The sequence below is a fragment of the Rattus norvegicus genome, chromosome 7 (assembly GCF_021556685.1).
Source record: "Rattus norvegicus strain SHRSP/BbbUtx chromosome 7, alternate assembly SHRSP_T2T, whole genome shotgun sequence".
Classification (NCBI taxonomy): Eukaryota; Metazoa; Chordata; class Mammalia; order Rodentia; family Muridae; genus Rattus; species Rattus norvegicus.
This window is the reverse complement of record NC_141540.1, coordinates 12359557-12647914: the sequence shown is the minus strand read 5'-3', so window position 1 is coordinate 12647914 and position 288358 is coordinate 12359557. Positions and strand designations below refer to the sequence as shown.

Here is a 288358-nt window from a genome sequence, read left to right as displayed (position 1 = left end):
ATGAGGTCAGAGAGGAAAAGGAGACCACTGCAGGGTTTCTGCTACAAAGTTGCAGATGAGTCTCTGGAGACTGGATCTGGAGAACTGGATAAATGTGGATCACTATCAACATACTTTTGGGAAGAAGACATAGTCACAGTCTGAACATAGTAGAACAAACCGTCAACCGTATAAATATCTCAGTGTCCAGTTATCTTGGACTCATGATCTTCTCCACCTCTGCTGTCTGCAGTCCATACAACTTGTCTTCTACACTCCAATTGCCTCCACTCTACTGTAGCTGTTCTTGGTGGTCATTTCATTTTAGTGCCATCTCCAATATGTTCAGACCTCTTGCTGCAATTGGGCTTCTTGTTTACCAGTAACCTCTATGATGGTCTGTATGTGATTGGCCCAGGGAGTAGCACTATAGAAGGTGTGGCCCTGTTGGAGTAGGTGTGGCCTTGTTGGAGTAGGTATGTCACTGTGTATGTGGGGCTTTAAGACCCTCATCCTAGCTGCCTCAGAGTGAGTATTTGTATGAAGATGTACACCTCTCAGCTACTCCTGCACCATGCCTGCCTGGATGCCATGTTTCCACCCTGATGATAATGGATTGAACCTCTGAACCTGTAAGCCAGCTTCAATTAGGTGTTATTCTTTGTAAGACTTGCCTTGGTCATGGTGTCTGTTCACAGCAGTAAAAGCCAATAAGACAGAAGTTGGTACCAGGGATTGGGGTATTGCCGTGATAGACCTGACCATGCTTTTATTTGGAAGAATGTGGATTTTGGGACTTTGGATTTGGAAAGCTGTGGAATGCTTTAAATGGGGCTTAATGGGCTATCCTAGTAGGAATATGGAGGAATTTGTTACTTAGAATGATTTGAAATGTGTGGACCTGGCCCAAGAGGTTTCAGATGAGGATTTCAATATGTGGCCTAGAAGCTGGTTTTGTGATATTTTTGGTGAAGAACATGACTGCCCTTGTCTGAAGAGTCTGTCTGAGGCTAAGGTAAAGAGACTCAGATTATTTGTATTGACAAAGGAAGTCTCAGAAACACCCATCATAGGCTTTGTTCTCTGGTTAAGTCTCATGAAGAGTGTTTTGAACAAGCATAGCAAGCTGAGGAAGGAAAAATACAAAATAAAGGTTTAAGAATTAAAGCATACCAGGAAGGGAAATGGAACTGAATACTGTGTTCACAGATATTAAATTGAATTAAGGGAGTGAGGCTTGGGGGCAAGATCCTACCCAACTAAATTCAGATCCAGGCATGATGATACACAGCTCTAATCCCAGGAGATAAAGTCAAGCAGATCTCTGAGTTCCAGGCCCGCATGGCACTGACCAAGTTCTAGGTAAAGAAAATTTAAGTCCAGGCATGGTGGTATACACTTTTAATCCCAGGAGACAGGCATGCAGATCTCTGAGTTCAAGGTCAATCTACAGAACAAGATCCAGGACAGCCAAGCTTAAGCAGTGAAGGAGTTGGAAAATAGAAAGCTGCTGATAATGTAAAAGAACAAGGGGGTCATGTTCCAGCTCCTGCAAGAAGCAGAATTCTGTAGCTTTGGCCATGTGGCTCTGGTTTTAGAGTCAAGAATAGATGGGACTATAAAGGCAATTGATGCGGGTTAGCTGGAGCTAAGAAATTAGTGGTGAGTAAGAAGAGACCAGCATCACTGAGGTGAAATCTAGGAAGTGTTTTTTGAGAGCGAAGAAGCTATGATCCAGAGATAGCCAAGGTTGTAACTTGTGCTGCAGCTGGACTTGGTAATGTGTAAGAGTTACCAGGGTGGTACTGGTTTTGAAGGCATGAAGGGGTCGTGAAGCTGAGACTTGACACTGAGAGAGGCCATGGATGTCCCTTGGCAAAGGTGCAGCCTCGGCTGCAGTTGATGGCCCAAGACTGAAGGGGTCATGCAAAGAGTTTGAGGCTTGGCACCAAAAAGAGAGCCTGTGAGAGGGTATTGGTGAAACCTAGTTGCAGTGGAAGATCCCAGTATATTGTAGATGCCAGTACCATGAAATTATATCCAAGAAGAGCAGTGGAGTGGATCAACCTGAGCTTAGAGTGCTACCGAGGGCAGAGCTGGAGGAGCCCAGAAGATCATTTGTGGATCCCAAACATTGAAGATGCCTGAGGTGTGGGCTATCTACTGAGGAAAGTGGCTAACAGGGAGTGGAAGCAGCCCAGGAGAAAGAAGTTTGTTGCACTGAACAAAGATGAAAAAGGAGATGGAGATCTGAAGACCACTTTGACATCAGAATTGGAGATGGAGAGTTTGGAGTCTGTCCAGCTGGTTTCCTGTCTTGCTTAGGGTATTACAGTTAAGTGATTGAATGAATCTCAGAAAATACTTTGAACTTTGGACTTTTAACACTATTGAGATTGCCAAACATTATGAGGACTTTTGAAGTTGGACTAATGGTATTTTGTATTATGCTATGTTTAGGTATGGCCCCCATAAACTCATATGTTTGAACAAGCCCATGGGGGCCAGGAAATAGCACTATTAAAAGGTATGGCCCTGTTAGAGTAGGTGTGTCAAAGTGGGTGTGGGCTTTAAGACCTTCATCTTAGCTGCCTGGAAGCCAGTGTTCTGCTAGCACCCTTCAGATGAAGATGTAGACCTCTCAGCTCCCCCTGCACCATGTCTGGCTGGATGCTGCTATGCTCCTGGCTTGACGATAGTGGACTGAACCTCTGATCCTGTAAGCCAGCTCTGATTAAATGTTGTTCTTATAAGAGTTGCCTTGGCTATAGTTCACAGCAGTACAACCCTAACGAAGATAGCCTCTCCTAGGCTTTCTTCATGGTGCTGAGCTATAAATCTGTCCATGATCCTGGCCTGCAGCTGCTACTAAAGCTGTTCCTTCACCAATGGCCTCTCACAGTGCCAAGCTTCAATTGCTCTATATGACCCTTTTACATCTTCAAAACCAGTATGGGTGAGTCTTATACTACCAAGCTTGACTGCTAATAAAAGATATAATCTTGGCCACCTCTGGAATGCAGCTTCTGTATATTGACTCTGAGAAAACCCTGACCAGAAGATTTCACTTCAGGGATGCTGATCTGTTCTTAAACCATTACAAATTTTTAACTGCAGCTAACCATTGTCAATTGTCCTAGTAAGACAAAGGTTATACTTTAGTGGTTCTGGTCTCTTGTTAATCAGAGTTGATTCTTTGGTTCTATGTGACCAGATATCATAGATTCAGCACACAGAAAGGCCTGGTAGAGTCTTTACTGTCCTCTGAAACTTCACAAGCCAGGTTTCCATCCTCTGTAATGTTCTCAATAGTCTTTATCTTCTAAGATTCTACACAACAGCTCCCTGAACTTTCAACACTCAGTGGCCCAAAGTTCCAAAGTCCTTCCACGGTCTTCCCACAAACAACGTGATTATATCTGTAAAAGTATCTCCCCACTATCCTGGTACCAACCTGTCTGGTTAGGATTTCTACTGCTGGGACGAAGCACAATAACTAAGAAGGAAGTTGAGGTGGAAAGGATTTTATACTGGCTTATACTTCATATCACTGTGCATCAAAGGAAGTCAGGATAGGAAGTAAAATGGCTAGAAGCTGGAGGTATGAGATGAGGAAGAGGCCATGGAAGAGATAACTTACCTGTTGGCTTGCTCAGTCTGCTTTCTTATAGAATCTAGGACAACCAGCCCAAGGATGGCATCACCTGCACTGGGCTGGACACTTCATCATCAATCACTAATTAAGAAAATACTGTACAGTTTTGTCCACAGCCTCATCTCCTGTAGGTGTATTCTTAGTTGTGCTTCTTTCTTCTCCAATTACTGTATCTTGTGTCAAGTTGACGTACAACTATCCAGCACACATGGGTTACAGATGCATAACATTCTCCTTACCTTTGTTTATGTTTAAAGTTTTTTTTTTATTTTAAACATATGTGCACGAATCTTTTGAACACACACACACACACACACATACACACACACACACACACACACACACACACACACACACACAAGAACATTGTATTTGTTTGTGTGTTGGGACTTGATCCACATTCTCTGCCAAAACAACACATAATCTTAACTGTTGCTTTCTTCCTGTATCTAGTTTTTTGATCAGCATTTTCTTTGTTAATGTTTTTGAGAACTTTCTCAACCAGTAATTTATTGAAAATACATTCTTTTGTTGTAGGAATATCATAGTAGCCTTACAGTGTAAACTGGGGCATTCCAGTTTTCTGGAACTAGAGTCATTATAGGGTCTTCTTAGATCTAACACAACTCAAACACCGAGTTGATACAGAAAAGAAAAATGTAATCTAACTGCTTTTGATCAGGGACACAAAACAGACTCGGGAGCTAACCTGTGACCTCAAGCCAAAATGTTACAGAGCCTTTAAGCCTAAAAATTACAAACATCTGCATCAAGTTACAGTTACATTTTTCACCCATCAGAATTTAGGGCTAGTGGACTTCCTTAGGAAAATGTATTTGTGGTAAATTTATCGTGTTCTTATTGGTTGTGCAACTTGTCTACTACTCACATTTCAACTTGACAACAAGGATGTCAGTTACCCAGGTACATGTCTCTGCCAAGCAGGATGTCAGTTACCCAGGGAGGTCTTGGGAACTTTATTTGACCCCTATTTAAAATGAAGTTTGCCCAAAATGTCTTCAGTTCCATTCCTTCTTACAGGATGAATATTTAACTCTTTGGAGAAATTTTGAGTGAGCCCTTGAGTGCTTTCTATCCTTTTTCATTTGTTTGTTTGAAACAGGGTTTCATTTTGTACAGGTTTTCTGTCCTGGAAATATCTACATAGACAAGGCTGGCCTTGAAATCACAGATATTTACCTGTCTCTGCCTCTTAAAGTACGGGATTAAAGGTGTGAGCCAACATGCCCTGCTTGTCCAATCTTACTTGAAGTTAGTAATTTTGATACAGTTTTGTTGATGTATAAGCAAAAGTGTTGGCTCTGTTTGCATGTCTTTCTGTATATTGGTTAATAGTCATTTGTATTGCAATGCCACATGCTTTTTCTAGGTTCAGAAAAGAGAGACAGGAATTTTTTTTTTGGTTCCTTTTAAAATGACTTGGTGATTGCATTTGAAATTCTGTGACATGAAATAAATGTGTGGAGCACACCGAATTATGTAAATATAATCAAAATAAAGTGTACGCTACAATGCAGTAAGTCTCACCATTTTTATTATGTACATATATGGGAAATTTTAGGATGCAGTCACCTATGAGGATGTGTATGTGAGTTTTACTCAGGAAGAGTGGGCTTTGCTGAATCCTTCCCAGAAGAATCTCTACAAAGATGTGATGATGCAAACCTGCAGGAACCTCATTGCTATAGGTAAGAATGTTAATTTTTTTCCTTCACCTGTTAGACAAGGGGACAAGTGTTTATTGGTTATTGGTACACTACTTTGATCTCAATTATGAAAGTGGAAGAATGTGGTGAATAAATCAGGTATGATTCTCAGGTTCGACAAAGATAGTAACTTAAATTTTGCATAATTTTTAATAATATAGCAGACATTTTCTGGTACTATATATTAGGCTACAAATGGAACAATCAGAATATTGAAGAACATTGTCAAAGTTTTGGCAATGTTCTCCCCTTCCTCCATTCCTCCTCTTTTTCTTTTCAGAAAAGGGGAGCCCTTCCATGATATTATTGAGTCTTGGCATATCAAGTTGCAGTAAGACTAGGTCCATCTTCTTTTATCGAGTCTAGATGAAATAGCCCTGTGGGGGAAAAGATTCCCAAGGGCAGGCAACAGCGTCAGAGACAGCCCTGTTCCAGCTGTTAGATGTCCCACATAAAGACTAAGCTACACAACTATTACAATATGTCCACCAATCATGTGATTGCTCTGATTGGTGGTTCAGTCTCTGTGAGCTTGTTGGCCCAAGTTAGGTGATTCTACAGGTATTCTTGTCATGTCCTTTACCCCTCTGGCTCCTACAGTCCTTCCTGCCCCTAGTCACAGACCCAAAGGTTGGTGGGGTGTCCTTTATGTATATGTTCAGGAATGATATAGTCCGGTCTTGAAGTAGATCTACTTCAAATTTTCTGAAAAACCACCAAATTGATTTCCAAGGTGGTTTTTATCCTCATCAGCAAAGTGTGTTCCCCTTACTCCACATCCTAACCACCATGAGCTGCTGCTTAAATTTTTGATCTTAGCCATTCTGGTAGTTGTAAGATAGAATCTCAGAGTCATTTTGATTTGCATTTCCCTGGTGACTAATGATGTCGAACATTTCTTTAAGCCACTTCTCTGCCATTAGAGATTCTTCTGTTTAGCATTCTGTGTTTAGATCTATACCTCATTTTTTAATAGGGTTATTTGATGTTTAATTTCTTGAGTATTTATTTTTAATATCAGCCCTCTGCCAAATGTGGGGTTGGTGAAGATATTTTCCATTCTGTAGGATTCTGTTTTGTCCTTGTGATGGTGTCCCTTGCCTTACTGAAGCTTTTCAGTTTTATGAGGTCTCCGTTATTAATTGTTGATCTTAGCGTCTGAGTTATTGGAGCTCTGTTAAGGATGTTTTCTCCTTTGCCAATAAGTTCAGTGCTATCCCCTACTTTCTTTTCTATCAAGTTTAGTGTGTCTGGATTCATATTGAGGTCTTTGATCTACTTTGACTTGAATTTTGTGCAGGGTAATAGCTGTGGATCTATTCACCTTCTTCTATATTCAGATATCCAATTAGACCAGCACCATTTGTTGAAAATGCTTTATTTTTCCCCTTGTATAATTTTAGTTTCTTTGTCAAAAATCAAGTGTCCATAGGTGTGTAGATTTATGTTTGAGACTTTGATTCAATTCAATTTATCAAGTTGTTTGTTTTTATGCTAATATCATAAGGTTTTTATTGCTATTACTCTGTAAAACAGCTCGAAATCAGGGATGGTGATACTTCTAAAAGTTCTTTTATTGTATAGGATCATTTTAAATATCCTGGGTTTTCTGCTTTTTCATATGAGGTTTAGCATTTTTTTTTCAAGATCTGTAAAGAATTATGTTGGACTTTGCTGGGAGTTGCATCAAATCTTCAAATTGTCCTTGTTAAGATGACCATTTTTACATGTTAATCTTATTAATCCATGAGCATGGGGGATTTTCTTCTGATGCATTTTATGTGCATGTTGATACATACATATTTCTGAAGAAATTTTAGTGTGCCCTGAAGCTTTAAGGAAATGAAAGACTGTAAATAAGCACACTTTTTTATTAAATTTTCACAGTACTATATACCTCAGTGTCAGGTAGCTGATCAGTTTTTGCAAGGCATTCCTCTAACAAAGAAGACAATAGAACAAAGCCTTACCAGACGTTAGCATTTTAATCTGAGCCCTGTGAGAGCCATGTTGTAGAACTGTCCATCCATTTAGTTTTATACCATTCAAGTATAAAAGGTATACACATTGATTAGGGGAATCAGCATCTATCGAAGGCCTTTTATAAGCAAATAGTCTATATTAATTCTAGTGTTCCTATGTATTTGTAGTGACTTATGCTAGTGTAGTGAGAGGAGCAGTTTATGAGACACAAGAGGGTTGCTGTGGTGGAAGAACCTGAATCCTTATACCACATCTCTGAGATATAAAAGGTTAGATTATGTGAATTCAGTGTGAAAACCTTTTATTTGTTATTCTTATTTAATAGGGATATCATCTGCCACTCAGGAAACAAGCCATTTGTGCACAAGGACTATGGAAAGATGCAGTTTACCTCTCTTTCGCCAACAACAGTTAGAGGATATATGAATAGACTTCATGAATATGACATGAATTTACAAGCACTTGGTGTTCCAACTACAGTGGGAATGAATCAACAGACTTACAATGGAGAAAAGTCTTATGAGTACCAGGAATATGGGAATTCTTTTGTTTATCCGGGTTCACTTTGCATATGTAGTGTGAATCACACTGTAAGAAAATGTTATGAATGCACTCAGTGTGGTAAAGCGCTGACTTCTCTTCAAAGACATGAAAAAACTCATCTTGGAAGAGAAATTGATAAATGTGAGCCATGTACTAAAGGCTTTAACCATCACACATATTTTCAAGCACACAAAAGAACCAGTAATGAAGAGGATACCTATGAATATAATCTATGTGATAAAGCCTTTAGATCTGATTCTTCCTTACACCAAAGACCTCATTTGGAAGTAGCACCCTATAAATATTATCAGTATGAAAAAGACTTTGCACATCACAGTTGTCTTCAAGAACATAGAACTCATACTGGAGAGAAACCCTATGAATGTAGACAGTGTGGTAAAGCCTTTGCATGGCGAAATGAACTTCAAGTACATGAAAGAATTCATACTGGAGAGAAACCCTATGCATGTAATCAATGTGGTAAAGCCTTTACACATTACACAAGTCTTCGCAAACATGAAAAAATTCATACTGGAGAGAAACCCTATGAATGTAGTCAGTGTGGTAAAGCCTTTACACGTCGGAGTAATCTTCAAACACATGAAAGAACTCACACTGGAGAGAAACCTTTTTTATGCAATCAGTGTGGTATAGCCTTTGAAAGGCGCCGTCATCTTCAAATTCATGAAATAATTCATACTGGAGAGAAACCCTATACGTGTAATCAATGTGGTAAAGCCTTTACACATTACAAAAGTCTTCGCATGCATGAAAAAATTCATACTGGAGAGAAACCTATGAATGTAGTCAGTGTGGTAAAGCCTTTGCATGTCAAAATGAACTTCAAGTACATGAAAGAATTCATACTGGAGAGAAACCCTATGAATGTAATGAATGTGGTAAAACCTTTACACGTTTCACAAGTTTTCACAATCATAAAAAAATTCATACTGGAGAGAAACCCTATGCATGTAAGCAATGTGGTAAAGCCTTTTCATTTCGCTGTAATCTTAAAATACATGAAGCCTCTCATAAAGGAGAGAAGCCCCATGAATGTAATCAATGCGGTAAAGTCTTTGCACATATTGTTTATCTTCAAAGGCATGAAAGAAGTCATGGAGACAAACCATATGAATGTAATCAATGTGGTAAAGGCTTTACACATTTTGGACATCTTAAAAATCATCTGAAAAATCATACTGGAGAGAAACCATATGAATGTAATCAATGTGGTAAGGCCTTTACATATCGAAATAATCTTCAAAAACATGAAAGAACTCACACTGGAGAGAAACACTATGTATGTAATCAGTGTGGTAAAGACTTTGTAAGTCAAAGTAATTCAGAAACATGAAAGAAGGCATACTGGAGAAGTAACCAATGGATGTAATTGATGCAGTAAAACTTTGTTACATCAGTGTAAACCCTACTAATATAATCAATGTGATCGATTATATAAGCCTTTGCATGTTACACTCTTCTTCAAAGGAATGAATCCCTACTGAAGAGAAACACCACAGGTCTAGTAAATGCAGTAAAGCCGTGCATACCAAGCACATTTTCCCCCCACTGAGTCATCTTCCTGGTACTCATGTTAGTATAATCATTTTATCATTAAGGTATTGTTTTGTTTTCAAATTGTATATACATTTTCATCTAAGAATAGAGGTATACCAAACAATTTGACTAATAAAACCTATTTGAAAATGAAAATATTTATACTGCCATCCTTTTGTGTGGGTTATGATAGTTTATTGATGAATAAGTGCATAAGTACCTTTTCTTTTTAATTTAGCTGTAAGCATCAGATTTTTTAAAGATTTATTTATTTAATGTATGTGAATACACTGTTGATCCCTTCAGACACACCTGAAGAGGGTACTGTATCCCTTACAGATGGTTTTGAGCCACCATGTGGTTGCTGGGAATAGAACTCAGGACCTCTGGAAGAGCAGTCAGTTCTCTTAGCCATCTCTCCAGCCCCATAAGTACTTCTTAACACTTTGTCAAAATTGCAAATAAATCTCATAGAATTGTTGCAGTGGTTAAAAGTGACTGCTTCTAAGAAGTGCAGGCCAACAGGAACCGGACGTAGATCTCTCCTGAGAGACACAGCCAGAATACAGCAAATACATAGGTGAATACCATCATTAAACCACTGAACTGAGATGGGACCCCCATTGAAGGAATCTTAGAAAGGACTGAAAGAGCTTGAAGGGGCTTAAGACCCCCTAAGAACAACAATGCCAACCAACCAGAGCTTCCAGGACTAAGCCACTACCCAAAGAGTATACATGGACTGACCCTGGGCTCCAACCTCATAGGTAGCAATGAACAGCCTAGTAAGAGCACCAGTGGAAGGGGAAGCCCTTGGTCCTGCTAAGACTGAACCCCCAGTGAATGTGATTGTTGGGGGGAGGGCGGTAATGGGGGAAGGATGGGAGGATCACACCCATAGAGAAGGGGAGGGGGAGGAGTTAGGGGGATGTTGGCCCAGAAACCGGGAAAGGGAATAACAATTGAAATGTAAATAAGAAATACCCAAGTTAATAAAGATGAAAAAAATCAAAAAAACAAAAAAAAATGGCACCAACAGAGTATATGTGCTTACTAACAAGGAGTATGAGTGACCAGGCAGGAGTTCTTTCCCTCAGATCACTTTTTTTTTTCTTTTTTCTTTTTTTCGGAGCTGGGGACCGAACCCAGGGCTTTGTGCTTGCTAGGCAAGCGCTCTACCACTGAAATAAATCCCCAACCCCCCTCAGATCACTTTTTATCTTTTGCCACCAAAGTTAGGTACAGAGGTACAGTCCTTTCTGCAGGTGCTTTCTCTGCCTCTGTTAGTCCTTCCAAGGAAATACTCCATAGACCAATCAGAGGAAAGTCCATTAGCTGACTTAAGATCTAGCAGGCTAATAACCATGATTTACCATTGTTTCTCTAAACTTTTACAACCTTAAAATTTAGGTAATTAAATAGCTTCTTGGTCACCCTAAAAAAATTTCAGTGTATTGATTTAAACAATGGCTATTAATATTAATCTTTTTTTAAACATTAAAATATTTTAGGAAAGATATTGTTTATGTATGACTATTGTGTAATAGACTCACCTCTTTTTGGAGTAAGGTATAATAAAATAAATTAACAGATTAAAAAAAATGGCTGCTTCTAAGCCTAATGACCTGAGTTTATTCTCTGGGAGATCCACAGTACTGATACCAGTTTTTCTCTGATTACTATATTTGGGCTGTGACATATGAAACACACACAATCCACGACTTAGATAAATTTTCTTTAAAGTGAAATAAGGGCCACTCAACTGTTTAAGGCACTTGCTCCCAAATATGACTACCTCGGTTTGATTTCTAGTATTGACATAGAGGAAACAGATAATAGACACCTGTAAATTGTCCTTTGCTTTGCATGTGCATTTTATGGTACAGGTGCTTAAAAAATGATAACAGTTTTTAAAGAAATAAACAAAGCAAAGCAAATAACCTAAATATTGAGAACATAGGGAACTATTTACCAATTGAAATTAATACATTGAAGCATTCTGTGGAGTGTCAATACTCAACAAAATAATGATAGTTTCTGTTTAAATCTTATGTTATTTGTCTCTGATTTAATTCAAAGATAGGTCATTTTATGAATATCTCACCTGGACCTAGTGGTGTGTTTTGGAGACATACAAATGCATCTCTGAGTTTGAGGCCATCTTGATTCACATGGTAAGTTCCAGGACACCAGTAGCCATGTAGAGCAATACTTCCTAAAAAGAACCAAAAAGAATAAGTAAATGTAGCACATATCACATTATAGGACCTTTCCTAATAATACACTGTACTTTATTCAATTAAACCTTTCTAAGTCCTCACTCACATAAAGAGAATGGAGTTAATAATGAAAATAAGCAATATGCTAAGTTCATTCACAGGAATAGAAATCCATTCAATACTTTCATGACAGTGTAGCAGGAACTTTTCTTCATGTACAAGGTAGAGAGGGTAATAGGACATCTTCATCTTTTACATTATAATGACATATTTGGGTTCTGGAAAGTTGACTCAATAGTACTGCTACTGTTGGGTGTCCAACTTGTGCTTCCTAGCACCCACATCAAATGCCTCAGAACTACCTGTAAAGGTCCAAATGTACTCTTCTGGCTTGTTTGGTCACCAGGTATGTAAGTGGTGTAATGGCATATATACATTTTATATATTTATATATATGCATATATATATTTCTCAATTATAAAAATAGCAAACTTGGTAATACTTTTAAAATTATGAACTCATTACACACACATGATTACATGTAAATTGTGTAGATATGTGACTACCTATTGTAAAAGGGGCTTTATTTCTTTAAACAAATTTGAATAAAAATTTTAACTGTACTCTTGGAACATGGTTGTGCTTGTATGGACACTTCAAGAATACAAGAAAAGGGCTGGAGCGATGGCTCAGTGGCTAAGAGCACTGATTGCTCTTCCAGAGGTCCTGAGTTCAAATCCCAGCAACCACATGGTGGCTCACAACCATCTGTAATGGGATCCGATGCCCTTTTCTGGTGCGTCTGGAGATAGCTACAGTGTACCAATATATAATCAATCAATCAATCTTTAAAAAAATACAAGAAAAGTCTTGTGTCCTTAGTTTCTTTGACCTTAAACAGAAACTTTTTAAACAGAATTGTTTTTGGAATGTGGTTTCTTTTTTCTAGTGTAGTGAATAAGAGTGAGTTCTCTCCAGATTAATCATTATTGCCCTTGTTATTCAATTAAATGTTTAAACTATCCTTTATATGCCTATATGATAAAACTTGTTAGTTGTTCTTAAAACAAAAATCCCAGCTGTATAGTTTCACCATATGAAGACTCAGGAGCCAGACCCTGGTGAAAACCTGCCAGTTCAGAGAGGTAGAGAAAGCACTCAGCTTACCTTCCTACTCCACCAACATCCCAGAAGAAAAAGGCTCTTTCTCCTTTTCCATGATGTCTTAAAGGCCCTTCTTTCTATTTACTTTTATGTCCACTCCCTGTCAGCTGGTTAGTTGCATTACCTCTTGGATTAAGGATGTATGCTTGGGCTAGGCTATACCACAAGTACTTGTTTACAGTAGACAGAAAGCTCTAGGACCAAAGGCTAAGCCATACCTCAATATGATACTGTTCATACTACTGGGGTTCACAATGTGGTCAAATACCCTGCAATGCTAGTTTTCCATGTCTGGGTTCTTGTGATTGCATACAGCTCAAAGTCCTGAAAACTTTACTCATATGACCTTTTTTTAAACCCTGAGAATATAGAGTGTTGGGCCCTGAATAAAGCTGACTATTGCATGGGACTTTAGTCTGTCTCATTTGTTGGCTCCATTCTTCCAGATCTCCTCTAGAGTGGTGACAAGTGTGTCTGAACTTAGATCAGAAGTTGGCTACAAAAGAAGAAAATGGGGACTCTCACAGAAAGAGGTGAGTGAAACTAATGGGGCAGAAACTAGGGAAACCTTTGACTTTGTTGAGCTTGTGCATCATTTTTATTAAACGAACATTCAAATCACCTTAAATATTAAAACCACAATCATTCAATTGCCCATAAGTTGTTTATGATTATAAACTCTGGTTTCCAGATGATGGAACTTTAGATGAAGAAGTATGGAACAGAATCTGAAGTAATATTGGACAGGAACATGAACTAGATGAAAAGCCTTCATCAGGCTTATATGGATGATATACTGTTGGCCCCCTTCAAAGAGGAAGAGCTACCTTCCATATGTAACATGAATCATGATATGCTATCTAAAAATGGGCTTATTGCATCTGAAAAGGTACAATGATTAGACACTAATGATTTGAGGCTACTGATTACTAGAACAACTGTTAAACTACAAAAAATGTCCATTAGGTAAGAAGACAACTTAAAAATACTTAACTTTCAGAAAATTTTAGGGGATATTAATTGGATACGTCAGATGGCGCCCATGCCACCACAGTACCGAGATCTGGGCATAGGCCTGGGGGATTTAAAAGAAGACAGAGACTCGGGTCATTCATGCTATGAAAATGCCAAAGCTTTACTGAGGTTCACAGTATATATACACCAAGTCCATTGGGTAGAAAAACCCCTGGAAGCACAATGGAAAAACAATTTTACGTTCTCAGGATAAAAACAGGAAATGGAAAGGACAAAAACAAGTTTACATTCTCAGGATAAAAACAGGAACTGACTCAATGGTGTTTTCTTAAAAACAAAAGTTTCCACATTTGTCTGGAAGGTTCAGCAGGGGGCAAACACTGAGGGATCCCAGGAGGGTCCAACATACCTTCTGCTTTAGGAATGCCCAATTATGCAGTAATCATACTATTTAAAACTCTAGAAGGTCAGATGTCATTGCAAAGTCCTCAGTTATTATCTTATTGGGCAAGAAAAAATGATAGCTATTTGAATCCAGACTAAAAGAGTCATTGTTGTAGCATTTGGATTCTTTGCTGCTGCTAAACTTACTCTTTTTCCCCCCACTAAATTGTCTCCTACAAGTATTATAGCACAAGAGAATAAATCTTTGGAATGGGTTTATTTACACCATAAGGTCTATGAAATGTTTACTGCCTTCCTTATTTTTCTTTATTTTTTATATTGTCCCTAACAAAAACTGTTTAAGAGTGTTATACAACTCTATGGATTCATCTGTAGATAACCTTAGAAGGATAGGAAACCATTATCCACCTGTCCAGCAATGTGATTTTCTCATTGAAACTGAATTTATGATTTCAAACCTTTCCACTTTTCCCATTCCACAGGCAGATAACTTATTTTATTGATGACTCATCTAATGGTTTAGGAGAGATTCGGGATCCAGATAGTCAAAAATCAATTAATACTTCTTCCTCAGTCAAACAGGTGGAACTTTTGATCTATCTATTATGATTAATTCATGAATTTTAAATAACATTTTAGATTTTGTTTATGTAGTGGGATTGTTTCCAGAAATAAAAATTGCTTTAGTTTCATCTTCACATCCTGTTATGCTCTCATTCTACAGGAACTGCACCATCTCCTTGAAACCCTCACATGTCCTTTGTTTATTCCTCTTACTCATGCATACTCTGTTTTTAGTGCAGAATATGCAAGATGATACGTTAACCTGCCCTCCTTTTACTCCTCCAGAATAGGAACATCAATACACTAATGCTAACAGATTTCATCTAGCACATCATGCTTAGATGAACATGAAAATTGTGCAGGAGTGTCCTACTTATGCTCTCTTTCACTGTCGTGATTGTATAGTTTAGGTTATTCCCAAAGTTAAAAATACTAATTATGGTAAGTGAATGTCAGTCACTTTGTCCTTGTACCTTTGATGCCATACCTGCATATCTGCATTGATACATATGCCGATATTTCTTTGGACTGTACCTCAATCCTGAGAGAATCCTTCTATGGTATGCTCTTCCCTTATACAAACTTTTGCTGCTATGGGCATGCCTTTGTATATAAATAGATGATGAACAGCCCGTAGTTTGTAAAAAGTTTAAGAAGTTCTTTAGAGAATGGAATACTAATCATATTGTAGTCATTCCTTATAATTCTCAAGGCCAGGATATAATTGAAAGAGCACAGAGAACATTAAAACAATTATTAAAACATAAAAAGTGGGAATACCAGGGGCATTCTTTCACTTATTTACTCTCCATTTTTAAAATTTACCACCAGGTGATTAGTGTTTAAGAGTAAAAAAACTCCATTTGTCTACATATCTTTCTGAACTGTCTTTTAATAGGCCTATGTGGTTTGAAGAATTTGAGACTTTGACTTCCAGTTGGCTGAAAAAAATTAGGAAGGGTATGTGTCTATCCTTGCTGATTGATCCAGTGAGTCATTATGGATTCCTCTTCAGTTACTCTGGCTCCCAGCCATCAAGGAAAATGGTAGAGGGTGAGGAGACAGTGTAGGTTGCTTCTCTGGAGCAGTCCTGGATGTAGTAAATGCCAAGTAAATGCTTGACAAGATGATGAAACACACACACACACACACACACACACACACACACACACACACACACACACACACACACAAACTCACACACGGAAATTGAGTTTACATAAGGAAGTAGAAGGTTACATCTGTGAAGGCTTATATATGAACTTGTGTGCTTTATCATGAAGTCTCTTTTATAAGAGATCTGGTAGTCTTAAGTAATTAACAAATTGACTAATGAAGTAATATCGTGGTAGATTACCTTGGGGTAAGGAGCTAGGTCTGTTTTCTAGCTCTCAAGCTTAGCTTCAATGTAGTCAGAAATCTGGGAAGAATCAATTATAATCTAGGAGTCAGGTATTAATTAAAATAACAGAAGTTGGTCTGTAGTCCACGAAGTAAACAGTTCCCTGTGGTCTCCACAGCAGTTCTCAGGTTCCTGTGGTTTCCATGGCAACTTGGGTGGAGACTGGCTGTCAGGCCCAGAAGATGAAAAGTTTTTTCCTGTGGAGTAAATATGTGCGAAATGAGAAATGACCCACCTTGACTTAGGCAGTATGAGACATTTAACTCTCTGGGTATCCTGTTTGGCCACAGTGTATGTAGGTCAAGAGCAGGCAAGGCAATAAAGCAGTGTTTCTCAGTGGTTAGAATACCATAGTCCAGGCAGAATCTTGTCTTTGTGCCCATAGAGAAATGGTTCTTTGAGTAAACAATGGTTTTATTGGGTAGAGAGATTAAACAGATTTGGATTCCTTGATCAAGAAACAAGTTAAAATACTATTTGATGGAAAAGACTCATATTTGATTTAAAAAAACAAATTCCTTTGTCTTTTTGTAAAGTGTTTTCTTCACACTCATTAAGATGTTGTCACTATGTCCTCTGGTGGAGTGAGAAGCTGTCCAGTGCAGAGGGAGTACTTGTTTAGTATTAGTTGATGCAGTGATACTGAGTCAAGCTGTGAGGACAAAGGCAATAATTATTGCATCTATTTCATTAGCATGTTTTAGGCCAAGTCTTCTGCTTCATAGGGATTGTTCCTTGGCCAAAACACTGACCTGTCTTCATTGGAAGGTTAGATCTGCACCCACGCCAGAGATTCTGTTCTCTGGTTCATGGGGTTTTGTCTCTTCACAAGATTTCATTACTTCAACTTTCCTCCTTCCTAAAACCCCCAGAGTAACTTAACTCAGAGATCCGAGCTTTGTAAATACTTTGAGCATCACTGACATCAGTGAGGATGAAACTGCTAATAGTTCCAGTGACAGTTCTGACTTTTAGTCAAGCAAGCATCAGGTTGCTTTTCTTTGACTTTTTCTTCTTACCCTAAAGGTCTAGTTCCTGTTCTTATCTGACCCCCTCTAAAGAGGTAACACTACTGGGATTGGGGCAACAACTGATCTAGCTTCTACCAGCTGTATTTGGGGTGTCAGGTGTCAGTACAGGGGCACCCCACCAAAGGTCCTTTGTCAAAAATCTCTATTGTCAAAGGTAGACCGTAAAGAAAGTCCTTGACTGGTATCTTGAAAGGATTAAAATGTCCAAAGTCCATTAGCCTCTCTTCATATACTCACTAGAACGCCTTCTATTGGACTCTTGGTTTTCCTTTGGCCTCTTAAGTTGTTCTTGAGAACATAATCATAATGAACCTATAATCAGCTTTCCTGTTATTTGAAAGCTCTTGCATGAACTAAAAGCCAGCATGATACCCCTCCCATGTGGCTTCTAAATTGTGAGAAAAGATTTATTTACCATCATTTCATGTTTATGTTTAAAACAAAACTGGCTAGTCTCCCTTGGTTGTAAGCAAGCACTTCAGTGAGCCAAATTTTGATGTCTTACGTCTTGGCAACATATTTTTAAAAAGAGAAAACAGTTGTGGTGATCTATTTGTGTCCTGTAGACTTACACTTATTGTTTGTGGAGTGGGATCCCTTGGGTTATTCCAAATTCTTTGAGTCTTTGGCTAAACTTTCCTACTGAGTGCGAAGACAAGACACCTCAAAGTAATTTTTTTCCCTGTATAGTCATGGGCAGTTTGGCAACTGATCCTGAGGTGTCACAAAGACCCTCAAGCTCCTCTAGACTACTCTTACCACTCGTCCATCAATGGGAGGATGAATCAAAGGCCGTGCTTGGCCAATTGTGGCCCAGAGCCTCCATTGAGTCTATTCTTTGTAGATTGGACAATGTTTTGAATTAATTGAGAGGGGTCTCTATGGCTGCATGATCAGGAGAACAAGTGACTTTCCACAGTTACAAATTATTGATCAATGTCCCACAGACTGATGGGACGTTATAGACCTGAGAGGCAAAGGAAAAAATATTGTCTATTAATCTTTCTGACCACTTTAGAATGTCCTCCAAATGTGGTTACTGAACATCTAGATCACCCTCCCACCAGTCTAGCACATCAACTACTTTAAATATTTCAATAGCCTGATATTTCTAAATAAACTTGTATTTGTCATACATCTTTATTATTCCTTGAAATTGTTGATTTCTGCTCTTGATAAATGTAGTACAGGATACATCTCTAAATGTCATTCTTTTTTTTCTTTATTAAATTGAGTATTTCTTATTTACATTTCGATTGTTATTCCCTTTCCGGGGTTCCGGGCCAGCATCACCCTATCCCCTCCCCCTCCCCTTCTATATGAGTGTTCCCCTCCCCATCCTCCCCCCATTACCGCCCTTTCCCCAACAATTACGTTCACTGGGCGTTCAGTCTTAGCAGGACCAAGGGCTTCCCCTTCCACTGGTGCTCTTACTAGGATATTCATTGCTACCTATGAGGATGGAGCCCAGGGTCAGTCCATGGATAGTCTTTGGGTAGTGGCTTGGTCCCTGGAAGCTCTGGTTGGTGTGCATTGTTGTTCATATGGGGTCTCAAGCCCCTTCAAGCTCTTCCAGTCCTTTCTCTGATTCCTTCAACGGGGGTCCCATTCTTAGTTCAGTGGTTTGCTGCTGGCATTCGCCTATGTTCTAAATGTTATTCTTTTTAAAATTTTTAATTAATTAATTCGTTAAATTTAATTCACATTACATCCTGCTCATAGCCCTCCTCCTGGTCACTTCCTCCCACAATCCTTCTCCTCTGAGTGGGTAGGAGTCCCCTGGGTATATTTCCCTCTCCAGACCTTTAAGTCTCTGCAAGGCTAGGTGCTTCCTCTTCTACTGAGGCCAGACAAGGCAGCCCAGCTAGAATTGCATATCCCACATGCAGGCAACAGCTTTTGGGATAGCCCACACTTTAGTTGTTCAGACCCACATGAAGGACAAACTGTACATGGGCTACATCTGAGCAGGTAGACCTAGGTACACCCATGTATGTTCTTTAGTTAGTGGTTCAGTTCCTGAGAGCCCCAAGGGTCCAGGCTAGTTGACTCTGTTGGTCTTCCTGTGGAGTTCCTATCCCCTTAGTGGGGCTGCAATTCTTCCTCCCATTCTTCCATTAAGAGTCCCAAAGCTCCATCTACTGTTTGGCTATGTGTCTGTCTGAGTGGGGTGCCTCTCAAAGGACAACATGCTCCTGTCTTTAAGCATAACCATATCATTAGTATTGTTAGGAACTGGTGTTTGCCATGGGATAGGTCTCAAGTTGGGCCAGTTATTGGTAGGCCATTCCCTCAGTCTCTGCTCCCTCCTGCATTCCTGTACTAGTTGTAGACAGGACACATTTGGGTTGAAATTTTTATGGGTGTGTTGGTGACTCTATCATTCCACTGGGATTCCTTTCTGGCTACAGGAGGTGGCCTCTTCAGGTTCCATATCCCTAATGTAGTGACAGCTAAGGTGACCTCCATTGATTCTTGGACACCTCCCTTATCCCAGGTCTCAGTGTTGTTCAGGAGATGTCCCCACCTCCTAAACTCCCCCCCCCCATCAGTTGCAGATTTCCATTCATTTTTTATGGCCATCTCTCCTGTTCTTCCTCACACCTGATCCTGAATCTTTCCATTCACTTCCCCTTCCCCTTCCCTCCCAGTTCCCTCCTACTGTCTGCCTCTTATAACAATTTTATTTCCCCTTTTAAGTGAGATTCAAGCTTCCTTGGACCTTCCTTCTCATTTAATTTCTTTAGGTCTGGAGTATAACGTAGTACCTGTATTTTATGGCTAATATCCATTATAAGTCAGTACATACAATGCATGTCCTTTTGGGACTTTGTTGCCCCACTCAGAATGATGTTCTCTACTTCCATCCATTTGCCTGCAAAGTTCATGATGTCTTGTTTTTTAATAGCTGAGTGATATTCCATGGTGTAGATGTACCACATTTTCTTCATCCATTCTTCAGTTGAGGGGCATCTGGGTTGTTTCCAGTTTCTGGCTTTTATGAATAAAGTTGCTGTGAACACAATTGAGCAAGTGTCTTTGTGAGACAGTGGAGCATATTTGGATATATGCCCATGAGTGGTATCGATGGGTCTTGAGGTATAACTAGTGCCAGGTTTTCTGAGAAAATGCAATATTGATTTCCAAATGGTTGTACAAGTCTGCACTCCCACCAGCAATGGAGAAGTGTTTCCCCTTGCTCCACATCTTTGCCAGTATGTGCTATCGCTTGAGTTTTTGATCTTATCCATTCTGATAGGTGTAACATAAAATCTCAGAGTGTTTTTTAAATTTCATTGACCTGATGACTAAGGATATTGAAAATTTCTTTAAATGTTTCTTGGCCATTTGACATTCCTCTGTTGAGAATTCTCTCTTTAGTTCTGTACCCCATTTTTAAAATTGGGTTATTTGGGTTGTTGGTGTCTAACCTCTCGAGTTCTTTGTACACTTTGGATATTAGCCCTTTCCTGGATGTAGGGTTGATGAAGAACCTTTGTCAATCTGTGGGCTGCTGACTTGTCCTATCGACAGTGCCCTTTGATTACAGAAGCTTTGCAGTTTCCTGAGGTCCCTTTTATCAGTTGTTGATCTTGGAGCCTCAGCCCTTAGTGTTCTGTTCAGGAAATTTTCTCCTGTACTAATGTGTTCAAGGGTATTTTCCACATTTTCTTCTATGTGGTTTAGTATATCAGGTTTTATGTTGAGGTCCTTGATCCACTTAGACTAGTTTTCTGCAGGGTGGTATGTATGGATCTATTTTCTATCTTCTACATGGAGACATCCAGCTAGTCCATCACCTTTTGGTGAAGATGTTTTCATTTTTGCATTGTATGGTTTTGGCTTCTTTATCAAATCAAGTGTAAATAGCTATGTGGATTTATTTCTGGGTCTTTGAGTTGATTCCAGGGATCAACCTGTCTTTTTCTGTACCAATGCGATGCAGTTTTTATAACTAGTGGTCTGTAGTATAGCTTGAGGTCATGGATGGTGATTCCTACAGAAATCCTTTTATTGTTCAGGATTGTTTTAGCTATACTGGGTGTTTTGTTTTTTCATATGAAATTGAGACTTACTCTTTCAAGATTTAAAAAGATTTTTGTTGGGATTTTGATGGGGATTGCATTGAATCTGTAGATTGCTTTTGGTAAGATGGCCATTTTTATTATGTTAATCCTACCTATCCATGAGCATGGAAGATGTTTTCATTTTCTGATTTTTTTTTCAACTTCTTTCTTCAGGGACTTGAAGTTCTTGTCATACAGATCTGTCACTTGCTTGGTTAGAGTTACCCCACGTTATTTTATGATGTTCATGGCTATTGTAAAGGCTTAGTTCCCCTAATTTCTTTCTTAGCCAGTTTTTCATTTGTATAAAGGAGGTCTACTGATTTTTTGACATAAGTTTGTATTCAGCCACCTATTGAAGCTGTTTATCAGCTGTAGGAGTTCTCTGGCAGAAATTTTGGGATTTCTTATGTATTCTATCATATCAACTGCAAATAGTGATACTTTGACTTCTTTTCCAATTTATATGCCCTCCATCTCCTTTAGTTGTCTTATTGCTCAGCTAGAACTTCATGTAATATATTGAATAATTAGGGAGAGAGTAGACAGACTTATCTTGTCCCTAATTTTAGTGGAATTGTTTTAAGTTTCTCTGCATTTAGTTTAATGTTGATTATTGGCTTGCTTTATATTGTTTTGATAATGTTTAGTTATATGCCCTGTACCACTGATTATTCTAGTACCTTTAACATGAAGGTGTGTTGGATTTTCTCAACAGCTTTTCGGTGTCTAATGAGTTAATCATGTGATTTCTATTCTTTCAATTTCTTTATGTGGAGGATTATGCTGATGTATTTTTATATATTGAATATATATAAATTCATTCCTAGAATGAAGCCTACTTGATCTTGATGGGTGGTATCATTGATGTGTTTCTGGATTCAGTTTGCAAGTATTTTATTGAGTATTTCTGCATCTATGTTCATAAGAGAAATTGGTCTGAAGTTCTTTTCTTTTGTCTTTGTGGGGTTTAGGTATCAGGGTGACTGTGGCCTCATGGGATGAGTTTGGTAGTGTTCCTTCCATTTCTATTTTGTAGAATAGTTTGAGAAGTATTGGGGGGGGGGAGTAACTTTTCCTTGAAAGTCTGGTAGAAGTCGCATCTGTTCCTAGGCTTTTTTGGTTGGGAGACTTTTAATGACTACTTCTATTTTTTTCAGGGTTATGGGACTGTTTAAATAGTTTACCTGATCTTGATTTAACTTTGATAAGCTATTCGTCTAGAAAATTATCTATTTCATTAAAATTTTCTAGTTCTGTGGAGTACAGGTTTTTGAAGTAAGGCTTCTTCCCCTCAGTGTCAGTTATATCTCCCTTTTCATTTCTGAATTTGTTTATTTCAACACTGCCTCTCTGTCTTTTGGTTAGTTTGGATAAGCATTTGTCTGTCTTGTTCATTTTGTCAAGAATTAGCTCTTGGTCTCCTTGATTCTTCTCATTGTTTTCTTTGTTTCTAACTGATTGATTTCAGCCCCAATTTTGATTATTTTCTGCTGCTGTTTGGTATGCTTCTTCTTTTTTTCTAGATGTTCCAGTGTACTTTAAAATTACTATTATGAAAACCTTCTAATTTCTTTATAGAGGCACTTAGTGCTATGAACTTTCCCCATAGCACTGCTTTCATTGTGTCCCATAAATTTGTGCCTTCATTTTCATTAAATTCTAGGAAGTCTTTTGTTTCTTTATTTTTAACCTGACCCAGAGATCATTGTGTAGAGAGTTGTTCAGTTTCCATGAATGTGTAGGCTTTCCAGTGTTTCTATTGTTGGTGAAGTCTAGCTTTAATCCATGGTGGTCTGATAAGATATTGTTAGGGTTTGAAAATCACTGAAGGAAGACCCCAGACTCAAATAGTATGACATAACAAAGAATGTTTATTCTTAAGAAACAACCAGCATGCTAGGGTCACCATAGGACAGTCTGTGAGTTGGGGTGCACCTCTGTGTGTTATATATCCTTGTCTTCTTATTGCTCTGAGTCATCTTTGTTTGGTGAAGAGTGGATTTCCTTTCTTTTGTCCAGACATCCTGGAGGCCAAGGGAGGTAGGGTGGATGGGCCAATAACTCTCTTCTGTTCAGGGGATTCCATGGGTGTTCTGGATCCCCTTCAGTTGGAGATAGAGAGCTCCACTCTAACCTAGATCTTAGTTGAAGCTGATAGATTGCTCCCAGCCAGTGGAATCCACTTCATGGATAGGCCACCACCTCTGGCCTTCCTCCAGCAGGAGTTAGAGAGCTCCAGTCTGGCACAGGTTTTGGAAGAGACTTGAGGGACATTCCTAACTGTTGGAACCTGTTCTCAGGATAAGCCACCATCACCTTCATTTCAATTTCTTTTCTGGAACCCTGTGGGTTTGTTTTGGTGTTTTGGGGCTTGTGTTTTATTTGTTCATTTTAGTTCTCTTGAGAAAAACCATGGGGCAGACAACCAGTTCCATCCCACCAGACCTAGTCCAGTCTCACTTCAAGAACTTCAAACACCTAGCGTAGAGTTTGGGAATACCTATACAATCAGGGAAACCAACTGTCTTTTGAAGGAATGAATGGCCAGCTTTTAGTGTGGGAGGGCTGAAAGGAAGCACTTTACACCTCCCTACTATCTATTTGGTTAAAAGTATTGTGTGAAGAAACTCTGGATACCCTAGCCAGGTCTCTACCCCATTGTCTGGCAGAATCTGGTGAACAGCCCTCCCCCTTTGCTGAAAACTTTCCTTCCTCCCACCATGGTGGTTTTGCAGGTTAAGGAAACAGTCACAGAAGGATCCTAAACCAGCAGTCCTGTCTCCACGAGAAAGGCTTCTTCCCACTCTCTTACTACCATGTCCCAGCACATGCCCCTTCTCTACACATAGCAGAGGAAGCTCCCCGCCCAGGAGAGGCAGAAGGGCACATAGCTATGCCATCCCCCCTGTAAAGACTTTACTAACCCTGTGAGCAACTGGCTCAATATAGGACCCATATTCCCTTTTCCACTACTGATCTATACAACTAGAAGATGCAGAACCCTAAGTTCTCAGAGAAACCCCCTGCCCTCATAGATATACTAAACTTTAATGGTTACTCATGATAACTGGGACAACTGTCAGCTGCTTTTGTGGGTACTCTTCACGACTGAGGAATGAGAACAAGTGAAATTGCTCTGGGTACCAATGGCCATTTACAACTGTACAAGCTGATATTGATGTGGTTTTTCTCTTGGTCCAGCCTAATTGGGATTCAGACAGCCATATGGTTAGGGAAAAGCTGAAGATCTAGTGCTAGATTCTGATGAGGGGTCTCCAAAAGGCTGCTAGAAGGCCTACAAATTTGTCTAAGGTAGGACAGGTCATACAAAGTTAAGGAAAAAAACTCCAGGGTCATTTCTCATTTCTTAAGAGATGGTTGGATATCTATCATACCTATATACCTCTGGATCCAGAGGCAAGATCCGGTCTGCTATGATTCATCAATCAAGTGGCACCAGACATCTGCTGAAAACTCCAGTTGCTGGAAGGATTTGAAGTTAAGCACATGACTAGGCTCCCGGCAATAGCTGAAAAAGTTTTTAACAATGGGGGTGGCCAGCCTGCCTATGCATTATGGCAGCCACTGCTTTGTTGGTCAAGGATGCTGATAAGGTCATCATGGGACCAGAACTGATTATAAGCACCCTTCATGCCATTGAGGTAGTTCTAAAAACCCTTTAGACCACTGGATACCTAATACCCACTTGCTCCTCAACCCACCCTGCGTTAGATACCACCCTGCCTCTGCACTGAACTGGCTACTCTGCTTCCATACCCAGACCTGGATGTCATGCATTAGAACTCAATAGTGCTGAACACATGTCCAGAATCTGAGACCAGACTTAGTGGACATCCTCAGATCAAATATAGACGTGACTCATCCTATGGATAGGAATGGCTTCATGAGAGGTGGGACCAGGAATGCAGGTGTAGTGGTGGTGGTGGTTCTTGATTCCAAAATATGGGTCTTGACCTTATTACCTGGGACTTCTGTTCAGAAAGCTGAATTAATCACCTTGAAAAAGGTCCTAGAAAAGGCAAGAGGTAAAATGTTAATATCTACATGGACAGCCTATGTGCTTTTGCTACAGCTCATGAACATGAACTCACATATAAAGAAAGAGATTACTCAGAGTAGAGGGAAAGGCTATAAAAAATAGACTTGAGATCCTGGCCCAGTTAGAAGCATTATGGCTTCCTCTCAAGGTAGCCATTATTCACTGCACAGGACATCAATAGGGCATGGATGAGAAGGTAAGAGGAAACAGACCAGCCAATATGGCTGCAAAAGAGGCTTCATTAGATTCCACAACCAGAGCCATGGTACCCTCCAGAGCTTCCCCAGACTCCACATTACAGCCCAGAATACAAACAGGATCAAACAAAATGTCAAGGACTTTATCAGCAAGAAGGATGGTTCCATGTAGTAGATGGGCTGTGATCCTTCCTTCAGAATTTGATAGACAGCTTATACATAGATTCATCAGAATACCCACCTGGTTCACACAAAACTTAAAGAACTGCTGAGGAATGCCACATAAAAAAATATTTCACCTAGGATCTTTAATAAATGAGGTCATTTCCTACTTTCCCCTGAAAGATAGTAAAGCCCCTAACCATGGGTCAAGGAAACCCAGGAACTAGGCTACAAGGACAAAGGCCAAGTGTAAACTGAGAAATAGATTACACTGAGAACAAGCCAGGTCTGCGTGGGTATAGGTACCTTCTAGTCCTTGTAGATACCTGTTCAGACTGAGTAGAGGCATTCCCTACCAAGAGAGGCATAGCCACTGTGGTGGCCAAGAATTTCCTGGAGAATATATATCATCCCCAGGTATGGACTTCCCTCTTTGCTGGGCTCTGACAATGTACCAGCTTTTGTCTCTCAGTAAGATAGTCACTTGTTAAGACGGATTGGAAACTACATAGAGCTTATCATTCCCAGAGTTCATGGCAGGTAGAAAGGATGAACCAGGCCATAAAAGAGACCTTAACTAAATTAACTCTAAAAATTGGTGGAGACTGGGTGCCTCTTCTACCCTATGCCTTATATAAAGCTAGAAATACCCCCTATATTTTGGATATATTAAGATATTATGTGGGAGAACTCCTCCACTCCTACTTAATCTTCAATCTGAAATTCTTACAGAACATGACCGTCAGAGATTTCTGGAGGTGATGCAGGCCCTTCACAGGATGCAAAGTAAATATGGCCAAACATTTGCCAAATCTATGAGCCTGTACTCCCTCCTAATTCTCATTGCTTTGAACCAGGTGATGAAGTCTGGATTAAGAGACATAATTACAGAACTCTAGAACCATGCTGGAAAGGACAGCACACTGTGATCCTGATCATACTGATGGCTGTTAAGGTGGACAGGATCTGGATGTGTATACACCACTCCCATGTTAAGCTTTCCAGGAAAGAGATGATATACCAGTTGGGGTCCCAGCAGAAGAGGCTTCCAGACAGACTACCACAATGGAAGGTCACCCCACACCCTGTCAATCCACTGAAACTGACTCCAACACTCCTGATCCTGCCTGCTTGCTACTCATGCTTTGCTGTAGCAGCCACTAGCCCTTCTATCTCCTGGTTCTAACCTGGCAGGTTGTTAATGCTTCAACAGGGAAGATTGCCAACTCTACCTTCAACTTAGCTCTCCCAGGCCCCTGGTTTCCTGATCTTCATGTAGACCTCTGTGACTTAGTGGATGAGGGATGGGATCCCTCAGATCAACATCCCTTTCCTGGTTACAGTTGCAACTCACCTGGAGCCTAAGGAACACAGTGTCAGGCCTTTTATGTTTGCCTGGGGCACTCTTGGGCCCAGAGCCAGTGAACCAATGTGGAGGTCCAGAGTCCTTTTTCTGTGTTATGGTAGATGGGGGTGTGAATCTGCTGGATGCATAAGCTGTAAGCCCCCGTTCAAAGATGACCTCATCACTGTGACCCAGTTTGGAGATACAGACATCTAGAGCCAGGTCCTGCATAAGAAAGGACACCCAGCCTCCTAGGAGAGAGACTTGCAGATCTTGTTTTGAGCCCCCTTACTATCCGTGTATCTATGGGGTGAGATGCAAGTCTTGTCATCAGGTTCATAGCAGCTGGCAAGAAGGCTGATTGGACTGCTGGTAAGCCAGGGGCACTAAGAAGACTTCACATCTCTGTTTATGGTCCGGGATTCCTATTTACTGTCTAATGGTTCCAATGTAGCCTTGTGAGACCCATGGTTCCCTTAGATCCCAACATGGTATTAGCAAAGTCGAAACAACACCCCCAACCCCAACCTCTGCCTCTGACTACCATTACTTCCTCATCAGAACCCACCACCCTTTCACTTCAGTGAGGTCTCACTTCATCCAACGAACTTCTTCCTAAAAGGATTCTACCTCCTGCATTACCCACTCCATCACCTGAGTCAGGGCCCCTGCAATTATTGAAAGCCACATTCCAGGCCATTTGCTCCTCCTGTTCAGACTTAACACAGGACTATTGGTTATGCTTAAATGCTACTGTGAAGGAATAGTTATCCTTGGGAACTATTCACAGATAGTACTCAGTGTAGATGGCAGCAACCAGATAGAGGTAATCTGATCCTACAGTCAATAACAGGACAGGGATAAAGAAATAAGGTAGCCTCTTCCCACCTCTGCAACCCCACCTACCATTGCAGGGTACATACAGCCCCCCAGAGAATGCTTGGTGGGCTTGTACCTTGGGGTTTACCCCATGCATTCATGGCCTGGTTGTAAATACAACTGAAAATTTTTGTGTTCTAATACAGTATGTACCTAGAATGGCTTATTACTCTGGGGAGGATGTTATCAACCAGCTAGCACCTCCAAACAGTTGAGTAAAAGTTAGCTATTTCCACTGTAGTACTAGGTTTTCTCCTTGGCATAGTGCTGGCTGGAGCTGGGACCTCAACCTTAATACTTCAAGATAAAAATCACAAGGCCCTACAGATAGTGATAGATGCAGATATACAGGATATAGAAAAAGTCCATCATAGTCTTGTAGGACACCCTATCCTCCCTGTCAGAAGTAGTCTTACAGAACAGACTGTAAGAAAAGAACAGAAGAGGCCTAGACTTGCTGTTCCTCCAGCAGGGAGGCCTCTATGCAGTCTTAGGTGAGGAATGTTGTTTCTATGTTGATCTCTCAGGGGTGGTCAAAGCATCCATGCCCTTAGAAAGAGACTCCAGGAGAGACAAATAGAAAAAGAACAGTTTCAGTGTTGGTATGAGTCCCTTTTCAATTGGTCCCCTTGGCTAATACTCTTGTCTTCACCATAGATGGGCCCCTGATCCTGCTGATGCTTGCTTTAACATACGGTTTTTGCATCATCAATGTTCTTATTAAGTTCATTAAGGATCAAATCTCCATTGATTAATTCATGGTCTTGAGACAACAATAACAGCCAATAGATGTATTTCCAAGATTTGGGATGGTGTGCTACTTTGGGAGGGAGTGAAGGGTCCCTTTTTTTTCATCCCATTTTGTCTCCACTCAGAAATTAGACCATAAAACATCTGCTACCCATCCTAAATGTAAGGTCTACAGCTTATCTTCCTGTCTGGGTTGCTGTGAGAACCCAGAAGCTGAAGTCTCTGTTTAGAACCTCAGTGAAACAGCAGGAGGCTAGGTAAATTAGCCTTTGTTCTATCTTGGCAGGAATTGAGAGGCTCTGAGTTGAAGTTTCAGGAAGAAAAGGGGAGGGAGACCTGTCTGTGCTCTTCACTTTCAATACTTGTATACCTTTCAGCAGAGTGCATGATCACATAGTAAAAAGTTCACTACAAATTTTCAAATAAATGAATGTCATAAATCAAATAAGAGCTTTATAACAGAGAATGTCTACATACATATCCACTAGGAGTAATTATCTGGCTAAACATTCATCATTTGTTACTAGCTTACAAATTCATAGAGTTAAAAACTATAACCAAGTTGTCCTTGGTTTTGTATAGATAAACCAAGTCAATATTTTATCTCTCTCTTGTATCTTGCTTTTTCTTTGTGAGCTTCAGTTAATGTTTTTTATAACTCCTTGGTTATACATTTTTATAACATTTATAACTCCTTGGCTCTACATTTTAGAAGTCTGTTATTTCAGAAGCAAAAGTAGTTCTTTATTAAAGGGGCTTAAACGTCTTTGGGTTACTATTCTAAAGTGGTGGTTATCTTAGCATGCTGGTTGTTTCTGCAGAATAAACACTCTTTGCTTTATTTGCATGCTTGCATACTATTTGAGTCTGAGGTTTTCCTTAAGCAATTTTTGAACCCTAACAGTACAAGACTTTATTTCATTTTTTTGTACTTGTAGAGGTCTGCTTTATGAACAAATATATGGTCAGTTTTGGAGAAGGATCCATGAGGTGCTGAGAAGAAAGTATATGTTTGAATGACATCTTCTATAGATGTCTGTTAGATCCATTTGATTCATACTGTCTATTAATTTCATTGTTCCTCTGTTTAGTTTTTGTCTGGTTGTCCTGTCAACTGGTGAAAGTGGGGTGTTGAAATCTCCCACTATAAATGTGTGGGGTTCAATGTGTAATTTAAGCTTTAGCAATGTTTATTTTACAAATGTGAGTGCCCTTGTGTTTAGGCCATAGATGTTTGAAATTGAGATATCATGTTGGTATATTTTTCCTTTGTTGAGGAAGAAGTGTCATTCCCTGTCTTTTTTTGATTAATTTTGGTTGAAATTCTATTTTATTACACATTAAGACCCAGCTTGCTTTTTGGGTTCATTGCTTAGAAAACTCTTTTCCAGCCCTTTAACCTGAGTTCATGTCCAGAGGAGTCCTGCTGGCATCAGAATCATCCAGTCAACACCAGGGAAAACCAGATACCTAAAGGACAATGCAAAAAACACAAATCAACAAAAGCCATGATCCAAAAGCTCAAATTACTCAAGATTCCCACAGACTTTGAAGCTCAAAAAGAAGGGCAGCCAAAGTGGGGATGCTTCAGTTCTTCTTAAAAGGGGGAATAAAAATATTCATAGGTGGAGATATGGAGACAAAGTTTGGAGCAGAGACTGAAGAGAGCCTGTCCTACCTTAGGATCCAGCCCATATACATACAGACACCAAACCCAGACAATGTTGCTGATGCCAAGAAGTACATGCTGATAAGAGCCTGATATAGCTGTGTCCTAAGAGGCTCTGCCAGAGCATGACAAATACAGAGGTGCATGCTGGCAGCCAACCATTGATATAAGAACAGGGTCCCTATTGGAGAAGTTAGAGAAAGGATTGAAGGAGCTGAACGGATTTTGTAACCACATAAGAACAGTAATATCAACCAACCAGAGCTCCCAGGGACTAAATCACCATCCAAAGAGTACACATGGACAGACCCATGGCTCTGGCTGCAAAGGTAGCAGAGGATGGCCTTGTTGGGACAATAGGAGGAGAAGGCCTTGGTCTGGCCAAGGCTTGATGCCCCAGTGTAGGGGAATGTCAGGGTGGGGAGTCAGGAAGGGGTGGGTGGGAGGGTAGGGGAACACGCTCTTAGAAGAAGGGGGACAGGGAATAGGATAGGGGGTTTATGGACAGGAAAGTGGAAAAAGTGATAACATTTGAAATGTAAATTAAAAAACACCACCACCAACAGCAACAACAAAATAAAACAAAACAAAAAATCAAGTGTCTATAGATGTGTGGATTTATTTCTGGGTCTTTGAGTTGATTCCAGGGATCAACCTGTCTTTTTCTGTACCAATGCCATGCAGTTTTTATCACTATTGGTCTGTAGTACAGCTTGAGGTCATGGATGGTGATCCCTCTAGAAATTCTTTCAGGGTTGTTTTGACTGTCTTGGGTTTTTTGTCATTCCATATGAAGTTGAGACTTACTCTTTCAAGATCTATAAAGAATTGTGTTGGGATTTTGATGGGGATTGCATTGAATCTGCAAGATGGCCACTTTTATTATGTTAATCCTACCTATGCATGTGCATGGGAGATGTATTTTGTGATATTTTCTTTAACTCCTTTCTTCAGGGACTTAAAGTTCTTGTCATACAGATCTGTCACTTGCTTGGTTAGTTACAGCAAGTAAAAGTTTAGTTTCTCTAATTTCTTTCTTAGCCTGTTTTTTTCACTTGTATAAAGAAGGGCTACTGATTTCTTTGAGGTAATTTTGTATGCAGCCACTTTTCTGAAGCTGTTTATCAGATATAGGAGTTCTCTGGAAGAATTTTTGGGGTTGCTAATGTATTCTAGCATATCATCCATAGATAGTGATACTTTGACTTCTTTTACAATTTGTATGCCCTTCATCTCCTTTAGTTGTCTTATTGCTCTGGCTAGAACTTCAAATACTATTTTGAATAGATAAGGAGAGAGTGGGATTTAAGTTTCTCTGCATTAAGTTTGATGTTGGCTATTGGCTTGCTGTTTATTGCTTTGATTATGATTAGGTATGCCTCTTCTATCCCTAATTTCTGTAAATCATTTAATATGAGGAGCGTTGGATTTTATAAATATGATTGTATTACATTGATGAAGTTCCATAGATTGAACCATTCCTGCATCATTGTGATGAAGCCTACTTGATCTTGATGGATGATATGTTTAATTTTTTCCTGGATTCTGTTTGTATTTTATTGAGTATTTTTGCATCAATGTTCATAAGAGAAATTGGTCTGAAATTCTCTTTCCTTTTTTGAGTGTTTGTGTGGTTTAGGTATCAGGATGATTGTGGCCTCATAGAATGAGTTTGGCAGTGTTCCTTCTGTTTCTATTTTGTAGAACAGTTTGAGGAGTATTGGAACTAGCTTTTCTTTGAAAGTCTGGTGGAATTCTGCACTAAACCTATCTGTCTCTGGGCTTTTTTTGGTTGGGAGACTTTTAATGACTGCTTCTATTTTTCTGAGTTATGAGGCTGTTTAAATAGTATACCCGATATTGATTTAAATTTTATAAGTGGTAGCTGTGTAGAAAATTGTCCATTTCAATAAGAATTTCCAATTTTGTGAAGCATAGGTTTTTGAAGTATGACCTAATGATTTTTGGAATTTTCCCTGGTTCAGTTGTTATGTTTCTCTTTTCATTTACTGATTTTATTTAAATATCGTCTCTGTTTCTTGGTTAGTTTGCCTAAAAGTTCATCTATTTTGTTGATATTCTCTAAGAACCAGCTCCTGGTTTCTTTGATTCTTTGTGTTGTTTTGTTTGTTTCTAGATGATTCATTTCAGCCCTAATTTTGATTACTTCCTGCCTTCTACTCTCTGGTGTGCTTTTCTCTTTGCTTGTTTTTTTTTTTTTTTTTTAAGAGCTTTCAGGTATACTTTTAAATTGTTAATATGAGAACTTTCTAACTTTCATCTTCACTCAGGATGATATTTTGTAGTTCCATCCATTTGCCTAAGGGTATGGGAGAAGGAAAAAAGGCGATAACATTTGAAATGCAAACACATTTTAAATGGATATTTTTTATTTACATTTCAAATGCTATCCCATTTCTGGGTTTCTGATCCATAAACTCCCTATCCCATCCCCCCAATATTCTATGAGAGTGTTATCCCTCCCCAACCACCCACCCCTTCCCACCTCCCCACCCTGACAATCCCCTACACTAGGGCATCAAGCCTTGGCAGGACCAAGGCCTTCTCCTCCTATTGTCCCAACAAGGCCATCCTCTGCTTCCTATGCAGCCAGAGCCATGGGTCTGTCCATGTGTACTCTTTGGATGGTGATTTAGTCCCTGGGAGCTCTGGTTGGTTGATATTACTGTTCTTATGTGGTTACAAAATCCGTTCAGCTCCTTCAATCCTTTCTCTAACTTCTCCAATAGGGACCCTGTTCTTATATCAATGGTTGGCTGCCAGCATGCACCTCTGTATTTGTCATGCTCTGGCAGAGCCTCTCAGGAGACAGCTATATCAGGCTCTTGTCAACATGTACTTCTTGGCATCAGCAACATTGTCTGGGTTTGGTGTCTGTATGTATATGGGCTGGATCCCAAGGAAGGGCAGGCTCTCGATGGCCATTCCTTCAGTCTCTGCTCTAAACTTTGTCTCCATATCTCCTCCTATGGACATTTTTGTTCCTCCTTTTAAGAAGAACTGAAGCATCCACACTTTGGCTGCCCTTCTTTTTGAGCTTCAAAGTCTGTGGGTATCTTGAGTAATTTGAGCTTTGGAGCCCTGACTCTTGTTGATTGTACTTTTGCACTGTCCTTTAAGAATCTGGTTTTCCCTGGTGTTGACTGGATGATTCTGATGCCAGCAGGACTCCCCTAGAAGGCAGGAAGAGCTGTGGGCCAGACATAGAGGACAGGAGACCCAACTTGGCTGGCTGTGTCATTTGTTATTCTTGGACCTCCCCTGCAGGCCTCTCTATGGAAGCAGGACACTCTTGGTATTCCCTAAGGTTCTTCAGGAAGGCAGGACAAGCTCAGAATTGGAAAATGGAGGTCAGGGGAGAACATGCAACTCACCTCTGCCAGGTGTGCCTCGGTTGGACTCAACAGGCAAGGAATTGTTGGGTAGTGTTCCCAGAGATATGTGTGTGTGTGTGTGTGTGTGTGTGTGTGTGTGTGTGTATAATTAATTCCATAAGACAAAATATAAACATAAAAATATCATGTTATAAAAATGGTTTTACAAGTAAAAGTAAAATTTTACCATATTTTATTTAGGGATAGAGCCTGTAATGTTGGTGATGGTGGAAAGAATATTAGCTGTTGAGTTGCAAACACACAACACAGATAAGTGTGATGAAGGAATAACGACTCAAATCCCATCCAGAGTGACTAAGTTACTTCAGAAAGGATCCACCTCCTAAAGGTACAAACACACCATTGAAGACCACAAACCAGAGACCAAGGCTAAAATACATCATTATATATTGGAGATTTTTCATTCAACCCACCACATTTTCATACAGGTCAATGGAGAATACATTTATCCTAGGCTCAAAGACAGGAACCACATTATTCCTCAGTCCTGATACTGTTCAAATATTCAAAATTTCTTATAACACTAAAGGTAATCTCTTAACTTTGACATTTTGTAAAATCAAAATACAAATTACATCTTTCTAATATACAATAGCACAGAATACATATATCCTTTACTAAGAAGAAAATACTGAACCAAGGCAACCCTGAAGACCTGCTGGGCAAATACCAAATCCTCCAACTCTTGGTCAGATACCTGGGAATTTAATTTCACATAGCTCAGATGGCCATTTGTCACTGCAACTTCCCATATACCTCATTCTTTGCCTCTTTCCACTCCCTATATGCAGATATTCATGGCAGATGTCTAAAATCTTGGATATCTCAACATCTTGTGGTTTCAAAATGCAGTCCAGGTTTCATCATCATGGATTCACACAATGAACTCTCTTAGACGTTTCACTGGAGATCAGACTCAGCCAAAAATATGACTGAAAAGACACTGATCAAAGAAGAAGAATCTATAACCCTTACAATCTGTGTCTTTCTCATTTCATGGAAAAGTAGCATATAGACAATAATGCCGTAAGAAATTCTAGGATTGGATGCACACTGCCTCATTGGAACAAAGTATCTGCAGGATCTGTATAGAGTTGCTTTCTGGGACAAGGAATCACCTTGTTTTTTCCTGCCATAGTTAACGCTTTGCTGGGTGAAACTTATTTTGTATATGTCCAAAGAAGAGTAGGTACATTCTCTTTGATGACAATGATCACCCTGATAATTGATGGCTCTGTTTCAGCACATGACTGTGATCTGAATTTACGTACAGCTCTTTTTCTTTCAAAACCACACAAGTGTCATTAATTTCTGTCCATGTTATCCACCTCCCATAGACCTGCATGAGTCATGAGTAATTTTGGTGCCAAAAATTGTATCAGTCCATTACTCTTTCATTTAGTCTCACCTGATTTCACAGAACATGCACAGAATTATAGTGACAAAGGGTAACTTGATTATCATCTTGGGCAGGGCTGTGGCTGAGTGTTACATCCTGATATGCAGGCAGGCAAGCTGAAATAGTGATCTCTTGAAATCTCAAAGCCCACTTAGAGTAATACATTTAAACAAATGAGACAAGCATACTATTACATGGCATGCCACTTAATTTTACACAGTTCTACTAATTGAAGATCAAGCATTTAAACGGAGGAGCATGAGGCTGTTGAGCTAACATAAACTATGAAAAGAATGCAACCCAAGTAGAAAAGAGCTCCAAAGAAAACAGTGAAAGATTCCAATGGAAACAAAGAAAGAGAAAGAGGGAAAGAGAGAATCACTGAGAGTCAGAAAGACAGACAGAAAGAAAAAAATTTCTTCCAAATAAGAGGAAGCCAGATCCTCCAGCTAGGTTACAAGCTTCCTTAATATAATCTTTTTATCCTGTCTTTAAGAAGAGATTTAAAAATTGGTGACCTTCAAGCTCAGGTTTTAATATTTATCCATTCTCTGAGTACATGGGATTGTCCCTTGTTTCCCTGGCTACCCAGTTCCATCAGAGAACTTGGGAAAGGTTCTGGTAGAAGCAATGAAAGCAGTCTGTTGGTGTGCTTAAGTGTAACTATTGTAGATGATGCCATTCAAAAGCTAAATTTCTAACTGTGTAGGAGTGCCACAAAAGGCTCCTAAAGTTTTAAATTCATTTAAATATTCAAACACGTTAAAATCTGAAAGTTTTCAACTCCACTCAATAGGAAGTATCAGAAATCTGTGTGATCTCAGTCCAGCCCACTCTCAACTGGGAGAAAATGAGGCCAAACAACCTCTTGGGTCTGGAGACTCAGGAGAAGGTGAAACAAGTTGATGACAACTTGGCTTCCACAATAACTAGGTAGTAAGACATATGGATAGGGGCTGGAGAGATGGCTCAGTGGTTAAGAGCACTGACTGCTCTTCCAGAGGTCCTGAGTTCAATTCCCAGCAACCACATGGTGGCTCACAACCATCTGTAATGGGATCTGGTGTGTCTGAAGACAGAGTATACTTGTATACATAAAATAAATAAATCTTTTTTTAAAAAAGACATATGGATAGACTTAACTGTCTCTATTTGAGGCCATGGAAATCTTTTTTCTGTCCTTAGCAATGTGGGGGGGGGTCTACCTGCCTTGGTCATGCCAGAATACTATCGGCTCCTATATTTATGCTAACCTCACAAAAGTTTGTAGGGTTTCCTGGTTTTTGTTTTGTTTTCTAAAGAGAAGGTTAAGGGCTGGAGAGATGGCTCAGGGGTTAAGAGCACTGACTGTTCTTCCAGAGGTCCTGAGCTCAAGTCCCAGCAACCACATGGTTGTAACACCCTTTCTGGTGTGTCCGAAGACAGCAACAAGTGTACTCACTTACATAAAAATAAAATAAAGACTTTGAGAGAGAGAGAGAGAGAGAGAGAGAGAGAGAGAGAGGTTAACATTGTACGTTTAACCATTGAGAAGTGTGAATCCCACTGGGACTTGTGTCTGATGGAGGATGGTCTCCTTTGTAGAGAGCTGAGCTAACCTTGAATAGAAAGCAACCAGGTGGTTTACTGCCATCTTGGCTATTATTTCAATATTGTAACAATATACAATTTGAGCTACAGATCCAACAATTGTCCAATAAAAAGTGTAATAGGTTATGTTAGCAATAAAGGAATACTAATGAGAAAAGGTAATCATAAATAAAAACAAGATCAACACACAAGATTTGATGAATACTAAACATAGTGACATCCTCTAAGTTTAAATGTATGAATATAACTGCAATAAAGACTGTACTATCTAGGAAAGAATAAAGAGATCAAGAAAACTTAAGCACAAACATAGAAACAAATAAACAAACAAATTTTAAAAATGCATTTAAAATAGAGTAAATGTGGAAAATGAGGCCAGGAAACCCAGTGAGTTTGTGTTACTAACACATGTGACTGAACCACTGTGGCATCTACATATAAATGTGTTAATAACACAGACTTTATACCTGTGGAGAATTAACTGCAGACGGATCCTACACCTGAATGTCAAGTGCCAAGCGCAGAACTTCCAGAAGACAGTAGAGAAACTAGGACATTGTGACTCATTAAATCTGCTGTCCTGTACTGTAAATCCAGCTGAGGCCAGCTCATTGTATGATGTATTCATACAAGTGCTCTGTTCCCCATGCTATGCACAAGTGCAGCCAGGGGAACTAACTCATGAAGAGATCCTGCTTCCATGTAGGATATGCAGCAACATCAGGTAAACATATTGAACCACAGTGGACATCTCATCTCTTCACTTATTCTCACTACTACCCCCTTACCATGGTGCAAAGTCTGAGTCTGCCCAGATCTTATCACAGCTACCAACAACAAGCCATAGAACACTACCAGCAGGTCACAGAGCACCAACAGCAATGATAGAGCATCAACAACAGGCCATAGAGCCTGCACTGTAACTTCACCAGAGACCTAGAGAACTACAAAAGGTTTTGGGTAGCTTTATACTTCTCATCCTAGCCTGTGTCATAAGTTAGGAGTCATATTTGGGTTGGCCTGTGTTGATTGTACATGCACATGGCCTTAGAATTGGCCAAGTGCACATGTGGGCAAACAGTATGTGGCCTTAGATGTGCTAAGTATTTAGGAGAGGGAAACTGGCTGTAGATGATATAAAACAAAATTTTTTAAGTCAAAGAAAAAAAAAACCAATGCTGAATTGTAAAGAAAGGGCTCCATGCAACGAATCCCACACACTGGTGTTTTTAACCAAAAGTAACCATAAGTAAAACTTAAACTGTGAGGGTAGTGTCAAGGCACTGCCCAGTGTCTTGTTATCTCGGAGTCATGAGAAGCTTATTTCAAGGTTGAAATCTGGAAGATATAAAGATTAGATTTGTGTTTGGAAAACTATAACCATAGAAAATGGATTGGGATTTGGACAGCATCAAAAGTAAAGCCAGACTCCAGATAAAATGATTAAACAGATTCTATTGACATGGGGAAAATAATCCAATAGAACTGAACTTAGTCTGAATATGTAAAGGTGACTGAATTGGAGAATTAAGATCAAGGAGTTGAGCACTCAAGCAGGAGGTCCCCTGTGGTCCAGACACCGTCCAGATCTGAAGGGACCCAGTCAACAGCTCCCTGCACCCAAATCCCTTGGGAGGGAGAGCTAAACCTTCAAGGGGCAGACACGCCTGGGAAGCCAGAAGAGACTACACTCTGCCCACATTTCTGACTCCAGAGGAAAACACCTAACGCCATCTTGGACCCCAGTAGGACTCAGGACAAACACTCATAGGAACAGCTGAAGACCAGTAGACGGGAAAGACTACACGCCTGAAAGCAGAACACTCTGTTCCCATAACTGGCTGAAAGAAAACAGGAAAACAGGTCTAGAGCACTCCTGACACACAGGCCTATAGGACGGTCTAACCACTGTGAGAAATAGCAGAACAAGGTAACACCAGAGACAAAGTGATGGCAAGAGGCAAGCACAGGCACCCAAGCAACAGAAACCAAGACTACATGGCATCATCAGAGACCAAGTCTCCCACCAAAGCAAACTTTGAATATCCAAACACACCATAAAAGCAAAATCTAGATTTGAAATCATATTTGATCATGATGATGGAGGACTTCAAGAAAGACATGAAGAACTCCCTTAGAGAAACGCAGGAAAACATAAATAAATAAGTAGAAGCCTATAGAGAGGAATCACAAAAATCCCTAAAAGAATTCCAGGAAAACACAATCAAACAGGTAAAGGAATTAAGAATGGAAATAGAAGCAATAAAGAAAGCCCAAAGAGAGACAACCCTGGATATAGAAAACCAAAGGAAGAGAAAAGGAGCCGTACATATGAGCATCACCATCAGAATACAAGAGATAGAAGAGAGAATCTCAGGAGCAGAAGATTCCATAGAAATCATCGGCACAACTGTCAAAGATAATGGAAAACGGAAAAAGTTACTGGTCCAAAACATACAGGAAATCCAGGACTCAATGAGATCAAACCTAGGGATAATATGTATAAAAGAGAGTGAAGACTCCCAGCTCAAAGGACCACTAAATATCTTCAAGGAAATCATAGAAGAAAACTTCCCTAACCTAAAGAAAGAGATGCCCATAAACATACAAGAAGCCAACAGAACTCCAAGTAGGTTGGACCGGAAAAGAAACTCCTCCTGTCACATAATAGTCAAAACACCAAATGCACAAAGCAAAGAAAGAATATTAAAAGGAGTAAGGGGAAAAGGTCAAGTAACATAAAAAGGCAGACCTTTCAGAATTACACCAGACTTCTCACCAGAGACTGTGAAAGCCAGAAGATCCTGGACAGATGTCATACAGACCCTAAGAGAACACAAATGCCAGCCCAGATTACTGTATCCAGCAAAACTCTGAATAAACATAGAGAAACCAAGATATTCCATGACAAAACCAAATTTACACAGTATCTTTCTACAAATCCAGCCCTCCAAAGGATAATAAATGGTAAAGCCCAACATAAGGAGGCAAGTTACACCCTAGAAAAAGCAAGAAACTAACTGTCTTGGCAACAAAACAAAGAGAAGACAAGCATAATGTCACATCCAAATACGAATATAACAGGAAGCAAAACATCACTCTTCCTTAATATCTCTCAACATCAATGGACTCAATTCCCCAATAAAAAGACATAGATTAAGAAACTGGATATGCAATGAAGACCCTGCATTCTGCTGCCTACAGGAAACACACCTCAGAGACAAAGACAGACACTATCTCAGAGTAAAAGGCTGGAAAACAACTTTCCAAGCAAATGGTCTGAAGAAGCAAGCTGGAGTAGCCATTCTAATATCAAATAAAATCGATTTCCAAACAAAAGTAATCCAAAAAGATAAGGAAGGACACTTCATATTCATCGAATGAAAAATCCACCAAGATGAACTCTCAATCCTAAATGTCTATGCTCCAAATACAAGGGCACCTACATACATTAAAAAAAACCTTACTAAAGCTCAAAGCACATATTGCACCTCACACAATAATAGTAGGAGATTTCAACACCCCACTCTCGTCAATGGACAGATCATGGAAACAGAAATTAAACAGACACATAGACAGACTAAGAGAAGTCATGAACCAAATGGACTTAACAGATATTTATAGAACATTCTATCCTAAAAAAAAAAAAAAAAAGGATAGACTGTTTTCTCACCACCTTATGGAACTTTATCCAAAATTGACCATATAATTGGTCATAAAACAGGCCTCAACAGATACAGAAAGATAGAAATAATTCCAGGTGTCCTATCAGAGCACCACATGCTAAAGCTGGTCTTCAATAACAATAAGGGAAGAATGCCCACATATACATGGAAGTTGAACATTGCTCTACTTAATGATAACCTGGTCAAGGAAAAAATAAAGGAAGAAATGACAATGAAGGTACAACATACTCAACCTTATAGGAAACAATGAAAGCTGTGCTAAGAGGAAAACTCATAGCTCTGAGTGCCTGCAGAAAGAAACAGGAGAGAGCATATGTCAGCAGCTTGACATCACACCTAAAAGCTCTAGAAGAAAAAGAAGGAAATACACCCAGGAGGAGTAGAAGGCAGGAAATAATCAAACTCAGAGCTGAAATCAACCAAGGAGAAACCAAAAGGACTATACAAAGAATCAACAAAACCAAAAGTTGGTTCTTTGAGAAAGTCAACAAGATAGATAAACCCTTAGTCAGACTAACCAGAGGACACAGAGTGTGTGGCCAAATTAACAAAATCAGGAATGAAAAGGGAGACATAAATACAGAATCAGAGGAAAATAAAAAAAATCCTCAGATCCTACTGCAAAAGCCTATATTCAACAAAACTTGAATATCTGCAGGAAATGGATAATTTTCTAGACAGATATCAGGTATCAAAGTTAAATCAGGAACAAATAAACCATTTAGACAACCCCATAATTCCTAATGAAATTGAAGCAGTCATTAAAGGTCTCCCAACCAAAAAGAACCAAGGTCCAGATGGGTTCATTGCAGAATTCTATCAGACATTCATAGAAGACCTCATACCAATACTATCCAAACTATTCCACAAAATTAAAACACATGGAGGGCTACTGAATTCCTTCTATGAAGCCACAATTACTCTTATACCTAAACCACAAAAAGACCCAACAAAGAAAGAGAACTTCAGATCAATTTCCCTTATGAATATCGATGCAAAAAATTCTGGCAAACCGAATCCAAGAGCACATCAAAAAAATCATCCATCATGGTCAAGTAGGCTTCATCCCAGGCATGAAGGGATGGTTTAATATACGGAAAACCATCAATATAATCCACTATATAAACAAACTGAATGATAAAAACTACATCATCATTTCATTAGATGTTAAGAAAGCATTTGACAAAATTCAACACCCCTTCATGATAAAAGTCCTGGAAAGAATAGGAATTCAAGGCCCATACCTAAACATACTAAAAGCCATATAAAGCAAATCAGTGGCTAATATTGAACTAAGTGGAGAGAAACTTGAAGCAATCCCACTAAAATCAGGGACTAGACAAGGCTGCCCACTCTCTCCCTACTTATTCAATATAGTTCTTGAAGTTCTAACCAGAGCAATCAGACAACAAAAGTAGATCAATGGGATACAGATTGGAAAAGAAGAAGTCAAAATATCACTATTTGCAGATGATATGATAGTATATTTAAGTGATCCCAAAAGATCCACCAGAGAACTACTAAACCTGATTAACACCCTCAGCAAAATGGCTAGGTATAAAATGAACTCAAATAAATCAGTAGCCTTCCTCTACACAAAAGAGAAACAAGCCGAGAAAGAAATTAGGGAAATGACACCCTTCTTAATAGTCCTTAATAATATAAAATACCTTGGTGTGACTTTAACCAAGCAAGTGAAAGGTCTGTATGATAAGAAAGTCAAGCCTCTGAAGAAAGAAATTGAAGATCTCAAAAGATGGAAAGGTCTCCCGGCTCATGGATTGGCAGGATTAATGTAGTGAAAATGGCCATTTTAGCAAAAGCGATCTACAGATTCAATGCAATCCGCATTAAAATACCAATCCAATTCTTCAAAGAGTTAGACAGAACAATTTGTAAATTCATCTGGAATAACAAAAAACCCAGGATAGCTAAAACTATCCTGAACAGTAAAAGGATTTCTGGGGGAATCACTATCCCTGAACTCAAGCAGTATTACAGAATAATAGTGATAAAAACTGCATGGTATTGGTTCAGAGACAGACAGATAGACCAGTGGAAGAGAATTGAAGACCCAGAAATGAGCCCACACACCTATGGTCACTTGATTTTTGACAAGGGAGCCAAAACCATCCAATGGAAAAAAGATAGCATTTTCAGCAAATGGTGCTGGTTCAACTGGAGGTCAACATATAGAAGAATGCAGATCACCCTGTACAAAGCTTAAGTCCAAGTGGATCAAGGACCTCCACATCAAACCAGATACACTCAAACTAATAGAAGAAAAAGTGGGGAAGCATCTGGAACACATGGGCACTGTATAAAATTTCCTGAACAAAAACCAGTGGTGGCTTATGCTCTAAGATCAAGAATCGACAAACGGGATCTCATAAAACTACAAAGTTTCTGTAAGGCAAAGGACACTGCTTTTAGGACAAAATGGCAACCAACAGATTCGAAAAAGATCTTTACCAATCCTACAACAGATAGAGGGCTTATATCCAAAATATACAAAGAACTCAAGAAGTTAGACCACAGGGAGACAAATAACCCTATTAAAAAATGGGGTTCAGGGGGCTGGGGATTTAGCTCAGTGGTAGAGCGCTTACCTAGGAAGCGCAAGGCCCTGGGTTCGGACCCCAGCTCCGAAAAAAAAGAACCAAAAAAAAATGGGGTTCAGAGCTAAACAAAGAATTCACAGCTGTGGAATGCCGAATGGCTGAGAAACACCTAAAGAAATGTTTAACATCTTTAGTCATAAGGGAAATGCAAATCAAAACAACACTGAGATTTCACCTCACACCAGTGAGAATGGCTAAGATCACAAACTCAGGTGACAGCAGATGCTGGCGAGGATGTGGAGAAAGAGGAACACTCCTCCATTGTTGGTGGGATTGCAGACTGGTACAACCATTCTGGAAATCACTCTGGAGGTTCCTCAGAACATTGGACATTGAACTACCTGAGGACCCAGCTATACTTCTCTTGGGCATATACCCAAAAGATGCCCCAACATATAACAAAGACACATGCTCCACTATTTTCATAGCAGCCTTATTTACAATAGCCAGAAGCTGGAAAGAACCCAGATGCCCTTCAACAGAGGAATGGATACAGAAAATGTGGTACATCTACACAATGGAATATTACTCAGCTATCAAAAACAATGACTTTATGAAATTCGTAGGCAAATGGATGGAACTGGAAAATATCATCCTGTGTGAGGTAACCCAATCACAGAAAAACACACATGGTGTGCACTCATTGATAAGTGGGTATTAGCCCAAATGCTTGAATTACCCTAGATGCATAGAACACTTGAAACTCAAGATGGATGATCAAAATGTGAATGCTTCACTCCTTCTTTAAAAGGGGAACAAGAATACCCTTGGCAGGGAATAGGGAGGCAAAGTTTAGAACAAAGGCGAAAGGAACACCCATTCAGACCCTGCCCCACATGTGGCCCATACTTATACAGCCACCCAATTAGATAAGATGGATGAAGCAAAGAAGTGCAGGCTGACAGGAACTGGATGTAGATCTCTCCTGAGAGACACAGCCAGAATACAGCAAATACATAGGCGAATACCAGCACCAAACCACTGAACTGAGAACGGGACCTCCGTTGAAGGAACATTAGATAGGACTGAAAGAGTTTGAAGGGGCTTGAGACCCTGTGTGAACAATAATGCCAGCCAAGCAAAGCTTCCAGGGACTAAGCCACTACCCAAAGACTATACATAGACTGACCCTGGGCTCCAATGTATAGGTAGCAATGAATAGTCGAGTAAGAGCACTAGTGGAAGGGGAAGCCCTTGGTCCTGCCAAGACTGAACCCCCAATGTTGGGGGGAGGGCAGTAATGGGGGGAGGATGGGGAGGGGAACACACATAGAGAACGGGAGGGACAGGGGTTAGGGGGATGTTTGCTCGGAAACCGGGAAAGGGCATAACAATCGAAATGTAAACAAGAAATCCCCACGTTAATAAAGATGACTGAAAAAACAAAAAATAAAAAAATAAAAAAATTAAAAAAAATCAAGGAATTGAAGTCAGAGATCTACTTGTCTACTCTTGAAGGCTGGGATTAAAAGGGTGGGTGTCCATGCCTGAATTATACACTTACTAAAGAAATTTTTGTCTGTCTGTCTATTATTTTTTGAGACAGAGATTCTCTGTGTAGCCCTGTCTGTCCTGAAATTCTGCAGACAAAGCTGGCCTCAGACTCACCGATAACACCTGTGGGCCTTCAACTGCCACTGAGGCTGCACCTTCAACAGTAGCCTTTCCTTTGCTTCTCAAAAAGCCAAGCTTTTCCTGCTTTTCATGACCTCTCAATGCTTTCAAAACCAGTGCCCCTCAGGGTGACCCTTACACATTACCAAGTCCAGATGTCGGCATGAGGCCTGTCTCTGGAATAGCATCTTTGTGCTGTGGGTTGCTGTCTGTTTTTTCTACCCCTGCAAAAGGGCTGCCTGTATTTAGGTGAGGTCAGGTAAAATGTTAGTCAGATAAGCCAAGAGCCTGTGATTGGGCAGTGGAAGCAGGGGGCAGAACTGAAAGTTTTAGAGAAGGAGGGAGGGAGGAAAGGAGAGAAAGGGGTGGGGGAGCTGGGAGTTTCATAGATAGATGACTGAGTAATGTAGGGCACATTTGTCCAATCTAGGTGTGCAGCTTGTATCTTTTGAGTTTTGAGTTCTTTGTGTAGGCATTTGTGGGGTGAAGGATTTACTGTTATAAATTTGGCTGGTAAATTACAAGCCTTTGGGGTTTTCATTTTATGGAGCTAGGGCATTAGAGCCAGCAATAGCCAGTTTTGGCAGGCTAGCAGCAGAGGGCAGATGGCTTGGGAAGTACAAGCAGTTCAGCAGTACTGCGGGAACCTAGGCAGACCACTGCTTGGGGTTCCCAATGGGGGTGGGGAGACCACCGTTGCCCATGCCTAGGCAGCCATAGTGTGGGTTGTTTTTATAATTGCACGTTACATCTTTGTCCTCTCAGAAGAGGCTTCCAGGAAGATTTCGCTTCAGTGATTCTGGTTTAGACTTAATCACTGTTAAATGATTCTTAGCTCCAGCTAACCAGCATCAATTGTCACAGTAACTCCTATTCTCCACTATAAAACCAGAGCCATGTGGCCAATGCTGCCACATTCTTTTGCTTGCTGGGGCTGTTCTATTACATCTTCACCAGTTTTGGATTTTTGATGATTCCCTTTATGGTCTATGCTTGGTTGTCCTGATACTTGCTCTGTAGACTAGCTTTGAATTCAGATTTGCATGCCTATGTCTCCTGTTGTTGGGTTAAAGGCAGATGCCACTAAACCTGGGATTTAGCTCATCTTTAATTACTTTTCACAAGGTCTTTATTAGCACAAACACTATGCCTCAGAATCCAGATCAAAAGTATGTGGTACAACCCTGAAGATCACTGGAACACAGTTTCTTTGTGCTCTCAGTAAACTTCCCAGGAGATTTCACTCCGTGATGCTGGTATCTTTTTAATCACCACTAATTTCTTAGCTCCAGCTAACCAGTATCACTTGTCCCAGCACCCCCTTCTATTCTTAAGTCTAAAGTCAGAGCCACATGGCCTAAGCTGTCAAATTCTATTGCTTCTTGGAGCTGGAGCATGCCCTTCCTCGTTCTATTACATTATTGCCTAATTTTCTGTTTTCAATGAATTAATTCTCTGCCTAATCTTGACTCTCCTGGAACTTGCTCTGTAAACTGACTTTTAATTCAAAGATTTGCACGCCTGTCTCCTGAGTGCTGGGATTAAAGAAGTAGTCAAGCATGCCTGGAATTATGCTTTTATCTACTTGGAACTTGCTCTGGTCATGATGGCCTTGAACTCAGAGATCTGCTTGTCTACTAGGATTAAAGGTATATAACACCATACTGGATTGTAAATTCATTCCAGAGTAAAAGCCCAAATGAAAATACAACTCCTTTAATCTGTTTATCTTCTTGAATGTAAGATTCAACTCAATTCTACTTCCTGGTGCCCCTTTAACACTTGAATAATACTTTTTTTTAAAAAAGCTCTTCCTCTCTAAGCTTGCTACATTTTATCAAAATGCTCAAGAGTAAACCAGAGGCCAAAGTCTATGCTGGGTGTTTCCGAGACTTCCTTTGTCAATGCAATTAATCTGAGTCTCACTTTAGTCTCAGGTAGACTTTCCAGACAAGGGCAAAAAGCAGCAACTTTCTTCAACAAAACTTCGTAAGAACAATCTCCAAAATTCAAATCACCCTCAGTACCAATGCCATTCACATTCCATGACTTCTAAATCCAAAGTCCCCAAATCCACATCCCTACAAACAAAAACATGGTCAGACCTATCTCAGCGATACCACAGTGCTGGTGCCAAATCCTGTCTTAGTTATGGTTTCCATTGTCGTGAAGGGACACTATGACCAAAACAACCTTTACAAAGGACATTTAATTAGGACTAGCTTACACTTTCCAAGGCTCAGACCATTATCATCATGATGAGAAACATGGCAGTGTGCAGGGAGGGAGGAGAGTGGGAGAGGGAGAGGGAGAGGGAGAGAGAGAGTCAGAGAGTCAGAATAGACACATGCATACTGGGTGAACCTGAAAAAGGCTGTACCCAACCTTTTTATTGCTTTCAGCTTTTAATAGTGTTTTAAACAAAAAGTTTTCTATGTAAGAAAAGTTACCTCATGGATAAAACGTTGCATAAAAGGGGACATAAATAGAAGGATGTTGATAGTAAGTTCAAAGTAGTGTTTCATTTTATAAGTCCATTGTACGTTCAAAGCGAGTTTTACATGGCCTTGCTTTATCATAGTACACACCTGTAGCTTCATCCTTAGACCTGACCTACAATGAATGTTTTATCTTGATTACAACTCTGTCTTAAGCCTATTTCTCTTCTCAGTGAAATTTATGAAATCCCATTGTATTCCTTAGTATGTAGCCTTTACTTGTTCTATGAAGAGGAGTCACAACAAAAACCATCTCCTTAAACTTTCTTCCTAGATTTATCTCAAACAAATCAGGGATTTTTATAAAATTAATTCATCTAAACAACATTAATTCATAAAAGTTCATCTTCATATTGATCTATAGGAAATTTACACACTAGGATGGGCTATCACTCAGGAGATAATAACAGCAGACTACAGGCAGTGAGGACCTCCCAGGGTCAACTCACACCAAGACAAATGAATGAGGAGTATGACAATGACAAACGAGAGAAAGCAGCACGGTTAGCAAGAAACAATCCTGGGATGAAAGCCCTGAGGTTGTGTCTTAACAGAGTGCACTGGCTACAGTGAAGCAACACAATGGGCCATCTATAGGTATCTCACTTGCCCATGGCAGCTCTTCCTGCATGGTCTCATCCAGAATCTTCACGTTTTTTAGTAGACCATCCTCTGACAAACTCACCAGCCAATCATTCAGTCTTTTGCTACCTTTTTGAAAAAAAAAAGAAAAAACAAACAAACAAAACCCCTTTCATAATAAACCTCTCTATTCAGAGGGCCTATATCAATACATCTCACCTGAACCAGATTTATGTTTCTCCCACTATTATCCAACACCCTTAAAATACATTCTCACACACATTGCCCCTGGCTACTTCCTCACCAAATTAGAAAACTAAGTTCTCTAGTGGTATAGATCAGATCCTCAGAACCTTTCTACTTCCCATCCACAACTCTGCTTCACCTTAATTGGTTATAGGTGAGAGGCAAATATTAGTCCGCCCTTAGGAACTTCAATATTCCTTGGCCTGACAGTTTTTCCATAGAAAGTCAATGATGTTTAGTAGCCAAAAAAAAAAAAAGGATTAATCTCCTTAGTCAAATGTGAAAAGGGCAACATATCAAGGTGAGAGCATGAGGGTATTATTTCATGTTTTTCAGGTAAAAAAAAACAAAAAACAAAAACATGAGATTCTGAGGGCTCAAAGTTCTAGCTTCAATTGTCCTTCCCATCTTCATTCTAAATAACAGGACTCCATTCTTTTCCAGTTAAATCCCTGACTTTATCTGCTGACACTCTCAAGGCTAGGACTTGGATTTTCAACATAATTCAGCCAACCTTATTGAGGTATAATTTACATAACTGAAACTCACCATATTAAATGATTTGACTCATCATCGACACTACCTTCTGTGTCTATCACAGCTAAAAACCATGGAAGCACCTTATCTTTAAAAACAAACATTTTTTGAATAGCAATGACACACTTTTATCACTGCACTAGATGCAGTAGGGCCTGGGACAACTAAACTGGTCAGTGAGGTGAACAAAGACTCATGCAATAGACAACCTTATGCAGGCCTCCAGACAATTTATGCTCTACAGGTTAAGAAAGCTCGTGAGTAAAGTTCTCATGAGTTCAAGCTCTATGCCATCACAGGACACACCAGACTAGGAAAGCATGTTTTGTCCATGGAACAGATAAAGGATTCTTCAAACATTTAATTGAATAATATCGGCAGGCAATAACGAATAAGTTTATGTAACCAGACTTCTATTAGCCATACCAGAGAGAAGCACAAAAATACATTACAAGAACAATTCCGTTTTGAAGAAACTGAGATCAAAGAAACTTGACATCTTTTCTTGTGGTGCTCTTAAAAGCACTAAGAAATCTCTGGTTCTGCATTTCTGCCTCTCAGCTGGGGTGTCAAGCTCATGGGATGCCAACATGCTGCTCAGGGGAGGCAAAAAATGCAGTTTAAGACAGGGGTCCAAGCCCATGTGTCTCTGGGTGAGAAATGGCAGAGGCTGAGATGGAGTCTGTGGTTCTCAAACTCCTGGACACCTAGATGCTGTGAGGTGGTGAGAATTCGAGCCATGGCCTTCAATGAGCCTGGAGTGGGGGGAATCTGTTTTACCTCTGAGTGAGTTCCAGGAGGGTTGATGGGCCTTCTCTGGGAGACTTACTAAGTATGACGAAGGCCTCCCCTCACAGAGGTCCTTTATGGCGACAGTCCTTTCTTGTCCAAACTCCTTTTTTCATGACCAATAAGGATGCAGATGACTTTCTCAGGGTGAACCAGAGATTAAATACCATTTGCAGGAAGGGATGCCTAGGAAGGGATGCTCATCGGCTAAACAGTCAGGTCTCTAGATACCTTATTAACATGGGCTCTAAGCTCTATGCTACATGACCAGTTGTCATGGCCCTCTTAGTGGAGTGTTATGGTCTCATGCTCAAGGACAGCACTCTAGTCAGGAGCTAGTCTGAACTCCTGCCATTCTCAACTATGAGCTTTATCAGGATTCTGAACTTTGCTACCATCTTACCAGTTCTGATGGCTTGGTCCACTACCCCACAGACTTCTCACATGACTCAATTCCTGAACTGTGTTCACTCCATTTTTTTGCAGGTAGTCAACAGCCTGGTGGTTGATGGGGAATTGTTAAACAACTGGTATATGAGAATGCTAATACAGCATGCCAGACTGCCATCATCCTTTAAGAAAAAAATAGAGATATCAATTACCTCTGCTTCTTTGCTGATATTGGTCTCCATATTCACAAGTGTTCTCTCTGGCCACTGCCCTCCAATGCCAAAAGGTGCCTCAACTATTGGCAGCCAATGAGAGGAAAAATGAATAAAGATAATGGTAACAAATCTTTAAATATGATCGTTTTGGGCATTTTAACTGACAATGTCTACAAAGCTCAAGTCCTGATGGCTAAATTTCCAGGTTTATACTCTCATTGTAAACAAGGAAATTATTGGGGAAATGAGTATAGATACCTGAGTTGTGGTGAAGAATGGCCACTTATTTATTGATTTATTTGGATTTTTTTCATGGAAACTTCATGAAGGCCTCAGACTTATTTTCAGGGGAGAATGTCAACCCAACAGCCATTTTTAGTGCCCACCATTCCTATGCACCAAAACTTTTCAGGAAAAATCTTATACAGCTTGAGACATGACCTCAGTCTCAACTCCACATACATATTAACACAAGAAATGGAGGTCCAGATCACACCTACTGGAATATTTGGGCCTTTTGCCATAAGGAGTGTCACCATAAAGGACTTGCAGATTTTTCCAGGAACTATAGAATGGGATTATATTTGGTGAGAATAAAGCTATGGCTTCTGTTCCTCTTGGCATCCAAACTTTAGGAAAAGGACAATGTATTGTTAACGGTTATTGGACAAAGTTTAACTGGATAAAGTCTGTTCAGGAATGTGGCAGAGAATGTCTTCGGGTCCTCAGATGTGTACTAGATGGAACTGCTAAAGAGGAACACCAGGTCTCTATGGATAGTAGGTAAGAAATTTGAGGGATTGCTAGACACTGGTGTCAATATCTCACTTCTTTCTCATCAATCTTGGCCTTCCCACTGGCCTATTTATGGCACCCAAGCAGAGCTCAGAGGAGTAGGAGTTTCCCATGGGCCTCAAAAAGTTCCAAAATTCTTAACTGGAAAACTCATGAGAGTAAATCAGGTTCCTTCCAGGCATACGTGCTGTGAGTGCTGGCGGTTCATTTTTGAGATGTTGTTTAAAGCCTAGGCATGCCCAATACCCCTGCTGAACAGATGATGTTCTCACAAGGATCAACTGCTGGAAACAGTCTGGGAAAGGAGTTTCAAGAAATAACAATTTTGAAATCCTATTCTAAAATGTAACAGACAAGACTTGGTGTATTTTTGCTAGGAGCTCCTGAATAGTATCGTGATGATCCTGTAACCTGGCTTTCTGAAGATCCCCATAAAAAAATGAAAGACACCAGTCTCCCAGCCATTACCCTTGGAACATCTGGAAAAAGAGCAGATAAAAGAATCTGACCATGGACACGATTCTCCTGTTTTGGTGATGAAGGAGGGAAATGGTGTTTGCTATAGGATCTGTATCAAGTGAATGTTACCACAGGATTAACTGGACCTTTACAACCAGGCTTTCCACAGCTGTTACTATTCCTATGGAATGACTTATTACACTGTTAGATTTAATGGACTGTTTCTATACTATACTTTTGTATCCTAAAGATTGTAAAAGATTTGCTTTAAGTGTACTTTCTTTTTTAAACTTATCTGAACCAATGGAAAGTTTTACAATAGGAATGACAAATAACCCAACTTGGTGTCAAAAATTTGTTGCTACTGCTTGGAAGTTACACTCATATGGATGACATTCTGTTTTGGCTAAAAATAATAAAATCCTAGAAGTTATTTGTTGAGGTAAAAATTGGATTAATCAACTATAAATTCATTATAGCCCCCCATAGAAATCAATGTATTATTCCAATCTTCTATCGAGAAAAACTGATAATGCCTTCAACAGTCATTCTTATAGAGTTTAGAAAAGACATTGGAAAATCTCAAATGATTTCCAGAAACAGGTAGGGGACTTGAATTGGATTAAACCTATGTTAAAAATTCCCACAGCACAACTGCAACTTTTATTTGATGTTCTTAAGGGGAATCTTGATCCTCATCTCCCCAAAACTGCAGTGAACTTGCATGTACAGTATTAAAGCAGGACAAAAATGCATTTAGGAATACTCAGGTTCAGCATATCTCCTAAGTTCAGCATATCTCCTATTCCTATACTGTTCCTGCATTATTAGCTATCCTTTCTCACAGCATCGCTATGGAACTGTTCTGGGATAACAGGCCAATAGAATGATACATTTCTTTATTAATCCAAAAAAGGTTTTCATTCTATTATTAGCCTGTGGTTCCAGGATTGATAATTCTGGGCAGGTCTCACAATTATTTGGTCAAGAACCAATAGAACATTTTTTTTTATGATAAGAACAGTGGAAATTTTAATATCTGAATTCTTCAGATAATGTAGCACTGGCTTTTTCCACAGATCCCTTTCAAGTTGATAACCATTTTCCTTTTAGTGAACCTATGATTTGTATAAAAACAAGCTAGTCTATTTCCTAAATGTGCTTCAGCAGATACTCTCTGCACAAGGAGAATTTATAGATGCCACAAAGGCAGGTAAGGGTGCCCTGATTTCTAGAAAAGCTTCACTGATTTTTACCTGCTCGGGTTCTTCAATGCAACAGACAGAATTACACATGATTTACACTGGTTTACAGTGTGATGCTCAATCTCTGAACATACACTCTGCTTCAAAATATACAGTCCTAGGGTGCAATGCCTAGAAACAACACGGTCATTCATCAGACTCCTCTATTCATGAGTCACTACATGTGTGCACCACTATACCTACCTCACATATGTTTTTAAAATGACCCATCACTGAAGCAGAGAATGAAAGGCTAATGTAAGATGTAAACAGGACCCTCTGTTTTGAATAGTAATACTTAGAATTTTACAATCTATTAATTACATCTATTATTAATTAAATCTATTTAATTAATATTAAATAATATCCTGTGTTCTGAATATTTTGCTTAATTTCTTTGCTTTGTAAATTTCATCTTTTTAAAATTTCTAAATTGTGTGTATACACCCATGGTGTGCATATGCTAGTTAGTGAACAACTTACACGTCTCTAGTTTCTCTATGTGCAAAACACCAATCTTATCAAATTTGGTGCAAGTGCCCTAAATTTGTGGGACAATGCATTTGTTTTATTTCAGTTTCAACAATATTTATGTTACAATCCGGTGTGTTGTATGCATAAAACACAAGTATATTATTCAGAGAAAAACTTGCATGAGTAATGTGGCTATCCAAGAGAATGAAGTCAGGTCAACAAGGTTAGCAGCAACCACCTTCAATCCCTGAGCTAACTCTCTGGTATTCATTGTCATTCTGAGAAGATGTTAAGAAAAAGTATATTTTCCTTAGCATAAACTTACGTTATATTAAAAAATAATGACAACATAAATAACATTTTCATTTACACCAAGATTTTACTATTTAAATTGTCATGAGACAGTGGGTTCTTTTATTCTTAGATGACAATATGTTGGCAATTTGAAAAGGAGACAACATTTTAATGATATAATATCTGTACTGTTACTCAAGCACCAGAGAGAGAGCTCAGTGCAGACAATGACTGTGGTTTGAAATAGTATACTTCATTTATTAGCCTTCTGGGAAATTTTCTTTTTTGTCAGTATGTATTCTTTCATGCTTTTGAAGAGTACCAAGATATGCAAAAGATATACCACATTCCTTACATTCAAAGGGTTTCTCTCCAGTATGATTTTTTTCATGCATGTGAAGACTACTGCGATATGAAAAGGTTTTACAACAATGCTTACATTGAAAGGGTTTCTCTCCACTATGAATTCTTAAATGTATTTGAAGATAGCTGGAACAGGCAAAGGTTTTACCACATTGCTTACATTCATATGGTTTCTCTCCAGTATGACTTGTTTCATGTAGTCTAAGACTACTGCGATATGCAAAGGCTTTACCACATTGATTACATTCATAAGGTTTTTCTCCAGTGTGAGTTCTTTCATGCCTTTGAAGATGACTATGATATGCAAAGGCTTTACCACATTGATTACATTTATAGGGCTTCTCTCCAGTATGAATTCTTTCATGCATTTTAACATGGCTGTTACGTGCAAAAGTTTTACCACATTGACTGCATTTATATGGTTTCTCTCCAGTATGAATTCTCTCATGTATTTGCAGGGTACTGTGACATGTAAAGGCTTTACCACAATGATTACATTCATACGGTTTCTCTCCAGTGTGAGTTCTTTCATGCTTGTGAAGACTATTGCTATATGCAAAGGCTTTACCACATTGATTACATTTATAGGGTTGCTCGCCAGTATGAATTCTTTCATGTATTTGAAGATTACCATTACATGAAAAGGCTTTACCACATTGACCACATTCATAGGGTTTCTCTCCAGTATGAGTTCTTTGATGCTTGTGAAAATGACTTTTATATGCAAAAAATTTACCACACTGATCACATTCATAGGGTTTCTTTCTAGTATGAATTCTTTCATGTATTTGAAGGTAACTAGGACATGCAAAGGATTTACCACATTGGTGATATTCATACTTTGTGTCTCTAGTGTTCATTCTACATATGTGATGATGACGGTGAAATGTGATGACTTTATCTCCTTCATTATATTCATAGGGTGTTATTTTGGAATTAGTTTTTTGGTGTAATTGTAAAGAGGCTTTATCACATTGAATACCATCATAGAGATCCTTTTCATTGTAGGTTGTGCTCTGTATTTTAAGATACCTATGATGGTTAAAGCTTTTACTACTTGGCTCACATCCATTACTTCCTTTTGCCAGGTGAGCTGTTTTACATCTCTGAAGAGAAAAAGAAGAACTGAGTGCTTTCCCACACTGATTGTATTCATAACATTTTCCTACAGTCTGAGTTATACTACATATGCAAAGTAAACCAGGACAGAGAGAAGATTTTCCACATTCCTTGTACGCATAAGGCTTTTCTCCAACGTCAGTATTTTGATGTATTCCCACTGAAGCTGGAAAACCAATTACTTGTAAACTTGTGTCCCATTCACCTTGTCTTCTCACAGTGGGGATGATATCACATCTTCTAATTGTTCTGGGAAAGAGAGAAGTATACTGCTTCTTCCCATAGCCCTTTGCTTTACATGTGCTATATTGAGGACAGTTGAAATACCTATTAAAAGAAGAACAACAAATAAAAAATGCTTATGTTGCATTCACACAGTTTAATGCTCTGTTCCTCATAGACATATGCTATAGGGATTCAAGTTTCTCCACAATTATCCTCTTAACTCTTATAAACTGCTGATCTAACTAAACTACAGTAAGTTACTACAAGTGTATGAGCAACACTAGCTTTATTATGAATGATTCATTTGTAAAAGGTCTTGGATATACACTAATCAATGTGTATGTCCTTTATGATATTTCAGTGGAATAAAATTAAAGGGTTCTTATGAGGCTCTGATTGAAATTGTGTCATCTTCTAAGGCTTTGGGTCCTTCTTGTGTTTCTTACATGGCTACTGATTAGCTTCCTGTGATTGAACTGTATGGCATATGAGATTTTAAAAATCCCACAAAGCTATGCTTAGTTACATTACTTTTTCTTCATTAAAACTTCAGGGTACATTATAAATTTCTTCAGAGGTACATTATGTATCAGTTTCCACATCAAAATTACCTTCCATGACTTCTAGAACCTTGACAACATTCTTCACTATTGTGGTCTTCCCATTCATAGCCTAAAACACAGTACCAGAAAATGTATGAGATATTGTTGGAAATTATGCAAAATTTAATTCATTGTCTTCATTGAACCTTGGAACAATGTCTAATTTATTCACCACATTCTTCATTTTTCACAAACAAAATTACAGAAGAGCACTCATCTATAAGAAAGGCTTGTTTCCCTAAGTTATGAAGTGAAGGAAATTTCATGTTATTACCTATAAAAGTAAGGTTCCAGTAGGTTTCCAGCATGACATCTTTGTAGAGACTCTTTTGAGAAGGATCCAGCAAAGCCCACTCTTCCTGAGAGAAGTTCACATGCACATCCATAAAAGTCACTGCATCCTAAAGCATACCACATATATGTAGGTATGTATATATATAGAGAGAGTATAAGAGTATAAATGTATATATATATGAAATAAATTTTATATACACATAACACAAACATAACAGAAATGGTGATTCTGGAGAAAGATATGCCTGCCCCAGGAACCCCACATCCTGCCTGTCTTCCAGGAGGTCTGCCCTAACCAGGGACACAGGTAAATCCCACAGAGCCCAGCATGCATGGGATCTATCCTGCTCTGCCTGAGTCCCATTGCCCTACTGGTCTGCACCTTCACCTGTACCCATGGCAGACTGGCATGCCTGGCCCACCCCCTACCCAACAGCCTTTCTGCGTTTTAGGAAGGAAGTGTGCCCTAAAAAGGGACACAGGAGGACTGCTCTAACTAGGGATACAGGAGGCCTACCCTAACCAAGGTCACATAGCTCTACCTGCCTCCAAGGCCTGCTCCAATCCGAGACACCGGAGAGTTAACACCAGAGATAACCAGATGGTGAAAGGCAAGCAGAACAAAAGCAACAAAACACAATGTAATGTGGCACCATCAGAACCCAGTTCTCCTACCACAGCAAGCCCTGGACACCCTAACACACCTGAAGAACAAGATCCTGACCTAAAATCCCATCTCGTGAAGATGATAGAGGCCTTTAAGGAAGATATAACTAACTACGTTAAGGAAATACAGGAAAACACAGGCAAACAGGTACAAGCCCTTAAAGAGGAAATGAATTCCTTAAAGAAATACAGGAAAATACAATCAAATTGGTGAAGGAATTGAACAACATGGTCTGAGAACTAAAAATGGAAATAGAAAAAAAATAAAGAAAACACAAATGAAAGCAAACCTGGAAATGGAAAATGTAGGAAAGAAAACTGAAACTACAGATGAAAGCATCACCAACAGAATATGAGAGATTAAAGAGAGAATCTCCAGCATAGAAGATACCATAGAAGATATTGATACATTGAATAATATGAAGAGAAATGAGTGAAGACTTCAGTTTGAAGACCAGAAAACATCTTGAGCAAAATCATAGAAGAAAACTTCCCTAACCTAAATAAAGAGATGGCCATAAACATGTAAGAAGCCAACAGAACACCAAATAGATTGGACCAGAAAAGAAAATCCTCAAGTCACATAATAACCAAAACACTAAATATATAGAACAAAGAAGGAGTATCAAATGCTATAAGGGGAAAAGGCCAAGTAACATATAAAGGTGGACCTATCAAAGATTCGCCAGACTTCTCAACAGAGCCTCTAAAAGCCAAAATATCCTGGACAGATGCCATACAGACTCTATGAGAGCACAGATGGAAGCTCAGGTTACTATATGAAGAAAAGCTCTCAATCCCCATAGAAAAACCAAGATATTCCACAACAAAATCAAATTTAAACAATATCTGCCTACTAATTCAGTCCTATGGAGGATACTAGAAGGAAAACTCTATCACAAGAGTAACTACACCAAAGGAAGCAAAAGAAATTAATCTTATCTTATGACAAATCCAAAAGAAGATACTCACACACACACAAAATACCACCTCCAAAAAGAAAAAACAGAAACTAAGTATCATTGGTCTTTAAAATCTCTCAACATCAATGGACTTAAATCTCCAATAAAGAGACACAGGCTAACAGGCTGGATACATAAACAGGATCCAACATTTTGCTGCATAAAAGAAACACAATTTAGCACCAAAGATAGATAGTACCTTAGAGTAAAGGGCTGGAAAAAAAGTTTTCCAAGCAAACACTCCCAAGAAACAAACTAGAGTAGCCATTCTACTATCTACAAAAATAGACTTTCAATCTAGAGTAATCAAGAGAGAGAGAGAGAGAGAGACAGAGAGAGAGAGAGAGAGAGACAGAGAGACAGAGAGAGAGAGAGAGAGAGAGAGAGAGAGAGACAGTGACAGAGAGAGAGATTGATTATATTCTCACCAAAGAAAAATCTACAAAATGAAGCCTCAGTTCTGAACATCTGTGCCCTAAATACAAGAACACCCATTTCATAAGAGAAGTTTTACTAAAGCTCAAAGCACACATTGAACCTCACAAAATAATAGTGAGAGACTTCAACATGCTACTCTCACCAATAGACAGACAGGTCAATAAAACAGAAACTAAATAGATGAACAGTAAAATAGATGAACAGTAAAATAGATGAACAGTAAAAGTAAAGTTAGGAACCAAATGGATTTAACAGATATCTACAGAACATTTCACCCCTAAAGAATATACCTCATTTTTAGCACCTCATGGAATGGAACCTTCTCCAAAACTAACCATATGATCTGACACAAAAGAAGCCTCAACAGATACAAGAAGTTTGAAATAATCCCATACATACTATCAGATTACCACAGACTAAGGGCAGATTTCAATAACAACAAAAACAAAAAAAAAAAAAAAGCCCACATACTCATGGAAACTGAACACCTCCCTAGTCAATGATAACTTGGTTAGAGAAAAAAATAAAGAAATTAAAGACAATAGGATTCAATGAAAATGAAGGCACAGCATACCGAAACTGAGGGAATACAATAAAGGCAGTGTTAAGAGGAAAACTCATAGCAGTAGGTGCCTTCATAAAGAAATTGGAGAGATCCTATACTAACAATTAAACAATTTAACAGCACACCTGAAAGCTCTAGAACAAAAGGAAGTAAGAAGATGGCAGGAAACAGTCAAACTCAAGGTGGAAATCAACCAATTAGAAATAAAGTGAACACTAAACCAACAAATCCTTAACCAAACTAATGAAAAGCCACAGAGACAGTATCCTATAGAGGGAGGAGCTGATACTAAAGTCTGGTTCCCTAATTGATTCTTAATTTGGACAATAAAGGCCAGGAGCCAATTGCTTGGCGGAAGGGACGGGTGAGACTTTTGGGTCCCAGGAGGAAAAGGAGATGCTGGGAAAGGGAGAGGGCTTTTTGGCCAGGCTATGGAATGAGCAGCACACACTGATTGTGTAAGATCTAGGGGAAGCTAGAACCAGCGGCCTGAGTTTGACTGCCTTTATTGTATTCCCTCAGTTTCGGTATGCTGTGCCTTCATTTTCATCGAATCCTATTGTCTTTAATTTCTTTATTTTTTTCTCTAACCAAGTTATCATTGACTAGGGAGGTGTTCAGTTTCCATGGATGGCTAAGGAAGTCGGAAGGGGCTGGCTGATACGAGCCATTAAACCTAGGGCAGAAGGACAGACAGAGATAATAAATTATTAAGGGCACATATTCCAGTAATTGTAGTAGCAGGCAAATTCTAAAGTAATAAAATAATAAAACTATCTGAGTATTTTTCATCCATGGAGTGAAGGTGGGTAGAGAGAGGCCCGGGTTGGTGCTGGTGGCTTGGTGAAGGTAAGCCGGGAGGAACAAAAGGAATCAAGAGGGACCCACCAGGAGGGCCCATAGCTCTGGCAGCAGTTCCCCCATCACAGCTCTCTGGCAAAGGCGGTAGTGTGGTTTATTAAAATTATAGTCAATAGTATCCAAATTAGAAATGAAAAGAGAGATATAACAACAGAAACTGAGGAAATTCAATAAAGTAATTAACAGGACTTACTATAAAAACCTATTCTTGACAAAACTGGAAAATCTAGACAAAAGTGGAAGATTTTCAAACTAAACCAAAGTTAAATCAAGATCAGGTAAGTTATAAAGACTCCCGTAACACCTAAGAAATAGAAGCAGTCATTAAAAACCTCCCAACCAACCAACCAACCAACCAACCAACTTCAAAAAAACCAGGGCCTGATGGTTTTAGTGCAGAATTCTACCAGACCTTCGAAGAAGAGCTAATACCAATACTCAAACTCTTCCACAGGAATAGAAACAGGAGGAACGCCACCTAATGCATTCTATGAAGCAACAGTTACTCTGATACCTAAACCACACACAGACCCAACAAAGAAAAAGATCTTCAGACCAATTTCACTTATGAACATCCATGCAAAAATACTCAATAAAATTCTTGCAAACTGAATCCAAGAACCCATCAAAAACATCATTCAGCAGGATCAAGTAAGCTTCATTGACAGATGCAGAGATGGTTCAATATATGAAAATCCATGTAATCCACTATATAAACAAACTCACAGGGAAAAAAGTCACAAGATCATTTCATTAGATGTTGTCATGCTTTGTACATGCTTGGCTCAGGGAATAGCACTAGTAGAAGTTCTGGCCCTCTGGAGTAGGTGAGTCACTGTAGGTCATGAACAATTCTCAAGTTCATCAGGGGGAAAAAAACAGGATCACAGAAAGAAAATTCTCAACAACAGAAGAACTTCTGGGGGAAATCACCAACCCTGGGTTCAAGCTGTACTATAGAACAATAGTGATTAAAAAAGAAACGAAAAGCCAGAACCCCCCCAACCCCCCCCCAAAAAAACTGTATTCATACAGAGACACACAGGTCAATCCACGGAATAGAACTGAAGACCCACAAATACACCCACACACCCATGGACATTTGATCTTTGACAAAGAAGCCAAAACTGTACAGTGGAAAATAGAAAGCATCTTCAACAAATGGTTTTATCAGGTCTACCTGGCATTCTGCATGTAGAATGATCCATATTTATTGCCTTGCACAAAGCTTAAATCCAAGTGGACCACGAACCCCAACATAAAACCAGATATGCTGACTCTAACAGAGAGGAAGCTGGAAAGAGCCTCGAACACAATGGCAGAAGGGACAATTCCTGAACAAAGCACCAAGAGCTCAGGCTCTAAGACAAACAACTGACGAATGCAACCTCACTGAAAAGATTCTGTAAGGTGAAGGACACTGAACAGGACAAAGCCGCAACCTAAACCATACGCCATGTAAGAGGAAGCGATTCCCATTAGTGCCTAAAGCTGTCTGTAAGCTCAGCAGTGCAGAGAAGGAGAAAACAAAATCTAAGTTACACTGAGCTATTAAGAACTCACAGAAAAAGAAGATCCACCTTTTTAAATCTTATGCCATCTGCTGTGGCTTTTGGCACCTCAAGGCTTACTTAAGACATATTTAGAAGTAAGATAAGACTAATGGCTATGTCACTTGGAGGTGCTGTGAAGTAAACCTGTGGTGGGGGATCTTGTGCACTGTGTCTGGCTGCACCATGTCTTAAGACGCTCTGCACTTCCTGGTTGGTTCAATAAATGGCTGAATGGCTGAGGAGGAGAGGGTATGCAGGTTCCCGCAGAGAGAGGAACTTCCAGGAAAAGTAAGGAAGGGAAGATATGCCACTGAGACATGGGGGACATCAGACCCGTGATGCTGACAGAACACAGATTAGTATAAAGGGGTTATAAGTTACAGGAGCCAGCTGGGAACATGAGTGAGTTAAGGCCTAATGTTTTCATACATAATAAAATGTCTCCATGTCATTACTTGAGAGCTGGGGGTTCCAAAGAAAATCTATATGGCTATAATTGGCCAGCAGTGCGGGTACATATAATCCAAACTTAGGTAGAGTCAGACATTATGCCAAGTCAGGCAAGGAAGATGGGGTAGGGGTGGGGTGAGTTGAGGGGATGGTTACCTAGCAACCAAGCACACAGCTCTATGGCAGGAGGCACGCTGCTTTGAGTTGAGATAAGCGGGCCCTTATACCCTGTGGTATAGCATGGTCAGTCACTGGGCACCTAAGCAGTGGCTTGGGAGATGGGAAACCAGAACCTCAGGGCACAGCCCCACAGCCCAGACTTCCAAGAGCTCACACTGCTTGTCAGAGGAGACTCAAGCTGCGCCCCTGGGAAACACTTCCTGGAAGACAAGAGTTCCTTGAACCAGCAGCTCCTTCCTCTGGAATGGTGTGCCAGTGCATGGTGCAGCCACTGTCACCACTTTTCCAGAGCTAGGGTGGGTTGGTGCAGCTGCCAGCCGGCATGAAGCTCAGCTATTATGGAGGGCTGGAGGAACCCGAGGAGAGGCAGAGTCACTAGCCTGCACCTCATGCTATCTGAAAGGCAGAAGGAGCCTGCATTCACAGGACCTCAAAGAGCAGGATGACAGCTGCAGAAACATGGAGACAGCAACAAAAGTAGAAAAGTCACGGGACTTTGTAAGACACCTGGAAGCCCTTAAAGAGTGAGTTAAGTAAAATTAAAAAGGGGAAGACATGTAACAATGAAAAACACAAAAACACATGATCAGTTGAGGCCTATGTAATGCTATCTTAGATGGTTTAGAAACAGAGAATGGAAAGAGGAACGACTCCCCTGGGGCTGGCTCCATACCAGTTACAATTATTATCATGCTAGTATTCTTAATAGCCATGGTGGACTTCTATGCCTTCTCAAAACAAACAAACAAACAAACAAACAAACAAACAAACACCTCAACTTTAGAGATAGAAGAAAAACATGAAAACTGGATTGATGAAATAGACCTTAGAGGAAAAATTAGAAAAACTTATAAGTAAAAATGAAAAAGATACTAAGATAGATACAGAGGAATTAAACATGGGCCTACTGGGCCACTGTGTACAATGACATTTAAGAAGGTCAGTTAAAAGTTGTTAGAAAACCAAGTTTAGTTTTTCCAGTTGCTATGAGACAAATACCAGCAGATAATGGCCACCCCAAAAGTTATGTAGCAATAGGATGGCATCCTGGAGAAATGCTATGTTTAAAAACATTTAAGTCGGTGTAATTTTATATGATTTGTGGTCCTGATATGTGAAGCAGATAAATTCTTGGGCAATTCAAAATAAAGTAATCCCCAAGGCTGGAAACATAGGAAAAAAATCATTATGAGAAGCTTTTGCTCAGATATAATGATGGTCACGGTAGAAGAAAGAAGGTAAGGAGACAGAGAAATAGGACAAGAGGTATCAATATCGGTGGATCTCTGTGAATTCAAGGCTAACCTGGTCTACATAGTGAGTTTCAAGACAATAAGAGTTACATAATGAAACCTTGTCTTAAAAGGCAAAGCAAAACAAAACAAAATAAAATGCAACCCAAACAAGGGATAGGGACATAGAAGTACTGGCTTTGCACGCTTGAGGCCCTGAGATCAATCCTACTAGGGCTCCCAAGGAACAGCCTGATATGAGTAAGTGGTGTTGCTACCAGGGGCCATGGTGATGTCCTGGCCTGTGTTGCCACTGAGGACCATGTCTAAGTGTGTGACCCAGTGGCAGCTGCGGTATGTTACCACCAAAGGCCATGCAGAATTATCTGGTCTGCACTGCCAACAGGGGCCATATTCACACCTGAGGGTGGGATGGAGCTGGTCCTGCCCCTCAGGTGCTGCAGTGCTTGGTAGAGCAGGTAGTACTTCCCAGGATGTACAATACAGCTGGCTCTGGTTGTGAGTAAGCCAGCCCTGATGGCATGATTGTGGAGGAGCTTGCAGCTGACCAAATTTGGTCAGCCATGCGGTAGTGTGGAGTTGCAGAAGAGATGGCGTCCTCCTGTTGGACCCCTACTGCAACGAGGAAAGCTAACCCCACACCTTGTTGTCCACGGCAGTCAGATGGGCTAAACCCACCTTAATCTGTGTAGTGCTGGAGAGTTGGCCCGATGGCAAGAGAATGGGAGAACCTTCAGGCCGGGAACTCAGTTACCACCCGGTCCAGGGCTTTAAGTTAGCCCATCCCAACATCTACGTCACATATGAACTGCTGGAGTGAGTGAAGGGGTTCCCTCAAAGCTGCAAGAGCTCCATGACACACAGCAATGAAGGGCTATACTAGAGGAGTCCCAGTGAGGACCCAGTACTGACATTGTAGCAAAAAGTTTAAGTTATGAGGACCTAAGAAAAGAGTTTATGGTCTACGAAGGTGTTCTAAGGTTGTTAAATGTAAAGTGAAAGCCTAAATGATGATAAGAAAGTGATTAAAGGTATAAAAAATGGATGGGAAATGCATCACGTTTCTTCCCCTCAATAAGCTACTGTTGTATCAGGACTTCTAACACTGATTAATGGAGTTCTGATAAATTATTAGTCTAACTCTGGTAAAACATTCCATTATATGATCCACTATCATAATTCTAAGCTCAAGATTTTAAGTTTCCTTTGGTTGTTAAGTATAGACTTAAAAGTGTTTCTCACTGTGCTAAATCTATATATACCCAGTCTTCTGGAGAGAGGGAAGCCCCCTTTCCATGGTCTGTAGTCATACTGAAAATCAGTATGACTGATTCTTATAAGTTTCAGTAAATTGACTTAGATCCACCTCTCATGAGTCAAATGGACTCCAGATAAGAACTCCTGTTACTCAACAGCCTAAGTTTCTCACCTATTCCTGAGGGTGGGTTTCCACCCCCATTCCCTGAATTTGGAATTCCCCACCCTAACTACCAAGACCATGGGCCTAAAACTTTCAAATATATGCCTCCATAACCTACTTAATTTTATCTTCTGCCACAAATATGTGTGTGTGTGTGTGTGTGTGTGTGTGTGTGTGTGTGTGTGTGTGTATTTTTTCCAGCATCCTGGCAACTCCAGGTGTTTACCCAAAATCTGCATCCAGGACAGCCCTGGAGCAGCAACCCACAGGTGTTCCACTATCCTCAGACTACTTCAACTGGGCTTGCACTTTCCTAGCCACAGATATTTTCATAGACCATGAATGGCAATGAAACAGAGAGCTCTCTCAGGACTTGTCCAGTGCTAGAGTTAGGGTTTTCCATTGCTGTGAAGAGACACTATGACCAAGGCAAGTCTTATAAAAAGACAACATTTAATTGAGGCTGGCTTACAGGTTCAGAGGTTCAGTCCACTTTCATCAAGGTTGGAGATCATGGCAGCATCGAGGCAGGCATGGTGTAGGAGTGGATGAGATTTCTACATCTTGATCTAAAGGCCACTAGGAGAAGGCTGTCTGTCTTCCAGGAAGCTGGTCTCAAAGCCCATTCCCACAGTGACACACTTCCTCCAACAAGGCCATCCCTCCTATTAGTGCCACTCCCTGGGCTAAGCATATTTGAACTAAAGATGCTCACCCTCTATGAGCAGGAAGAAGTCTAAAGAACATAATACCCTCACTCTTGCTCCACCACCACCCCTTCCTAAATCATCATTTTTAATTAACAAAAAGGGAGAAATGTTAGCTTATAGGAGATTATACTAGGCTCCTCCCAGGGACCTACCAATGGCTTATGTCATCTGTCACCATCTCCTGTGGCTATCTCCAGATGTTTCAGATGTGGGCTACATATATAAGGATGTCCACCACTCCAGCTCTCTCAGCTTCCATGTGTTCATGGCCAATATCTCCCTTTTTTTGTCCTTCTTGATCCCACCCCCATTCTCTGCCCTCATGGTTCTGTTCTCACCTGTCTGCCTGTCTCCATCTGCTTCCACCCCTTCTCCAGGCCCTCACCATCCTTTCCTCCAAATTAACTTCCACTATGCCAGATTTGAGGCACGCCATAATTACTCAGGGGCATATCTTGGCATAGACCTGCCAGGTATCCCCTTTTTGCATTATGTTTCATAATAGCTACTGCAAGTTTAATGAAACATAAGAAACAAGGTAACTCTGGGTCAAGATCTTATACTCACAGCACCACATGAAATGGTTGAAACCATCCTGCGAGAAGCACCAAATACTGGCTGTCTAATGCCTGTGTGACCCAGTACCAGGCCATACTTCTGGCTCACCCTCCAGCTGGGTTTGAGAAACTCATGGCCAACAATTCAGCTACTCTGTTATCTTCTGACATAGATGCTAGTCCATGACTGTCAGGAAATAAAAGATGAAACCAGGTAAGTGGGAGCTGCAGCAGTTACATTAGCTGAAACAACAGAAATCAGGACTAATCAATCCGACCCAGGCTCTCACATGGAAAAAGGAAAGTCTACCATCAAATACACAGACAGTCACTATGCTTTTAACTAGCAGGCATGTCCACAGTATGATCTACAGAGAAAGGGCTTCTCACCACTGGAAAAAAGGACATTAAAATATTCTGGCTCTCTTAGAGGCTATTTGGCTTCCCCTACAAATTGCTGTCCTCCATTACTAGACTTCTGACCTCGCTGCCAGACAAAGAGGCCTAAAAACAATGGTGTCTACTGACATTCTGATGACGTTCGAGACTGAGACTCGGTGGTGAAGAAGAAACGTACAGCTCAAACACCCAAGTTGATGGAGGATACCAATGGAAAATATCATTTTCCCCCAAGCAACTGGCAGGACTGTTGGTAATTATCTCCACCAAGCTACCCATCTAGGGTTCACAAAACGTTCTGAGTTGCTCAGACCAAGGTATGCTATACCCAGACTGGACGGTCTAGCATGAAATTTCCCAGGCAGATGCCAGGTTTGTGTAAAAAAAAAAAAAAAGTGAATCATTTCCCTTAGCTAGGAAAGGATCCAAATGAGAAACCAAGATTCTCAGGAACTCTGAGAGCACTGACTTCATCAAGATCTGCCTTGATAAGGAAGGATAAAAGTACTTGCTAGATTATAAATGTACCTTTTCAGGTGGTTAAAAGTGTTTCCTACCTGGACTAAAACTATCAAATAATATCTTAAAAAGCTCATTCAGGAACTGGACCCCTGATTTGCCCTTGACCTAGTAATGGGGTTCAACAATGACCTAGCCAAAACATCCCAATTAATAGCTAAACCTTTAGACATACAGAGGGAACTTCAGTGTGCATACAGTCCTCAGAGTTTCTGGCCAAGTAGAAAGAATAAATAGGACGTCTAAAAAAAATAAGACAAACAACAGACAAAAGTCTCATTAGAATCAACAGAAGAATGTATATGCCTTCCTCCTTTGTCTGTCTTTGGCCAGCTTCACCTCACATGGGGGAAGGTATACTGCACCATGCCCTTTCACAGGCTCAGAGACGACATTTGACAGAATTCTCCAACCATTCTTTTTTCAAGGCGTACAGTCCACTTCTCCATAAAGACTATTCATTGGGCTGAGAGAACCAGCCAGCCTCTAAGCCCACCACCAGTATGCCCTTCTTCCAGGCTAGCGATACTATCTGGGTCAAGTGAGTAGCCAAAGGTCACGTAACCTGGGAGAACCCTAAGAGGTGTTCTCCACTTATTACACCGTGGATTCACTACAGCCAGACCAAAAAGTAGAAGCCATAGACACTGCTAAATGTCTGTATCTGGACTATGGACCAATTCAAATTAAGGTTTCATTGGTTCTCCAGGCCCTTCCACTCCTTTCCTCTCCACCTCCACCTGAGTCTTATGTGGTCATGGTACAACCCCCACTGCCCTCATGCCTGGATCTGGAAAGTAAAAAAGACACACACAGGGAAGACAGCAGCTAATGTAACTATAAACCAGGAGCTTATACTCATTTTTGACCTTTGCTCACTGATGCACACTTTAAATGTCAGGTTATAGTACAGAGAGGAAAGGTATAGCGGTTTACCTATTCGGATAGAAATACAGACTTTACAGTCTACATGTGCCCCACAGCTGAGCCCCCTGGTTGCCAGAAACAAGAAAGTTTCTATTACAAAAATAGGGTTTCTAAAACCAGGGATTCCAGAAAAATTCCCTTAAAAGGATTCTGGTCTTGGGCGAACCGGAAAAAACCCAGAGAATCAACCTCTATTCCACAGGAAGGGACTCTGGGAATGGAGTTAAACATTCCCGGGCAGAATTCAGCCAAGATTGCTGCTTTTGCTTAGGCACAGGGCCTCTTTGTACGATCACACTAGACTTTCAGACCACTGACTGATAAGATTCGCGGTAACAACCCATACTTATGTTCTGCCTTATGAGTGAATTCGTCTGGATACCCAACAGTACTGCCGAGCCCTTAGACTACCTGGTGGGTGTATACTAACAGCTTAACCAAATGTGTCTCTTTTGATGCTTTACAAACTAAGTACACAGGTTGATCGGGATCTAATGCTATTAAAAGTTTTGTATTAAAACAACAGCTAAGAGTTCATTTCAGAAATGATCCTACGAAATCAAAGAGGCTTCGACTTACTTCTTCTGATAGAGAAGAAATTATGTCTGGCTTTGGGAAAAAACAAACAAACTGTTGTTTCCATGCTAATTAACCAGAACTAATTTAAAAATTCTTGCCATAGTTAGGGATAAAATTGATACTAATCTCTGTTCTCTTGGCCCCCTAGCTAACTACTCTGCTTTGGGCACTGACTGGACCTTCAATTTTCATTCTGATTGGATTAACAGAGGGGCCCTGCATCTTAAACTAAAATAGGACAAAGTCATGATTTGACACATTCACTAAGACCAGTGGGGAATGGAGCATGGGCCTTGACTCTATGATGGCAGTATCATTCAAGCTGTAACTTCAGCACGTAGACATCACCACCTGCCAACAATAAAAACAAAGGCCTAATCCGTCAAAGTCCATAGTTATGGGATAGTCTCTACATGGTCTACCTTACTCAGGTTGTCAACATGGTGTTTGTGTGTAAAAGCTCATGAAAAGGGCTCAGAGGTACACGGGGATGGGCTTGCCTTAGCAGGTAGCTGAGCCAACCTTGAGTGGAAAGCAACTATGTGGTTTGCTGTCATCTTGGCAATTATGTCACGATCGCATTAAAATAATAGATTCTGAGTTATAAATTCAGCACAGGTCCAATGAAAAGTCTAACAATTTATGCTACCAACAACAGAAAGCTGATGAGAAACAGTATTTGTGAATGAAAATCGATCAATAAAAGATTGGATAAATATAGTACACATAGTGACATCCTCTGACTTCAATTGTCAAATACAACTGCAATAAGAACTGCGCTGTAGCTAACCAGTGGTGGGCCACGCCTTTAATCCCGGACCTAGGGAAGGAGAGGCAATTGGATTTCCTGTGAGTTCTAGGCCAGCTTAGTCTATAAAGAGAAACCATGGTTCAAAACAAAACCCCTATACACAACAACCAAAAGTTAACAATTAAAGAAAAAAACAAACTCTCTGGGTAAGAATAAAGAGATCGACAAAATATGAGAAGGAAAAACAAAACCACACGGTTAAAATTTTATCAATTTTGACAACTGAGACAGGGAAACACAGTGAGTCTGGCCTTCCTGACACACGTGACTGCCCCCCCCCCCCGCGGCATCTACATGCGACTGTGTTAATAACGCAGACTTTACACCTGCGCCCTGCGCAGAGTTAACTGCAGACGGATCCTACACCTCAATGTCAAGGGCCAGGGGAAGAACTTCTAGAAGACACCAGAGAAACTAGAGCTCTGCCAGTCAGAAAATCTGCCTTCTCTGGAGACGGTTACGCAACTGAGGCACTCGCAGCAACGGTGACGTCAGCAACAAGGATGTTTTTACACAAGGGTTCCTGGTCCCCATACTCTGAGTAGGAGCAGCGGGTAACTCAGGGAGATCATTCGGGGAAGTGCAGGGAACTCAAGTGAACAAACGGAATAACACCTGACGCTGATTCCTGCAGCCCCTGGAGGAACCGCGGACGAAGCCATGGGCTCCCGCGTATCCGCCCAGTATTTGGACAGCGGTCCAGCTCACCATGGTGCCGGTCGCGAGCTCGCACAGCTCTCCTCACAGCTCCCGGCAACAGGTCACAGCAAAGCACACGGAACCACAACAGATTTCCACAGTCTCAGCTAGAACTGCAGTATGGCGGACCGGAAGTACCCTCCCCATTCTAGCTGCCCGGTCCATCTGGAGTCTCTGATTGGCTAATGAGGCTTGAGTGACAGAAACAGCTCCCATAGGGACAGATTACACTGCTGTTTGCAGCCCAGGCTTCCACCTTAGGCATAGAGCTGCCCTAAACCTGAGAAGTTTGGCATCGCAGTAGAACTTGGGCCTGAACTGCAAAGTTGTCCCTGCACTTTTCTTGCACTCAGTAGACGCTCCTCCTTCCAGTAGGCATAGGGTCTCCTGCTTGCAATGATCATTAAGCAATGCACAAGGGGAGTGAACCCACTGCCTCAATAGCTGAGTGGGCACCCAGCCCATCCAAGTCAAACTTAAACTAACTAATTGATAATTCACCAGGCATTAGCAGTTTTAGTAAGGTTGTTCACATCTCTCTCCACTGCACATTAGTAACCAAAAGATTAACACTTTCCCAGCCTTCTATGGTGACACTGGCCTATCATGCCAGCGTTTGGGAAGTGAAAGGATATAAAATTTTAGGTCTGGTCTACAGAGTGAGTTTCAGGACAGTCAGGAAAAAGCAAAACAAGCAAACAAAATGTAAGAAACTTGTTCTATGACACTAAACACAAACAATTAGGCTTCTCAAACAGGAGGTGACCAAGGTCAGGACCTGGAATGATAGACAGATATAGACAGTTTGGGATCACTATATCTTGTGTAACCCGATGGATGGTTCATGTTAACCAAGTTTATTAAGATATACAGCTCTGATATATTATTTGTACATTATCTCCAAGTCATTTCTTTTGCATTAAACAACTAACTCTACTCTGAGTTGGCAAAGAAAAGAAAATCAAAGAAGAAAGACAGGAAGCAAGGAAATTTCTGATAAAGGGGGTAAAAATCATGAATACAGGGTCTGTCCAATAACACCCTTCTCAGGATGCATCAAGGTCTGTCTTTCTGTGTGGATTTTGCCTCATGCCTGCTCATGCCTTACACGCAATCCAGACTAAAGACTGGAATTATTTATTGTGTGTCCTTCTCACCTATAAGGATCTGGGACCTCAAGAGAAGGCTGTTCACCACATGTCTGGCAGTGACTCCGCTGGGGACTAACATGCTAGATGTCATGTATGTGTCCGCAACACTGCTGTTCTGTACCTATGACACTTGCTTATGCTATTAGGATGACCACACAGGGGCTGGGTAGATGACAACCATGCGTGAACTCTGGTGGTGGTGGTGTATGTATGTGTGTATGTGGCACACACCCCAGGGCACTGGGCTGCATGCCTGCCATCTGACAGATCTCACTCTTGGTGGTAAGTTTCATCACCAAGCATCATCACTATGCTGTGTTGTCTTCCTGCCTCCATTTTCTGGACTTTTAAAATTCAATGCAGGCCACCACTTCCTGAGGGCTATTCAGGTAAGCCACTCAGGGACATCTCCATCACTGCTGTACATCTAGATCTGTTCCTTTGACATCTGGGAACAGAAAGTTGTAAGTGGTAGAAGGAAGTGTTTTTTTTTTTAAAGACATTATTGTATCTGTATGGCTGCTGTCTTACATCTATGCCTGTCCTCAACATCTGTGAAGTGTCCTTGGAGATTAGAAGAGGCTTGTCGCATCCTCTGGAATCACAAGTATTTGATAACTACCATGTGTGTGCTGGGAATTGAATCCTAATCCTTTGGGGGAAAACAACTAGTGCTTTTAACTGCTGAGCCATCTGTCTAGCCCAGGTAGAAATAAGAGTTCACACCAGCCTACAGAGAAATTTTTCTCCTAACTTTGACTCCAAAGTGGCTCCTGGGAATAAAAAGACAATATTAGGTATCTAAATAAAGGGTAGGAGAGATAACACATTGGGTTTAGAGCACTGGCTGTTCTGGCAGGGGACCAAATATCAATTGCTTGAAGCCACATTGCAGCTCGAAACTATCTGTAATTGACATCTCAGAGGACCTGAGTCTCTGTTGTAGCTCCTTCAGGGCATTGCATGCATGTGATCCACCACATACATGTAGTAAAAATATCTATAAACATATATAAAATTTGAGATTGTAAGAAAAGTAAATAATTTGCATCACAAACTGGACACTCTAGTATCCTTAACCAAAAGTGGCCACGAGTAAATGCGTGAAGGTCTATTTTATTGGATATTAGGATGGCACCTCCAGCTTTGTCTTGGCACCATTTATTTGCTTGGAAGACTTTTTTCAGCCTCTTACTCTGAGGCAGTACTGTCTTTGTCATTAAGGTGTGTTTCTTGCATGCAGCAAAATGCTGGATCCTGCTTGCATATCTAGTCTGTTAGCTTGTGTCTTTTTATTGGGGAACTGAATATTGATATTGAGAGATATTAAAGACAGGTGATTGTTAGTTCCTGTTATTTTTGTTCTTGTAGATGGCCTCACGTATATGTGATTCTATTCTTTTTGGTTTGTGGTGAGACTCTTAATTTCTTGCTTTTTCTTTGGTGTAGATACTCTCCTTGTGTTGGAGTTTTCCTTCTAGCATTCTTGTAGCGCTGGATTAGTAGATAGATATTGTGTAAATTTGGTTTTGTTGTGGAATATTTTGGTTTCTCCATCTATGTTGATTGAGAGTTTTGCTGGGTATAGTAGCCTGAGCAGGCATTTGTGTTCTCTTAGAGTCTTCATGACCTCTGTCCAGGCTCTTCTGGCTTTTAGGTTCTCTGATAAGAAGTCTGGTGTGATTCTGATAGGTCTGCCTTTATATGTTACTTGGATTTTTTCCCTTATAGCTTCTAATATTTTGTCTTCGTACTGTGTATTTAGTGTTTTGATTACGTGAGGAGAGATTTTTATTTTCTGGTCCAATCTATTTGGTATTCTATAGGCTTCTTTTACATTTATGTCCATCTCTGATTTTAGGTTGGGGAAGTTTTTTTGTATGATTTTGTTGAATATGCTTTTTGGTCCTTGAAGTGGGTCTTTACTCTCTTCTATCCCTGTTATTCTTAGTTTTGGCCTTTCCATTGTGTCCTGGATTTCCTGGGTGTTTTGGATTAGGATTTTTTTTTATGTTTTTATTTTCTTTGACTGTTATATCAATATCTTCTAAGGTATCTTCTATGCCTGAGATTCTCTGTTCTATCTCTTGTATTTTGTTGATGCTTGCATCTGTAGCTCTGACATCTTTCTTAGGTTTTCCATTTCCAGGGTTGCCTCCATTTGTGTTCTCTTTATTGTTTCTGCTTCCACTTTTGGTCTTGGACCACTTTGTTCAATTCCTTCACTTCTTTGTGTTTTCCTGTATTTCTTTAAGGAATTTGTTTCCTCTTTAATAGTTTCTACATGTTTACCTGTATTTATATCCTCATTAAAGGTCTCTATAATTTTCATGAGATAGGATTTTAGGTCAACACCCTGTTTTTCAGGTGTGTTAGGGTGCTCATGGCTTGCTGTGGTGGGAGAAGTAGGTTCTGATGATGCCAAAGTATATTGTCTCTGTTGCTTATATCCTTGGGCTTGCATCCCACCATCTGGTTATCTCTGTTGTTAACTAGACTGGGTGACTCTGTATGGAGTCTGGTTCTCATGCCCCTGTGTTGCCGCCTGTCTCCTGGGGGTGGGGGAGCTGTGACCCTGGCTGTAGCAGATCTCCTGGGATGCTTTTAGATGGTGAGGTTGTCAGGCGGGCTGACAAGCTGATGATCTGTTCCAGTGAGAAGGGAGGTGGAGTTTGAGTGGAGGATATGGGTCCTGATTTTACTGGGCTGATTGGACCCCAGATGCTGCAGTTTATTTGGGAGGCCCCTTACCTGTTGCCCCAAGTGCAGCAGATCTCCTGGAGGGCTTCAAACTATGGTATTTTCAGAGGAGCAGACAAGCTGCTGGTCTGCCCCAATAGAAGGCACAGGCCTACCCTTGTACATTCTTAACTAAGCAACATGTTATAAATTAGCAAAGTGTGAGAAAGGAAGGAAGTTTTCTCAACAAGTTTCTCTTACTGACACACAGCAATGTGTGGTTACAAGGAAAAGATAATTTATTTTCTATTATTTATCCTTAAAAGCAATCTTATAAGAACCTATTTTAAATTGTCAGAATACACATCTACTCATCAGTGATTTTTATTAAACCATATCAGGAAGATGAGTGCAAAATTGGGCATAAGAAATCAATCATCTCCAGTCCAGCTTCAGTGAGTGTTAAAGCCAGGGCTGCCAATGTTCTTGTTCCCTGGCCTTAACCCCCAGTGAATGTGATTGTTGTGGGGAGGGCTGTAGTGGGGGGAGGATGGGTAGGGGAACACCCATAGAGAAGGGGAGGGGGAGGGGCTAGGGGGATGTTGGCTGGGAAACCGGGAAGGGGAATAACAATTGAAATGTAAATAAGAAATACTCAAGTTAATAAAGATGGAAAAAAATACTGAACATTGAAACAAAATATAGACTAATATTACTACCATTTGTTCTATCACAATGCTAAGAAAAGTTGCTTTTTGTAATAAATATTACTCTCATTTATATGCTTTTTTGGTGTATTAGTGGTATTGATATCGAGTTGATGTTCATGTCTGGAAATAAACAGCTTTTGCAAAAAAAAAATTTCCCTTCCTTAACTAATAAATATGTGCCTTTCTGAACCTCAAATTGTTTCCTAAGATTTCCTACATCATAAAGTTTTGCCAGTAGCAGAAATATCTTAGCCTAGCTTCACTAGCTATTACATTTTTCAGGATGTTTTCTAGAGGTAATACTCATTGTTGGCAATCTACATTTCCAAGTTCCTTCCTAGGGTGGTGATTGAATCATTAATCTGCTCTAGCAGCAGTGCCTGAACAAGATCAAGCATTATTACTGTCAGTGCCAGAGATACTGCCCAGTGCTTCCAGCCCACTTCGAGTTTCCATACAATTCTTAGATACAGGGAAATGAAGGCAACAAGCAGAGCAAAGCTCCACAACAGCATGAGTCCTCAGGGCCACGCCTTTCCAAGACAAAACCACTGTAGTTGTGCTAACCTGTGGGCTGCATTCCATGAGTTCTAAAGCCATTTGTTGTTCTTCCTGCTTGGCTTTTTGCAGTGATCTGTACAGATACAAATATTGAGTCAGCTTAGCTCCAAGCCTGAATCCATGACCCTTTACCTAACTGCCCAGTAGAGATACAAATGCATTCAGTTGCTGCTTGTCTTGATGTGGCCATGCATGGAACCCTCTCTCATTACCATATCACATATTTATACAAAGAAGTCTTCATTATGGAGACTCTGAAAATGCAGTAGGCTGCCCCAGCCAGATGTGAAAAAGAGGATGCCTGGTGTGGCCAGGTGATACTCTTGCAGCAAAGTACAAAGATCTGGATCTATGGAGCAGGGGATAGGTGATTGAAGTCACAGTCAGACAGAATCCAGGCCATGTTATAAGACCCCAAAGTGACCCTACATCAGGAGCGCCACCCACAGAACACAAATTGACAAAGTGACCGCTGCAATAGCATGAGGGTATAAAGGTTTTTTAATCCATGTACGTGAGTTTGCTCATCCATGAAGGGAGAGGCAACCCCAAACCCAAAACACACACAACTTTTATTCCTTGCAGAAGGCAGACTTCAGCAACAAGGTTAGCTGGCTTATTCTCATTGGTGGTACACAGGACAAAGGATCTGGTCACGTATTGGCTGGCCTGCTCAAGGAGCTGTTCTTAGCTCAATTAGTCACTCTCCTCATCCAGCCCTTCACCTGGCCTTGAAGAATCTCTGAAAAGGGGCTAAATTGGCAAGTCCCTTAGAGGTGGGAGGAACTGGGTGGTCAGGCAGGGTCAGAATGACATCTTGTGGTTGTTCTCAGAATTTACCACAGGGGGGGTTGGGGGTCTTTCTGAGAAAGTTTTGGTTTTTTTGTTTGTTTGTTTTGTTTTGTCTTAATTAGCTTAGTCAGAGTCTTGATCACTGAAACTTTATCATATCACTGGGCATCATGATGTCAGATGTATCTCTCAGAAAGGTCATAAGTTTGTCATAGGCATCCTGACCACCAGATATATTTCTCAAAACCTTGTTTTTACAACTTTGTTTCTCACATCTATTAAACTATATTTCTTAATTCTCCCTTTTTCTTTTATCATGGTTTTAATCTTAAAATCATAACTCGATCTCATCCCAGAAGGAGGGGTAGGGGGATCTTTCCGAGAACAGTTATCTTTGTTTTATCCTAACTTATGGTCAGAATAGAGTGGTCATTCTGACTACTAAAACTTTGTCATAACATTAGGGAAACTGATGTCAGATATATTTCTCAAAACCTTGTTTTTACAACTTTGTTTCTTATATCTATGAAACTATAGAACTTTATTTCTTCAGTCAGAGCACCTGAGTCACACATCCCTGAATTACCCCTTACTCAGGTGCAGAGGGGTGGTTTGGGTATGTCTTACTGTGTCAGAATCTCTCTTCCTGTCCCCCTCTTTCCCTGCTATGCCCTTCCTTTCTGTCTCCTTCCCTCCCTTACCTCTTACCTCCCCACATTTCTTTTGAGGCAATGTCTCATGCATCCCAGGCTGCCTCAAACATACTCTGTAGTTCAGGATGACTTTGAACCCATAACACCTTTGTCTATACCTTTATCTCCCCTATGCCCACAGAAAGAGACACTGCAGTATGGCACTGCAATGGCTTTCTACCATAGCCATCTCCCGGATGCCATTTAGGTTAATCCCCTGCCCCCTCTCTCAATCCCGACATGTTGATCTACCAAACTTCATAACTCCTATGTCATTACTTGTGCCTGTTTCTCCCCCTTATGTTATGTGTCAGTCTTGTGGGTTTTGGGAGCATCTTTATACATTCATCTACTTAATGAACCATTGACTCCCATTGATTTAAGTATAGGGACTTGCAGGAGACAGTCGCCCAGCTGGTCACCAGGGTGTGTTTCTGCCTCTGTCTCCTCCCTTCTCACTGCAGGGACAGATGGACAAAGACATACACTGTATTCTCAATGAGATCCTGTAGCTGCAGTTCCGGGACTGCTGAAGACTCAGTTTAGATGTTCAGTCTCCATCCTTTGCCTCTATGAGGTGAAATCTCAGGGACCACCTTCCCTATCCTGCATTTTCATGAACAGTACTCATCATTCACTAGGAGGCCAGGCTAGGACCTGGCTAATGGTGCTCAGCTGATCCCATCACACCATAGCTCCCTACACTCTGACTCTTTTAGTCCCATCACTACCCAGGTTGCAACTCTGAACATGTCACCTACATCCCAATCATCCCCCACAGGAGTATAAGCTCACTGAAAAGGCAAACAGCTAGTATAGAGCACTGGGTGAAGGCAGGAACTGGGCAAGGAAGTTAAGAACATAGGCTAAGTTTCTGGACCCAAACACAGGCATGGCAATAAACATGAGAACAATTCCAATATTTAGAGAAACCAGGGAATGGAGCTGTAAGTCAGTGGTGAATCCTGTGGCTTTGCTATCCCAGGAAGAGGCTGGGTTGGCATGCTGTACTCAAGGCCTTGAGCTATCTTCCTATCAGTGCTAAAAAAAAAAAAAAGTGAAAAAATAATCACAGACTGGATTCTGAAATTCTTCTTTATTTCAGTACTTTTATTCATATTGGGTTTTTTGCGTGTGTGTGTGTGTGTGTGTGTGTGTGTGTGTGTGTGTGTGTCAACTGAATTCAAAGCCCTGAACCATCCTTTTCCTTTTCCTTTTATTTTTTCTTTATTCATTTTGAGATGGTGCTCTCCCTATATATCAGTCTGGAATTAAATTCACAGACATCCTCCTGTCTCAGCCTCCCAATTGTTGGGTTAACAGGTGGTTACTGTCATGCATGAATTTCATTTTTTGCCCTCAGTTTCTTGGCTGGGTCCTCCCCTCCCCCGCTCTTGCCTCTCCCCTTTTCTGGGCAAATTCCCCCAAACACCAGGAGGCCCTGGAGTTCCTAGAGACATCAACCTGGCCCTGGAGGTTTCCTTGGATTTTCACAGCAAGTGTAATACAAAGCTCAGAGTCACCTAGAACTGAGGACTCTCTGGAGGTTAGAAGCTTCTCCCTGTTATCTGGAGCCTGACAGTTTGGGGGAGGTCGAGGGTGGTGAGAGAGAGCCACTACACTATACTGGAACCGGTTTCTAAGACAATATCAAATTGTGTCTTTTTGTTCCTTCTCTGTCTCTCTGTCCCATTGGTTCCCTGTGCAACTGTTCACTGCCTCAAGTCCTTCCTAGGGCTTACCTGTCAGTGGGAAAGAAAACCACCCAGTGACTTCCCCTTTCAGGGCCCTTCCTCTTCCCCCACCTCAAGGCCTTACACACTCGCACTCTCGCGTGCACGTGCGCGCGCGCGCGCGCGCACACACACACACACACACACACACACACACACACACCAGCTGGTAAAAGAGTTAGGACTCTCATCACCATTGTCATCTTCTGCTCCACATACTGAGTGATTGGGCAGGACCTCACCTGGATCCAGGTTCTCTGTGTGGGTCCCTAGTCCTTCACCCCTTCTTTGACAGGTCACTAATTCAGTTCCAAAGAATAGAACCACAGAGCATGTCCCAGATGCACCTCCTGTCACTTGCCCTTGGGGCCCTTCTGCTCTCCTAGTAATGCAGGGAGAAGTAGGTGAACACAGTGGGGCATGAGTCACCTGGCTGGAAAGAACCATCCTTCACTTTCATCACTTTCAGTTTGAAGTCTTACCTGGAGTCCGGTGTGAACTCACACCTATACTGGTTGAACCTGTTTCCATTCTACTACAGAGATTGGAAAATTGAGGCACAGAGACAATGCCTCATATATCCAGGCAGAGGCACCCTTGAACTTAGAGTTTTGTGTAGCAAGACAGTTGACTCTCAGAACCCCAAACCTTCACATCTGTGACACAACAACTGTGAGTCAGAATTGCTAGGAGATGGTTGGTGTGATCATACACACCTGTCATGTAGCACTCAGGAGACTGAGGCAGGAAGCTCAGGAGTTCAAGGTTATCTGCAGTTTCAAGGCCAGCCTAAGCTACATGAGAACCTCCCAAAAAGGGAAGAAGATGTAGAGGAAGGGTAGGAAAAGAAAGGGAAAGGGGAAGAAAAGACTCAGTTCTCTTATCTAGAAAATGAGTTCAGTTGAGTTAGAAATATATTTTTCAAAACATCCTTTAATACATGTACATAAATGCCTTAACCTCTGTCTAGCCCACCACCCACCAAAGGTAGTGGAAAGAAGAGAGTAATAGGGTGAAGGAGGATGTGGACCTATTTAGAAATAGTTCTTTGGGGCAAATACAATCTGTCTTATCAGAAAATCAGTTCAATTCTCAGGAATCAGCAGGAATAGCTCAATCCACTTGCAAACACCAGTCACAAATCAGCAGTGGCAGTTCTATCCAGAAGAAACTGAGAGGGGCTACCAATCAGCCTGAGTCCATGGAAGTGGCAAGAAGCCTCCAGAACACCCACCACAAGTTCTTTGGTGCATTTCACTCTACAAAGTCACAACAAATGATGATCAGCAAAGAGTGGTAAAGCAACCCAATACCACACATCATCCTTAGTGAAGACTAAAGTCAGCAAAGCCCAGGGAAGACCAGCAAAGAATAGCAAGATGAACCAATACCATACAACACCATCTATTGTCTGTTATATTTGGACCCTTTCCAAACATCATGTGTTCTCTCAAGTTCTGCTCTAGCAAAACATCACATGTGCTTCCAGGAAAACACCACGTGTCTGTCATAGGTTTTTCAGGTTAGATTCCAAAGCTCCTGGAGCACAATGTTCTTTCCAGTTCCTTAGAAATAGACACACTCCCTCAGGCAGTGAGGCATGCAGGCTGCTTTGTGTTTCTCACTATTTCTCCTGAGAAGCTGAGGAAGCGAGAAGACTGACATTAATTTTTTTTATTCTGTGTAGCTTGCAAATGTATTTGAATCCTGTTAACTACAAGTCTATTACCATTATATTCTGTTTCTGATAAAGGTATAAAAAATCTGATTGCTCTGTATGGAATTATCAAAGCTTCAGCCTTGAATCCATCACAATCATATCAGGTAACTTAAGATTACAGGAAGCACTGGGAATGGAGACTTGAAATATGGGGAAATACTTAGGGGAAAACAAAAAAAGTTAAAAGTGAGGAACTCTGGGGAATTATGTGTGCACAAATATAAAAATGCAGGAGCATTCATTAGAGGTCAACATTTAGGTCAGTCAACATCAAAGGAGCAACATTTGTTTTCAGAAGTTCTTCAGATTTTGTTACTAGAGGAAAAGGTTAAAGTGGGACATCATCAGTTGATAAAATTCCTGGAATTCATTAGTGAACGTTCCCTGATGAGGGCATCTCTGAATTCCAGAAATTAGTCCCTGTTAGGAAGAGCAATTCAGGAAGAAATAGATGCAAGGGAACCAAAAAAAGTTCTAGTAATGATTTCCAGCATTGAAAAGAGACAAAGTAAGCCATAAAAATGACACACTTAAAATTAAATAGGAAGGTGACCATAAAAGTACAGAACACAGAATAGAAGAAAACTTAGAAGCTGAAGATTTATTATCTAATGTCTCTCTGTGGTGAGGTTGAGGATTCTTCTCTTCCTTGTGCTGATTTGCTCCACTATGTCCAGCTCCAACTTACTCAGCTTTTAACCTATCCATCAAGTGCAGCATGGAAACTTATTTCTCTGCTTCACTTCACATGTTAAAGAGGTTTCTTATCCTTGGATAGAATTAAGTCCTTCTGCATTGTGGTACAAGTCTCTACACCATGACTGGGAGATGGAAGAAAATGACAGTGACTGGAAAAATGGTAATAACCCAGGACAAAATGAGCTAGAAACTATATACCCATTTCATTTATGAAGCTTGAGGATCTTACATAGGCTTCAGCTCTATATGGACCTTTTGCATTGTCTCTCCATTCCATTTCTGGAATTTCTTCCTTCTAACTGGATCTGATCTTAACAAAAGCTTCTATTACTTGGATGAATATTTGCTGTGGAAGATTGATTATTCCAAAATGTAGCTGGACCAAGCTATTAGAAACCATCAAGATAATGTGCCCATAACTTTTGAAGTGTTAGTAGAAGAAGGCATGTAGAGTGATGTTTAGTTACAACTTACATATCCCCCTTAAGCTTATGGACAAATCAATTATTTGGCATTACAGGTATGCCATAGTTCTGGATTATGGAAAAAAGACAAAGAAACTTTCTAAAATTAAGCAATGGCCTGATGAGCCATATCAAGATTTTCTTTCCTGTCTAGTAGTTGATAAGGAGGTGGGAATTATAATTGTTAAACTGAAATATTAGGATGTTAATACTGCATTCCAGCCTACCCTCCATCCTTTTAAATAAAATAAAGCAGATGTTGATAACATCTGCTTCTGTATTGATATTGGTCTTCATATACTTAGGGGATCCCTCTGGCCATGGCTGTCCAAGGCCAAATGATGCATGAATTATTGGCAGCCATTTAAAAAAACAACAAAAATGAATAAAAACCATGGTATACGATGCTTTAAATGTGGTCATCCTGAGCATTCTAAAAAAAGACAACATCAAGAAGGAAGACAGAATGCTCCTCAGGTCATAATGGTAAAAATCCCGGTTAATGCTCTCACTGTAAACAAAGAAACCATTGGGCAAAAGAGTGTAGATCCTTGTGCTGTGGTGAAGAATGGAGTTTGCTTCAGGGAAACTTGGTGATTGCCAGTCCCAGATCCCACCAAAATGTGAGATGCATCAAGGAACAACTCAGACTTATCCTCCGGATTGAATGTCAATCCAACAGCCCTTCTCATTGCCCAACACTCCTATGCACCAAAACTTTCCAGGGCAACCTTAGTCCCAGACATGAAATGTGTTCCACCTCCAGATTCACATTAACATTAGATTTGGGGGGGCATACTTAATGGTATATTTGAACTTTACCACTATAGTGGATGGATTACTAATAGACAAAAGTGTGTAACTATGAAGTGCTTGCAAATTTTCCAAGAATCATAGATTAGTATCATATTAGTGAGATTAAACTTATGGTTTCTGCTTCAGCTGGCATCCAAATTTTGTGAAGAGGACAATGTTTTGCTCAACTGTTACCAATTCCAATGTCAGTGTTTAGTTGGGTAAACAATGCTCAGGAACTAGCCACAGAATGTTTTGGAGACTCAGACATGTACTAGGTGGAATTAATAAAAAAGGAACCACTGTGGATAGTTGGTAAGGAATTTCAAAGATTCCTGGACACAGGTGCAAATGTTTCAGTTTTTTCCTATCAGTCTTGTTCCTCCCACTGGCCTCTTTGAAGCACCCAAGCAGAGCTCTGAGAAATAATGGTTTCCCATGGGCCTCAACAAAGTAGGGAAATTCTTAATTAGAAATCTGATGAGAGGGGTTGGGGATTTAGCTCAGTGGTAGAGCGCTTGACTAGCAAGCACAAGGCCCTAGGTTCGGTCCTCAGCTCTGAAAAAAAAGAAAAAAAGAAAAAAGAAATCTGATGAGGGTCAATCAGTTTCCTACAAGGCTTATGTGCTGTCTGGGCTGGCAGGTAACTTGTGGGGAAGAGATGTCTTCAAAGTCTCTTTGTGCCCAATACCCTTACTGAGCAGATGATATTCTCACAAAGATGGATTCCTGGAAATGGTCTGAGAAAAGACTTTCAGGAATCAACGGAATATTTAAACCTCATTCCAAAATCTAATAGACAAGTTTTGAGATATTTTTATAGGAAAAGTATCATGCTGAATCTATAAACTAGCTTTCTAAGGATCTTATGTGAGTGAATCAGTAGCCTCTAACAAAAGAAAACAGAGTAGCTGTCCAGGCACAGTTGGAACAACTGGAAAAAAAGCAAATAGAAGAATCTGACAGTCCATGTGCCAGTGTCCTGTCCCGACATTCAAGTAGAGGTGGGACCCAGTGAAAGATGAAGGCTAAAGGTTGATGACCTTTAATTCTTTCTTGCTGTTCTGGGGATCAGAAGCTAATAGCTTTTGGCAATTGACTCTTACTGTTTGTTAGCAACAGTTGATTAAAAAAAATAAACTTAGTTACTTGGGCTCTTTTCTCCTTAATTCTTTGTGAGCCAGAGAAAAAGAAAAAAAGATAAAGAACATGAAGAGAAAGTCACACACACACACACACACACACACACACACACACACACACATTAGGCCAGACCTGACCATCTGTTTCATCAATTTCACAAGTGCAGATACATACTTATATACATACTTATATACCTACTGTCTTAGTTATGGTTTTACTGAAGTAAACAGATTTAATGACCAAGGCAACTGTTATAAGGACAACATTTATTTGGGGCTGGCTTAAGGGTTCAGAGGTTTAGTCCATTATCATCAAGGCAGGAACATGGCAGCAACCAGGCAGGCATGGTGCAAGAGGAGCTGAGAGTTCTACATCTTCATCTGAAGGCTGTTAGCAGAATACTGGTTTACAGGTAGCTAGGATGTGAGTCTTAAAGCCCACACCCACAATGACACACCTACTCCAACAAGGCCACAACTACTCCAACCTTCTAATAGTGTCAACCCCTGGGCCAAGCATATACAAACCATCACATTTCACTTCCTGGCCTCCATAGACTCCTTTAAACAGGTGAGTATATGGGGGCCATACCTAAACATAGCATAGTGCAAAATACATTTAGCCCAACTTCAAAAGCCCCCATAACATATAGCAGTGTCAACGATCTTAAAAGAATGAAGGTCAGTCCCTTCTGAGATTTGGGGGGGCATACTTAATGGTATATTTGAACTTTACCACTATAGTGGATGGATTACTAATAGACAAAAGTGTGTAACCATGAAGTGCTTGCAAATTTTCCAAGAATCATAGATTAGTATCATATTAGTGAGATTAAACTAATCATTTAACTCTAATCCCCAAAGCAAGAGAGAAAACCAGCTGTGCAAACTCCGAACTCTGCATCTCCAGGTCTAACATCAAAATTGCCTTCAAATTACCAACCCCTTTTTCATCTTTGTTGACTGCAACAAAGTTTTTTCTCCTGGGATGGTTACACTCCCACGTAGCAGCTTTCTTCAGCAGATATCCTATGGCTCTAGCATGTCAAAAATCTTGGGGTCTCCTGAAGAAATATAGTTTCATAGATGTGAGAAACAAAGCTGTAAAAACAAGGTTTTGAGAAATACATCTGGTGGTCAGGATGCCTATGACAAACTTGTGACCTTTCTGAGAGATACAGCTGATGTCATGATGCCCAGTGATATGATAAAGTTTTGGTGATCAAGATTCTGATTATGCTAATTAAGACAAAAACAAAACAAAACAAACAAACAAAAAAAACTGTTCTCAGAAAGACCACCTAACCCCCCCTCTGTGGTAAATTCTGAGAACAACTGAAGATGTCATCCTGACCCTGCCCAACCACTCAGTTCACCTGCTCCCCTCTAAGGGATGCGCCAACTTAGCCCTTTCCCACTGATTCTCTAAGGCCAGGTGTAGGGCTGGATGAGAAAAGTGACTAAGTCAAGAACAGCTCCTTGAGCAAGCCAGCCAATACTTGACCAGATCCTTTGTTCTGTGTACCACCAATGAGAATAGGCCAGATAACCCTGTTGCTGAAGTGTGCCTTCTGTAAGGAATAAAAGTTGTGTGCTTTTTGGGATCAGGGTTGCCTCTCTGCATGGATGAGCAACCCCACCTATGTGGATTAAAAACCTTATACCCTCATGCCATGGCAGCGGTCAATCTGTGCTCTGTGAGTTGCGCTCCTGAGGTAAGGCCACTATGGTGTTTTACAATATTTTGGTGCATTGGCTGGGAATCATGCTCCCTCCAGACCACAATTGGCGAAGAGGTAAGCTTGAGCAAATCTGTGTTTTATGTTCTGTATTACTTTCTGTTTTGTCTTTGTTTCATGTTGTCTTGTGTTGTCCGTGACCGCTTTCTGAAGGGTTCAGGTTCCTTCAGAGGGGGGTTCGAGTCCCCCCTGGAGAGGGGTTAGAGTCCCCTTAGTGGTTGCTGTGGGTCCCATGAGGGGTTTATGGCTGTGACAGGCAGATGTGCTAGTTGTCACAGGCCACAGGCCCTAAAGGATGCTCTAGGAGGAGAAAGAAATCTAGAGGATGCTCTAGAATCCCGTTGGGAGGTGGGATCAGATGGTCCACCTCATCCCGGAAGCAGCCAAGGTTAAGCTGCAGTTTGGGCCAGATACTGAAAGGTATCAGGCATCTGTTAGGACACCTTGTCTTGGTCTTGTTTGTCTTGTTTGTTTTCTGTGGTATTGTCTTGTCTTTTTGGCTTTTGTTTTGTTTTTGGACTCGGACTGATGACTGTGTTTGAGATCATGGAACTGTTTGTCTGTCAACGAGTTTTACTTGGTCCTCTTGGTGTATAACTTGGAAATAGTTTGCTTGAGAGAAATTGTTTTCTGCTCGGAAATTTTGTCTTTCTCTCTTGAGCCTCCTCCCCAAGGAGAGATGCCACTCCCTTTGCTCCCCTTGCCCAGTCTAGCTGCTGTCAACAGTTTATCACACGTGTGTATGAAGGACTCCAGGTTAGCAAGTGACCCTGTCTGAAGCAGGCATTAGCAGAACCTGAAAGTTTTGCCTTGGATCCTGAAGAAAGGATCTCCCTGTTGCTTAGATATTCACAGCTTCTAAGGAAAAGACAGCACAGAGTGGGGAAGTGTGGGGCTGAGGGTGGCAAGCTGCGTGTGGGCAGCGGTGCAGCTCAGGCTGAGCTGGTGCAAGAGGAGTTTCAAAGTGATGAGGCCGGCTAGGTCTAACACTTTTTGACAGCAAAAAGATAGCACAGAGTTAGTGATTGTTTTAAAGACTATTATGAGGCCTTTGGCCCTGAAAAAATTCCAGTCACTGCCTTCAGTGGCCAGACCTTCAACATTTGCTCACAGAAGGAGAGCATTCATTAAGAGAATGTTCTTTGAGGGAGCCTGCCTCCCTCCCCTTTTCCACTGGCCCTTTTCCAAGAGAGGAGTCAGTCTCCAACAGTCACCTTCCCCATTAGTCATCATTGACATGGAGAGTGCCTCTGACTCTATCCCCACAGCAGTTAGTTTCAGCCCCTGTGGTCAAAATGCCCCAGGTTGGGGGGCAAGGGAGCCCCTAAAGTAGTTTCAGAAAAAATCTGCAGCAAACTGAGAGGAACTTTGTTTTGCCAGTCAGAATTCAGGTTTTGGCTGTGGCCAAGGTTTTCTTTTCCATGGGCCTTTAACCCAGTGAGACAGCTTAGTGAAGGACTGCTACTGAAGTCTTGGAATTTAGAGGCACAGGGAGGGCTGTCGTTCTATTAAAGGTCAGTACTCCAGTATTAGCAATCTCTTTATTGGATGTGAGAGGCAGGAAGCCCAGCTCAACTGTGACTCCTACCTCAGGAATGGCAGCAGAAAAAGTCCTGAAAGCCCCAAGTGATCTGGTTATAATTCTTTTGTCAGTTGCTTGGCATCTAGCACCCAGGTCCTAACCATCTCTCCATCCTTTTGTTATTAGTTCTTACTGGAAGCCCAGTGTCATTTAGAGGCTGAGTCTCTTGAGAGATGAAATCACCAAGCTGACACTGAAGGGAGGTACTCCTTAAGGGAAAATCTAAGTCCAGAGAGACAGTCGGTAACAGATAGGCTGCCCCTTTGCTTGCCTTTCTGTTTCACAGGCACAAAGCTTGTGCTTATTTTTGCACTGGTCTTTTTGTCCCAAGAAAGCTTTCTCGTTTAAGTGTGTGACTGAATGCTAGTTGTCCTCTTCGGCGGATGTCTATTTTCTACTCTTCTTTTTCTCACCAGTCCACTTGAGATGCTTGCTTATAGCTGTTACAGGTCCTCTTTACCACCGAGGAAAGACAGAATCCTACTAGAGGCCAGAAAAAATGTTCCAGACACAGATGGAAGGCCCTCACTCCTGCCTGTTGACTTCAATACCCCTGAAGGTAGGGAGTGGTTCGGGTATATCACCAGGCTCCAGTGGTGGATCTCTGAGGGGATGGAAAATGCCCCATCAATTTGGCTAAGGTAAGGGAAAGATATGAAGAGAACGTTACAGAAACTTGAAAGGTTAAGATAAGTTGCTAAGAGAGTTAGTGTAAGTTGCAAAGAAAGTGAAGTTGAAGTGTGGTTCAGGGTCTGCACATTAGTAGACAGCATCTAGTAGCTGTAGAGGAAGATGCAGAAGATATAACAGAGAGACTGAGGAAGAGAAAGAAGAAAGAAGGTAAAAAGAGCAGGAAGCTAGGGAAGAAAAAAGACAGAAAGAAGAAGCTAGAGAGATAAAGAGAGATAAAAGACAGGAGAGGAACTTATACTGGCCACAGTAGTTAGAGAACCTAGGAAGACAGTACCTGGCAACAGAAGAGAATTCCTGGCTAAAGATCAATGTGCCTATTGTAAGGAAAAGGGGCACCGGGTCAGGGACTACCCCAAGAAAAAGAAGAGGGTCCTCTCCAGTGGCCCCAAAGGCAAGCCTCTCTGTCTTAGAGTGCTGGCTATGCGCAAAGATGGCAGGGAAGCCCACCCAGTTGTTTTGTGAATCCGGGGGCCCAACACTCTGTGCTCCTACACCCAAATAGGCTAGTATCCAGCAAAAGACCTTGAGTACAGGGGGCTACCAGCAACAAACAATACTCATGGTCTACTCGAAGAACAGTGGACCTTGGTGTGGCTCAGGTATCCCACTTGTTCCTTGTGATCCCAGACTGCCCCTACGAGTTGGAACCCTGCAACCCTGCTCCCAGACCCTGACCTTGACTGTCACCAGGTGCTTGCTGAAGCACAGGGGATACATAAAGATCTGACTGACCAGGCACTAGAGGGGTCAGATGCCACCTGGTTCACAGACAGGGCAGCTTCTTAGAGGAAGGAAAAAAGATGGATTGGGGCAGCAGTGGTAGATGGAAACAGAGTCATCTGGGCTCAGGCCCTACCAGAAGGCACCTCTGCTCAGAGGGCAGAGCTCACTGCCCTCACCGAAGCCCTTGAGTTGGGAAAGAGACTTAACATCTATAAGGAGAGCAGGTATGCCTTTGCCACAGCCCACCAGCAAAGGAGCCTGCTGACATCTGCGGGCAAGAAAGAAGAGATTCTGGCTCTGTTTAAGGGACTTCCACAACCCAGCCAGGCCGAGGAAGGGACTCTGATACACCTCAAAGGGAAAGAAGATCCTGCCACAAAAACAGGCAGAGGCCATGATAAAACAAATGGACTCACTTGGGGGAATTGGTAGAATCTTTCCCCACCAAACAAGAGATGGCCTTGGTAGTCATCCAGAAGATATGGGAAGAAATATTCCCCTAGTTTAGAGTGCCCAAGGTGATCAGGTCAGACAATGGCTCCACTTTCATTGCCCAGGTAAGCCAGGAGGTGGCCAGGTATTTAGAGGTCGATTAGAAATTATATTATGTTTACAGACCTCAAAGTTCAGGACAGGTAGAGAGAATGAATAAAAGTCTAAAACAGACCCTGACCAAATTGACCATGGAGACTGGTGCAGACTGGGTGGCACTCCTTCCCTCTTGCTCTCTTCAGAGCAAGAAATATCCCTTCCAGATTCAGCCTTACCACCACTTTGAGATCTTATATGGGGCTCCATCTCCTCTGATTGTATTAGATGATGTTATTGAACCAACATGTCATAATAATAATGATTTGTATGCCAGGCTAAAAGGTCTACAGATGATATAGAAAGAATTCTGGTTGCAGCTGGCAGCAGCGTATGCCCTGGGGACCCCTGAGACATCTCACCAGTTCCAGGTCGGAGACTCTGTCTATGTACAACAACACCAGGCCCAGATACTTTGAGCCTCACTGGAAAGGACCATACCTTTGGAATAATATGTGGAAAGGACACTCCAACAGCCGTCAAGTGTCAGCCCTCACCAGCCGTGTACTAGCTGTTGGGACTGGGGGGCTGGGACACATAGGTACATTTGGATCTTTAAAATCTTAAAAATCTCCCTAGACTTGCATGTCAGATAAGTGGATACATCAGAGACGTGATTGGGGGTTGCTGTAATGCTCACTTGAGGAGTGTGCTTTGGAAACAAGAATTTTATGTTTGCCTTGGATTCCATCGAGATGGGTCCCTCAAACATAGACTTGATTTCTATTGCAAATGATGTAACATCCCCTTACTATGAAGGCATTGCATATGTTAGTACTCCTAACACTTCTTGGGCCTGTGCCTCAGGGATCACAACCTATATAAGTTCAGAAGTTCTAAAAGGCAATCATGACTTTTGTGCATTAGTTCAGATAGTGCCCAGATTGTTATACCATCCTTATGAGGACATACTGAACTATTAGGATCCTGATACTAGAGACTTAGTAAGACACAAAAGAGAGTTGGGGATTACTCTGGCAATTATCTTAGGACTGAGTTTAGGTGATGCAGGGGAAGCTACAGGGACATCTGTCATTGCCCTACAACACAAGGCTAATGGAGAATTGAGGACTGCCATTGACTTACATATAGAAAGAAGAGAAAAGATTTTAACTGACCTCCAAGAATCACTGACCTCTCTCTCAGAGGTAGTCCTTCAGAATAGGAGAAGATTAGACCTGATATTCCTTAAAGTAGGAGGTCTGTGTGCTGCATTAAAAGAAGAATGTTGTTTTTATATAGATCACTCAGGAAGAGTTAAAGATAATTTGGCTAAGATTAGAGAAAGATTAAAACTAAGTTTTTAAAAAGAGAGAGAGAGGTAGAGCTCAAGACAAAATTTGGTTTGAAACCTGGTTCAATTCTTCCCCTTGGTTCACAACTCTAGTTTATTGTTTATTAGAGAACACATTAGTATAGTGCAGATAATGGTGTTAAAACAGCTATGTTAGCCCATCACTAGGGATGAGATTGAGTTATGATTTTAAGATTAAAACCATGATAAAAGAAAAAGGGGGGATGAAGAAATATAGTTTAATAGATGTGAGAAACAAAGTTGTAAAAACAAGGTTTTGAGAAATATATCTGGTGGTCAGGATGCCTATGACAAACTTGTGACCTTTCTGAGAGATACATCTGACATCAGGATGCCCAGTGATATGATAAAGTTTCAGTGATCAAGATTCTGACTAAGCTAATTAAGACAAAAACAAAACAAAACAAAACAAACAAACAGAAAAAACCAAAACTGTTCTTGGAAAGACCCCCTTATCCCCCGCTCTGGTAAATTCTGAGAACAACCACAAGATGTCATCCTGACCCTGCCCGACCACTCAGTTCACCCCCCACCCCCAAGGGACTTGCCAACATAGCCCTTTCCCAGTTATTTTCCAAGGCCAGGTGTAGGGCTGGCTGAGGAAAGTACCTAACTGAGCCAAGAACAGCTCCTTGAGCAGGCCAACCAATACCTGACCAGATCCTTTGTCCTGTGTACCACCAATGAGAATAAACCAGATAACCCTGTTGCTGAAGTCTGCCCTCTGTAAAGAATAAAAGTTGTGTGCTTTTTGGGTTTGGGGTTGCCTCTCCCTGGGTGGATTAAAAACCTTATACCCTCATGCTATTGCAGTGGTCACTTTGTCAATCTATGCTCTGTGGGTTGTGCTTTTGAGGTAAGGCCACTGTGGGGTCTTACAACACTCCAAGGTAACTTCTTGTTTCAATGTCTGGTATCCACACACGATCTTCTGGGCTCCTTTAAAGGGCTTGCTTTACTTCTCCAGCTTTGCCCTCAGTAGTACTCTAAGCTTAGATTGATCCACTATACTGCCACTGCCCTTCATGGCACTGGCATCTCCAATACACTAGGGTCTTCCACTGCAACTCGGCTTCACCAATAGCTTCTCATAGGCTCTCTTCATGGTGCCGAGCCTCAGCTCCTTTGCATGACCCCTTCAGTCCTGGGCCATCAGCTGCAACTGAGGCTGCACCTTCACCAAGGGCCTTCCATGGCCTCTCACAGTGCCAAGCTTCAGCTGTTCTTCATGACCCCTTCATGCCTTCAAAACCAGTACCACCCTGGTGACTCTTACATATTACCAAGTCCAGCTGCAGTACAAGGTACAACCTTGGCTATCTCTGGAACACAGCTTCTTTGTGCTCTCAGAAAACACTTTCCAGATTTCACCTCAGTGATGCTGGTCTCTTCTTAATCACTAATTTCTTAGCTCCAGCTAACCAGCATCAATTGGCTTTATAGTCCCTTCTATTCTTGACTCTAAAACCAGAGCCACATAGCTGAAGCTGCAGAATTCTGCTTCTTGCAGGAGCTGGAACATGGCCCCCTTGTTCTTTTACATTATCAGCAGCTTTCTATTTTCCAACTCCTTCACTGCTTAAGCTTGGCTGTCCTGGACCTTGTTCTGTAGACTGACCTTGAACTCAGAGATCTGCATGCCTGTCTCCTGGGATTAAACGTGTATACCACCATGCCTGGATCTAAATTTAGCTGGGTAAGATCTTGCCCCCAAGTCCCTTTCCCTTAATCTGTTATCTCCCAAAACACAGGATTCAACTCCATTTTATTCAACCATATATTTTATCTTTCCTTTCTAAGCTTGTTACACTAGTTTAAAATGTTCTTCCTGAGACTCAACCAGAGAACAAAGTCTCTGTTGGTCTTTTTGAGACTTCCTTTGTCATTGCAATTAATGAAAATCTCTTTACCTTAGCATTGGGTAGATTCTTCAGACAAGGGCAAAATGCAGCCACATTTTTCACCAAAATAGCACAAAAATAGTCTCTCAGCCACATATTATAATTCTTCTTTGAAAACTCTAGAACCAGGCTTCCACAGTTCAAATCATCCTCAGCAAAATATCTTCTATATTCCTACTTGGACTGCCCATCAAACCCCAATTAAGGCATTCTCCTGCTTTCCAAAACCAAAGTCCCCAAATCTGCATTCATCCAAACAAAAACATGGTCAGGCCTATCGCAGCAATATCCCAGTCCCTGGTACCCACTTCTGTCTTAGTTAGGGTTTTACTGCTGTGAACAAACATCGTGACCAAGGTAACTCTTTTTTTTTTTTTTTTTTATTACCTTGAGTATTTCTTATTTACATTTCGAATGTTATTCCCTTTCCTGGTTTCCGGGCAAACATCCCCCTAATCCCTCCCCCTCCCCTTCTTTATGGGTGTTCCCCTCCCTACCCTCCCCCCATTGCCGCCCTCCCCCCAACAATCACGTTCACTGGGGGTTCAGTCTTAGCAGAACCAAGGGCTTCCTCTTACCAAGGTAACTCTTAAAAGGACAAGATTTAATTGGGGCTGGCTTAAGGGTTCAGGGGTTCAGTCCATTATCATCAGGGTGAGAATAAGGCAGCAATCAGGCAGGAATAGCACAGGAGGAGCTGAGAGTTCTACATCTTCACCTCAAGGCTGGTAGCAGAATACTGGTTTCCAGGAAGCTAGGATGAGAGTCCTAAAGCCCATGCCCACAGTGACTCCAGTAGGGCTACACTTTCTAATAGTACCACTCCCTGAGTTAAGCATATGTAAACCATCACACATACATATGTATGTAGGTACATATAGACAGGCAAACATATATGCATATTGTACATATATGCAAATATACATACATACATACATACATACATACATACATACATACATACATACAGAGAGACAGACATACAGATGTATATCCACATCTGGTCGATGGAACAGAGCCCCAACAGCTACACTTTATTTTTTCTATCATCATTTTTACACCTTCTTAGACAAAAGTTCCTTATAAAATTACCTCATAAATAAAATGTTACACAGAAGGGAGTTATAGAAGGAACAGTACGTTCAAAGCAGTGGTTTCTTTGTATAACTTCAAAGCAAGTTTCACATGACCTTGCTTTTTCATAGTATGCACCTGTGGCTTTATCCTTGGACCTGACTTAGAATGTTTTTCTTGATCACAAATATGTCCCAAGCCTATTTCTCTTCTTAGTAAAATTTATGAAACCTCATTGTACTCTTTTTTTAAAGAGTATACAACTCATTTTTTTAAATGTACGAGTACACTGTAGCTGTCTTCAGACACACTAGAAAAGGGCATCAGATCCCATTACAGATGGTTGTGAGCCACCATGTGGTTGCTGGGAATTGAACTCAGGAGCTCTGGAAGAGCAGTCAGTGCTCTTAACCGCTGAATAATCTCTCCAGCCCTCATTGTACTCTTTTTTTTTCTTTTTCTTTTTTTCGGAGCTGGGGACTGAACCCAGGGCCTTGTGCTTGCTAGGCAAGCGCTCTACCACTGAGCTAAATCCCCAACCCCTGTACTCTTATTATGTAGCTTTACTTACTATTTTATAAGGAGGAAGCACATTCTAATATTGATTCTAACATATCTTTCTGGCAAATCATCTTTTTAAACTTTCTTCCTAAAGTTATTTTAATCGAATCAGGAATCCTATAAAGTCATTAATTCATATAAACAGCATTATTAAATGGATGTACATCTTCATATTGATCTGCAGGAAATTTGCCCAATAGGACAAGGTGATGTCCAGGAATCATTAGGGTATGTAATAGTGGCAGGAAAGGCATATCAGCAGCAAGAAGCAATCCTAGGACAAAGTTTCTAGGTCCCAGGCCTCTCAGAGCACACCCACCATAGCCATGCAAAACAGTGGGCCATCTCCAGAAAACTCACTTGCTTGCCATAACTCTTCTGGCATGACTTCTGTTGTCCATGGAGTTTTCCTACTTTGGGGATTAAAAAGGTCTGAAAAATGGCAATTTCTGCAAGATCTATACCAAATAAATGCTGCCATGGAATTAATGGTTAATGAATAAAACCAGTCTTTCAAACAACTGCTACTGTTCCTAAGAAGTGGCTTATTATACTGTTAGGGTTAATGGATTGTTTCTATACTATTCCTTTGCATTCTAAAGATCATAATAGATTTGCTTTCAGTGTATCTTCCCTTAACTTATCTGAACCAATGAGAAGATATCATTGGGATGTCTTACCGTAAGGAATGGCAAATATCCCAACTTTGTGTCAAAAATTTGTTGCTACTGCTTTGAATAGAGAGAATTGATTACTCTGGGTTTTATTATAAATTATGTGGATGATAAACTGCCTTCTCTTGAAAACTGGATTAAGCCACTATGGATCAATTATAACCCCCCAACAAAATGCAACGAACTACTCCAATCTTATATCTAGGCAAATTGATAAAGTCTTCAGCAGTCTTTCCTCAAAGACTGGAGATTAGAAAAAGACACCTTTAAAAATATAAATGATTTCCAAAAATTCCTAGGGGACTTGAATTGGGTTAGATGTATGTTAAAAATTCCCACAGCAAAACTGCAACCCTTATTTGACATTCTTAAGGAGAATCCCGATACTTCATCTTTTACAGAATGCACTCAACCTGCATGTATAGCATTACAGCAGGTGGGAATTGCACTTAGGAATGTCAACTTCAGCGCATCTTATATCCCTATCATGTTCCTACAGTGTTATCCCTTCTGCCAGCATCCCCACGGAATTGCTCTGGAAAAAGTGGACAATAGAATGAATATAACTATCTCTCTATGAGTACAAAAAAGGCTCATGGTTTCTAAATTTGATAATTCTGGGCAGGTCTCAGTAAAAACAATTATTTGGTCGAGAGCAAATAAAATGTTGTGTTCCTTGTGATGAAATCAGTTGGAACTTTCAGTGGATGCTTTAGATGAATTAGCATTGGCTTTTGCTACATTTTCTTTTCAAATTGATAATCATTTTTCTTCCAGTAAACTTAATTAGTTTTGCACCAAAACATGCTATTCTATTTCCTAAACATATCAGGATTCAGCAGATATCCTCTGCACAACTAGTATTTATAGATATCACCAAAAAAATTGGTAAGGGTACTAGAGATGCTTCAATGATTTTTAGCTATCCAATAGTAAAACAGATGGAATTGCACATGATTTACATTACTTTAGAATGCTATCCCCATTCTCTAAATTTAAACTCTGACTCACAATACAGTCCTAAAAGTCCAATGTCTAGAAACAGCATGGGTCTCCTCATCAGGTACTTCTATTTATGGTTTACGGTTGTAGTGGAAATTAATTGGGGCTTTCTACTCATCTTGATCATTTAGTTCCAAAAATAAAGACCCCCAAACCTTTGTACTTATAATAAACCTTAAAAGCCCTAGAGCTGGGCAGATATCAACCTATTTTGTATACTTCTCTGTCAATAACTTTGAGATATAATTTGTCATGTTTTGCCTGGGCTGCTCCTACTTCAACTGGTCAGCCCTCATGGCCATGCTCTCACAATCCACCTACCCCATGGCTTCTTCTCTCTGCTATCCTCTCGTTCTCTTTTCTCCTCACGGTGTGGTCTCTATCTCAGATCCCAAGCCAGAGAACTGGATCCCTGCCTACCTCTCTTCTGCCCAGCTTCAGACTGTCTGCATCTTTATTCAACCAAAAGTTTTAAATTAAGGAGATAGGTTACAAAGCATCACTTGACATACACATGGATCCCTTCCTTGGGGGCAACCAGATCTTAGGGGTCAATATTTAGCATTTACAATGTATAACAACAGACCAAGCCTCAATAATTTACCTTTTCCTGCATAGCCGAAATTTGGCAACTTGGCAGAAATTATTCTATTTTCTATCCTACCTGGTTGAGTTTATTTGTATTATCAACCGAAAAGTGTCTTCTTAGATCTACAATGTTCTCTTAAATTTCTGAGGACCAAGCAGGAAGAACAACAAATGGCTTTAGAACTCATGGAATGCAGCCCACAGGTTAGCACAGCTACAGTGGTTTTGTCTTGGAAAGGCGTGGCCCTGAGGACTCATGCTGTTGTGGAGCTTTGCTCTGCTTGTTGCCTTCATTTCCCTGTATCTAAGAATTGTATGGAAACTCGAAGTGGGCTGGAAGCACTGGGCAGTATCTCTGGCACTCACAGTAATAATGCTTGATCTTGTTCAGGCACTGCTGCTAGAGCAGATTAATGATTCAATCACCACCCTAGGAAGGAACTTGGGAATGTAGATTGCCAACAATGAGTACTACCTCTAGAAAACATCCTGAAAAATGTAATAGCTAGTGAAGCTAGGTTAAGATGTTTTTGCTACTGGCAAAACTTTGTGATGTAGAAAATCCTAGGAAACAATTTGAGGTTCAGAAAGGCACACATTTATTAGTTAAGGAAGGGACTTTTTAAGGCCAAGGAACAAGAACATTGGCAGCCCTGGCTGATTTGACTCTCACTGAGGCTGGACTGGAGATGATTGATTTCTTATGTCCATTTTTGTGCTCATCTTCCTGATATGGTTTAATAAAGATCACTGATGAATAGATGTGTATTCTGATAATTTAAAGTAGCTGTGACTAGTTTTTTAATATAAAAGCTTAGACTTGTGATTCTTTTAACATTCTTATAAGATTGCTTTTAAAAGCACATGTGGCCCAGGAACTGCACTGCAGCCTAGGACAGGCCCCATCTGGTCTCCATCTGCACCCAGAGCTGGTGGGGCTGTTGTAAGATCCCTGAAGTGGCCCTACATCAGGAGTGCCATCCACAGAGCAAGGCTTGACAAAGTGACCGCTGCAATAGCAAGAGGATATAAGGTTTATTGATCTATGTATGTAGGGTTGCTCATCCACACAGGGAGAGGCAACCCCAAACCCAAAAAGCACACAACTTTTATTCTTTACAGAGGGCAGACTTCAGCAACAGGGTCAGCTGGCTTATTCTCATTGGTGGAACACAGGACAAGGATCTGGTCAGGTATTGGTTGGCCTGCTCAAGGGGCTGTTCTTGGCTCAGTTAGGTACTTTCCTCAGCCAGCCCTACACCTGGCCTTGGAGAATCACTGGGAAAGGGCTAAGTTGGCGCATCCCTTGGGGGTGGGGGGTGAACTGAGTGGTCGGGCAGGGTCAGGATGACATCTTGTGGTTGTTCTTGGAATCTACCACAGGGAGGGATAGGGAGAACAGTTGTTTTTGTTTTGGCTAGTTTCCATTAAGCCTGGTCACTCTGTCCACCAAGACCTTGCTTCTGTATTCCCAGAACTTCGTTCTTACAGCTTTGATTCTTGCATCTATGAAACTTATTTCTTCATTCCCCCCTTTTTCTTTTGTCATGATTTTAATCTTAAAATCATAAAGGCCTCATCACTAGTGATGGGCCCATATTGTTGCCTTAACAGCATTATGTGTACTGCGCTAATATGTTCTCTAATAAAAGCAACTAAGTGATATAAAATGCAGGGGCCAAAAGTAAGCAATAGCAGGAGTATGATCAAAGGTCCTATAAGAGCAGAGACCAAAGTTGTAAACCAAAGGGAAGAACTGAACCAGGTTTCAAAACAACTTTTATCTTGAGCTCTCTGTCTTCTTCTTTGTTCTAAATCTTCTCTAATCTTAGCTAAATTGTCTTTAACTTTTCCTGAATGGTCTATGTAAAAACAGCATTCTTTCTTCAATGCAGCACACAGACCTCCTTATTTAAGGAATAACAGGTCTAATCCTCTCCTATTTTGAAGGACCCCTTCTGAGAGGGAGGTCAGGGATTCTTGGAGGTCAGTTAAAATCTTTTCTATCCTTTCAATATCTAAGTCAATGGCAGCTCTTAATTCTCCATAAGCTTTGTATTATAAGGCAATAGCAGATGTTCCCATAGCTGCCCCTGCTGCCCCCAATCCCACCCCCAGTTACCTGCCAGAGTAACTCCCAATTCCTTTTTGGGTCTTATTAATCCTCTAGTATCTGGATCCCAATAGTTCAGGATGTCCTCATAAGGATGGTATAACTATCTAGGCACGATCTGAACTAACACACAAAAGTCATGATTGCTTTTTAGAACTACCAAACTTATACAGGTTGTGATCCCGGAGTCAAGGGCCCACCAGCTGTCTAGAGGTGGACGGAGATACCCAGTTAGACTCTCTAACAGAGGATAAGAAGCACTACACAGATGTTGATGGGTTTGTGGGACCTGACCCACACAAAGGCCTTCTCCAGTGACAGCTGAGAGGGTTAGGCAGACTTGTTGCTGATTCCACCTGCAATGGGAGGCTTCTAGAGAAGCGTTAAGAGTACTAACATAAGCAATGCCTTCATAGTAAGGGGGTGCTACATCATAGCATAGCCAACGTCGTTTAGTCATTTCAGGGTTTGTAACATTGAGTACCAAAAAGGCATTGGTAAGCCTACTGAGGAGAGGGTTATGACTTAAATCTAATTGTGGAGATTGTATTGGGGGCATGGGTAAAGTCTTCTGATCTACATGGGGTGTAGATGAACTCATTAGCCAACAGGGTGATTGCTTCAGCAGGCCCAGATCTAACTCGAGTAGTGGGTAGTGGAGCGTTTTGAAGTAGACGGGGATGGCTCAGGGCCGAATTAGGGCCTACTAGAACATAGGGAGTTTCTATATTAAGCTTAGTGGTAAATATTGATCCATCATCATATCCATCAACATAAAGTCTGAGGTCCCAATAGTATCCTCTCACCCAATTAGTAGCCTTTTCCCCTTGGTCAGTAAAGGTAATATGGAGTGGATGACACCAGTCCCATTCACACTCTCCTTTTGAGAGAGTATAATTTGCGGCTACTGTAATATAGTCCCAGTTTGATTTAGGATTCCAGTATGCCTGTCCCGCAGTTTCACAACCCCAACTTTTACAATAATATTCTTCAAGGCCTCCACACTTAGGATTGAGGGACCTCTTTCGATGGGACCCAGGGCAAACATAGACCTCCTGTTTTCGAAGTAACTTTCTCCAGCGTTTGTCACAGCAACCCCCATGGAAACGCCTGGTGGTGTCCCAGTCCCAGGGTGACCCACAGGTATGGGAGACTCTATAAAAATCAGAATACCGGGCTGGGGATTTAGCTCAGTGGTAGAGCGCTTACCTAGGAAGCGCAAGGCCCTGGGTTCGGTCCCCAGCTCCGAAAAAAAAAAAAAAAAGAACCAAAAAAAAAAATCAGAATACCCTTCTAGATCCCATCTTGGAGTCCCTGCAGCTAATTTACACGTTAGGAAATAGGTCTGGCCACCATTGGTTGGTGACAGCAACTTTAAAAATACTCCATACCACATCTCTGGCTGGATTGATCACCATCCAAGTCAGGTTTTGTGGCTGGTGAGGATTGGCACTAGATGTGTATAAGGGGAGAGAACTAAGACACAATATCACTGTTAGGAGGAGGGGGAGCCCCATTCTCAGTTTTTTAAATGACTTTTAACTTTGGAGGGTTCTCAGTGGCCTGAATTGTCCAATCATGACTGCTGTTCTTTGCTTGTGCCGGCTGGGCTGCCTTCATGTGGGATTCGTGGATCCAGGCAGCTATCCCATCTACCTTGATGGTCATCGGGGTGGTTAGCAGCACCAGGTATGGTCCTTTCCAATGTGGTTCAAGCGTCTGGGCTCGGTGTCGCCGCACGTAGACTGAATTTCCAAACTGGAATGAGTGAGATGTCTCAGGGGTCCCTGGCTCGTAGGCGTTTGCCAGCTGTGACCACACTTCTCTTTGTTCCAGTTGCAGTCCCTCCAACCTAGCATACAAGTCACTTTACTATGGCAAGTGGGTTTGAGAACATCTCCCAACACCATCAAGGGTGTGGGGGTCCCAAATAGAATTTCAAAAGGAGTCAGGCTGAAGTGGGAAGGGGTGTTCCTAACTCAGAAAAGGGCCAAAGGAGCTCCACCCAGTCTGTGTCAGTCTCCATGGTCAATTCAGTCAGGGTCTCTTTTAGAGTTCTATTCATCCTCTCTACCTGTCCTGAGCTTTGAGGTCTGTAGAAGCAATGCAATTTCCAATCGACCTCTAAATACCTGGCCACTCGCTGGCTTACCTTGGCAATGAAGGCAGGGCCGTTATCTGACCTGATTACCTTGGACATTCCAAATTTGGGCAAAAATTTCTTCCAATATCTTCTGACAACTACCGAAGCTGCTGTCTCTTGCTTGGTGGGGAAAGCTTCTACCCATCCTGAGAAAGTATCTACAAACACTGGGAGGTTCTTATAACCATACTTTTCTGGTTTGATTTCAGTGAAGTCCACTTCCCAGTAGACCCCAGGCCGGTCTCCACGGAGCCTCCTACAAGAGTCAACTTTATTCATGCAAACATTTACCTTTTGTTATGGTACACAGTTATGAACAATTTGCTCCACCAGGTGTTTTAGCCCTGGAACATAATATTTAGTCTTTAGGACAGTTTGAGTCAATTTGCTCACCCCGATGTGAGTCCACTGATGCATTTGCTTAATCATTGCTTTGACTGATTCTTGAGGAAAATTTTCTTTTTCTCAGGTGTATACCAAATGCCTGTTTTCTGGCTAAACCACTTCCATGGCTTTTTGTTATAACTGCTAGGTCTTCGGCAGTATACTTGAACTTTAGATCTGTCGCATAGGGGCCTTTTAATACCATCACAGGGGCTGCATCTGAAGCTATAGCCTGAGCTTCTTTCCCCCCCACCCCCCAGAGGCCGTATCTGAACATTTCTTTTTTCTTTCTTTTTTTTTTTTTTTTAATATATTAACTTGAGTATTTCTTATATACATTTCGAGTGTTATTCCCTTTCCCGGTTTCCGGGCAGACATCCCCCTAATCCCTCCCCATCCCCTTCTTTATGGGTGTTCCCCTCCCCACCCTCCCCCCATTGCCGCCCTCCCCCCAACAATCTAGTTCACTGGGGGTTCAGTCTTAGCAGGACCCAGGGCTTCCCCTTCCTCTGGTGCTCTTATTAGAATATTCATTGCTACCTATGAGGTCAGAGCCCAGGGTCAGTCCATGTATAGTCTTTAGGTAGTGGCTTAGTCCCTGGAAGCTCTGGTTGCTTGGCATTGTTGTACATATGGGGTCTCGAGCCCCTTCAAGCTCTTCCAGTTCTTTCTCTGATTCCTTCAACGGAGGTCCTATTCTCAGTTCAGTGGTTTGCTGCTGGGATTCGCCTCTGTATTTGCTGTATTCTGGCTGTGTCTCTCAGGAGCGATCTACATCCGGTTCCTGTCGGCCTGCACTTCTTTGCTTCATCCATCTTGTCTAATTGGATGGCTGTATATGTAGGTAGCCCGAGCTTCTTGATCTGCCTGGTTATTTCCTCAGGTTACTAGAGAGAGTTTCCTTTCTGATGCCCCAGGCAGTGTATGACACTCACTTTTGTAGGTTTCATCAGGGCTTCAAGCAGTGCCGGGATCTCAGGTTTGTTTTTAATCTCTTTGCCCCCTGAAGTCAGGAGGCCTTGCTGCTGATAGATAACCCCATGTACGTGTGCAGTGGCAAAGGCATACTTGCTGCCAGTGTAGATGTTGACCCTCTTGTCCTTCACCAACTCCAATACCTTTGTAAGGGCAGTAAGTTCAGTTTTTTGTGCAGATGTCCCTTCAGGCAGGGCCTGGGCCCATATCATGTCATGTCCATCAACTACTGCTACTCCTGCTTTTCGCTGCTCTTCCCTCACAAAGCTGCTGCCATTGGTGAACCAACTAATTTCTGCATCTGGAAGGGGCTGATCTGACAGATCTTTGCGCCAACCTGTGCCTCAGCCAGCACCTGCTTACATTCATGGAGAGGAGGCTCCAGGTCTGGATCTGGCAACAGCGTGGCAGGGTTTAGACTGATAGGTTGGGCGAATGTTATTCTATCAGAGTGGAGCAACACTCATGCGGGCATAGGTCAGCCATCAATCAGGGGGCTGTCAGACCACACTTTCCAGTGCGTGTGGTGCCGCGATCACCAAGTCCTGACCCAGAGTCAGTTTATCTGCATCCTTGACTGATAAAGCTACAGCCGCTACTATGCGCAAGTGGTAGGCCATCCTGCAGCCATGGAGTCTAATGTTTTTGACAGGTATGCCACAGGTTTTTTCCAGGGCCCCAGTTTCTGGGTGGGGACCCCTTTGGCAATACCTTTGTTTTCAGCTACAAATAGATGAAAGGGCTTCATTACATCTGGGAGACCCAATGCTGGGGCTGACATTAAGGCAGTCTTAATAGCATCAAATGCCTGTTGCTCTTTGTCTCCCCATCTAAAAGACTGTTTATCTTTTTTCCTGCCCCCCACCCCAGATCGTTTATCTTTGGTAAGGGAATATAGTGGGGCTGCCAACTCAGCGAAACCTGGAATTCACAATCTGCAGAAGCCTGCAGTGCCCAGGAACTCTCTAACCTGTTTTGGACTTGTTGGTGGGGGAATATGAAACACAGTTTCTTTACTAGCTTCAGAGAGCCACCGTTGTCCTCCCTTTATTAAATAGCCCAAGTAACTGACCTGTTGTTGGCAGATCTGTGCTTTCTTAGCTGATGCTCGATATCCCAGTCTCCCAAGTTCAGCAAGTAAACATCCGGTTCCTTCTAGGCACTATTCTCTGCTCTCTGTCGCCACCAATAGGTCATCTACATATTGCAAAACAGTTACCTGAGGGTTGGAGACTCTGAAAGCAGCCAGATCTTGGTGTAAAGCTTCGTCAAAGATGGTAGGGGAGTTCTTAAGTCCTTGCGGCAGACGAGTCCCTGTCAATTGTCCAGTTGTTCCTGACTCAGAGTCTTTCCATTCGAAGGCGAAATACTCCTGACTCGAGGGAGTCAGGGTCAGGCAGAAGAAGGCATCTTTGAGATCTAATACTGTGTACCACACCTGTTTAGGTGACAAGGTGCTCAAGAGATTATAGGGGTTGGGCACTGTTGGGTGTAGGTCAGTTACTCGCTTGTTTACTTCCCTCAGATCCTGAACCGGGTGCTGGTTTTTGTATTGGAAGAATAAGGGTATTCCAGGCAGAGTGGCATTGTCTTAGAATACCCAATTTAAGAAGGCACAGGGTATGAGCTCTTATTCCATCTCGAGCCTCTTTAGACATGGGGTACTGCCGGACCGCTATGGGAGAGGCCTGAGCTTTACGTTCAACAATATTTAGCCTTGCCCATGCCAGCTGTCTCTGCCCAAGCCTCTGGTAACTCGCAGAGCCACCTGTTCATTTTCTTATCTTGTGGTTGTGCCTGTTCAAAAAGTCTATATTCATCTTCTAGTTTTACAGTCAGGACCTGTAAGGGCTCGCTCTTCCATCCTTTAACTACAGGCCCTTTGGGGAGGAAATGGATTTGAGCCCCTAATTTGGTGAGAAGGTCCCATCCCAGCAATGGGTATGGACATTCTGGTACAACAAGGAACCTGGCCTACGCCTAGGTCCACCGTTCTTTGGGTAGTCCATGAATATTGCTTACTCCCAGTATCCCCTTGTACCCACGATTTCATGTGGGACAGAGGCCAATTAGTTTCCAGTAAGACTGGATGTTGTACTCCTGTATCTACTAAAAATCAGTTGGGCTTCCCCTCCACTTTGAGAGTTACCCTGGGTTCGGGGAGGGGTTCTGAACCCTGACCCCTCTATTAACTATCTTTTCTTTGCATCATCAGTACTCTGGGGTTTGGGGTTCTCTTCTTCTCGTGCTGGTAAGGGCAGTCTCTTGCCCAGTGCCCCTTTTTCTTGTAGCACATACACTGGTCCCTAGTCAAGGTCTCTCTTCTGTTGCCAGGTACTGTCGTACTGGACTCTCACTGTCCTCTAGCCTCTTCTACCATGGTGGCCAGGATTCTGTGGAGATTTTTTTCCTGCCTTTTATCTCTCCTTAACTCTCTCGCCTCCTTTTCTTTCTGTCTTCTGTCTTCCCTGGCTTCTTGCTCTTTTTGCTTTCTTTCCTCTTTGTCCTCCTCCATCTCTCTGTTACAAAACACTTTCTCAGCTACTTGCATTAATTCTCTTAGTGTCTTATCCTGCAAACCCTCTAACTTTTGTAGCTCCCTTTTAATGTCTCTGGATGACTGGTCTATGAAGACAACTGTGATGGTAGCCTTATGTTCCTCTGCTTTGGGGGTCATAGAGTGTAAATTGGTGGAATGCCTCTATTAAGCATTCTAGGAACACCAAGGGGGATTCAGTCAGCCCTTGGACCATTTCCCTTACCTTGGTCAGATTAGTGGGGTGTCGTGCTGCCCCTCGGAGACCCACCATCAGAGTCTGATGATAGACTTTCAAGCTCCCTACCTTCAGGGGAATTGTTCCATGTAGCCAGAAGCTGGAAAGAACCCAGATGTCCTTCAACAGAGGAATGCATACAGAAAATGTGGTACATCTACACAATGGAGTACTACTCAGCTATTACAAGCTTGGAACACCTAAGAAAAAAATTCACAGATCATTTGAAATTCAAGAAGAATGAAGACCAAACGTGTTCTTCTTAGAAGGAGAACAAAATACTCATGGGAGGAAATACAGGGACAAAGAGTGGAGCAGGGACTGAAGAAAATGTCATCCAGAGACTGCCCCACCTGGGGATCCAGGCCATATGCAGCCAGCAAAACCAGTCACTATTGTTGATGCCAAGAAGAGCTTGCTGACAGGAGCCTGATATGTGTGTCTCCTGAGAGGCTCTGCTAGAGCCCTATTGATACAGATGAGGATGCTTGCAGCTAGCCATTGGACTGAGTATGGGGACCCCAATGGAGGAGTTAAGAGAAAAGAATGGAGGAGCTGAAGGGGTTTGCAACAGCATAGAAGGAACAACCACATCAACCAACCAGAGCCCACCAGAGCTCCCAAGGATTAAACCACCAACCAATGAGTACACATGGAGGAACCCATGATTCCAGCCACATATGTAGCAGAGGGTGGCATTGTCCAGCAACAATAGGAGGAAATTCTGTGATTCTGTGAAGGCTTGTTTCCCCAGTGTAGGGAAATGCCAGGGCATTGAGGTGGGAGTGGGTGGGTAGGAATGGGAGCATGTTCACAGAAGCAGGAGGATGGTGGAGGAGGTATGAGAGAGGGGGAAAGAGGATAACATTTGAAATGTAAATACATAAAATGTTCATGAAAAATAAAATTAAAAAGAAAACAAATTGTTAGCATAAGACATTAGAATAAAAACATGATACATTTACATAAAATATTGCTTTTAAAGATAATTAATAAAATAATTAATCCCTTTTTTGTAACCACAAATTGCAGCCTGCCCCTATGAGAAACTGGCTGAGAAAACTCCCTTGCTTGCTCCTTGCATTTTGTCAATCTCTAAAATGTTGCTTAGTTACAAATTTTACATGGCTTCTTGGGAATGATTTGGTTTCTTTACCTGTACTGCATGCTGTTGTATCTTTTAAAGGCTTAGGGAACATACTGTTTTTCATAGTCACTCACTAGAAGAAAAATAGAATGTAACCACATTGTCCTTTTGTACTGCTTGAAAAAGTTTGCTAGGATATATTAGCCATGAGAGAAACAATAAACTTGTTGGGACTTCGTCCATCCATCAAATATGTATGTATGTATGTGTTAAAGCCTGGGTAAAATGTCAAGGTCTAGGCAACTGTTACCTGAATAGCCCGCCATTTTAAGGAATGTCATATGTTTTTGCTGTTGCTAGGAAACCTTTTGCTGCCAAGACTGATTACATATTTTGTTTAGTTTTGTGCCCTTGGAAACCAACCACATTAAAAGTCAACAGAAGTGTTTGTATAGTTACTCACAATAAGCTTGGAACCGAAATCATCACCCAGCAGCCATTATTGCAATTGTGTATAAGCTCTCGTTGTATTTGCCTTTATAAGCTGCCCCTGGTTCGCAAGTTAAGACATAAGTGTTATACAAGTCCCATCATGGTAGACAAGTTAGGACGTGAATATTAGACAAGGCAATTCTGCTGTCACAGTTGAATACCTTAGCCAATGGGAGCAGTATACTATACAACAAAGACAGGTCACTAATTAATTCCCTTATCCCTAAATTCTGATTGACAAAATAACTTGGCATAAATGGTTGTAGCTTTTGGGCTTGAACACCCTGTAGGATCTTAATTTAGGGTCATTGTTCAGTCCCCAAATCTGGACCATGGCCATGGTTGACTAGTCCTGGGGCACATTCTCATAAACTGTCCCTGTCTGACTGAAATTGGTTTCTGTGTGATTTGTGAGGCAATTCCTGGAACTCCACAGTATGTAGATGTATAAAACTTGTTTGGGTATCTGTTGGAATCTGCTCCATCCACCAACTGTGTGTATATGTGTATGTATCTATATATGTTTGAAATGATTGGGGCCTGCTTGTTGGAATTTTGTTCCATCTACCCACCAGGTATTTGTGTATTTGCATATATATGTGTATAAATGTGTATGTGTGAAATGCTGGGAGCCTGCTTCCTGGAGCTTTGCTTCATCCATTCATTGGGTGAATGTCTGTCTGTCTGTATGTATGTATGTATTTGTATGTATGGAAAGTTATTGGAGTCTACCTTTTGCTTCATCCATTCAATGCGTGTGTGTGTGTGTGTGTGTGTGTGTGTGTGTGTGTGTGTGTGTGTGTGTGTGATTTCCTCTCTTTTCTTTCTTACTGGCCCCTAAGAGTTAAGAGTACAGAATAATTTGCTGGCCATGGGGTACACCAGTACCAGTGAGTCAAGCTTTATTCTCTCAGAGAAAGTCAGCTGAGTAATTTCTCTAATTACTGGTTGCTGCCATACAGCCAGTACCAGTCCAGATAGTGACCAGAACCCTGTCAGCCCTCCTTAGTTCTGATCAGTTCTGATCCCAGTCACCAACAGCATACCTTACTGCCTGCCCTGCTCTAACCTGTAGTGTCAAAGACCAGTGCTGAGAACTTTGAGCATTCCCCTTACTGTACTCTCAGAAAGAACCAGGGTCAATACAGAATTTTTGGTGGCTATCTTTATGTTCACAATAAGCTGGTGTAAATAAACATGAGCTTATGCTTCGAAAGCGTGATATGCTTAGTGTGCTGGAATGTGAAGATAAGGACCCTGGCATAGTCATCTGGGAAGGGAAGGCAACATTGCTAAAGCTTTTCTGCTGTCTCCACATATATCAGAGCCATATATGTTAATAAATGTGCTTAACATGAGCCATCAGGTTTTGCAAAACATATTGACCTCAACCCTTCTATTTCTATCCTGGTCTTCTTGTCCCAGGTCCTTACCTTCTGGTCATCTCCACTTGGGGGTTGGGGGCAGTAATTGTTGGTATTTAGTGTCTTAGAGCAAGTTGCTTCTCTCTCCCTCTCCTTCCCTCCCTCCCTCCCTCCCTCCCTCCCTCCCTCCCTCCCTCCCTCCTTCCCTCTCTCTCTCTCTCCCTCTCTCTCTGGTTTTCCCTGACTGTCCTGAGACTCTCCGTAGAATGGGTTTTAAAGTTTTGATGTCCTGCTTTCACCTCCCAAATGCTGGCATGGTAGGCCCCTGTCACAACAGAAAATGTTAATGTCTTGAATACCAATATGCAGGGGAGAGAGGAGTGATCAATCCTAGGTGTGCCTTACTGGAATTGCAGATGCATGATGAATATCAAATTTTATATCCAATATTAAATTTGACCTAGGTGGGCTAGGCATCCTTAGTTGTGAGGCACTGCGCTTTGTAATAATCCGTGCATACTAGAGATCCTATGCCTACTCGGAGAAGTGTCTACTGAGTGCAGGAACAGTGCAAGGAACAAGTTCTTCTGCAATGTAAGCCTCTGCAGGTGTGGGACAATTCAGTGCCTAAGATGGAAACAGGAGTTCCGAATCACTGGGCTGTTAAACTTAGAACTCTGTCTCTCCTGTCACTCAGCTCTCACTATCCAATCAGGGCCTCCGAAAGGACTGTCATTCAGAATGGGGAGGGCACTTCCGGTCCACCAGGCTGGAGGCCAAGATAGAGTGCTGAAGACAGGGCTCTTGGTCTTGTGAGTTACACTGCTACCCGCTGGCGGAAGCTGAAAGGATAGTGGGGAGAGCTCTGAATTCGCGTCATGGTGAGCGGGGCTCCATACGGGGAGGAGTCTTGGTAGCCCGCGTGGCGTTTGTTCCGGGGTGCGCGAACCGGCATGATTTGGTACCCCATGAAGTCCCGTGAGTTCCGTGGGGTTCCTGCACCTCCAAGGCCAGAGCAGGACCCCTGAATGACTTAGACATGATGAGGCCTGCGCGGAGAATGGGAAGTGTCGCCTTCATGTGAAAACATCCCTGTTGACGTCACCACGCAGCCAGCACCTCCGCTGCTTTTATTGTTGCTGGGGAAGGCAGATTTGCTGACGAGCAGAGCCCTAATTACTCCAGCGTCTGTCTTATAGAAGTTCTGCATTTGGCACATTCAGGTGGAGGATCGGTCTGCAGTTAACTGCGCCGGTGTAAAGTCTGCGTTATTAACACAGTCGCATGTAGATGCCACGCTGGGCCAGACTCAGTGGGTTTCCTGGTCTCACGTTAAAATTGACCCTATAGTAATTGTGTAGTTTTTTCCCCCCTAAGTTTATTCTCATATTCAGTCACTCTCTTTATTCTTTCCCAGACAGATCATTTGTTTGTTTGGTTTTTTTTTCTTCTTCCTTTTTCTGTTGTTGTTGTGGGTTGTTTGATTTGCTGTCCTTTTTTTGAAACAAGAGTTTCTCAGTGTAGACTAGGATGGCCTGGAGCTCACAGAAATCCACTTGCTTTTCCTTCCCTAGGGTTGGAATTAAAGGAATGAACCACACTGCCAAGCTACAGTTCAGTTTTGATTGCAGTTGTACTCATAATGGGAAGTCCGAGGATGATCCAGTCTTTAATACTTAGCCTTGCCTCGATCAGTTTTCATTCATGATTTCCTTTTCTCATCAGTTTTCTGTGGTTGGAGCATAAATTGTTAGGCTTTTTACTGAGCTTTCGCTGATTCTGTAGCTTAAATTCTGTATTTTTGTAACATGCTAGTGACATAATGCCAAGATGTCAGCAAACCACAGAGTTGCTTTCTTCTCAAGGTTGGCTCAGCTCCCAGTTGAGGCAAGCCCACCCCAGTTTATCCCCGAGCCTTTCTCAGGAGGAGCTTTTAAGCACAAAACCCATGTTCTGGATTGGCAAACTTCAGTTAAGGAGAACAGTAAGCCAGAAGGGGAACTATAGAAGCCACAGAGCCAGGTTAGTTCCTGAAGAGATTGCCTATAACTGCGGACGTCGATGGATAAGGCCTTTGTTTTTACTGTTGGCAGGTGGTGCTGTCTATGTGCTGACTGACTGTACAGTCATCATGGAGTCAGTTGTGCTAAGGTCTGGGCCCATGTTCCATCCCCACTGGTCTTAGTGAATGTGTCAAATCATGGACTCATTCTATTTCAGTTTAAGATGCAGGGCCCCAGTGTCAATCTGGTCAGAGTGAAAATTAAAGACCCAGTCAGTGCTGAAAGCAGATTCCTTAGGGGACCAAGAGAACAGAGACCAGTATCAGTTATCTCCCTAACCATGGGAAGTTTTTTTAAATTACTCCTGATCAATTAGCAAAGAAACAGCAGGCCTTCTTTCCAAAGCAAGACACATTTTCTTTTATCTCAGGAGAAGTAAATCTAAGACTTTTCAATTTTGTAGGGTCACTTTTATAAGGGGATCTAACTTGTTTTATTTGAGGAACAAAGTTTTGATACCATTCCATCCTGATCAACCCTTCTACTTAGTTTGGCAAGCATCAGAAGAGGCATGTACAGTCAAACCATTAGTATATGCTCACGAAGTACTCTCGGGGGCTCAGTAATATTGTTATTCAGATGAATTAATCTGTGAAGAAGAACCTTAATAAGGGTTGTCCCTAGACACTGTGAATTTTGTCAGTCAGTGGGCTGAAAGTCCACTGGTTTGTTCAAACCCATATGTAGTACTAAGGGGGCATGTGTCTGAGCATCTAACAGTCTTGGCTGAATTCTGGCTGGGAATGTTAACCTCCATCCTCAGAGTCCCTTTCTGTGGAATAGAGGTTGATTCTCTGGGTTTTACCTATTTCCCCCAGGCCAGAATCCCTTTAACAGAAGTTTTCTGAAATCCCCAGTTTTAGAAACCCTATTTTTGTAATGGAAACGTTCTTCATTCTGGCAACCAGGGAACTCAACTACAGGGCACGTGTAGACTGTAAAGTTTGTATTTCTATCTGAATAGGTAAACCCCTATACTTTTCCTTTCTGTAGTAGAACTATACATTTTAAAGTGGGCATCAGTGAGCAAAGGTTAAAATGAATATGGGTTGCTGGTCTGTATGTACATTAGGTAATGTCTTCTCTGTTTATACTTTTCTTAGTTTCCAAATTCAGTCCTGAGGGCAGGGGGTTGGACCATAACCCTCATTTCATACCAAACATAAGACTCAGGTGGAGATGGAGGGTCAGAGAGTAGAAGGACCTGGAGAACCAATGGAACCTTAATTTGAGTGGGTCTGTAGTCAGTTATAGAGTTATTTGATAGCAATCGTGTTGTCTACCTTTTGATCTGGGTGTGGTGGATCCATGGTGCAATGCCTTCTACCTTCACTACCAGACGAGTGGAGAGAATCACCTTTTAGGGTTTGTCCAGGTGAGTTCCAGTGTTTCTTTGACCAAATATCATTGGATTGGAACAAGGGCAAACTGGTGGTGGACATGCGGGTGGACTGTTTCTCTCAGGTAGTCCAATAGTCTTTATGGAGGACTGGAGTGCCTGTAGGGACTTGAGAAAGAATAGTTGGAGAGTTCTGCCAACTGCAGTCTCTGAGCCTGTGAAAGAAGGTAGTGTTTTATGAACAAAATCTGACAGTGGAGTACATCTCCCACTACGTGGGGTGCAGCTGGCCAAGGTAAAAGCAAAGGAAGGAGGCCTAGCTGTACTTTGGTAGACTCTAATGAGAGTTTTGTTACAGGTTTTTGTTTGTTTTGGTTTTTAAAAGTGTCTTGTTTGTTCTTTTTACCTGGCCAGGACTCTGAGGTCTATATGTGGAATGAAGTTTTCAATCTGTGTCTAAAGTTTTCGCTATTAATTGAGAGATTTTGGCCAGGTCATTGCTGGACCCTGTTGCTCGGGGAGGCCAGATCAGTTCCTGGGAGTTTTTTAAGGTACTATTTGAGTAGTTTTACTGCAGGTGGGGAACATTTTTCGGCCCTGGAAAAGGTATGTATAAAAACTAGCAAGTACTTTCATCCCCCCCAGTCAGGCCAGATCTGGTGAAGTCAGTTTTCCCAGAGTTCTTTGGGATCTTGGTCTCTCATTTGGACCCATTTCTGGATAAGGGATCCCTGATTTTGATTCATTTGAGCATGGACCTGGCATCCTGGGCTAGGCTGTCCAGTCTTGGTGTAACATACTTTGGTCTGGGCAACTCAGAAAGTTTCGTGGACCCAGATGGGTAGCTTGGTGAGGTTAGTTACCAGCAGCCCTGCCAGCTGTTTCTGGGAGAATGATCTTCCGCTCTGGTGGCCTCCATCAGCCTGTGGGTTTGAGACTGTGCACTTCCTTACTGTGGAGTCTCGGGCAGGAAGAGGTGCTGCAGTGTCATCAGAGTATCAACACCCACCATTGCTCTTACGTCAATTTGTGTGGAAGCCAGGTCAGAAGTTTAGCAGTGGAGGAGAACAGTTTGTAGGGGAAGCCAAAAGGAGTCTAGGAGGGGCAAGATTTTTTAATGTCTCCTTTTGCCCAGTCACGGTGAGAAGTCCTGTTTCTGTGTAGATCACAGTGTAGACATGACTGGTAGTAAAATCATAGTCTCAGCCCATGTGTTTGGTGGTGGACTTTCCTTTTCTACCTGAGAGCCTGGGTCAGAGCAATCAGTCCTGCTGTCTGGGCTGAGGAGCCTGGCTTGGACCCAAATTGTTTCAGTTATAGTAACTGCTGCAGCTCCCACTTACTCAGTTTCAGCTTTTGCTTCCTGACAGTTGTGCACCAGCATCTCTGTTATTAGACAACAGGGGAGCTGTTCTGGAGTGTGGGTCAGAAGTAAGTCCTGGTACTGGGCCACAAGGCACTGACAGGCAGTGTTTGGTGCTTCTTGGGGAGGGGCTCACCATGTCGTGTGGTGCTGTGACAGTAAGATCCTCACCTTGTTTGTTCTCTTAAGTATAAATGTGCCTCATTATCAGAGAAGGTAATAGTGGCTTTGAGTTTATGCAAAATTTATCCCAATAATCAGTTTTATTTTGTTAAATAGCTTTTGAGGTACCTCTAGAAGCTGCAAATTTTTTTAACTCTTTAATCTTTTTTTCTAATATCTGGAACCAATTGGTGACGAAGAAAATCTTTTTAGCTGCTGTCTTTTAATCTTTCTAAGAAGAACTTAATGAAATTGCTTAGAGTCACCTTGGTCAGTGTTGCACAGAGGGAAAATCTGCTCTGTCCAGGCTGTGTTGCCTGGCAGCTGTCTCCCTGCGCAGCCACAGGCAGAGCTTTTACTTCTCTCAGAGAATGGCGGTTTTATGGGTCACTGGTTGAACAAGAGACATAAATTAGGGAAGAGAATGGCTTAACTCAGAAGACCATTTCCCCCTCCCTAGGACTCTTATAGTGGGCAGAATGAGGGGATGACTTCTTGGTGAAACTACTTCCCCTCCCCGTGTGTATGATGATTAGATATCTCAGGGGTAGGGTTTTGGGTGTGGCCTGAATAAGAGGCCAGGACTCTCCCCACCTCCACACAGGGACCACCCCAGACTGTAATCAGGAGTCTAGCAACAAACAAACAAACAAACAAACAAACAAACAAACAAACAAAACCCCCAAAAATAGGTGATCCTGCTCTTGGAGTGTAACAGATGGATAGCTTTTCTTTCCTTCTTTCTTCCTTTTCTTTTCTTTTCTTTTCTTTTCTTTTCTTTTCTTTTCTTTCTTTCTTTCTTTTCTTTCTTTCTTTCTTTCTTTCTTTCTTTCTTTTTTGCTTTTTTTCTTTTATTGGATTTTTTAGATTTACATTTTAAATGTTATCCACTTTCCTAGTTTCCCCTGTAGAAACCCACTATCCAATCCCTCAATTCTGCTTCTATGAGAGTGCTCCCTCACCCACCCACCTCCCCTTGCTTTCCTGCCTTGACACTGGGGCATCAAGCCTTGGCAGGACCAAGGGCCTCTCCTCCCACTGATACCCTACAAGGCCATCCTCTGCTACAGATACAGATGGGCAATAGGTTGATCCCTGTGTCCTCTAAGGATGGTGGTTTAGTCAGCAGGAGCTCTGGGAGCTCTGATTGGTTGGTATTGTTGTTCTTATGGGGTTGTAAACCCCTTTAACTACTTCAGTTCTTTCTCTAACTCTTCCATTGGGGACCCCATTCTCAATTCAGTGGTTGGCTGCAAGCATCCACCTCTGTATTTGTCAAGCTCTGGCAGACCCTCTCAGGAGACATCAGGCTCCTGTCAGCATGCACTTCTTGACATCAACAATATTGTCTGGGTTTGGGGATCTGTGTATGATGGATCCCCAGGTGGGGCAGTCTCTGGATGGCCTTTCCTTCAGTCTCTGCTCCACACTTTGTCTCCATATTTCCTCCTGTGAGTTTTTTGTTCCCCCTTCTAAGAAGGTCTGAAGTATCTACACTTTAGTCTTTCTTCTTCTTGAGCTTCCTGTCGTCTGTGGATTGTATCTTGGGTATTCCAAGCTTTTGGGCTAACATGGACTTATCAGTGAATGCATACCATGTGTGGTTTTGTAATTGGGTTACATCACTCAGCATGATATGTTTTAGTTCCATCCATTTGCTCATGAATTTCATGAAGTCATTGTTTTTAATAGCTGAGTAGTACCCCATTGTGTACATATACCATATTTTTTGTATCCATTCCCCTGTTGAAGGGTGTCGGGGTTCTTTCTGGCTTCACTATTGCTCTGTAATACTGCTGGAGGTCAGGGATGGTGATTCCCCCAGAAGTTCTTTTATTGTTGAGAATAGTTTTGGCTATCTTGGATTTTTTTTTGTTATTCCAAATGAATTTGCAAATTGCTCTTTCTAACTCTGAAGAATTGATTTGGGATTTTGTTGGGGATTGCATTGAATGTGTAGATTGCTTTTGGTAATGGCCATTTTAACTATATTAATCCTGCCAATCCATGAGCGTGGGAGGTCTTTCTATCTTCTGAGACGTGAAATTCTTGTCATACAGATCTTTCACTTGCTTGGTTAGAGTCACCCCAAGGTATTTTATATTATTTGGGACTCTTGTGAAGGGTGTCATTTCCCTAATTTTTTTCTTAGCCTGTTTATCCTTTGAGTAGAGGAAGGCTACTGATTTGTTTGAGTTAATTTTATACCCAGCCACATTGTTGAAGTTGTTTATCCTCTGGTGGAATTTTTGGGATCACTTCAGTATACTATCATATAATTTGCAATAGTGATATTTTGACTTCTTATTTTCCAATTTGTATCCCTTTGACCTCTCTTTGTTGTCTAATTGCTCTGCCTAGGACATTATTGAATATGTAGGGCGAGCATGGGCATCCTTGTCTTGTCCCTGATTTTAGTGGGATTGCTTCAAGTTTCTCTTCATTTAGTTCGATGTTGACTACTGGTTTGCTGTATATTGCTTTTGCTATGTTTAGGTATGGGCCTTGAATTCCTGATCTTTCTAAGACTTTTATCATGAAGGGGTACTGAACTTTGTCAAATGCTTTCTCAGCATTTAATGAGATGCTCATGTGGTTTTTGTTCTTTGAGTTTGTTTATATAATAGATTTCATTTATGTGTTTCCATATATTGAACCATCACTGTATCCCTGGGTTGAAGCCTACTTGCTCGTGATGGGTGATTATTTCATTGTGTTCTTGGATTTGGTTTGGGAGAATCTTATTTAGTATTTTTGCATTGATATTCATAAGGGAAATTGGTCTGAAGTTCTGCTTCTTCTTTGGGTCTTTGCGTGGTTTAGGTATAAGTGTAATTATGGCTTTATAGAATGAATCAGGTAGTATTCCCTCTGTTTCTAGTTTGAAGAGTATTGGCATTAGGTCTTCTTTGAAGGTTTGATAGAATTCTGCACTAAATCCGTCTGGTCCTGGGCTTTTTTTTTTTTTTTTTTTTTTTTTTTTGGTTGGGAAACTTTTAAAGACTGCTTCTATGTCTTTAGGAGTTATGGGACTGTTTAGATAGTTTAACTGATCCTGATTTAACTTTGATACCTGAAATCTGTCCAGAAAATTGTCCATTTCCACCAGATTTTCCAGTTTTGTAATAGGAACTGATGATTTTTTTGAATTTCCTCAGGTTCTGCTGTTAAATCTTCCTTTTCATTTCTGATTTTGTTAATTTGGATACTCTCTGAGCCTCTGATTAATCTGGCTAAGGGTTTATCTATCTTGTTTATTTTCTCAAAGAACCAGCTCCTGATTCTGTTGATTCTTTGTATAGTTCTTTTTGTTTCCAGTTGGTTGATTTCAGCCTTTAGTTTGATAATTTCATATAATCTCCCTTTGTGCTTTCTTTATTGTTTCTATTTCCATTTTTAAATCCTGGATGGGTTTTTTCAATTCCTTCACCTGTTTGGTTGTGTTTTCCCGTAATTCTTTAAGGGATTTTTGTGTTTCCTTTTTAAGGGCTTTGGTTGTTTACTTGTGTTGTCCTGTATTTCTTTAAGGGAGTTATTTATGTCCTTCTTAAAGTCCTCCATCCTCATCAGAAAATGTGATTTTATATCTAAATCTTGCTTTTCTGGTATGTTTGGATATCTAGTATTTGCCTTGTTGGGGGAGAGCTGGGTTCTGATGATGCCAAGTAGTCTTGGTTTCTGTTGCTTAGGTTCCTGTGCTTGCCTCTCACCATCAGGTTGTCTTTGGTGTTAGCTTGTCTTGCTGTCTCTGACAGTGGCTTGACCGTCCTGTAGGCCTGTGTGTCAGCACTCCTGTAGACCTGTTTTCTTTCAGCTACATTTGGAAACAGTGAGCTCTGCTCTCAGTTGTGTAGGCACTCCTGGTGACTGGCTTTCAGCTCTCAGTGCAGGCAGAAGCCCAAAGGGTCCTGCCCCTGACTGCTCCTAGGACCCTGTGCCCAGAGGGCACAGATGGCACTAGGCAGTTTCCTCTTGGGTTGGGAATGTGGGCAGAGAGTAGTCTCCTCTGAGTTCTCAGGAGTGTCCGCACTTCTGAGGGTCCAGGTCTCTGCCCCCAGGATTTGGGTGAGGGAGCTGTGTGACCGGTTCAGTTCAGTTCAAACTATACTTTTACAGCACAGTAAAACACCATTTTTATTATGTATTTGTGTGGCATATTTTAGGATCCAGTAACCTATGATGATGTGCATGTGAACTTTACTCATGAGGAATGGGCTTTGCTAGATCCTTCCCAGAAGAATCTCTACAAAGATGTGATGCTGGAAACCTACTTGAACCTCTGTGGTATAGGTAAGAACTAGAGTTTTCCTCCACATTTTAATCTTAAGGGGCCTTTCTTAGAGATTGGTGCTCTTCTGTGGTTTTTACTTTGAAAGAGGAAGTGTGTGAGGAATTAATCAAGCATTGATCTAAGGTTTGCCGAAGATACTAATTTCAATTTTTCATAGTTTTCATTAATATACATCTTCTCATATTGTATTTTAGGGTGTAAATGGGAAGACTGCAACATTGAAGAACATTGTCAAAGTTCTGGAAGACATGAAAGGTAATTTTCATGTGCAAGATTATATATATGTGCCTCTAAGGAAATATCAATGTGCCCTGGAGTTTTTTTTTCTCACAAAAAATGTTTCTAGAAGTGCTCATAATTTTTTTTTGGGGGGGGGTTCTTTTTTTCGGAGCTGGGGACCAAGCCCAGGGCCTTGCGCTTCCTAGGCAAGTGCTCTACCACTGAGCTAAATCCCCAACCCCATAATTTTTTTTATTAAATTATTTTATTTATTTATAGTCCAAATGTTGTCTCCCTTCCCCAACCCCACTCCGAGAGCTCTTCACCCCACTTCCTCTTTCCTATGTCTCTGAGAGAGTACTCACATACCCACACACCCACCCCTGCCTCACCCTCCCTAGCACTCCCTTGTCCAGGGGCATCAAGGCTCTACAGGTTTAGGCATGTCCCACTGATTCCAGGCAAGGCAGTCCTCTGCTACATATGTGCCAGGGGCCACAGATCAGCCCTCTTTGGTTGGTGGCTTAGTCTCTGGAAGCTCTGAGGGGTCCGGGTTAGTTGACACTGTTGTTCTTCCTGTGGGATTGCCATCCCCTTCAGCTTTTTCAGTCCTTCCACTGACTCTTCCATTGGGGTCTCTGACCTCCATCAAATGGTTGGCTGTAAGTATCTGCCTCTCTCTCAGTCAGCTGCTGGTAGATCCTCTTAAAGGACAGCCATGCTAGGCTCCTGTTTGCAAGCACAACATGGTGTCAGTAATAGTGTCAGGGTCTGGTGTCTGCATACGGGATGTATCCCAAGTTGGGCTGGTCACTGGATGACATTTCCTTAAGTCTCTGCTCCATTTATGTCCCTGTATTTCCTTCAGACAGGAACAATTCTGGGTCAGAAATTTTGAAGGTAGGTGGATGGCCCCATTCCTCCACTGGGGGCCTTGTCTGTCTACTTCAGGTTCCATTTCCTGACTCTTGGACATTTTGGTTAAGGCCAACCCTATTGAGTCCTGGGAGCCTCTCACATTCCAGGTCTCTGGGACGTTCTCTAGGTTCTCTTCACACACACTCCCCTGCCCCCATACCCCAAAGCTACATGTTTCCAATCATTCTCCTGGCCCTCTGGGTTTCTCTCCTGTCTCGCCCCATATGTGGTCCTCCTCTCCTTCCCTCTGCTTCCCATGATTGTTTTGTTCCCCTTACAAAGAGGGATTGAAGCATTCTCATTTTGGACTTCCTTCTTGTTAAAGTTTATACAGTCTGTGAGTTATAATGTAGGTATTCTGTACAATTTTGGCTAATACCCACTTATCAGTGAGTACTTACCATGCATGTCCTTTTGTCTGGGTTACCTCACTCACTCAGGATAATATGTTCTACTTCCATCCATTTGCCTGAAAAATTCATGATGCTCTGGTTCTTAGTGGCTGAATAGTATTCTATTGTGTAAATAAACATTTTCTGCATTCATTCTTCTGTTGACAGACATCTGGGTTATTTCCAGCTTCTGACTATTGTGAATAAGGCTGCTATGGACTTAGCAATGGGAAATTTTCTTGTCCTTATGGTTTTGTGAGGCATCATTTGGGTATATGCTCAGGAGTGGTATGGCTGTGTCCTCAGGTAGGACTATGTCCAATTTTCTGAGGAACTGCCAGACTGATTTCCTTAGTGGTTGTACCAGTCTGCAATCCCACCAGCAATGGAGGAGTGTTCTCTTTCTCTATATCCTTGCCAGCATCTGCTGTCCCCTAAGTTTTTGATCTTTGCCATTCTGACTGGTATGGAATCTCAGGATCATTTTGATTTGAAGTTCCCTGATGACTAAGGATGTTGAACATTTCTTTAAGTGCGTCTCAGCTGTTAGAGATTACTCTTGTTGAAGTCTCTATTTAGCTCTGTATCCCATTTTTAAATCGGTTTGTTTGGTTTGTTGGAGTCTAGTTTCTTAAGTTCTTTTATATTTTGATATTAGCCCTCTGTTATATGTAGGGTTAGTGAAGATGTTTATCCTATCTGTACGTTGCTAATTTGTCCTGTTGACAGTGTCTCTTAGCCTTACAGAAGCTTCGCGATTTTATGAAGTCCCATTTATCAATTGTTGATCTTAGAGCTGAAGCCATTTGGGGTACTGTTCAGGAAAATTTCTCACATGCCAATGCGTTCAAGGCTATTTCCCACTTTTTCTTCTATTAGATTTAGTGTATCTGCTTTTATTTTGAGGTCATTGATCTACTTGGATTTGAGGTTTGTACAGAATGAGAAATATGGATCAATTTGCACTCTTCAACATGCAGACCACTAGTTACACCAACACCATTTGTTAAAGATGCTTTCAGTTTGCCACTGTACGGTTTAGGCATCTTCTTCAAAGATCAAATGCCTACAAGTGTGTGGGTTTATTTCTGGGTCACCAGCTCTATTACATTGATCAACCAATACCATGCAGTCTTTATGTCTATTGCTCTGTAGTACAGCTTGAGGTCAGGGATGGTGATTCCCCCAGAAGTTCTTTTATTGTACAGAATTGTTTTGCCTATCTTGGGCCTTTTGTTTTTTCATATGAAGTTGAGAATTGCTCTTTCCATGTTTTTGAAGAATTGTGCTGGAATTTTGATGGGGATTGCATTGAGTCTGTAGATTGCTTTCCATAAGATAACCATTTTACCATGTTAATCCTGTTGATCCATGGGCATGGGAGATCTTGCCATATTCTGATGTTTTCTTTGGGACTTGCAGTTCTTGTCATACAGATCTTTCACTTGCTTGGATAGAGTTACACCAAGATACTTTCTATTATTTGTGGCTGTTGTGTAGGGTGTTGTTCCTCTAATTACTTTTCAGCCTGTTTATTAGTATTAAGGAAGGCTACTGATTTGTTTAATTTTATATCCAGCCATATTGCTGAAGTTGTTTATCAGCTGAAAGAGATCTTCAACTCCTTTTTTGGGTCACTCATGTATACTATTATATCATTCACAAATAGTAGTATCTTCTTCCTTTCAAATTTGTATATCCTTGATGTCCTTTTGTTGTCTAATTGCTCTAGCTTGAACTTAAGTACTATTTTGAATAGATATGGAGAGAGTGGGCAGCCTGCCTTGTCCCTGATTTTAGTGGGATTGCTTCTGGTTTCTCTACATTTAATTTGATACTGGCTGTTAGTTTGCTGTGTATTGCTTTTATTATGTTTAGGTATGTGCCATGAACTCCTGATCTCTCCATTGAATCCATAGATTGCTTTTGGCAAGATGTCCATTTTTACAATATTAATCCTGCCAATCCTCAAGCAAGGGAGATCTTCCTATCTTATGAGATCTTCTTCAATTTCATTCTTCAGAGACTTGAAGTTTTTGTCATACAGATCTTTCACCTGTTTGGTTAGAGTCACACTGAGTGAGGTATTTTATGTTATTTGTGACTATTGTGAAGGATGTTGTTTTCCTAATTTCTTTCTCAGACTGTTTATCCTTTCTTCATCTATGTTACTTGAGAAGAGGAAGGCTACTGATTTGTTTGAGTTAATTCTGTACACAGCCACTTTGCTAAAGTTGTTTATCAGGCTTAGTAATTCTCTGGTGGAACTTTTGGGTTCACTTAAGTATGCTCTCATATCATCTACAAATAGTGATATTTTGACTTCTTCCTCTCCAACCCGTATTCTTTTGTTGTCTGATTGCTCTGGCTAGGACTTTGAGTACTATATTGAATAAGTAGGGAGAGAGTGGGCAGCCTTGTCTAGTCCCTGATTTTAGTGGGATTGCTTCAAGTTTCTCTCCTTTTAGTTTGATGTTGGCTACTGCTTGCTGTATATTGCTTTTATTATGTTTAGGTATGGGCCTTGAATTCCTGATCTTCCCAGGACTTTTATCATGAAGGGGTATGGAATTTTGTGAAATACTTTCTCAGCATCTAATGAGATGATTATTTGGTTTTTTTCTTTGAATTTGTTTATATAGTGGTTAAATTGATGGATTTCTGTATATTGAACAATCCTTACATCCCTGGGATGAAGCCTACTTGATCATGATGGATGATCATTTTAATGTGTTCTTGGATTCAGTTTGCGAGAATTTTATTGAGTATTTTTGCATCAATTTTCATAAGGGAAATTGGTCTGAATTTCTCTTTCTGTATTAGGTCTTTGTGTGGTTTAGGTATAAGAGTAATTGTGGCTTCATAGAAGGAATTGGGTAGTGTTCCTTCTGTTTCTATTTTGTGGAATAGTTTGGACAGTATTGGTATTAGGTCTTCTATGAAGGTCTGATAGAGTTCAGCCCTAAACCCATCTGGTCCTGGGCTTTTTTTGTTTGGGAGACTTTTTGTCCTCCATCTTTATTAAATTAGGTATTTCTTATTTACATTTCAAATGTTATTCCCTCTCCCCTTTTATATGGGTGTTCTCTTCCCCATCCTCCTCCCATTACCGCCCTCCCCTCAAAAATCCCGTTCACTGGGGGCTCAGTCTTGGCAGGACCAAGGGCTTCCCCTTCCACTGGTGCCCTTACTAGGCTATTCATTGCTACCTATGCAGTTGTAGCCCAGGGTCAGTCCATGTATATAGTCTTTGGGTAGTGGCTTAGTTCCTGGAAGCTCTGGTTGATTGGCATTGTTGTTCATATGGGGTCTCGAGCCCCTTCAAGCTCTTCCAGTCCTTTCTCTGATTCCTTCAATGGGGGTCCCGTTCTCAGTTCAGTGGTTTAATGATGACATTCTCCTATGTATTTGCTGTATTCTGGCTGTGTCTCTCAGGAGAGATGTACATCCGGTTCCTGTCGGCCTGCACTCTTTGCTTCATCCATCTTGTCTAATATGGTGGCTGTATATGTATGGGCCACATGTGGGGCAGGCTCTGAATGGGTGTTCCTTCTGCCTCTGTTTTTAATCTTTGCCTCCCTATTCCCTGCCAAGGGTATTCTTGTTCCCCTTTTAAAGAAGGAGTGAAGCATTCACATTTTGATCATCCGTCTTGAGTTTCATGTGTTCTGTGCATCTAGAGTAATTCGAGCATTTGGGCTAATATCCACTTATTAATGAGTGCATACCATGTGTGTTTTTCTTTGATTGGGTTGCTTCATTCAGGATGATATTTTCCAGTTCCATCCATTTGCCTATGAATTTCATAAAGTCATTGTTTTTGATAGCGGAGTAGTATTCCATTGTGTAGATCTACCACATTTTCTGTATCCATTTCTCTGTTGAAGGGCATCTGGGTTCTTTCCAGCTTCTAGCTATTATAAGTAAGGCTGCTGTGAACATAGTGGAGCATGTGTCTTTGTTATATGTTGGGGCATCTTTTGGGTATATGCTCAAGAGAGAGATAGCTGGGTCCTCAGGTAGTGCAATGTCCAATTTTCTGAGGAACCTCCCGACTGATTGTACCAGTCTGCAATTGTTTGGGAGACTTTTAATTACTGCTTCTATTTCTTTAGGAATTATGGGGCTGTTTAGATGGTTTTAACTGATCCTGATTTAACTTTGGTACCAGGTGTCTAGAAAATTGTCCATTCCTCCAGATTTTCCAGTTTTGTTGAGTATAGGCTTTTATGGCAAGATCTGGTGAGTGTTTTAATTTCCTCAGATTCTGTTGTTATATTTCCCTTTTCATTTCTGATTTTGTTAATTTAGATACTATCTCTGTGTGCCCTGTGGTTAGTTTGGCCACAGTTTTATCTATCATCTTGATTTTCTTAAAGAACCAGCTCCTGGTTTTGTTGAATCTTTCTATAGCTCTTTTTGCTTCTACTTGGTTGATTTCAGTCCTGAGTTTGATTATTTCCTGCTGTGTACTCCACATGGGTTTATTTGCTTCTTTTTGTTCTAGAGCTTTTAGGTGTGCTGTCAAGTTCCTAGTGTATGCTTTCTCCAGTTTCTTTTTGGAGGTGCTCAGACCTTTGAGTTTTCCTCTTAGCACTTCTTTCATTGTGTCCTGTAAGTTTGGGAGTGTTGTGCTTTCATTTTCTTTAAATTTAAATTCTAAAAAGTCTTTAATTTCTTTCTTTCTTTCTTCCCTGACCAAGTTATTGTTGAGTAGAGTGTTGTTCTGCCGTTTTTGTTGTTATTGAAGACCAGCCCTAGTCCATGGTGAGCTGATAGGATGCATGGGATTATTTTAGTCTTCTTGTGTCTGTTCAGGCCTGTTTATTGGCTGATTATATGGTCAATTTTGGATAAGGTACCATGAGGTGCTGAGAAGAAGGTATATTCTTTTGTTTTTGGATGAAATCTTCTATAGATTTCCCCCGCCAGCGGGGACTCAGTTAATCATGGGGGTCGAGGGGAAACCGTACCTGTGGAAGAATGGGCGAGAAAGAGGAGCGAGACCAAGCAGCAATGTTCTTGTCAAGGTCTGTTTATTGAGAGGAGTGTACAGCATTTAAAGCTCTGAAGTAGGAACTGAAGCTTAGGGGGGTGGCGGGGAGTACTGGGAAGTGCCCAAGGACATAAGGTGAATTGTTAAACCTCAAGATGTTCTTCTTAGACAATGAGGCAACAGTCTTCTGGGAACATGTTCTTATTGAAAGGTCAAGCCTTTCCTGGAAATCTGCTCAGGGCAGGGCTCTAGCTTTGCCCAGTCAGGCAGTCCGGTCCCAGACAATAGATATCTGTTAACCTCATTTGTTCATAACTTGCTAGTTTCTCTGTGTCTCTGTTTATTTTCTGTTTCCATGATCTGTCCATTGCTGTGAGTGGGGTGTTGAAATCTCCTACTATTATTGGGTGAGGTGCAATGTGTGCTTTGAGCTTTAATAAGGTTTCTCTTATGAATGTAGGTTCCCTTGCATTTGGAACATACATATTTTGGATTGAGAGTTCATCGTTGTGGATTTTTCCTTTGATGAATATAAAGTGTCCTTCCTTATCTTTTTTTATGACTTTTGATTGAAAATCAATTTTATTCGATGTCAGAATGGCTACTCCTGCTTGTTTCTTGAGACCATTTGCTTGGAAAGTTGTTTTCCAACCTTTTACTCTGAAGTAGTGTGTCTGTCTTTGTCAGTGATCTGTGTTTCCTGTATGCAGCAAAATGCTGGGTCCTCTTTATGTATCCAGTCTGTTAGTCTATGTCTTTTTATTGGGGAATTGAATCCATTGATGTTAAGAGATATTAAGGAATAGTGATTGTTGATTCCTGTTATTTCATTGTTAGAGGTGGAATTATGTTTGTGTGTCTCTCTTTTATTGGAATTATATTTGTGTGTCTCTCTTCTTTTGATTTTGTTGCAAGGAAATTACTTTCTTGCTTTTTCTAGGGTGTAGTTTTCCTCCTTCTGTTGTAGTTTTCCATCTATTATCCATTGGAGGACTGGATTTGCAGAAAGATATTGTGTAAATTTGGTTTTGTCAAGGAATATCTTCTTTTCTCCATCTATGTTAATTGAGAGTTTTGTTGGATATAATAACCTGGACTGGCATTTGTGTTCTCTTTGTGTCTATCTCAGCTGCCCAGGATCCTCTGGCTTTCATCATCTCTGCTGAGAAGTCTGGTGTAATTCTTATAGGTCTGCCTTTATATGTTACTTGACCTTTTTGCCTTACTGATTTTAGTATTCTTTCTTTGTTTTGTGCATTTGGTGTTTTAACTATTATGTGACAGAAGGAATTTCTTTTCTGGTTCAATCTATTTGGAGTTTTGTGGACTTCTTGTATGTTTATGGGTATCTCTTTCTTTAGGTTAGAGAAGTTTTCTATAATTTTGTTGAAAATATTTCCTATCTTTTTAAGTTGGGAATCTTCAGTTTCTTCTATAGCTATTATCCTTAGGTTTGATCTTCTCGTTGTGTCCTGAATTTCCTGGATATTTTGGGTTAGGATCTTTTTACATTTTACCTTTTCTTTGACTGTTGTGTCAATGTTTTCTATCTTCTATCTTTTGCATTGTGTTTGTGATGCTTACATCTATGACTCCTGACCTCTTCTCTAGGTTTTCCATCTCCAGGCTTATCTCCCTTTGTGATATCTTTATTGTTTCTCTTTCCATTTTTAGATCCAGTATGGTTTTTTTTTTCAATTTTTTCACCTGTTGGGTTGTATTTTCCTGTAGTTCTTTAAGGGAGTTAGTTATTTCCTTCTTAAAGTCTTCTATCCGTTATCATGAGATGTGATTTTTAAATCCAATTGTTGCTTTTGCAGTGTGTTTGGATATCCAGTATTTGCTTTGTTGGGAGTACTGGGGTCTGATGATGCCAAGTATTCTTTGTTTCTCTTGATTAGGTTCTTGCTGTTGCCTTTTGCCATCTGGTTGTCTCTGGTGTTAGTTTGTCTTGCTATCTCTGATAGTGGCTTGACCTGTTTCTCTAATCCTGTGTTTCAGCACTCTTGGACACTGGCTTTCTTCCAGTGGGATCTGGGTACAGAGAGATGTAGGATCGGGTCAGCTCTAGAAGCAGGCAGAGTCCTGACCCTGACTGCTCCTGGGTTCACTATTCCTGAGGGCTCCAGGTGCCCTCAGAGCAGAAGTGGTGGTCTTACCTCTGCTCTTAGGTGTTTCAGTACTCCTGGCAACTGGATTTCAGCTCTGGGTTTAGGTAGGGCCTGGAAGTATCCTGTACCTGACTGCTCCTAGGTTCCTATATCCAAAGGTTCTCTTTGTTTCTAATTGGTTGATTTCAGCCGTTAGTTTGATTATTTCCTGCCATCTTTCTCTTGGGTATGTTTGCCTCATTTTTTTCCTAGAGCTTTCAGCTGTGCTGTTTACTTACTAGTATAGGATCTCTCCCATTTCTTTATGAAGGCACTTAGTAGTATATCACTTAATAGTATGTATTTTCCTGTTAGCACTACATTTATTATATCCCATAAGTTTGGGTATGGTGTTCCTTCATTTACAATGAATTCTAGAAGGTCTAATTTCTTTATTCCTTCCCTTATCAAATTATCGTTGAGTAGAGTGTTGTTCAGTTTCTATGAGTATGTGGGTTTTTTGTTTTTGAAGTCCAGCCTTAATCTGTGGTGTTTTGATGGAATACATGGGGTTATTTCAACCTTCTTGTATCTGTTGAGGTTGTTTTGTTTCTGGATATATGGTCAATTTTGGGAATGTTTCCAGAAGGTGGTGAGAAGAAGGTATATTTTCTTTCTGGGGGTTGGGGTGGGGTGGTGTTCTGTAGATATCTGTTAAATCCATTTGGTTCATACTTTTGTGAGTTTCAGTGTGTATCTGTTTAATTTCCTGTCCATTGGTAAGAGTGGGGTGTTGAAATCTACCCCTATTATTGAACTTTAGTAAAGTTTCTTTTATAAATATGGGTACACTTAGATTTTCAGAATTCAGACTTCATTCTGGTGAATTTTTTTCTTTTGATGAGTGTGATGTGTGCTGCCCTTATCTCTTTTGATGACTTTTGGTCGAAAGTATATTTTATTAGATGTCTAAGCCAGCTCATTCAGTCAACTGGGTCTCAAAGCAGGGAATGAGGATTGAAAGGACAAAGACAATTAGACAACATTGTAACATGACTCCAGCCAGTGCTGAGGCTGAAGCAGGTGTATTTTTTTCCAGCTGCTTTTATACCATTCTAAGAACATGCAAAGACTAAGGCCAGTTCTAGGTCAAGGAGCAAACAAGGCAATAAACAAAGTCCCATGTTCACTGTTCCTAGGGGATTATCAGGATGACCTCTGGTGAATTTATCTTGAGTTTGGATTAACCCAAATGTAAATATTCTTATCTGAGCCTACTTCCTGAATCCTAGCCCAAAGTCAAAGTCCTGCCAAATTCCTCCAAGGCAGCCCCAAAAGCTCTCCATATATCCCCCGTATCTCCATATTTATTCATGAATAAGACTGCACATGTCTTGGGTTCTGAGGTGAATGCCTTCCTTACCTGCTGTCAGATGTGCACTCTGGAAAGCAATGCATTTCCGTCTGAGGTTGGTGAGGCCCTGCACAATCTTATCCATCGTTATCTGCCAGCCTCTTACATTAACAACTCTTCTGGGGATCCATTGTTTTGTTGCAAGCCATGTATTTTTTTGCCTCCAACATATTGAAGTTGTTAAGGCAAGGTTTATCACAACGGGCAGGAGTAAAAACATTCCCAACGATAAGAAGAACTAGCACGATCAAGCTATATATGCCATTCTTGAAGCTTGACCAAGATGGAAACACTGACCTCAGGCCAGGAATAATTTTATCAGCAGTATCGTAGCATCAAAGCTCAGAGGAGCAACATTCTTTATATTCATAATCTTGGTATGTAAAGTTAAAACATCCAGAGAGCTGTTAGAATACCAAATACCGTGCAAGTGTCTTTGAATTATCCTTTGGTATTTAGCACGAAACTAATGATGACTTTTTATTCCTAAACTCTGAACCTCCTGTCCAATAGTTTGAATAGTATCAATAAGAATGTCAATTTGTTGTTCTAGATGTCTATCTAAATTCTCTTGAATACTTAGAGCCTTAGTAGCATTTTTTTTGCTAAAAAGTAGCTGTCTTAACTTCTTGTGTCAAAGTAATTGCAGAAGCAATGGGGATAGCTATTAATGTAATCAAAGTTGCTGTACCAGCAATAATCAAGCCCTCTATCCTCTTGCTTCTGCTTAAAGCCTGACTCACTTCTTCCAGTATTTGTAAGCTTTTTTTTTTTTTTTTTAAGAATACCAAGGTCCTGCAATACTCACTGGCAATAAAACAAAAGCTGGTTGATGGCCCACCATAACAAACATGCCATGTTTCAACATACTAACACAATTAGAAAATGTACAGTCAATATAGCTTACATTAAATACTGTGGAAGAAACAAAAGTAATCTTCACATGGCCAATTAGTAAAAGATTAGGAGGCTTAACACATGCAGTAACACTTGTTTGAAATCCAGATCTTATTCCAGTTTTATCCACTGCAAATGTAACTTAATGCAAGGTAGTTGTCCATTTTCAAATATGTCTCTGAAAATGTCAAGTATCAGCCTTCCAAATGGAGACTCTCATTTCCTTTCTACCAATATTAGATTGATTTCTAGACCAGTCTATGACCAAGTCAGAATAACTGATCACAGAGAAGCGTCATTATAACGTCTCTATATGATTAATTTTCCAAAGGCAGTCTCCATGTTTTCTGTTTCACAAGTTCTAAAGACTTGAGGCAAGGCAGCTTGTCACATCTGGGATATAGGCAAGCAAAGCTGGGTCAGGAACATGTGCCCAATACAGCTTCCCTGTCACCATTGTGTGAGCAGTCAGCAAGCTTACAGTTGGCATCATTCTTTGTCCCAGCATTAGCATGTTTCACCAGTCACTCTGGAAGCTACCATGCTCTTTTAACATCCTGTGGAAAAAAACACAAACATGCCCTCTTCCCCGTATTAACACCTGATTGACATCATGCCATATGCCAGTGAGTAGGTCCGTCCATTTCGTCTAGGTATGAGTGTGTCTAGTTGTAGAGTGCATAGACACTCAACAGAGAGTTCCTTGGCTTCCAGATTTTTAAAATTTTAAAATAAAATTGGGATTTAAATAAATTTGTGGCATGCGGGGATATAATTCCCCTTTTATTTTATAAATATATTGTTTTAAAGTTCCATAGTACCTTGTCCTTGAGGAGTATAATGAATTATGATAATATGGGTAATATTAAATTGTCGACAGAAAGGCTCAAATGCTTGACTGCAATAGCCAAATCACACTGAATGCAAACCTTTTACAGTCCTAAGAATGCAATGAAATAGCATAAAAACAGTCTTTTAAATCTATGATAATTTTATATGTATATTTTGGAATGGCAGTTGGGGTAGGTAACCCAGACTGCAATGCCCGCATACGTTCCATAGTTTTATTAACCTTTCATAAATTTTGCAATAACCTCCACTTGCCTGACTTTTTTCTTAATTACAAATATGGGTGAGTTCCAAGGAGAATTAAAATCTTGAGCTTGTGATTGAATTGTAAACTGCAGCTAATGAAACATTGGCAGTTTAACTATAATTTTTAAGTTTCTTTTGCAGTATTAGAACATAACCATAGTTTTGGTAAACAAAACCCAGTTTTTAACGGTGCAAACAATCCATTCTGTTTAAAGTCAATACCAAGATCATTACTTTCACGTTACAAAGTTTGGTGCCAGTTCAGTTCTTGTATATGGAAGAAACATTTTTTTTTAAATCCCATCTTTTATAAGTCTGGTTTCTAGGATAATTACATAAAATATTATTCCAATTTAGAGATATCTTTAGACACCGGTTTCCCTGGGTTGGCTCATGGTATGTGTTGTTTAGAATGATTGAGTTACCAGTTTAAGCCAAGTTTCTGTTGCCTATGTTACACATTTTTAGTCATACCCAGTAACTTATAAGCCAATAATCTACAGACACGCAGAGCATATTTATACATTTAAAACCATATAGAAACAAAAAATGAGTGGTTACACACATCTTATATATTTAGACTAGACAAAACTTTCTTACTTTTTCTAGCTGTAATTTCAAGCGAAAAGCACCTTGTCACTTGTCGAATCCAATAAACACTGTCACAGAAAGTTTTCCAGGAAAAACAGCCATCAGTTTCCCGTCCAGAGAAGCTGAGAAGCTGCCGGCCCCTTTATGAGGGGCTTGTGCAGACAGTCACCTCCTGGCAGGGCTCCTCCAGCTGTGATAGGTGCAGGGCTCCTCCAGTTGTGATAGGTGCAGGGCTCCAAAGGCAGTTTATCAGTTTTTGTTATGTCAGTTGAAACCCCCCCCCCTCCCTTAAATGAGGTATGACTAAAGGGCAAACAACCAGCAGATAAAGTTTTAACCATTTTTTTCTTTTGAACAAGAAACACAGAGCAACACTCAAGCAACAAAATGAAAACACATACATGAACTGACAGACAGGGACAGATTGGTGTGCCAAAGACAGACAATAAACAGAGAGGGAAGAGAAATAGATGTGTCAAAGGGACCCAGATATCCTACCACGAGACCCAGGACCAGAACTAAGCATTCTTCCAGTAGGAGACAGAGAGGAAGCAGGATGTCTCCCAACCTGTCCATAGGAGAGCTCTGGAACAGCTTACATTAATTTTTCTTCTATGTTGTCAAAGCATTATGGGTGAACATACTTCACTCCTCTACATTTTTAGCAAAACTAAACATACACAGAAAGCATTCTCCCATTACTTTGTCCCATTTTACTGTTTTTTTCCACTGGTGGCTAGCCCAAATCTTCTTTATTTTCCTTTGTGAGTGCTCCTTTTCCCCCTTACTTGAGCTCCAACGTTGAGGTGCCACCTGACCAAGCCAGCTCATTCAGTCAACTGGGTCTCAAGGCAGGGAATGAGGATTGAAAGGACAAAGACAATTAGACAACATTGTAACATGACTCCAGCCAGTGCTGAGGCTGAAGCAGGTGTATATTTTTCCAGCTGCTTTTATACCATTCTAAGTACATGCAAAGACTAAGGTCAGTTCTAGGTCAAGGAGCAAACAAGGCAATAAACAAAGTCCCATGTTCACTGTTTCTAGGGGATTATCAGGATGACCAAGATAAAAGGAATGTCACTCATTCCTCTGCTGAATTTATCTTGAGTTTTGGATTAACCCAAATGTAAATATTCTTTTTTTTTCAAATGTAAATATTCTTATCTGAGCCTACTTCGTGAGTCCTAGCCCAAAGTCTAATTTCTGCCAGTTTTCTACAGGGTGGCCCCAAAAGGTCTCCATAGTTAGATATCACAATGATGACCCCACCTTGTTTCTTGGGACCATTTGCTTGGAGAAATTTTTTTCTGTCCTTTACTCTGAGGTTGTGTCTACCTTTGTTGCTGAGGTGTGTTTCTTTCAGGCAGCAAGCTCCTATTTCCTTTTCAAGTCTGTTAGCCTGTTTCTGTTTATTGGGTAATTAAGTCCACTGATGTTGTGAGACATTAAAGACCAATGATTATTAGTTCCTGTTATTTTTGTTGTTGGAGGTGGTATTATGTGTATGTGATTCTATTTTTTGGGGGTTTGTTCTGAGATAATTAATTTCTTATGTTTTCTTGGGTATAGTATTTCCTTGTGTTGGAGATTTGCTTGTAAATCTGGATTAGTAGAAGGATACTGTTTAAATTTGGTTTTGTCATGGAATATCTTGGTTTCTCAATCTATGATTGTAGTGGTTTGTATATGCATAGCTCAGGGAGTGGCACTATTAAGATGTTTGTCCTTGTAGTTGTGTGTCACTTTGGCGTGGGCTTAAGACCCTCACCTGGACGTGAGCATTTTCCTAGCAGCCTCTAAATGAAGATGTAGAACTCTCAGCTCCTCCCACACCATGCATGCTTGGACGCTTATGTGCTCCCACCTTGATGATGATGGACTGAACCTCTGAACCTGTAAGCTAGCATCAATTAAATTTTGTCCTTTATATGTCTTGGATTGGTTATGGTATCTATTTGTTCACAGCAGTGAAATCCTAAGACAATAATGATTGAGGGTTTTGCTGGGTATAGTATCCTGGGTTGCCATTTGGGTTTTATTAGGATCTGGATGACATCTGTCCAGGATCTTCTGGTTTTTAGAGTCTGGTGTAGTTCTGATAGGTTTGTAATTCTGGTGTAGTTCTGATAGTTTTGCTTTTATAGGTTACTGGCTATTTTCCCTTACCACTTTTGAAAGACCTCCGGAGAGGACCTTTCCCTCAGGAGGAGATCCAAGCGCCCAATGACCGAGCCGAGTCCACTCGAATGCAATCAGCAAGAGGTTTATTGGAAAACACAGGTACCTGCGGGCACACAGTCTCTTTGGAGGACTTGCGCGCCCTGCAGCTCCAGCATGGGGCTTTTATAGGGTTTGGGGAAGCAGAAGCGGGCGTACACAAGCAGATGCATAGTTACGGGGATTGGTGGATTCAAACGAGGCACATAGACATGTTCACATATGATTGGCTATTTCACATGATGAGGTAATAAGGTATAGCTACACGTATTGGCAGGTTTGGGGCGTCCTGAATGTCGGGGGCTGGGGGCTTATCTCTTCCTGCCAGGTGGCCTGTGAGTCAGATCGGGTACTCCTGGTCTGTTCTGCATTCCTTTCCTTTTATGGTCTGTTAGTTCTAGTCTTTAATTTTAGAGTCTACACCAGACTCTAAAAACCAGAAGACTTGCTTTTCACAGTGTTTAGTCCTGAGTTTGTGAATTTTGAAACTTACTCTTTTAAACTTCATATTTTTAAACCTTAAATCTGTATAATTTTCCTTTCATTCCCCTCTTCTTCTACTAAGTAATTCTAATCTTAGAATTTTGATATCAAGTCTTGTATTTGGTCTCACCAGTTGTCCTAACTGACTGGTACTGTTGTCTCAGAACCATCAACCGCACAGCACCCACTCGATTTTTAACAAAAGCAATTAACCTGTTTGTGACGCAGGGTCCAAAAACTAAAACCAAGAAAATTATTAGTAATGGCCCAGCCATATAGCAGAGAGTAGGGTAGTCATCCAGGGAGACCGAGTGAACCAAGACTCAAACCAACCTTGTTGAGCGTCTCTATCTTTTTGTAGGAGTCAAACCTGTTAACTAGTTTCTCTAACACACATGGACCTATAATCAGAAGCAGAAGCAAAACTAAGAAGGGTCCCATAAGGGAAGATATCAGAGTAGTCATCCAAGGAGATCTACTAAACCAGCTCTCGAACTATCCCTGATGCGCTTCTCTGTCTCTCTGTCTTTTGTCTAACCTTTCTCTAAGTTTATTCATGGAGTCTTTAATTACTCCTGAATGGTCTGCATAGAAGCAACATTCTTCTTTCAGTGTAGCACACAGACTCCTTCTTTAAGGAATATCAGGTCTAATCTTTTCCTATTTTGAAGGACTGCCTCTGAGAGGGAGGTTAGGTATTCTTGGAGGTCAGCTGAAAAGTCTTTCACTCTTTTTATATCTGAGTCAATGGCAGTTCTGAATTCTCTATAAGCCTTGCATTGCAACAGCAGATGTCCTTGTGCTGCTCTTGCAACACCTAGATAGCCTTAGCCCTAAGTAATTCTCAACTCCTTTTTTGTGTCTTACTAAGTCTTTAGCATCAGGATTCCAATCTGGACACTATCTGAAACTATACACCAAGGTCATGACTGTCTTTTAGAACTTCTAAACTTATACAGGTTGTGATCCCTGAGGCACAGTCCCAAGAAGTGTTAGGAGTACTAACATATGCAATGTTACATCATTTGCAATAGAAATCAAGCCTATTCCCACACCTATCCCGATGGAACCCAGGGCAAACATGAAATTCTTGTTTCTAAAGCACACTTCTCAAGTGAGCATTATAGCAACCTCCCAGTCAGTCTCTGATGTATCCACTTATCTGATGTGCAAGTCTAGGGAGCTTTTTGAAGATCTGAGTTTCCCTCTAGGTCCCAGCTCTCAGCCCCAACAGCTAGTACGCGGCTGGTGAGGGCTGAGACTTGATGGCTGTCAGGGTGGTAAGCGGCACCAGGTATGGTCCTTTCCAGCGAGGCCCGAGTGTCTGGGCTCTGTGTCATTGTATGTAGTCTCTGACCTGGAACTGATGAGATGTCTCGGGGGTCCCCAGGGCATAGGCTGCTGCCAGCTGTGAGCAGATTTCTTTCTGTATCACCTGTAGGTCTTTTAGCCTGGCATACAAATCATTATTACTATGACATGTTGGTTCAGTAACATCATCTAATATAGTCAGGGGAGCTGAGGCCCCATATAAGATCTCAGAGGGGGTAAGGCTGAATCTGGAAGGACTGAATCTGAATTTCTTGCTCTAAAGAGAGCAAGAGGGAAGGAGTGTCACCCAGTCTGCGCCAGTCTCCATGGTCAATTTAATTTGGTCAGGGTCTCTTTTAGAGTTTTATTTATTTACTCTACCTGTCCTGAACTTTGAGGTCTGTAGATACAATGTAATTTCCAATCAACCTCTAAATACTTGGCCACACCCTGGCTTACCTTGGCAATGAAAGTAGGGCCGTTGTCTGACCAGATTACCTTGGGCACTCCAGACTGGGGGAAGATTTCTTCCAGTATCTTCTTGATGACTATCGAGGCCGTCTCTTGCAGTTGTTGGCTTCACCAGGGCATCCAAGAGATCTGCATCTGCAGGGCATCTGCAGTGCTGATGTGCTGTGGGGGTAGAAGTTCAGCCATCCCAGATGACATCGTGTTGTCCACCATGGCAGCACCCACTTATCTCTCACCTTCATTCATGAATAGAACTGTTCCCGTCTGTGGACAAGGTCCTCTGCTTTCAGCAGGGGTCAATCAGCCAGTTGCAGAGGTCTTTCCTCCACCCATGGGCTTCTGTCAGTGCTTGACACTCGTGCTGTGGTGGCTCCAGGTCTGGACTGGGCAGCAAGGTGACCAGATTGCCCCCAACAGGTGAAGGATCTAGTCCATGGCAGCTGACCAGTGGTCGCATCTTTTGGGACACTCTATTCAAAGGCAAAACATCAGCCACTCTATCACAGTTTAAGTCCTGGATTGGGTGATAATTGTTAGTGCCCGGCTGGCAGGAGTGATGTGTTCCAGGCAGAAAAGCACTAAGCCACACATCTCCCAGCATCAGGTACTGGTGCACTGAGACAGGTCTTAAGCTCCACATACACAGTCTGCAGATATGCATATACATGGCCTCACCCAGCCATTTCAGCCCACGCAAGCCATTTTGGAGAGCAATTTTCTCATGAGCAAGGAATAGGGGCAGTCAGGGATGACCATGAACTAGTGGGTGGGTTACCCGGCCCACGCCAAGGTCCACTGTTCTTCGGGCAGTCCATAAGTATTGTTCGTTGCTAGTAGCCCCCTGTACTCAAGGTCTTTGGATATTGGCCCACTGGGGGGCATAGGAGCACAGAGCATTGGGTCCCTGTATCCACACTTCCCTTCTATCTCTGTACATAGCCAGCACTCTAGGACCAAGAAGCTCTCCAGTGGCCCCTCTTGTTCTTTCTTGGGCAGTGCCTGACCCAGTGTCCTTTTTCTTCGTATTAGGCACACTGATCTTTAGCCAGAAATTCTCTTCTGTTGCCAGGTACTATCTTCCTAGGTTCCCTAACTACTGTGGCCAGTATATGTTCCTCTCTTGTCTTTTATCTCTCTTTAGCTCTCTAACTTCCTCTTCTTTTTGTCTCTTTTCTTCCCTAGCTTCGTGCTCTTTTTACCTCTTTCTTTTTCAACCTTACTTTCTCTGTAACTTATACTAACTCTCAGCAACTTAACTTAACCCTTTAAATTTCTGTAACTTTCTATTCATATCCTTTCCTTATCTTAGCCAGGTTGGTGGGGCATTTTCCAGCCCCTCAGAGACCCACCCTTGGAGCCTGGCGGCAGACCTGGCACTCCCTACCTTTAGGCGTATTGAAGTCAACAGGCAGAAGTGAGGGCCTTCCATCCGTGTCTGGAACATTCTTTCTGGCCTCTAGTAGGATTCCGTCTTTCCTCAGTGGTAAAGAAGACCTATAACAGTTACTAACAAGAATCTCAAATGGAATGGTGAGAAAACAAGAGAATCTTGAGAATAGAGGTCTACTGAAGAGGGCAAGTAGCATTTAGTCACACAGTTAAACCAGGAGGCCTTTCTTGGACAAAAAGACTACAAATAAGCACAAGCTTTGTCTACGAAACAGAAAGGCGAGCAGGGAGGCAGCCGATCTGTTATCAACTATCTCTCTAGACTTAGATTTTCCCTCAAGGAGTATCTCTCTTCAGTGTCAGCTCCGTGGCTTTGCCTCTCAAGAGAACCAGCCTCCAAGTGACACTAGGCTTCTAGTAACAACTAATAACAAAAGGATGGAGAGATGGTTAGAACCTGGGTGCTAGATGCCAGGTGGCTGACAAAAGAATCGTAACCAGTTCACCTGGGGCTATCAGGACCTCAGTAGTAGCCCTTTACCAAACTGTCTCACTGGGTTTAAAGGCCCATGGAAAAGAAAACATTAATCCTGACCTTGGCCACCGCCAAAGCCTGAATTCTAAATCTTGACTGGCAAAACAAAGTTTTTCACAGTTTGTTGTAGATTCTTTGAAACTATTTTAGGGGCTCTTTTTGTCCCCCAACCTGGGGCATTTTGACCACAGGGGCAGGAACTGGCTGCTGTGGGAATAGGATCAAAGGCACTCTCCATGTTATTGATGACCAACGAGAAAAGTAATTTAATGCTGGAGACTGACTCCTCCCTTGGAATAAGGCCAGCAGATAAGGCAGTCTTCCTTAAAGAACTTCTCTTAATGAGCGCTCCCCTTCTGTGAGCAAATGTCAGAAATTCCTTTCTTGTTCTTTTTTTCCTTAGAGTCCTCTCCCACCTCGCTCTCAGCCTTTTCAGATAGTTCCTCCTGTAGCATTTCTAATGTAGCCTGTCCCTTTAAGGTTCTTTGCTCCCAAGCAAAATTTAAATCTTCCCCAGCTCATCACAGCTGGCTGCAAGCACAAGCACAGATAAAATACTATGTTTTAAAAATTAACTTTGGCTATCAACCAACACACCGCCACTAGAGCAGGGTCCACAAAATTAAGTTTCTTACTCACTAAGCATTAAGGGGACCAAGTAAAACTCTTCGACGAACAAAGCAAACAATTTCATGATTTCAAACACAGTCGTCAATCCAAGATTTCAAACACAGTCGTCAGTCCAAATTCAAAAACGAAACAAAAGCCAAAAAGACACTCGACAATACCACAGAAAACAAACCATACAAGCAAGACTAAAACAAAGCACCCTTGCCCAAACTGCAGCTTAACCTTAGCTGCTTCTGGGATATCAAACACAGAAACAGAACACAAACAACAGACACCAACACGTCCAGAAAACCAGTCAGGTCACAAAGAAGACAAACAATTCCAACAGTCAAACAAGTAACAGACAGACGCACCGCGCGGCTTTGGTACCAAACTGAAACCAAAAATTCAGACGGAGTCAGTGAGGGTCTTGGATCCTCTACTCCAATAAAATTCAGACGGAGTCATCGAGGCTGCGGATCCCTCCGAAAACGGACGGAGGCGCCATGGATCTGGATCTCCCTCTCCTCCAACCATCCTTGGAATGTCTTCCAGGGCTGCGGGGGAGAAGTCCGAGCTCGTCAGCTCCTTCTCTGCCCGCCCAGATAGTCGCCAGATCTGAGCCTATGGATCAATCATTCACAGGACAAGACACAACAGACAAGACAAATGCCGGCCGGCTTACCTCCCGGTGGGTGGTCGGTGATCTCTGGGCGGAGGATCTCCGAATCCCGGACAAGCCCCCATAATGAAAGACCTCCGGAGAAGACTTTCCCTCAGGAGGAGATCCAAGCGCCCAATGACCGAGCCGAGTCCACTCGGATGCAATCAGCAAGAGGTTTATTGGAAAACACAGGTACCTGCGGGCACACAGTCTCTTCAGAGGACTTGCGCGCCCAGCAGCTCCAGCATGGGGCTTTTATAGGGTTTGGGGAAGCAGAAGTGGGCGTACACAAGCAGATGCATAGTTATGGGGATTGGTGGATTCAAACGAGGCACATAGACATGTTCACATATGATTGGCTATTTCACATGATGAGGTAATAATGTATAGCTACACACATTGGCAGGTTTGGGGCATCCTGAATGTCGGGGGCTGGGGGCTTATCTCTTCCTGCCAGGTGGCCTGTGAGTCAGATCGGGTACTCCTGGTCTGTTCTGCATTCCTTTCCTTTTATGGTCTGTTAGTTCTAGTCTTTAATTTTAGAGTCTACACCAGACTCTGAAAACCAGAAGACTTGCTTTTCACAGTGTTTAGTCCTGAGTTTGTGAATTTTGAAACTTACTCTTTTAAACTTCATATTTTTAAACCTTAAATCTGTATAATTTTCCTTTCACTTTTAATATCCTTTCTTTGTTCTGGGCATTTAATGTTTAGGTTAGGAGAGTTTTCTTCTATGATTTTGTTGAAGATGTTTTCTGACCCTTTGAACTGGGAATCTTCATCTTCTATTCCTATTATTTTTAGGTTTGGTCTTTTCATTGTATCTCAAATTTCCTGAATGTCTTGGATTAGCAATTTTTTGCCCTTTTTATTTACTTTGACAGATGTGTTGATATCTTTTCTGGTATCTTCTACGCCTGAGATTCTCTCTTCCGTCTCTTATATTCTGTTGGTGATGCATCTGAAGTTCCTGATCTCTTTCCTAGGTTTTCCATCTTCAGGGTTGCCTCCATTTGTGATTTCTTTATTTTTTTCTCTTTACATTTCTCGGTCTTATATTATTTTGTTCAATTCTTTCATCTGTTTGTTTGTATTTTCCTATATTTCTTTAACGGATTCATTTGTTTCTTCTTTAAGGGCTTCTACTTGTTTGCCCGTGTTTTCCTGTATTTCTTAAATGTAGTTATTTACATCCTCCTTAAAGGCCTCTGCCATCTTCATGAAATGGCATTTTAGGTCAGGATCTTGCTCTTCAGGTATATTAGGGTATCCAGGGGTTTTTGTGGTAAGAGAACTGGGTTGTGATGGTTCCATATTTTACTGACTTCTTTTGCTTATGTTCTTATATTTGCCTTTTGCCATCTGTTTATCTCTGGTTTTGAACTGGCCTGGGTGTCATGGACTGTAGCAGGCCTCCTTGGAGGTAGGTAGAGCTATGTGACCTGGGTTATAGCTGGCCTTCTGGTAAGCACACAGTGGTATCTTAGAGCAAGCCTCCTGTGCCCCTGGTTAGAGTAGGCCTTCTGTTTTCTTGTATCCTTGTGTCTCTAGTTAGGACAGACCTGGGAGACAGGCTGGCTTTGTGGTCTGGAGCATGCATAACAGTTTGTGTTCCTGGTTATGACCGACCTCCTGGGAAAGAGGTGGGCTATGCTCCTGCTTATTATAGACCTCCTGGGAGACAGGTATGTTGTGTTCTGGATTATGGGAGAAAGATAGCTTTGGGATCATGGAGCAGACCAGTCTTTTTGTTCTACCATGGGTTTAGGTGGTACTCTGAAGTTGTAATAAAAAGTAGAAGTGTAAATAAGCACAGCTTTGCCAGTTAGATGATCATTGTGTGTAGAGCCTTCCTTTAAGAAACTGTGGTGGTTTGAATTGGTATGCCCTGCATAGAATTATGTGTTTTAATGCTTGGCCCATAGCGATACTACTAGGAGGTATGGCTTTATTGGGGTAGATATGGCCTTGTCGGAGGATGTTTGTTACTATGGAGGTGGGCTTTGAGGTCCTTTATGCTTAAGCCTTTGCAACCCATAGTTTTCATCAATTACATAGATCTCATACTAGAGACAAAAGGTATAGTTATGATGAATGTGGTAAAACCTTTGCATGTCCCAGTTGTCTTCAGATACATGAAAGAATTAATTTGGAGAAACCCTTTGAATGTAATCAATGCCCAATGTTATAGTATCTCCCTCTGTTGCCTCAGGATTTAGATATAGACCTCTCAACTCTTGTCTCCAGCACCATGCCTGCCTGTATGGCACCATGTTTCTCTCTATGACTATAATGGACTAAACTTAAGAGTTACTGTGGTCATGGAATCTCTTTATAATAATAGAAATCCTAACAAAGACAGAAGCAAAACAAGAAGCTGGACATTGATGGCAAATACCTTTAATCCTAGCACTCAGGTGTTAGAGGAGGCAGGTCTCTAAGAGTTCGATGCTAGCCTGATCTACAGAGTGAGTTTCAGGGCAGCCAGGAAGGTTTCTCTTTCTATGAAGAGAAACCTGGTCTCACATCACACTCCCTCACCCAAAAGAGAATGAATTGAGAGACTAGGAAACAGTGCTGTAACAGATGTTATAACTTTTTTCATTTACATGTGAGACCTGTGTATATAGAACTGTGTATCCTCATGTATTATCTAATTATTGTAAAAGGCATACACATTGATAAGAAGATTAATGTATATCTAAGATCTTTTATAAGCAAATCATGCATGTTAAAGCTAGTGTTCCTCATATACTTATATTGACTTTCCCTAGTTTAATGAGAGGAACAGTTCATGAAAAGAAAAAGAAGGCTGTTGTAGTTGACAAGCCTCAATTCCTATACCTATTTGTATCTATGAGACACAAATGGTTAGACTATGTAAATGCAATGTGAAAATCTTTTATTTGTTATCCTTCATTTAATAGGTATATCATCTGTCACTCTGGATACAAGCCATGTGAGGATAAGGGATATAAAAAGAAGCAATGTACCCTTGTCTCTCCCAGAACAATTAGAAAATACATAGTAATCCCCACTATGAGAAAGCATGATGACTGTGATACAAGTTTGCAATTAACTGATTTTCCAACTTCCATGGCAATGCATCAACAAACTCACACTGGAGAGAAACCTCATGTGTACAAGGAATGCAGAAATTCATCTGTCTATACTGGTTCACTTTGTACCTGTCATGTGACTCATAGTATAGGAAAATATTGTGCACATAATCAGTGTGGTAAAACTCTGAGTCCTTCCAGTTCTCCTCAAGGATGTGAAAAAATTCTGGTGGGAAAAGGAAATGATAAATTTGAACCATGTGCTAAAGGCTTTAACCCTCATAGGTATCTTCGAACACACAAAAGAAGCAATAGTGAAGAAAATCTCTATGAATGTAGTCAACATGATAAAACCTTTAGATCTAATTCATCTTTACAATTACAGCAAAGAAGTCATTTGGAGATAGAACTTTATGAAGATAATCAAAGTGATAAAGCCTTTGCAACTCATAGTCTTCATCAGGTGCCTACATCTCATACTAAAGAAAAAAGGTATGGATATGATCAGTGCGGTAAAACATTTGCATGTCCCTGTTGTCTTCAAGTACATGAAAGAATTAATTTGGAGAAACCCTTTGAATGTAATCAGTGTAGTAAATCCTTTGCATATAAAAGTCATCTTCACAGGCATGAAAAGATTCATACTGGAGAGAAACCCTATGGATGTAATCAGTGTGGTAAAGCCTTTGCATGTAACAGTTATCTTCAAATGCATGAAAGAAGTCATACTGGAGAGAAACCTTATGAATGTCATCAATGCGGTAAAGCCTTTTCACGTAATAGTCATCTTCACCGACATGAAAGAAGTCATACTGGAGAGAAACCCTATGGATGTAATCAATGTGGTAAAGCCTTTGGGTGCAACAGTAATCTTCAAAGGCATGAAAGAAGTCATACTGGAGAGAAACACTATGGACATAAACCATGTGGTAAAACCTTTGCACAGAAGAATAATCTTCACACTTATGGAAGAAGTCTTACTGGACAAAAGCCCTGTGAATATAATCAAAGTGGTAAAGCCTTTGCACAGAATAGTCATCTTTTCCGTCATCAAATAAACCGTACTCGAGAAAAATCCTATGGATGTAGTCAGTGTGGTAAAGCCTTTGGACGTAACAGTAATCTTCAAAGGCATGAAAGAAGTCACACTGGAGAGAAACCTTATGAATGTAATCAATGTGGTAAAGCCTTTTCACAGAACAGTCATCTTCATAGGCATGAAAGAAGTCATACTGGGGAGAAACCCTATGGATGTAATCAATGTGGTAAAGCCTTTGCATGTAAAAGTGACCTTCACAGGCACGAAAGAAGACATACTGGAGAGAAACACTATAGTTGTAAACAGTGTGGTAAAGTCTTTTTACAGACCAGTCATCTTCATAGGCATGAAAGAAGTCATACTGGACAAAATGCTTATGAATGTAATCAGTGTGGTAAAGCCTTTACATGTTGAGCAACTTTTAAAAGTATGACAGAATTCACACTGGCAAAAAGCCATGAACCTAATGAGTGAGGTAAAGCCTTCCTTGCATTCCAAATACATTTTTCCCATTGAGCTATTTTACTGGGGCTTGAGTAAGATTAGAAACAGTCCATCATTAAAATACTGTCTCCTTTACAAATTGTAAACATATTGTCATCCAAGGATCTAGGAACAAACAATTTGAATAATAAAACTTATTCCAAGTGAAACTGATACTTATGTTGTCATCTATTATTTTTTGGATTATTTTGTGTCTCCCCTTCCTTAGAGGTCATCAGCCACTGGCCCATGATGGTGTGGTGTGCAAGGATTGGAATGCCGTGGATAGGCCAGGTGACTTTTGGGATCAGTTGCAGTGAGACAGTTCCACTTTATTCTAGGTGAGCAAGGACTATAGATCTTGGTGAGTGAATAGGGATTTCCAGGGTGGGTATACATTGCTGTCTAGGGCTGACGTGCTGTGAATGCTTGATTTGCATGAAGAGAAATTCCAAGAACTTTATTGGGATCAAGGATGTTGAACAATGTATAATGTGGCCATAGACTACGTGAGCGTTCTCAGAGGTGGGAGGGTTGTGTGCCAGAGCTTGTAGGCTAAGGGCAGGGAGAAAGTTCAATTTCCTGCCAATCTCAGGATAAGATTTTCAGGATTTTGGGTATGTCTCAATCTCACTCTTGTTTCAGGTCAAGTTCCCTGGCCACACATGCCCACAGATCATGTTATTTTATTCTGAGGACTAAATATTTGTTCTTAACATTTTCTCAGAAACAAAAATAATGCCAGAGAATTGTTTCAGAGAGTAAAGTAGTTGTTTCGAAGCTTGATGACCTCATTCAAAGTTTTCTCCTATTACTAAGCTTAGATTATATGCACCCTCATATACTAGAATTTGCATAAATATTTTTCAAATGGAAACAAAAGCAAGTGAGTTCACTCAGCAGATTTAGATACTTGCTGCCAAACTTGGTGAGCTAAATTTTTTCTTAGCATGTACGTAGAGGAGCTATATAATAAATACCTGTGAACTGTCCTCTGATTGGCACATGAGCATCATAGCATGCTTGTACAGTTAAAACTTTTTAAAGAGGTAAAATTTACAAAGCAATTAATCAAAATATTGTGAACATAGGAAACAATTTATCAGTTCAGATTAATACATTGAAAAAGTCCAATAGTACTGTTTATCAAAATATGATGGTTCTTATTTAAATTTTACATTGTCCTTTTACTGTTTGATTCAATGATAGGTCTTCACACACACACACACACACACACACACACACACACACACATACACACACACACACACACACACCTGGTCATAGTATTGTGTCTTAGGGTTTTCCTGCTGTGAACAGATACCATAACCAAGGCAACTCTTATGAGGACAACATTTCTTTGGGGCTGGTTTACAAGTTCAGAGGTTCAGTCTATTATCATCAAGGCGGAAGCATGGCAACATCCAGGCAGGCATAGTGTAGGAGGAGGCAAGAATTCTACATCTTGTTCCAAAGGCAAACGGAAAAAAGACTGACTTCCACATGGTTAGGAGGAGAATCTTAAACCCCATGCCCACAGTGAAATACTTCCTCTAAGAAGGTCATACCTCCAAATAGTGTCCCTCCCTGGGCCAAGGATATAAAAACTACCACATATTGTATGCTTGTAATTCCATCACCTATGAGACAGAGGCAGGTGGATCTCTCTGATTTTGAGGCCAGTCTAGCCCACATAGTTAGTTTTAGGATGTCCACAACTATGTAGACAGATCCTGTCTCAAAAAATCCAAAAATAGGGTTTGGAAAGACTGTCGCTTTTCCAAAGGAATATGGTACAATTCCCAGTACACACATGGGAATTCACAACTGTCTATGAGTCCAGATTTGGAGTATCTAATACCCCACACAGATAAATCCAAGCAAAAAAGCTATGCATGTAAAATAAAAATCATTTTTATAAAACATATATTACATTATAGAATTTTTCCTAATATAATCTAGCACTCACCTGAGCTGGCATAGAGGTATCTATAAATCCTGATCCATGATATTTGATGAACTTTTCTGTCTTCCTTGGGAACCTCTTTTTTTTTTTTTTTCTTTTTTGGACTTTTTAGTTTACATTTCAAATGTTATCCCCTTTTCCAGTTTCCCCTCCAGAAATCCCCTATCCTATCACTCCTCCCCCTGCTTCTATGAGGGTGCTCTCCTACCAACTCACCCACTCCCTCCCACCTCTCCGCCCTGGCATTCCCCTCCACTGGGGCATCCAGCCTTCACAGGACCAAGGACCTCTCCTCCCATTCTCTGTTACTTATGCAGCTGGAGCCAACAGTTGCAACCAATACTCTTTGGTTGGTGATTTAGTCCCTTTGAGCTCTGGTGGGTCTGGTTGGTTGATATTGTTATTCTTCCTATGGGATTGCAAACCCCTTCAGCTCCTTTAGTTCTTTCTCTTAACTTCTCCATTGGGGACCCTGTTCTCAGTTCAGTGGTTGGCAGCGAGGATCTGCCTCTGTATTTGTCAGGCTCTGGCAGAGCCTCTCAGGAGACAGCTATATCAGGCTTCTGTCAGCATGTACTTCTTGGCATCCCCAATAGTGTCTGGGTTTGGTGATTGTGTACGATATGGACCCCAGGTGGGGCAGTCTCTGTTGTCTCCATATCTCCTACTGTATTTTGTTTGTTACCCAGTCTAAGGACTGAAGCATCCACACTTTGATTTTCCTTCTTCTTGAGCTTGATGTCATCTGTGAATTGTATCTGGGGTATTCCGAACTTTGGGGTTAATATCCACTTATCAGTGAGTACATATATGTGTTCTTTTGTGATTGGGTTACCTCACTCAAGATGGTATTTTCTAGTTCCATCCATTTGTCTAAGAATTTCATGTAGTCATTGTTTTTAATAGCCAAGTAATCCATTGTGTAAATGTACCACCTTTTTTTAAAATCCATTCCTCTGTTGAAGGGCATCTGGGTTCTTTCTAGCTTCTGGCTATTATAAATAAGTGGAGCATGTGTCTTTGTTGTATGTTGGAGCATCTTTTGGGTATATACCCAGGAGTGGTATAGCCGTATCCTCAGGTAGTACTATGTCCAATTTTCTGAGGAACCTCCAGACTGATTTCCACAGTGGTTGTAACAGCTTGTAATCCTACTAACAGTGGAGGAGTGTTCCTCTTTCTCCACATCCTCGCCAGCATCTGCTGTCAGCTGAGTTTTTGATCTTAGCCATTTTGACTGATGTGAGGTGGAATCTCAGGGTTGTTTTGATTTTCCTTTCCTTGATGATTAAGGATGTTGAACATTTCTTTATGTGCTTCATGGCCATCTGATATTCCTCAGTTGAGAATTCTTTTTTAGCCTCTACCCCATTTTTAATAAAGTTATTTGATTCTCTGGAGTCTAACTTTGTGAGTTCTTTGTATATATTGGATATTAGCCCTCTATCAGATGTAGACTTGGTAAAGATCTTTTCCCAATCTGTTGGGAATCTGGTATTCTTATGTTGATATATATATATATCAACCTCTGTGTGTGTGTGTACTTATGTGTGTTGTTCTGTATTTTAAAAAGGGCTTTCCTATGTATTTTTGTTACTTTTTAATTAAAATTAAACACATTTAATTAATGTATATTGTTGGAGCACTGTAGTGGAATGGTGGCATGAGGAGAGTTCTGAGTGCTTGTGTGAATACTCAAAGAAAACAATACTCTTTTGACCTAGATTTCTTCAAAAGAAAGTATTGTTCTTAGATTGACTTGTAAATGTATGAGCTTTTCTCCTTCTGTCCTAGCTCTCAAATGACAAAATGGAGATCTATTAGTTTTATTATAAGCTTCTGGCACTAAATCTGCACAGATTCTCCATTAGCTCAATCTAAATTTACCCAACTACTGACCTACTACCCAGCCTTGTGGCCTGTTGCCTACCTTCTTAGTAGTGCTGGGCTGCTCCTGCTCTATCCCATGTCCTTATAGCTTGTCTCTCATCACCAGTCCTCTCCCTGCTCTCCCCTTCACTGGAATCAGAAGTCCCACCTTTGACTCTCCTGCTCAGCTATTTGGGTGTTCAGCTCTTAGCAAATCAGAAGTGATGGGAGAACAATTTTTACTCAACATTGAGACAGGAGATGCTTCATAGAATTGGCAATGGCAGCGTCCTGACTTCAAGACTTCAATCAAATCTCCTGGTACAGAAATCAGCATTTGCGTTGTTCAACTTCAATGTATATGTGGGCTTTCTGTCGTTTTTGTTGTTTTTGAAGACCAGCCTTAGTCCGTGGTGATCTGATAGGACTCATGGGATTATTTCTACCTTCCTGTATCTGTTGAGGCCTGTTTTATGACCAATTATATGGTCAATTTTGGAGAAGGTACTATGAGGTGCTGAGAAGAAGGCATAACCTTTTGTTTTAGGACTCCCTGTTGGAAGAATTAGAGAAAGGATTGAAAGAGTTGAAAGGGCTTGCAATTCCATAAGAACAACAATGCCAACCAACCAGAGCTCCCAGGGACTAAACCACCACCAAAGACTATACATGGACTGACCCATGGCTCCAACTGCATATTGTAGCAGAGGGTGGCTTTGTTGGGCACCAATGGAAGGAGAAGCCCTTGGTCCTGCCAAGGTTGGACCCCCAGTACAGGGGAATGTGGGGGGGAGGGCAGAAAGGGGGAGTGGATGGGAAGGGGAACACCCTTATAGAAAAAGGGGAGGGGGATGAGATAGGGGCCTTATGTCTGGGAAACCAGGAAAGGGAATAACATTTGAAATGTAAATAAAAAAATCCAATATAAAAAAATCAGCATTTGAATATACAGTACATAACAACATCCTCTGACAAAGTGTGTTTTGGTTTCCTCCAGTACACCAGTTAGAGCGGAGTTTAGTCCCTACTACTCATTATTGGTTGCTGTTATTCAATTAAAATTTTAAGCTATCCTTTATATACTTCTGTGGAAAAATATTTTTGTTCCACATGACTTGTTTTTCTGATTTTATGACTTGCTTTGTGATCTAACTTGAGCACATAAGAACTTTATTCAATTGCCGTTTCTTAAACATCAAAATTTAAAGTCTGAGTCTTTAATAAAGTTGGCTATTGCATGAGACTGATCTTCCTAACTTAAAAGCTTCATTCTCCCACAATCTCTAGAAGATGGTGGAACAAGGAACCGGAAGTTCCTGTTCAATCTAATCTTGAATTCTCTCCATTTTGATGAGAACTTAGTACCTGTGAAAAAGCTAACTTCATTTTCCAATTCCTTTGTGGCCTCATGAACTGAGATTGGTATTTCCTGTGCAAATTCAGCAAAATCAAAATAATTTAACATTTAATTATGCACTAACCAATCTATTTAAAACAGCCTTGGGTAATTCCTGCATCTTGAGAGTCAAAAATAACTATAGGTATTTGAATTCATACCAAAATAAGCCTGTGTTGTGTGGATTTATCATTGAGTCTAAAATTACTTATTTTCCTACTAAATTCCTACTAAATTGTGTCCTATAGGAGTTATAGCACAAGAAAATAAAGTTTTGGAATGTATTTATTTATACCATAATGGTCAGAAAATACAAACTGGACAATGAGAGCTTTACAAACTTGTTTACCTTAACCCACAGATATTCCTAAAACTAATTTAATAGTACTGGATTGAGGTTTGCTTTTATACTATACATGTTCATCCTGATGATAAGATGCATTTTATCTTTTTTGATCCCTCAATTTATAAAGAACATCATCCCTGATACAAAAGAACTATACTTCCAAAGGCTTGGCAGGCTGCCCTATTACATTTCAATGCTACCCTGACGGTTTTAGAACTCGTGAGGCAGGCCTTCCCTCAGGATTATTATATAGCTGGTACCATATTGGCCACCCCCAAAGGCAACGATCCATATATAACATCTCAGGATCTGCTACATATAAATGGGCTTATTGTTGCACTGAAAAGGTAAATATTTGGAACATCTCATTATTATAACATTTGCCAAACCATAAAATTCCATTAAACAAGACAATTTAAAAAAAGTTCATGGCTTTTAGAAATTAGCAGAGCATATTAATTGGCCACATCATTCTTTACCGACATCTAATCATGCACTAATGATTTTATTTAAAACTGTTAGATGACGTTGGATAGACCCTGAATGTTCCCTCAAGGGGCAAGTTAAGAAATAAAGGTATTTGAATCCAGAATAAAAGGGGCATTTGTGTAGCATGTGGATTCTTTGCTACCTTAATTTTTTTTTTTTTTACCAAACGCTACATGTTTTACAGCATAAGAGGATGAACCCTTGTATTAGATTTATTTACGCCATAAGGCTCAGAAAATATTAAATGCTTCCTTACTCTTTTTCTTTTCTTTTCCTTTTTAGCTCTCTGGGCTTCTCTCCTGTTATCCCCACCCATGTCTGATCCTGTTCTCCTTCCCCGCCTCCCTCCCTTCTTTCACCCAGATCCCTCCCTTACTCTGCTTCCCATGATTATTTTCATCCCCCATCTAAGTGGGATTGAAGAATGCTATCTTGGGCCTTTCTCCTTGTTACACGTACGGTCTGGAGGTTGTATCCTAGGTATTCTGTACTTTTTGGCTAACATCCACTAATCAGTGACTACATACAGTGCATGTCATTTTGGGGCTAAGTTACCTCACTCAGGATGATTTTTTTTTCTAGTTCCATCCATTTGCCTACAAAATTCACAATGTCCTCGTTCTTAATAGCTGAATAGTATTCCATTGTGTAAATGAGCCACATTTTCTGTATTCATTCTTCCATTGTGGGACATCTAGTTGTTTCCAGCTTCTGCCTATTCCAAATAAGGCTGCCATGAACATGGTGGAACACATGTCCTTGTGGTATGGTGGAGTGTCTTTTGGGTCTATGCCCAAGAGTGGTAGAGTTGGTTCTTCAGGTAGAACTATTTCCAATCTTCTAAGGAACCGCTAGACTGATTTTCAGAGTGGTTGTACCAGTTTGCAATCCCACCAGCAATCGAGGAGTGTTCCTTTTACTTGACATCCTTGACAACATGTACGGTCACTGAAAAACTAAGTTTTTCATCTTAGCCTTTCTGATTAGAGTAAGGTGGATTCTCAGGGTCGTTTTGAGTTACATTTCTCTGATGACTAAGGACTATGAACATTTCTTTAATTGCTTCTCTGCCATCCAAGATGCCTATGTTATGAATTCTGTTTAGCTCTGTATCCCACTTTTTGATTAGGTTGTTTGGGTTTTTTTGTGAGGTTAGCTTCTGTTCTTTTTATATTTTGGATATTATTGGATGTTGGGTTAGTGAAGATTTTCCCAATCTGAAGGTTGCCAATTTGTCCAATTGAAGGTGTCTTTTGCCTTACAGAAGTTTTTCAGTTTCAAGATGTTTCATTGATCAGTTTTTGATAATAGAGGCTGAGCCATTGGAGTTCTATTTACAATATTTCCCCCATGAGGATGTATTCAAGGCACTTTCCCACTTTCTCTTCTATTAGATTCAGTGTATCTGCTTTTATATTGAGATCCGTGATCCACTTGGATGCGAGTTTTGTGCAAGGTGATAAATATGGATCTATTTTCATTCTCCTACATACAGACTGCCAGTTAGATCAGAGCCATTTATTGAAGATGCTTTCTTTTTTCCACTATGTTTTTTGGCTTTTTTAAAATTCAAGTGTCCATAGGTATGTTGGTTTAATTTTGGGTCTTTGATTCTACTCAGTTTATCAACCCGTAAGTCTCTATAACAATACCATGCAGTTTTCAGTACTGTAGCTTTGTAGTACAGCTTGAGGTCAGGGATGGTGATTTCCCCAGAAGTTATTTTATTTTTCAGGATTGTTTTGGCTATCTTGGGCTTTTTGTTTTTCCATATGAATTTGAGAATTGCTTTTTCCATGTCTTTGAAGAATTGTGATGGAATTTTGAGGGGATTACATTGAATCTGTAGATTTTTTTTTTGTTTTGTTTTGTTTGGTAGGGTAGCCATTTTCACTATGTTAATCCTACGAATCCATTAGTATGGGGGAACTTTCCTGAGGTCTTCATCAAATTCTTTTTTCAGGAATTTGAAGTTCTTGTCATAAAGATCTTTCACTTGCTTGGTAGGAATTACACCAAGATATTTTATACTATTTGTGGCTATTATAATGGGTGTTTGTTTCCCTAATTTCTTTTTTCAGCCTGTTTATAATTTGTGTAAAGGAAGGAACTGACTTGTTTGAGTTAAATTTTTTATCCTGCCATTTGCTGAAGTTGTTTATCATCTCTAGTAGTTCTCTGGTGGAATTTTGTGGTTCACTTCCATATACTATTATCTGCAAATAGTGATATTTTGGTTTCTTCCTCTCCAATTTGTATCCCTTTGATCCCCTTTTGTAGTCTAATTACTCTGCTTGAACTTCGAGTACTGTATTGAATAGATAGGGAGAGAGTGGGCAACCTTGTCCTGGATCTTAATGGGATTGCTTCTAGTTTCTTTCCATTTAATTTGATGTTGGCTGTTGGTTTGCTGTGTATCGCTTTTATTATGATTAGGTTTGTGCCATGAATTCCTGGTCTTTCCAAGACTTTTTAACATAAATGGGTGTTGTATTTTCTCAAAGGTTTTTTTCAGCATCTAGTGAAAGGATCTTTTTTTTTTTCTTTGACTTTGTTTATATATTGTATTACATTGATGACATTGGTTGATTTTCATATACTGAAACATCCCTGCATCTCTGCAATAAAACCTACTTGACTGTAGTGAGTTTTGATGTGTTTTTTTTCAGTTTGTGAGAATTTTATTGAGCATTTTTGCATCTATATTTTTAAGTGAGATTGATATGGAATTCTCTTTCTTTGTTGGTCTTGGTGCGGTTTGAGTATCAGAGTAACTGTGGCTTCATAGAATGAATTAGGTAGTCTTCCTTTTGTCTCTATGTTGTGGAATAGTTCGAGGAGTATTGGTATTAGCTCTTCTTTGAAGGCCTGGTAGAATTCTGCACTAAAGCTATCTGACCCTGGGCGTTTCTTTGGTGCAGAGATTGTTGATGACTATTTCTATTTCCTTAGGGGACTGTTTAGATAGTTTTCCTGATGTTGATTTAACTTTTGTATATGGTCAGTTTTGGAGTACATTCCATGAGCTGCTGAAGAGAAGGCCTATTTTTTGGTTTGTTTGTTTTGAGGTGAAATGGTCTGTAGATATCTGTTAAATCCATTTGGTTCACAACTTCTGTTAGTTTCCTTGTGTCTCTTTTTAGTTTCTGTTTCAATGACCTTTCCATTGGTAAGAGTGGGATGTTGAAGTCTCTCACTGTTCTTGTGTGAGGTTCAATATATGTTTTGAACTTATTAAAGTTTTATGAATGTGAGTGCCCTTGTATTTGGGGCATAGATGCTTAGAACTGAGACTTTGTCTTGGAGGTTTCATTTGATGAATATGAAATGTCCTTCCCCATCCTGTTTGATAGCTTTTGGTTGAAAGTCTATTTTATTAGATATTAGTATGACAACTCCAGCTTGTTTCTTGGAACTATTTGCTTGGAGAACTTTTTTCAAGCATTTTACTGTGAGGTAGTCTCTGTCTATGTTACTGAGGTATTTTTCTTGTAGGCAGCAAAATGCTGGATCCTGTTGTATTGAGTCTGTTAGCATTTTTTTGTTTGTTTGTTTTTTGTTTTTTGTTTTTTTAAATTAGGGAATTGAGTTCATTGGTGGTGAGAGATATAAAAGACAGATGACCATTAGTTTCTGTTATTTTTGTTGCTGGAGATGGTATGTGTGTTTGATTCTCTTGTTTTGGTTTTCTTGTGAAATGTTTTGTTTATTGTGTTCTTCTGGGTGTAGTTACCATCTTTGGGTTGTAGATTTGCTTCTAGTATCCTCTGTAGGACTGGATTAATAGATATATTGTTAAATTTAGTTTTGTCATGGAATATCTTGGTGTCTCTCCATCTATGATATTTGAGAGTTTTACTAGATACAGTATCCTAGACTGGCATTTGTGTTCTCTTAGGGTCTGGATGACATCTGTGCAGGATCTTCTTATTTTAGAGCCTCTGTTGAGAAATCTGGTGTAATTCTGATAGGTCTGAATTTATATGTTACTTGCCTCTTTTCCCTTACAGCTTTTAATATCTTTTCTTTGTTCTGTGCATTTATTGCTTTGATTATTATGTCATGAGAGGATTTTCTTTTCTGGTCCAGCCTATTTGGAGTTATGTAGGCTTCTTGTACAGTCATGGCCATCTCTTTCTTTAGGTTAGGGAAGTTTTCTTCTATGACTTTGTTGAAGGTGTTTTCTGGCCCTTTGACCTGGGGTTTTTCACCCTCTTCTACTCTTATTATTCTTAGGCTTGATCTTATCATGGTGTCCTGAATTTTCTGCATGTTTTGGGTTAGGGGATTTCTTACATTTTGTATTTTCTTTGACCTACATGTCAATATTTTTATGGTATCTTATGTTTCTGAGATTCTGTATTCTATCTATTGTATTCTGTTTAAGATGCTTGCATCTGTAGCTCCTAATCTCTTTCCTAAATTGTCCATTTCCAGGGTTGCCTCCCTTTGTGTTTTTTAAATTGCTTTCTATTTCCACTTTTAATTCTTGGACCATTTTGTCCAATCCCTTCACCTGTTTCATTGTATTTTCCTGTATTTATCTTAGGGATTTTTTTCTTATGTATGGGCTTCTACCTATTGGTTTGTGTTTCCCTGTATTTATTCAATAGAGTTCTTTATATCTTCTTTAAAGGTCTCTATTATCTTGATGAGATGGGATTTTAGGTCATCCTCCTTTTCATATATTTTAGGGTATCTAGGGCTTGCTGTGATGGGAGAGCTGGGATCTGATGATGTCTAATTACATTGAGTTCTGTTGCTTATATTGTCCTTGCCTCTGGTCATCTGGTTCTCTTTGGTGTTAACTGGTCTTGGTGTCTCTGACTGGAACTAACCTCCTTGAAGATATGCAGTATTGTTTCTGTTTGAGGTTGGCTTCTTGAGTCTCTGGTTTGAGTATGCCTCTTGTGTCCCTTGTTACTGTGGACTTCCTGTGCCTCTGGTATTGTGGACCTTCTGTGCCCTTGGTTACTGCAGACCTCTTGGAAGCCTTGCAGTTTGTAGCCTTAGGGTGGGTATAGGAATGTTGTGGACTGGCCTGGTGCTATTTGTATTTTTATGTTGATTCTGCTTCCTCAAGGGACTTCCCTGATAAGGAGTGGATCTTGTACTTAGGCAATTTTATGTAAACCTTCTCCCCATTTTAACTGGTCAAATAAAGGTCAGAGCCTGTGATAGTGCAGTGAGATGGGAAAGGTGGGACTGGATATTTTAGAAAGGGAAGAGGGGAAATAGGAAGGGGAAATGAGAAGAGAGAGAAAGAAAATCAGAGGAAGAGAAGGTGAAACAAAGATGGAACAAAAGCACGTTCCCGGAAAGAACCACAAATAACAAGATATCTAATGGCTTGGGAATAGAGTACTGTAGTGATAAATCTGCCCAATCTAGGCATATAGCTTATACATACTATAACTAAATTGTATGGTTTTTACACATGCTTATTAGGGTTGGAGATTCATGACAACATAGGGCTGTTGAACTGGCTTGGGTGAAGTGCACAGCAAGGAAGGTGGAGCTTGGGGTATGGGTGCAGGGGTGGGGGTGGAGCAGTAGGTCTCATGTCACCTGGGCTGTGTGGGTGTCCCAGTTGGAGTATTTGGGCAAGATTCTCACCCATGTCTTTGGTTACTGTGGACCACCTGGGATGTAAGCAGGCCATTTGAGTGGGTATTAGGCCACTGATAATCACTTCCTTACTCTTTCTGCTCAGTAAATCAGGAAGAACTTGATGTCAGGAATTATAGGAATTTGATTGTTGTTATATTCTATAACCCTTAAGTAACAAGCTCTGTTTAAGAGCATTAAAGAATCAATGAACTTTAAAATTATGTGCAGATTACTAAGGATAAGTAAGAAATTATTGCCCAGCTGGCCAGATATGGGATTTTCTCATGGGAACTGATTTTTGTTGTTGTTGTTGTTGTCGTCATCGTTGAAAAAATTCTAACCTCCCATTCTACAGGCAGATACTAATTTTATTGAAAGCTCATTTAATGGTTAGAAGGAATTGATGGTCCATACTTTAATCAATCTATTAATACCCATTACTAGTGTAACTGGCTGTTTTGACTCATGTACTATGGTTAATATATAAACCCTTAAATGCGGTTACAGATTCTGCTCATGTTGCAGGAATAATCCCACCAGTAGAAACTTCTTTAATTATATCTTCAAATCCTGTTATGCTTCAATTAAAAGAAGAACTCCAACATCTGGTAGAAACTACAAATATTCTTTGTTTACTAATTATACTTGTTCACATTCCAATCACCCAGTAAAGAATAGGCTATTATTCAGATTATAGGCATATCTTAAAATTCTCAAGGTCAGATATAAATGAAAGTACACATAAAACATTAAAACAATGGGCTGGAGAGATGGCTCAGCGGTTAAGAGCACTGACTGAGGTCCTGAGTTCAATTCCCAGCAACCACATGGTGGCTCACGACCATCTGTAATGGGATCTGATGCCCTCTTCTGGTGTGTCTGAAGACAGCTACAGTGTACTCACATACATGAAATAAATCTTTAAAAAAAAAAAAACAATTAAGGGGTACAGCAAGAGGAATTATTGTATTTTCCTTATTTACTCTTACATTTAAAATTTGTCTCAAGGAATATATGTTTAAGAGCTCAAAAATATTTCTCACAGTTCATTATGAACTGACTTTCGATAGGGCATAATGTATTAAACAATTTAAGACTTGGAAATCAAGTTAGGTGAAAATTTGGAAAGGGACAAGTATGTGTCATTATATAGATCCTCTGAAATATTACGGATTTCTCTTCAGCTCCTCCAGCCTCAGGATCTCAAGTAAAACTTTGCAGGGTGAGGAGACAGTGGAAGTTACTAAAAATATACCACTCTTCCAGCTAAAAACATAAAGGAGATATCAATGGTATTCTCAGAATTCAAATCATCCCATGTTGAGCTAAGGCTATATAAACAAAGGAGGGGGAGAAATTCTATGAAATAAGAGTTCTGTCACAAGAGAATCTTTTTCTGGAAGTGTTAGCCATACTGACTGGTAAATCTCCAATGACTGCCACTAAGCATCTGCTTTGGTCAAACTACTATTCCTCCTTTGTTTCAACTCACTTGATGGACTTAGCTCCTGTTAGCAATAATAATAACTTTGTGTTTATGACTGGACCTTGGGACTATAATACACATATTCATTCATCTGAAGAATGCATTTAATTTTTCCTTGGTATTTGAATCACTTTCATTTGCATAGGACAGTGTAGCATTCATATTCCTATTAAGGGCTAAGGCCAACACGGGCTTATGTTCTATGAGATATCAGAACTACTTACCATATGGGTCTATTTTCAAACTATTCACTAGATTATTGTAACCAATAATACTGGACATTGCTTGGATTCTTGTTTGTAGCAGCAGAACAAGAAGTTTATAATTAGCTTTCTTGTAGGATACTAATGAATCAAATGACAATTAGACTTATCTACTTTTCAAATGAAAACGGCTCTGGATATCTTGTGTTTAAAAATTAAAGAGGGGGCCCTGAGCAAACCTTGGGCACTGACTCTACACCAATTCCCACAACACCCAGAGGAAGCCCAACCCCCAGGTGCTCTAACATGCACAGGATCACGGGTGAGGAGGTCAGGACAACTGCCCCAACAAACGGAGTTACTGGGATTCCCGGGATCCAGGGATGCAGGAACCCCACCCAGCCAGTGGCTTGGGTTCCTTCCAGTTTGAACCTGCACCTGGACAGACTTAGAGTGCTGGCTCTGCATCCACTCTTACAACACCCAGAGGGAGCTTGACTCCCAGGTGCTATGAAATGCCCAGGATCACAGATTCACAGAGGAAGCTTGACTCCCAGGAGCTTTGACACAACAGGATCTTAAGAGTTTGGTTACACCAGGATATCAGATCCCAGAGGCAGCTTGACTCTCAGGAGCTCTGACACACCCAGGATCTCAGCATCACAGGATACCAGAATCACAGGATCTCAGAGACAGCTGGACTCTGAGGCATTCTGATACCACCAGGATCACAGGAGGGACAAGCTCCAGTTATAAACAGCAAGGTCACATAGCACTAGAAATAACCAGATGGTGAGAGGCAAGTGCAAGAATATAAGCAACAGAAACCAAGACTACATGGCATAATCAGGACCCACTTTTTCCACTACAGCAAGTATTGGATACCCCATCACACCTGAAAAGCAAGATTTGGATTTAAAATCACATCACATGATGATGATGATGGATGATTATGAAGAACAAAAATAACTCCCTCAAATGCAGGAGAGCACAAGGAAACAGGTGAAGAAATTGAACAAAACCATCCAGGATCTACACATGGAAATAGAAACAATAAAGAAATCATAGAGGGAGACAACCTTGGAGATAGAAAACCTAGGAAAGAGATCAGGAGTCATAGATGCAAGTATTTCCAACAGAATACAAGAGATAGAAGAGAGAATCTCAGGGGCAGAAGATACTATAGAAAACATTGACACAACAATCAAAGAAAATGCAAAATGCAAAAAGCTCCTAACACAAACCATCCAGGAAATCCAGAACACAATGATAAGACCAAACCAAAGGATAATAGGTATAGAAGAGAGTGAAGATGCCCAACTTAAAGGTTCAGTAAATATCTTCAACAAAATTATAGAAGACTTCTCTAACCTAAAGAAATGGATGCCCATGAACATACAAGAAGCCTACAGAACTCCAAATGGATTAGATCAGAAAAGAAACTCCTTCCATCACATGATAATCAAAACACCAAATGCACAAAATAAAGAAAGGAAATTAAAAGCAGTAAGGGGAAAACTCAAGTAACATAAAGGCAGACCTATCAGAATTACACCAGATTCTTAACAGAGATGCTGAAAGCCAGATGTCCTGCCAGAGATCCTGGGCAGATGTCATACAGACCTTAAGAGAACACAAATGCCAGCCCAGGCTATATATCCAGCAGAACTCTCAATTAACATAGATGGAGAAACCAAGATATTCCATGACAAAACCAAATTTACACAATATTTTTCCACCAATTCAACCCTACAAAGGATAATAGATGGAAAACTTCAACACAAGGAGGGAAATTATACTCTAGAAAAAGCAAGAAAGTAATCTTCTTTCCACAAGCCCAAAAGAAGATAGCCACATAAACATAATTTCACCTCTGACAACAAAAATAACAGGAAGCAACAATCACTTTTCATTAATATCTCTTAGCATCAATGGACTCAATTCCCCAATATAGAGACATAGACTAACTGACTGAATATGTAAACAGTACCCAGCATTTTGCTGCATATACGAAATGTACCCTAGTGACAAAGTTAGACATTACCTCAGAGTAAAAGTGTGGAAAACAATTTCCTAACCAACAAGCTGGAGTAGCCATTCTAATATAGAATAAAATTGACTTTCAACCAAAAGTTATCTAAAAAGATAAGGAAGGACACTTTATACTCACCCAAGGAAAAATCTACCAAGATGAACTCTCAATTCTGAACATCTATACCCCAAATGCAAGGGCACCACATTCATAAAAGAAACTTTAGTAAAGACCAAAGCACACATTGCACCTCACACAATAATAGTGGGAGAGTTCAACATCCCAGTCTCATCACTGGACAGATCATGGAAACAGGAAGTAAACAGAGATACAGTCAAATCTAACAAGTTATGAACCAAATGGATTGAATCGATATCTAAAGAACATTTTACTCCAAAGCAAAAGAATATATCTTCTCAACATCTCATGGGACCTTCTCCAAAGTTGAACATAGAATTGGTCACAAAACAGGCCTCAATAGATACAAGAAGATTGAAATAATCCCACACATCCTATCAGGTCACTACAGAATAAAGCTGGTCTTCAATAACAAGAACAGAAAAAGCCCGCATACAGATGGAGGCCAAACAAGGTTCTACTCAATGATAACTTGGTCAAGGAAGAAATAAAGAGAGAAATTAAAGTCTTTTTAGAATTTAATGAAAATGAAGGCACACCATGCCAAAACCTATGGGACACAATGAAATCAGTGCTAAGAGAGAAACTCATAGCTCTGACTGCCTCCAAAAACGAACCTGGAGAGAACATAGACTAGCAGCTTGACAGCACACTTTAAAGCTCTAGAACAAAAAGAAGCAAATACAACCAGGAGTTGGTTCTCTGAGAAAATCAACAAGATAGATAAACTCGTAGCCAGACTAACCAGAGGCACAGAGAGAGTGGCTGTTAGTGGAAAGAAAGCAGAGGCCACAGCTTCAGTCCTGACTGATGCTGCTGCAGACCTGAAAGAGAGGCTCAAGAACCTCTGGCTGCGTGCCCCACCTGGACTAAATACCTAATGTTTTCATCCTGCTTCCCCTGTAATAAAGAAATTTGGACACACACACACACACACACACACACACACACACACACACACACACACACACGTTGCTGTAAAATAAAAATTAAAAGCTGTCTTTTACCCCCACTAGATCTGGTGCTTCAGTGTCCCAAGATATCTGGTGGATATCTTCATCTCGGTGAACAAAGCATCTCACCTGCTCTGCTCTATCCCATATCACACTGCTGAAGGCCTCTCTCTGAGCCTGGCAGCAATCTCTCTACCCATCTAGTTCCCAAGACAGATTGCTGCCATGCCAGAAATATACATCTCAATTCCGTGGCAGCCCAGTGTCTCCACCACCACAAACTCTCTTAAACTTAAATCACTACGTGAGAGAACACACAACACAATAACCTCTGATCTAATTGATACAATATAATTGCCCACCTAAACATACAAAGCCCTGTACACATCCATCTCTTAAGAACATTCACAACAACCTGTAAAAGTGCAGAGTGGAATCTTAACATCAGCCTCCATGTTCTCTTGGCAGCTTCTCCTCCAGTCCCTTTCCCGTCTCCTCCTCTGGCTAAAACTTTTCTCCTGCCCATCCTTCCTTTTCATCCAATGACAAGCCTCATTCTATCTTGTACCTGCCTTCACCTGTATGACATCCTACACATGCACACATGCATGCACGTGCACACGCACACGCACACGCGCACACACACACACACACACACACACACACACACACACACACACACACAAAAGAAAGAAGGAAGAAAAAGAAGTTTTGTCTTTGCCTGTTTTGTGTGAGGGGGTCTGTCTGTGTTTTATGGAGTGTCTTTAAGTTTTGTTACAAAGTGTATGAATGAATGGTAACCACCACCACATGGTTTGTTTCTGACTGCTCTTCTTTGATTATATAAGTTTTCTGTGTTCTGTGTTTCTTGTTTATATATGTGTGTATATATATGTATAGTTTGCTCTCATGTTGCCAGTTGCAAGCCATCACTGCTACCATAGCTGCTTTTATTGCCAGGGCTCACATTTTATTTCTGAGGCTTTTGTAGCCACTGGATTCAGGTTAGCAGAAAGTCAGATGTCTTTTGGTATGGATAACATTAACGTTGTTCTATGCTATTCTACTTTACTGGGAAATTGGCTCTCAAGACGAGTTATAGCTTTCCCTTTTCTAGACCCAAGCATATCTAAAAGTTTCTGCTCTGTCTGTTGTTAGGTGAGACACCTGACATTGTGACAGGGAGAAGAGAGCCAAGCAGAACAGCCAAGAAGATTATTGGCTTCATTTAATTACCTAAGATCATTATATCAAATTTCTGTACTCCAAAAATTATGTTTATTGGGTGTGGATAAAAATATGTGAAAAAAATAACAAAATTTTTAACACAGAATTCATAGTTTAAAAAAAAATCTCTGCAAACATAATACTGAAAGAAGCTTGTGGCATGACTTTATATATAAATAACACGTGGTTTGCCACAGTCTTTGAGAAGCCACATTCTTGGTGGCCATTTTTGCTAGGGCTAGAGAGGAATGTTATCAAGTGACTTCATCACTCTCTTGATTAAAGCTGACCACTTGCCATGGGTCAACCAAGAAGACAAGTCTCTAAGACATTTTGGATTAGGATGGATTTTCATATGATAACTTTTGTCCTGAAAACAAGGTTTAGGGAATCCTGGAATTTAGAACAATGTTTGTTTAATAAAGTATTGAAACTGCATCTCCATGCATTCATATGCAAGAATGTACCTTGCACTAGCAGGCAAACATAAGAGGTGTCTTAGGGTTTTACTGCTATGAACAGATACCACGACCAAGGCAACTTTTGTAAAGACAACATTAAATTGGGGCTGGCTTACAGGTTCAGAGATCCAGCCCATTATCATCAAGGCAGGAACATGGCAGCATCAAGGCAGGCATGGTGCAGGAGGAGCTGAGAGTTCTACATCTTAATCTGAAAGCTTCAAGGAGAAGACTGGCTTTCAGGCAGCTAAGACAAGGGACTTAAAGCCCATGCCCATAATGACACACTTCCTCCAACAAGACCACACCTACTCCTACAAAGCCACACCTCATAGTCATGCCAATCCCTGGGCCAAGCATATTTAAAACATCACAAGAGTCACTTTAAAACTTTGGTTTTAAAGAAATGAAGGGCTTATGGAGATCAGCTGAGACTTGCCAGTGTGTGGTAGGGTGGGAGTTCCTAAAGAGGACCCAGTTGCAATGGGGGGACCCTAAAAGATTTTGAGGTACAGGTGCCATGTCATAGTTACCAGAAACACCAGCTGCAATGAAATGGAACTGACCAGGTTCTAGAAGGCAGGCTGCATATGCTGCTGAGTGTGGAGCCATAAGAGGTGACCTAAGTCCTTCAGTAAAGCACAAAGGATTAGGAATGGATCCCAGATGTCAAGCATTGACTTGTTGGCACTGTTGGAGCTTGGTTTTGCCTTCTGGGGATTATTGTTGTGTCTCACTTTGGAAATAAAAAAGTACTTTATTTCTGATATTGCAAGACCACAGAGTTGAGAGATTTTAAACTTTTTAATGAAGAATTTTGTAGCTCACAGAAATTTTATATTAAAAAGGGGAAATGATCTCAATTTGTAAGATGATAGGACTTTTCCGAGTTTATAAAATATTTCATATTATTTTAAATAAACAAATAAATAAAAACCAAAGAATTGAGGCTGCATCTGTGAGCACCAAGCACTAAACAGGAGAAACTGGGTTATTCCTATTTTATTAAGCAGCCAGACAATAAATACACAAAAGCCATCTGGTAAAGAGCTTGGAGCATTGGTTCTCAATCTGTGGGCCATGACTCTTCGGGGGAGATAGCGGAAGCCTAGGACCATCTTCATGTCAGATGTTTGCCTTTTTATTCATAATACTGGCAACATTGCAGTTATGAAATAGGAATGAGAATAATTTTACAGTTGTGGTTCACTGCAACATGGGAAATATGTTGATGGGTCACAGCATGAAAAAGGTTGAGAGCTACCAGCTTAAAGAAAGTCTTTTCTTACACATAGTCTTTCAGGCTCAATGTATGTCTAGCTTCCTAGTCTTTGCTAACTTTGTTGAGCTTTATCTATTTTGATAAACTGAATCACATAAGAAACTGTTACATTTTTGTAATGATGTACAATAAAAGGATCAGGAAAGTTCCCAGTGTTTCTGTGGACCGTGTTTATGAATTTAAGTGTTATTTTGATACTAAAAGGAGTTTTAATTAAGAAATTGTCATTTTTTAAGGCTCAAACTTAACATAAATAAAGCTGGAATACTCAATTAAAAGCTAGTAACTTATTGTGAACTGTTAAAGACATGCAAGTTAATAGTCAGTCACCTCATAAATGATAAAATTCTTTAATGTTTTAAGGACTATACTCGCAGTCATACTAAGTACTATAATAATCAATTATAGCCTTATTTAGCCTCCTGTACATGTTTTCAAGGTTAAACATAAAGCATGTAACTAAACACAATCCAGTCTGTATATATCACTTATACTTAACATACGATGTTTCTCAACCTTCTCAGAGATTTGCTGAATATGGCATATCCATTCCTAATGGGAACCCAGTCCAAAGAAGATAGATGGACTACCACCTGAATTATGGTTTATACTAACCACTGAGCCAAAATCGCACAAGCTTCGCCTGCCATCCAGGGCTCTGTTCACGGTATGAACACTTTTGGATTGATTACCCTACTCTGTCTACTCAAGATAAGATCATGTCCCCAAGTTGTTCCTCTATAGAAACATTTCTGAGACCTGGGTCAGATAGTCAAAACCCCACTGCTATGTGTGTTAATTAAATATTAAATGTTGTCCTGTTTGACGGCTGAAAACCTAGCACCACCTTCCCACCACCAAGACCTAGGGAAAACATCTAGATAATGGGAAAAATTTTCATTTTAATTGGTACATAGGCTATTTGGTTTATACTTCCTACTATAATTTATCCTTCTCAGATCTCTATTGGCATTTATGGCTATGCTAATTGTAGCTTTGTCATTTTAATTGCAGCAGGCAACTAATTCCTTCTCCCAAGGCTAAGGGCATCTGGTTAGTTCATTTCATATGTAAATAATAGGCCTTGACTTTTTTTTTCCTTTTTTTCTTTTTTTTTTTTCTTTTTTTTTTTTTTTTTAGCACTACTAGGTCTCTTGTTAAGAAAAGGCAGGCAGGTTTGCCTTGTTTACAAGGCTTTATATTAAAGGATAATAGCTTTGTTGTAGCTTTTCACTGTTCCTTTATTTAAAAGAACGTGTTTTGCAATGATTATTCTCAGTGATAACTAAGAATCTTTGGTAAATGATTAGAAGAAATGAAAAGTTGCGTGACAAAAGTCCATGCAACTCTGACAGTCTAAGAAAGCATTCTAAGGTATATAAAGATCTGAGGATATGGATGTTTGTGTAAGTTTTGATGGTCTAGTAAAATGACTTAAGGTGTGGAAATGTGAATTATAAAGGTATAAGAAAGTGATTTAAGGTATGTGAAAAAGGGAAATGTTTCAGATGTCTCTTCTATACTATTGTTACATGAAGAGCTCAGAATTTCAGAGTTAACATTGGTCAGTGGTCACTGATTGTTATTTTTCAGTAGAAATTCCAGAGTTTAAATTTCCTTTTATTGCTTTCTAAATGTATACTTAAAGATGCTTCCAGTTGGGCTAAAAACATCTTAGTCCAGTCAATATATCCAGCCCAGGAACTGAGAAAAAGTGATCATATTTTTTAATCCAAAGCTGTAGTGAAAGATCCCACGCAGAGAGACCCTTACTCAAGTCTTGGGAAATCGCGGACCTCAGACACAGAGAGACCATTTTGGATGTCATAAGCAAAGGCGAAGTTTATTACAGAGACCTATTACAGAGATCTCCGGGCCGACACTATCCCGCGCAGGAGACAGAGGTGTCGACCCCGAGAGGCTGGGAAAAAGAGTATTTAAAGGCAGAGGCTGTGAGCCCAGGGAATGGGGGGATGTCAAAGGGGAATGTACTGCAAGTTACAGGATTGTTTTATGGCTCCATGAGATAAGGGGACGCCAGAAGGTTTTATGGCCCCCTGGTTCCTGGAACAGAGCTACTAAATCAGGAGAAGGGTCGGGTCTTTAGGTCCTCATTATTTTTAAAAGTTTGTCAAAATTGATGAAGCATCTGTATTTGAAACACCTCTGGTTAGGGTTGGGCCGGCGGTTTCCTGGAGTGCTCTCTGTAGGACGCAATGGCTGGAAAGCACAAGTAGGGGCTTATCAGGGTCTGGAGGACATCTGGTTAAAGTATGACTCTGAGTAAGCTGAGGGGGATGTCTTTGGATGGTTTATGGGTCAGTCCTCGATAGCCTGAGCTGGTTTTTGTATTCCTTTTCTTTATCTTCATGGCCTGCTATTCCTGGTGGCATGGCTTAGCCCTGAGTTTGTGGCTTTTGGGGCTTACTCTTTTAATTTTATATTTTTAAACCTTAAATTCATATAATTTTCCTTTCAGTAGCTCTGGCTAAAACTCAAATGTATGAGTGTGCTCCAGATGTTTTACAGACAACAGGATCTAGCGGACCGAGATTAAATCCCTTAGCTTTATGGACAAGGTCATTAATAGAGGATGGCCATCCTTTACTGTCATTGTACATTGAAAAACTGCCCTTTAAGAGGCATTCTAAGAACTGGGGCAGATCAGGCAGTTATTAGTCAAGTATAGTGGCTTCTACATTTGTCAGTGTCTAGAGGCCAACCCTTTCAAAGTGATGGAGGACAACAGGATTCTTTAAAAACTACTGATGTCTTAAATTGTACTGAAGAGGATTCTTCTGGAACTTTTGAACCTTATATTGTCTTAGAACTTTCGTAAGGTCTGTGGGGAAAAGATATATTACAATAAATCTAAACAGTGATTATGATTGAAGCTAATTATTTATATGATAATACAAGAAGATATAGGCCCACACCACTGGGGTCATTGATCATGGGCCATCCATATAACCTTTAAAATTACGTTGGGTCTCTAGTTATCCCCTATGGATTGCTCAATGACCCTTTGATGGGGAAAAATTAAAACAGGCTCAACTCCTAGTACTAGGACCAGTACTGGCTAAGACATACAGAGTCCTTGGTAGTCCTTAGAACTCTCCTATTTTTGTAATTCATAAGAGCACAAAAAATAAAATTTGACTATTACATGAATTCAGGGGCATAAATGAAACAATGAAACAATGAAATGAAAACAGTGGAGGCCCTTCAGCCTGGGCTCTTTGCTCCTGCTATGATTTGACGAGGATGCTGTATTATTATACTTAAAGGACTGTTTGTTTTCTATCTCCTTAGGTTGTGATAATGAAGAATATTTTACATTCTCTGTTCCTACTTAAATAATCAACAGCCCATGACCCAATATCAGTGGAAGGCTTTATCAGAGATGATGCAGAATTGCCCCACTGTATGTCAGTACTTTGTAAAGCACTTTAAACAGTGTTGATTAATTTCCTAAGGTACTGGTCATTCATTATATGGATGATGTTTTCCTCTCCTGCTTGTCTCACTCGTACTTAAATCAATGCTGAACATTCGTGATATGTAAACTAAGAGAATAACACTTAAGCACAGCTCCATATAAAACACAAAAGCAGCCATCATACAATTATTTAGAATATATTCTTACTCAGAACAAATTCACCATCCTCCTCTCAACTTAAAACTTCCTAAACAGTGCACCCTCAACTACTTACAAAAGGTTTTAGGGCATATCAATTGGATACACTATTATCAGGCTATTACTACTAAGGTATTGGCTCCATTATCAAAGCTGTTTTCTGGACAATCTCTGTTAAATTCAAGGAGAAAAATAACACCCAAAGTAGAGCAGACGGGATGGATCCCTAGGCGAGGCTGTCTCTGGATGGCCTATTCTTCAGCCTCTGTTCCTTTTTTTGTCACTGTCTTTCCTTTATACAGGAACATTTCTGGGCGTAAATTTTTGAGATTGGGTGAGTGGCCCCATCCCTCAAATGGGAGCTGTGCCTACCTACTGGGGGCAATCTCTATAGGTTGTATCGCCATTTGATGAGTATTTCAAAGAAAGTCATCCCCATTGGGTCCTGGGGGTATCCCATTTCCCCAGAGTCTGGGACTTTCTAGTGGCCACCCCAGTTCCCCATCTCCCTCTACTATACCTTTCTATTCAATTTCCTGATCCTCTGTACTTCTATCCTGTCCATTCCAATACCTTTTTCTGCCCCCCCCCCTTTTAACCTCACCCTCCTTGGTCCCTCCCTCCCTCCTAGCTCAAGTAATTATTTTGTTCCCCATTCTATGTAGGATCGAAGCAATACACAATACCATGTGTATTGTTTTGTGTCTGGATTAACTCGGGATGACATTTTCTAGTTCCACTGATTCGACTAAGAATTTCATGAAGTCACTGTTTTTAATGGCTAGGTAGTACTCCATTGTGTAAATGTACCACAATTTCGGTATACATTCTTCTGTTGAGGGATATCTGGGTTGTGTCCAGCTTCTGGCTATTATAAATAAGGCTGTTATTAACATAGTGGAGCATGTGTCCTTGTTATATGTTGGAGCATCTTTTGGGTATATGCCCAAGAGTTATATAGCTGGGTCCTCAGGTAGTACTATGTCTAATTTACTAATGAACCTTCAGACTGATTTCCAAAGTGGTTGTACCATCTTGCAATCCCACTAAGTAAGGAGGAGTGTTCATCTTTTTCCACATCCTTACCAGCATTGTTTTTTATATTAGCAATTCTGACTGTTGTGAGGTGGAATCTCAGGGTTGTTTTGATTTGCATTTCCCTGATGACTACAGGTGTTGAACATTTTGTTAGGTGCTTCTCAGCCATTCCATATTCCTCAGTTGAGAATTCTTTGTGGGTAATTCTTTGTGGTAATTCATTCTTTAAATGAATTACCCCATATTTTAATAGGTATTTGATTCTCTCGAGTCTAACTTCTTGAGTTCTTTGTATATATTGGATATTAGCCCTCTTTTGGTTATAGAATTGGTAAAGATCTTTTCTCAATCTGTTGGTTGCCGTTTTGCCCTAATGACAGTGTCTGTTGCTTTACAGAAGCTTTGAAATTTTATGAAGCTCCATTTGTTGATTCTTGATCTTAGAGCATAAGCCATTGTTGTTGTTTTCAGATTTTCCCCAGTGCCCATGTATTTGAGGCTCTTCCCCCACTATTTCTTCTATTAGTTTGAGTGTATCTGGTTTGATGTGGAGGTCCACTATTCACTTGGGCTTGAGCTATGTACAGGGCGATAAGAATGGATTGATTTGCATTCTTCTATGTGCTGACCTCCAGGTGAACCAGCACCATTTGTTGAAAATGCTATCTTTTTGTTTACTGTGTGGTTTTAGCTCATTTGTCAAAGATCAAGTGACCACAGGTGTGTGGGTTCATTTCTGGGTTTAAAATATAATTCTATCCACTCCTCTGGCAGTGAAGGTAACTGGTATTACACCGTGAATCATACCCATACCCAGGTCAAATAGTAGATGCCACAAATGCTGTCAAATGACTGTCTCTTGGATCCATTAAAATTAAGGCTTTGGTCTCCAGGCCCTTCCACTCCCTGCTTTATCCCATTCTTAAGTTTGGTGTGAATACAGTGCCATCAGGCCTGGGCCTGGGAAGTAAGAAAGACAGACACAGGAAAGGTATTACCTAATGTAACTACAGACCAGTAACCCATATTCATGTTGATGTTTGCTCACTGATGCCCACTTTAAATGTCTGATTATATCATAGAGAGGAAAGATGGAGATTTGTCTTTTGAGATAAAGACACAAGAGTTTATAGTGCCCTGTGGTTGAGCCCCCTGGCTGCCAGAAAGAGGGGAGTTTCCATTACAAAAATTGGCTTTGTGAAACTGAAGCTTCCTGAATTTTTCCTTTAAAAAGATTCTGGGCTTTTGGAAACAGGAAAATCCTGGATAATCAAAGTCTATGCCACAGGAAGGCATCCTGGGTGTAGAGTTAAACATTCCCAGCCAGATTTCAGCGAATATTGCTGGTTATATTCAGACACCTGGCTCCCTTCATTCTATGCATGGATAGGAACAAACCAGACTTTCAGCCTATTGACTGACAAAAGTTGTGATGAGGGGCAGCCCAAATTAATGTCCTGCTTTATGAGTTAATTTCATCTGAGTCCCTGTGACTACTTTGCGAATATGCAGTAATGGTTTGATTAAATGTGCCTCTCCTGATGCTTTTCAAAGTAAGTAAACAGGTTAATCAGGGCCTAATGGTTTTAAAAGTTTCTGTATTTAACAACAGTTTAGATTTCCTTACAGAGATGATCCTACAAAATGGAAAAGACTTACTTACTTTTCATGAGATAAAAGAAACCATGTCTGGCTTTAGAAAAAAAAAATGTTGACAGGTCTTCCTGGTTGCTGCCGCCGCAGAGAGCCCGTGGGCAGCACCCCACGAGCGAACTTGAGCCTCGGGACCACAGGTAAGACCAACTTTTCTGCTGCAAGAAAGCTGCCTGGTGAGATCGGGACACACAGAGGCAGAGTTCATCTAGGACCGGGCACGTCCTGTGTTTGGGGAGGTCCCACGCCCGCGGATCCCGGCCCGCAGCAGCTCTCTGCTCCCACACCCTGTGGGAAAGAGACCTCACCGCCTGATCAGGTGGGCACTCCTGAGGCTGCAGAGCGGAAGAGACCACCAACACTGCCCACCCCTGCCCACATCCCTGGCCCAAGAGGAAACTGTATAAGGCCTCTGGGCTCCCGTGGAGGAGGGCCCAGGAGCGGCAGGACCCCTGCCTGAGACACCACCGGAACCTGAGGGAAACAGACCGGATAAACAGTTCTCTGCACCCAAATCCCGTGGGAGGGAGAGCTGAACCTTCAGAGAGGCAGACAAGCCTGGGAAACCAGAAGATACTGCCCTCTGTACATACATCTCGGACGCCAGAGGAAAACACCAAAGGCCATCTGGAACCCTGGTGCACTGAAGCTCCCGAAGGGGCGGCACAGGTCTTCCTGGTTGCTGCCGCTGCAGAGAGCCCGTGGGCAGCACCCCACAAGCAAACTTGAGCCTCGGGACCACAGGTAAGACCAACTTGTCTGCTGCAAGAGAGCTGCCTGGTGAGATCGGGACACACAGAGGCAGAGTTCATCTAGGACCGGGCACGTCCTGTGTTTGCCAGAGGTCCCACGCCCGTGGATCCCAGCCCGCAGCAGCTCTCTGCTCCCACACCCTGTGGGAAAGAGACCTCACTGCCTGATCAGGTGGGCACTCCTGGGGCTGCAGAGCAGAAGAGACCACCAACACTGCCCACCCCTGCCCACATCCCTGGCCCAAGAGGAAACTGTATAAGGCCTCTGGGCTCCCGTGGGGGAGGGCCCAGGAGCGGCAGGACCCCTGCCTGAGACACCGCCGGAACCTGAAGGAAACAGACCAGATAAACAGTTCTCTGCACCCAAATCCTGTGGGAGGGAGAGCTAAACCTTCAGAGAGGCAGACAAGCCTGGGAAACCAGAAGAGACTGCTCTCTGTGCACACATCTCGGACACCAGAGGAAAACACCAAAGGCCATCTGGAACCCTGGTGCACTGAAGCTCCCGGAAGGGGCGGCACAGGTCTTCCTGGTTGCTGCCGCTGCAGAGAGCCCGTGGGCAGCACCCCACGAGCGAACTTGAGCCTCGGGACCACAGGTAAGACCAACTTTTCTGCTGCAAGAAAGCTGCCTGGTGAACTCAAGACACAGGTCCACAGGAACAGCTGAAGACCTGTAGAGAGGAAAAACTACACGCCCGAAAGCAGAACACTCTGTCCCCATAACTGACTGAAAGAGAGGAAAACAGGTCTACAGCACTCCTGACACACAGGCTTATAGGACAGTCTAGCCACTGTCAGAAATAGCAGAACAAAGTAACACTAGAGATAATCTGATGGCGAGAGGCAAGCGCAGGAACCCAAGCAACAGAAACCAGGACTACATGGCATCATCGGAGCCCAATTCTCCCACCAAAACAAACATGGAATATCCAAACACACCAGAAAAGCAAGATCTAGTTTCAAAATCATATTTGATCATGATGCTGGAGGACTTCAAGAAAGACGTGAAGAACTCCCTTAGGGAAACACAGGAAAACATTAATAAACAAGTAGAAGCCTTCAGAGAGGAATCGCAAAAATCCCTGAAAGAATCGCAGAAATCCCTGAAAGAATTCCAGGAAAACACAATCAAACAATTGAAGGAATTAAAAATGGAAATAGAAGCAATCAAGAAAGAACACATGGAAACAACCCTGGATATAGAAAACCAAAAGAAGAGACAAGGAGCTGTAGATACAAGCCTCACCAACAGAATTCAAGAGATGGAAGAGAGAATCTCAGGAGCAGAAGATTCCATAGAAATCATTGACACAACTGTCAAAGATAATGTAAGGCGGAAAAAGCTACTGGTCCAAAACATACAGGAAATCCAGGACTCAATGAGAAGATCAAACCTAAGGATAATAGGTATAGAAGAGAGTGAAGACTCCCAGCTCAAAGGACCAGTAAATATCTTCAACAAAATCATAGAAGAAAACTTCCCTAACCTAAAAAAAGAGATACCCATAGGCATACAAGATGCCTACAGAACTCCAAATAGATTGGACCAGAAAAGAAACACCTCCCGTCACATAATAGTCAAAACACAAAATGCACAAAATAAAGAAAGAATATTAAAAGCAGTAAGGGAAAAAGGTCAAGTAACATATAAAGGCAGACCTATCAGAATCACACCAGACTTTTCGCCAGAAACTATGAAGGCCAGAAGATCCTGGACAGATGTCATACAGACCCTAAGAGAACACAAATGCCAGCCCAGGTTACTGTATCCAGCAAAACTCTCAATTAACATTGATGGAGAAACCAAGATATTCCATGACAAAACAAAATTTACACAATATCTTTCTACAAATCCAGCACTACAAAGGATAATAAATGGTAAAGCCCAACATAAGGAGGCAAGCTATACCCTAGAAGAAGCAAGAAACTAATCGTCTTGGCAACAAAACAAAGAGAAAGAAAGCACACAAACATAACCTCACATCCAAATATGAATAAAACAGGAAGCAATAATCACTATTCCTTAATATCTCTCAACATCAATGGGCTCAACTCCCCAATAAAAAGAAATAGATTAACAAACTGGATACGCAACAAGGACCCTGCATTCTGCTGCCTACAGGAAACACACCTCAGAGACAAAGACAGACACTACCTCAGAGTGAAAGGCTGGAAAACAACTTTCCAAGCAAATGGTCAGAAGAAGCAAGCTGGAGTAGCCATTCTAATATCAAATAAAATCAATTTTCAACTAAAAGTCATCAAAAAAGATAAGGAAGGACACTTCATATTCATCAAAGGAAAAATCCACCAAGATGAACTCTCAATCCTAAATATCTATGCCCCAAATACAAGGGCACCTACATATGTAAAAGAAACCTTACTAAAGCTCAAACACACATTGGACCTCACACAATAATAGTGGGAGATTTGAACACCCCACTCTCTTCAATGGACAGATCATGCAAACAGAAATTAAACAGAGATGTAGACAGACTAAGAGAAGTCATGAGCCAAATGGACCTAACGGATATTTATAGAACAGTCTATCCTAAAGCAAAAGGATATACCTTCTTCTCAGCTCCTCATGGTACTTTCTCCAAAATTGACCATATAATTGGTCAAAAAACGGGCCTCAACAGGTACAGAAAGATAGAAATCCCATGCGTGCTATCGGACCACCACGGCCTAAAACTGGTCTTCAATAACAATCAAGGAAGAATGCCCACATATACTTGGAAATTGAACAATGCTCTACTCAATGATAACCTGGTCAAGGAAGAAATAAAGAAAGAAATTAAAAACTTTTTAGAATTTAATGAAAATGAAGATACAACATACCCAAACTTATGGGACACAATGAAAGCTGTGCTAAGAGGAAAACTCATAGCGCTGAGTGCCTGCAGAAAGAAACAGGAAAGAGCATATGTCAGCAGCTTGACAGCACACCTAAAAGCTCTAGAACAAAAAGAAGCAAATACACCCAGGAGGAGTAGAAGGCAGGAAATAATCAAACTCAGAGCTGAAATCAACCAAGTAGAAACAAAAAGGACCATAGAAAGAATCAACAGAACCAAAAGTTGGTTCTTTGAGAAAATCAACAAGATAGATAAACCCTTAGCCAGACTAACGAGAGGACACAGAGAGTGCGTCCAAATTAACAAAATCAGAAATGAAAAGGGAGACATAACAACAGATTCAGAGGAAATTCAAAAAATCATCAGATCTTACTATAAAAACCTATATTCAGCAAAACTTGAAAATCTTCAGGAAATGGACAATTTCCTAGACAGATACCAGGTACCGAAGTTAAATCAGGAACAGATAAACCAGTTAAACAACCCCATAACTCCTAAGGAAATAGAAGCAGTCATTAAAGGTCTCCCAACCAAAAAGAGCCCAGGTCCAGACGGGTTTAGTGCTGAGTTCTATCAGACCTTCATAGAAGACTTAATACCAATACTCTCTAAACAATTCCCAAACATAGAAACAGAGGGAACACTACCCAATTCATTCTATGAAGCCACAATTATGCTTATACCTAAACCATACAAACACCCAAGAAAGAAAGAGAATTTCAGACCAATTTCCCTTATGAATATTGATGCAAAATTACTCAACAAAATTCTGGCAAACCGAATCCAAGAGCACATCAAAACAATCATCCACCATGACCAAGTAGGCTTCATCCCAGGCATGCAGGGATGGTTTAATATACGGAAAACCATCAACGTGATCCATTATATAAACAAACTGAAAGAACAAAACCACATGATCATCTCATTAGATGCTGAGAAAACATTTGACAAAATTCAACACCCCTTCATGATAAAAGACCTGGAAAGATCAGGATTCCTAAACATAGTAAAAGCAATATACAGCAAGCCAGTAGCCAAAATCAAACTAAATGGAGAGAAACTTGAAGCAGTCCCTCTAAAATCAGGGAATAGACAAGGCTGCCCACTCTCTTCCTACCTATTCAATACAGTACTTGAAGTCCTAGCCATAACAATCAGACAACAAAGGGAGGTTAAAGGGATTGAAACTGGAAAGGAAGAAGTCAAAATATCACTATTTGCAGATGTCCTTCAACAGAGGAATGGATACAGAAATGTGGTACATCTACACTATGGAGTACTACTCCGCAATCACAATGACTTCATGAATTTCATAGGCAAATGGATTGAATTAGAAAATATCATCCTGAGTGAGGTAACCCAGTCACAAAAGAACACACATGGTATGCACTCACTGATAATTAGATATTAGTCCAAAATCTCTGAATACCCAAGATACAATTCACAAACCACATGAAGCTCAAGAAGAAGGAAGACTAAAGTGTGGATACTTCAGACCTTCTTAAAAGAAGGAACAAAAATATTCCCAGGAGGAAATATGAAGACAAATTGTGGAGCAGAGACTGATGAAAAGACCATCCAGAGACTGCCCCACTTGGGTATCCATCCCATATACAAACACCAAACCCAGACACTATTGTAGATACCAAGAAGTGCATGCTGACAGGAGCCTGATAGAGCTGTCTCCTGAGAGGCTCTGCCAGAGCCTGACAAATGACCATTGAACTGAGAACAGAGTCCCCAATGGAGGAATTAGGGAAAGGACTGAAGTAGCTGAAGAGGTTTGCAACCCCATAAGAAGAACAACAATATCAACCAACCAGAACCTCAGAGCTTCCAGGAACTAAACCACCATCCCAAGAGAACACAAAGATGGACCAGTGGCTCCATCTACATATGTAGCAGAGGATGGCCTTATTCAGCATCAATGGGAGGAGAGGCCTTTGGTCCTGTCAAGGCTGGATGCCCCAGTGTAGGGGAATGTTATGGTGGGGAGGTTGGAGGGAGTGGGTGGGTGCGTGAGGGAGGACCCTGATAGAATCGGGATGGGGGGTGCTATAGTGGGTTTCTGAAGGGGAAACTGGGAAAGAGGATAACATTTAAAATGTAAATTTAAGGTTTTTACCGGAAGTCCCACACCTGCGGATCCCGGCCCGCAGCAGCTCTCTGCTCCCAAACCCCATGGGAGAGAGACCTCACCGCCTGATCAGGTGGGCACTCCTGAGGCTGCAGAGCGGAGGAGACCACCAACACTGCCCACCCCTGCCCACATCCCTGGCCCAAGAGGCAACTGTATAAGGCCTCTGGGTTCCCGTAGGGGAGGGCCCAGGGGCGGCAGGACCCCTGCACCTGAGACACTGCCGGAACCTGAAGGAAACAGACCAGATAAACAGTTCTCTGCACCCAAATCCCGTGGGAGGGAGAGCTAAACCTTCAGAGAGGCGGACACGCCTGGGAAACCAGAAGAGACTGCACTCTGTGCACATCCAGACGCCAGAGGAAAACACCAAACGCCATCTGGAACCCTGGTGCACGGAGGCTCCCGGAAAGAGCGGCGCAGATCTTCCCGGTTGCTGCCGCCGCGGAGAGGACTTAGGCAGTACCCCACGAGCAAACTTGAGCCTTGGAACCGCAGGTAGGACCAACTTTTCCCCTGCAAGAAACCTGCCTGGTGAACTCAAGACACAGGCCCACAGGAACAGCTGAAGACCTGTAGAGAGGAAAAACTACACGCCTGAAAGCAGAACACTCTGTCCCCATAACTTGCTGAAAGAAAACAGGAAAACAGGTCTACAGCACTCCTGACACACAGGCTTATAGGACAGTCTAGCCACGGTCAGAAATAGCAGAACAAAGTAACACTAGAGATAATCTGATGGCGAGAGGCAAGCGCAGGAACCCAAGCAACAGAAACCAAGACTACATGGCATCATCGGAGCCCAATTCTCCCACCAAAGCAAACACGGAATATCCAAACACACCAGAAAAGCAAGATCTAGTTTCAAAATCATATTTGATCCTGATGCTGGAGGACTTCAAGAAAGACATAAAGAACTCCCTTAGAGAACAAGTAGAAGCCTACAGAGAGGAATCGCAAAAATCCCTGAAAGAATTCCAGGAAAACACAATCAAACAGTTGAAGGAATTAAAAATGGAAATAGAAGCAATCAAGAAAGAACACATGGAAACAACCCTGGACATAGAAAATCAAAAGAAAAGCCAAGGAGCTGTAGATACAAGCTTCACCAACAGAATACAAGAGATGGAAGAGAGAATCTCGGGAGCAGAAGTTTCCATAGAAATCATTGACTCAACTGTCAAAGATAATGTAAAGCGGAAAAAGCTACTGGTCCAAAACATACAGGAAATCCAGGACTCAATGAGAAGATCAAACCTAAGGATAACAGGTATAGAAGAGAGTGAAGACTCCCAGCCCAAAGGACCAGTAAATATCTTCAACAAAATCATAGAAGAAAACTTCCCTAACCTAAAAAAAGAGATACCCATAGGCATACAAGATGCCTACAGAACTCCAAATAGATTGGACCAGAAAAGAAACACCTCCCGTCACATAATTGTCAAAACACCAAACGCACAAAATAAAGAAAGAATATTAAAAGCAGTAAGGGAAAAAGGTCAAGTAACATATAAAGGCAGACCTATCAGAATCACACCAGACTTTTCGCCAGAAACTATGAAGGCCAGAAGATCCTGGACAGATGTCATACAGACCCTAAGAGAACACAAATGCCAGCCCAGGTTACTGTATCCTGCAAAACTCTCAATTAACATAGATGGAGAAACCAAGATATTCCATGACAAAACCAAATTTACACAATATCTTTCTACAAATCCAGCACTACAAAGGATAATAAAGGGTAAAGCCCAACATAAGGAGGCAAGCTATACCCTAGAAGAAGCAAGAAACTAATCATCTTGGCAACAAAACAAAGAGAATGAAAGCACACAAACATAACCTCACATCCAAATATGAATAAAACAGGAAGCAATAATCACTATTCCTTAATATCTCTCAACATCAATGGCCTCAACTCCCCAATAAAAAGACATAGATTAACAAACTGGATACGCAATGAGGACCCTGCATTCTGCTGCCTACAGGAAACACACCTCAGAGACAAAGACAGACACTACCTCAGAGTGAAAGGCTGGAAAACAACTTTCCAAGCAAATGGTCAGAAGAAGCAAGCTGGAGTAGCCATTCTAATATCAAATAAAATCAATTTTCAATTAAAAGTCATCAAAAAAGATAAGGAAGGACACTTCATATTCATCAAAGGAAAAATCCACCAAGATGAACTCTCAGTCCTCATCTTCGATTGGTTTATATACAAGTGTGCAATTTCTAGGCTTGAAAGTAAAATGATGCTATCTGGTGCTGGATAGAGGAGCCTTATTTTTTATTATGGCAGCTTGCTATTTTTGTAACATGCTGATTTGGTTGAACACAATAAAGTACAGTAGTAACTGATCTCCCCCTCTTCCTGGATGAGTGAGGAGATGATTAAATGTTGATGTCAGCATCCATGAGCATATTCAGATGAGCTTCTACTTCTGTTGAAAAGGATGCTGTGTTTGATTGTGGTCCGAAGCTTTGAAGCACTACTTGGCATCTCCTTCCTTGGAGGTCTCACTATTTTAACATAACAGATTTGATAGCTTGTTGGTAAGGTGAGGTCCAGCTTGTCTCCACTAGGTCATCTTCATGTGAATCCGGTGGTTATACAGTTTTGTTCTAGGGATATTTCATTTTTTTAATAACGGTTTTAGCTGACATTCATGGAGAGAATGAATCCTTAGAAGTGTGCCACTAGTGAAAGGAAATCCTGTCTAGAGTATGTTTCTTTACAAAGCCGTGTCACACCATCCTTTAGGCCCTCTGCTGGAAAAGTAGAATCAAGTCTCAAATAATGCCTTTTAAATTGTATCCTCTAGTATTATAGATGTAGGACAGTACTGTATCATACCTCTGTGGATGTAAAATAGCTTGTACCTGCTTTATGATACGTAGTAGTGACCGTGCTTTATCAGAGCTGTTTTTAATGATGTTGCTCAGAATGTTTTCTTTCCAGATGATGATTGAGAAGCTAATTTAAAAAAAAAATGGTGCCAGGTACCACAAGAGTAACAGAACTGTGCTGTTTTCTCGGGTTTTGTTTTTTTACTTTTTTTTTTTTTAATGGAGTGTGCTGGATGTCTCTACAGTTTTGTTCAGATGACTGCAGAACCTGGAAAAGCTGTTGCTGCTGTTGATGCATAACACACTGCTATTATTGGTCTTTTTATATAAATATAAATATATATATACAGATATACAATTTGAATTTTTTGAAACTTTACCTGTGCTGTCAACTTTCGAAAAAAGTATCCCCGTTTACTGTGTTGAGTTGGCATTGTACAGAAATTAACAGCCATATTGGTCTAGAAATGTTGAACTTAAGTTTTTTCCATTTGTACAGGGGTAACACACTGTATTAAATATGTAAGGTCTTATATACGTGGGTTTGATTACAAAAACTAATAAAGTATTCTCTAAATTAAAAAAAATGTAAATTTAAAATAGAAGAAAAAAAATGCAGAGATTTGCCTGGCTATAGGAGGTGTCCACTTCAAGCTCCATATCCTCAGGGGCTTTCAGCTAGGGTCATCCCCATATCCTCCCAGAGACCTCCCCCATTCCAGATTTCTGGCTTATCTCAGAGATGTCTCCTCACTGATTTCCCCTCTCTCTCACCACACCCTCCACCACCACCTATGCTATCTCCACATTTGATCCTCACTCGGGTTCTCCTCCCTACCACCTCTCCCATCCAATTGCTTCTCTCCAGTTTCAATGTCTCGGGGGCAAACCAACCCGCCCATAAAACTTTCAACCCAAAATTTGCCTACAAAGATGTGCATGGATAAAGATGGAGCAGAAATTAACAGAATGACCAATCAATGATCGCCCCAACTTGAGATCCACCCCATGGGAGAGAGCCAACTTCTGACGCTATTAACGAAGCTATGTTTCTAGACAGGAGCCTAACTGTCATGTGATGGAAAACAGATGCAGAGACCCATAGCCAAGTATTAGTCAGAGCTCTGGGAATCTTGTGGAAGAGTTGGGGGAGGGGGAAGAATTGAGGGAGCCGGAGGGGTCAAGGACACCACAAGACCTATAGAGCCAACTAACCTGGGCCCATGGGTCCCTCAGAGATTGACCCACCAACCAAAGAACATGAATAGATTGGATCTAGGACATCCCCTCCCCCCATATATATCAGACATGCAGCTTGGTTTTCATGTGAGCCCTCTAACAACTGGAGCAGGTGATGTCTCTGACTCAGATGCGGTTGCTTGCCTTCAGATCCCTTTCCCTTAGGTGGGCCTCCTTGTCTGGCCTCCCTAGAAGAGGATTCAGTTAGTCCTGATGCAACTTAATATGCCAGGGCAGGTTGGTACAATGGTGGTGGGATGGTAGGGTAGCGGCTCTCTTTCTTCTCAGAGAAGGGAAGTGGGGAGTTGAGGGGGTGGAGAGGTGAATCTGAGGGTAGGTCTGGGAGGAGAAGAAAGAGGGGGGCTGTGGTAGGATTGTAAAGCGAACAAAAATATTATTGAAAAAATGCAGAGTTTTGGAACCCAGTCCCGACTGATATATCTACAACACAACCTCTACTTAGAGGGAAGCCATGAGACCTTAACCCTGCACAAAGAGCTACAGCAGCTAAGGAATGCTGAGATTGTAATGTTATATTTAATATATAAGGTATATATGTATATATGCATGTAACAATGTAAAAAGAGGCTATGAATTTGAATGAGAGCAAGGAGGGTTATATGAGATGGTTTTAAGGGAGAATGGAAGTAGAAATAATGTAATCATCTTATAATCTCAAAAATAAAAGAAATAATTCTCCAAAGGCATTACCTTCTCTTTCCTCTTTTCTCTCTTTATCTACCAAACAGCTGTCATGATTTTTAGCTTGCCTGTCCTGTTGCTTTTACCTCAGACTCCAATAGAATGGGACTTAGGCTTCCTTCTGAGTCTATTTTTAAATTCTTTTTAAAAAGAGAACCCCCAAAGGGAATTTGGATCCCTTGATTTTTATCATCCTTAAAACCTAACTGAAGCACTGACGTGTTTTGAGTTTTGCAGTATTTGCTTTCTCAACATTCTTTAGAATGGAGAGTTTGGAGCCCAAAGTGATGCTTTGAATGTAGCCTCAGGTGGAGCTGTGAAGAAGTTGGTAAAGCGAGTTAGCAAAGGAAAAGGCTGAAGCACAGCTGATGGGACTAGTACTAAGTCAATCTTCCCTCTGTCTGTGTCCAGCAGTGTACTTAACCTACAGGCTCTTGAACTGTCTTAGACCCTCAGCAATGGAAATGGACTCATAACTGGGTATCTGCAAAGTTGTGCTTCAATTTTTCCAAATTAATCACGTGTATTTTCAACTAATACCTTCCTATTAATCGTGAAAAAACATCAACTAGGTTTCTTGAATTTGAATCGTTATTTTGTTATAATAAAATTATGTATAAAGATATATCAGGTGTGAATTATATCAATCTAATTAAGAATGTATAATTTATAATCCAACTGAACATACTAATATGTACTAATCTTTTTAATATATAATTGCACAGAAATACTTTGCATATTATACTACATATATATTTATTCACATGTTAATAGAAATTATTTTTAAAGAGTATTAACCACTGATTTCCAATGTAGTTCTAATAATTGCATTTAATACTTGTGTCATAAATGCACCATACAAGCTGAGTATCCTTTGCTCAAGATGTTTGAGATAAAATAAATTGGAGATATTATTTTATACTGGAATATTTACATATGTATAATAATATATCTTGGGAAAGACAGTCAAGTCTAAAATGTCACAGTTACTTTATACAATATTTTATACAAAGTGACTGCATTTCAACTGTGACCAGCTGTGTAGCGGCTTATGTTTTCATGTTAACTATGTTATCCAAAAACTTGCTTACAGGACTACAGGAAACCTGTCCCCAGATTGTTTTTGACTGGTTAATAAAATTACTGGCAGTCAATGACTGGATAGAGACAGAGGTGGGACTTTTAGGGTTCCCAGGAAGGGACTGAGGAAGGAGGAAAAGGGGATTCTGTCATGATAGGGATATAGAAGATGACCACGCAGAAGGTACCGGAAGGAGAGATGGCTGAAATGTAGGTACAAGGGCCCCAGGAGGGTTGCCCAGCAGGGTCCAGGGCAGCAAACATGAAATATAGATTTAGTAAATATTAACTCAGGAATACTGGAGGGGAGTGTGTGTTAGCTGTGTGGAGTTAGAAAGTGGCCCAACCACTGAGACTACATGTGTGTGTCATTAATTCGTGAATTCAAAACACTTGGGCAGGTAAAGAAGGCATGCACACCCACCGGGCACATAGAACAGATTAAATATATACCACTACACACATGAGGTTAGATGTAGACTTTTCTACAGATGATGTCATCCTAGCATTCAAAAGTTCCATATTTTAGAAGACTTTGGATTAGAGCTGCACTTTCTTCAGCCTAATTACTATTATCAGAAGTACAATTAAAACAATATTATTTCACTTCTACACTCAATAGTAATATCTTCATATATTTAGCAAAAGAAAACTAGTCATAATAACTCAGAGGAAAAGTCCAAGAATCTCTAATTTTTGGAGAGTGAAAAAATGTTACAATAAGTATGTAAATTAGTACTGCACAATAATAAAAGGGGGTTGATGGTTTCACAAAAATGCATACACGAACATCACTAATAATATAAAGCCAAAGAAAACAGTTCAGAAATATCATAACTTGTGTATGATGTTATGTCAAGAAATTGATTATCCCTGAAGGCAGAAGAATGAATAGAAACAGAAAATGAGCAAAAAAAAAAAAATCTTTTAAAATGCTGGTAATGTTCTGTAAACATTCATTCAACAGTATTAGTTCATACTCATTTATTTTTCAGTAAGAATATTATACTTAGACTTTAAAATAAAAATAAGATGCTGCTGATATACATGGTACATTTCAATAAAATTTACATTAAAATGACATTGGCTAAATTCCCGAATTATTTTGATCATGAGCTGTGACATGGAAACATAAGCCAAAAACCAAACCAAACCAAACCAAACCAAACCAAACCAAAAAAACCAAAAAAAAACAAATAAACAAAAAACACTTCATCCCCAGGTTGATTTAGTCTTGGTGATTCATTACAGCAAGTGTAACCATAAGACATATATCTAAACACGAATAATTAAATCATTATTCAGCAGGAATTGAATAGATTAGATAAAGAGATAAAGATGTTAGCTCTGCCAACCCTTCCTTCTACATGTGTCTAGTGCAGCACCATAATAAACAGAACTTTTCATCATGGCTTCTCATCAAAACCTGCAAAACATTATTCTTGCCATTGTCACCTTCCACCACTGGGAGGTTGCCTTTTACAGTCAATAAGTTCTGTCTAAGATTAGGGTTAGAAATATAGCACCTTTTGTAAAAACTGCCTTTCAGGGCAGATTATTTAAAATAAACAACCTTAGATTATTCAGTACTATTCAGTACCATTTATATCCTGCCAAATAAGCCAGGGTGGGCTTATTTATGTCAGTTAACTGATGAGTTTAGATTAAAGGTTATATAAAGCTGAAGACGTCCCTGGATGGAAAATGAGGACCAGGCAGAAGTTGTACATCCCAGAAGTCACTCTTACAAGAACAGTCAGACCTACCTAGGTCACAGAAGCTTCCCTGTGTCTAAGGAGATTGAGTCTAAAATGGTACAGGTTGGAGGAGTTTCAGGAAAGCCTTATATTTTAAAATATATTAGAGAAAACAGGTAAGATACTTTAAAGTGTCTGAACTCCTCAAGGTGTTGAAGTCCCTGAGCCCCTCCTGTGCTCTGCTCCTGAGGAGAATGCTCTGCCTCCGTGTCTTCCCTGGTTTGACACATTATGTAACGCTGTAGTAAGAATGGGGAAAACCATTGGGAGGGCGCTACCACTCACACCTGTGATTCCAAGTAGATGCAGAGTTCTGTCTACTCTTAGCTCTAACCCAGGTCTCTCCTGGATTCTCAATCTTCTTGCTGAACTTCATCTCAGCCTCGAGATGCATTTATCCAACAGCCTAGACTACCAACTGACCCAAATCTCAAATCTCTTCAACATGCCTGCACACCAAACCAGTGTTAACTCTTCCTTGTCTCTGAGTTCATAGGGGCCATGTCCATCATCATAGCCATCTACCAGCCAAATCTTTGCTTTTGAGCACTTACCCACAGCCCTCAATCTTGTTGATTGGATTCCCTAGAAAAAGCAGACATTGGGTGATTGTGGGAAACTCAGGCATTCTGCAAGTTGTCCTTACACAAGCCACAGCATGACTCTTTTCGATGTGTGTGCGTGTGTATGAAAGGAATGTACGCAGATGTAAAGATGCTGGACATGCCTCTTCTTTCCAGTAGACTTCAAAAAGTTACCAGTGTCTAGACTACCATGCTTTCTACTTCCTTTTTCCAAAGTTTGGGGGAAAAGGATGGTTCCTTTCCCAAGAAGAAAACAAGGGATGGTGCTCTGCTTTTATTTCCTAACAAATAAGCAAGGACTGTTGCAGTTTGTTGCAGTTTCCTCTCCAACCCGAATCGGCCAGTAAAAGAAAACGCAACTCAATTAATATGAAAATAATCTAGCATCTAGATTGGGCAGATCTACCCTACACTGTCCTATTCCTAGCTCCCAAATCCCTCATCCCTTGCACCTTTTATTTGCCAGGTCTCCAGCTTCTCCTTCTCCCATGACGACTCTCCCCTCGCTTCTTTCCTTTCTCCTCCCCTGACTCCTCCCCCTCCTGACTCCTCCCCTCTCCTGACTCCCCCCCTCTCGCTCCCGACTCCTCCCTCTGCCCAAATCTCGAGCTCTTGCCTTTATTTTACAAATTCAGAGAGAACTCCAAGGCAAACCACAACATTTCCTCCTTTTTGTCCAGTTAAAAAACCTTTTCCCTATACATATGTGAACCAAATATTATTATCATTCTGCAATTTATAAAACCAACAATACACTCATCACCCAGTCCATCAATTTTGTTCATTAACCATATCATCTATACTAAAAACTATACCTGACTATATCCTGGTTCTAGATCCTATGCCACCTGAAAACCACCCTAACAGATTTATCATCTTTCTCAATACTAAACCGCTTGGGTTGTCTATGAGACTACCAGTCTCCAACCACATCAGAAATCCAAGAATGATTAATATTACCTGAAAATATGGGAAGCACAAAACATGGCTTCCAAGCTTAGCCAATTTATAGAGACTGCTGATCACCTGGACAGTCCCCCTATTCCTTAATATGTCGGAGCATCAGTCTTCAGCCTTCTGGCCCAGGATCATCTGACAGACCTTTGTAATGCAGATTTTGAAGGGCTGATCACCCTGACTTGGCAGAGATTATCAGTCGACTATTCTGCATAATTTATCCTTTTCTGGACAGTGTTTTGTCTGTAGATGAATTGAAGCAATTTGCTAAGTGGCTGTGTCACCACGATATGAGCAACTCCATTGATGCTCAATTTCTTCTTCGAGTCTAAGGGGTCCTGTCAGGGGCAGACAGGTCTCTAGTCAAATGATCTAGACGAAGAAATGTCCATAAACGGGTTATTCTGTGGACTTCTGACGCCCTTGAAGATTTCCTATCTATATAGGCGTTTCTGAACTGTTAAGCATAGACTACCATTGGCCCTCTCTAATCGAAGTATTTCCAAAACCCATCTAAACTGACTCAGAATCATGACTTTGCTATCTGGTCTTTAGCTGGTACTGGTTAATCAACTAAAAATAATGTATAATAGCAGTTATAGGACTGGGTCTAAGACTTGTATTCTTAGATGCATAGTGGAGGCACAATGCTTATGTTAAAGTAGCAATATTAATCTCAATTATAAATCAATAAGAAAGTATACCAATGAAAACCTCGCATTTGTGTAAAATGCATTCTATACCAATGAAAAGATTGCAGCTTCAACTTTGTATCAATTACAAACATTTCTATCAATGTAAGATATAGCTGTAAAATTTTGTTTAAGAGTAAGCTAATCTATCCCTGTTTGTCTATTTCTCTAACTTCTATGTATTACTATATCACCCCCCTTTTTTTTAAAACTAAGGATAGAAAAGAGGAAAGGAAAGGTAGCAATCCCTGAGTTTACATTCTCTAGTTCCCCCTGCCCAAAGCTTCATTTGTATAGTATCCCTTAAAAGAAAACATATCCACAGTTCTTAGAATAACCAGAACCATCCACCCCAACAGAAGGAACTGGGACGACGATCTTCCTCGTCTGCTTCCAGCTGAATTGGGGCGAAGAATTCCCTTCTGGGGCCCAAGGGGAATTAGGAAGAGTTGGCTTTGTCGAAGTAGAGCTAACTGGGATCTGCCTGCCAGTCACTCTGTGCTGAGAAAGTTCATTGCTTAGCTGACATCTTGACTACAGCTCTGGTATTTCTCTTTGAACATCAGATAATGTGGGCTTTTGGAAAAAGAACAGTTGCTTCATTGAGTAAGAAAAATCTTCAAAGTGATTTTTCAAAGCTCACTTGTGTCAAAGCTGCAGCCTGTGTCTGGGCATAGGCTATATGTAGTCTTGTTACACAAACTTAATTCACAGACAAACCCTGTTCTGTTCCTTGACTCATACGGATGTTTCTCAGGATGATATGCAGGTGTCCCTTTCAGTTTCCCGACCATATGTGCCTGATGCCTCCTCACATGATTCATGTATCATATTACACTACCCTTCTTCCTTACGATCATTGAAGAGTCACAATGAGGCTTCGTGAGGCTCTACTCTAAACAGAGGCTATATCCATCCTGCAGACTTGTGCAAGGCACAGTAGACATCTGTGTGATATTCAACATTTTCTTACCTTCCTGGAAAACGTCGTCCAGGCTGGAGGGCTCAGGATCCAGTGTATCCTGCAGGGTAGCTGCTGCTTCCTCTTCCAGGACCTGGGTTTGCCAGTTTCAACTTTGTCATAGCCAGGCCCTTCATTTCTCCCAGGATGTGGGGTTCAGCACTGATGCCTCCATTGTTTGAACCCACTTTCAGGCCTTCCTACCACAGTGACACCTTCCTGAAAGTTGAAACATGGGGAAAAAAATCTTTTACCCTCACTTCTTATCAACTCCTCTAAAGGCGACTGTCTAATCTTCTGTCATACAAAGAGCCTGCTCCCCGCCTAATCAGGAAAGAAATGGTGCTATCCATTTGCTGCTTCAACCCATCCACCACTGAGACACTCGATCTTCTGGGTTCAGACTCCATCTTAGAGACCCTGACCTAAGGTTGAACTCAAGTTAACTAACAGGCCTGTACCTAGCACCAGTTTCCAGCTTACGTCCCCACCTCTCCCCAGACCTCTGTCTAGCACCAGTTTTCACGTTATTCCCCAACAAATCTGCACCCCCAGGTTATAAGCCTGTCTCTGGCACTTTACTTCCTAACAACCACCAATCAGGAAACCACAGAAGTTAAATTTATGTTTGGCTCCCAGCACCAACCAATTATGTTAAAGGCCACAACGGCCCCCCAGTCAGATGTGTGCCAGGATGGATGCTCCCCTGTTGTCTCTGTAGATGCTTGTGTGAAACTAAACTGCATCCTCCAGGTCTCTTGCACGAGGCTCAAGCTTGAGCTTGAATAAAGAGGCCCTAATGTGTTTGCATCGGAATTGGCTCCGTGGTGGTCTTTTGCGGTTCACAAATGCTTCCTGGAACACCACCACCACCAAAAAAGGGGATGCCTGAAAAATATCTAAGTGCCAGGTCAAGTTTTTCAAGTTAGTAAGTCTAAAAGCTTCAAACATCACAGGTGTCAAGGGACTCTGAGAAAATGTTTTGACTTAAAGTATCTCTACTTCTTGTGGTAGCTGAAATGCTCTGTTGGAAACATTAGCGCATACCTGTAGCTCTAGAACTTAGAAGGCCCAGGCAGATCAATCTTAGCCACAGTTCAGTACAGACCATGTTTAAAAGAATTGTTTTCTTTACTCTTTATAATTTTGCATCTCAGAATCTACCATTGAAACAAAAATATTTGAGGAACTGGGGAGATGCCTCAGTCAGTTAAGTGCTTGGCACACAAGTATGAGGACCTGAGTTCAGATATCCAGCACCCACATATAAGCCAAGTACAGGGGTAGGTCTCTAATTTCAGCTGGCAGGATCGATCTCTGTAGTTTGCTCTTTGGTTAGACAGCTTAGTTGATTCAATCAGCTTTAGGTTCAGTGAGAAACCCTATCTCAAAAAATAAGGTGAAGGGAGATTCAGGAAGGCATTGCCATTGCCCTCTGCCCCCCTCCAATTAATGAAAGGGAAGAAAAACAAAAATCTTTAAATCCATACTTCATTTAATCCTGGTGGAGATAGATTTTTAAAGTTTAGGATTGGCAAAATCTAAGAAGGCCAAATTTCCACAAAGAAATGTGGTCATAACTTTAGTGCTTCTAACTTGCCTTTCTTTTTTCTGAATTTGTTTGGTTTTCTAGGAAACACATGGGATTTTCCCCCCAGGAAAAGAAAAGGAAAAAACTATAATTAAAAACAAGAAGGCACTGAACTTACTGCCTTTAGTAATCAGCAGACCACACCTTCCGCATGTCACTTTCTAATTTGTGATTTTCATATTGACTGTGAATTACTTAGCCTGTCGGTGCAGTTATGACTCCACAAACTGATGGTTAATTGGACACCTTTGCACTCTTTTCCAAAGTGTATAATGCCTCTAGGCACAGAACTTGAGAAGAGTCATGGGAAGAATCAATCAGCTGTCCAGACAGAGCTTGGAAGGCAGGAGCTAATGTGCACAGCCGCATCCCGCATAGTGCGTTGGTTGGTAGACTTGCGACAAGATCTTTTCAGATCTTGTACTTCCGTCCTCTGGAGCTGCCACACACAGATTCATCTTCAAAATTATGTTTCGAATCGTCAAAGGCAGAGAAAACAGAAGAGAAAAATAGAGGAATTTCAAGAGACTTCACTCGAGTCAAAGTTACTAAAGCAGTTATGCAGTTATTTTTTTTTTTTAAAGAACATCCTGGACACAAAACGTTCTTCTAGTGCAATAAAATTGTTTCAGTTGTTTTGTTTTGCTGTATACTGAGAAAAGACAATCTGTAATTATTGTTGTCTACTCTAGGCCCCTTCGCTTTGGGCCCAGTCCAGAATTTTTCTTCTGGGGAAGGCAGCTTTAGCACTGTGAGATGTTTCTGCACTCCCTTTCTGCCTTTTAGGGAATAGTCAGCCACTTAACTAAGCTCAGGACAAAGAAAAGCTACAGAAACGGTCAGCATAGGAGACTTGCTAGCGTTGGGCGATTTAGAAGAATCAGGAAAGAATTCAGGGAAAGCCTCTGGAAAGCCTGAAATTAGAATGTGTTTGCCTGATCCTGTCTTCCAAAATATTTAATTGGCTATTTCTAGACAGCCCAAGAAAAGAAAATGCCAAAACTTACTTGCTCATTTCTTTCATTTCTTCACACAAACCATAAGGAGTACTTGGTGCACAAGGACATTTCTGGTATTTAAAAGGATGGCAGCAATGGAAGAAAAACATGGGGGAAAGGAAGAACTGGGAGGGAGAGACAGGAGGGAGAGGTGAGGTAGAGATACTAAAGGAGGAGAGAGGGAGGGACTGGGGAAGAAATAAAGGAAGGAAAGAGGGAAGAGAAGGAAACAGGTGGAAAGAGGAGGAAAAAAAGGACAGAAAGAGAAGAGGGACACAAATAGAAAGGTCCATAGGACTGCTACACTGGACTCTGACTTCCTATTGTCTGTACCAAAAACACTGGAGACACCTTGTTTTCCCTACCTGGGATGGCAGGTAAAGATTCTCAGCACCATCTTTTTTTTTTTTTTTTTCTTTTTTCTTTTTTTGACTTCAATCCCTTTCATTTTTTTTTATTTTTTATTTTTTATTAACTTGAGTATTTCTTATTTACATTTTGAGTGTTATTCCCTTTCCCAGTTTCCGGGCCAACATCCCCCTAACCCCTCCTCCTCCCCTTCTTTATGCGTGTTCCCCTCCCCATCCTCCCCCCATTGCCACCCTCCCCACAACAATCACATTCACTGGGGTTCAGTCTTAGCAGGACCAAGGGCTTCCCCTTCCACTGGTGATCTTACTAGGATATTCATTGCTACCTATGAGGTCAGAGTCCAGGGTCAGTCCATGTATAGTCTTTAGGTAGTGGCTTAGTCCCTGGAAGCTCTGGTTGCTTGGCATTGTTGTTCATATGGGGACTCGAGCCCCTTCAAGCTCTTCCAGTTCTTTCTCTGATTCCTTCAACGGGGGTCCTGTTCTCAGTTCAGTGGTTTGCTGCTGGCATTCACCTATGTATTTACTGTATTCTGGCTGTGTCTCAGGAGAGATCTACATCCGGCTCCTGTCGGCCTGCACTTCTTTGCTTCATCCACCTTGTCTAATTGGGTGGCTGTATATGTATGGGCCACATGTGGGGCAGGCTCTGAATGGGTGTTCCTTCTGTCTCTGTTTTAATCTTTGCCTCTCTATTCTCTGTCAAGGGTATTCTTGTTCCCCTTTTAAAGGAGTGAAGCATTCACATTTTGATCATCCGTCTTGAGTTTCATGTGTTCTTTGCATCTAGGGTAATTCAAGCATTTGGGCTAGTATCCACTTATCAATGAGTGCATACCATGTGTGTTTTTCTGTGATTGGGTTACCTCACTCAGGATGATATTTTCCAGTTCCGACCATTTGCCTATGAATTTCATAAAGTCGTTGTTTTTGATAGCTGAGTAATATTCCATTGTGTAGATGTACCACATTTTCTGTATCCATTCCTCTGTTGAAGGGCATCTGGGTTCTTTCCAGCTTCTGGCTATTATAAATAAGGCTGCTATGAACATAGTGGAGCACGTGTCTTTGTTATATGTTGGGGCATCTTTTGGGTATATGCCCAAGAGAGGTATAGCTGGATCCTCAGGTAGTTCAATGTCCAATTTTCTGAGGAACATCCAGACTTTCCAGAATGGTTTTACCAGTCTGCAATCCCACCAACAATGGAGGAGTGTTCTTCTTTCTCCACATCCTCGCCAGCATTTGCTGTCACCTGAGTTTTTGATCTTAGCCATTCTCACTGGTGTGAGGTGAAATCTCAGGGTTGTTTTGATTTGCATTTCCCTTATGACTAAAGATGTTGAACATTTCTTTAGGTGTTTCTCAGCCATTCGGCATTCCTCAGCTGTGAATTCTTTGTTTAGCTCTGAACCCCATTTTTTAATAGGGTTATTTGTCTCCCTGCGGTCTAACTCCTTGAGTTCTTTGTATATTTTGGATATAAGCCCTCTATCTGTTGTAGGATTGGTAAAGATCTTTTCCCAATCTGTTGGTTGCCGTTTGTCCTAACCACAGTGTCCTTTGCCTTACAGAAGCTTTGCAGTTTTATGAGATCCCATTTGTCGATTCTTGATCTTAGAGCATAAGCCATTGGTGTTTTGTTCAGGAAATTTTTTCCAGTGCCCATGTGTTCGAGATGCTGCCCTAGTTTTTCGTCTATTAGTTTGAGTGTATCTGGTTTGATGTGGAGGTCCTTGATCTGCTTCGACTTAAGCTTTGTACAGGGTGATAAGCATGGATCAATCTGCATTCTTCTACATGTTGACCTCCAGTTGAACCAGCACCATTTGCTGAAAATGCTGTCTTTTTTCCATTGGATAGTTTTGGTTCCTTTGTCAAAAATCAAGTGCCCATAGGTGTGTGGGTTCATTTCTGGGTCCTCAATTCTGTTCCATTGGTCTATCTGTCTGTCTCTGTACCAATACCATGCAGTTTTTATCACTATTTCTCTGTAATATTGCTTGAGTTCAGGGATAGTGATTCCCCCTGAAGTCCTTTTATTGTTGAGGATAGCTTTAGCTATCCTGGGTTTTTTGTTATTCCAGATGAATTTGCAAATTGTTCTGTCTAACTCTTTGAAGAATTGGATTGGTATTTTGATGGGGATTGCATTGAATCTGTAGATCGCTTTTGGTAAAATGGCCATTTTACTATATTAATCCTGCCAATCCATGAGCATGGCAGATCTTTCCATCTTCTGAGGTCTTCTTCAATTTCTTTCTTCAGAGTCTTGAAGTTCTTATTGTACAGATCTTTTACTTGCTTGGTTAAAGTCACAACGAGGTACTTTATATTATTTGGGTCTATTATGAAGGGTGTCGTTTCCCTAATTTCTTTCTCGGCTTGTTTCTCTTTTGTGTAGAGGAAGGCTACTGATTTATTTGAGTTAATTTTATACCCAGCCACTTTGATGAAGTTGTTTATCAGCTTTAGTAGTTCTCTGGTGGAACTTTTGGGATCACTTAAATATACTATCATATCATCTGCAAATAGTGATATTTTGTCTTCTTCTTTTCCAATCTGTATCCCTTTGATCTCCTTTTGTTGTCTGATTGCTCTGTCAGCACCATCTTTGATATGACTATTTTATGTTCCTCTCATCTTTGAAGCTCTCATTCAAATAAGTGAATTTCTTCTCCACCTCTTTTCAGCCTTAGTTTTTCTTACACCTCTCTCTCTCCTTCTCTCTCTCTCTCTCTCTCTCTCTCTTTCTCTCTCTCTCTCTCTCTTTCTCTCTCTCTCTCTCTCTCTCTCTCTCTCTCTCTCTCTCTCTCTCTCTCTCCCTCCTTCCCTCCCTCCCCTCCCTCTCTCTAGGTATTTGCTACACTAGACCCACAAAGACACACTCAACGTGTTCTCAACCCATTTCTTCCAGGAAGCCAGATGTGGCTTCTGCAGTTGGTGTTAACCCTGTCTCTGCATGACTTCCCTGCTTGACTTTTCCTTTTGGGTATTATCATCAACATACATTACACTTTTATTAATTTATCTTATGTTTTGTTTCCTCTTCTAATTGGAACATAAACTCCAGGGTCAGATGTATTTGTCTGGATTGTCCACCGCTGTCTTTCTAATGTGTAAACCAGAATCAAACATGTTGTTGGCTAAACAATACCTCATGAGAGCCTAGTGCCTTAACAAGTTATCACAGACACACTCAGCATGCAGCTCCAAGGCTCCCATAAGCTTTAAATAAGTGCTAGGGACAGAAAGTTGGGGAACAGAGAAATGATCGTTCTAAATCCTGTTTCTGTTCTGAGAGTTCCTGCAATTATGAACAGCATTTGCATGTGCCTGACAATGCCTTTTTCTTATCTGGACATCCTTATTCAGACTGGTTACTTATTGCAACTACCTAAAGCAAAGTGGATATGGAAACAGAATGCTTAATGCTTTAAAAGTTACAAAGGAAGGGTCACAAACTGACTGCAATTACAGGCAGCAGAAAGACACACACTAAGAGCTCTAACACACATTGCAAAGAACATTCATTTTCTGGCAGTTTGGATGAGAATGAAATTACTTTAAAAGACATCTATGGTAGGGGCTTGGAAGGTGTCTTAAACTCTAAAGTGTTTGCCATGTAAGCACAAGGACCTGAACTGCATTCTCAGAACCAATATGAAAAAGCTGAGAGCTGGACCATATGCTCTTAATCCCAACACTGGGAGTGGACTTAAGATGATTCCTGGATCTCACTGGTCAGACAGTATAGCAAACTCCAGAGTAAATGTAAGATCCTATGTCAAGATTTATGGTGGAGACTAGTAGAGAATCCCTGACCTTGACCTCTGGCTTCCAACATACATGTGCTCATGCATGTCTGTGTGCACACACTCCTGCATCCCCCACACCCAGTGATCTCAAGAGAGAAGACGCAAAGGAACTAATCTTCTCAAATGTGGATTTGGTGTGGAAAATTAAAATAGAAAGTAATTTTCCCTAATTGTTGTCATGTCTTTGGGACATCATGAATTGTTCACAAAACATTAAATGGACCTACTGTGAAATGGGTAGCAATATTGGGCAACAGAAACAAAGGGTTTGGTTCATAGTAACAGAATGAAAATATTCTGCTGGGAGATAAGAAACTAGGTTCTGTTTCTGGGAATCTGAAGGATGTGGCAAGTGATATCAGATAAACACACCAGCAGTGAGTATGTCACAGAGAAATGATAGATGAGTACAGATACAGCTTTGGAAGTTTTTGGAGGGAGGCTAATAGAGACATGGGGATGGAAATATTTTCTCCAAATGTTCCAGTCATAACAATAGTCATCAGACAAAAGTGTGTTCCCATAATATGCTGGAACATGGTCAGAACACCGGCTACACAGCTTGACAACCTGAGTTCAGTCACTGGAATCCAAGGTGGAAAGAGAAAACTGATGCCTCTGACACCCACACCCCCAACACACACCATACACATGCGCACAATGATAATGAAAATACTACTACTAAGTAAAAGCTGAAAAATATGAATTACCGATCACATTCACATCATTTCTCTGATCAGTTTCTAGCAGCCAGCATGTGTGCTTTTGTCAAATGTAAAAAATATATAGCATGTCTGTGTTAATTGGACTACTCTTCCTTGGGCCCCATGACAGGGCATAGTGTATTGCTTTTTAATAGAGATAATTTAGCAAATATTGTACTTGCTGAAGAGCAAGACTCATACTTGTGCTGGGAAATTTCCCTCAATTTGTTTATGTCATTGAAGTGGCACAGACCCACCTGCTTCTCTCCGTGGCTTCAAATCTTCTGTGTGTATACTGACTACCTTGTAGTGAATGGATGCTATATGGGACCATATTTCTGTACTTTAGTTCCATAGTGGTAACTCAAGTCTTTTAAATTTTAAAGTTCAAACTAGAAAATTATGGTATCTTTAGAAAATAACTTTCCATTCTAATTTTTCATTTCCTACCCAAAAATTTCTCTGAACTTTGACTGCTACCTCCCTTGATGCTAATTTATTATAACATTGGCTGTACTATGCACAATGTAGAGAGAGAAGGTGGTGACCTGTATATTTTATCTTTTGTTTTTACCAATAATTCAAGAAAAGTGCTACACAGGATCTACTTACTTCTTGTCTGAATTTCCCAAAAATCTAGACATTTCTCTAGAATTTTTTTTCTTGAATTATTTTCCATAACCTACCAGGAAGTCTGGAATTAACTACAATCAAATAGAGTAAGAGAGGATGTTCTTTATTCTGTGAAGAGTTTATAGAAGTAGGGATGAAGTCACATCTGTGACTTACGATCACAGAATTGTTTAAGAACTGTGACTGTGTCCTAATAAAACATCAAATGCAATGCCTGTAGCAGTAGTGAGGAAACTGTTGAGAAAGTGTCATCATTGCTGAATTGAGAACATTGTCTACGTCCTGCTGCATTGCTAGGCCATGTTCTAGAAGATTCAGTTGCAGTTTCACAATATACTGACATGGTGAATCAAAGGAGCAGGGACTAGTAATAACTGATTTGTGTAGCGCACCTAATATTTATCCACAATATGCCCTATAAAATACTTCACTTAATCCTGACCAATCTTTAGAGCTAATCATTAGCACCTGAAGTTCAGAGAGAATGTCTTATTCAAGGACGTGTATTTAGATATTTAAAGGGCTTGAATTTAAGCTTGCATTGGTTTGACTTCTTGTACAGTCTTTACACAAATACTGGAGTAATAAAGTAGCCTATTGTCATCCAAGTCTCTGCAGATCATACACTCTTGTTAACAATTCCTCTAGGCTCTACCCAACAGTTACCTAGTAACAGTTTGTGTCTCCACCTGCCAGGTCTGAACCAGGCACTTAAGACCGCTCTGGTTACCTCTCTGTCTCTGTCTCTGTCTATCTTCCCTGCCAACCCCATAAGTCTGAAATATCTCTTCCTTTCTTCCTCTCTCCTCTCCTTTTCTATCCTTCTCTGTCTCCCTTCCTTTCCCTGCCTCTACTCCTTTCAAGGTCCCCTCTGCTCTTCAACACCCACCAACAATAAACTTCCTTCTGTACTAGGCCTGCCTCCCTCTCTTCGCATCATGCTGCGTTTCATAAAACACGAGATTATTTTAGTAATCTCTGCTTTACTTGGTGTTCAGCTGTCTATTTTATAATCTAGTGGAGGAGAAACAGCATAAATCTAACACATTGTGTAGATCACACATTGAGCTGTGTGATGATCACGGCAAAAGAAGTTTTGCTTTGTTTGTGTTACCAGCATAGTTTTCCTCTTGACTCTTTCTTGGTGATCTGGAAGCAGACTAATTTCACTTGGGCTTTTAAGTCAGTTTTCCAACAATGTTCAACTTGGGATTACATGAGAATTCTTGATTGCTTTCAGATTGTAGAATTAGAATATTTAGCAGCGAGTGTAGAAAGGCATGGAACTAACAAAGTTAACAACAGTCACAGCCCTGTGGCCAGGCTCAGCACAGGCCTAGTTACTGAATTGCTGGATTTTTTTTTTTTTGGAACAGTCTGGGAAATCTTGTGGAAAAAGCAGGTGCAGCTGGTGTAGACTGTGCTGTATTCAGAGGACCAGGAGCAATAGTATCTATCACCCACTACTAACTGTGGACTTATCTTTTTTCCTAAGGCAGAGGTTTGAGTTTTATTTAAAACTGGAAATTGTGGTTGATGCATTTCTCTGGGATGGGATATATTAACAATGTGCCAAATGGACTGCTGCTGCTGCCTCTCCCTCACCCGCTTCTTCCTTCTGCCTCCTCCTCTTCCTCCTTCTCCTCTTTTTTATATGTATTGAAAATAGACCTTTTTCATATAATATATCCTGGTTACAGTTTCCCCCTCCCTCTACTCCTCCCAGCTTCTCCCCACCTATCTTAATATTTAAATATAAAAAATGGGCCTACCACTGTGAAACTGACAGATAACAGCTCTGCCTGTATATGGTTCCGTGTAGGGATGTCTTTAAACCCCCAGGAACATTTCTTTTTCTTCACAGTTTCATTTAGAAACTCAGGGAAAGAAAAAAAAATGTAGACAGAGCTTGGAATTAGAGTATCCTTGTTTAAAATCACAGTCTGTCCACTTACACATGTGAGTTTTCAGAAAAACCATTCAACCTCTCTGTACCTAAGTGTTTTCAATATGTAAACTGATAATTGCCACACATTTTGGGTTATTGGAGATAAATTTTAGGTATTATATAATAAATAATATGCAAGGTTGTTATTAATTTTCTCTCAATATAAGCCAGTCTAGTTTTATGAATAAGAAGGGAGACAAGAAAATGATCATTAGGATACACGAGAGTGCACCACATCAGGGTGTTAAAGAGAGGTGCTCACATTAGGCAGAGATGAACTGTGAGAAAAATAATCCCTTATTATTTTCTATTTATTTGTGTGTGTGTGTGGTAGATATTTACATGTGCATGTAGCCACATGTGCACCCAGAGAGGCCAATGGTCTATATTTGGTATTTTCCTCTATTGCTCTGAAAAAGACTCACTAAATTTGGGATACACTGATTTGCTAGGCTTGCTGGACAGTAAGTCCTTGGGATTCTTTTATCTCTACTACTTCAGCATTAATAACAGATTACACCACCACCTCCTCTATCTTTTACATGAGTCCTGGGAATCTGAATTCAGATCCTCATCTAGCTTTACCCATTAAATTATTCTTTGTTTCAAAAGTGCCTATCTTTATATAATGTCCAGAAGGACCAGAGAGAAATCTAATCCTGGACACTCGTTTTAGAGTAAAGGAAACTAGGCAGAGATAAGAAGGGGTAAGGAAAGATGAGGGAAGGAGTGAGGAAGAAGGATGGAGGGAGGAAAGAAGGGAGGGAGAGAAGGGGGAAGGAGAGAAGGGAGGATAGAAAATAGGACTCACAAGTTTGTATCTCAGATATGTTCTTTCTTCCTTTTATCACATAGCGTTCTTCCTACCACTCTCGGGTTCTAGATGAGTCTTCAGTGCTCTGGATCTCCTCCACCAACAGACCAGACAGGCCTCTCTTCTCTATTTGTATGTTACTTATGCCCCAAGCAGTATCTGTGAATTGGGGCTGAGAGTGAGATCATGCATAAGAAAACAGAAAAAGGAAAGTTTCCATGATGTGGCCCAATAGAAGTACTACCTCCATAGCCCAGGCATAGTCTTACCAATTCAGAAGTCTGGGGAAATCCCAGAGCAGACAGCATTTCTCTGTGGACAGGGCAAATTTAACTTCAAGCCAGGCTGACCCTCTTCAAACTTACACATCAAAACCTACAACAGGCTGTTACATGGTAACTTCCTTCCTGTTTTCTAATCGTCAGTGTGGCAGTAAGAAGATCATTAGGTCAAAACTTATTCTTAGAATATTGGAGCTCTGAGACATCTATGACCTAAGGGAGCACTTCAGTCTCTGCTTCAGGGAAAAGAAAAAAGGACATCATTTAGTAAATAGTAGACGGTACACAATGTGATTTCTTTGTCTTTCTTTTTTCATGCCTTACAGCACTTCTGCCTTTGTTTCAGGGGGAGAAAAATGGTGTTACTTAGTAAATAAAAATAAATAAATAAGTAAAAAGCTAGCGTTATTTAGTAAATAGTAGAAACTATGAAATGTAACATGGCGGACTTCGTGCAGGAGGAACTGCAGTGGACAAGGGAGCTCCCTGGAGGTAGCCCACCATTTTGCACAGTTGCTATGGGTATATGGCACATAGGTAGACAGGTAGGCATATAGACACAGGGCTTCATCCCAGGATTGCTTCTTGCTACTGATGTGCCTTCTCAGCTTGTCGTTGCTATATTCCTTGGTATGATTCCATGTGGGGAAGACTCTCACTCCCCATAGCCTGGCATGACTTCCTGGGTGATAGCCCACTCTATTGAGCCATTTTCCTACAGATCAACATAAAGATGAATTTTTATAGAACAATGTTGTTTAGATGAATTAATGATTGTATGGAATTCATGATGTGATTTAAATAGTTTTAGGAGGTTAGAGTAATTGATAGAAAGTTTAAGGAGATGATTTAAATTGTTTCGCCAGAAACATAAAATAAAGTTAGAATTAAGAACAGAACATGCTCCCTCCCTTGTATAATGGTGAGGGCTGACACCACTATAAAAAGGAGGACAGTGAGCCTTCATGGATTATAAGCCCATAATTGTACTTGGAAGAGAAATTGCTTGGGACAAGTGAATGGTCAAAGAAAACATTTATTCTAGATTAGGTCTGAGTTCCTGGATCTTGTGATCTAGGGATGTGGCCACATGTTTTGCTGTACACTAGGAAAAGACAAGGTTATGGAAAAAGTAAATACTTCTGAGTATGAGATGATTAGCCATTTTACCTGAATGAGACTTCAAAAAAAGATGTATGGTGGATGAGGATCTATTTCTTGGTAAATACAGATTGTCAGCTAAGCATAGGGAAAAACTCGCCCTTATAGACATGCTTGCTTAAATCTTATAAATCATGACAGAAAAGTACTGCTTCGGGATTATGATAAACTTGTAGGAAGAAAGTTAGATTGGAAATATTTAGTTAGGTGTGAGTTTCAAAAGAAAAATACATAATCAATAATCTTGTTGTAATTTCCTTTTGCATAATGATTTTTATTCTATGTTGAAGAATATGTTTTTGTGGGTTGTTTTTTAGAGACTATGTAACTTGTAGCTATGATATAATCTTTTTCTTACATAGAGAACATTGACTTAAATGGTACAAAAAGGCTAAGAGAAAAAAATGAAGTTGTTAGGGTCAACTTGTTAGGGTTTAATCCATCCACCAAATATGTATGTATATGTGTATATTTGTATATGTATTTATATCTAAATATATGTGAAGTTGGTTGAGGCTTTGCTCCATTCATCCAGTGTGTGAATGTGTGCGTATATGTATATGCATGCATGCATGTATGTATGTATGTATGTATGTATGTATGTATGTATGTATGTATATGTGTGTGTGTTAAGTTGTTGGAGCTTGTCTTGCTTCATCTACTCATTGCATGTACGTGTGTGTGTGTGTGTGTGTGTGTGTGTGTGAGTGTGTATGATGCATGTGTATGATTCCACCTCCTCTTTCTTTTGTCTAATTGCTGGCTGCCTTCAGCTGCAGCCCCTGTCATCTCAAAAGAGGAAGTGGGTGTGAGACAACACACAGATATCTATACACACATCTGCACTGCCTCCGCCTCCTAGCCAGCCTCATCCTCTGCTATAGCTTACAAGACTGAAGAATAAAGCCTGTATTACTCATAAGCTTACGGACAGAGCCCAATCCCTGAAATGGCTGCTTGCTGTGAGTTCAGTTTTCTACACCTAGGGAGGGGCATTGCCCACTAGACAATGGGAATCTGGGAAAGTCTTCCTCCAATATAGTTAGAATCCACTCCTGTAGTCAAACATGCATAGAAAATGTAGAAAATGATTTAAAAATTAGACTTGTCTCTCCATAGAAATCTACTCACAGTTATCCTATAGATGAGGTTTTCCTCCTACCTGGGCTTTTCATAACTCTTTCATATTAAGGTAAATTCCCCAGAAGTTTTTTTCTTAAATAGTATTAGTGAAAGCAATTTTTATGCATTAATTTCTTTTTAAAAATTTTATCAGATTTATTTGTGTTTCTGTGCATGTTCTCTCTCTCTCTCTCTCTCTCTCTCTCATTCCCCCCCCCCCCATCACAGCCTGCATGTGGATGTTAGAGGACAGTCTGAAGAAGTCTACCTTCTCCTTCCACCATGTAGATCCTCAGGTCATCAGGCTTAGTAGAAGGCACCTGAACCATTACACTGTGAGCCATAAACACTCTGAGCCATCACACTGACCCTGTGTCCATGTCCTAACACTTTGCTTGTTATGCTTAAACCTACTTCAAGTCCCCTTATTCTAGGAAAGATTACTTTTCCGATAAGTTTTTAAGAATGAGACTTTTAGATTTGACTATACCCTGGAGCCATCTCCAGTTTGCTGTCTTTCAGTTTCAGGGACGCCGTATTTAACTCTAGAAGACGTTCCCTCTTTCACTGTCATCCTGGGTAGCTTTTAGCACCATTGACCATGCCTCCACGTGGCACAGACAGCTTCAGCCTCTCCTATTGGGCTGTCTTCTTTGTGTCTTTGGTCCCTATTCAGTCTAGACATCTCCTACCTCTTCTGGTTTTACTCTTTCCTTTCTGAATAATGCACTGCCTTAGCTACCTTTCTAGCCACTGTGATAAAAGACTTCTCGACAAAAGCAATTCAAGGAAGGAAGGATTGGTTTTGGCTCTTGGAAAAGTCACAGGAAGAGGTTGATGTAGCTGGTGACATTGCATTGAAAGCCATAAACACTTGTGCTCAGCTCACTTTCTTCTTTTTATACAACCCAGCATCTCAGCCCAGGGAAAGGAGCCACACACAGTGAGCAGGTCTTCGAAGCTCAACGGCTTATCCAGGTAATCACTTAACCGGCGTGCCCATTTCCTAAGTATCTCCAAGTCTCTTCAAATTGACAATTGAAGTTAAATACCTGTGCTTAACTCCAACCAAGGTCACCTGATATGGCCTCAGGGAGTTATATCAATCTAGGTTTGAGTAGCCGCAGCACAATCTGAGGCTGTGGCAATTCTATTGAGAGCAACCAGACTTTTTATACCCTTATCAAAAACAAAATATGATGGCAGTTGCCAGGATCAATGCAGTGGTAGTTGCCAGGGTACAATGACATTTGCAAGCTACACAGGGTACACAAGATTAATGTCTACAACCAATTGTCTGGTCAAGCTTCCTTGCTTCTTAGACTTCTGAGGGCAACAAAGAGGCCTGGATGCTTCACTGCCCGAGGGAGTGCATCAGTCTCTCAGGAACTGGAAGGCACATTGTGCTCCAGGAGCCATGGGTTCTAACCTGGAAAACCTATGATGCGTGCCTTTCAAGGCAGCTGGCCAAGCCAACTCTGGTTGCCTGCACACTTACTTATAAATGTTTATCAGAATAGTCACTGTACAAGGTACCCTCTCATATGCTCAATGGAGCTGCTTCCACATGTTCATTCTTTTTTAATTTTAGGATTGAAGTGAAAGTTGGGTTTCTTTTTAACTATGGCACCAAATTGCTTTTCAAATCCTAATAAGACAACCCCCTTGAATAGCCATATACAGTTTAAATACAGCTGTAACATGGTGGGAAAAGGATCAAATAAAGTTTTTGCTCAGAAAATTTAATTCTAGGAACATGATTCTCTTTTCATCTTTTTTCTTTAGTCTTTGAAAATGTCATGCATTTATTCATTGCATCTGAATCATATCCACTCTTTTTTTTTTTTTTTTTGGTTCTTTTTTTTTCGGAGCTGGGGACCGAACCCAGGGCCTTGTGCTTCCTAGGTAAGCGCTCTACCACTGAGCTAAATCCCCAGCCCCCATATCCACTCTTTATCTCCCATCCTCCAACTCCTCACAGGACCTGTAACTTCAACCTTCCACCTTCATAGTCTCCTTTTATCATTTACTTTTAGACCACCAACTCCAAGTAGTGTCACAATCTTAACGAATTATGCCTCTCCCTCCTAGAGCAGTCATCAGTTGCTAACTAGCTCCTCAGCTAGGGGTGGGCTCTTGGGAGTCCCTGCCCTGCTCCGTGCTGGAATATTTAACTGGATTGGTTTTATCTGTAGATCTTGCATGAGTAATTGCTGCTGTACTGGGTTCACATGTGCAACAGCCCAGAGCACAGTTTTTTATACCACACCTCCACATCCCATGGCTCTTATATCCTTCCCTCTTCAATGAAGTCCCTTGGGTTTTAGGTTGGAAGTTGATGCAGATGTCGTATTTATGGCTGAGCACTCACACTCCACTGTTCTCCACACAGTGATGTTTCTCTGCAGTAACTACTGCTAACTGAATTAAGAAGCTTCTCTGTGTAAGACTGGGAGCTGCACCAACCTACAGATATTTAGAAGGTATTTGATAACTTAGACATTTAGACAAACAATATCAATTCTTCTCCCATAAGGTCTTACCTAGGCCATAAGTTTCGAGCATGTTTACACTATCATGCATGGATTTACTTCTACGAAGAATACCTTATATCCAATCAAGAGAAGAGTTGATTAATCTCACAAGTAGCCTTGTCACTATTGTACCAGATAGACACATTGTCTGGCATATTGTATCATGCAGGTCCGTGATGGTTAAGGTCATTGATGCTGTCCTCTCCCACCAGCTTTCATAGAACCTTCCAGAATTATGAGAGTCAGCCATCAGAGAGATTCTGGGTGCTTTGTATAGAGGTTTTGTGTCGTACAACTGAAGTATGTGATGTTTTCAGCAGTGATCTTACCATGTAGTTACAGTGGGTAGTAAGAGCAATGGCAACCCCCATATTGTTTTTAGTGCCTCTGGGGTCCTACTGATTGGTAACTCATATGGAGGTAAAACTTTAATATTTTTACATTTAGAGTGTGTGTGTGTGTGTGTGTGTGTGTGTATGCATGTGTGTGCATGTATGCCAAAGCTCATACTTGAAGGTCAGAACACAGTTATTGGGAGTTGTTTTCACTTTCCAGCATGTAAGTTCCAGGTTGTCAGACCTGAACCTTTCCTTACTGAGCCCCTCACCAGTTCTCCTACAGATTATTTTCTTAACCATACTATAAGGAATTGACAATCATATTTTCTGTGTCTTATCTTTCCAGACCTCTACCCTATCACATTTCTTTATAGCCAGGGTTGAAAATGTTGAACAAATTTTCCAATATAAGAGAAATACACAAAATTAAAAATTACTATAAAAATTATTATGCAAAAATTAAAAATTAAAACTTATTATAAACCCAGAACTGCCTATTATTTATTAATAGTATTTTTCATCTATGAATTATCTGTAAAATTTGAAAATTAATAAATTTTATTTATTAATTCATTATTTTCTTAAATGTTTTTTTAAAACCATGTTTTGGATATGGAGATTAGACATGTCAACTGGGAATCTGGAAACATGAAGGAATTTTAGGTTTCACAGAGCGAGGATACTGATATTGGCATTTAGTGTCTGAAAGGCAAAGATACTGGATGCCTTTGAAAGCATGTGGGTATTCAGAATAAAACAAATAATTTTTGTGCCCCAAATGTCAGAATTTTGTTGACACTTATGTATAATTTCATTGCTAGAATGTCCAGGCGTTGGGGTGACAATCCAGCTCTTAGTGCCTCTACAGTCGTGGACATGCTAACATCTTCAGGCCTTCGTGTTCCTGGCTACAAAATGGGGACGATAATCCTGAAGGAGTGGTTTCAAAGGTAGCGGGGATAAAGCCATCTGGAATGTTCAGTTATGCTCACCTCAAAGAAAATGCTCAATCATCACAGCTTTTCTTAATATTTCTAAAGTAAAATGCTTTTAATGCATTCAGCTATGTCCCATTTTTAAAAAGCCTTTTCACAAACATTTTTTAGAGATATTGCTTAATAAAAAAGAAAATTGCTACTTGACTTCTTTTTTAAAGAAAAAATGTTTTCTCTTTCTACAAGTAATTGCTGAGACACAAAGATAAAGATTGGTTTTTACAGTGTTTCTTTGTGCTTATCTTCTGACTCAGTGGGCCTCTGCTGTCTCAATACTCACCCCTTGTCTTCCATCTGCATGCCTCCATCCTCTGACTGTATGCAACGCCTCCATCCTCTGACTGTATGCAACGCCTCCATCCTCTGACTGTATGCAATGCCTCCATCCTCTGACTGTATGCAACGCTTCCATCCTCTGACTGTATGCAACGCCTCCATCCTCTGACTGTATGCAATGCCTCCATCCTCTGACTGTATGCAACGCCTCCATCCTCTGACTGTATGCAACGCCTCCATCCTCTGACTGTATGCAACGCCTCCATCCTCTGACTGCATGCAACGCCTCCATCCTCTGACTGTATGCAATGCCTCCATCCTCTGACTGTATGCAACGCCTCCATCCTCTGACTGTATGCAACGCTTCCATCCTCTGACTGCATGCAACACCTCCATCCTCTGACTGTATGCAACGCCTCCATCCTCTGACTGTATGCAACGCTTCCATCCTCTGACTGCATGCAACGCCTCCATCCTCTGACTGTATTCAGCACCACAAATGTCACTGATCATGTTTTCACATGGTTCATGAAAATATAGCCACTTGGCATTTATGAAGTTGATGCTATTCAAGATTTCAGCATTTTAAAAATACTTTTTGTATATCTTTCCTTTGATTGTAAAAAGAAAGTCTGATGCTAACCGAGATAATAAAGTATCTATCACCTGTGTATATGCTTCAAGGGTTTGATGTCACATCTTATGGTCAATTTGTCGTTCCAGGTGACTTTATTCTTTATAGAAATTGCAAGAACACAGGGCTGGGTTAAGATGCATCTGATTTCAATGTAAGTGCCAATTGCTTGCTTTTCTTGCATGTCAGTGTTCTCTTCTAACAAAGAGAAACAATCCACTAAGACGCTCTTGGCTCTAAAAGCTATAGCACCTTGTTTTCATACAACATATATGTTGTTGTAAAAATATAAAAATAAAAAAATGACGGGTCTTTTACTCGCTAGGTCCTCACAGCGGTGCCCAAGATATCTGCTAAATATCTTGGTGGAAACACATCCCCACTCCTCGGCGACCCAGTGTCTCTTGCACCACACACTTTCCTACACTCAAACCTTCACATAAAAGAACACACAACACAATAATCTTTGACCCAATTGGTAAGATATAATTGCCCACTTAAACATACAAAGCCCGGTACCATCCATCCCTTAGGAACATTGATAACAACCTGTAAATACACAGAGCAGAATCTTAACATCACCTGCCATGGCTTCTCCCCTCTCTCTCCTCCCTCCTGTCTCTCCTTTCTCTCCTAGTCTCCTCCTCTTCCTTCAAACTTCTCTCCCGCATCCTTCCTTCTCCTCCAATGACAGGCCTCCTTCTATCCTGTACCTGCCCCTCACCTGTACTTTACAAATTCAGTGGGGAGGTGGTTCTGGTGAAGTCACCTGATTCCTGAATAGTGACTAGGCAGCTGTCCTTGGGGCAGTGGAATTAGCATCAAAATACAGATAGCTTCAGGGCAAACCACAACACATATAAGTATGTCATTCATTTAATATAAAATGTGAGAACCAATATGCACATTGTGTTAAAGACAGGCTCTTACACTATAATTCAGACTTGCCTGGAACTCTTGGCAATTCTTTGCTGTAGCTTCCCAAGTGATGGAATTGCAGACGTGATTCACCAGGCCTGGCTCACAGTTTTGCACATGCATACATGACGTGTAAAATATATTACTTTAAAATGCATACTCATATGAATATTAAAATACATAGGAATGCATACATATTGTATAATTTGTCGATGATAAATGCATGTATATTTTATCCTTTGTTTATATGTAAATATATTTCATTTTTTAGATTTTTTTTACCACAGAATATTAAGGATATTTAGAAATCAGTATTGAGGCTGGAGGAATGGTTTAGTATTTCACAATATATGCTGCCCTGGCAGAGCCTGGAAACAGGTTTCTGGCTCTCCTGTCCAATGGAGCCAATGATCTCTTGCCTGCATAGAGTGCACTAGTGCACACAAACTCAGGCAAACACAACCTACACACTAACATAATAAATGAACGAATGAATAGGTAAATATCTTAAAAGCTCAATATCCTGCTCTGATTTAAAAAGTTAAAAATATTTTATTGGGTATCATTTAATACTGAAATGTCATATTTCAGTAGAATCCAAAGGTCTGATTTCTATTTTGGTCTTACAACAACACTCTGACCAAATGACCGCACTACTCTTCTTGGTGTTCTTGTTGCTTCTTTTTCTCTTACCCCATTTTTCTATGATCACCCCCTTCTTTATTTCATCTCTGTACACCTAAAGCTTTAAGATTATCTTTGAAGCTAAGAGTCCTTAGAACACGACGATCAGAGAATAGTTGCTTCCAAAGGAGGATTCCACACATTTATGTCATTACGTACAGCAAATGAAACACCCCTTGTACGTATTTATTGGTTTCTATGTTTGTTCAAAAGATGTCTTTAGATAGCACAACACAATATTTTATGTTTAATTTTACAAATGTTACATATCTAGAAATAGATGTTTTGTTAATGCCATATATTTCCTTATTCTATCTAAAAAGCCAAATTTACTGTCATTCCATTTTTATCTTGTTCATTTAAATAAAATACAGAATGTCTTTTTTATATTTTTGGTCAGAAACTATGGTTATTATTACCCTTAATTACTTAGTTCAGCAGCCTTTAAATGAAGGCCTTTAAATGTCAGTGTGAATGGCGTTTAAATGAAAACATCTGGTCTGGGCTGAAACCTGATTTATTTATATCGAATCACTGAGCAAATAAAAAGATTTTAGTCTTGAAAAGTTTAAATATTTCAAAGAGCCACCTCTTTTATTCACTTTTTTATGATTTGAGAACTCAACCCTAAAGTAAGTTGTTTGAAACTAGCTGATTCTTTGTAATAGATTGTTACTGTAGCCACAATCAACAATGTTGATTTTAAATACTTGATTATAAAATTTGAAATGAACTATTTAACTGTGTTTGCACAGAATTTCTTCAGACATTAATAGCTAACACTTAAAATTTCACTTCCTTGTAACAGGAAGTCACCTTACATATTTTCATTGAAAATGGCAAAAGTAGCCTGGTACTGAAAGGTCATAGGGCTTGAACAAGACATGAGAGTGTTTTGGGAGGACATACTTCACATATGGCAACTAAGAGCTCTGCCTAATGCCAGAACATAACCGTTAGACATATTGACTGTTTTCTGTAGAATCTGTTTCAACTGCAACAGATATATTGACCCACATGTACATGCCCACTTGTCCTTCCAGCTCATAAAAAGGAGTTGCTTGCTATCCCGCGTGTCCACTGCAGTAGCTCTGGGCTCGTTTTTCACATGGCATCTGGTAGATCTAGCTTTTCATTTAAAAAAAAAAAGTTTATTATAAAGTACACTGTCCCTACCTTAATTATCCAAAAACATTATTAGCACATGTGTGCTAGATACATTGGAGTTTTAAAAATATGCACTTATTCTTATCTTTATTATATGAGTTGGCTTGCGTAGAAACCCAACTGTAGGTGTGACAGATTGGTAAAATTCTACTTTTGTAAATGACTGAGTTTTATGGATAAAATTGTATATTACCTGTGGATATTACATTAGTTATTACTAATATCTTTACTAATAAATGAGTATAAACTTATAAAACTAGTATCTGTTTTTATTATTCTGTTTACTTTATTGAACATGAGTTTCAAAAACACTCCATTGTCGTCGTGTCTATATTTGAAGGAAGGGAGATATCAAAGAATTGTTTCAATGGAGAGTGAAAGGGTCACAACATGAAGCCAGCAGTAAAGTTGTGTCTGTTTCCTCTTGCTTAGCAATAAAGAAAATTGGCTGGGAATGGTGTGGCTCACCTGCAGTGCCCCCAGGAGGACACTGGGGCCAGAGCACTGTGAGCTGAAAGGTAGCAACCTAGAGAGAGTTTCTCTTACAAATTAAAGAAGAAAAACACATGGACCTGGATTTTTAAACTTGTAATGAGCTTTAATGAGAAATAAATAGCCACTTATAATAAAAATGGCAGGCTGAAGAGATATAAATAAAATCATTATTTGTGTGTATCTAATGTCTTGGTGAATTTCACTGAAGAAACAAAAGTGTAATTGGAAGACATTTTGAAATGAAAAGTGCACAATATTAGCAAGTGCTGTGGTCATTGAGTTTTGGTGTTTCTAGTCAGACTTTTTTTTACCTTGTTGGAGGAGGGAATTTAACTTCATTCAGTATAGCTCTAGCCCCTTTAAAGTGTATATGTGAACAACAACTTACTAGTATTTTTATATTCTGGTTTCTCCAGAACTAAAAGGAGGGCAGTCCTGACTAAGTCTCTTGGGTTTAGTGAAATGACTGTTACACACTCCATTACATGATGGAGAAGAGGGAAATGATGAATGACATCATGATGAATGACATCATGATGAATGATGTCAGAGAGCTCAGACATTTTATCATCTACCGGGACATCATTTGTAATAAAGATACTGCAAAAATATGTTCCAAGTGTTTTTATTCTACAAATGAGAACTTTTTAAAAATATGTTCTCTTGCTAGCTAAATTGCTACAAAAGGTATTTTAAGAGAATAACACTGATACAATTATATTGCTTTGGTAAATTTGAAAATATTTCTAGTCTCTTATGTTTCACCACATTGCTGGGATGCTTTTGTAGAAGAATAACTAAGGCATTTTTTTTTCAGTTTTGTGAGCTAACAAAAGAGAGCTAATAGATGGAAGCTTTATCTCTTGTTAATAAAAAATTCAATGTTTTTATACAATAAGTAAATGCCTCTAAAATTAAGGATTTACATGATTTATTTACTTAAAGTGATTGTTCAGTAAAAAAAAAAAATCCCTATAGCATCTATACTAATTATTTCTCTTCATTGTCTAATATCTATCATGTGACTTGTTATGGAGGATGAGGATATGGTAAAAAGTTATACATGTAACAGAAAACATAATAAAGATTCTACTCCACTTCAAACCAAACCTGTATCATCTTTGAATAATATCTGTGCACACAAATGTCCAAGCCACTTCTGAGCTCTGATGAGCCCATCAGACAGATGGAGGGGCCAGGCACAAGTTTGAAGCTGAGGAGCTAAGGCTCATCTGGAAGGTTGCCCAGACCTGGGGCATAACCAGGACAGCTGCTCAGAGAGGAAGCTGCTGCTCAGAGCCCGGCTCTGCCTAGCAGCTGGGCCCCTCTGCCCCAGCCCAGATGCACGACATCTGCTCCATTCGAAGCTGGGCTCCCATGATATGAAAAAACACTACTTGGTGTAGGAATCTATTGTTTTTTATCTGCCCATGTGAGATGTTTCCTCCATATATCAAAGGACCAGAGTAGGAGGACAGCCAGATGTGGGGCTCCTGACTATAATCTTAGCACTTAGGAAGCAAAGCAAAAAGGTTGTCAAGCACTACATAGTGTCGCCCAGGCCAGCCTGGGCTTTAGTGGGACACTGTACATAGAAAGGAGAAGACAGTGGCAGCTCATCAGGGGTCTCTTACAAGGAGAAGTGTGTCTGTCTAGGGACTGCTGTCCTTTCCTCTGCATTCTGGAAGTGAAGGATCTTGAGAAGTGGACTCTCACTCTTCTAGCCTGTGCCTTCTCTTGAATCACTCCTTTTGGTGCAGGGATTTCCTCTGACTAGAGAAATTGAAGTCCAGCGGAACTTAGAACACTCAGATGTTCTTTCAGACATCAAGTCCACTAAAGCTGTGGTACTGGTCACCTTCCAAATGTCCATATGTGAATGCTCATGTCCATGGGCACAAGTGTCGGAAGGAAAAGCATTACCTCTTACATGTGTGGTTCTGTGATGAGATAAATTGGGGAAATACGAAGAAGAAGAAGAAGAAGAAGAAGAAGAAGAAGAAGAAGAAGAAGAAGAAGAAGAAGAAGAAGAAGAAGAAGAAGAAGAAGAAGAAGAAGAAGAGGAAGAAGAAGAAGAAGAAGAAGTGGAGGAGGAGGAGGAGGAGGAGGAGGAGGAGGAGGAAGAGGAGGAGGAGGAGGAAGAGGAAGAGGAAGAGGAAGAGGAAGAGATCAGATTGTATATTTAAAGCTTAACTTCTTGGAAATGTTCATAAACAGATTTGAAATGTGCATCTTCATGGAAAGTGGATTTTTTTTTTCTGAATGACTGCCTGCATTTGTTTCTGACAAGGTGTGCGTGCAGGCTAGAGAACAATGCTTAGATTCTCTTGCCACCTTGTGGTGATTCCCAGTGCCATACTCACCCAGTCACCTCACCAACCCTGCTTTGTCTTTTTTGAGGTGTGATTGAGGGTGTTAGTTTTGGAAAGTTGTCCCTTGTTTATGATTTTTTCTGGTTATACACTGGTATTTGTGTCTTTGGCTGTGTGCTCATGTGCACTGTTTGATGTGCCTATAGTCCATGGACCAACTCTCTTCCGACCAAGCCCTTTCAGTTCAGAAGCACTGGGGCTTATGGAGATCCCAAATGAACTTAGATTTTTTTTTTTAACCAACCCTAATGTTTTGTTTTATGAACCGAGGTGTAATAATGCGGGAGTGAGCACCTCAGCGGGCCCTGCCAAGGTGTCCCCCTGAAGAATCAAGCCACAGGACAAGCCAAGGACAAAAGGAAGTTTATTGGTGGAAGGGAGCTAGGGAGGGGAGCAGAGAACTGGAAAGGGGGGAAGGCAGGGAAAGGGGGACAGAGAAGGATAGAAAGAGAAGAAAGAAAAAGAGGGAAGAAACCATCTGGGGACACCTAGTAAAGAAAGGGAAGGGAAAGGGGGAGGGGGGAGGGAGACGAAGAGGGAGAGGGAGAGCGTGAGAGCGTCCTAAGTCTTCCTATGTGAGCCAGGCTCATACCTGACTGTTGCTAGCTAACTGTTGGGTGGAGCCTAGAGGAATTGCTAACACCTAGGATGAGATGGACCTACAGTGGAGAAGGACCATTTGGGGATTGAGTATGGGAGCCATTACCCTGAGAGTTTACGACAGACAAGCAAACAAACCATTTGTAGAGATCCATGGACTTTAATAATTTCAGATCTGCTCTCTCTACCTAGAAGAAAAGAAGGTTTAAAGTAACCTCTCATAGGAAGGTAGATGAGGTAGAAAGAAAAACAGGCAATTTAGAATTGAAGCTTTCCTAGTCTATCTGGGATATGTTGTGTTGCAATTTCTTCTGATATAAAAGACTTGATCTTAGAAGGAAGAGTCTTAAGATTGGAATATTCTAAAGTCCATTGAAACATTCCTTTATGATATTAAAACCCAGGAAGTAAACAATTCAAAATCTTCAAGAAGTCCCTGAAACTGAAGTGTCAAATTCCATAGTTTGCTTTCTCTGCACACTTACAAAGCGGTAAGGACTGTTGAGAGATGTCCAGACACTAACCAAGCTTCCTAGAGGAGGCAGAGATCAGGGGAACAATGTGGAAAAAGCCTTCAGACCAGATCCCCCGGTGCATTTAGGCTATGCAGTGTGCTCCAGGTCTCCAACGTTAGCATGCTTCGCTCATACTGTGGTGGGGTTTTGGCAATGTTGCCATTTTTGAGTTATTTCTGTTCTTATAAGTAATCCCTCACCCATATTTCTATAAGTAACTCAATGAAAACGCACTGTTTCACCATGTTGAACTTAGACGGCGTCCTCTCTTTGGTCCATCCTCAGTTCTCTATCTGGGGAGAGTAAATGTTCATTCAGGTCTCCCTAGGAATAGTGTCATACAGCAGGCTGTAATAATAAAAATAAAGTGGGTAGTTTATAAGCAAAAGGAATCGATTTCTCATCAGTTCTAAAGGCTTGAAATCCATGCTCAAATTGAGAGTACATTCTGTGTCTGGCCAGGAGTCACTGCCTAGTTCACGTCTTTTGTCTGTCTTCACATGATGACGAGGGCGAGCTAGCCCTCTAGATTTTTTTTTTTTTAAAAACAAGGGTATTAATTCAATCCACACAGGCTCTGTCCTCATGAACAAATCATTTCCTAAATCACCGTCTTTTAATATCACCTTGGAGATTAAAATTTCAAAATATGCTAATCAGAGAAACTTCCTTCTGCAATGGGCAGGGTTAATGTAGAGACTCATAACTGTCAGAGTGCTCAAACAAGTGACTGTCGAGTGCTCAGTCAGAATCAGGACATCTGTGTCACCCCCACTCCCAAGGCTGGCAGGACACCGTGGGTGATGTGGAGGAAGGGAGGAATGCAGTCTTAAGCATCAGTTCCTCAAAGGAAATGAGACAACAGCTGATTTCTGAACAGAAGATGTCTACAGACGCTCCTGAGAGGGGTCAGTGCAGGAGACTTGCTTCAGAGCTCTCCTTGTCAGAAAGAGGGGCTTTTGAAGTGAATAGATAAATAATGTTTTAAAAGTTACTTTATGGGGCTGGGGATTTAGCTCAGTGGTAGAGCGCTTACCTAGGAAGCGCAAGGCCCTGGGTTCGGTCCCCAGCTCCGAAAAAAAGAACCAAAAAAAAAAAAAGTTACTTTATAAAAAGAAAGGAAGGAGGGCACAGAGTAGAAGAGGGGAGGAAAGAAGAGATGGCTTCAGAGGCAGGGATGGACCCTGGAAGGAAGTGACTCGCCAGCTGGGGAAGGTGGAACTGAATTGTGAGGGTTGGGGCCTTGTCTTGCCCAAGCACACACTCACCTCCACCCCCTGTGCCTTGCACTGTGGGCGTCTGAAAAAAATGGGTATCGGTATGACCTAAACACCTTAAAGTGAATGTACTCTAATTTGCTGTAGCTCTCATTTAAATGATTTCTTCTGATGTGTGTTCAGAGAAGGCAGCCCTTCTGACCTTGCTCTGCTTCCCTTCAAATACTTTCCTTCTTTTTTCTTTCTTCCTTTCTTTTTCTTATTTTTGTTTTTGGCAGATGCTAATAAATCCACTGTAGATGTTAACTAGTTTTTAATTAATTAATTACTTCTTGTTTTTTACTTATTCACTTTACATCCTGCTCACTGTCCCCTCCTCACACAATCCTTCCTCCCTCCCCTCCCCTTCTCCTCTCAGCGGGTGGGCACTCTGTGGGTGTGTCACCGCTACCCCTACCCCACCCCTTGACAGGCGACCTTCAAGTCTCTGCAAGGCTAGGTACATCCTCTCCCACTGAGGCCAGACAAGGCAGCCCAGCTAGAAGAGCATATCCCAAGTACAGGCAACATCTTTGGGGATGGCCCCCACCCCCTACTCCAGTTGTTCGGGACTCACATAAGGGCCAAGCTGCACATCTGCTACACATGTGCGAAGAGACCTAGGTCTAGTCCATGTATGTTTTTTGGCTGGTGGTTCAGTCTCTGAGAGCACCAAAGGTCAAGGTTAGTTGACTCCATTGGTCTTCCTGCAAAGTTCCTATCCTCTTCCTCCTCGGGCCACAATCCTTCCTTTTATTCTTCTATAAGAGTCCCCAAGCTCCATTCACTGTTTGGCTGTGGGTGTTGGCATCTGTCTGAGTCAGCCAGACCCACAGAAGGAAGGCACAAGCAAGAATGCTTGAATCTCACTTACGGGGGTAAAATTAGAGGCAGATTGAGGGAGGGAACTGTGAGGGGACGGGGAGGGGAATGTGGGGGACTCAGGATCAGGTATGGGGAGGGACAGGAGAGAAGGTTAGATGGCCATGAGAATGAATGAAAATCGGACGGGGTGAGGAGGTGAGGGGGAATCACCAGGACAAGACAGAGACCTGGGATAAGGGAAGTGCCTAAAAAATCAATGGGGGTGACCTTAGCCGTGACTAACAGCATGAGGATATGGGTGACCTTAGCCGTGACTCACAGCATCGGGGATATGGAACCTGAAGAAGCCATCTCCTGTATCCAGGCAGGAACCCCAATGGAGCAACAGAGACACCAACCCACCCACAAAACTTTCAACTCCAAATTTATCCTGTCCATAAGAAATGAAGGCACTGGGGAGGGAGCAGAGACTGAGGGAATGGCCAGCCAATAACCAGCCAAACTTGAGACCCATGCTAGGGGCAAGCACCAAATTCCTGACACTATTAATGATACTCTGTTATGCTTGCAGACAGAAACCTAACATGGCTGTCCTCTGAGAGGCTTCACCCGGAAGATTTTATGTTTAATTGTAAAATGATGAAATGAAATAAAATCCTTTGCAGTTTGTTTGCTTATAATATCGATTAGTAAGTACTACTTAAAAACAAACAACATTAATTAGCTGTTGTTAAAACAGTATTTTAAAAGGTTATGGGGTTCGATTGATGAATGAAATGATTTTTTTTTAATCAGATGTTTCCTCCTACAAAGTTGAGTTCAAAAGAAACGATCAAGCCGCTGTACCGTTGATTACCACCAGGTGGCAGCCGACATCCATTTTGGAGTGGCAATTACAAAGTTGTTATTTCCTAGGTTGACCTCAATCAGAGCAGAATGCAGCAGCATGCAGACCAGTGTGTTTATCTAATGGAGAGAACACATTTGCAGCTAAATACACAGTAAAGGGTTCTTTTTTTTCTTAAATTGCTCATATTTAATTAAGGATGCCCAAGGTTGAACAGAATTTCAAAGGTGAGGTAGCACAAAAAGGTCTGGCTAGACAAAAAGCACACGGATTGAGCTCACACTAAGATGTGAAGTGCTAGGCAGATTTGAAGAAAATCAAATGGTTACATTGTCAGTGGGAAATGATTGAACCCTAGGATGACATGCTGTGAGGCTAGATGCAGGAACTCAGTGCCTTGTCTCAGGATCTAACGTGGTGGAAATACCCAGTTGTTTTGAAAGTATTTCAAACTTACAGGGGTTGTAACTCTATGACTGTCATTATAATTTATGGCTATTACCTTGCTTTATCATACCTTCCTCCTGAACTTTAGAGAATGTCCTGTAGACACAATGCATACTCACTTACTATCCAGCTTAAAACAAAGTCATTTTCATAGCTAAACTGTAATTATGAAAATCAAGAAATTTCACAATGATGCAATACTGCTATCTAACTCTAACATACAGATTTAATTAAAATTTTACTTTCTGGGCTAGGGAGATGGTTCAATGGGAAAAGTGTTTCTTGGGCAAGCATGAGGGCTGGAGTTTGGATCGTTAGCACCCTAGGAAAAGTACATGTGACACTTCATGCCTGCAACCCTGCTGACTGGGGGCTGATTAGAGACAGGCAGGTCCTTGAATGTAGCAGGGTAGCCATCTTAATCCAAATAGCAAGCTCTGGGTTTAGTAAGAGAGCCTGTCAAAAGGAAAGACAAAGTTGGAGAAGCAACTGAGGAAGACATCTCAACATCAGACTCTGTCAGTATACTCACAACCCCAAAATCATTGAACACCATGCAGACACCACATATACATGCACAAAACTTACCTTAAACTTTCAGGATCGTGCATTGCATGCAGTTTTCATTTATCTTTTTAAGTCCAGAATTGTTCTTTCATCTCCATCCATCTTTTATGACATTGACATTTTTGAAGAATGTAGTGTGGCATTTTACTAACGGGGCTTGACTTAGCCTGGAAACAGCCCCATCATCACCCAATCTATGGAGATTTTGTGTTAGACTCGAGGTTTACATATTTTCTGAACCCAGTATCAGAGTTTCAGGCAGAAGGAAAGTTGATAGTATATAGGAGCTAGAGGTACAAAAATCTTCCTCCTTCCTCCCCTCTTTCTCTACTTCCCTCTCTCCCTCCTCTTCTCATGGTGCTGTTTCTAAACGTAGCTCTAACTTTATCCCAATAAGCTCAATTTTTATTGATTTATCACTGGACACATGAAATATCCGAAACTGATAGTTTAAAGTTGAAAGTTTGATAGGAATGTAATGTTTATGTAACTTTAAAGTACTTAAAAGAATTTAATAAAAAAAATTTAAAAAAATTTAAAAAAAAGAAAAACCATAAGTAAATTTATAGCCGAGAGAAAGTGTTTGGTCTCAGACCCTCCCTTGGTACAAGGGACTGGGGTTCATATTTTATACATCAAAGCAGACTTGGCTTTCAGGTTCTCCCATCATCCCTTAGTCCCTACCTGTCATACTCTGCCCCTATTCCTGAACTTTCCAGTCTAAGCACTGGGCTGCCTTTCTTACAGAGGTATTTCCCTATGTAATCCAGACATTTTGGTCTGTTGTTCTTGCTCTCTTCTCTTTCTCCTCTTTCTGTGTGTGTGCCTTTTTCTCTTTTCCCTGTCCCATCCCCTCTCATGGCAATTTCCCTGGCCTCTTTTCTTGGAAACATTGAACTCTCCTGCTCGAGACAAGCTTTCCAATACACCTGCCTTTAATATAATCTAATCTGGCTTGAATTGGCTCATTGCACTAGTGGAGAAATAACCTATCAGATAGCGTGACTACAACCCCCATAGAAAGCAGAGCCTTCCCGCATGTCTCTTGGTGCTGTACACTTAGATAGCATCGCTCACAGCAACCATCTGTCCAAATCTCCTTACATGAACTATGGAGAGATCAAACTCAAGAACATTCTACAACGACACACCATATTCTTCAAAAATGCCAATGTCATGAGAGATGGAGAAAGATGAAAGAACAATTCTAGACTTTAAAAAAATGAAATGAGAAATGAAAACTGCATATCGTGGAGAAGCAGCATCTTTACCTCACAGATTGGACTCCTGATGTCTGTCACCCCCATGGCTACCCTTCTCCATCTTTTCAACCTATTCCCTCAAATTCTTCCTCCTTACCTCAAAAGGGGACAGGACTAAAATAGGAGCCTTGAAAAGGAAGAACCGCTTGCATGTTCCACTAGCTATGTAGACAGTAGATTTTCATCTACGGGTTAGACAAATGACATCTACTCCATATTCCCTCACCCATTTGCAGTGAGATCATGAGGAAATCTACAGTAGAAAAATCTGCTAGGAAAAAGACTGTTGGTTTTCTCTGAGAATGTGGTCCTTCTTAAGAGGCTGCCTGTGGGCTGTCGATGTCTCTATACTCATACCCCTTCTGGCTTCCTGCGCGTGGGCTATGTGCAGTGGCACAGCGATGTCCACAGGCTTCAGGGAAAAGGGCTCATCTGTGCCCTGTTTGGTTCTTCTTTCCAGAGCCCTGGAGATTGGCAGAGACTCTAGAGAAGATCCACCCCTGGGTATAGAGCAGATGCTGTGCAGCTGAGCTATTAGGACAAGACCAACTCTATCTGTCCCGAAGTCAGGCAGAGCATCCACTTCCTTCACTAGAGGAAACTGGCGAGTTCTTCCCTCACTCCCACTGCCTCTCAAAGCCCTCATTGCGTGGGGCAGAAGAAAGATCTGGGCCCCGTCTCTGCCCTCCTAATCCGAGAGGCAAGTAGGGTGAAAGAGAATTATTCTGAAGGTTTATACAAAGCAGGGGGGAGGTTGAGAGCCATGAGGAGTATTAATTCTGAGGGCTAAAAAAATGTGATTCTTAGTAAGTCCATCTGTCAAATGTCATCCTACTTTTTTTTTAGATAAGACCTCAATATGTAGGTCCTGGCTGGAACTTACCATGTTGATCAGGTTGGCCTCTAACTCACAAAGATTCATCTGTCTCCGCCTCCAGAGACCTGGGGTTAAGGGTGTGCCACTAAGCCTGGCACCTCCTCGCTCTTCAAATATCCTAGGCCAACGGGCCTGTCCTAAAGATAAGTTTTATGCACTTTAGAGGTATAGTTACCTTTCCTTTTCAAAGGAAGTCTGTTGGGGTATAGAGGTGGGGTTGGCACCATGCAGGAAGAGGCCAGTATGCTTCCCAGAGAGTTGTTGGATTTGAGTCTTAGTCTATCATTTACTTGGTATTTGAGTTTGGGCAAACTCCAGTGCCCTGAAGTCTTTGTCTTCTCATACGACAAGGAAGGGATGATAAATAGGGGGTATGTGAAACTACACCACAGTAAATAGGCTAATAGCACAGCTCGTATCCTCTTACCACTTATATCAGTGAAAGCATCAGATTGAGGGTAAGGAAACCTGGTTTTTATTTTTATTTTTCCTGAATATCCAGCTCTACCTCTGGTAAGCAATACCATGGGTATCCTACCGAAGAGCAAACTCAGGAGATGGAAGTCTACTTCCGGTTCTGACACCAGGTCATGTTTACAGCTAGATTAAGTGGCTCTGTAGCTGTGAGGCCCAGCTCTCCATGTGTAAATGGGGAAAGCGATGGTTGGCACATTTACAATCGGTCTGGCCTGGATTTGGGTCCTGCCTTCAACATTTGCGAACATGTGACTGTGAGCATCTTGTTTTATTTTCCTGAACCTCAGGTTTTTCAGTTGGTGCTGGGTGGATTATATTATTTAATGCCTTGCTTGGCTTTGTAAAGACCCTGTTTGATAATAGCCATAAGCTCCTTAGCGGAGCTCAACACGAAGTAAACAACCCGGAAGCAAATCAGTAAGTAGCTGGAGGCTTTTCCACGTGGGAGGAAAGAGCTAAGGATTGCTCTCTAAACTACAGCTATTCTGCCTTAAACTGCAGTAACGCAGCAGGTGGGCAACACTCAAGCCTTCGTTGCTTCCCACATTGAGAGGAAATATATATGAGAATATCTCCCCCAGGTCAACCATAACTTGCTACAGCAACCCTTACCCTGGCACCTGGGTGACCCAGAAAGGATCTCTCAGACTCATATTCATCATGCAGAACGGACCAGTTCTCAGCTACAAATCCTCCTCTCCAGACACTCCTGCACCACTGTACAAGTGCACACACACATCACACACACATCACACACACCACACACACACACAAACACACACCACACACACACACACCACACACACCACACACACCACACACACCACACACACACACCACACACACACACCACACACACCACACACACACACACCACACACACATCACACACACCACACACACACACACACCACACATACATCACACACACACCACACACCACACACACACACCACACACACCACACACACACATCACACACACACCACACACCACACACCACACACACACCACACACATCCCCCCCACACACACCACACACACACCACACACACACACACCACACATACATCACACACACAACACACCACACACACACACCACACACACCACACACACACATCACACACACACCACACACCACACACACACACACCACACACACATCACACACACACATCACACACACCACACACACCACACACACACACCACACACCACACACACACACACCACACACACATCACACACACACCACACACACACACACACACCACACACACATACCACACACACATCACACACACCACACACACACCACACACACACATCACACACACCACACACACACCACACACACACACACACACCACACACACACACATACCACACACACCACACACACACATCACACACACCACACACACACCACACACACATCACACACACACCACACACACACACATACCACACACCACACACACACACACACACACCACACACACCACACACACCACACACACACACACACACACACACACACACACATACACACGTACTCTTGACAAGCATGCACTCACACCTATACATGTTGTAATTTCTCTAAAGCCAAACTAATGCAAACTAATGTCTCTGTTGATCCCTGGCCAGAAGCTACTTTCTTTTTCCTTTCTCCCAGGGGAATCTCATCCTCAGAGCCACCCATCCCCCACCACATCCTTGCAGGCATACATTGGTCAAGATCCCTTTGCTCCTTCCCTCTATTGCTTGGTAATTGTATTCTCCACCTCCCAGTGTCATGCTAATACAAGCTCCTGGCGCAGCTGTCCAGATTAAATTAGAATGCAGACCAGCAGGCTGACTAATTATATTTTCTGGGTTAGAATTGTCTTCTCCTATCTTTGGGGTGCTGGTCCAATAAAGAGTAAATGAGCAGTGCCAATATTTACCGAGGATATTTGACTCTTTTTGCCTGGGTGGTTTTGCCTTCCCAGCCAATTTGGGCCCCTTGAATTAGATTAGGACCATATGAGAGAATATAGTTTTACAACAAGGACCTCCACAGTCCCATCCAAACTCTGGCCAGTGGTCAGCTCAGTAGGGCCAAAGGGAGGATGGCAGGGACTTTTCCTTAGAAAAGCCTCGACCACCGCCTCCACATGTCCATCTGTTCTTGCCAAGCACAGTTTTCTGTCTCATGTCTGTGTCTCCTTTCTTGCATTGATCGCTGTTGAATTCTTGTTCTATCTCCTCAGTACTGGGGGTTGGGTTCAGAGCCTTTCGCTTTTGAAGAAGGCACTGCACTACTGAGTCACATTCTCCGTGCTTGTTTAATTTTTTATTTGGAGTCAGGGTCGTATTGGGTTGCCCAGGTTAGCTTTAAATGCATTCTGTGGCATGTGCAGGGCTTGAAATCTGATAATCCAGCCTTGGCTTCCCTAGTAGCTGAATTACAGTTGTATGTCACTAAACCTTGGGAAATACATTTTACTTCTGTCTCACATAAAAAAAATAATACTACCGTAATTATTAATTATCAATACAAAGCATTTTCAGGAACTGCTTTTCAGCTATGCCTTTTCTGTTTATGGCTGGAAAATAATAGTTTTTTTTTTTATGATGACAGGGTCTTTCTTTTTAAAAATATCTTTAATAATGAAAAAAATTGCTTTCAGCCGCGGCAGCCATCTTCCAGTTAACTCACCAAAATGACGAACACAAAGAGAAAGAGAGGCACTCAGTATGTTCTCTAGGCCTTTTAGGAAACATGGAGTTCTTCCTTTGGCCACATACATGCGAATCTACAAGAAAGATGATATTGTAGACATCAAGGGCACTGTTCAAAAAGGAATGTCCCATACGTGTCACCGCGGCAAAACCTGAAGAGTCTACAGTGTCACCCAGGATGCCGTGGGCATCATTGTAAACTTGCAAGTTAAGGGCAAGACTCTGGCCAAGAGGATCAGTGTGCGGATTGAGCCCATCAAACACTCGAAGGGCAGAGACGGCTTCCTGAAGCGGGTGAAGGGGAACGACCAGAAGAAAAAGGAAGCCAAAGAGAAGGGCAGCTGGGTTCAGCTGAAGCGCCAGCCTGCGCCACCCAGAGAAGCGCGCTTTGTGAGGACTAACGGAAAAGAGCCTGAGCTGTGGAGCCCATCCCATACCAGGCCTAATGTACAAAAATAAAAGAAAGGACCGGACTGCAAAAAACAATTTATCTGTCAATATTTGTCACACTAATATTTATCTTATGTTGCAATAAATAAAAAAGGCAGAGCAACGGGTTCCCATAAGTACCCTGGCAGTCGCTCTCTTGCGTTCGGCTCCGTCCCGCCACAGGGCCGTAGGAACCAGCGCTGATTTATGTCAGCGGCTCCACACTGGCCCCCATGGTACTCTCTAACCCAGGCCGTCTGCGTTCCAGTGCCACGCTGCTTTACTTTCACTCACAGTTCCCTTGGCCGGTTGTTACCTGGCCAGGCATACCCGTCTCAATTCCGCCCCCGCCCCTTCTCTTGAACTCAGTCAAGCCGCCACATGAAAGAACACACCACACAATAACCTCTGATCCAACTGATAAGATATAATTTGCCTATTTAGACAGCGTAACATCTTGTACACATCCGTCCCTTAAAAATATTCATATCAACCTGTATCTATGTGCAGAGAAGAATCTTAACATCTGCTGCCACGTTATCCCAGTTCCTCTCCTTCTCAATCCGGCTCCTTCTCCTCTTTCTAAAACTTTTCTCCCATCCGTTCTTCCTTCTTGTCCAATGACAGGCCTCGTTCTATCCTCTACCTGCCTTCCTGCATAAAGACATCAACCTACAGTCTTATGCTGTGGTACCTAACAAGAAGGGGACAGAAAACGTAAAGTCATAATTCTTGCTTTGAAGGTCTTAGCCATTAAGCATAGTAGCACGTATGTTTGGGAACAAAAGGCAGGAGAATCAGGAGTTCAAGGCTATCTTTGGATGTATATGTGGTTCAAGAGCAGCCTGGACTACATAAGACACTGTCTCACAAGAACAAAAAGCGAAGTCAGGCTTTACATATGTGAAATAAGTTTATATGACTAGAAATCAGGAGACATGTATAGACTGTACTGTAGGCAGAAGAGGCATGCTGATTGAAGAAGGACCTTTAAGTAAAATTTTGAAAATCATTCAGAAGGCTAATAAAATGAAAATAGGAATTCTGGACCAGGAGAATGAAGAGAGAGACATGAAAGGCGTAACAAGTTCATGGCTTACAAGTGTAGAGGGTATCAAGGAAGTACCCAGAGGAGAGGGCGGTTTTAGTACCTATATTCGAGAATTTTATAGAATATTTATTGATCACATTCTTATAACCTTCCAGCTCCTCCCAGATCCTTTTCCACTCTCCTCCCACTCAACTTTGTGTTTTTCTCTTTCTTCAAACAAATGAACAAGAATTTAAAAAGCATACGGATAAACCCAAAACACATGGACTGGTCAATTCCTGAGAGCGGAGCCTGCTCTGGAGTGTGGTTGATACGTCCACTGTTGCTCCATTAAAGAAGATTGATTTTCCCTCTCAGAATGGACACACTGCAAATACATTCTTGGGTAGGGTGGGACAGAGATGAGTGTTGAGGAGTAGAATGATGCTTTATTTATAGAGCTCTACCGGCCCAAACTTCTTAGCTGACGGGGACAGGTATTTTTCTTAAAGTCTAGAGCTACCCCAGTCATGGCTTTCAAAGTATGCCTGTACCATTTCATCCACAAACAAGTGCACTGCTGTAATGGGACTATTTTTTTTTTTTTGGTAGGAACATAAAAGAATAACATTTAAAGGATTAAAAAGAAAAATTCTTGCAGTTGAATTACTTTAACCGGATCATTGGTGTTACCCCTCGCAGTCCTCGAACTCCTTTGCCACCTGGTTTCTTCATACGTAAATTCGGAATATGTTTTATCTGCACCATATCAATTATTACTCTAAAGATAACAGTGTTACGGAACAGAAAGGCCCTTTCTCTTGAAGACTTCAGTCTGGTACCTAGGTAATTAAGAAGTGGATGCATACATATAATCGTGGTGTGTGTGTGTGTGTGTGTGTGTGTGTGTGTGTGTGTGTGTGTGTGTAACAATTAAAAAGAGACCATGAATTTGAATGAGCAGGCAAGGGGTAGATTGGAGAGAGGAAAGGGATGGGGAAAATGATGCGATTACGTCATAATCTCAAAAAATAAAAAAACTTATTATTTTGAAAAGTGAGTGCTGTGTGACCAAAGAACAAGAACACTGTATTGGTTCCCTAGGCTACCTTAAGAAAGCATTGAACTTCTGGTTTTATACGCACTGTGTACTAAAAGAGCAAGCACCTCGCTTTTAACCTACCATGAGCACACTTTCTCTGAAGTTTACAGAGAAATCCATGGTTACCTTGTCCTCTTCTTAGTTCCTGTGCAGTAAGCACAAGAGACTTAGGAGGCTAGGGAGATTGCTTAGTGGGGAAAACTGCTTGCTGCACAGAGTTTTAACAAAGTTTGGATCCCAGAACTAATATAAAAGTAAAGTCTGTATGAGGAGTAGCAGGCCTCTGAATAAACGTTGGGGGTCAGGCAGTCTCAGAGGCAGCTTCAGCATGAGGACCTAATTGAAAACAGCCCGAGAGCCTAAAGATTGGCGAGTCAGACAGTGCCAGCCAATTGGGAACTGCTACGTAAAAGACACACTTCCTTGGGACCAATGGGATGCAGGTGGAGAGTAAGAGGGCGTTCCCTGAGAATTAATGAAGGAACTTGCTGTCCATTCTCATCTGCTCTGAGTCTGAGCCATTGATTCCACAGCACCTCATCTCCAACCATCAAGGGCAAGTACGGTCAGGCTGTGCGTGGTCCGGGGTAAAAAACAGCAGGTGTGGCCACATAGTTGCGTTATGCAGGCATTAAAGGCCCATAAAGAGAAAGCTATAATGGATGGAGATGCAGTATTCCGGTTGGGCAGTCCGATGGCTTGGTTAAAGGACCCATTACTAAGGAAAGTTGGACTACCTCCAGGTTAGCGGGTTTACTTTAAGCCCTGCTAAAGAGATGGGAATAGTAATTATTCCCTTAATAAGATAATGTCCTTTTTCCCTCCAAGAATTCCTATCGGTTAGCACAGTCCCATGGGCTTCTGTTGGGTCTTCCAATATTTCAGGGTCCTTACCAAGCAAGGTATAACTTTTCCTTTCTTTTCTGTATCTTTCTTTTGGATGTTGGCAAGAGCCTAAACGCCCTATTGTTGGTCTATCGGCTTCCCTACAATCGCTCAAAAACCCCACTCCCACTATGTAGCTTCTTGCCAGACTTGTAACTTAACTCCAGTCAACTTACATCAAATAGCATGAATTTCCCCACTTCCGTTCTCCATTCCCTTTCTGTTGGTGGCTGCTGATGTCTTGATCTAGCTTGCCCTGGGACTGTTCTTATAAACTAAAAACAAAGCAAAACAAAACAAAAAACCAAAAAGCAAAACCATGAGCTTCTCTTTCAGTCTATTAAGTTTTTTGTTAATGAAACTAAGCACTCAAAGAAGGGCCTCCAATGATCCAGTATCATATCAGGGATATGTACGGATTACAAATGTATTGTAATCCTTTCATGTTTGTAAATATAGTTGTCGGGGAAGGAGACAGAAAAGACAAAGGGTTTTCTAGGTTTGCCAGTAATGAGCAGCTTCGGTTTTAGAGAGAGATTTTGCCTCAGATGAACAAGAGAGAAAGTGGTAGAGCAAGATAGCTGATGCCATCCTCCAACTTCTCCACGAATACAAGGCGGGCACACCCACGACTGCACATCTCACACACACACACACACACACACACACACACACACACACACGCACGCACGCACGCACGCGCACGCACGCACGCACGCACGCACGCACACGCACACAGAGACTTGGAGAAGGAATCTGAACAAATATTATTGAAGAGGTGTCCCACGAGAGGAATCCTGTAAAATTATGGTGGTTTGATGACTATCATGTCGTTCCTTAGTTGACAGATGCTTCACTCCAATCTGTCCTGACACATCAATGATAATAGGATATAAATTTATGCTGGGGCCAAATATGAATGACCACCTCTCAGGAACACTATTCAGGTTACTTCAGATAGCATGTTCCAGCATCGTAGCAGTCTTGTGAAGCTTTTATAGTTACAGAAGAAATAAAAGTAAAAGTGCAGGGCACTTTTCATATCCGTGGTTGGAAGTAGCAAGCAGTCAGGTTGCAAAGAAGCACGGACATCCCTTACTTGGTTTCAGATGCTATCTGAAAATTTTTCTTTTTTAATCTTTTGTGTTGCTAAAAGCTTATGGCCTATTAAAATGCTCCAAAAGGATTAACATAGTGTGACAAGGATACTGTGTCAGACAAGGTGGGTAATGAGTAGCTATTAAAGGTATTAGTGATGGCCCAAGATAATTTAACTCTGGTCTAAAACTTTCCAACTCTCTGCAAACACAAAAATTCTGATAAATCAATTTACCTACTAAATTCACATAAATATTCTTTCACATAAGTATGACTTATTTTTCTAGAAGTACAATTTATAGTTCTTTCTGTAGGCTAACTACCATATTTTATCCACATAGAAGTCAAATGTTATTTTATATCTCAGGGTTCTAGGAAGGCTCATTCCTAGGGTCTGATAATGATGAGACTGAATGGGGAGGAAAGCACTCATCAGGAGAGAGAAATCGTTTGCAAAACATTTAGACATAAATACTTGGACCATATCAAGTTTGTGTGCCATCATGGTCCAGGGGTGATTTACCTCTTTATATCTGGCATAACATTCGCATATGGCATATAATAGTACTGTCTCTCAAAATAGTCAAAGGCACAGTGTGTTTCAGGAGGTAAAAAGGCTACAGATTGTCGTTTTTGTTTGTTTTGTCATTTGTTGTTGCTTCTTTGAGGGGTGGAGGAACACTGGGGATAAGTACACATGAGGCAGTGTTCTATCACTGAGCTACAACTACCTGGAAACAGACCCTTCAGACACCCGAGTGTATTGTCCTTAAACAGATTAACTATGTTTCATGAAGTATTTTACTTGCTGTTGGGAATATTTAAAATAACTTGTGTTTGAATTTCACCTTTGATTTGGCCAGCTCAATTTCATAGCTATAACTTATGAGGTGTGGACAGCTCTAATTTTAGAAAGTATTGATCATTAATATATACATTATTATAACAATTTTTGTGACTGTTCGTTTGTATTGCATTAGGTTTTAGTTTGAAAAAGCACACGGCAATTCACATTGTAGAAATCAGATAGTGATACAGTATCACCTTAAATTTATTTTTCCTACACTTATTTATTTTTTTGTACATAGTAACGTGTGTCAAGACCAAAGTCTAGAGGACAGAGGACAGCTTTTGGCAGTTGGTTCTCTCCTTCCACCACGTGGGTTCCAGGGATCAAGTAGGGTAGTCAGTATTGGCAGGAAGCAACTTTCCCTGCTGAGCCATCTCCCTGGCCTTAAATTCATGTCTAACAAAATTATGTCTTCCCATGTACCAAATGTTTTAGACACCAAAACAGACACAATAGTCTAGAAATCAGGAGTCCATGTATTTTTGTGGTCATAATCATAATTTATTTCATAATCAGATAGGAAAAATGGGGCTCTAATAAGAAGATACCTGGCAATATTTTCCAGGTTTATGTTTTATTGGAAAAATACAAATACTACTTAATTTTAAAGATCAACTAATGACCACAGAACAATTTAAATACTCTCTTAATCAAAATATCTTGACTTTTTTTAAACTATTAAGATGACATCATACAAGTGTGAATACATATTAAGGGTTAGGAAGGTGACTGAGGATTTAGCTCTTCTGGTAGAATGCTTGGTGAGCACGTGCTGGGATTAATGCCCACCACAGCAAAAGTAAGGTGTGTGGTATATGGCTATTGTCCTAGGCTCAGAAGGTAGGTGTGAGGATATCAAAAGTACTCCCTCCCCGTCACACACACACACACACACACACACCAGGGGCATACAGTTCAGACATTGTTAGAGGTGAGGATAATTTTGAATTCTAGAAAATTAGAAAAGAAGAGCCAAAAGAATAAAACGGAGGAAGGTATTTCTGTGGAAGTAATGACAGGAAAGAAGCAAAAACACGACTCGATCTGAAGTCGTAAGGGAATGACAAATTTTCAAGTAGGCCTCCTCATCTAAAGGAAAATCACATGCGTCTCATAGCATAACATAATAATCTAAGACAGGCTAAAGTGCAAATAGCACCCTAGTGTCACAGATTAGTGCTTTTACCTGATGTTTAAAGAACACTTGTAAAATTTAAATTTCTATTTGTATCTAAATGATGCCATGTAATTGTAAAATGACTTAGTGCCCCCGCTCTTTTCTAGATCCGCAGTGATTTTAGCTATGTTTAGCTGTCAATGAAAACTCTGCAATTGGCAGTGTGATGAGATGGCCATAGTTCTTTTTCTTTTTTCCTCTTTTCTTTTTTGTTGAGTATTTCTTATTTACATTTCAAATTTTATTCCTTTTCCCAGTTTCCTGTCCATAAGCCCCCCTAACCCCACTCACCTCACCTATAAGGGTGTTCCCCTCCTCATCCACGCCCTCTTACTGCCTCCCCCCATATAAGAAGCTGTTCTTCTACTGCAGAGGACCCATTGAAAGAGACGCATCATCACATGAAAACAGTGTGCCCGCCACAGAAGAAATGAACAAATGGTATTAACTGTGACAATACATGATGAGGCAAGGGCTATCATAGGCACAAGAAACTATTCTATTTTCTGCAAAGTAAAACTTATTTTATCACAGAAACGGTGTCATGGATTTTAAATTTTAACTTGTATTTTAGTAAGTAGTAAAACTTATTCAAGGATACATGATAATTTAATCTAAATATAATTTGGCTAGAAATAATAATTGCAAGAAATGAGACAGGGTGTGTATGCATGCATATGTAGTGTGAGAGCACTGCTACCAAAAGAAACAATTGAATTCTCTGAGTTGTGGCCAGGGTTTTTGAAGATTGCTAAGGAAGCTAGTAATTCTGGAGCAGAGTATTCAAGCCAGACAGGGTCTATGATCACATCAGGACACCTACAGGGACTGGGAACAGGATGTGTAGTTTGCTAGTCACTGTAAAAGCCTCATTACTCCAAATAAATAGAGAGTCATCAGAAAATTTTGAGCAAGAGGGAGAGATAAATGTCATTCTATAGACAGACACAGGATCTATTGAAGGGATGCTTTTAGGGAGCTGGTAGAAAGGAACAGATCATGCCTTTATGGAGTTTGGGGTCATCCCTAGTGTGGTTTTATTCTAGAATCTGCTCCTGAATGAAGTTATCGCCTTTAAGTGTTACATCAGAGCTGATTCACCTTACTGGAGTCTCAAGATGCCTAGCTTAGGTACAAAACAGTGGTTAGGGCATTGAAGGGTCCATGATTTTTGCTCCTTTGTGTAAATTATAGTGTGCTGTATTTGACCCAGGAATGTGGTATGGAAACTCCAAAATGTTTCTCCTTTTGGTGTTAAAGGGACTTACTAAACACTATTTAGGTCATTTAACAGAAAGTTGGAGCAAAGGAAGCAATACAGAGTAACACACAAGCCCAGAGTAGAGCAGAGAAACAATCAATGATGGGTCCTCACTGAACCTCACAAAAGACATCAGTGGACAGCCCTATGCTGTCACCCACAGCAGCCTGAGAACTTTACTTACTTTTATAGGGACCTAAATGCAGGTGGCACCAGACACTTTGCTTTGATGCAGAAAGGAATTTCAGAATGAGCCAGAGTGCAGAGAGCTCTTTTTTTTTTTTTTTTTTTTTTTTTTTTAAGTAAACAGGTACTCGGGGAAAGAATAAAGCACAAAAGCATGGAACTCTAGGAGAAACTACAGCATACAAACATGGATGTAGGCTTCCCAAAGAGAGTCGCTGTTTATCAAAAGACTTTAGACATATGTGTCTAAAGACATGCTCCGGCTGGAGAGATGGCTCAGCGGTTAAGAGCACTGTCTGCTCTTCCAGAGGTCCTGAGTTCAATTCCCAGCAACCACATGGTGGCTCACAACCATCTATAATCAGGTCTGGTGCCCTCTTCTGGCCTGCAGGTGCATACATGCAGGCAGAATGCTGTATGATGTATACATAATAAATAAATAAATAAATAATAAATAATAAATAAATAAATAAATAAATGTTTAAAAAAAGGAAAAGACATGCTCAGGTGACATGTGATCTTCTCAAGGGAGAGTCATAATTAAGTGTCTAAGCAATACCCATAGATTCCATTCTGGTGGTTCTCAAGTTACCGAGGAGTTGCTAAGAAAACTTTCCCCCTATTTTTTCTATCTTGTTTACTAGGTAAGATTATAGAGAGCTCTGGAGATGTCTTGGATGAGGTTATCATCAGATAAAATAAAATTAAGAGCCACTAGGATTATACAGGGGAGTGAAGACATATATTTCATTGTAAGTGGGATTTCTCACTAGAAAATTCCAGGTTTTTGGCTGGGAGGGGAGAAAAACCTAAAGCAAATGTTAGTTGTTTGGGGATGGCCATCTCTGAGCTGGAGAGATGGTGTTTCAACCAGACCACGGAATGAGGGGCATCCCATAATTTTCCCTACCTTTCTATCCTGCCTCAAAGCCACCTTCGCACGTAACTTTATTCAACTGTATTGCGTATTTTATCCTTTATTTTCTGCCCTTAAATCTCTCATTCTTTTGAGCAAAAGAGAAAAAAAAATACACAAGTTCAATATGTAGAATGCTTTGCTGTTCCAGAACTGTTCCGAACATTTGAAATCTTAAATGCTACTACTGATTTGCAACGTTCTCCCCCAGAAAATGCCAGTGAATTTTTGACACCGGTTGGAAATGATAGAACAAGGAGAAAGGTCTCCCTGACAGCTTACTTATACGTGGTATATAAATAAAATAGGTTACTGTGTAGCTTAAAGATAAAAGATGTGTAGACGTGTCCAGTTCACACTTGGTGCTGAGTTCGTAGCATAAAACTTCATAGACCTGATGTCTCAAAGCAGAGTCTAAGCTCCAACTCCTACTGCAACTCTCGAGCCCAACCCTCGAGCCATTTCATGCTCATCCCTAGTACAGCTTCTCAAATGAAGTTGTTCGTCTGGGTGCATAGCCATCAAGGAGACAATGGGAGTCAGTAGTCGGGGCATTTACTATATCATTCTTCCTTGTGTTTTCACAGATTTGAATAAATACTAGTTGTTAAATAGGATATCATTTTAGATTATCTGCTGATGGAGATTTTCTGCACTGTTACTCCGCTCTGCTAGTGCGCCTTATCCCGAGTTTACTGATGACCCAGTTCCCTGCTTCATCTTAATTGCAAATCACAGCGCATCCCAGTAGGGAAGAACAGGCAAAGTAGCTTCGCTGAGCTGTAAGTTCTCAGACATGTACGATTTCAAAGGTTGCTTAAGGGCAGAAACAGAATCAAGATGAGTAAGGGTGGCAGAAAGCAGGGCAATGTGAGACAGTCGGGAAGGGGAAGTTTACCTAACTCTTCAACAACTTGCATACAAAGTGTGCATACGAAGAGAGGGGTGGGGGCAATGACTGCAGGCCTGGGAGGAGAAGATGAGAAGCTGACAGATGGAGTGCTCCCTTTGGGGGTTCTCTGAGGACCAGCCATTGCAATATCCTGAAGTAAATCAAATTGGGGGACATGTGCACTAAAGGAAAGAGAAAGGAGGGAGGGACAAGAGGATACACAATAGTGATGGGCAGAACAGGGACATGGAAATCCCCTTAAACCTTGAAGTAGTCGGGGAGGGTGGTATGTAGGATGTTACTCTGGAACAGTTGAGAAGTAAGGGGTCAGTGGACAGGGAAGGACTGAGGTCTAGTGTCCTAAGACCTCAGGGAATTTAGTTGTCTAATTCATTCTCAAAACTCCAAGCAAAACTAATATTTTCATGCTGAAGATATAGAACAGCGTGCACTGGGAGCATTGCACCCAGCACCCTAGTCACTTTATTTTGAAACAAAGTCTTGCTAATTCCCCAAACTCTTATGTTAGAGCTGGTCAGATAGTTACCATCCTTGTGGGCCACTGGATATTGACCCTTTCCTTGTGAACAGCTTTGAACGCCACCTTCCCTCTACCCAGTAACACTGATTTTGACAATAAACGAACGTCATAATTACTCTCTTTAGCATTTGTAGTACCACACATAAGAGGGAAGAATCATCCCAAATGATTATTGAAGCAGCACAGGACAAGACCAGATGCAGGAGCAAGATTCTGTGGGGCACATTAAGATTTGTGGGTCTGGAGAGATGGCTAAGAGCACTGACTGCTCCTTCAGGGGTTCTGAGTTCAATTCCCAGCAACCACATGTTGGCTTACAATCATCTGTAATGGGATCTGGTGTCATCACTGGTGTGTCTGAAGACAGTGACAGTGTGCTCACATATATAAAATAAATAAATCTTTAAAAAAATCTTCTTCCTCCTGGGAAACATGGCTACTTTATGGATGGATTAATTATTTCCTAATGTTTCTTAATTTACTCTGTTACATCATTTTGGGCAAAACAAACAAACAAAAACAAAACAACAGCAACAAAAAATCAACATGGCATTATTACCTACTCAAAATATTATATCAAAATAATACACAGTTATGCACAAAATGAAAGGACACGAAAAGTTCATCCAAAAGAACCTGGCTATAGTCTGCACAGTACACACTGAGCATGTTTGAGAGATGGAAGGGAAAGCTATCTCCTTAGTGAAATGTATACTGGGTACCCAAGAACCTCCTCCCTCAGTGCGTTTGCTTATGGACTCTTACCTCTCAGGGTGCCCATTTTTCTGAGATTTACCTGAAGAAGTATGACTTTTCCATCTCATCTTTAGTTCTCTCTTTATGAATACCAGCTCAAATCCTAAGCTTGCTTGTCCTGAAACTGTAAACTGTGAATGTGCATTTCCCTCTCTCTTTCTCTCTCCTTCTTACCCATCACCTTGCCCATCTCCTCTTCTCCCTCCCCTTCCTGTAGCCTCTCCCTTATCATCTTCCTTTAACTCAGAAGCATGACTCTTTCTTTTCCCCCATCCATCTTCCTCTTCCTGGCAGATTTTTAACATTCCTGCCTTAATGTTTTTCAAACTTTAGTAAAATCATCTTCAAATTTCCTTCTCAGTCTGTTTTAAAATAATTTTATCTGAGAGATTGAAAAACCCGCATAGAGCATCCTGTATCCCCAAGTAACAAAGCTGTATCGCGCACGTTATGGCACGAGCCGGCCTTGATTCCTCCTGGCTCACCCTTCCAAGCAGCTGTTTGACAAGGCAGAGTCACTTGGTCAAGCTCAGGAGAACTCGCAATGCAAGTGGCAACGTCTATACCACAGTATTGTCAGAGGTTCCTAGAGAATACAGCCTCGCCTCAGCTGGTACCCACAGAAAATATTGAGAGTCTTAATTTAGCCTTTAAAGAGGTTAAATTCACCCTAGCCTGGAGGGGAAATAGTGCTTACCCTGAAGATTTATTTGTGCTCTAACTCTGATTCATCTGTGTGAAGGTAAGGGATGGCAGCTGAATACTAAGATGTTCCTGAGGCTGTTTTTTCACCGAGTCACAGAATGAGATAAAAAGGACTTTCTTTCCTTCCTTTCTTCCTTCCTTCATTCCTTCCTGTCTGTCTGCCTTTCTTTTCTTCTCTCTCTCTCTCTCTCTGCCTCTCTCTCCTTCCTTCCTCCCTCTCCCCCTCCCTCCTTCTTTCCTTCCTCCCTTCTTTCTTCTTCCTTCCTTCTTTCCTCCCTCCCTCTGTCTTTTCTTCTTTCTTCCTCTTCTATTTTTTTTACTTCCCTCACTTTAAAAGTGAAGTTTTCCAGTTCTCATCACATCTTTTACCTAGAACCCTCCAGGACCCCTCTGAACCTCAGTACCACAATCTTTTACAGCCTGGATAACAAAGGCTTTCTTTTGTTAATGGTGTAGTAAAGTAGGAAATGTCAAGGGAAGCCAAAGAGTTCGGGAACAGCTGAGTTCTGCACCTCAGTGGAGAGGGTAAATAAAGACACCCTACAAAGAGCCTCTATGCTGGGATAGTTTAGAAAGTCATAGAGCTTCTAAAATAATTAAAAAGGGGCCAGAGTCAGTCTAGTGGCTAAAAAATTCTTGCTGCACAAGTCTGATATCCTGAGTTCAATTTCAAGAACCTATATAAAAACCAAATATTGTGCTGTCCATTTGTATGCCTAGCATTTTTATAGTGGAATCAGGGACAGAGATAGGAGATTTGGCCAAAGAATCACAGCCTGCTAGCCTGGTCACAATGCAGCAGTAAAAAGAAGAGACCCTTTCTTAACAAAGTGACAGATGAGACTGAAATTCTGAAAACTGTCTATACACTAATAAAATAAAAATTAAAGTTGTAAATAGGGAACCACTGTTTTATGTATAATTCTTTTTTATTGGGTATTTTTATTGGATATTTTTATTTATATTTCAAATGTTATTTATGTGTAATTCTAAGCTATGAATGTATTAAGTAAATCAGAACTTTTGGTCATCATATATGACTAAATATGATATATATTAAATGGGCAGGGCTATGTTTGGAAGAGGAAGGTAAAAGGTAACATATGGGAACTATTTTTCTCAAATTTTCATAGGCTATCCCTGTTTAGAGTGGCTCCCTAGGGCCATTACCTACCTATATATAACCAATATAGGAATACCTGGGAATACATAGGTTTCTGGAATGGAAAGCCAACTTACAGAATTTTCACTTAAATATATTTATCTTCTTGGAGCTCAGATATTAAAAATAAAAATAAGGGCATGCATACATATACAGCCACCCAATTAGACAAGATGGATGAAGCAAAGAAGTGCAGACCGACAGGAGCCGGATGTAGATCGCTCCTGAGAGACACAGCCAGAATACAGCAAATATAGAGGCGAATGCCAGCAGCAAACCACTGAACTGAGAATAGGTCCCCTATTGAAGGAATCAGAGAAAGAACTGGAAGAGCTTGAAGGGGCTCGAGACCCCAAAAGTACAACAATGCCAAGCAACCAGAGCTTCCAGGGACTAAGCCACTACCTAAAGACTATACATGGACTGACCCTGGACTCTGACCCCATAGGTAGCAATGAATATCCTAGTAAGAGCACCAGTGGAAGGGGAAGCCCTGGGTCCTGCTAAGACTGAACCCCCAGTGAACTAGTCTATGGGGGGAGGGCGGCAATGGGGGGAGGGTTGGGAGGGGAACACCCATAAGGAAGGGGAGGGGGGAGGGGGATGTTTGCCCGGAAACCGGGAAAGGGAATAACACTCGAAATGTATATAAGAAATACTCAAGTTAATAAAAAAAAAAAAAGAAAGAAAAAAAAATAAAAAAAAAATAAGGGCATGGAGAAATTGCTCAGTCTCCATGGTACTGGTTGCTTTTACAGAGGACTCATTTTTGGTTTCCAGCACCCACATGGTGGCTCTCAATTATCCATAATTTCAGTTCCAGAGGAATCAGATGTCTTCTTCTGGACTCACTGGGCACCAGGCACACACATGGTACACAGATGTACATACACACAAGCACTCAGACACATAAAAAAATCAAACCAATAAAGAGGCATGGAAGTAAGCTAACACTATTTCTGTTTTTCTCATTGATGCATCCTTAATATCCGTTATGCATGAGAAACACTCAAATTTTTACTGGATGAATCAATTAATCAAATTTGTTCTTTATCACCAAATACCTGTTTAGGATGTGTTGGGCCTTGGGTTTGATGAACAGGGGCAAAAAGACAAACAAGTTAAAAAGTAGTAACAATAGTAATCAATCACATCTATGAAAAAGAACGATTGTAGGTAAAACTACGGACAAGAAAAATCCGCAAATCTGTATTTCTAAAGGAGATAAATATTCAGAGTACTGATGTAAGGACTGTTCAAGAGAATGTTGTTTTCCTTATTTATTTTTTTAACCCCCTTCTCCATAATTCTGATATATTGTAATATTCAGTTTGAGTCTCAAAGGGTGAACAAAGCAATGTATTTTTTGTTGTGCCTGATTCCCTGCCTTCTCAACTCATTTTAACATTAAAAGTTTTAGAAAATAAAATAGTTGTAGCTATGGGAGCAGGACAGCAAAGTAAAACTGGGAAGTTGTTGAAGAATCATTTACCGTAGCAGTAGGTTTTAGTTACTTTGTGTGAACTGTGAGCAGAATAACTGACAGAAACCAAGAGAGAAAGATTGATTTTGGCTCACAGTTTTAGGAGTGTCATTTCATTGTCGTGGAGGAGGTCTGAACTGCAGAGTGACTCATTTTGCCCCAGTGGAAGCCCATGGCAAAGACTAATCATGAAGTGGTTGACCATAAAACAGAGACTATCTAGAAGGGCCAAGTTATACCCTTTAAGAGTCTACTCAGTGAAACAGTTTTAATTTTAACCTGTGCTCTGTCTGTTCCTCAGGTACAACGGAAAGTGCTTGAAGGTTGTACTCGACTTTATTTACCTCTTTACTGTGTTATGTTTCAGTTACTTCCCTGTTCAGGAAATCCCCACTGACTCACACTGTGTATTTTCTAGGTGGAGGAGCCATAAAATTGGAGTTTCTCAAGTTTAAATTTTTCTTAAGACTTGGGGTTGAAAAGGGTAGGGTGGAGTTGTGGGAAGTAATGAGTAGATTTAATTGTTCCCCTTGATTGCCAACTTAGTATAATTTAAAATCACCATAGAAACAAGCTTCTAGGTGTGTGAGCGACTATGCTCAGTTTCACAGTGCAGGGAAGGCCCACACTGGACGTGGGTAGGTAGCCCATTTTAAGAGACAGGCCCTAAAGTGCATAAAAGAGAGAAATAATGAAAAAGAACGTGATTTGAACACAAGCATTTACTTCTCTCTGCTTCCTGACTGTGGATGCCATATGAAGTGCCTCAGACTCCTGACACCATCCTTCCATACAGCGATGGACTGTACCCTCAACCTGCAAGCCAGTAGTTGCTTCTGTCAGAGATACTTTACAACAACGGGAAAAGTAACTAACACAGTAGAAATGGCATTTTAAAGACAGTATATTTTAGTTATGTTTTAAAACCAATTTTACTTTCACAACTTACAAATTACTATTTTATACTTACGAAAGATGAAAACATCTTTTTTTGATTTAGATCTATGTTGTAGCAAATATCCATATATAAAGATGTTATATACATGAAAATATGTGTATCATCAAATTTATATTTGTATATTTTAAAAATTAAGGGTTCTGTCCAGTCAGCTTTTTATTCTACTCAACACAGGCTAAGGTTGTCTGGGAAGAGAGAAGCTCAAGTGAGAAAATGCCTCTATCAGCTTGGCCTGTAGGCAAGGCGGCATAAAACATATTTAATAGATAAATTAATACGGCATGATTGTTGTTGTAACACTGAAGTACAGAAACAGATCTTGTAATAAGAGATCTTGATATTAGCTCTTTGGTCAGTAGGGAATGAAAGATCAGATTCTAATGTTTAAGATAAAATACCAATAACTAACACTTACTGGTCTCTTGCTAAGTATCAGGTGTTAAACTAAGAACTTAGCAAATTCACCATCTGTTACTGTGTGTACTCGTCAGATAAAATTCATTAGCTGAGCCTATTACCCCCCTATTACATATGGTAGAACTTAGGAGTAGAGAAGAAAATAAGCTGTCTGATGTCCCGTCATACGCAAATAGTAGCACTAAGAGCCAATGAATACAAGAGGACTTTTGGGAACAGCAATTGCCAAGAAGACTTACGGCAACAGCACAGAGGTTTTTAAAGAGAGTGGTTAAGCAGATTTAAGCAAATGTGAATAATATGACAAAGCTGGACTGATGCATACTACAGATGCCCAGATGTACAGACTTCGGATGAATGGAGTAGAGGAAAAATGAAGCAAATTACCAGTTAAACAGATGGAGACACACCCACACTTAGACTATGACCTGATCACTAACCAATTTGGTGCTTTAATCAAACCTGAAGACCTTTGAATTAGTCAGTCTCAAAAGATGATTGTGACATCTAACAGTGTCGCCATTACTGAATGTTAGATGTAGAAAGCACATGAGAGATCAGAGATCTAGCATGATCATTGGGGAACACTATGCTTGGGCCATTAGACCACCTTCTCAAGTTCCTGAGAAGTCCTCCTGCTTTTACTGAATTAAAATTAGCACTGCTAGACAAATGGAGTTTAGTCCTAGATGAAGGTTCAGAATACACGTATGTATATACTCCTTCCAATCTTTTTATTAATTAATTAATTAATTAATTAACTAACTTTTTGCAGTCCATTGAATCCTATTTGTGAGAAGAATGAGAAGTACTTTGTGGGGCTGGAGAGATGGCTCAGCGGTTAAGAGCACCAACTGTTTTTCCAGAGGTCCTGAGTTCAATTCCCAGCAACCACATGGTGGCTCACAACCATCTGTAATGAGATCCGATGCCCTCCTCTGGTGTGTCTGAAGACAGTGACAGTGTACTCATACATTAAATAAATAAATTTTAAAAAAAGAAAAGTATTTTGTGGTTGTAAAGAGGGGTGATGAATCTCCCTGATGTCATTCTTCACAGACTTGGAGTATCTCAAGTCACAAACCACTTGGTCTAAAAACATTTCTCAATTAATTTTGACTCTTTGTCAGTTTACTACTTGAGCCCTAAACTTCCATAGATCAGAACCTGTGTCTTTTGCCTTCTTCTCAATCTGTTCCCTACCCTAGTGCTGCCCAGAGTCCCAGGAAGTGGACCAGGCTTAGGACCTGTTCAAATTTTATTGTGATTATGAGCAGCCCAGTAATTCCTTTCCTAAAGCTCAATTTCTCACTTTCTATAGTTCTTGATTTATGCCTCTAGACCCCATTTGTTTGGAAGTAGTGGTCTTAATTCAACAAAGGCAAGTGGTCTCCTGAGGGAAGACGAGAAGGAGGGACATCTGGGGACAGTTACCAACAGCGTCTGTGGCTTTCAGCCCAGTGCCCTAGGGCCAGTGTCAGACAGTGGTCTCACTTCTTCAGTGTCTGGTTGCAGAAGGCAGTTTCTACTCTCCTTACAGGCCTATGGGCAGGTCTCCTTCGGGGGTCAGGATTACTGGGAATACTAATTAATTCATTAGTGGGGTTGATGGATTATCAGGCTGTCTCCCGGCAGAGGAGCCTGGGGGGTGGGGTGGGGCGGGGTATAACAGATTGCTGCTCATAAATCTGCCTGTTGCCTTCCTTTTCTCTGCTTCAGTGCTTCCTAGTGTCAGACCAATGGGCCAGCAACTGAGTGCTGGTCTGGTCTCCTTTTCCCCACTCAGCAGATGGTTCTAACAGGTTAGCTTAGATCTTCACAAAAAAAAGCAATAGAGAAAGAGGGAAGGGCTGTGGACTGGCCCTCTGTCCCAGGAACCATGTGGGGAAGGGGAATGAATGCAAATGACCTTAATTCTCTTTTCCTAAAGCAGTCATCACTCCCTCCCTTTGCTGACTGCACAGCCTTCTTGTCCTTCCTGCCCTCTCAGAATTCAACAGCCAAACCCACAATTGTCAAAGAGTTTTGACAGTAACCCTGATGAAATGCATTCCACCCACCTTTCTGAAAACACAACAAACAACTCAAAAACCAAAACCAGCTCCTTTAAAACCCCCTCTGCCACTACATGAGTATGCACACGCGCACGCGCACACACACACACAGAAACACACACACACACACCCCACACGTGTGTGCACAAACGCACAATTGAATATATTTTGTGAGTTAATCCTCTTACGTTCAATTCCTTACATCTGTCAGAGGTGTCTGGCCACCATGTTCCATCCCTAGCCTCATCCTTGTCTCACTATGTTCACCTTTCTACTAACATTCGATTCTTCCCGTCCACAGCAAACTTCACAGGCAGGCTGCCACTCCCAACAACGACACAACAACGACACAACAACAACAATTTTTTAATATCCATGGATGTGGCTTTGAAGACAAAATTCAGGAAAGTGACCCATCTAATAAGCATACACCTAGAAACTATTAAGCTGCTTTATCTAGAGGCAAACTGTTCCATTCAAAACCTCCCTCTGGCTGAGGAATAAATTCTGATATGTTTTCCAGAAATTACCTAATTACTCCAAATATGAAGTTTATTTTGTTGAGCAGATATTTCTTGGATAAGGAGCGAAAAAGATTAGTGAGGCCTTAAAGATTTGCTGGAAATTATTAGTTACTTGTAAGAACCGGAAAAAGTTCATTTTTATTTAGTTTTCTATGAAAACCAAGAGTAACAAAATACCCATGTTAGAGTTCTAAAATTTAACTATTTAAAACCCAAGATAGTCTTTAATTACGTAGTCATAAAACTATCTTTTAGAGCCAGAGCTCCAAGGGTTTACACATTTGCTTTTGTTTTCATAAATGTGACATGAAAAATACATGACAAACCAGTACAACAAATATTTATGACAGAAATATGTTTGTTATGTTGAAAAGGGAGACAGAGACTTCCTCATTTTACACTTGAAACTCAGAGAAAAAGGCTAGGGGATGTAGCTTAGTGGTAAAGTGCTTGCTTAGCATATGCAAGGTCCTAGCTTCAAATGTTAGTAACACACACACACACACACACACACACACACACACACACACACGTGCACGCACAGCAAAAATAATCTGTCCAAGATACAAAACCAAAATCCTCTGGGAAAACAAAAACCAACCAATCAAGCCAATAAATCTCCCCATGCAGAGTCACTAGCACTATGTCCTTGCTGTGTTGTTTTTTCACGTTTTTATTCTTTTTAAGCATGGGCTAACAGCCTCATCTACCTTTTTAGCTTTCTTTCCAAGTGTGTCTCCAGTCTTCTGACCCACTCCTGTTCTGCCTGCTCTGCTTTGCTCTGCCTTGTACCTTTCGAACCACAAGTCTTTTCAGTTCTCTTAGTTTACACCCCTCAACTTCAGCAGCCCTCCCCCTCTATCCCTTTCCCGGTTTAAACAAAAACAAACACGCAGTGGTGATGCTGGACTTGGTCGGAGAAGCCTCGTGAAGGAGGTGTGTCTTTAGGCTTGGAAGGGGAGGGGCTAGCCTGTGGGCAACCTCTCCCGCCCTGGTCAGCAGCCAAAACCAGCAAAACTGCGTGCAGCAAGTCAGAAGCTCCAGTCAGATCACAGGAGCTGCCCAGAGACTGTGGTACTGAAAGAGCTACTCGCGGGAGCTGACTCCGGGAAAGAGGTACTGAAAAGACCTAAGAAACAAGCTGTGGTGGAGGCTCTGACCTGAAGGCGTCCTGGTGGGCACCAGAACTCCAGGAAAAAGTAGAATAAGTAGCATCCAGGGGACACAGACCAGGAACAGTCACTAGAAGGTAGCTACCAGCTTGATGTGGATGACTGAAAGTGTCTTCTCTTTTCCATGGTCTGCCTAGTCAAGTCAGGGTAGACCTGACTGCTCTGATAGTCCTTCAGGACACAGATTAGAGGATAATCTTGGAACTGGACTGCCATAGGTGAGCCTGTGGATGGGGTGTGGGTACTAAAGTTTCTGCTGGTGACTCCTCTGTCACTGTGAAGCCCAACCTCCCATCTTACTAATGCTAAAAAGCTGCAAAAGTTTAGCTGTTTTCCCAAAGTGGCTTAGCAAGCAAGTTGGAAGAATTGGCTCATTTGAGCGCTTTGTTCACAAACCCTAAGGTCTGGGCAAACAGTGCAGGGAGAGGAAGAGAAATGGGAATTAAATAAGGAGAGGGAGATCTTGGGAAGCCACAGGTGAAGATTCTCCTCACTGTCCCCATTTGCCTTGCCAAAAGTACTTCAACGGTTTGAATGGGAAAGAAAATGTATTTTTCCCGCAACTATTTGAGAGTGTAAATTAGACAAAAATGATTGTCCAAGTGTATCTTTCCTCTTCTGCCATATACTCATCACTTTCTGACCAAAAATATATTCAAGAAATACTAACAAATGCAAATGACCCCACCTTAGTTTTTAACGTAGTAAAGAACATGGAGAGAATATTGGACACTTATTTAATTTCTGCTAATGAAGTGTGATCTAAGGTTGTGAAACTGAATGAAGTACAGTATGGCTATGCTCTCTCTCTCTCTCTCTCTCTCTCTCTCTCTCTCTCTGTGTGTGTGTGTGTGTGTGATGCACGTAATTACTAATCAATGGGAAATTGTAGTTGTAGATGTAAAAGCTTGGTTATAAAAGACTTACTATTCTACTCACTGTTCCCATAGAGTGCCACTTGTGATTTCCTTGGTTTGTGGTGTTTTGTTTTGTTTTTCTTTTTACTTGCAGGCTTTGCAACTCTGAGCAAAGTATTTAGTTTATGTGGTTCTTAAATTCTCTAGCCATTAGCCTGTATAATCCCCTTCTGTTTTATTTAGAGCCGTAGCAGCAAGAGGTGATCAAGTGCCATCAGCTTATAAGGCCAACCTACCACAAACACATGTGTAAATACTTTCCACTCGCTTTTCAATGGAAACTTTTCCAGAATAAATGAAAATTAGTAAGGGTATAGGAAGAATTCCTTGCAGTAATTCTTCACATAGCAGAAACACACAATGGCTATGACTTCATTAGCCAAGATACTATGCAATCAGAATTGTCTGTGGCAAATACCTTTCCAAAACATGTTTTTAAGAGAAAACAATGAGAGTAATATTTTAAATAGAGAAAATAACTCACAACTGAGAGCTTGTTGAAGGAAATAAAGAGATAAATCCTGTAACATGCAAGTGTATATGGAAATCCAAGAACCAACATCGATGACTAGGATGGACCTTATAAGATCAGAATGAGTTTGCACATGTTGGGGGTAGTAGAATTATGTACTCAAAAACTAGCGTTCATTAATACATTTTAGCCACACTGGCATATGTCTTTATATATTTTGAAAACTAATTTCTCTTCAAGAAATTGAGAAAACCCTGACATGATTTTATCTCTATGTTCTATGAGGCAGAACCATAGCCTTTAATATCCATGTAATATCCACAAAACATTAAAAAAACCTTTCTATGTTCATCTCACACTTTAGTGACAAGGAAGTATCTTAGTTTTGTGTTTCTCTCAGGATGCCTATGAGATGGTATGTTAGCAGGTTAAAGGATGAATTGGGCTTCAGTTTTTGCTCTGAAGAGAATCCACTTAAAAAAATTTAGAAGTGTATCATACATTCCCAACACTCAGATCTGAGTTTTGTTTTCCTTGTCTATCATGTGATAAATTGAAAATATTACAAGTAGAAATTGAGAAAGCCCATTTTAATCTTTGGAAAGTTCTGGCTTTTACTTCTATTTGCGTGACACTTCACATTTTCCTGGAGCTCGTGGAGGAGTTGTACTCCTCATAGTGTGAAGTGAAGAGAAAACTCCCTGTAGATGAGGGTTTCTGCTTTCCACCAGAAATGAACGTGTAACTAAGAATGAATATCACACCCGATTTCTTCCGCCTGAGAGAGAATCTTCCCCCTTTCACCCTCCTTTCATTTACACAAGTATAAACAGAATGAAAATTTGGACGCTGATTCCATGTCTGACTGTAGAGGCATCTGATTGGAATTGGAATCTTTATTCATCCCTTTTAGTCCCATAGGACCTTTGACATTTACCCTCATCATCACATGGGTAAGTAAGAGGTTTTTTTAAACACCTTTAGACAAAAAAATGAAATAGATCACTGATTTTCACTGTCCTGAAATTAACAGTAAACATAGATTTTAAGACTATGTGTGTAATTACTGTCATTGTGACTCACGGTGCTTAAGAGTAGTCACTTCTTACCCTTAGGTGGAATTTATGACACTTGGCCTTAATCTCCAGGGCTTAAAGCCATCAACTCATTGTATGCTGAGAATAATCTGTGAGTTAGATCTATTATTATTTTTCCTGTTTTAGGAGGAGAAGATTAAGGTAGACAAAAGTCGTAAATATAGTAAGTACTAAAGTTGAAATTTGGACCCAGTCAATCTGACTCCAGATGTCCAGTCTAGATGAGAAGTGAAGAGTATTGGCTTCACATTTGCTTCTGTACCAATCAGGTGAGGTGGCATTCAGACAGTAACAGCATATACAGTGTATTTTCTTTATACATCTATGGGGAGAATTTAATTTTGAATGAAGAAAACACATGCAAGAATGGGTTGGGCTTTTGAAATTTCAAAAATACGTTCAAAATAAATACATAGATATTGTTTTACATTATCCTTTGCCATACTTTTGTGTTGAATAATGTAAATTATATCTTATATTTTTATTTTATTATATAAAGTAGCATAGTAAATAAAACTAGGATTAGGAATCATGAATTGAAAATATTGGGTTATTTATAATATTCTAGTCACCATGATTTTGAAGCCACATTTATATACTCACAGAATTCTCATAGAGCTACTGTACCAATACATATGGGAACAGAAAATTAAACCAGGACCCTGTTTTTCTCGTGGTTGATAAAGAAGAAAGGTAAACTTCACTGCTTTCTTTTGCTTTGCATTGCTTGTCCAAGTCCAGTAGATTTTTTTCCTTTATACCCACCAACAGCATCATTTTACAAAGCTTCTTAAAAATCACTGTTTGTTAAAGATGAATATTAGTCAATTTTATTTTCTCACCCCCAATTCCTGGTAGGGTGACTGCTGACGTATAATAGCAAGCTCAGGCAAGAGTTGTGAGGTATACAGAGAGGAGGTAGGAAAGCCAAATGCAGAGGTGAGACCGGTGCTCGGAGCCACGTGGGTCAGGTGGTCCTCCTCTCCATGCACGTCAGTATGACAGGGCAGTGATGCTAACGAAGGTGGGAGGAAGATGTGGAGGAAAGGAGAAGGGTACAGAAGAGAAGAAGAGTAGAATAAGTAGCCAAAAGCAGCAAAGGAAAAACCTTTGAGATCAGAACGAATCCTGGAATGTTAGTTAAAAGCTGCCTCAGAGAACATCAAGGGAAGCCTTTCGTGGATAATGATCGCTCCTGTTGCCTTAGCTCTGCTAATCTACAGTTGCTAGAGACAAAATGGCTTCCTTCATTAGCTATGAGGAGAGAAAAGGGAGGAAAAGAGCTGTAAAGCCTAGGGTTTGGGTTCAGAAATGTCTTACGTCCTATTACACTATGCCTTTACGTGTCCATAATTTGAAATGGCAGCCTCGTGGTGCTGCTGGCTACAGAGAGAACAGGACTGCACTCATCACCTTCAACACTATGCTCTGCTGGGTGTGTAGACTAATGAGTGCAAAAGTGCGGCAGAATTTAGAATGCTACACAAAAGCTAATTACACAGAGAGCGTTAGGTTTCCCAAGCCCATCCCATCCTTTCTTTTGGGCCTCAGCCTGCACCTGCCTCTGGAAGATCTGTGTTATTTTACCAGAAAGTTAATTAGGTCCTTACCCATCCCTCTGGATATTTGCCCGACTTAGAAGTGCAGCTCAGCACACAAGCTTCATCATCCATATTAACAGTGGGATTTTCTGACTTGGCCTGGGCAGCCAGTTGACCAGTAGGTTCCAATGTGTGTTTTCAATAAAGCTGCTTACCCAGGAAGCCTTATTAAGTGAGTAAGTCAAGCTGACATGATTTCCTTGCTGATTAATATGAAACCTAGGCTGTTTTCACCATGCAATGTCATTAATTATTTATAGGAGGTAAATGAGGTTACAATGAAAACAAGCTCCAATTACCAGAAACAATTCAAATAATATTTTTATATTTTTGTAAATGCCACGCACTAATCCCTGAATTAATTGATTGGAGGCTCCAGACTCAAGGATCAAAAGGCATTTTATCATGTTCTTCCCTTTCTCATAATCAAAGGCGATAGAGGACTTAATGTTTTAAGGACTAACTAGTAAGCTGGGATCTCCAGTGGTGCTTATCAGATACTTTCATCTGCTAAACTATATTCCTACAAATGACTCGAAGTATCCGAAGACTACTCAAACTCTTGCAAGATGTTTACTAAATCACATCTCTGTTTTTTATATGGCAAAATTTGCATGTCAAGCATGTCAAACAGTATCTGTTAGGCAAGTGAACTGAAGTGGTTAGGCTTTTTCTGTTTACCTAATACAGTTCGATGTTACCTTCACAGTCACTATATTCTGTTTTGTTTTATATTTGTTTCTAATTTTTCATTCCTAATAAAGTATTTCCTGGGTGTTTCACTGAAACCATCTTGAATAGGTTTGGTAGATCACTGACTTTTGCACATAGTCTTTTCTGATGGTGTGAGATTAATGTGCAAAGGAGTCGTCAGTACACGGGTAAATTTGTTAATGGCTAGTGGCAATTTTGTTTCATGGTTCTTTCATGACACCGTGTCACGTGTCTGACACCCCTAGCCCCTGTGAGAGAACACAGAGTGCTTATGAAGAATTACAGTGCTCTTTTGGACATGGAGCAGTCCAGCCACAGTGGAACTATTTAATATGAAGTTCTCGAAGTCACCTGCTGGCAGAGCCAGTGAGGAACATGGGGCTGTACAAGTTAGATGCTTGTGAAGCAGCTCTAAACAGAGACTAGAGAGGCCTCTGTAGAACACAGGAGGGTAGCTTTGGTGATCTTGCTGTAGCTTTTCATCCTATGCTAGAAACCCAGAACAGTTTACTTGCTTAACTGTTCAACATATATTTTATTTGATAATTTAAATTTATTTTCATACTATATATTTTATTTAGAAACCGGTTTTCACTTTCAGCGAATTTTCTTTTTCTCTCTTTGCTTATTATGTTGTATTTTTCATTACATCTCTGACCACAGTTTTCCCTTCCTTCCTCCCTCCCTCCTTCCTTCCTTCCTCCCTTCCTCCCTCCCTCCTTCCTTCCTTCCTTCCTTTCTTCCTTCCTTCCTTTCACCACTCCATCCATCTCCTTTCTTCCCCACATCCACTCTTCCATTTCCCTTCAGAAAAGAGCAGGCCTCCCAGAGATATCAATCAAAAGTGGCAGAACAAGTTACTAAGACTAGGCACAAACCCTCATATCAAGACTGGATGAGGCAACCCAGTAGGAGGAAAACGATCCCAAGACCAGGCAAAAGAGTCAGTGGTATTTCCCATTCCCAATATTAGGATCCCAAAGAAGAACATGTTACACAACCCTAACATGTAAGCAGAAGACATAGCTGAGACCCATGCAGGCTTCATGCTTGTTGTTTCAGTCCCTGTGAGCCCCTGTGGGTCCTACTGAGGTGATTCTGTGGGCAATGCTCTCTCTTCTGGCTACCTTAACAGTTCTGGCTCCTGCAGTCCTTCCTCTTCTGTGCGGTTCCCTGAGCTCTGCCTAATATTTAGTGTGTGTCTGTGCATCTGCTTCCATCGGTTGCTGGATAAATAAAGCCTTTCTGCTGGTGATCAGGCTAGGCACCGATCTATGAATATAGCAGAATGTCATTAGGAATCATTTAATTGATTTTTTTGGTCAGTTGTGTTTGGTTCTATCCTAGGTACCTGGGCTATCCATCCTCTAGTTCCTGGCTATCCAGGCAGTGTCAGATGTGGACTCTTTCTCATGGTGTTGGCCTCAAGTTGGACTAGTCATTGGTTAGCCACATCCACAAGTTCTGTTCCAGCATTACCTCAGCCTATTTTGCAGGCAGGGCAAATTGTAGGTTGAAGGTTTTATGGCTGGGTTGGTGTCCCAGTCCCACCATTGAAAAACTTACCCAGTTACAAAAGATGTCCAGTTCAGGCTCTGTATCCCACATTGCTAGAAGTCTTGGCTAGGGTCACCCACATAAAATCCAGGGGGTTTCCATACACTTGGTTTCCACACTGCCTCCCTCCAGGTCCCTCCCCTTTATAGTTACCTTTCCCAGTACTCTGTTCTTCCCCCATTCTCCCGTGAACCCTCCTGATCCCGTCTCTACTCACCCACAGTCCACCTGTAAAATCTATCCTATTTCTCCTTCCCAGGAAGATCTATGTACCCACTTTTGAGCCCTTCTTGATTTAGCCTTTATGGGTCTGTGGTTTGTAGAGTGATTTTCCTTAATAGCTAATATCCAAGTACATATCACGTTTGTCTTTCTGGGTCTAGGTTCCTCATTCGGGATAATTTTTTCTAGTTTCATCCATCTGCTGGTAAATTTCATGATGTTATTTTTATAACATCTGAATAATACTCCATTGTATAAATGAACCACATTTTCTTTACCTATTCTTCAGTTGGGGAATATCTGTATTATTCCTAGTTTCTGATTATTATGAATAAAGCTGCCATGCGCACAGTTAAGTAAGTGTACTTGTGGAAGATTGGAGCATTCTTTGGGTATATACTCAAGAATAGGATAGCTGGGTCTTGAGGTAGATCCATTTTCAATTTTCTGAGGAATCACCATATTGATTTCCTGTGGCTGTACAAAGTTTGCATTCCCACCAGCAATGGAGGAGTGTTCCTTTTGCTCTACTTCCTAGCCAGCATGAGTGGTCACTTGTGCTATTGATCTTAGTGATTTTGACAGGTGTAGATGGAATATCAATGTAATTTTGATTTTGATTTCTCTTATGGCTAAGGATGTTGAACATTTTTTAAGTGTTTCTTGACTATTTGGAATTTTCTTTTTTGAGAATTCTATTTAGATCTGTACACCACTTTTAATGTGGTTATTTTGTTTGTTTATATCTAGTTTCTTGAGTTCTTTGTATATTTTGGATGTTAGCCTTCTGTCAGATGTGGAGTTAGGGAAAACCTTTTCCTATTTTGTAGGCTGCTGTTTTGTCCTATTGATGGGATGGTGTCCTTTACCTTACAGAAGGTTTTCAGTTTCATTAGATCCCATTATTAATTGTTGATCTTAGCGCCTCTGTTATCAGTGTTCTGTTCAGGGAGTTGTCTCTTATGCCAAAAGCATTCAAGGCTTTTTCCCACTTTCTCTTCTGTCAGGTTCAGTAGATCAGGTTTCACACTGGGGCCCATGATCCACTTGGACTTGAGTTCTGTGATGGGTGATAGATACAAATATATTTGGTTTCTTTTACATGCAGACATCTGGTTATACCAGCACGATTTGTGAAAGATTTCTTTTTTCCACTGTGCATTTTTCACTCTCTCTCCCTTTCCCTCTCCCCTCCCTCACCCCTCCCTCTTTCTCTCCCTCTCTCTTTGCCCCTCTCCCTCTCCCACTTTAAAAAAAATCAGGTACTCAAAGGCTTGTGAATTTGTGTCTGGATCTTCTATTTGATTCCATTGTTCAACCTGTCTGTTTTTTAATGCCAACACCATGTGGCTTTTATCATTGTAGCTCTGCAATACAGCTTGAAATTAGGGATGGTGGTGACTCCAGAAGTTCTTTTATTGTATGAGATTGTTTTAGCTATCCCATGGTTTTGTGTGTGTGTGTGTGTGTGTGTGTGTGTGTGTGTGTGTCTGTGTGTGTGTCTGTGTGTGTTTGTTTGTTTTGTTTTGTTTTTATTGTGGCAATTATTTTTATGCTCACCCATTTCCTTTATGTTGTAAATTTGCTAAAGAAAAGAATGTGTGCTTGGAGTTTTACTTATGTTATTTTGTATAAAATGCTTATAATATAAATAATCTAAGAATAAAGAGTCAGACAGTAACACCACAATGAGGATTCAATTTTTCTTTTATGTTTTTTTTTTACAATGTGCTGTAAATAGATGTATGTCTAGGACAATTCTTTGAGCCTTGGTTTAAAGAAAGTATAAAACACAAAGTGCTCTACATTCATGTAATAAAAACAAAGTTTATGTGTCTTTTGACAAGGTCTCATATAGCTCAGATTGGGGTTAAACTTTCTATGTTGCTAAAGATAAACTTCTGATTTTCCTGCCTCCACCTACTAAGGGCTGGGATCATAGGCATGTACTAGCAGGCCTATCTCAGTTTAGATTTACACCAGGTACTTTTGGGTTTAATTGTCTATATTTTCCATTTTCCAGAATCTATAGATGGCAAAAATGTACATGAAATCCAAGGATATGGTGGAGCTGGTCAACACACAATCTTGGATGGACAAAGGTCTGAGCTCTCAAAATGAGATGGAGGAGCAAGAGAGAAGACCAGGGTCTTATGGAATGCTTGGAAACTTAATGGAAGAGCATGACAGTATTGAAGAGGAGGAAGAAGAGGAAGAAGATGGAGATAAGCCTAAAAGAAGAGGCCCCAAGAAAAAGAAGATGACTAAAGCTCGCCTGGAAAGGTTCAGGGCTCGAAGAGTCAAGGCCAATGCTAGAGAACGAACCCGGATGCATGGCCTGAATGATGCCTTGGATAATCTTAGAAGAGTCATGCCATGTTACTCTAAAACTCAAAAGCTTTCCAAGATAGAGACTCTTCGACTGGCAAGGAACTACATCTGGGCCTTGTCTGAAGTCTTGGAAACTGGTCAGACACTTGAAGGGAAGGGATTTGTGGAAATGCTATGTAAAGGTCTCTCTCAGCCCACAAGCAACCTGGTTGCTGGATGCCTCCAACTGGGGCCTCAATCTGCCCTCTTGGAGAAGCGTGAGGAAAAATCTCCAATTTGTGACTCTACTGTCTCTGTCCACAGCTTCAACTATCAGTCTCCAGGGCTCCCCAGCCCTCCTTATGGCCATATGGAAACACATCCTCTCCATCTCAAGCCTCAACCATTTAAGAGTTTGGGAGACTCTTTTGGGAGCCATCCACCTGACTGCAGTACCCCCCCTTATGAGGGTCCACTCACACCACCCCTGAGTATTAGTGGCAACTTCTCCTTAAAGCAAGAGGGCTCCCCCGACTTGGAAAAATCCTACAACTTCATGCCACATTATACCTCTGCAAGTGTAAGTTCAGGGCATGTGCATTCAACGCCCTTCCAGACTGGCACTCCACGCTATGATGTTCCTGTAGACCTGACCTATGATTCCTACCCCCACCACGGTATTGGAACTCAGATCAATACAATCTTCTCCGATTAGAGCAATAAGATAACCACCAAAATTTCAGAGAATGAAATGGAGATGTTTTCCATGTTTCTGGTGGCTGAGCTAAACTCTCAGAGAATTTCAAAGAACCTTGATAGACATCAACATAGTGGTCCCAGTTTGTTCAGAACTCTCTGTATCTGCTAACTTTCTTCTCGTTAACTCCTCACATTGGACCTGTCTTATATTTGGGATCCTCAAGTGAACATATTTGATGGTTTGGGGCCACATAGTAATAGAACAGAGAGCCTAGGCTCTGCTCCAGTGGTGCCAAAGACTGACTGGATGCTCTGCCCATTAACTTTCCATTTCCAGTGTTTGTTGCTTTCTAATAAATATGAAGCAACTGTTCTAAATCAACATATACCTTTCATCTCTTGTACATTTTTAAAACTGAAAAGCAATAAAAGGAAACAGCCTAAATGAAATGATTATACAGAACTGAAAGGGCCATCAGGTATATGTCTGTTGGCTTATAGAACACAAAATTTGTGTGTTTGACAACTCATCTTTGTGTCTATTTAACTATAACTTCTAGAGCCTAAAATAATAACATGGATGTTACCATAAATAGCCAAGAATGTTCTTGAAGAGATTAGCTCTACTTCTTACTGTGCCGAAAGGTATCCACAAACTTTTTAGTGATTGCAGAGCCAGGAAATAAGCCTCATACAAACTTTGTTCTTGATACTATTTAAAAAACAACTGTCTTAGTACTAGGAGTCAAGCAAGAGAGAATTGAGATTTCTGTTCTGTGACACAGAAATATCACCCAGCTCATTTCTTAGCTTCTAAGAACTGAAGGGCTGTGGGAATTTGGGTGTTCAGGTGCTTCAGTTAGAATCAGAACTCAGCCAGGTTCAGTCTGTAGAGCAATAAAATGGTGGTTGGCTGACACCCAACTAACACATGAAGGACTCTGCCTCACATCTAACCACTGGGGAAAATGTGGATTTTCTCTAGCAAGATGAATTTCACTGTTTAAAGTGATATGATTACAGCCACAGAGTTTTGTCCACTCCAGTACCATGTATTCTAGGACAATAGGCACTAATCAGTCTTGAATCCTCACAACATAAATGTGACTCCTGACTCCACTGATCGTTTCTTTGTCTTCATTTTCAAGATATCATGCTATCATGCTATTATCAAGCAAAATTTTGATTAGAATCAAAATTAAGGGTCAATGAAGGCTTTTGTTTGTATCTTCAGCATAGGTTTTAATCAGTTTTAAGAAAGTTTATTTTTTTTATGTGGCATCTTTTTTATTTTGTATCCACACTGGCTTTGCCAAGTTTCTCTTCTCCTGAGAAATTAGCTCTGAGAAATTTTACTATCATGATCCATCTTCCACAGCCATTATTTAGGTTCAACTCAAGAATATAAATAGCTTATTAATTTATAGTGGGTGAGGATACATCTCTAAGGATAAAATTTACAATATCAATGACAGAAGAACATGTTATCTATCTACCAAACTATATATATGTATCTTTTTTCTTTATTGCTCTTATTTATTTCTTCACACTGTGAGTTACTTTATGTCCATCTTATTGCAGTACTTACTCTCCTCTACCTTGGACCTTTGGCTTATAAATATGTTTAAAAGTTTGTAAAGAAGTCTTAAACAACTGATTCAACACCTTGAATCGCCCTCGTGGGAATAGGAAAGGAGAATTATTTATAGAGTCATCCCATATAATTTTTTGAGAATTTGCTGTTCTTACCTAGTATTTATGTTTATAGATAATTGCTTTCTGCATTATTTATTAGATACTATTTATTTAATTTATTTTCCCCCTTTTATGTTTAAATTTTAGTCCCATAGATATATCCTTAAAGCCTCAGTGGGAAAGTAGCTTATAAGTTTGGACTGAGAGAAAAGGAGAAATTGGTTCTTGATTGCTTGTGATGCTTTTATTAAAAAAGAGCAATAATTTGAATAGCTATGCAAATTAACGGCTTTAGATTTTTTCTTTTGAGGCACAACAGAGTTACATTTTTATTTATGCCTTTAGAGAATGGAGTACATGTGAACCAAGACTATATAAACCTGTGAAGAAAGATTTTATAATTGAATACAAATTTAGTACTGTACCATGCTTGGAAAGAACTCGTTCTTTAAATAATGTCTAGTCTTCTGAGAATGTTTTTAGATAAAAATGAAGCAATTGTTTAAAAGAAATGACTGTTTTCTCTCCCTTTTCCAGTAATAAAGCTTTGAGTGTTCTTACACATTGTGTTTTTCTTGGCAATGTTACTCTTTGGTGATTTCATTCAGTCTTTACATTTATGTTTGGTGAGCAGCTAGCACAGTAAGTCCAGCCAGTGCAGAGGGGTTTACACATTTCTTCTTTCAGGTGATTTTGCCAGAAGATTTGGAAAGCCACAATAGAGTAGATAAATGTCTCTATCACTCATACAATAAACTACAAAATTTGCAGTTGAGAAAAGAAGTGTCTTTCAGGCTACAGAAACATTTAGTCTTAGTTCAACCCCAGAGAGATTGGTCATAGAAGGATGGACTAATATCTCCAATTTAAGTGAGCTTGCCAGCTTTGAAACAATATGAAGTTTGGTTTGAACAGTTGCCTTTCAATATTTTCTATTTTCTTAGTTTTCTCACGATAATTTTCCAAGAGTCCTTAAATGAATAAAATGCAGATTAGAAAGACCTGATGATGATGATGATGATGATGATGAATATAAATAAGAGTGGTTAACAAAGGAAAGACTTGAGCTTAAGATTAAGAAACAAAGTATATAAAGGAAAGCCATCTTCCTGCCTTTCTCTCAAATCTGCTGTTCCTGGTCTCCACAAAGAAACCATTGTTTCAAACACATTAAGTTAATAATTAGGTACATTTGTCCTCCCGTTTTCTATAAATAGTTCTGTGTATTGACATAATATTTAAGCACAGATCTTCAGATGTTTTACATTTAAAAATAGATTGTGATGCTTCAACTGGCCATCATTTTTTTAATTGATTATTTTGTTTATTTACATTTCTAATGTTTTCTCACTTCCCATTTTCCTCTCTGAAAACCCCTCAACCTACTGCCCTCCCTCCACAAGTGTGCTCACCAACCCACCTACCCACTCCCACCCCACCACCCTAGCATTCCCCTACACGGAGGCATCTAGCCTTCACAGGATCAAGGGCCTCCCCTCCATTTGATGCCAGATGGGTTGGTCCCTCCATGTGTATCTTTAGTTGGTAGTTTAGTCCCTTGGGTGCTCTGGGGTGTCTGGTTGGTTGATATTGTTGTTCTCCCTATGAAGTTGCAAATCCCTCAGCTACATCAATCCTTTCTCTAATTCCTCCACCAGAGACCCCGTTCTCAGTCCAATGGTTGGCTTCCAGCATCCACCTCTGTATTTGTCAGGCTCTGGAAGAACCTCTCAGGAAACAGCTATATCAGGCTCCTGTCAGAACTTCTTGGCATTCCCAATAGTGACTGAGTTTGGTGACTGCATGTAGTATGGATTCCCATGTGTGACAGTCTCTGGATAGTCTTTCCTTCAGTCTCTGCTCCACAGGTTGTCTCCGTATTTTGTCCTGTGAGTATTTTGTTCCCCCTTCTAAGAAGTACTGAAGCACCCACACTTTTGTCTTTCTTCTTGAGCTTCATGTGGTCTGGAAGTTGTATCTTGGGTATTCCGAGCTTTTGGGTTAATATCCACTTATCAGTGAGTACATATCATGTGTGTTCTTTTGTTATTGGGTTATCTCACTCAGGATGATGTTTTCGAATTTTATCTATTTGCCTAAGAATTTCATATAGACATTGCTTTTAATGGCTGAGTAGTACTTCATTGTGTTGTTATACCACATTTTCTGCATCCATTCTTCTGTTGAAGGGCATCTGGGTTCTTTCCAGTTTCTGGCTGTTATAAATAAGGCTGCTATGAATATAGTGGAGCATGTGTCCTTGTTATATGTTGGAGCATCTTTTAGGTATATGCCAAAAAGTGGTGGTATAGGTGGATTCTCAGTACTATGTCCAATTTTATGAGGAACCTCCAGACTGATTTCCAGAGTTGTTGTACCAGCTTGCAATCCCACCAACAAAGGAGGAGAGTTCCCCTTTCTCCACATCCTCACCCACATCTGCTGTTGCCTGAGTTTTTTATCTTAGGCAATCTGACTGGTGTGAGGTAGAATCTCAGGGTTGTTTTGATTTGCATTTCCCTGATGACTAAGAATGTTGAACATTTCTTTAAGTGCTTCTCAGTCATATGAGATTCCTCAGTTGAAACTTCTCTGTTTAGCTCTGTACCCCATTTTAATAGGGTTATTTGGTTCTCTGGAGTCTAATCTCTTAAGTTCTTGGTATATTCTGGATATTAGGCATCTATTGGATGAAGGGTTGGTAAAGATCTTTTCCCAAACTGTGGGTTGCCATTTTGTCCTATTTACCGTGTCCTTTGCCTTACAGAAGCTGTCCAATTTTATGAGGTCTCATTTGTTGATTGATGATCTTATGGCATAAGCCATTTGTGTTCTGTTCAGGAATTTGAGGCTCTTCCCCATTTTCTCTTCTATTAGATTCAGTGTATCTGGTTTTATGTAGAGGTCCTTGATCCACTTGGACTTAAGCTTTGTACAGAGTGATAAGCATGGATCGATCTGCATTCTTCTACAAGCTGACCTCCAGTTGAATAGCACCATTGGCTGAAAATGCTATCTTTCTTCCATTGGATGGTTTTAGCTCCTTTGTCAAAGATCAAGTGACCATAGGTGTATGGGTTCATTTCTGGGTCTTCAATTTTTTTTCTTTTTTCTTTTTATTAACTTGAGTATTTCTTATATACATTTCGAGTGTTATTCCCTTTCCCGGTTTCCGGGCAAACATCCCCCTCCCCCCTCTCCTTCCTTATGGGTGTTCCCCTCCCAACCCTCCCCCCATTGCCGCCCTCCCCCCCATAGTCTAGTTCACTGGGGGTTCAGTCTTAGCAGGACCCAGGGCTTCCCCTTCCACTGGTGCTCTTACTAGGATATTCATTGCTACCTATGGGGTCAGAGTCCAGGGTCAGTCCATGTATAGTCTTTAGGTAGTGGCTTAGTCCCTGGAAGCTCTGGTTGCTTGACATTGTTGTACTTTTGGGGTCTCGAGCCCCTTCAAGCTCTTCCAGTTCTTTCTCAGATTCCTTCAACGGGGGACCTATTCTCAGTTCAGTGGTTTGCTGCTGGCATTCGCCTCTGTATTTGCTGTATTCTGGCTGTGTCTCTCAGGAGCGATCTACATCCGGCTCCTGTCGGTCTGCACTTCTTTGCTTCATCCATCTTGTCTAATTGGGTGGCTGTATATGTATGGGCCACATGTGGGGCAGGCTCTGAATGGGTGTTCCTTCAGTCTCCGTTTTAATCTTTGCCTCTCCCTTCCCTACCAAGGGTATTCTTTTTCCTCATTTAAAGTGGGTCTTCAATTCTATTCCATTGATCTACATGCCTGTCTCTGTATGAATACCATTGTGGTTTTTATCACTATTGCTCTGTAGTAGAGCTTGAGGTCAGGGATGGGGATTCCCCTAGAACTTCTCTTATTATTGACAATAATTTTCATTATAATGGGTTTTTTGTTGTCCCAAATGAATTGGAGAATTGCTCTTTCTATCTCTGTGAAGAACTGAGTTGGAATTTTGACAGGGATTGCGTTGCATCTGTAGATTGCTTTTAGTGATATGGCAATTTTTACTATATTAATCTTGCCAATCCGTGAGTGTGGGAGGCCTTTCCATCTTCTGAGATTTTCTTCCATTTCTTTCTTCAGAGTCTTGAAGTTCTTGTTGTACAAATCTTTCGCTTGCTTGGTTAGAGTCACACCGAGGTATTTCATATTATTTGTGACTATTTTGAAGCGTGTTGTTTCCCAAATTTCTTTCTCAGCCTGCTTATCATTTGAGTGGAGGAAGGCTACTGATTTGTTTGAGTTAATTTTATATCCAGCCACTTTGCTGAAGTTCTTTATCAGCTCTAGGAGTTCTCTGGTGGAATTTTTAGGGTCAGTTAAGTATACTATAATATCATCTGCAAATAGTGATATTTTGAGTTCTTCCTTTCCAATTTGTGTTCCTTTGACCTCTTTTTTGTTGTCTAATTTCTCTGGCTAGGAGTTTGAGTACTATGTTGAATAGGTAAGGAGAGAGTGGGAAGTCTTGTCTAGTCTCTGATTTTAGTGAGGTTGCTTCAAGTTTCTCTCCATTTAGTCTGATGTTGGCTACTGGTTTGCTGTATATTGCTTTTACTATGTTTAGGTATGGGCCTTGAATTCTGTTCTTCAAAAGATTTTTTTTTTAAAGATTTATTTCTTTCCAAGACTTTTAACATGAAGGGGTGTTGAATTTTGTCAAATGCTTTCTCAACATCTAATGAGATGATCATGTGGTTTTTCTCTTTGAGTTTGTTTATAGAGTGGATTACGTTGATGGATTTCCATATATTGAACTATCCCTGCATCCCTGTGATGAAGCATACTTGTCACAGTTGATGATAATTATTATGTGATGGGAGGAATTTCTTTTCTGGTCCAATCTATTTGGAGTTCTGTAGGCTTCTTGTATGTTTATGGACATTTCTTTCCTTAGGTTAGGGAAGTTTTCTTCTATAATTTTGTTGAAGATATTTACTGGCCCTTCCATTTGAGAAGCTAAACAAAAATGATCTGCTCATGTTTTTATTACCTGTCAATGGTGGAGCATGAAGCAAAGTTGCTGTTTGATAAGCCATAAGCTATCTTTGGCCATGCTTACATCCCAATCTGACCAATTATAGTACCTGAGAGAGGAAGATTCTATTCCTTGACAAAATATAAACTTTTTAAAAATATTTGTTTATTTATTATATATAAGTACACTGAGGGCATTGGATTCCATTCTAGATGCTTGTGAGCCACCATGTGGTTGCTGGGATTTGAACTCAGGACCTCTGGAAGAGCAATCAATGCTCTCAACCACTGAGACATCTCTCTAGTCCAATATAAACACTTTATTGGATGTGGTCTGGGCAGGCTATGAAGACAATGGGAGAGACTCTATCTTAATTTGTTTTTGCTTGAAAATACCCACCATTCCTAAGACATATATCCATTTAATGATTTCATTTTGCACATTTCTATGATGTAAGAAAGCTGTTTTATTGTAAATGAGTATATGAGTATATGAGTATGAGTATAAAATCTATCAGCAAAGTAGTGTCAGATGTTCATCCTTAGCTCCTTCAGCCTCAGTGTTTGATGGATGGTGTGGTGTAGTGATTACATCATAACATTTTATGGTAAATAAGTGTTCCTAGCTAGAAAATTTACTGGCTGTGCAATCTTTGTTCAGTTAGCTAACTTTCACAGCTGCGTATTTCTTATATTTATAAGAATCATCATGGAAATGCTAATCATATCATCTTTATGGGAATATGATGATGAATTGAGATTCTATATCCAAAGTACTTAGAACATAATTAATAAAATTATTACCACAATTTTTTGTCATTTATTTTTTTCATATATTAATTTTAACTTGTCTTTAAGCATAGGACCACTTCAAGCATAGGGAGTCCACAGAATTCTTTAGTTAAGAGTGTTGTACCAGGGAAGGAAGGTGGAACCAGGGCAGGAAGGTGGAAGGGAGTGGGTGAGTGTGTGTGGGAGCATCCTCATAGAAGCAGGTAAAGGGGAATGGAATAGGGGGTTTCCAGAGAAGAAAATGTGAAAGGGGATAACATTTGGAATTTAAATAAAGAAAATACCCCCCAAAAGACTGTTGAATCAGACAGAACTTAGATCTTAGATCTGAAGCTAACTGGATATGTAGTCCTAAGCAAGTCAATTAACATCTCTGTCTCGGCTAGGTCAGAGAGTTGATATGATGATTAAAACTGATTAAAATTACATAAAAGTACTTTGATCAGATTCAAGCATGAAGAAAACATCTCTGTTTCCTTTTATTGTTATTTACAATAGTCTGAAAACAGTTGAGGTCACTGAAAACAAGGGTTCTAGTTCAAGTTAACTAGAACCAGCCGCAAAACCCAGGACTGTCCAGAACCCATACACTGGTATTTTCTATTTCTAACTAGTCAATACTTTAAAATGGACATCCTTAAAAGGAAACTTTCTAAATTTAGGAAAAAAGAAATTTGAAATTTTCTTTCTTTATAGAAATTGACACACTACTGAAAGAAAACTTGTTGCAGCTTTTTTGCTTTGATATGGGCTAAAATGATGGACAAAAGTATACCCTTACCTCAAATACATGTAGCAATACTGAATTTTGATTCTATTTTTAAGTTGTTATTGAGAATATCTCTGGATTAGGAAGTAAACCCAATGCAGAACTCCAGAAACCAATCTTAGAATACACACTGATGACAGGCTCTAGACAGTCTAGTAGTCAAAGCCTATATATATATTAGCAGCAATGTGAGGCACAAAATACTTAACAGAGAGACAGATAGGCTAGAGGCCTTTTCTTACCCACACATCTACTAGTTTACAGTTAAAACACACTATGTAGAAAATGTAGAAAATAATGACCGTTATTTTCTATGTATTTGTCTTAGATTAGTGAATTTCTATTTTACTCATGGTTAAGTAAACTATATTTCCTGGGATGAGATTAATGTATTAGAATGGCAATTTTGGATGACTTACAGGGGGGATAGCCCTGATTATATTAATTAATCTTGCAAAATCTCCTTTGTTTTGCTAAAATAAATTACAACAAAAAATGGCCTCAGCACCCTGGATCCCAGGAAATAGATGATTGTATTGAAAAGCACCATCCTGACTGTCATGCTACACAGTATTATGTTGTCTGTAAGTGAATGGATGACTACTGAACGTGAATCAAAGGCAATTTTAAGGAACAATAGCTAAGGGTGTTGTGACACATGCCTTTAATTCCAGCAGAGGGAAGAGACAGGCTGATCTCTGTGAGTTTGAGGCCAGCCTGGTCTACAAGTGAGTTCCAGGGACAACCAGAACCTCAAAGAAAAACCCTGTCTCAAAAAAAAAACAAATAAAACAAAATAATAATTAATAATAATAATAATAATAATAATAATAATAAAAGAAGGAAGAAAGAAAGAATAGATACAAGTGTGAAGAAGGAAAGAGGAAATAGTTGTTTAATTGGCCCTGTACCACAGAAAAGTAAAACAGTTAGATTATTGATGCTAAGTCTACATATTTGTGAAGTAAGACTATTCTTTTCCCACTACCCAATGTCATTTTAGTCCAAATCACAGGAAAAAGCTACTACAAATCTCTTTCTTTTTGCATATTGTCAGTTTCTAGAAAGAAAAAAATTATAAACAAGCCACTGAAGTAGGCTCTGTACATTGTAGACACTTACCAATAAATGTATAAATAAATAGTTGACCATGACCCCTTTCTTTCAGTTCTCTGTCTGTCTACATGCCTCCTGGGTCCTCCAGGGCAGGGATTGAGTAAGGACGCTATTCAATAAACTCTCTAAACCTCCATTATCATGCCTATAAAGTAAGATGCTTTCAACATTAGACAGTTGTCTTAGTTAAATGTATGAATAATTCTATTAATAGCTTCTGTTCGTTTTCTCCATGACAGGAGAGCACATTTACATACTTTTGGAAAAGAAAGAATAAATGATTGAATAGAAGCTGATCAACAAGCAAATTATGAACTTCGTGTTAAAATCTAAGTGCTATTTAAATGTTATTGTGTACTTTTACAATAGCTGATCAGCTACCTTAAGGACATGGTGTTTGTAAATTTGTTCTCATTTGGGAAAATGATTTTGTTGGCAGTGTACTTATTCTTAGGCTCTAGTTAGCTAAAACAGATTTCCCAAAGGCCAAATGGAGACATTATACTATTTTTATAATTGGGAAATGTCTGTTTCCTCTCTAAGTTGATAAATTTGACTATTATTTACTTTTATTGAAAATATGATAAATTCCAAACTATCCATATGCATAATCTGTGCTGAGGATTTGTTTTAGATTTATTTATTTTATTGACAATTTCATACATGTGTAGAATACAGAACAGTCATGTTCACACATGCTTTCTCTTATCCCCTTCTTCTTCAGCTGAATCCTTCTTCCCAAGTACGGCTTCTTCTACCATCCTGTTTCTTTTGTGTGTTCAATCTGAGTTTCTTTTAAACACACGGGTTGGGCATTATTTATCAATTCACTGGTAACCTGCCAGTGATTACACCACTGAAGGAACTATCTTCCCTCTACACTGAGGTCTGTTGAAATACTTCATATGAAACGTATTTCTTTTTTTTTTTCTTTTTTTTTTTTCAGAGCTGGGGACCGAACCCAGGGCCTTGCACTTGCTAGGCAAGCGCTCTACCACCGAGCTAAATTAAATCCCCAACCCCATGAAACGTATTTCTTAGGGTCAGTTCAAGTGTTCTTAATTTTACATTGTGTTTCTTTATAGACATATATGAATGCATACATATTAATATAAACATATATAAAAGTGTCTGCTTTGTCTATGTATATTTGAAAATGTGGATAATTCAGCATAGTTTGGTATACATTGAGCACCAACTTTCTCTTTCTCTCTCCCTCTCTCTCTCTCTCTAAATATATATATATGTATATATACACACATATATGTATACATATATACACATATATGTATATATAAAATATTGAGATCATATTCATATAATTATATATTTATAATTAGTGTTCAATGTATATATAAAATATGTTTGAATACACTCAATAGTAATACTTTTTGGACCATTTAATTTTTGACAAGGCTATAAACATTTCCTTCATTCACATTGTTAACATGTAAATTAGAAGTTTAGGCTTCAAGATAGAAGGTGGGGCAGAAAATAGAAAGTGAGAGAGAAGGGGGTCTATTTCTTCCCATTAGACTGGACCTAGAGGGACAGCCTGACAATGACAACCATTCTTCCTTATCTAATGCTGTGTCCCTTCCTTTGGCCTCTGAGCCAAGCCAGATCCAGGGCAGGCAGGCACATGGCTGGGCCTCTGAGGGCCAAGCACAGCTGCAAGCTGCTCAAGGACTCCTGGAGCAGACTATCCCCTGGCTCCTGCCCACCCCACTGCTGCCAGCCTGCAGCTCCCCTCCTGCCAGACTCCTGGGCATACTGATGGGAATGGCATAATTACCTAATCCCTGCCTAGGGAGATCTAGGACACATGCAGACAGATGGAGGGCCAGGGGGAATCAGAGAGACTTTGTGTTGGAGGAGGGATAAAGGCAAGTTTGGGAGTAACAGGCCAGCCTGAGGGAAAGTCCTGAAATCTCTGTCTTTCCCTGTAGCTCTAAGGTACCTACCTCACTTTCCATCCAAACAGAAACTCCAGAAGGAAGGACCTAGAGTTTCTGTTAGCCATGGGAAAATGACTTGAGAATGAATACTGATCCTTAGTGTTTAGATTTCCACGAAGAAGAAAACAACATGAGCAGTTGCTGACAGAAGCAATATGGGAGAATCAGAATTCCAGAAGGATATAGAGACAGTGGAATAGAGTCAGATATGGAAAAGAAAGAAGAACCCTTACAAACGATCTGTCTTACTGCCTTCCCTTCACCTGACCCCACAGGCATGCTTCCTTTCCCTTGCTTCCAGACTTTAGTATTCATGCACATGAACTCAAACAACAGTGATAATATGTCTTGTATCCAACATCTCCTTTTCTCTATATACTCTATTGCTATTTTAAGGTAAGGTCAGCATAATGGTATTTATATTTTTAAAAAAATCTTCTTTAACCTGGGGAAATGATTCAACTTGCTACACCAGTGGAGGGACCTGAGTGCAGACACCCAAACCCCACCGAAAGCAGGGTGCAGTAAAATACACATCTCTACAATCCCAGCGCTCCAATAGTATAGAGACAGCTCAATCCCCCAAATTTTAGGCCAGCTATGCACCGTAATGATCAATAAGAAGAGACTATCAGATATCTGAGGTTTCCCTCTAGTGTCTTTATGCACTGTGATATGTGAATTCCTGTACTCACCAATACAAATATGCACCCACGTGCATATCCATGGACACACCAATTTAAAGAGCACTGCACTGATCTTCCTGTCATTACAGAATAGAGCCCCCACCTTTCAAACGTAATACTTAGCCCTTCTCACCCAACTGTTCATGGTCTACAGTTCCAGACATATATATACCACTAATTTTTCCCTTAAATCCAGAAGGTACCCATTCTTCTTTTCTTTGCTATTCTATGTAAGTTCATATTGTCTCCCTAGGTTACTGTTCCTCTGATCACCGCAAAGCGAAATTGTTACTTGTCTTAACTCAATGAGGTAATTTTTCCTGAGTGCTCTCCTTAATCACTAAATCTATTCAAGCTCTCCAGGTCCGGATGGAAATTATGTCTGGTAAAACACTCCCTAGCTATCTCTGTAGTCACATTGCTCATCTTTCAAAGTCTAGGGATTCATGATGACAGACTTACATTATTTCTTTTTTTTTTTTTTTTTTCGAAGCTGGGGACCGAACCCAAGGCTTTGCACTTGCTAGGCAAGCGCTCTACCGCTGAGCTAAATCCCCAACCCCCATTATTTCTATTTCAACTTATGTATCCTCTGTTTTCAGTTACTGAAGAAGGGAAGCTGTTTAGGGTACTTGTTATATCGATAGCCCCCAGAGCAAGAAATGAAAAAGACTAAGTCAATTTTTACAAGGAACCACTCAAAGTATTTATTGGGAACTGTGGTGTTATCTTTACATTCCAACACATCCATAAAATGTTTGTTTCTGCTTTCCTACTTTGTTCATGCTGGCATCCAACTTGTGATTCTCCTGCCCCAGGTTACTGAGTGCTGGAATTACAGGCTTTATTCATGATCCCCTTCCTAATAATACCCACATGTACTTACAATAAGCTAGTAATTGGTGGCCAATGAGATAGCTCAGAGAAAAAATTGCTTATTTGTTTGAGACAGGGTCTCTAGGAGCCCTAGATAAGTACTAGGTTTGCCACATAATATCACTGACTTTGGACAAATTTCAGAATTTTCTAAACATCAAAGTCTTTGTCTGCAAAATAATTAGTGATTTTTATGACATTAAGCATAGTTGACATGATATGTTGCATGAGGCCTGGCACTCTCTTAATAATTTGTAATCATCATTGCCTTCATCACCGTCTATGGTTGCTCCTAGGAGAGGAAGATCTGCCACACTGGGCTGGTGAAACAGACTAATGCAGAATCAGAGCAAAGAGAAAAGGCGACCCCATAGGGCCATACATGGTTTTGAATACTCACGAAAGCCATCAGAAGGAATTACTGGGTTACAATCTAGAGTGTGTGACTCAGCTGGAGCCTGAATACAAAAGGTCCCTGAGCAGAAGCATCGGGGACAGACAGGGGGCAGCTGATATTGTGCCCACAGTTGGCACAGTGCAACAAGATTTTCAAGGATAAATGAGAAAGAAAATCAGCCCTGGGAGGGAGCACTGCTGACACGTTTTCCTGCTCCTGAGCAGCAGCTGCAGGCAGATGGAGCAGCTGCAGCTGTTCCTAGGAGCCTGGATTCCCTGGGAAAGTTGGCATCAGGCAAAGAAATGGGAGGAAGGCAGGCATAGGATCTCAGGATGGGAGATTCCATCGCACAGCATAAGGAAATTGAGCAAGGAGGGAAATGTGTAAGGTGGCAAGAGGAGGGTGTTATGAATGTGAACTGATGCTCTCTGTTGGAAACTGACTGAAATAACTGTAGACAAGACTACATGAGATCGGAACCTTGTCTATGCCCTGAGATTGCTACATAAATATGGGCAAATAATTATCCAAAAAGCTGTTACTAATTGAATGTTAATCATGTTAAGAATAATTTCACCTGTTTGCCTGTATGAAATAATGTAATCCTTACTGAAGCATCATAGCTGCAATAATAACAGGTTTTCACTTTTCATGTGGAAGTCTGAGGCGCAAGGCACAACGTATCTTTCTTAGGCCACATAACTAATGTTTCCAGTACTGAAATTTCACAGTGCGATTCTGACTTCAGGACATGCATGTTTTTGGATTGCACTTTAAATAATTTAATTGACACAATAACTTTATGTATTTTTCATGGATTCAATGTCTTATTTCAATGCATATGTGCAGTGCACAATGATTAGATCTGTGAGATGGGCATATTGATCCAAAACATCATTTCTTTATATTGAAAAAGTAACATCCTCTCTGGTCTGAAATGTACAATTAAATGTCATCGATCTTAGTTACTGTGCTGAACTATAGAACATTAGAAGTAACTTCTTCTGGTTAATGGCACCACTGCCCACAACAACCCCCCACCTCCCTCCCCTTCCCCTTCCCATTCTTTACAGCTGTTGGCAATTACAAGTCTCCTCTCCACTTCGTAAGCTTTTCCACCTTGTATACGAGTAAGAGCATGTGGTATTTGCTTTCTCAACCTAGCTGATCTTAATCTTTAAAATAATGCCCTCAAGTTCCATTTTTGTTGTTACAGTTTCCACCCTTGCTATGGTTGAATCCTATCCTGTTGTATATTTGAAACACATTTCCTCCATCTATTTGCCTCTCAGTAGCCATCTCAGGTGACTGTTCATCGTTGCCGTTGGGGGTAGTTTTATAATAAACATGGGCATGCAGATGTGTCTTTTACTTTGGAGATCTGTGGAGTGAAATTGCTAAATCACCTGGTGCCTTTTTTCTTATTTTCTATGCTTATGCCTTACTATTTTCCACAATGCCTATACTGATTTACATTTCTACCAAAAGTGTGTGAAAGTTCATTTTCTTTTCCCCTCGGACACACTTATTTATATTTTGATGTCATTCATTCTAACTGGGGTGAATCTAAGTCTGCATTTCTGTTTGCACTTTCATTCTCAACCAAATCTGTCCAACAGAACATTGAGTTTTTCAAATTCGTCTGGCACATTTAAGGAAATAATTCAATTTATTTAGTTACAATTAAACTCCAAAAGTCTCATATGTCTAGGACCTATCCAATCAATAGGCTAGCTTCATACTGCCCCTTTATAAACCTATTATTAGTATTTTCCAACATAAAATTGCGTGTTTGTGCTCATGAGTGGCAAACATATGAAATGACTTTACTAAGTTCAACCATACATAGATCATTACTCAACTATAACCCACCTTCTCCTGCCCATGGAAATTCCTCTGAATCTATCATGTCAGTGGACTCTCAGTTATCATGAGTAAGAATGTAGATTCTTTGTTTGAGAAGACATTATTTACTATGAACTACAGCTCAAAGTAGCAAAGAAAATCAATATATTTAGGAATAAAAGAGAAAAAGATGTCCTTACATGCTATCTCATATAGCCTCTTGAATTTAGGTAGCACAGCTTCTCTTTCCTCACTGACAGTTGTGCCGGCATCACATTACTCTTCTCCCACATGACACCACCATTCCTTGGTGTTTTTCTCAAAAGGCCTGATTCTAGGACCTTACAATGCCCTGGCTATCATTCCCCCCACAAAGGTAAATAGTGACTCCTTTTTCATGATAACTATGTCACCGAAGAAGACCTCAGCAATAGCTCATCAAAGGCTCAGGAGTTGTTAGTTCTTACAAATATACAAAACAAAAAAACCCTATTCATATAATTATTTTTGATCACTGGTGGTACCCTAAACAAATCCACCTGAGCATTAACCTACTGATCCTCTGGACATTTCAGGGTTTTATTAGTCAGGTATTTCCTACTTGATTTCCACTAACATTTAATTTTTAGGAATGAGCTACCATCTTCCTTGCCTTCTCTCTTTTTTCTTTGTCTGTAAAATTTCTGCTTACATTTCATGAGACAGATCCAATGTCACTTGCCTTTAGCTGTGAACACAGTCATCGTCAGGTAAGTGAGGCTTCCCTACTCTGGGATCTAGTGATTTCTTTTTGTAATGGTCACAAAGCATTTGACTCATTCTGTCTCAATACATTGCTTCCAAACCTATCTCTGTTGAAAGCGCGTAACTCAATAGTAAGATAAATTACGATGGTCTTTCCTTAGCATATTCAAATTCTGATTAATATCAAGAGCTAAATATTCAGTGAATGGACAAAAACATGAACTACTGAGCTACACAAGATCAGACTGTGTGGCAGAGCAGACAGACAGACAGACAGACAGACAGACAGACAGACAGACAGACAAGGAAGGTCAGGAAGAAAAGAACCTATTCTTTGGGCAACCTAACCTTTTTCAGTTCTAAACAGAATAAGCAAGGCTGGAGTCTCTCCTCATTGTTTCCTGACACCCCTATAGAAATTCAGTCATTTTAATGTTAGTTTCACATTTGCTTCTCCCCAACCCCAGAGCCAACAATCCACACTGTTCTGAAGCACTTGGCTTACTTTTCCTCTGTTCCAATTGTTCCTCTTTCTATAGCATTGGAATTTCATTGTTCTCCCTGCTCTATTTTCTCTTGACCTCCTAACTGCTCATTGTTAGATATCAGGAGGACTCTACTGACAGCTGGGCCCCAGCAGGACAGGTCTGCCATCCCCAAGATATCTCTGAAAAAATGCTTGGAATTTTAAGCTGGAATAGTCAAGTTTGAAATTGCCACCTCTTTCTCTCTTTCCTTAAGTTCACTGTCCTCACAGGCTCTAGCTGCCGTTATTCAAGCCTGATAGTGTCTGTGAGATTAGCATGGCTGGTACAGGCATAATAGGAGAAGACAGTTGCATGTTTGTACTCTGTGCACATTTCTTTTCAGTCATACCTGTGTACTGTTAACCTCTGAGTTCCCAAATCTTAACTTGGGGCCTTTGTTACCTCCCTCTGAAAACTGTCATTAGTACATTACCTAATGATTGAAACTGTATGATAGAACCTTCCAATTACCTTAAATTCTGGTATGCTTCTTCTACAGCACAGGCCCCACTGTTTCTTCATGAGTCTTGGTGGTATATAGTAACTTACAAGCCTAGATCAGTGCATGGCACAAATTAGTTAATCAATGAATCAGCTATGTACCAAGTAGATATTAGCAAAAATTATTTTTCCAAGTTTAACTTAGTTTGAGATTCACAGTACCCTATTGCAGAAGTCTTTACCTCTAGTGGCATGAATATCTGTGTCAAGGCATAAGCCATCCTCAGACCCAGGGAATGAGTCAAGTAGAATGTCTTCATGCTGGCTTCTATCCTGTCTTCATCCTACTATTTACACCTTGCAGTAAGGAACCCGTGATCATTCTCATTTGATGGAGAAAGTACCCAGCAGGATAGATTTAGTTAATAAATAGGTCTTGTTATTAAACAACCCATTATAAAGCTTTCAAAGGCTTTGATGTATCTGTCTGAGAGCATCAGTCAGGATTTAGCTCTAAACTTGTGACCTTGATGTTGACCTCATTTTCATTCTATTTGTTCCAGTCTAATTTCGCAAAATCCTATTTAGCTGATGCAGAGATAAGTTTAGAGGAAAGCAAAGTACAACACCTATTCTTTTCTACTGGAAGTGAGAGAGATGGGGATGATCTATTACGATTTTCTCCCAGGCCCAGGCAAAGAGAATTGCATGTCTTATTTCCTCCTGCATATTCATGTTGGCTTAAGGAGGCAGCTAGACAACTAATTGATAATTCTTCAACAATTTGTTCTTTGAGAAAGACTTGCTGTCTCATTTGGGATTTGCAAGATTGAATTTTTAGCTTTTATTCTCACATTTGAATTCTATTCAGAGGTAAAAGATAATCTGTTGACTCCTTAGGCAAAAAGAATAGGTAGGTTTTGGTTGTTTGCTTGTTTTTGTTATTTGTTTTATTTCTATTTGATTTTAAAGATAGATAGCAGTTAAATACCGTGGCAATGAATGCTACACTTATCATGAGCTATGAGCTACTTTTTCTGTTTCTGCCTTTTCTGTAACTTCAGTCTCAAGCTGTAGCCTTCTTCCCAAGCGTTCCCCATTCCTACGATTGTGTTATAGATTAATTTGATTCTTTTAACATACATATATAATTTCATAATATTTCTATGTACTTTATACACACATCCACACACATATAAAATGAACAACTGGAGGTATGTGTGTATGATGTGTGTATATGACCATGGGCATGAATAAGCTATATAGCATGCATATCGAGGTCACAGGATAATTTCCAAGAGTCAGTTCTGCTCTTTGACCATGAGTTTGGGAATCTAACTCATGTCCTGATTTTACCTGCTGCGCAATCTCATTGGCCCCAAGATATACTTTCAATAAGTCTCAATTCATCATTTGAATAACCTCTGAATTGAAAAGCTCAAAATGTATGCTCTTAAAAAGGGCAAAGAGAATGGGAGAGAAATTGATTTCTGTTATTTTATACCTAAGAAATTTACTCTAATGGCTGAGCAAATTTTTAGAAGGATGAAAGATTATACTAAATTCATTTGGGGAACCAATCTAGCTTATCAATCTGATTTAGACTGATTGAGTTTTATCTTTACAGTAATTTTGTCTTGCTATGAGACCTGGAAGGAAACCTTCAGAGATCAGCTAGTCTGGTCGTAGGAGATAAAATATAAGTAAGCCTTGGGTAGGAAGCATTGTAGAATGCAAATCTGTGATTGTAGTTATATAAATAAATGATTAAGCAGATCATTAAACAAGTAAGTGGGAATAAATAGTCAAATATCCTATAGAAAAGAGTCTGAGTAAGCTATGTGAATAGTATGTCCTCAAGAAGGCAGACAGTAAATTGAGCTTAACTCACTTAATTCCTTCAGTGTGAACTATAAAGAATGACATCCTTTGAAAGAGAGAAAGAAGAGATATATAGGAGGGTTTGGAGGGAGGAAAATAAAATTATGTACTTATGGTCTTGAAAATAAAATAATTCAAGAAAAGGATACAGTATAGAAGGCAAGGATGTTGTTCACAGAAAGAAACATCGCTTCAGTCAGGTAATTTAGATTAATATTAACAATGGGAAGGCCTGATTAGTTGCATCAACTTATACTTGATATGATAAAAATGCCACTTTCTTAAGAAAAGTTCTCAATCTGATCTTAGAATAATATCAGATAAATTTCTATTAAGGAACATTATACAAAATTCCTAACCAGTATTCTATAAAACTACCAAAGTAGCAACAACATCAACAACACCAGCAAAAGGTTGAAAAAATTTGGAAAGTTATAACTTATTTCAGTCAAGAGGAACTGGAACTAGGTACATGATGACCAAACATAATATAGCAACTTGGAAAGGATTCTCAGATAAAAAAAAAAAGAAAAAAATAGTTAAAACTAAGAAATCTAATAAATTCTCAACTTTGGTTAATCATGATGTATCAACAGATATGTAACAAATATATAATGCTATCAATACAGATTCATAACTATAACAAATATATAATGCTATTACAAGATGTTAACAGAGGGGAAAATAGATTCTGGGAATATGGGGACTATGTATAGTATTTTGAAAATATTTCATCAAGTCTAAAACTTGTAAAATTAAATGATGATTTTAAAGGTTTAAGAAAGGTAAATGGTGAATAAAAGTTATGAGTAACGTACGGAGCATATACGAAGATGAAAGATACATAGTGCGGACACCGCTTCTAAATGATATGAGAGTAGCCCTTGTTTTGGAAAAGAGGAAAGACCTGAAATTACAAGACAAAGGCTAAAACCAGGCTCAAAATCACTTTCTAGATGTTAGGTTTAGACATCTTGACTTTTAACACTCATCTCCAAGGAAAGGGCACTTTCTTCATTTTACTGGCAACGGGGGAGAGATTGGGGTCACAACTGCTATTCTTGGAAGGTAGGGCATGCCCTGCTTTTAAGGGACGCACACCAATTATACCAGTGTCTGAGATTTTAGGACAAGATTGTGGGTTTGTTTGCAGCTATGTTTCTGATTCCAAATAATCTACTCATCTCCACCAGGATTTACCGTAATGTCTAAGAGATAACTTTAATTCATACAGGTTCGTTTCTTAGTCAGTGACACAGGTTTTAGCACCCTCTAGTTGTTCAATAAACATTTTGGCAGCGTGAATAGATTACAGGGTTGAATTTCACTTCAATTCAAGTAAGTTTCTCAACACTGAAATACTTTGTCTTATTATTTGTTTTATTCTCATAACAATTCTGAAGAATAGATGATGGATAAGACTAGTGACGTCTTAAACTATCAGCGATGATCTTCACTTGACACATGTCTCTACTTTCCTCATTTGATGTCAGAGTTCATTGTATGAACTGGTCAAACCAATATGCACTACTTCACAAACAACATTAGTGTTTTTCTTCCTCAAACATTTGCATATGATAGAACAGCTGGAGAATGAGGGTAGATGGGATTACCACCTATTCCCTGTAAATCATCCTTTTGGAAATTGTTGCTCAGGATTCTTTCTATCTCATTCTTCAACAGTCATACAGTATCACCACAGTCTGTTAGAGCTGTTACAACGTATTACCTCAGGCTGGGGCATTTTTAAACAGCATGCATTTGTAGCTGGGGAGTCCATTATTACAACACCAACATTGACTTCTAAGAATTTCCGTTTTTCAGTGATGTGGTTTGTATTGTGTCCTCAGTTGGTAGAAGAGTATGAGTCTCCTTCAAGCTTCTTTTAGGAGACGTGAGCTCTACTCGTGAGGACTTGTCCTAATGTCTAATAACCTCCTAAAATTATCACCCGCTAATACTATCTCATTGTGTATTAAGTTCTGACATATGAATTTGGGAGGACACAAGCATTCAGACTGTAGAAGCATCAATCATCTCATTGGATAGCTTATATGTAATCCCTGGTTACTCCTCTGGACGGACATCAAGTACCTCAAAGATCTTCCTCTTTGCTTGTGAAGACACCATATGAAGAGTTAAGGTAAATTTTGATTAAAACCAACCCCAAGGAAGGGAAGCAGCCATTATAAACAAGTGTTCTTATAAGTCATAGGAAAAGTACTCCCAAATATAAATGCCCCATTTTTGGTACTGAAAAAGGAGGACTTCAATACCATAAAAAATTTCTTCTTTGAACTATTCTTTTCTGTGGAGGCTAGTGATAGCTTATTTACTTGATTTTTTACTCATCCTTTAACACATAGACATATCACATTTTCAAAGTAAGCTACCCTCAGGTATAGAAAGAGTAGGAAACAGGTCTAATTTGAGACCACATGTTTACTAAGTGATGCATGATGCAGATTTTATTGACTAAGCTAGAGGCATGGCATGAACCTGTTCCTTCAACTTTGAGGATTAGTGGTCCCTGGATCACACAGGATGGTTTGGAATGTCATTCTTCTGGTTAGATGGTACTGCTATGTGCCTACAGATGTTGCTTCATTTGTTTTCCTGCTCTTGGAAAAAGTATACTCTATTCTGTTTCTGTTTTAGATTTGTAAAGATAACAATCTTTCTTATGTAACTTTTTATGAGAATTACAAGTGATGTGTGTTTAGAGTAACATGTAGGCATAATTGTCCTATCTTTTCTTCTTGCTATTTCCTCTTCATTTCCATTGGTTAAGACTAATGGAAACAAAAGTACCAATGAGGAAGATAGAGGACCATACACAAATTGAAAATACTTATTCTGTTAGATGCTTTTTAGTTTTAAGTTTGTTCTGAAGGTCAAGGGCTTTCATTCTTGTACCCGTGTATTTTACCTGGTACCATCCTTCATCTCTTTTCGGCTCATATTAGTATTCAACTTAGTAACTCTAATATGATTTCTTTTTACAAGAGAAGGGGAGAGAATCTGTATATATATGTGTACACATTTTGATGCCTTTAATAAGAACAAAAAGAAAAACCAGTGACACTAAGTCCCATCACAAGTAGAATAAATCAAAGAACAGAACTAATTAGACAGAAGACAGATTCGAAGAATCATTGTCCCAGATAATGAAGTTAAGGCCCAGGATGGCAATGTAAGTTTTCTGGGTTGATTCTCAATATTTATAACTGCATTACTTCAGGGCTTTTTTATTCCACAGCCCCTTGTTTTATATAAAATTGAACCAGTGTGGACTGGGATATAGTCTATGGGGGCATCTTTACTCTTGGTCAGAGGACAGTCTGTTCAACGGGTGCCTATAAAATTAGGGACCTTTCTTCATCATAACAGGCATCTCAGGCCGATTTTAACTCCCTAGTGAAACCTTCCTATCCTGCTTTTGAGATGTCAGCACCACTGTCCTGCACAGCATCTTTCAACACTATGAAAACTAGCCTGTGGGGAGAAAAATTTCTAGCCAGTCCCAGCTTGATTTCTCTATATCCTGAAACTAAAGGATATAGTGGGTTGTGCCTTCAATAATAGGGTCTTACCATCTGGTTATGGTTAGCAACTAAGACCAATGGTAATGGCCTAGGCTGTTTGGGTGTGGAGCTCTTGGGCCTCTTTGATCGATAGCAAGTAGAGAGGTATCCCAATTGACATAGGTTTTAATGATTCTGTTAAAGATTATACCTACCAGAACTTTATTTTACTTTAGTGAAAATGAATTAACTAACTAACTAATAATTAATTATAATGAAAACATAGTTAAGGAATGACTTAGTTCCATGGTAAATATTTGCTAGGTCAATGAAAAGCATTTGATGTGTACAACAAAGTATAATTTCAAACTAGAAGGAATGCTGTTTCCTATAGAAATTGTGCCTCATAGATTGCCTAAGCAGAACTCTCCCTTGAAAATGTTAGGCAGACAAGACGATTTTATTTATGCTCTTTCAATAGTGAAAAGAGGAGAAAAGTTGAAAATTAAAAAAAAAAAAACCAAACAAGGTGGGATGTGGAAAAATTTAAGTTCTGGACTATCCTAGTGGAAAAGTACTAGAAGATATAAAGGACAAAATTGTAAACTGTTTGTACCTGATAATTGGATTTATGCAGAGAAAGGAAGTTTTATCTTTTTTATTGGATAATTTTTTATTTACATTTCAAATGTTATTCCCTTTCTCAGTTTTTTGTCCATAAGTCCCTTATCCCCTGTCCCCTCCCCAACCATCTCCCCTTCCTGCCTCCCTGCCCTGACATTCCCCTACACTGGGGACATCCAGCCTTGGCAGGACCAAGGGTTTCTTCTCCCATTGGTGCCCAACAAGGCCATCCTCTGTTATATATGCAGCTGGAGCCATGGGTGTGTCCACGTGTAGTCTTTGGGTAGTGGTTTAGTCCCGGGGAGCTCTGGTTGGTTGGTATTGTTGTTCTTATGGGGTTGCAAGCCCCTTAAGCTCCTTCAATCCTTTCTCTAATTCCTCCAACGGGGATCCTGTTCTCAGTTCAATGGTTTGCTGCTAGCATTCACCTCTGTATTTGTCACACTCTGGCTGAGCCTCTCAGGAGACAGCTACATCAGGCTCCTGTCAGCGTTCACTTCTTAGCTTCATCAATATTGTGTAGTTTTGGTGGCTGTGTGTGTGTGTGTGTGTGTGTGTGTATATATATATATATATATATATATATATATATATATGTATCCCCAGGTGGGGAAGGTTCTGAATGGCCATTCCTTCAGTCTCTGCTCCAAATTTTGTCTCCATATCCCCTCCTATGAATATTTTTGTTTCCCATTTTAGGGAGGACTGAAACATCCACACTTTGGTGGTCCTTCGTCTTGAGAGTTTCATATGGTCTATGGATTGTACCTTGGGTAATTCGAGCTTTGGGGCTAATACCTATTTATCAGTGAGTGTATACCATGTGGGATTTTCTGTGATTGGGTTACCTCACTTAGGATGATATTTTTTAGTTCAATCCATTTGCCAATGAATTTCATGACGGCATTGTTTTTAATAGCTGAGTAGTACTCCATTGTGTAAATGTACCACATTTTCTGTATCCATTCCTCTGTTGAAAGGCATCTGGGTTCTTTCCAACTTCTGGCTATTCTAAATGAGGCTGCTATGAACACAGTGGAGCATGTATCTTTGTTGTATGTTGGAGCATCGTTTTATTTTTAAGAATTTAAACAGCTGAAACTTTAAGTAAAGCAATGAACTCACTGAACCTGACTAGTCATCTCTCCCAGTAAATAGATAATAAAACCAGTATGATTTGGATATGAAATGGCCTAACAGACCCATAAGCTGCTGCTGCTCCTGCCTGGATAAGCTTTGGAGCTTTTAGGAGGTGGGGCCTAGTTGAGGAAAGAGTGGCTAAGAGTGGGCCTTGGAGGTTACAGCTTGGCTCTACTTCTGTTTCTAGCTCTCCATTTTTAAATCAGTTGTGATATAACAAGTCATACTTTCCTTTATCTATCATGTCTTCTCTAGGAGATATGGACCCTCTCTCTGAACTGTGAACTGGAATAAATCCTCCCTTCAAAAGTTGATATCAAAGAAAAATTGTCACAATTGTAAGAGAAGCTCACTATAAGAAGAAAAAAATGGTGCTAGGAGTGGAGTTTTGATGTAATAAATCTGACTATGTACTTCTTGGCCTCAGAACTAGTTTTCAGGAAGAATGTGGAAGGGCCAGTGATGTCAGAAAATGTGTAACAGGGGTGCATTCTCTGCAAACGACTCCCTACTGACCAATCTGGTGGGCAATGATAACAAAGCCTAATTTGCAATGGAGATCCCAGGACTTTGGAAATGCCAAGAACAGGAAACATTTGTTAAGAAAAAGTGCAGGCAGAAGGGGAGGCAGCTTAGGAAGGAGGCCATTGTTTGTTACAAATGACTGGGCTGTAGGTGTGGAACTAACTACCCAACCATGTGTGGCCCATAGATGATCCCCACACAAGTGTTAGACATCAGATATTAAGCTTCTTGGTTTGGTGTTTGCCTGTCTGGGTTTTCATCTTGCTTTGGATCATTCTTCCCCTGCTGTTTTTCTTTCTACCCTTTGCTGTGGGGATGTTGATTTAGTTCCATTGTTATTGCTCACAGCTTATTTTGTTTTGAAAGACTGGAATCTTTAAGGGAGCAAGTTGCTGGAGAATGGGCTTTGTAGATGATAGCCTGACCCCACTTTGGCCCAAGGTCTCTGTTTCCTGTCCTACCAAGTATAACCTGGTATAATTCTGATCTAAGACATGTAAACACAAGGTCATGTCTTCACAAATCCTGCCCTATTTCTTCCACCATGATCACCTGAGTCCTCATAAATCATGAACCAGAATAAATATTTCTCTCTATTAAGTTGTTTCTCTTACAATTATAGTAAAAACTGACTATAAACACTCCCTTGTTTGATGATTTCATTTCAAGGAGATTATTTTCCAACAAATTGAGAAAAATACACCCAATTTGTAAAACTAGTGAGGGTACCTTAAAATGATTATTTTAAAAATAATTTAATTTTGACATTATAATTATATTATTTGTTCTGTCTCTTTCCTTCCTCCAAACACTTTTATACACTCCTCCTTTTCCTCTTTTAAATTCATGGCCTCTTTTTTTAATAATTGCTGCTGTATACATAAGTGTATATGCATATACATTTATATTCCTCAGTGTAACCTAGTCAGTCTGTATAATGTTATTTTTGTGTATGCTTTCAGGGCTCATCATTTGGTATTGAATAACCAATTGGTGTGCTATCCCTGGAGAGCCACTGAAACTTCTCTTTGCAACAGATAGAAACCATTACAGAAAACTACAACTAATCAATATGCAGTTGTGCAGCACAGTCCCAGGGATACAGTTACAAAACACTCCTACAGGTAAGGGAATATGGCAGAAGAGAAGACAGTAAGATTGTAAGGGTCAGAGAATCAGGGGGTTTGCTGTGAGTGTATCGCCTAGTGATGTCAGAAGCTGTACCTATAAAGTCTCATTAACACCATTTAGAAAAACACGAGGCAAACGAGGAAAGCAACGATAGACAAGTCAAAACGGATAGCGGGAAGCCCTTAAGACCTCCATCTTGATTTTAAATCTTGTAAGGAAATGCTTTATGATGGGAGAAAAGGTAAAATGTTAGCTCATTTTTAGATCCACCATGTGTGTCTAAATTCCTCAGATGAGGTCTACCGGAAACTAGAGGTGGTGAATTTCTGAACCGGGGTGGGATATAGTTTTATTATTAAGGTTTGCAACTTCTTTATCTCAGATTTTTTAACAGTATTTTCTTTTTTCAGAGACCATCTACTTATGTTACTCATGAGTTAGAGAAGAATGATTTCTTGAACTAGTAAGGAGCTAGTACATGTAGCACAGAGACTAGGATTTCTGACTCCTACACAAAATAGTTCCATGACAAGCAGTGACAAGCCAAATCTTTCCTCCAAGGGTCAGTTCTGAAGTCCTTCTCTTTCTAACAGATCTCCATGACTCTGGGACTTCTATTTACACTACACTTGTCTGCTTCTTGCCTTGCTGCCTGTAATCCAAGGTTGGCTTTCTGATATCTCATTGTCCTTCTGGGGCCTTAGACATCAAGACACAACAGGTTGTCTGGTCACCTATAATGGTGGTTGTTTTTCTGGGTTCTTCTATTTTAACTTCTACTTATCTGATATGACTTGTCCCTTAAACTCACAGTGAAAATCTGATGCTTTTTAGGTCATGATGAGAGAAATGCAGCAATCTGGGCAGGTTGACCCTAAACTTGATCCCCATAGTCCCCTGTGGATAATCCCTTACCACTCCCCTCACTCCCTGCCAGCCTTCCAGGAGGTCAGGCATGACGTTACTGTGGGGGTGGGAGTAGGATTTGAGTTGCCTTCCCTGTCAGCTGGTGTTTGTTTTCATGACAGATGGTGGGTGATGACGTGTCTTTATTGTCCTTCCTAGCTTGCCCTAGAGGAAGCTTTTATTTGCCAGCAAATGTGCTATACTTCCAGAGGAAATGGCATCTGCCTCTGAGGGGATGTCCAGCAGGCGTCTCTGTCCTGTCCTTTGCATCCTTTGGCCTAAAAGCAACTCTGTGTCCCTTTAGTTGGCTTACGAGACATGGTATTGGGGCACATTTAACTTTCCATTGGAGTACATATAGACACAGAGGGAATATTTTTATATTAAGAATGTTTAATGAAACTTATGAAAAGTGTGAAATCTGCCAATAATCTCTCTTGTGTCCCTACTAAATTCTCCTTTCATTTTCTCTTTCTTTGTCTTAATAACTATGATAGTTTCCCTTATGGTGAAAATGTTACTTTTAGATAAAAGGAAATGAGAATATGTGGTTTTCTGAGAGTTCATTATTCTCAAATTATAACAAGCATTAGTACTGCACATGTGCTCTTATGTAAAGTGTAAGAGAGCTTGCAAAGATCTGATTTTTATTAGATATATTGGGTAGTTTTTGTCAACTTGACACAAACTAGAGTCACTTAGGAAGAGTGAGCATCAATTGAAGAGTTGTCTTCATGTGATTGACCTGCAGGCCTGTCCGTGGCATATTTTCTTGATTAAAATTGATGCAGAAGAGCCATATTCACTGTGTTATTAGTCCTAAACTGGTGGGCCCAGGCAGCACAAAAAAGGTAGCTGAACAAGCCAGAGCCAGTCATGCAGTAATCATTCTTCCATGGTCTCTTCTTTAACTCAAAAAAACAAATTAAGACAAAAGTCATGGTGAGCATGGTATATGTGTTTTTGCCAAGAATTTAGTAACGAACTATAGAAATGATCCCTGAAAGTATAGTCTTTTTGCCAAGAATTTAAAGAGACAACAAACTTAATCATTTTCCTGAGGCTACAAACTGAGGTTAGTAATTTAACAATATTTTGAAGGAAGGAGGATAGAGTGAAGGTAAGGAGACTCATTGTTAGAAAAGAAAGAGGGAAGAGTAATGTATTTGGATAAGACAATAAATGTAGTTTCTAGGAATTAAAGAGACCACATGCTTGTGGAAGAAAGAATACCTTGCAACTCAAGACCAGTGTAGACATAGGCCCTAGGAAAGAAAAGTAGAGGTTGTTTATATTTCCTCAGAGGATGGGATGGATGGGAGCCATACCTAGGATTTCTGATTCTAGAACTGCCTCTGAACTCCATGAATGAATTGCACTGACTGCTGAATGGAACTTCCTGAACTCAACTGAACTCAACTCAACCACCTCTCTCCCTACACTGATCTTAAATAACCTCTCTTTCCTGCCTGCTCCTGAGAAAGTTGGGCATATCCTATCTCTGACTCATTTTGTCAAATCTTTCTCTGATTTATCGCTTTATCTGCCCCCTCAATTAGACATTGTTGTTTGGGATTAAATGTGTGTACTAAGGATATGTCTGTATTTTAGTCAGATCTCACAGACCCAGGTTTTTGGATGTGATATCTTGCTAGAGTAGCCATGTTGTAGGATTAAAATTCCTCTACAAGAAATAACTATTATACTGGCTAAATATGCATAACATTAAACTGATTCATAGTGACATGGTTATGCTTATAGATCAATGCAGTTCTCAACCCTCATCAAAGAAGGCTGTATATTCAGTGGATAGTGATTAACACAGAGACATACAACTGGCCAAGGTGTAGAGAGCAAGAGACTTCAGAATTCTCAGCCTTAAGTGGAGCTGGGAATTATGAAGACTCAGGGATCAAGGAAGGAAGAAAGGACAGAAAGAGTATAAGAGCCAGAGGCGGTGGATGACTACAAGAAAGCAGTATTTTCTAAACACAGCAGGGCAACTGTGCATATGAATACATAGTGATTGCAATAGCAGCCACAAGACCTGTACAAATTTAAGCTAGAACAAAAAATAATAAACAAATAATTAGCATGTAGATATATGTAAAACCTCACCCCTAGCTATGGAATTATTAACAACTATTAGATGGTAGAAAAATGAGAGACAGTTTTCTCGAGGAGTGTAGTCCCTGGAAAGTTGACCTCACTTGTATAGAAGGCCATAATCCAAGAATGAATTAGGCTTGAGAGGGTTTTATTTCCTTCAAAATGGGCACAAAGTCAAATGGGTTAGGGAATAGCAGAGGGAGTAGACCTGGGATGAGCTGGAGAGGGGATAAATGTGAACAAAACACACTTTATAAAAATTTCCATTAAAACATAACAAACAGACAGAAAACACTGTGATTTAGAAATGATAGTGAAAGAGAGAGTGATGGCACAGGGCATTCCTTACCTAATACTTTTCTCATTACTGAGACAAAATACTTAAGAGATAAAAAAAAAAAAGAGATGGCAGGCTTATTTTAACTCGCGGTTTCCGTGGCTTGTGGTAATCAATCATGGCTGGGTTGATGGAGTGCAGTTCATGGCAGTAGGATCAACTAACTAAAGGTAAGACTACTATAACCCACAAAGGCCCATCCCCAGGAGTCACCTATGGCAGTCATGACCCACCTCCTAACAGTTCAGCAGCCTTTCTAATGAACATTGCAAGCCTAATGAACATCAACAGCCTTTCTTTTTTATTGGGTATTTATGTATTTACATTTCAAATGTTATCCAATTTCCTGGTTTCCTATCCCCCTTCCCTCTGCTTCTGTGAGGGTGCTTTCGTCTCACTCCAACCTCATCACCCTTGCATTTCCCTACACTAGGGAATCGAGCCTTCACAGAACCAAGGTCCTCTCCTCCCATTGATGCCAGACAATGCCATCCACTGCTACATGTACTGCTGGAGTCATGGGTCCCTCCATGTGTACTCTTTGGTTGGTGGTTTAGTCCTAGGGAGCTCTGGAGGGTCTGGTTGGTTAATATTGTTCCTCCTATGGGGTTGCAAACCTCTTCAGCTCCTTTAGTCCTTTATCTAACTCCTACCATAGGGACTCCATGATCAGTCCAATGGTTGGCTGTGAGCATCTGCCTCTGTATTTGTCAGGCTCTGAAAGACCCTCTCAGGAGACAACTATAATTTGCTTCTGTCAGCAAGCACTTTTTGGCCTCAGCAATAGTGTCTGGGTTTGGTGGCAGCATATGGTATGGATCCCCAGGTGGGGCAGTCTCTGCTCCACTCTTTGTCCCTGTAGTTCCTTTAGATGAGAGTCATTCTGGGTAAAAATTTGTAGATGAGTGGGTGGCTCCATCTCTCAATCGGGGGCCTTGTCTAGACTCTGGATATGGTCTCTATAGGTTCTCCCTTCTCTTTGTTGGGGATTTCAGCTAGTCCCATCCTTGTTGGGTCTTGACAAGGTGCTCAACCACATGAGCCTGTTGGAGCCATTTCACATTTGAACCCTAACAATATCAAATATGAAAGTTCTTACAATACAGAGATAACTTCAAAATAATAATTTACTTTTCTTATTAAATTAGAAGTAAAGTGATAATAATCCTCTGATTTCTGGAAGCTTTTGATCTTCAGGGCTAAAATTTAGATGTCTCATTAAGATCTGCATAATTTATGAGGACTAGAAATACCCCTGTGCCTGTGTGTTACTGAAATAACATATATAAAAACACTTGTATTCTTTTTTTCTACTCGTTTTTTTTACTGTAGCATTCTGTAATAAACATATCTCATTACATACATATATTTATGAATATATATATATATATACAGTGCATGCACATAAACTGGAATAAAGAAAACAGAGGTAATAATATCTACATATTGGATCAAGTTAATTATCAACTTAGTTGTGATATTATTTTTTTATTTTTTAATTTTTATTAACTTGAGTATTTCTTATTTACATTTCGATTATTATTCCCCTCCCCGGTTTCGGGCCAACATCCCCTTAACAACACTTGTATTCTTATATAGAAGTATATTGGCATACTTGTCTAGCTACTTAGCCAAGAATTGTAAAATAAAAAGAAATCCCATGATTTCGACTTAAAAATATAGAAGCCTGTTTTTATCTGATTAAAAAAATCTTGAAATAATAAACAAGATACAATGGGAGAAATTACCGTTATCAAGAACTTGGGACTGTAATTTCTCACTCTCTTATACACATAGCTTTTTGTCATCTCTAACGTCGTTCTAGATCCTGCTTTTATGGTTACACTCGAGCTCTAAGGATGGGGACCAAGGAGTAAGAGTGAATATAGAGAGGGAAGGTGCAAACTTGTAGTATGAGACCATGACCTGTGACTATTCTCTGTAGCCTGAACTTAGTTACATGATCACCCAGAGCAGCACAGGTGTTGAACAAACACATGCCTGGCTTCCCTTTACCCTGTAAGTAAGAACAAAGAACAAATGTTAATGGGTTTCAATTGTCTTTTTCATAGCTGGGTTATAATTACTAAAACATAACACACGGCTCATATTTACTGTTAGCAATCTGCTCAGCATTATTTCCCCTTTTAGATGAGAACACTAGGTATATAAATGATCAGTGGCTGAGTTGGAATTTGAATTCAGGTCATTTGATGACCAATTTACTATTTGATTCAATCTGTTGAGTTGTTTGTAATTAACATAGCTCATAACTTTTCTCTTTGTAGGAAGTGGCCAATCACAGCTCATACTCCTCCAGGAACTTTTATGTGCTTCTAGTTTTGGGCTTTTTACATTTTTACATTCTTATACTTTTACTTTCAAGATTTTTATTTTGTTTTTTAAAAGATTCCATGAATTTTTAAACGTAGGCAGTGTCCTTTTACTCCCTTCCCTATAATGCTTATATTCCCTTGGTTGGAGTTAACTAGAAGAAAGAGACCTTGAGGTCCCTTGCTCTAAGCTTAACAGCTGCCAGAAGCCAGAATGCTGTTCTGTCATTATTTTTAATACAAGTTGAGGGATCAGCTTTTCTATTTAATCCTTGGCAGATAAACTAACAGTAGGGAGATTGGGAGTCATTTATAAAGATGGGCTGGTTGTAGGAGATTGAGCAGTTGTTAATCTTTTGGCTGAGGTTTGGGGAACCCATTTTAATCAGAATTTGTGCAGGAATAATCCATTATATAAATTCTGACCAAATCCCTCCAATAATTGCAATGAGAACAGTTCTTTTAGGAAAATATGGCTTTACAGAGATGGAATAGTGGAACTGGAGTTCCTAGAAGCACTCTAAAAGACTCTTGGGTCTCAATGGCCCAGATGGGCAGAGGTATCCAGAAACCACCCTTTGTCTAGGAAGAATTACCTAATGTTCGCTTACTCTTGACCCTAGAAAGTGAAGACCAACATAAAAATAATTATGAATTTCTAAGACCTTTATTCAAAAAATATGGAAAAAATCCAAGGTTATTACACAGACTATGCAGCTGTGAGGAGAGACTATTACTCACTGTAAGGCAGAAAGGAAGGATACCAGCTTAGGAGATTGGCCCAGCAGATAGACAAGGATGATTCGATAAGCAAGGTAGTTTTTTGAAGGGGTGTGGTTGAAGACTGTGAGATATCCTTGAAGGATAAAGGGAAGCCAACAGGAATAGGCAGGAAAAGCTCTCAGAGCATGGGGCAGCTCTGATCCCTATGAAAAGAGAAAGGAGGGAGGAAAGTTGGAAAGGGAGTGATGCAGGATTACAGTTCTTGCTTGGATTTTTGACTGTGTCAAAGAGTAAATATCTCTGAGTCAAAATTGTCCATGGTAGACAACCTGCATGATGTATGATCTATACTATGTTCATTCATACTGGGAGTACCACAGGATTAATGTGGTCTCACTGCATATTCAAGTGGATCCGGAGACCCTAAGACTGGACTTGTCAAATCAGTTCTCATGCACATAATCTTTAGTAATGCATCTCCATGGTGACCATCTCTAGATTCTCAGAGTCCTGACTTTGGATAGTGTGCTTCCTCAGCTGAGCTTCAGTATTTTCATTCTAACCAAAGTGATTTAGGCAAGACTGTCTCTGGTTCTCAGACATCACTTTCACTCTTGAATTCTGTGGGTGTGCATGCATGCAGGCTGGAGAATGTATTCTGAAAAGAAATAGATTATTGGCTGGAAAGTTGGAAAGAAAGATCACTCTGTCATGTGGTCCCCCTGCCCCCTTGGCCTCTTCTCTTTTTCTTTGCTTCGACCTGACCTGATGACAAAACTAGCCATAGCTTGGCCTAATCTAATCTAATCTAATCAAATTGAATCGAATCAAATCGAATCAATTTTATCAGGGAGGTAATGAACTATAAAAGCGTGGATTCAATTACAATTAGAGGGGAGTTTTGTTTTGGCTGGAGTTCCGTGCTAGTTAAAGAATAGAAACTCAGGATAGGTTGAAAAGCCCCATCTGTGCTAGTTAGGTCTGCTGTTAGGCATTGGGCAAATCTTATGAACACAAATGCAGACAAACAGTATCACAGTAATGACTTTTAAGAAGGAAGGGGTTTTCACTGTTTTTGATTTTGTCCATTTTTTTGTAGTTAGGCCATAGGAAAGCAACTTTTCTCTGATCTTTCTTGCCCTCAATTCCTTGCTAGAGGTATACTGCCTTGAATCTTTCACATTCACCTTTATGCCTCCTCTTTTGAATAGTACAGTTTTGGCAAGGGATAGCCTGTCCTTTGGGTTTCGAGTGCAGTAATAGTTCACTCTGTTGAAATGCCTACTTATATCACCAAAGAATTTTTTTTTCTTTTTTTTTTTTCAGAACTGAGGACTGAACCCAGGGCCTTGCGCTTGCTAGGCAAGCGCTCTACCACTGAGCTAAATCCCCAACCCCATCACCAAAGAATTTTAAAGGTTCCCATTTTCCTTACTTTCTGCTTATCTAGGTGGACCCATCTTTTAGGGTTCATAAGAATGATTCCTAAGAAGGCTGTATGAAGGTGGGGAGGGGGTCTGTTTTTTTGATTTTGATTTTTCTCTTTTGTCGGAAGCATCTTTGTGGCCTTTTCCATAAAGCCAACCACATTTTGCCTTCATTAGAGACATTTACATGCTGATTTTACCTGTTTTTGATTTTCTAAAGATTTGTGTATTTTTACATGTATGACTATTTTTCCTTCATGTGTGTCTGTGCACTGTGCACATATCAGGTGCTTACAGAGGGCATTTGATCCCCAGGAACAGGAATTGAGGACACATGTGAATTGCCATGTTAGTGCTGAGAACTGAACCCAGGTTCTCTACCAGAGAAACTAGTGTTCTTAAGCCATATCTCCAATCCCTATTCTTAGCTTTATAAAAAACTATATAACAAACTGACTTTTTAGATTACTTTTTCAAATCTTTATTTCTTCTGCATTGAGCCCATCTTTAATTGCTCTATAATGGTCACTACCTTCTCATATTTACTGAGAATAATGAATACTTGACATAATTTTATATTGTCAAAGAGAAAAATAAAGCAAACCAATTAAAAAATTAAAAGTTTCAAAAAGCAAGTTCAATTTTTCTTGTTAATCTTTTCTTTTTATATCTGTTGATTTGATTATAATTATTTTTACTTGAGATGTTTTAAAGTATAGGTTTGAATTGCACAACAATCTTTTGCTTTCCTGAAAATTGCATTGAATTTAGACAAGATTGTTTTGATATTAATTTCTTTCTGGTATGGTCATGCAGTTTGTATTTTTATTTTAAAAGGAATTCTTATCTTAGTCCTACTTTTTACTAACACTATAGCTCTGAGCACACACAATTTCTCAGTAATTCTACTTCTTTGCCTTTAAAACAGGCCTAATAATTTTATCTCTCTCACAAAATGACTGTAAAACTAGTTGGCAGTTTAAAATGTGATGCATACTTTCTTTGTCTCTATTGAAAACAGAAAAGTAAAATGGAATCTATCAAATTCAACTAGAACCCACTGATACACAGTTGTATTTCTCTAGTAAAAATATTAAATTGGCTAGAAATTTTATTTTTCAATGATATATGCTTATCAGGGGCTGAACAAATAATATTCTGAGGATTGATAAAATGTCAAAAACAGAGAGAGAAAGATAGCAAAATCTAATCGTTTGCACAGGCTCCCAACATCCAATAGAAGCAACTTCAACTAGAGAACTCTGTGTCATACAGGATGAAAAGACTGACATTACACAATGGAACTCAGACTTGAGAGGACTCCAGCTTAATTGAAAATAAAATACATAACATGAAGATCAGATGCAAAATAAAAGTCAGATTAGCATTTAATCACATTATTAGACAAATGGAGTCAGGATCTCAGACCATGTATGTATAATAAGGTTGTACACTTCAAGGGAAAATAAGAGAAAAATCCAAATTGTTTATCCATCCTTCTGTTCCAAAGAACAAACGACCTTGGGACCAGGCGTGGCCAGGGTCCCATCCAGGCAGTTAGCTCAGTATCACCTACTCTAGGGGACCTAGAAGAGGGGATTAAGAGTCATAGTCAAAGAGTCATAGCCCTCTAAGGCCTGAGCGATTAGGGTAGAGTGCATCCAGCTTCGCCGAAAACAGGACTCAGATGAAGACGAAACTTCCTTTGTCTGTTTTTGTTTTGTAAAAGCTCCAACAGGGAGAGGTTTTTCAAAAAGAATTAAAAGATATTCAGACAATGAAGTCCTTTCTGTCCTAGTCTGAAGGGCTAGGGGCAGCAATGCTGAACCGAGAACTGATACTGCACCTCGGAGCTAGAATGAATCTTTGTTTGACCCAGACTTCCACTGTCTTTTGAGTTTCTGATCTTTCTGATAAACTTCCCATCACCTGCCTCTCTTCCTACATGTTAACAATCGATTATTTAGCTTATTAAGACCAATGCTTTACTATTCTTGAATGCTTGAAGAAACACCCCCACAGCCCCTATATTCTATTAACCACAATTTACCTGGACCATTGATATCATTACATGTACTTCTAGCTATTCAAAAAATAATTTTCAAGTTTACTTATATATATCTCAGGCACTTTTAAACTTCTCTACTTAAACTAGTAAAGATGTTGCAGGACACTAAAAATTATAGAATAAGACTTAAGGCAGTTAAATAAATTAAGGCTGGTCATAATTCATTAGTTCAGTTCTTTTAAGTTGGGGTAGTGAAATGAACAAGGTAACTTATAAAATATTTAACACGGTGTTTATGATTCTACATCTCACTATGGTATAGAAAAACTAAACCAACTCAGACCTTTACAGTGCTTTTTAGCTGCGGCTTGGTGTATGCAATCATTTAATAGTTGAATTTCCCTCTGATTACTATTTTTAAATATTTCACAAAGTTAAAGTATTTATATTTCATGTACTTCTCTTGTAGAGGAAAAAGGTTTTGTGTAAACCTGTAACATTTTATTCTCACCTATTTTCTACCTTAAACTCGCATTGCACATTATGCTGGGAAATAGAAGATTTTCAGAAAAGATTCATATTGCCTAATCTTTTCTCAGAATGGTAGAAAAAGTACAATGGATGAAGTTACAGGAGAAATGTGTTAGCAAGGTTTTTATCTTCATGGGAACACGGAGCTCTATTCATTGACCATTCATTGAAATTGTGTCATGGTTTTATCCACGTTTATGTAGTCACTACTTATATAGTAGTAAGCTAGCTGCATATCTAAATTAAAGTTTTCTTTATCTATGTGACCCTCATAAGAAAGTTTTAATAATAAAGAGGCACACAGAGCCACTAAACAAATAGTAACCTAGAACAAATATTTAGACTGAAATATGACTGTTGAAAATGACTTCCACTTACTGGACATGGCATGAAATGAAGGAGATTTAAAAGAAATATGCACCATATGCTTTAGATACCCATAAAATCTCAAGAGACATCCAGGGTAACAATAAAATCATCTTCCCAGGCATTCTTCAGAGCTGTCACTAGGATCAAGTTTTGGAAAGAAGAACCTAAGACAAACCTGGGATGGCAGCCCAGCCCTATGTAAGCAATGGAAGTCCTACTTCCCTACAAACTCAGACAATGCCCAAAAAAAGCAGCACAAGACACTTTTGTGTGTTTCTTGAAGATGCATATCTATCAGAAGGCCAGATAGATATGCATCTTCAGGGAACATCAAGAAAGTGACAAAAAACCAAACCAAACCAAGCCAAGCCAAGCCAAGTCAAACCAAACCAAACCAAGCCAAGCCAAGCCAAGCCAAACCAAACCAAACCAAACCAAGCCAAGCCAAACCAAACCAAACCAAACCAAGCCAAGCCAAGCCAAACCAAACCAAACCAAACTTAACCCAGCCCAGCCCAGCCCAACCCAACCCAATCCAACCCAACCCAACCAAACCCAACCAAACCCAAACAAAACAAAACAAAACAAAACAGAAACCTTCAAAGAAAGCAGAGCTGTAAAAAGAGAAGGTAATATTTTATAACATGGTTCAACTGCAAGAGGAAGCAATGAGCTCTGCAGTACAAAACACACATGGGGAAGGAAGGACATTTTTAAGGGAATACATATAAGACTGGACATCATTATGACCGACCAAGTAGCAGAAGGGGTCTGATCTGGGTGTTGCCGACCTAGGGATACTGAGGTTTCTACCCAGAAAAGTCAAGAGTTCCATTGTCAGTCACAGCATTCACTCTAGGGATGGCTCATTTGGTGAACACGTCCCAACAAACCAGTGCTTCTTGAAGGAAACATTTTTGAGTCTACTCCAAACCGTATGGGATAGGGCTGCTCAGTGCTTCTTTTGAAAGGGGAGCAGAGACGGCTTGCTCTCCCTCTGACCCTGGATCTGGACGTCATTCTGTCCTCACAGGCCAATGGAAAACTTGTCTAAGGTGCTGGTCTGATATTCATACCCATCTGTCATGATTACCATCCCAGTCCTGGCTCTTAGTAAAGCAGTGGGCGGGGGACACCCCTACTCCCACCCCTCCATCCAGCTTCTGATAGCCACAAAATCACATTATAGTCAAGTTGATTGTTTCCTATGGAAATCAGCCATGTAGAGCCCCAGGGGGAAGGGGAAAGCTCTACTCTCTTGTTTTCCTTTTCTTCCAGTTTGGGCTGGGACTGGGGAGAGCAGTTTCTAACCCTCCACATATTTGGGAAAGAGACTAGGAAAGGGGCATAGAGGAGAGACCAAGAGGAACAGCAGGGCTATACAGTGAAAAGGCATGGGAGTCACAGTGGAACTTTTTGTGTAAGTCATAATTTTGCTTCTGGAGAGTTTTTGGATTTCCAGGGTTCTGAAAATACAAGGAGCAATCATTATCTAGTTATTGTAAATATAAGCATTGGGATGTTAGCATGGAAGTGAATGGACACATTGTTAGTTATACTGCTATAGAGCGAAAATTCAGCAGGCAGACACACGAGTTTTGAAAATGTTTTTCAGTTTTTCAATTTTGATTTGTCCGTATTTCTTACTCTACTGGATTCGTTACTCTAGATGCGTCGTTGTTTGTTTACTTACTTCATGACTTGTTACTTGGGCATGTTCAGAGAGAAGACACTTGTGCAGACAAAAGCGGCAAGCTCGGGTGTGATTTTTAGCATCTGGGCTCTCACAGGTTTTGTTTTTTAAATTGTACTAAAATTATTTGCAATCAATTAATGTCTCTTGGAAATCTTAATATTCTTTCAAAGCTTTGATAAATGTTGTCCTTCCTCCACAGTCCTTGCTTCCCATTCTTTTTAAAAAAATTTTTGTAGTAAAAGCAAATATGAGTCACTGCCTGACTTCATTTAACAACAAATGCACAGTCTTAGAGGAAAAATTGATAATGTAAAATCAGAGCAAGTTCTGATAATCTGAAATATTTGTATAAATTGGAGGCTGAGGAAGGCCAGGCCTCAGATGTTCTCCCCAGGGACAATTTGGGATTCAGACTAGAGTAGAAGATGAGGGACAGACCCCCACAGCTGAGATTGTGATTCTTCTATTTGATTGGAGGAACTTATACACAGAATAACAGTGCCTCTTGCTGTACTCTGCCTTATTCTTTGGCAGCAGCTTATCAGAACTGTCCTCTTTACAGGAATTATAAAGGCTTTCTCACTCATTTTAATGATGTGCTGGGAATGGGCTACATTCAAAGCCTACCCCACGATTTCACACACACTTCTATGCATCAAAACATTCCCGATGATACACTCCGTATCCCCACGTGACAAATGCTTCTTGATGACGTACACGACCAGCTTAACGTGAGCTCTGCTTGCTGATCTTCCTGGCTCAGGCTTTGCTTGGAATCCACATAATTGCCCCTACCCAAGAGTTTCTCTTCCAAATACTTGTCTTGATTTGTCCTGACATTTTAAAGCTGCCCAGAAATTATTTAGCTTCTTCCTCTTAGTTTAGTTAATGGCACTTATTACTTTTCGGTTGTTTATTACTTTTTGCTTTATTTTTTTCTGTCACATTCAACATCTAACTACAGTTAAGACCCTCATCAAGAATAACAGACAGCCTTTCCTTATTGCTACATCTGTTCTTCCTAAAAGATCTTTATTCTGAAAATATTATCTCTTCTACCTCAACCAGCCATATTTCTCTGTGTGTGTTATGTGCGTGAATATGTAAATATGTAAGTATACACACATATGTACATATACATATGTATACATACATACACACACACACACACACACACACACACACACACACACACACATATATTTGTCCCACCATCCATAAAAGATTGGCTCTAGGACTTACCTGGAAGTACCAATCCTTGTGGTGTGTGTGTGTGTGTGTGTGTGTGTGTGTGTGTGTGTGTGTGTGTGTTATACATATTTGTGTAATGTTTGTATAAAGCCTATATATTTTAAGTATCTCCTGATACAATAGTTAATACAGTATAAATGTTAAGCAAATAATTGTTAAACTTTATTATGTAGCAAATAATGACAAACAATAGGTCTGTAGCTGTTTAGGATGTGATTTTTTTCTGATTATTTTTATCCTGCGTTGGTTAAAGCTAAGTAGTAGAAATCATGAATGTGAAGTACAGACCGTATGTAAAATTCCCTTCATCTTCAACTCTGAATTCCATTGTCTTCATATATGAAACTAAAGGGGTTTTGTTTAATGATCTTCAGCAGGAATAGATTTATTGGTATACCAGAGCATATTTGATGACAGCTCTCTCTAGCTCCTTCATGGAGGACATAATTCATGATCACTGGGGGCAAGGATTAGCCCTTTAAAATAAATGCATTTTTCCTAGAGTCTGTTCCATAGGTTTTGCTTATTTGGCTTTTGAGCAAATACCTAGAATTTTTTTCCCTGTGAGTTTCAAAACAAGTCTCTTTCTTCTTGGTCCTTTCCTTGGTTTCAGAATTCCACTGTGGTTGCAGCATTTCCGTGGGCCGAGGCCCCAGCAGGAGCTCAGCTTTGCAGAAAGGGATACAGATGCAGGGAGCCTGGCAGATGGCTGAGCAGCAGCAACAGTTTGGGGAGAAGTCACTGAGGGGAATGCAGGAGGGATGTGTGTCAGGCTGTCCTACAGAGCCGGAAAAAAGACACCGGGGAGAGTATGAGCATCATCAGTGACTTCATAGGCAAAGGTTTGCAAAAATCGGACTAAGGAATCAACAGCAAGGTGAAAACTGCCTCCTTTAGTCAGAGCCTTATCACCTGCTCTCCTTGACATACTCAGAAACCTTCCGATCTGGCACTATGTCCCTGTTGAATCTGTCTCCTTTTGTAACTTCTGCTCTGATTCAACAGGCTCCAGGAACAGGCCACATGTCCTGGTAGAGGTTATGGTAGAGGCCACAACCTGATACCTGACTCTAACACAGGATTTTCAGAAGCTTTTTTTTTTTTTTTTTTAGCACAGAAGGATGCAGAAGAAAAATCCCTAAAATTAAAATTCTTGGAAGTGAAGGGTGGTACAGTGGCAGGTATAACCCTGCAGTAGAAAGGGTAGAGGCCCTTTGTGAGTCTGCTTTCAGGCTTAACCCTGGGTAGTTACTGAATCTCCGTGTTTGAGCTGTGATGCTGATACTGCTGGCTGCAGTGCAGCACAAGCCAAGCTCCTCCCCCTGGAGCCTTGGCTCCGGAAGTTTGGCTGCTCTCATCCAGTAGTTTCCTATTACACCATGCGTCTCCTAGCACAGAAGCTTTGAGGGCTTATGCCTTTTGTTTGCTTTTTTGTTTTTGGAAAAGAGAAGGAGACCAGTTCTTCAAACCTTGTCCAGAATAGTCCTCAATCAAAGGAGGTCTATGAGTTGTGACACTTGTCATTTAGACAAGTTCTTTTGAACCCCAAGCCAATTTATTTTTTTGTGAAAGGGTGAACCAACACCAAGTTTGTGGTTGCCAAATATAGTGAGACTTTCATGGACCTGCCAGTAATATAAATAATGGCACAGAGGCTTATTAATATTTTAAAGCTTAGGCCTTAGTTTGGCAGTCTCCTGGCTACTCATCCTTACTAATGTTGGCTTACGTCCCACCAATTGGCCAGGTCTACCTCTTTCTTGACACTGGTCTGTTTTCCTTCAAGTCCACTGGTGAATTTCTTGCATCTTATTTCTCCTAGACTGCCTATCTCTGCCTAGAAGTTCTACCTTGCACTTCCTGTCCAGGTATTGCCTGTCAGATCTTTATTAGAGCCAACGTGATGCAATTCTAGATTGCCTTAGGAGGAAGGAACAAACACTTACAAAATGTGAGACAGGTGATGAGCCAGAGAAGCAACGCTGACACAAAATTAACAACTGAATATACAGAGACACCTCTCCACACAGTGTCCCAACAGACACCAAGTTGATTTTAGCATCTTTTCCTGAAACGAAAAGAATCGTTAGTGATTGTGAACTCAGTGGTACTGCAGCTAGACAGGTTTATTGAAAATTCCTTTCTAGCTGGGTACAATGAATACATTTCAGTGGACAGGGACGACTCTGAGTGCAAAATGCAAGTTACGATTGCAATAGGCCAGTCTCAGAGAGGATATATAAAGCGTTAAGTTACACTGCTGAAGTGCTCATGTGTAAGACTTTGTTTTCATTTATTTACTTTATTGAAAATAGATTTTTCTCTCGTACAATACATCCTGACCACAGTGTTTCCTCTCTCTACTTTTCTCTGCTTCCCTTTTACCACCGCTTTAATCCAGATCTACTCCCCCTCTACTTCCTCTTCAGAAAAGGTCAGTATTCCAAAAATCAACAGCCAAACACATAAGAACAAGATAGAATAAGACAAGTGAAAGTCCTCATATCGAGACTGGACAAAGCAACCCAATAGGAGGAAAAAGACCAAGGAACAGGCAAAAGAGAGATACCTGCTCCTGGTCTTAGGAGTCCCACTAAAGCACCAAGCAAACAGTCATAATACACACACAAAGGACCTAGTGCAGACGCATGCAGGTCCCATGCTTGTTGCTGTAGTCTTTTTGAGTCCACATAGGTCCTGCCTAGTTGATTTGCTGGGCTATATTCTCATGGTGTCCTACATCCTCTCTGATTCCTGTAAAATTTTCTGTCCCTCTTCCATGGGTTTCCTTGATCTCTGACGGGAGAGACCCAATGGAGACCTCTAATTAAGACTTTTACCACATAGCATCTAGCTGTGGGTCTCTGTA

The 288358-nt window shown here is 40.5% G+C and overlaps 4 protein-coding genes, 1 long non-coding RNA gene and 1 pseudogene across 35 annotated transcripts in view; 3 read left to right on the top strand and 3 right to left on the bottom strand.

Moving 5' to 3' along the window:
• Nucleotides 1-9600, top strand: part of Znf431l-ps10 (zinc finger protein 431 like, pseudogene 10) — a 12281-nt gene extending 2681 nt beyond the window's left edge. Inside the window, exons 1-2 of the mRNA XM_087559580.1 lie at nt 1-5343; nt 7670-9600. The exon at nt 1-5343 is cut by the window's left edge and continues 2681 nt beyond it. Of these exons, the coding sequence (XP_087415706.1) occupies nt 7725-9077 (1353 nt within the window). The 5' untranslated portion in view covers nt 1-5343; nt 7670-7724 and the 3' untranslated portion in view covers nt 9078-9600. The remainder of the gene's footprint in view (nt 5344-7669) is intronic.
• Nucleotides 9601-23127: 13527 nt separating this feature from the next.
• Nucleotides 23128-69459, bottom strand: Zfp77 (zinc finger protein 77). Of its 21 annotated transcripts, none has more exons than XR_015623687.1 (8): nt 69347-69459; nt 55769-55895; nt 55504-55564; nt 54873-54994; nt 49917-49994; nt 49718-49812; nt 47767-47871; nt 23128-25304 (listed from the first exon to the last, which is right to left on the bottom strand). XR_015623687.1 is itself a non-coding variant. In XM_087555280.1 (8 exons), exons 1-7 carry the CDS (start codon nt 69347-69349, stop codon nt 30074-30076), a joined length of 555 nt encoding a protein of 184 aa, XP_087411406.1. In that variant the 5' UTR covers nt 69350-69459; the 3' UTR covers nt 23128-25304; nt 30068-30073.
• A 37540-nt stretch (nt 69460-106999) lies between these two features.
• Znf431l4 (zinc finger protein 431 like 4) lies at nt 107000-205279 on the top strand. 9 transcript variants are annotated; one of them, NM_001409175.1, is given in 7 exon segments: nt 107000-107128; nt 115338-115464; nt 115660-115720; nt 197045-197110; nt 199826-200302; nt 200407-200638; nt 200665-200946. In NM_001409175.1, coding segments are annotated over 5 exon segments (390 nt in total). In that variant the 5' UTR covers nt 107000-107125; the 3' UTR covers nt 199959-200302; nt 200407-200638; nt 200665-200946.
• Nucleotides 142408-193945, bottom strand: LOC148004439 (uncharacterized). Of its 2 annotated transcripts, none has more exons than XR_015625029.1 (4): nt 193838-193945; nt 193566-193740; nt 182704-182910; nt 142408-144728 (listed from the first exon to the last, which is right to left on the bottom strand). It is a non-coding gene; the product is annotated as an uncharacterized LOC148004439 (long non-coding RNA). The 2 variants fall into 2 exon arrangements; XR_015625030.1 differs by lacking the exon at nt 142408-144728 and adding an exon at nt 184401-184740 and having other exon boundaries at nt 181650-182910; nt 193838-193938.
• A 31136-nt stretch (nt 205280-236415) lies between the features above and the next one.
• Neurod4 (neuronal differentiation 4) lies at nt 236416-248388 on the top strand. Of its 2 annotated transcripts, none has more exon segments than NM_001105942.2 (2): nt 236416-236487; nt 245147-248388. In NM_001105942.2, a coding segment is annotated over 1 exon segment (993 nt). In that variant the 5' UTR covers nt 236416-236487; nt 245147-245155; the 3' UTR covers nt 246149-248388.
• A 25209-nt stretch (nt 248389-273597) lies between these two features.
• On the bottom strand, nt 273598-273721 carry U3l8 (small nucleolar RNA U3 like 8; annotated as a pseudogene).
• Between the last annotated feature and the right edge of the window lie 14637 nt (nt 273722-288358).

Excerpts from the sequence above, each read along its gene's own strand:
- Znf431l4 (XM_087555300.1), top strand. Across the intron at positions 115,465-115,659 it reads CTTGAACCTCTGTGGTATAG|GGTGTAAATGGGAAGACTGC; the intron begins GTAAGAACTAGA and ends ATTGTATTTTAG. Across the intron at positions 197,111-199,825 it reads AAGCTCAACGGCTTATCCAG|AATGTCCAGGCGTTGGGGTG; the intron begins GTAATCACTTAA and ends TTTCATTGCTAG.
- Zfp77 (XM_087555278.1), bottom strand. The coding sequence starts at position 65,440 with ATGGTTTCAACCATTTCATGTGGTGCT. Across the intron at positions 55,896-65,413 it reads CAACCATTTCATGTGGTGCT|GATGCAGTGACTTTTATGGA; the intron begins GTGAGTATAAGA and ends GGTATGCTTTAG. Across the intron at positions 54,995-55,503 it reads GGTTCTAGAAGTCATGGAAG|GTATTTCAACTGTCCTCAAT; the intron begins GTAATTTTGATG and ends TTCTTTTAATAG.
- Neurod4 (XM_087555988.1), top strand. The coding sequence starts at position 245,156 with ATGGCAAAAATGTACATGAAATCCAAGGATATGGTGGAGCTGGTCAAC.